This window comes from Schistocerca piceifrons, chromosome 5 (genome assembly GCF_021461385.2).
Source record: "Schistocerca piceifrons isolate TAMUIC-IGC-003096 chromosome 5, iqSchPice1.1, whole genome shotgun sequence".
Taxonomy (NCBI): Eukaryota; Metazoa; Arthropoda; class Insecta; order Orthoptera; family Acrididae; genus Schistocerca; species Schistocerca piceifrons.
This window is the reverse complement of record NC_060142.1, coordinates 54,661,708-54,950,065: the sequence shown is the minus strand read 5'-3', so window position 1 is coordinate 54,950,065 and position 288,358 is coordinate 54,661,708. Positions and strand designations below refer to the sequence as shown.

The 288,358-nt window shown below is 42.6% G+C and overlaps 1 protein-coding gene across 10 annotated transcripts; it reads right to left on the bottom strand.

Annotated features, from left to right (window-relative positions):
- Positions 1–74,986: 74,986 nt before the first annotated feature.
- LOC124798322 (protein rolling stone-like) lies at positions 74,987–242,763 on the bottom strand. Of its 10 annotated transcripts, none has more exons than XM_047261673.1 (8): positions 189,394–189,604; positions 169,451–169,871; positions 101,344–101,420; positions 100,988–101,115; positions 100,737–100,868; positions 99,691–99,934; positions 99,477–99,593; positions 74,987–75,709 (listed from the first exon to the last, which is right to left on the bottom strand). In XM_047261673.1, the coding sequence occupies exons 5-8, from the start codon at positions 100,821–100,823 to the stop codon at positions 75,339–75,341; spliced, it is 819 nt and encodes a 272-aa protein (XP_047117629.1). In that variant the 5' UTR covers positions 100,824–100,868; positions 100,988–101,115; positions 101,344–101,420; positions 169,451–169,871; positions 189,394–189,604; the 3' UTR covers positions 74,987–75,338. The 10 variants fall into 10 exon arrangements, with proteins under 10 accessions (XP_047117629.1, XP_047117619.1, XP_047117620.1 ...); XM_047261663.1 differs by having other exon boundaries at positions 99,477–99,596; positions 189,394–189,602; XM_047261664.1 differs by lacking the exons at positions 169,451–169,871; positions 189,394–189,604 and adding an exon at positions 242,591–242,763 and having other exon boundaries at positions 99,477–99,596.
- Positions 242,764–288,358: the final 45,595 nt, after the last annotated feature.

The following is a 288,358-nucleotide window of genomic DNA, read 5'->3' as shown; positions in this document are numbered from 1 at the left end:
GTTTTGTATCATCTGGAAGCTTTTTGTAGAGTTCCCAGACTATTTCGGATTCCGTGCGGCGATCACGCAAATATTCCAACTTGCGGATCCAGCCCTCACAAAACTCCTTCATCGAGCCGCGCGAATTCGCATCGAAAGGCCTCGATACGACAAATTCGCGCCAGACACTTTGCTGTTTTTGCTCTGACCAGTATTCAGCCAGAAACAAATTTTTAAACTCGTCAAAAGTCAGGTTCGTAATGTTGAGGTTTAGGCCCCAACGCTTGGCATCACCAGCCAACACATCAATAACCGCATTAATTTTTCTCTCATTAGTCCATGATCTGGGTAAAACTCTTTCACAATTTTTAATGAAATCCGTCGGGTGTATACCGCCTTTTTTCAAGGGGTCGAACCGCACCTCTTTCGTCAACAACTCCGAACTATGTACAGATTGGCACATAGCTCTGTTTTTCGTCAAGTTTCCTTTCTAATTCCGACACCCTCGTAATCACTTGGCAAGTGGTTGCCGCAAGCGTTTCCACTTCCCTCTTTTTCTCTTCGCAGGTGTTAGCCTGCTTCGTCACTTTGGTATCTACTTCGGATACTAAAGCCTTTAAAGTTTCCACCTTCTGTTGATCCTCTTTTCTCACTAATTGAATTTGTTCCGTCACCTTATTCTCGATGATCGGAGCAACTGCGTCTCCTACACTTTTCTCGATTCTGCTAATTTCGGAATCAAAACGAGTATTTATGCTCGCAATTTCCGCCTGAACGCCTACCATTTCCTGTTTAAGATTACCGATTTCGGTATTAATCACGACAATATCGTCTTTGATTTGATCAACTTTTGCGTTAACAACTTCAACATTGTTGTTAACAACATTAATAGCTTTGTTCTGATTGTCTAGCATTCGTTCAATTTTTTTAGACTGAGCTACTTGCTTGGCAGCCTGAGCTGCTTGCTTGGCAGCCTGAGCTTCTTGCTTGGCAGACAGAGCTTTAATTTCTGCCGATTGACTCTTGATTTCGTTAATCAAAACATTCAATAAATCAGTTAAATTCCCGGAAACTACCGGTTTTACTTCCGCAGCGGCTTCCTCTTTAATTGTCCCCCCGTATTCGTCATCAAGGGATTCAGATTTGATTTTCACTTCCGATTCCGAAACAATTTCTAAAGTTTGGAATTCCATTTCTGCTCTTTGTTGCGTTTCGGCGGTCGCGTCTTTCATGCTAGCCGCCTGCCCCTGAACAATGGGTACCGTGGTGCGCGTTTCCCACTGTTCGACCGATTGTTCCGTATCCAAGTCTACCAAATTTTGGTAATTGTTGCCTTCACTCATTTTAATAATTTTCAATATAAATGCAAAATCTCAACTCTAATTAGGATTCCTCACACGAATATTCTCGCTGACGTATCGACCATTTCGTAACCAGTATTTTGTTACGAGATTTGCACAATGCAAAATTCGTGTCCAGAACAACCTCAAATTTGAAGATTGTCCTGTCACGAGGTCGCCACGTGTAACCTCCCCCCTCACTTATCGACCTTAATGACAGTGAAAAATTAAACCGCGTGTACCTAATGGAAATTTGGGAAAAGCAATCGTCACCGAAGTTAATCTGTCGGTAAAGAGGGAGGAAAGGGTTACATCTAAATGAAAGAAAAAATGCAAATGAAACTGGTGGAAATTAATTTTGAAAAGGGGTAAAGTTAATGAAGAAAGTAAATGTGCGGCCGTTACGTTAACAATTAACTAGCGGTAATTAGATGTTTGAGATTTGGGGTAAATCACGGTCGCCAGTCCTATGGACAATTACTATAATAACTGAAAAAGAAAGGTTATTACACATATAATTAGCACTAGAAGCGTGGCAACTGAAGGTTGACACGTGTAGTGTGAAAACTGAAAGTTTGTCAGAAGTAATAAATTTCGCTACACTTAATTTAGCAAAAGAATTAATGAAACCGGAAAATCGAAAGTTAATTTAGTGACTGAAGTTAGTAGTGAGCTTTCTTTCTGAAGCACATCGACATTCAGTAAAATAAGGTTAGTCTTGGACTACCTCAACAATCATTTCAATAGCTACTTGAATCTACGCAATTTAGAAATAAGAGAATTAACTTTGAACTTGAATTAAATGATTCTGAACAATTAACAATAGTAAAATTTAGTACGCACCAAGCTGAGCTGCAGTCACAGGTAACTAAAATACGGTAACAAAACTCGCACTCTTAATTTGTGCTCGTGTAACCTAAATATTGTAGCCAGCTACTGAACTTTGAAATTAAAGCAGTGAAATCTAATTATATTATTTTAATGCTGGCGTTTGAATTTCAACGACACTCGGGTTCATTTCGGAAAAGGAAGGGACCCTGCTTGGCAATGCAATTGGGACAATGAGCAACAAAGGTTCATGCTAAGTTGCTGTAATTTTGCGAGGCAAATGGAACAATTTGAAAAGCTGAGGTCTGCCATACAGTTCTGAAACTTTACGTGCTTTTAGTCTTCCTTGTTGGTTGATTGAAGGTTTGAAGCCGTCGATCGAGGAGGTGGCGACAGTCACTCATTGTCGGCCGTCGCTGTTGCAGAAGCTGGATGTTGGCGCGCCTTCTTCTCGACACGGTCACCAGGCGAAACGGGCTCTTGATGTGCGCCAGCTAATGCTTCCCGTCCGCGACACCATGTCAGAAACTATCATCACGAGTCGAGCGCAATTACATGCTGCCAAACCCCGAAAGCGCGGCAACTCGCGGGAGCGTCACACAACACCTGCTCCACTCGCTACTCCCGCCAGACTCTCTCACTGCCCTGCCCGCGCTCCACGCGGCAGAGTTAACACTCCCAAAGATCCTACACACTTTGATTCGTCACACGACCTATCGACGTAATCGTTCGATAGCAGTTTTCCCTAGGCAAGACCCAGCGTAAAAATACAAATAATATTTACGAAACAAACCAATTATACATCGACATGAGTGCATAAATATATATATACAAACAGTAAAACAATTACAATATATAAAGAGACAGAAATGTCATATCTTGAGGTAACAAAACAAGGAAAAAAAATAATAGTACAATAGATGGAAATAGGAGTATATGCATTTCCGGCGTTACATACTACGTAAACTTAAAATCAGTAACAGAAATGGATAGGCAGTTGACAGCACAAGAAGCTACGTTTGCATACCACAGTGCAATGCATAACCATAGCTTTAAGTCAATTGACTGTACTTCAGCAGCTGTTAAAAAACTTTTCAATCCTAAATTCACATGTGGACACACTAAATATAATGCAATCATTTCAAATGTTGTTGCACCGTATGCAGCTCAGCAGGTTTTAAATGAACTGAAAAGTGCTCGATTCATTTCTGTAATGATTGATACATCGAATCATCTGGATTTGAAGTTGGTTCCTCTCCTTATCAGGTATTTTCACCCTGAAAATGGCATCACGGTGAAAGTGCTCGAATTGGTTAATTTAGCTGGAGAAACTTCAGATTTACTTCACAATTATGTGCTGGAGGTTTTAAAGAAAAATGATCTTGAGGGAAAGGTGATTGCAGTTTCTGCAGACAACACTAACACCAATTTTGGAGCAGCTACAGTGGAAGGATATTCAGGGCTGTTGTGTTTTGTTAAAAGTATTGTACCAAATTTTCCAGTTGATGAAGACGAACTGTTCGATGAATTTTCATGTGCACAGAACTTCATAAAAAGTGAAGAAGGAGACAAAGAAAGTGTTAGTGCAACGTGGTGTAAAATATTTGCTTATTTCAAAAGTAAAAACATTAACATGAAAAACATGATTCATTTGGTGGAGTTCTGTCTGGCAATTCCTGGGTCAAATGCTGCTGTGGAACGTGTGTTTTCGTTAGTGAACTCTTTGTGGTCAGATGTAAAAAACAGAATGAAAGTTGAATCAGTGAGGGCCTTGCTCATTGTCAAAACACACTTTAATGGTGTATCGTGTACTGACTTTCATGATAAAATTTCAAACGAAAATGCACTTCTTGATAAACTACATAAAAGTGAAAAGTACAGTGGTATTGTGGCAGAATAATTGTAAAAAGTGATGGGATCATCTGAGTGCACGTTGTAAAGGTAAACTTGTATGTGTATTAAATTTAGTCAATACAATATTTGTGTCCTGTTTTTTTCTTCATTGTCCCAGGTTTTTCTCTAATTTATTTTAAATGTCCCCTTTTTCAATGAAAATGAAATGGACACCCTAGTCTATGCTTCCGTTTTTATTAGGACACTTTGCAGCGACCTTGTTATTAAGGCCCTGCTTGTGCTGCTGGCGTAAGCGCCGTATCATCGGCGTATCGTGCCGTGTAGACTCTCGTTTCTGTCGACATCGCCACCATATTTAATTTATACAGAACTGGACCCATGACTGAGCCTTGTGGGACTCCGGCTTGAATGAATCTTTTGATAGAATGGGAATGATCGACTCTGACTGTGAAACACCTGCACAACCTGTGGCTTTTGATGAGTTTCACTATGGAGCCTGGAGAACTGAGGGAGTAAAGTTTTTAGACTAGCCCCGGATGCCAGACCATATCAAAAGATATCACAGAAGCCTCTCAAGTTAAGTGCACGGGTGGCGGCCACAGTCACCCTCCTTAATTCCTGTGGGGCAGAGTGGTCTTCCTGAAACCCAAACTGCGTCTTGGGGAGTAGCTGCTCCGTTTCTGTGTGCTGCTGTATAGGAAGGAGCAGGAGCAGAAGGTGTTCACTTAGTTTTCTAAGTGAGCGTAGCAAACTGGTCGGCCTGTGCTTTTGCTGGAATAGGTCGTCTGTGCCTGCTTTCGCAATAGCGATCACTTCGTCACATTTCCACTCCTTGGGGAATGTAGTGATCCTATTTTATCATTTGATTTATTGCATACTTTAAGACTTGCTGCCTGCTTTTTTAAAAAGCAGGTCGTACATATTACAATTTTACGTTGTTCCATATTAATAGCAAAAATTTGTTTGGAGCAATAGAACAAGGGTAATAACAATGAGTTACAAAGAAATTTAAATTAGTTGTAGGAAACGGAGTGTTAAAATAATAAATGTTAGTAATATAGAAGAAAATAATAGTGGGAAAAGGGACAATCAGAAATTAGTGATCGCATGGTGCGATATTCGCGATGTATTCGATCGCTGCGGGGTGAAGTTGTGTCTACACCTCATAGCTGATTCGTCATGGCAAGACGCCTTGGTGGTGGATAGCGACTTAATGACTTTCATTTTAAAGAACATGGTTCTAATATAGGAAAACAGCGATCTGTAATTGTTATAAACTGGAAGCAGTCTTGATCCCATAACTTTTTTAATGTGCTGACCGGATCTTTTTATAAGACCACCAGCCACAAAATGGTTCAAATGGCTCTGAGCACTATGGGACTTAACATCTGAGTCCCCTAGAACTTAGAACTAGTTAAACCTAACTAACCTAAGGACATCACACAACATCCATGCCCAAGGCAGGATTCGAACCTGCGACCGTAGCGGTCGCGCGGTTCCAGACTGAAGCGCCTGCAACCGCTTGGCCACAACGGCCGGCCTACCAGCCACAAGCAAGGGGGTTGCCATGCGCCACCGCCTCCGGCAGCATTCATGGTCTGAAGATGATCTTATAAAAAGATCGAAACCGGTCACCACATTAAAAAAGTTATGCGATCAAGACATCGACGGACGAGGTCCTCATCACTCGGCTTCGGATAGGCCACAGCCCTATGACGCACGGTTTCCTACTCCGGCGAGAGGACCCTCCAATGTGTGGTGCTTGCGGCGTCCAGGTCACTGTGCGCCACGTTTTATTGGACTGCGTTTTATTTTCTGACCAGCGGGTCGCGGCTGACTTGCCAGCGGACCTGCCATCTCTTTTAGGCAACACTCGGAGGAATGTGGCTAAAGTTTTAAAGTTCTGTGCCCTGTCAAATGTTTTTACAAAGATTTTAGGGAGAGGATTTTAATGTTCTCACTGTGTGACAAGCTCGCCCATATTTTATGTAAGCGGCCAGCCAATAACAATTGCCTGTGATATTCATGTTGCTGTGTTTCCCCTTTCCTTAGGTTTTACTTTCTTATGTAGCATTTTCCTTCTTTTCCTGCTTTGTTTGAGTGTGTGCTTTAGTTTTCTTAGGTCTGTCCACATTCGTTTCTTTTAATGTGTGTCAGGGCGCTGATGACCTCGATGTTGAGCGCCCATAAGCCCCAACACACCACCACCACCACCACCACCAAGACTGCTTCCACTTTATTTTTAATGACTTTCACTACGTCTTGGAGTGCGAAGAGCGGTAGTGCGTCATTTTCATTGTCTTCTCGGGCAAGGAAAGCGGTTAGTTGTCTTCAGATGATCGTGTTGTGACCCTGTCTTGTGCCTCTGTCAGTCGAACGAAGACATCCGGGTGCGTGTTGGCCTTGTCAGCAGTGCTAAACTCAAGGCTTCGCCTTCCGTACAGAGGGGGCATCCTTGCGCGTCTTTTGGTGAACTGTCTGGTTGCTTGCCATAGACTGTTGTCTTCCAACTATAAAGGCACATTTGCATGCCGAGCGTGAGTTTCCGCGGAAACGCGAAATACTAATTAAATAAATAATCAGTGACAAATAAATAAAGCCTATGGCACACAACTGCAGTGCTGTGTCGCTGATAAAACAAAAGCACAATTACGTTACTCTTATGTTTGATTAAAAAACAAGGGGAGCTCTGGTAGAAGTGGTGCGAGAAGCACGTATTTGATTTTATTGTCTGGCACACCGCCATATTTCATGTTATAGAAGAATACTGCGAGTTGCAACCAGACTAGGCACTCAATTCTGTAAAGAATTTATATTTATAAAAGTAAGTAGGATTATGAACTGTAGGCTTATTCATTGAATATATCTGATTTAACTAACTGTGTAACTTTTTTATGTTTAGTAGACAATCACCTCTGTACGACGTATTGGCATGGCTGGCAAATTATTGTAATATTGAGATTTAGATTATGAGTCCGCACCTACCGCAGCAGTCTTTGGAAACGATTTAATTACGAAGTCCGATTATTCAGTTTTATTTCACGGTCAACTACGAGTAACATTGCCTTTACGAAAAAGCCATTGTCAAACGTCTGATACCGAATAATTAAACGTCCACGTTCCAGATAAGCAAATACAATTGCAATCACAATCACCATCATACAGATAGAATAATTAATATTTGAATAACAATACAATATTTTATTTATTTTATACAACGTAAGGGTTGCGTGACGTGGGGACCACTGTTGGTTTCTGTGTTCACATGAATGAAAACATTAGTCTTCAGTTTAGTTAAATTTTTGATTTGTTTCCTTTTTTTTATCTGAGTATAATGTATAATCACTATTGACTGGAATCATTAGTCGTCCGACAATATTTTGCTTTCACAGTTTTCTGGATCTGCTATCCAGGACTCAGAATGACCTGCGCAGATAGCCGAAAGCAGTGACGTGCACGCTTCCAGGACACAGGAGGACGAGCCAGCCCAGGATCGAAGCCGGCTCATGGATTAACAACAAAGGCTGGTGCGCAAGCCAGCCTGGATATGGTTCTTAGGCTTCCCACATCCAACTTGGTGAATACCGGTTTGGCACACGCGTATCTCATCAGATGCACTGAACGCGAACCTTGGAAAACGTTATCACAAGAGATCTACACTAGATGTAGATACAGGCGTATACAAGTTGCTTCATGGGAGGAGGAGGGCAGGAATGGCATCATGCCACTAACACTGCCAGAACCAATGTGTAACAGTGCCGACCCAGATACACACAACATAGGTCAAAGCTAGATAACGGCGTCTCTTAAATAGTTGGAACTGGTGAAGTAAAGCAGTTAAACTTGCACGGAGTGGGTAGCCCCTCGCAGCCAATTTCTTGTACAAGACCGCCTGTGCGGCCGAGTACTTGCTACACGCCAATATGACGCGGTTCAGATCCGCCGGCGTCGTTGTGTCCTGATCACAGCGTCCAGAAACAATGATTTTCAACGGTATAGGTGGACGTGGTAACACCCGTGTCCCTGGCTCATGCGGGTAAAAGAGGTCACATGACCTCTACTAAGCTTCACCGAGGTGAACCATGGTGGAGAAGAGACCGTCGGTTGTATGGCCGCTAGGTGGGCGCCCTTGTAATGCCGTGACCCGTGCCATTCACAGCTCCAGTCGTAATAAGCAGCTTTTTTGCCCGTAGAGTTGAAATCTGTACAAGGGATCGATGTTGGGGGGGACTGTCTCCGTAATGCCCCTCTCTGGGCAGTCAGTAGTTTCATTATGGAGAATGCCACGCCGCCCTTTTATCCAAAGTAAGCCCAATTTCCGTGCGTATATAATGGATTCTAACAAGGGAACCTCCCCATCGCACCCCCCTCAGATTTAGTTATAAGTCGGCACAGTGGATAGGCCTTGAAAAACTGAACACAGATCAATCGAGAAAACAGGAAGAAGTTGTGTGGAACTATGAAAAAAATTAGTAAAATATACAAATTGAGTAGTCCATGCGAAGATAGGCAACATCAAGGAGAATGGGAGACTAGGAGCGCCGTGGTCTTGTGGTTAGCGAGAGCAGCTACGGAACGAGAAGTTGCAGGTTCAAGTCTTTCCTCGAGTGAAAAGTTTAATTTTTTATTTTCAGTTTATGTGACAAACTCTTATGTTTTCATCACTTTTTTGCGAGTGATTATCACATCCACAAGAAAACCTAAATGAGGCAAGGTAGAAGAATCTTTTTACCCATGTACAAGTTAGGTGGGTCGACAACATATTCCTGTCATGTGACGCACATGCAGTCACCAGTGTCGTATAGAATATATCAGACGTGTTTTCCTGTGGAGGAGTCGGTTGACCTATGACCTTGCGGTCAAATGTTTTCGGTCCCTATTGGAGAGGCACGTTCTTTCGTCTACTAATCGCACGGTTTTGCGGTGCGGTTGCAAAACACAGACACTAAACTTATTGCAGTGAACAGAGACGTCAATGAACGAACGGACAGATCATAACTTTGCGAAAATAAAGAAATTAAATTTTCAGTTGAGAGAAAACTTGAACCCAGGAACTCTTGTTCCGCAGCTACTCACGCTAACCACGGGACCACGTCGCTCCCGAGCCCACCCTTCCTTAATGTTGCTTATCTTGCGCATGGACTACTCAGTTTGTATATTTTACTAATTTTTTCCATAGTTCCACACAACTTCTTCCTGTTTTCTCGATTGATCTGTGTTCAGTTTTTCAAGGCCTATCCACTGTGCCGACTTATAACTAAATCTGAGGGGGGTGCGGTGGGGAGGTTCCCTTGTAAGACATCCAACACGTATCTGTTAGTCTGTTTATCAAACGCCGGATGTTGTAGGTTCCGCAACACACTTTGGTAGTCTGTGAGGATCAAGACGAGCCAGATAGTCTGCATGCCATAATAAATAGCTTCCCTGATGACCAATAACTTCACTGTGTAGATAGACGATTCAGGCAGCAGTGCAAAGGTATACATGCCAACGTCGTAAGCTCAAGATGAGGAGATAGAGCAAGTACGAGAAAATTGAAGGGGTAAGTAAGAGATAGACATGATCCAGCGAAAAGCAGCGCGATTCGTCATGGGGACATTTAGTCAGCGCGAGAGCGTTACGGAGATGCTGAACAAGCTCCAGTGGCGGACACTTCAAGAAAGGCGTTACGCAATACGGAGAGGTTTATTATCGAAATTACGAGAGAGCACATTCCGGGAAGAGATGGGCAATATATTACTACCGCCCACATATATCTCGCGTAATGATCACAACGAAAAGATCCGAGAAATTAGAGCAAATACGGAGACTTACAAGCAGTCGTTCTTCCCACGCACAATTCGTGAATGGAACAGGGAAGGGGGGATCAGATAGTGGTACAATAAGTACCCTCCGCCACACACCGTAAGGTGGCTCGCGGAGTATAGATGTAGATGTAAGGGGAGGTGAAACTCTAAGCCATGAGGGACTGGAATGCAGTTGTAGAAGAAGGAGCAGAAGCAAAGGTTACAGGAGAGTATGGCCCTCGGACAAGGAATGAACGAGGAGAATGACTGAGTTCTGTAACAAACATCAGCTAGTAATTGCGAATACTCTGTTCAAGAATCACAAGAGGAGGGATATACTTGCAAAAGACCGGGTGATAAGGGAAGATTTCAGTTAGATTACATCATGTCAGACAGAAATTCCGAAACCAGATACTGGATCGTAAGGCTTAACCAGTAGCAGATATAGACTCAGATTACTATGTAGTAGTGAGGAAGAGTAGACTGATGTTTAAGAGATTAGTCATGAAGAATCAATACGCAAAGAAGTGGGATACGGAAGTACCAAGGAATGACGAGATACGCTTGAAGTTCTCTCAGGCTGTAGATACAGCAATAAGGAATAGCTCACTAGGCAGTACAGTTGCAGAGGAATGGACATCTCTAAAAAGGGCAATCACAGAATTTGTAAAGAAAAACGAAGGAACAAAGAAGGTAACTGCGAAGAAGCCATGGGTAACAGAAGAAATACTTCAGTGGATTGACGAAAGAATTAAATACAAAAATGTTCAGGGAAATTCAGGAATACAGAAATACAAGGCGCTGAGGAATGAAATAAATAGGAAGTCAAGGGAGGTTAAGATGAAATGGCTGCATGAAAAAGTGAAGAAATCGAAAAAGAAATGATTGTCGAAAGGAGTGACTCACCATATAGAAAACGCAAAACAACCTTCGGTGAAAGTAAAAGTAAGGGTGGTAACATTAAGAGTGCAAGAGAATGTCTCTATGAGAGGGAAGATAGATTTCTGATGCGAAAGAAGAAGAAACAGAAGTCGATTTAGAAGAGGTGGGGGATCCAGTATTAGAATCATAATTTAAAAGAGTTTGGAGGAGTTAGGATGAAATATAGCAGAAGGTATAGATAAGACTCCATCAGAAAATTTAAAATCATTGGGGGAAGTGGGAGCAAAATGACTATTCACGTTGGTATGTAGAACGTATGAGTCTGGTGACATACCTTATGACTTTCGAAAAATATCATCCATCAGTTTCGAAGACTGTAAGAGCTGACGAGTGCGAGAATTATCGAATAATCAGCTTAACAACTCATGCATCCAAGTTGCTGCCAAGAGTAATATACAGAAGAACGGAAAAGAAAATTGAGGATCTGTTAGATAACAATCAGTTTGGCTTTAGAAAAGGTAAAGGCACCAGACAAGCAATTCCGACGTTGCGTTTGATAATGGAATCAAGAATAAAGAAAAATCAAGACACGCTCACAGGATTTGCCGACCTGGAAAAGGCGTTCGACAATGTAAAATGTTGCTACATGTTCGAAATTCTGAGAAAAATAGGGGTAAACCATAAACAGAGACGGATAATATACAACATGTACTGTACAAGAGCCCAGAGGGAATAATAAGAATGGACGACAAATAACGAAATGCTCGGATTAAAAAGAGCGAAGACAGGGATGCAGTCTTTCGCCCCTACTGTTCAATCTGTACATCGAAGAAACAATGATGGAAATTGAAGAAAGGTTGTGGAGTGGAATTAAAATTCAAGGTGAAAAGACATCAGTAATACAATTCCCTGATGACATTGCTATCCTGACTGAAAGTGAAGAAGAATTACATGATCTGAATGTAATAAACTGTCTAATGAGTACAGAATATGAATTGAGAGTGAATCGAAGAAAAACGAATGTAATGAGTAGTATCAGAAATGAGAACAGCGAGAAACTCAGTATCAGGACTGATTCTGCCGAAGTTAGATTACCCAGGCAGCAAAATAACCAATGACAAACGGGGCAAGGAGGACTTCAGAAGTAGACTAGCACTGGCACAAAAGGGCATTCCTGACCAAGAGAAGTCTACTAGTATCAAACATAGGCCTTAATTTGAGGAAGAAATTTCTGAGAATGTACGTTTGGAGCACAACACTGTATGGCAGTGAAACATGGACTGTGGGAAAACCGGAAAAGAAGAGAATCGAAGCATTTGAGATGTAGTGCTATAGACAAATGTTGAAAATTAGGTGGAGTGATAAAGTAAGAAATGAGGAGGTTCTGCGCAGAAACGGAGAGGAAAGGAATATGTGGAACTGACAAGGAGAAGGAACAGAATGATAGAACGTCTGTTAAGACATCAAGGAATGGCTTCTATGCTACTAGAGAGAGCTATAGAGGGCAAAAACTGTAGAAGAAGGCAGAGTTTGGAATACATCGAGCAAATAATTGAGGACGTAGGTTGCAAGTGCTACTCTGAGATGAAGAGGTTGGCACTGGGGAGGAATCCGTGGCGGCCCGCACAAATCAGTCAGAAGACTGATGAGTCAAAAAAGAAAAAAAGGGGGGACTGAAGAAGGCATCTCACAAACCAGCCTCTGTTTTAAAGCCGTCAGTATAGATGCAAGCATGCCGGATAAGGACGTGCTCCGGGTCGTCATTAATTTTTGTCACCGTTCTGAGATCGGATGGCTTGTGTGAAGAAAGTCCCAAACGATGAGCGAAAGCAAGGGGGTTGAGAGTCATGCAAAATTAGGGGCAAAAAATATCACCATTTCCCATAGCTGCAAATCATTAAGGGAGTTCGGTTCTTCATTCATCTGAGAAGTTCTTGCGTGAGCCCCCAGAATTAAAACACAATCTTGATGGAGGCACGGCCAAATATGGAACAGCGACTAAAGAGGGATCCGTTCATCAGGCAAACTATTGTGAGCACGACGGAATATTATCAGCTTCATGGAAAACTTGTTCCAAGGGTGTACTACGAAATTTGCATTCAGTACGAATTTCAACGCCACACGATTTCCAGTGCAGATAAGTGGCTCTTTGACAAGAACAAGTTGGAACATCATCGGGTAATCGGTTTGCAGTATACAAGGGTTGGAACTTAAATAGTGGCAACTATTTATCCACAACCGATACAAAAGAGTTACATGTTCGCACTTGTTACTGTACTTCACAGTAGTCACTAGCGTTGTGTAGAACCCGATGGCAGCGATGTGGAAGGCGTAGTATACCGTTAGCAGAGCCTGTTCTGTTTATGGTGCGAATGGAGCGCTGTACTGCCTGTCGAATCTCTGGAACAGTTCTGAAGCGAATGCCACGAAGTGGTTCCTTCATCTTCGGAATCAAATCAAAGTTACAAGGACTTAAGTGGTTGGTGGATGGTACAGTACTTCCCAGTACCATATACCGAACACAGCAGCCACAGCTTGCGCTGTATGCGCCCGCGCATTGTCGAGCAAAATGATGGATGGGTTGCGCAGAAAGTGCCGCCGCTTCTTTCGCAAAGCTCGTCGCAGGTGATGCTCCAAAAACGAACAGTAATACCGTGCATTGACGGTCTGCCGTGGAGGAACGTAATGCGCTAGGATAACACCATCACAGTCGTACATGAGAATCACGATAACTTTAGACTGTTCCATTCGCACCATCAACCCAACAGGCTCTGCTAACGGTATAGTACGCCTTCCACATCGCTAGCAACGGGTTCTACACAACCCTGGTGACAACTCTGAAGGACAGTAACAGGCCCGAACATGTAACTCTTTTGTATCGGTTGTGAATAAATAGTTGCCACTATTTAAGCTCCAATCCTCGTAATTTCCTTGCTAAATTGTGGAATGAAGAAACTTTTACTAGAGTAATCTCAATCTGAGGGATGTGCAGACTTTATTTTTCAAATGGCTAGATAAGCAAGGTCGCAATGCTGGGTCGGATCTGTGGAGTGTGGAACGCTCGTGTTTTCAGCTTGCCTTTCGAAATAACAGCCGACCTTATTCGAAAGTTACTTTCCGTTTACGGCTCAGTTTTGCAAGTAACCTGTGAAAAATGGACAGAAAATAAACAGTAAAGTCGATGACGGCGTAAAGAGCGTGAAAATACGAGCACCCATGTCGTCCAGCGGAAATTGCTACAAACGCTAACGATGTATCTGTAAAAATCATAACAACAAATAACAACGGCAGCAATACAGCCACTCCGACACAGAAAGCAATAACAAATTCACTCGACGGAAGCGCCACAGACTACAATCATTTGTTTCCGAAACTACAAGCTTTGAACAAAGCAGCGCGGAAAGCCAACAGCTGGAGAATCGTAACGACACTGCTACCACAGTGTAACACGTACAGTCGCGACGCTCACTACGGTGAAAATTGTTACCGTCTGACAGCTGGCGCGACACTAGCGCCCCAAGCGGCGAGAAAGTAGCCGTAAAATTAAAGTTCGTTTTTAATTATTTTTCTAGTTAATTACGGAAATAGTTTTACATTTTTTTCGTTCCAAGCGTTAGTAAATTACCAAAATACATGAATGCCCACGAAACACATGTAAAAATAGCCGAATTTTCCTGATTCAGTAACATAAACTACAACTTAATGATGAAGAAATACTTTCGAATATGTGTATAACTGCAGCTTACTCTGCTGAAAACAAGAGGATATAAACACATATTTCATGCATGAGAAGAATATATTTCTTTTGTTGTTTGTTCTTATTATGATGGGCACTTCACTTGACACCTAACAACTTTGCAGAGAGCTTAATGTTTCTCATGTTCTTGCACGCATTCGACTTTCTAATACATAAATGTTTTTGTAATTGTAAGTACTTCTCCTTCAAAAGCGAATGTGTTAAAGATTTTTGTCGTTCGTTGCTCTGACGCGGCAACAGTTGTGGAATTGGTTTTTTCTGTGTTGGGAAAAAGTTTTATTGCTTTTATTCTTTTATTATCACATCAGTCTGGTTTTTCCTTCAGCTACGTTAAATAATCGAGGTATTGCTTTCTGTAGCCGCTCGCCGGCCGGAGTGGCCGAGCGGTTCTAGGCGCTACAGTCTGGAACCGCGCGACTGGTGCGGTCGCAGGTTCGAATCCTGCTTCGCGCATGGATGTGTGTGATGTCCTTAGGTTAGTTAGGTTTAAGTAGTTCTAAGTTCTAGGGGACTGATGACCTCAGAAGTTGTCCCATAGTGCTCAGATCCATTTGAACCATTTTTTGTAGCCGCTCGAAGTGGCCGCGCAGTTTAAGCGCCATGTCACGGATTGTGCGGCCCCTCCCGCCGGAGGTTCGTGTCCTCCCTAGGGCTTGGGTGTATATGTTGTTCTTAGCATAAGTTAGTTTAGTGTCTAAGTCTAGGTACCGATGACTTCAGCAGTTTGGTCCCTTAGCAATTCACACACGTTCTGCATTCCATACAAGTTTCCTATTTTCCACATTCATTGATTTGACTGGAAATCCAGTGCAGAAAACGTCAATAAATGTTCAAATGTGCTTGAATTCCTAAGGGACCAAACTGCTGAGGTCATCGGTCCCTAGTCTTACACACTACTTAAACTAACTTACTCTATGGACAACACTCACACCCATGCCCGAGGGAGGACTCGAACCTCCAGCGGGAGGGGCCGCACGATTAGTGACATGGCGCCTCTAACCACGCGGCCACTCCGCGCGGCAAGAAAACCACACTCACACTTTTCGAGTGGATATACGACGCTTTTCTGCAGAAGGTCAGGTCTTCTATTGTTTACTAGCAATCTTCTTTTTTTTTAAAACAAAAAAAAAAAAAAAAAAGAACACGACTTCTCCAGTAAATAGCTGTAAGTTACAAGAAAATTATAAATAAACTGTTCTGTAATGTACCGATTCACGCCTCCATGGGTCGTTAAGAAACCTAAAAAAAGACAAATGTGCTGTCTTCCTTTTGTAGTGTTGCAATTTATTGCGCTACAGAAGATCCTGTTTATAGAAACCATTCTACAGATCAATATTAACAATTACTATTCGCTTTCGCTTTCAAAAGATCTCGCCGCACTCAACTGTGTAACTTCCTTCCCGCTTGGTGCGCTGCAATCGCAGTGGGTAACAAAAAAGAGATGCAGTATCGCGACTGTTATACTGTGCTGCTAGGCGTCCGGACTGCGCATTTGCTATTCGCACACTCACAAACAAACCAAAGAGACTAAACCTCAACAAAAACAACCACAGCTTCGCAAGCCGAAAGCAAACAAGACGAGCCTCTCGTGAAATGACAACACAAACCAAAGACCCGAAGCATGTAGTGTCCAAACAATCAGCAGAGGAGACAAGAAAATTTGAATCTAAACTTCAGACAACACGCAAAATATTCAGAAAAGACAATAAAAGTCGCTCAAAACGGGAACCAAAGGACTTCATAACCCCCGAAGCTGACAACGATGATGTCGTAATGAAAGTCGATGTACAGGAGGCCGAATTTTTTAATACGGGGGACACGCACCCACCAGGAACACTTCTAGACTGATCCGAAGACAAGGAAGATTAAACCGCTGCCCGCTATTAACTTCGTGCAGGATTTTAAAACAGGTATAGTCATTATTAGTAGAATTAAGACACAAAGGAATTACAGCCATTGGCTTCTAGCGGGCATTGATTTACATAAATGGGGAGAGTTGAAAATCGGTGCTGGACCGCTATTCGAACCTGGGTCTCATGCGGACTGTGGCAGATGCTCTGACCACTAAGCCAGCCGGACGCAGTGGTCATCGCAGCTCCACGGACCACACTAACACGCCTCCCACCAGATCCAAGTTCTCAACTTATCCACACACTACTACGGCGTGCCCCTTGCCATAATCCTCATTACTCATGGCATTTTGCCGATTACCATAAAAATCTGATCCTGGTGTGCTTCTCCGCTGAAGACATCATTGGCCGTCTCGCCTTAGTTATATATATGTACGTGGTGTCCGTTCTTTTGAACATGTGCCATGGAGGGACGTCAGTCTCAAAGATGTATACACACTTAAACAGAATACACAGAGATGCCGCCGCAACGTCACAGCAGGAGCGTTAAGTGGACAAACATGTAAGCAATGGAATGAGGCCTTCCTTCAGTGACTGCAGAGGACACACATAGTTTGCGCTCAAAGCAGTTATATGACGGTCAGTATATTAAGTGCTCACAAAAAATGTAAAAATGGTTGAATCACTGTAATGACTGAGAGGTTACAAATAATCAAAACATAGTCGCACATAAAAGGGACTTTAAATTATTCCAAATAGATGAAATACTAATACTAGCCATAACTAAATAAAATCGTAAGATAACCACCAAAGTGAGCGTCATCCCGATAATTGGGGATAAAATAATTTCTTAAAACAAGTCCCGACTCGACCCGAAAAGTATAGAGTCTAAGAATGAATCAGTTTGGGGTCGAGGGGAGGAGGGAATAGTAAAACCTAATTTTTAATAACTGACATCATTGAATCATAATAGCTTTTGTTCCTACTAGTGAGCTCATCGTTCAGCAACTGTTCGTTAACCGTACATTTATGTTTAAGGATTTCCATGTCTTCCAGTAAATGAGGCTCGGAAAAGCAAAAAGTTTGATTTACGAGAAACGGAAAACAGCAGTTACAGTACTATATTTCGAAAACAGTGATCCAAAAGAAGACTGCAAGCTTTCATTCAGTTTGCCGCTCGAGATAAAGCCGTTTACCCTACAAATAATGGTTTAGACCCTGATCTTACATCCACTGAAGATGTCCTGCAAATAAGCCATCTGAGTGCACAAGTTAAATGAAAATCTGTAACTTTCAGCATGCAAAAGGCGTTTTCCTTTTTACTTCTGAAATTTCTATACAGCTGTTGTGGAAATGGCCAACACAAAAGCATGTTAGTTAATGATGTATCTCTAAATAAGGCAAATTACCATGCAGGATCATTGCCACGATTGAGAGAGATAAAACTCAAGAGTTCATTACATTCAATCTTCCTTGTACTTAGATTTTGTCGCCTGTCGGTGTGGCCGAGCGGTTCTAGGCGTTTCAGTCGAATCCTGCCTCGAGCATGGAAGTGTGTGATGTCCTTAGGTTAGGTTTAAGTAGTTATAAGTTCTAGGGGACTGATGACCTCAGATGTTAAGTCCCATAGCGCTCAGAGCCATTTAAACCTTTTTTTTTTAATTTTGTCGACAGTTTATAGTCACAGGTACAGTACATCATTTGGAATGTTCAAAGATGCCCAAGCGCTGTCCGCAGCTCGTGGTCGTGTGGTAGCGTTCTCGCCTTCCCGGGTTCGATTCCCGGCGGGGTCAGGGATTTTCTCTGCCTCGTGATGACTGGGTGTTGTGTGATGTCCTTAGGTTAGTTAGGTTTAAGTAGTTCTAAGTTCTAAGGGACTGATGACCATAGACGTTAAGTCCCATAGTGCTCAGAGCCATTTGAACCATTTTTGAACCCAAGCGCTGACAACAAAGGCCAATCAGTAATTGTTATTGTAAACGTTTGCATCATTACAACAACAAAGTAAAAACATGTTTAAAAATACACTTTATAAACAGTAAACTGTCCAGACTATACACGAATGTCGGAAGGCTTAATACAGTGAAGCACTTCTTACAGACTCCTAATACCACCAGGGAAACGTCTGTTAGGACACTCATTTACAATGTGGCTTATTGTCTGAATATTATCACAGTCACACGTACTTCAGTGCAAAAGCCTCTCTTGTGAATATGGTAACTGCACATGGCTTCACCAGTCGGGTGTCTGTAAATATCTGTCCACACCTCCCTCGGATGATGAACGACTGGGAACTTCAACAGATGGGTTTCCAATAAGCTTGTGGTTCCGGGTTTCGGTTGCTTGCCGCTCACGACTCCTTTCAGCATTGCGGACAAACCCAGTGGAGAGCATTTTGACTCCTACATATGCTGCTCTTCGGGAGTCGAGTTTTTCCATGGAAGTGAGAGTAAATCTTCGTGGAGCGCGATTGATTCATTTTTATAAAATTGCTGGCAAAGGTTGCACGGAGCGCCTTTTTTACGAAGGGAAACTGAGTAGATGTTTGGTAGCATTGGCAGACAGCATGTAGGTGTAGGTCCGACTGTGTCGCAAATGGTTCTCTTATCTTCATTCAAATAAACGTCAGCTTTCTTCAGATGGGCACTACGGAGCCAAAGTGCTACACAATATTCTGCTGCGGAGTATACCAACGCTACGGATGCTTTGCGGAGAACTGACGTATTTGTTTCCCATGTGCTAACTGCCGCCTTTCTAACCTGGTTCACTCGTGTTCGTACCTTCTTAGCTATGACGGAAAGGTGCTTATGATACGTCAGCGCTCTATCTAATGTGACACGAAGGCATTTTGAGTTATTTGATTATACCAGGAGGACCTAACCGTGTCCTCCACAATATTTTCAGTTAACCAGTCGTATTAACATTGGGTGTGAGCTCATCCCATCTAGGGGTTGGCCGTGCACAACTTTGAAATCATTGAATACTGTGGCAAAAATGCATCATGAACATAGTATGTATGCTCACGTATGCAAAACAACACATCACATGCCTTGTTGTTGTGGTCTTCAGTTCGAAGATTGATTTGATGCAACTGTCCATGCACTCTATCTTGTGCAAGCCTCTTCAGCTCCGAATAACTATTGCAACCTACATCCGTTTGAACCTGCTTACTGTATTCACTTATTTGTCTGCTTCTACAGTCCCTCCCCCTCCACACGCACATACGCACTACCCCCCATTACCAAAATAACGATTCCTTCATGCCTCAGGATGTGTCCTATCAACCGACCCCTTCATTTAGTCACGTTGTGCCACTCACTCATTTTTTCCCCAGTTCCATTCAGTACCTCATCATTAGTTCCTCAAACTACTTATCTAATCTCCAACATTCTTCTGTTGCACCACGTCTTAAAGGTTTATATTTTCTTCACGTCAGAACTGCTTACCGTTCACTATTCACTTCCGCAAAAGACTACACTCCAGAAAAATACATTCAGAAAAAGATTTCCTAACACTGAAATTTATATTAGATGTTAACAGATCCCTCTTTTTCAGAAATGTTTTTCGTGCTTTAGCCAGTCTGCACTTTATATCCTCTCTACTTCGCCAATTGTCAGTTATTTTCACACTTGGGGGAATCTTATTGAGAGTGCAACCAGACTCATTTGAACGGTTAACTTTATACACAAGTAGGCTGCGTTGATTACGTATTATCAGCCATTACGATGCTTGTCACACGAAGGAAACTCACTCATTTTAATAATTACTGGTTTTAACCTGTCTCCATGTAGTTAGTAAATTACGCAGTTTGAAAGAAATTCCAATGGCGAACAGAGAGCAGTACATTCTAGAAGATTGGAATGAAGTTCCAGTTCACCAAATGTGTGAGAAAAAAGATCCACCAATCTGCAACACTTATAAGGGAATCGTATTATTTTCTTCCGCATTCAAAATATTTACAGACGTAAACCTAGCAAGACTGGATTCATAGCTGGCAGAAAGTTTTGATGATGCATTAGCTGATTTTAGAAGAAATAGATGAATAGCGATGATGAGAACAACTATATTTTTTCTTTGCTGATAGCTTGGAAGATAGTAGTTTATTGTTTTTCATCTTTGATCTCCCTTTTAATTACCACGGAATAAATAGTGGCTCTGAGCACTGTGGGACTTAACTTCTAAGGTCATCAGTCCCCTAGAACTTAGAACTACTTAAACCTAACTGACCTAAAGACATCACACGCATCCATGCCCGAGGCAGGATTCGAACCTGCGACCGTAGCGGTCGCGCACGGAATAAATAGTTTTGATTATCTGTGTTCTTGGCAGCATGGTGAAGGCGAATTTAAATTATCAACAAGTATTGAAGGATGAATTAGACTGAATATCCTATAGGACATCGACCCAGAAAGAGATTAGTGAATTTTTCACATCCCATTGCACCACCTGTTCACAAACTGATTAATCAAGGCCGCTAGTATCTATGTGGCATAAATTGTTGCCGCTTTTATACGTGACTTACCGTATTTTTTGCGTGTTCATAGTGGTGGTGTCGTATGTTCAGATAAGTTGAAGAATTATTTGTTGAATCGCCTGAGCGTATATAAGATGGCTCTGGGTGGAAAACAATTACTTAATTTTGAAAATTTGACTGATGTGGCTAACTACAACGATCGGAAATTTGCTATTGAAATGCATCTAAAACACGAGGGACTTTGGGAAACAGGTACTGGCCTTGATAACGATAATGCACAGAAAGCTTGTCGAAAACATGTTGAACTGTAAATTCATCTATGTATCGAAAACTTCGTGGTTCACTGACTGCTCCAGGTGACAAAATTTACAGTCAGAATAAGTTTATCTAGTTATATCGGGCTGCGACGGTGCTTAAAGAGTGCACAGCTGGCTTCTGAGAAAGATATGGAAGCATATTTTTAGAAAATTGTGTCACTTGCTCCACAAATTCGAAGCATTGGTAAGAAAATGGACGATGATTTTAAACTGCGATCACGCTGGGTGGACCTCCAGTAGATTTCCAGCTTTTGATTATGGCGATTACAACTGATTTAGCAAGGCAGCCAGCGGTTTGTTCAAAAATCAACTTCCTTCGACAAATGTAACTACAGTTTCGGTGCTGGCATCTAGTAAGCGGAGCAGTAAACACCAGACGTGTAAAGGAAAGGACATCTACACGGATTTCTTCTCCCGAAGGAAGCATCATCTCGTTGCTGCGGTTTCCCGAGCATTTGTGAATTGCTTCTTCTCCAACTCTGGATCGACATTTCGCCGAAATTCTCTGCACTGCCATCCTGGTTTAGTCCACAGGTCGACGACGGCACCGCGGAAGCTTTTGAGCTCACGAAACTGCCGAATCTGCAGATGAACCACAGCTCTCTCCCACACAAAGGCCTCCCAGTAGCTTGGATTACAAGGGCGCACAGAAACTCCCAGGCACTCCCGATGCGTGAAATTCCAGGTCATACATCGAGTAAATACAGAACTAAGAAGAAGCCAAAAAACTCTTCAAGTTCTTAGAAAGAAAGAAAACTGGAAACGAAAATGTATTGGTGGCTGTAGCTGCATTTATTTATCATGACGATGGCTGATACGTAGATTCCGAATGCATAAGACAAATGAGGATTAACAGCGACCCCGCCAACAATTTCGAACCGACTACAGTTACAACAGTTACAGAAGCAGTTAACAACAATGTTGAGGTAATCGCAGTTACCGATGATGATAAGAATAAGCAAATCACTATTGATGAAGTAGTGTATGTTCCTGGCCTTGTATACAACTTGCTAGCGGTTAATCAAATGAGACGTGTATATTGTGCTCGTATGTACAAAAAAAAATTATGTGAAACTGACTGGCAGGGCCGACCGCTGTGGCCGAGCGGTTCTAGGTGCTTCAGTCCGGAACCGCGTTGCTGCTATGGTTGCAGGTTCGAATCTTGCCTCGGGCATGGATGTGTGTGCTGTCCTTAGGTTAGTTAGGTTTAAGTAGTTCTAAGTCTAGGGAACTGATGACCTCAGATGTTAAGTCCCATAGTGCTTAGAGCCATTTGAATCATTTGACTGGCAGGTTAAAGCTGTGTGCAGGCAAAGGGACTTGAATCTGGGAACTTTGCTACCCAAGCACGACTCACGACCCACCCTCACAGCTTTACTTCCGCCAGTACGTCATCTTCTACATTCCAAAACTTCACAGTACTTCTCCTGCACGTCCTGCGGGGTTAGCACTCCTGGAAGAAATTATATTGAAGAAACGCACAACACATTACCGTGGCTACTAAGGTGTAGAAAAACAGTTCGCTCTCAAAACAGCTTCCAGTCCTCTTGGAGTGGAAAAATACAAATTCTGGGTGGTTTTCAAGGGCATGTTATACCATTCCTCCTGCAATACAATGGCAAGTTGACATAACGATGATGGACCTGTCACGCCCACTTATCTCCAAAGTACGCCACAAAGGCTCAATAGTACCAAGATCATGTGACTGTGGTAGACAGGGGAGACGCAACAGTTGATCCTCGTGCTCACAAAACCAGTCCTGGACGACACGAGCTGTGTGAACTGGGGCCTTGTCGTCTGGGACACAGCAGCACCATTGGGAATCGCGTTTGTACCATGGGATGTTGTAGAATTTTAGAACATGTTTTTTGCTCGAGTATCATGTCGTTTTTGGAAACCCAGAATCTACTATGTAGGAATCAACATGGATTCCGGAAACAGCGATCGTGTGAGACCCAACTCGCTTTATTTGTTCATGAGACCCAGAAAATATTAGATACAGGCTCCCAGGTAGATGCTATTTTTCATGACTTCCGGAAGGCGTTCGATACAGTTCCGCACTGTCGCCTGATAAACAAAGTAAGAGCCTACGGAATATCAGACCAGCTGTGTGGCTGGATTGAAGAGTTTTTAGCAAACAGAACACAGCATGTTGTTATCAATGGAGAGACGTCTACAGACGTTAAAGTAACCTCTGCCGTGCCACAGGGGAGTGTTACGGGACCATTGCGTTTCACAATATATATAAATGACCTAGTAGATAGTGTCGGAAGTCCCATGCGGCTTTTCGCGGATGATGCTGTAGTATACAGAGAAGTTGCAGCATTAGAAAATTGTAGCGAAATGCAGGAAGATCTGCAGCGGATAGGCACTTGGTGCAGGGAGTGGCAACTGATCCTTAACATAGACAAATGTAATGTATTGCGAATACATAGAAAGAAGGATCCTTTATTGTATGATTATATGATAGCGGAACAAACACTGGTAGCAGTTACTTCTGAAAAATATCTGGGAGTATGCGTTGCGAACGATTTGAAGTGGAATGATCATATAAAATTAATTGTTGGTAAGGCGGGTACCACGTTGAGATTCATTGGGAGAGTCCTTAGAAAATGTAGTCCATCAACAAAGGAGGTGGCTTACAGAACACTCGTTCGACCTATACTTGAGTATTGCTCATCAGTGTGGGATCCGTACCAGATCGGGTTGACGGAGGAGATAGAGAAGATCCAATGAAGAGCGGCACGTTTCGTCACAGGGTTATTTGGTAACCGTGATAGCGTTACAGAGATGTTCAACAAACTCAAGTGGCAGACTCTGCAAGAGAGGCGCTCTGCATCGCGGTGTAGCTTGTTCGCCAGGTTTCGAGAGGGTGCGTTTCTGGATGAGGTATCGAATATATTGCTTCCCCCTACTTATACCTCCCGAGGAGATCACAAATGTAAAACTAGAGAGATTAGAGCGCGCACGGAGGCTTTCAGACAGTCGTTCTTCCCGCGAACCATACGCGACTGGAACAGGAAAGGGAGGTAATGACAGTGGCACTTAAAGTGCCCTCCGCCACACACCGTTGGGTGGCTTGCGGAGTATAAACGTAGATGTAGATGTAGATGCACATGATCAACCAAGATGGTCACATAATTCCTTGGCCCTAATGCTGCCTTGCAGTGTCACCAAGGGGCCACGGAGTATCACAATATGGCCGTCAAAATTATCACTGAACTCCTGCCATGTTTCACTCTCGAGACGTAAACTCGGCCAGAAGATGGAAACGGTCTGCAACAAGTCTCATCCGACCAAATGACTTTCTTCCATTGCTCCATAGTCCAGGTTTTATGGCCTCGCCATTACGTTTTCCTGTTGCAGGCATTTGCTTCAATAATTTTAACAGACTGCACTTTATACCGTGATGCAAGGGCAGAAGCACAAGTTGACGGGGATCTGCCCTGTGTTTTAGCTAATGATGAGACATGTGTGTGTAGGGTTTTAAAGTTTTGTGATGTGTCTGGACTCTGGCCTAAACTTTTAGGGTGGAGGTTTTAGTGTATTGCAGAATGGCTGGCTCCTCCCCTTCTCCTTGCGGTCAGCCAGCCACTACCATCTGCTATATTGCTTTAGCTCCGTCTACCACTTTCTTCCTGATCTGTCCATGTTTTACTGCTGAGCGGGCGCTGAAGACCTTGCCGTCGTGCGCCCTTAAAACCCTCTCCATCCATCCATCCACACATTCAATGAGTGGTTTTGGAATTCCAACTCGCCCTGCAAACATGCTTATGGAGCTTCCATGACATTGCTTTGGTGCTCATAGAGTTCGCGAGCGCAACATTCAGTTCTGTATTGACTTTCGCAGCTGCCGCCCTTTTTATTTTTTGTCACAATTATCTTCAATGACCGTCTGTCACGGCCACTCATCACACCCTTTCGTCCGCTTAGTAACTTAGCTGATGATGTTTTTCCTATTTCCCTGTGTTGTTGTTCTGGTCTTCAGTCCGAAGACTGGTTTGATGCAGTTCTCCTCGCTACATCTACCCTGCGCAAGCCTCTTCATCTCCGAATAACTACTGTAACCTACCTTATTTTCAACCTGCTTACTGTATTCATTTCTTGGTGTCCCTCTACAACTTTTAGGCCCACCCCCAAACTTCCCTCCAGTACTTAAAGTGGTGACCCGTTGAAATCTTGGAATGTATACTGTTAACCATGTTTCGGCACAAGTTTCTTTCTCCCCAGTTCTGTTCAGTATTTCCTCATTGGTTACATAACCTATCCAACTAATCTTCAGGTTTCTCCCGTACCGCCACTTTTCAAAACCTTGTATTCTCTTCTTGTTGGAACTCTTTGTAGTCCACGTATCACTTTGTACAGACTACACTCCATACCTTCCGAAAAGACTTCCTAACCTCAAATCTACATTCGATGTTAACAAATTACTTTTCCTCAGAAGACAGTGAAAGACAACGTAGGTACGTACACTGTTCATCAAATATCGGTGCAGATCCCATCCAGACAATTACTAGAAAATCATCGCGCCAAAGAAAAAAATATTTGAATGGTAATTTTGCTTGTTTTGGTGATGTTCATGTGATAAATTCTCGTACAGAAGCAATGACCTGTGATGATTGCAAAAAATGGAAAGAAGCCTTAAATGTTGAATATAATTCATTACTTGAAAATGGGATTTCTACTTTGGTTGATTTACCACGCAGAGTCAATTCTCAACGGGTATTCGATGGCAAAAAAAAACAAAAAAAAAACGCCAGATGATGAAATTGGAAGTTATAAGGCTCGTTTTGACATTGAAAGTTGTTCCCAGATACCAAAAGTGGGCTTTGATGAAACGTTATCGCGCGTTCTTCACTTAGAATCCTCTTAGCTTTAGCAACTAAGTTTCATCTTGACACTGAATACCTGGATGTTCTAACTATGTTCATCTATGGTGATCTAGATGAAGAAGTTTACATTTGTCAACCCAAAGAATACGTGGAAAAGAGGTATGAGACGACGGTTTACGAATTAAAGGAAACTGTTTATTGTCTGAAACAGGTGTCACACGCTTGGTACCAGAATTTAGATATAACATTGCGTAAAATGATCCTAAAGAAGTCAAAACATGATCCATATGTTTTCTACAGAACTGAGAAGCAAAATATACTCATTCTGGCCGTTTATGTAGATGACTTGATCATCTCCACGCACAGAAATAATAGGTCGCCGAAAGAAATGAAGACAGAATTAATGAATCAATTTATGCTAAGAGATATTGGCGAACACAGTCGGTGTTTTGGCATAAAAACAAAAGGTGATTGGAAACAAGGGACGATGAGCATCAATCACAGCAAACATGTACCGAACGCATTCAAGACATTTGGTATGTAAGATAGCAATCCGGTTGTACCGAGTGGTTATAATTAAAGTGCGACTACTCAGAGAGGTCCAGTGTGGGCTGTAATTATCGTATGGCAGGGAAACTTGGTAGATGTGCTAATGCGTTAACGTGGAACCGAATTATGCTGAAAAAAAAAAAGAGTTTTGGTTTTGGCCAGCAAGCGCAAATTTGGCACTGTGAATGCAATACACATTTATAGAAATGTTTCCATACGTTGGAATACGTCGTGGTCAGAAATTGTCAAACAAGCGAGAAAGATATAACGTTGATTTTATTGTAAGCCACCACTTATCCAGTTTGTTCAGTGTGAGCATCAGAGACGTCGACGAGATGGTGCAACCGTAAAGCGACGTGGTCAACAGTTGCTCACAGTGGTTTCGGTGGAGTCTGAGCAAAGTGTTGCAGTATATTGGTCTTCACATCAGGTACAGGCTGACCGTGTCCCTGGCATACGCGTTCTTTTAGATATCCCCAGAGCCAAACGCACATGGATTCAGATCAGGCGATCTTGCAGGCTACGCGTCTCGAAAACCGCTGGAGATAACACATGGGAAGTTGTATTAAGCAGTTCTTTCGTTGGGCGAGTGATAAGAGGTGTTGCCCCATACAGTTGCGCTCTTCTGAAGTAGGAATCACATGCTGAACAAGGAGGTCTCGCTAAACTGACAGGCCCTCTAGGTATATTGTCTTCAAGGTAGAACGATGGGAAGAGGAGTGGCTGGCAGTCGGTGAAAATAAGCTGCCTTTGGTCAAGGCCACTACGCGGCCATGGCGTACGTCCTACCAGTCATGCAGGCGGGATGAGGTTCTCCTCACTCGCCTCCGCATCGGGCACAGTCCCTTAACGCACGGTTTTTTACTCCGGCGGGAGGACCCCCCAATCTGCAGTGCTTGTGGCGTCCAGATTACTGTCCGCCACATTTTACTTGACTGTCCTTTATTCTCTGACCAGAGGGCGGTGGTTTCCTTGCCACCGGATTTGCCCTCTATTTTGCAAGACGACGCAACGACTGTGGTTAAGGTCTTACGGTTTTGTGTCCTGTCCAATTTGTTGCCTCGGATTTTAGGGAGAGGATTTTAATGTGCTGCTGGGTGACTGGCTCACCCAGGCTTTAGGTAAGAGGTCCGCCAGTCACGATTACCTACTTGTTTCACTTCGATTGCTACCGAGCGAGGTGGCGCAGTGGTTAGCACACTGGACTCGCATTCGGGAGGACGACGGTTCAATCCCGTCTCCGGCCATCCTGATTTAGGTTTTCCGGGATTTCTCTAAGTCGCTTCAGGCAAATGCCGGGATGGTTACTTTGAAAGGGCACGGCCGATTTCCTTCCCCATCCTTCCCTCACCCGAGCTTGCACTCCGTCTCTAATGACCTCGCTGTCGACGGGACGTTAAACACTAATCTCGTCCTCGTCGTCCTTCGATTGCTGTTCTCTTTTCCTTGAGTTTCCTTTCCTTTTTTAGTGCGTTTCTTCTCCTCTTGTTTTGCCTCTGTATGTGAGGATTTGTAACTGCGTCAGGTCTGTGTCTTTTAGCCGTTCTCCTTGTTCGCTGTCCGTCTTCGTCCCTTCACTGCATGTGTTCCTGCTTTTATGCGTTTGGGTGCTGATGGCCACGCTGTTTAGCACCCGAAAACCTCAAACCACACACACACAAGAACGGACCGAGAACAAAAGGTGCTTTTGAATTCATGAGACATAGTCACCATACGGAGAGTGAACTGGCTCTTCGTGCATAATACGCGGTTTAACAGTACCCCAAATTCGGCAGTTTTGTGTGTTCACTGCACCCTGCAGTATACAGTGTGTCTCGTCACTCTACAGAGTATTGCCTGGTCATATTTCATCATTTCGATCCCTGGCAGAAGTGTTAAATTCAGAACGTTTCTGCGGGTCATGAGGTTTCAGTTGCTACACCGTCTAGACCTTGGATGGATACCAGTGTAGAACAGAGCACAAAACTTTCCGTACTGTTAACCATGGGATGAATAATTCTTGTGACACTGCAGGAGCTTTAGCTCTACCCGGGGCAAGTGCCGTGTGGTCAGTTACAGCAACAGCAATTTCGTCAATAACTTCGAATGGGATAGGACGCCTTCTTTTTCCAGGCTCCACGCCAAACTCACCCGTGTTTTCAAACTGCATTATCTTGTCGATATCTCTCTCTTCTCGACAGCCATACTGTTCACTCACGCTCTGGCTTGCCAAATGAGAGCGTGGATGTTATATGGTCATAGAAACAGTGTACAGCGCCAGATTTGCACTTTGTCGGCAAAATTGGAACTAATTTTTTCCAGCGGAAATTGGTTCTGCATTACCACATTTGCATATCTACCAAGTTTAGCTGCCATACGATAATTATAGCCCATGGTGGACCTCCTCGAGCATCTGTACTTTAATTATTATAACCACAGAGTGCATCCAATCGAAGCTACAAAAATGCGAAGACAAAGTGATAAATGAGGAAGAACTTGTGCGTTGGGTCACTGCTACATTTGCCTCAAGACACACGACCGGACGTTGCATATGCTGTGAGGCTTGTAACTACATTCAGCTCCAGTTATTGAAGAGTCCAATCGCAAGCAGTCAAACGAATTATGAGATACGTCAAAGGCACAAAAAGAAAGTAGAACAACCAGCATCTAACGCTTCCACGGTCACGGTCAACAGCGATATTTTTAAGTGGCGCAGCAGTTTTGTGGAGTTCATAACGGCAACAAACGGTTTCTCTGTCAACTACTGGGGCCATACATATGGCCCCATCAACAGCACTGCAACAAGAAATATATGAGTTGTATGTAAAACCTAGTGAAAAATCAAAAAGTGCGTCTTGTGACAATTTAGAGTAGCAACACCTTTGCACTAAGTCACGAAGTTGAGCACCACGCTTGAACAAAACACATCGACTTGAAAAGCCTCTTTCTACATTTTCTGCTGTCCTCTGCAAACCAGTGTCAAGTGCATGGCAGAACGTAAGTCGACTTGTGCCAATTATAAACGTTTTACCCCATTTCATTCACGTACGAAGTGTGGGAAGAATAATTGCCTGCGCGCTTGAATTAGTGTCATTTTCCCTTCGCAAACCCTATGGAATCGATAGTTAGCGGTCTGTGGTATACTTGTAGATTCGTCACTTAAAGTTGGTTCTAGAAACTTCCTAAGTAGGCTTTCACGGGACAGTTGGCGCCTATCTTCAGGTATTGGTAGTTCAGTTCTTTCAGCATCTTATAGCACTCTCCCATGGTTCAAGTAAAATCTGTGATCATTCGTGCTGCCCTTCTTTGTATTCACTCAGTATCCCCTGTTGGTTCTGTTTGGTATGGGTCCACACACCCTTGCAATATTCAAGGTTGGGTCTCACGAAATTTTCGCACGCAATCTCCTTTGTAGGCTGATTACATTTCCGTAGTATTCTACCAATCAACTGCAGTCCCAGCTTTACTTTAGACTGACGTGTGATTATCTGATCGTTCCAATTTATATTCCTATAGATTGTTATGTCCTAGTATTTGTATGAGTTGACCGATTCCAATTTTGACTCGTTGATATTGTAATCATAGGAAATCAGCTACGGTTTTTTTTTTAATTTTCATAGAGTGGAACATATTACATTTATAAGCATTTAAACCAAAGTCTGTTGCTGGTATTAATAATGTTGGAAGGACATTAACATACAGCGTGAACAACAACGGTCCCAATACGCTTCCCAGGGGCACATCCGATGATACTTTTACATCTGCCGACGGCTCACCATACGAGATAACACGTTTTTTCCACTCCATCAAAAAATCCCCAATCCAGTCACAAATATCGCTTGATATTCTATATGATGTTATAATAATAAGCGTATGGTACTGACTCAAACGCCTTTGGAAGTCAAGAAACACTGCATCTCCCTGACTGCTTTGATCCACGGCTTTCAGAAAGTCATGTGAAAAAATTGCGAGTTGGATTCCATATCTTCGATACTTATGTTGTGCATGCTGGTTGGCAGGGAGAAAGTCATTCTATTTGAAATTCCTCGTTACATTTGAGCTTACAATATCCTCTAAGGTTCTACAAACGCTTGATATCAAGGGTACTGGACGGTAGCTTTATGAATCACGTCTGCTGAACTCCTTATTGATAGTTGTGACCTGTGCATTCTTACAGCCACTGGACACAGGGGGATCTTGAGCATATTGTGGTTAAAAGAGGGAATATCTTAATCGCAAATTCAGTTTAGGTTCTGATAGTGACTCCATGATGCCCTAGACCTTAGTTCAGCTTTAACTATTTCAGTTGCGTCTCATTGTCACTGACATAAATATTATAAAACTAAAAAACTAAAACTCCACCCTGACAGGCCACGGGGGCCCAAGGGTACTGACTGGCCGCCGTGTCATCCTCAGCTCATAGGCATCATCACTGGATGCGGATATGGAGGGGCATGTGGTCAGCACACCGCTCTCCCGGTCATATGTCAGTTTCCGAGACCGGAACCTCTACTTCTCAATCAAGTAGCTTCTCAGTTTGCCTCACAAGGGCTGAATGCATCCCGCTTGCCAACGGTCACCCATCCAAGTGCTAGCCCAGCCCGACAGCGCTTAACTTCGGTGATCTGACGGGAACCGGTGTTACCACTGCGGCTAGGCCGTTGGCTACATAAATATTATAACTAAATAAAATTAAAATGTTACTATATTTCGTCTTAAATTTTTTGCATGGTGGGACACGGTAGGTATTTTATTTAGTTATATCAATTTCCTGTGTGAAACACAAAACTGTTTTACGTATAAATGTGATAGCTGGACATCTTCAGTCTCTATGGAGTAATATATTTCTAAAGTCTGAATACTAATAAATTGTTTCACAGTCTATTTTTGTACATTGATTTATGAAAGTTGTTGTCTTTTACTCCTAACAAGTCCACTCCCAGCCAAAGTTTGAGTAACCTCGGCTTATGGGATTTCTTTACGAAATGAATAATCACCGTGTCGCCTGTAGAAAAATTTTCTCACTTTGTAAGAGATGCAGTAAACCGTTTTACGTATAAATATAACGTATAAACTCGATGGAGTAAAATATATTTCTAAAGCCTGAATACTAATAAATGCTTTCACGAAAGTTGTGTCTTTTAGTCCTAGAAAGTACACTCCCAGCCAAAGTTCGAGTAACTTCGGCTTATGGGATGTCTTTGAAATTACGAAACGAATAATCACCGTGTCACCTATAGAAAGACTTTCGGACTTTGGAAGAGACGCAGAAAACTATTTTAGTATAAATATGATCTCCGGATATCATAAAGCTCGATGGAGTCATATTTCTAAAGTCTGAATACTAATAAATACTTTCACCGCGTATTTTTGTGCACTGAATTATGAAAGTTACTGTTTTTTATTCGTAACAAGTCGACGTCTAACCAAAGTTCGAGTAACCTCGACTTTTGGGATTGATTTGAAATTACGCAATGAATAATCACCGTGTCGCCTGTAGAAAAACTATGGGACTCTAATGTAATCTGGAAGAGATGTAGATCCCGTTTTACAGATAATATTAACTCACTAACTGTCGGTGAGGCCGACCAAAAATTCCTCCCCCGAAAGCTTCGGTTATTGCAATGCTGAACTGCACTTTTACTAATTATCTGAAAATGAAACGTGACTCAGGATATTTAAATAGCGCACAAGAAAGAGTCTCAGTAATACTTTCCAATGAAATTATATTTTCACCTTGAATACACTTACGAATCAGCAACGAATCATAAGAACAGCAGTCTCTATAGGAATCGCAATAGGAATGAATAATTTTACACTGTTTCGTCACATATATACGTTTACAAAAGAAACAATTTAAGCCTGTTATGACGTATTTGCATCACTTCCCTGGTTAACTTACAGGTCTTTGATCTGTTACTTAACTAACTCAGGCACTTTGCATCTTTATTAATTATAATTTATCACTCGTAAGAGAGGGAACATCAATAAAAATACAAAAAAATAAAATTAAATCTAGAAAAGAGGTGCCACAACATCTATGTCACCCATCTCTGCAGTGGTACGGGAATTAAACTGGGGGCAACTCTCCTGGGTTTTCTTCTGTAAAAAAAAAAAAAAAAAAAAAAAAAAAAAAAAAAAAAAAAAAAAAAAAAAAAAAACCAATTGAAAACAAAGTTAAGAATTTCTCCTTTTGCTTTACTACCCTCAATTCCAATTCTTGAGTCATCCGTGAATGTCTGTACACAAACTTCGGTTCTAAAATAACAGATTTCAGAGATGACCGGAGTTTCTTCTGGTTTTGTGAAAGATCTTTTGATAATATTCAACTACAGCAGTCGCTGAAGGCTTCACTCACAGCTCTTTTTAGTGTCGGCGCGGTGCGTATGCTTCAGATACTTGCGATTGTTCTGGACGCTGATACTAATTTTGGGATACGAGTGTTGGCGACACTTCTGCAAACATGTATGTAGGATTCACACGGTCAGTTGAGACAATAATAGCCGTATCATTTAGTAGCATATCCAGAGTTCGTGCTCCTCCTTTGATTACTTGATATGGGACGCCTTATGGGGGTTGTAGTATGATATGACACCATACGCTCCTAAAACAAGATGCGTGCATGTTGCCAGTATGCACGTAAGTAGGTGCCGTTCTGTGACTTGACGCTTGACGAGGGCGAATGCGTGCAATATGTTTCCTCAGGCGACAAATGAAGTTTGATTGGTATTGGTCGGGTGTTTGTACGGAACTTGGGTCGACAAATTCCCCAGGCAGATGAAGTGCTTCGCCGTACACATGTTCTGCTGGTGATGAATCCAAGTTCGGTTTGTAATACCAAGCAAGACCATGTGTAAGGCAGTCGTCCAACTAGTGTCATGTCACATCAGTGCAGCCTTTAAAGAACGGTGATGGCGTTCGGTGATGCCGTTGCTCGTTGGGTGGTAGCTGGTTGTCCTGTGACGGAGAGCACTGCAGAATTTACTAAGTTGAGCAAATAACCCCGGCTCGAATTGCCAGCCGCAGTCCATGGTGAAGTACAGCTGTCAAGTGAAGTGCAAAATCCAATTTGACATGGAGGCAAAGGACAGGGTTTCTGTAGATATGTTGTTGACTGGCATAGCTTCTGGCCAACGAATGAAACGATCAGCTGCAGTTAATAAACTGCACTGACCATTTGACGGTAGCAATTGACATACTATGTCAATATGCACATGCGTGAAGTGTGTTGTCGTATCTGGAAAACCTCGAACTGGCGCATGCACTCGCGACAATGCTTTTACATACCAGGCCAGGCAAAACGATGCGAATGAAGGCGAGTTGATGGAGTGTTACCAGAGTAACGTAGTTTGTGAAGTTTGTCAAAGGCATGTCTGGGGAATGAAGGTGGCAGAAAAGGAAGAGACTTTTCACTTGAAGCGTCGCAATATACCTCCACGTTTGAGCCAAGAACGTCGACTACCTGTAACTGAAGGGTGTGCAATGCGCCATTCACTAGTTTCTGATCAGATTCTTGCGCCTTTGCAAGTTGAACGGAATCAGTAACAACTGTTACACCGCTAACTCGAGACAGACTGTCGACGACTTGGTTCTCAGTATCTACAATAAGGCGGATAAGAATACTGCAACGTACAAGGAACTACAGACGGTTATGCTGTCGTGGTGACCACTTGTTGTTCTGTCTGGAGGAGTAGATAAGCGGCTTGTGACCCGTAAAAACTATAGACTCTCTCAGGCTTCCAGCTAAGGGCGAAAGTGCTTAATATTGTTTCGTAGACAGCAAGAAGTTCATGTTGTGGACTGGCAAGACAGCCAATCCACTAGGAGGAAAGCCGAAAGGCACGCGTTTAAGCTCACGCCGGCTGGCGTGAGGTCTGGAACAGGTCAGGGATATGAGACTAGCAAAAATAGTACGTATCTGTTGGAATACTTAACTTTAATCCATAATTGGTGAACATCGGTCTTACGGTACATGCATCACAAGATAAATAGCAATTGATAATGGCGCCTTTCTAGGTCGTAGCAAATGACGTAGCTGAAAGCTATGCTAACTATCGTCTCGGCAAATGAGAGCGTAATTGCCGCCACTGGTGCCTTCCGTACCAGTCCCATCCCCAGCCTGTGTGCTGAGGCAGGGGAACCGCCGCTCGCCATCCGGCGGAAACTCCTCTTGGTGCGACGGGTGTGTCAATTCCTTGCCTGTCCTACCTCCCCTGCGTACCCTACCGTTGCCCGACCGCCTATGGAACGTCTCTTTTCCAGTCGTCCCAGGGCAACGAGACCATTTGGGATTCGTGCCAAGCATTTGCTTGAGTCCCTTGGTGTGGAGCGTGTGGCCCCCCAACGACAAGGTTTTACCCGCCTGCCTCCCTGGTTGCTCCAGAGGCCCAGCGTCCTTTTAGACTTGTCAGAGTACCGGAGGAGCTGCACTCCTGCGTTTGTTTTTACCTCCTTATTTTACGATATTTTAAACCAGCACGCCGACCATGTACCAGCATTTACGGATGGCTCTAAACAGGGGGACTCTGTTGGTTGTGCTGTTGTTTTCCCTGATCAAGTCGTCAAGTTACAGCTTCCTGCAGCGTTTACCATCTTTGATGCCGAATTGTTTGCGGTACTGCGGGCATTGGAGCAGCTGATATGTGTTCCCAGTCTTAAGTTTCTCATCTGTTCTAACTCCCTGAGTGCCCTTCAGACCATGCAACACTTGTACCCAGCGGATACGGTCGTCCAGAACATCCATGATGCCCTACTCCGCCTGCAACGGCAGGGGAAGGAGGTTTCTTTCTGCTGGGTGCCGGGGCACGTGGGTATTAGGGGAAACGAACTGGCGGATGTGGCCGCCAAAGATGCATGTTCCCTCCCTCACGTTGTTGAATGTGCCGTCCCCCTCCATGCTGTTACCTCCCTGCGTTTTCGTGTTATGCGTCAATGGGAAGAGGAGTGGCTGGCAGTCGGTGAAAATAAGCTGTGTCTGGTCAAGGCCACCACGCGGCCATGGCGTACGTCCTACCAGTCATGCAGGCGGGATGAGGTTCTCCTCACTCGCCTCCGCATCGGGCACAGTCCCTTAACGCATGGTGTTTTTCTCCGGCGGGAGGACCCCCCAATCTGCAGTGCTTGTGGCGTCCAGATTACTGTCCGCCACATTTTACTTGACTGTCCTTTATTCTCTGACCAGAGGACGGTGGTTTCCTTGCCACCGGATTTGCCCTCTATTTTGCAAGACGACGCAACGACTGTGGTTAAGGTCTTACGGTTTTGTGTCCTGTCCAATTTGTTGCCTCGGATTTTAGGGAGAGGATTTTAATGTGCTGCTGGGTGACTGGCTCACCCAGGCTTTAGGTAAGAGGTCCACCAGTCACGATTACCTACTTGTTTCACTTCGATTTCTGTTCTCTTTTCCTTTTGGAACTGCATCAAGTTTGTGTCTTTTAGCCGTTCTCCTTGTTCGCTGTCCGTCTTCGTCCCTTCACTGCATGTGTTCCTGTTTCAATGCGTTTGGGCGCTGATGACCACGCTGTTTAGCGCCCGAAAACCTCAAACCACACACACACACCAAGCACCATCGAGCTGCTGTAATACTGCCCTGACAGCAGTCTGGCTAGCACCAACCACCAACGCAAGAGGTGCGTCCAATGTGCGGTCTACCAGGGGTGCAGCATTTACTACACTTTGCTTCGCTGCCTCAAAAGCAGAGCTCATTCGGTCCGTCCATTGGATCGGTCTATACTCCTTATTTTTAGGTCCAGAAAGTGTACAGTTAGTGGCTGTCGCAACTCAGTTATGTGTGGACAGATAACGCCAGAAAAAATTCAGCCTTCCCAAGAAGCGCCGTAATTCTTCGATGATTTCTGGCCATGGGGTCTTCACGTTGCGTTCTACTTTCTCGGGTAACGGCAATGACTCTGCTAACGGAATTAGGTGACCTAAGAAGGTGCTCTGTGGTTTACCAAAACACACTTTGCAGTACATAACATCACGCTGTGCTGCTCTAAGTATCTGAAAACATCCATCAAGTGTTGCTGGTGCTTTTATGCAGAAGCTGGAAAAAACGAGGATGTCATCTAGTTACGCAAAATGGTTCAAATGGCTCTGAGGACTACGGGACTTAACATCTGAGGTCATCAGTCCCCTAGAACTTAGAACTACTTAAACCTAAACTAACCTAAGGACATCACACACATCTATGCCCGAGGCAGAATTCGAACCTGCGACCGTAGCGGTCGCGCGGCTCCAGACTGAAGCGCCTAGAACCGCTCGGTCACAGAGGCCGGCTAGTTACGCAAAACAGGATGAAACTCCTTGCAACACAGAGCCAATGAACCTTTTCCAAGACTGAGCAGAGTTGCATCAAACAAATGTTATGAAGATACTCATATAATCCGAATGGCGCGTTAAGGGCCTGATTTCGGAATATCTTTGTCTGCCACAGAAACTTATGTAGAGAAGCTTGAATCAGTGATAGATAGTGTACAGAAGCTGGAAGAAGTGATAGACCATTCAAAGGGTAGTGAAACGGTTGTAAACGAACAAAACGGTAACTTTATTAGGCCTAAAAAGTTTTGTGGTGTTAATCGTAACGGAAACAACTTTCGTCTCCCACAAGCAAATAAGTTTGAATTTTTAACGTGTGATGAATGTGAAATATGTGAAAAGAGCCAAAGAAAGGAAGTACTTTCATCTAATGCAGCGACCACAAATCATTTCAGTAGGCCTACGAAGTCCTGTAATAACAAGAAAGGAAATACCAGAAAATACATGGAACATACTTATCGTGCAAACAAGATATCTACCAATACAGGTAAGAAGAAAAAAGAAGATATTTTCACACTTTCAGACAGTCATGGAAAGGGCTTAGCCGACCTTTTGTGTAACAAGCAAACTATATTCAAGGTTAGTGGAATAACGAAACAGGGGGGGCCTTTGCGCGAAGTTTTAAAAGACTGTGAACATTCTTTGAAGCTTGGAAGCAACTGTCTAATAATAGGAGGTGCTAATGATGTTTATAGGAACGAGGGCAAACTCGCCACAAGAGCTCTAAGAAGTACATTACAGAAAATTACAGATGTTAACTTCTTCATTGCCAGTATCCCACAAAGACATGATCTTATAGAAGAATCCTGTGTCAACAAAGAAATCACAGTTACTAATAGGAAATTTGAGAAACTCTGCCGAAGCCTCCCAAATGCCACATATGTGGACGTACCATCCGCAGAGAGAAGTCATTTTACAAGGCATGGGCTTCACAGAAATAAACTCGGAAAATCATTCATTAGTCGAGAAATCCTTAATGCAGTGAAGGCAGTTACGGACAAGAATAGCACGACCATACCACTTCCACCACCAAACACAGCAACTGAAAATTTCCAACAAGAAAATGAAACTGAATCACTGACAACAGGTCCAGCACTAGAATCTCCACTTTCGTCAAAAACAGCTGAGATAAATGAGTCAACTAGGACAGAAGTTTCCAAAGCAGCTTCAGCAGAAGCAGCTACATACTACGCAACTGCATCATTCACAAGAAAAAAAACGCCTGATGTGCCAACAGCCAATGACCTTTCATCAGTATTGGCCGCTCCTCAGTCTTCAACAGTGAAAGACTTTTCACCAGCTTCGCCATCATCAGCAGTAACAGAAGCAAACAGAAGAAGCACAAGAACCAGGAAACTTTCAACTCTGCAGGATTTTTGGTACCCGGCCTCAGTTACAAGACTAAGTAACATAAGGCAGATACCTTCAGATACCCCCTGCGGGTTCGGGGGTTAGAATAGGCCCGCGGTATTCCTGCCTGTCGTAAGAGGCGACTAAAAGGAGTCTCAAATGTTTCGGCCTTATGTGATGGTCCCCTCTCGGGTTTGACCTCCATCTTTCTAAATTATTCCGAAGAGCGAGCCACTTGGGGAAGGGCGCCTTACATGGTGCACTGTATCCGTCGTGCAATTAGACCTTTAGCCGTCTTTCTCGTCGTTGCAATGGTGTCCCGCTCGTTTTCGATCTCTTGGGCGATTACCACGCTGCACTCTGCAGTGTTTCTTTTAACTGCGACGACGACCTTGGCCATTTTTGCACCTAAGATCCAGCACGGTAGCCAGTCCGTTGTGGTGGGGCCGCCATGTACCCTCTTGGTTGTAGCCCCCTGACAACACAGGGATCGCTCTACTGATGCCTGCGCCGTTAACTCCCCACGTATGCCAAGGAGTAGATGCCCATCGCCCTGGGGCATCGGGACTCCCGGCAATGGCCATCCTGCCAGGTGGCCTTTGCTGTGGCTGGGTGGCGCCCGTGGGGAGGGCCCTTGGTCGGAGTAGGTGGCATCAGGGCGGATGACCCGCAATGAAGCGTGGTACATCATCTGTCGCTGGCGGCCAGCCGTCAGCAGTCTCTAAGCGTTCCAAAGCTCACTTTAAGGCTAATGTGTATGACCCCAAATCGTTCCCCTCCCTGGCCACACCATGGGAGGAACGAAAGGCTGTGAATGAGAGCGAAAGATACTCGCCCCGGTATCTCGTCTGTACCAGAGCTGACGGGGACTCGTTTGTGTCTGTGAAGCCTCAGTTCTTTGTCGAACATTTAGAGGACAAGTTCGGGGAGGTGGAGGGCTTGTCCAAGATGCGGTCTGGATCGGTGTTGATAAAAACGGCATCCTCTGCCCAGTCACGAGCCTTGCTGGCTTGTACGAAGTTGGGGGATGCGTCTGTTACTATCACCCCACATAACAGCTTAAATATGGTCCAGGGAATTATTTTTCACCGCGATCTCCTTTTACAGTCCGATGACGAGCTGCGCGCCAACTTGGAGCGCCAAGGTGTCCATTTCGTCCGGCGCGTCCACCGGGGTCCGAGGGATCGTCAAGTTGCCACCGGTGCCTTCATCTTGGCCTTCGAGGGTGACACGTTACCTGAGAAGGTCAAGGTGATGGTGTACCGTTGTGATGTCAAGCCGTATATCCCTCCCCCGATGCGGTGCTTCAAGTGTTGGAAGTTCGGCCACATGTCTTCACGCTGTGCTTCCGACCTCGTCTGTCGCGATTGCGGTCGACCTTCCCATCCTGATCATCCCTGTGCGCTGCCTCCAATCTGTGTGAACTGTGGTGCGCACCATCCGCCTTGCTCGCCAGACTGTCCGATTCTGCAGAAGGAGCGGAAGATCATGGAAATCAAGACTCTCGACCACCTGACGTACACTGAGGAGAAGCGGAAATATGATCGGCTTCATCCAGTGCGCATGACAGCTTCTTATGCCGCAACTGTCACTCCTTCTACAATTCCATCCACTCCAGTCAGCTCTCAGAGTCGAATTCTCACACCTGCCCCCTTGATGGTGGGGGGCACTAAACCTCCTGTTGCTCCTGCTCCATCTACTTCAGGAGCAACACCCCCCCAACCATCGGGGAATCAGTCCCCCCTTCCCAGCCGGAGAAGCGTAAGACTTCTTCGGCTACTCTCATAAGGAAGGGGTCCCTTGGGGACCTCCCTTCGCACGTTCCGACCGGTTCCAAAGCCGACAGCCATAAGTGGCTCAAACAACGGCCAGTCCCTGGTCGTCGGGACACACGGTCATCGTCTGTCCCTGAGACTGGCCCAGTGACGCCCTCCCAGCCTGAACCACCCAAGGCGCAGTGCGAGAAGCAGAAGAAGAAGAAACTCCCCAAGGCTACCGACATTGCGGTGGCACCCATTCCACCGCTTCCTACAAGCTCTGCGTCTGAGGATGAGGTGGAGATTCTGGCGTCCACTGAGGACATGGATCTCGCCAGTCCCTCGGATGCAATAGATAGCTGTTGTCCAGGTGGTGACTCAGTAGCAGCAGGGGCCCCGGAGGCGTAATCTGCCTCCCCAATCCCTTCACGCCTTTCCCATCCATGGCTAATACCATCCTCCAGTGGAACTGCAGCGGTTTCTTCCACCATCTAGCTGAGCTCCGCCAACTTATCAGCCGTCATCCTTTCCTTTGCATTGCTCTGCAGGAAACTTGGTTTCCAGCAATGCGAACCCCCGCCCTCCGTGGCTATCGGGGTTATTTTAAGAACCGGGCAGCTTATGAAAGGGTGTCTGGTGGCGTCTGCATATATGTCCTTAACTCTCTTCACAGCGAGCTTGTACCTCTACAAACAGCTTTAGAGGCTGTCGCTGTTCGGGTGTGGACGCCACAGGCTATTACCGTCTGCAGTATTTACCTTCCACCTGATGGTGCTGTCGCGCAGCATGTCCTGGCTGCTCTGATAGCCCAACTGCCGCCACCTTTTTTGCTGCTGGGCGATTTCAATGCCCACAAACCTCTATGGGGTGGGACTGTCTCCGATGACCGCGGTCGGGCCGTGGAGCATGTGTTGGCTCAGCTCGACCTTAGCCTCTTGAACACCGGTGCTCCCATGCATTTCAGTGTGGCCCATGGCTCGTTCTCGGCCATCGATCTCTCTATTTGCAGCCCTGGACTTGTCCCATCCCTCCACTGGAGAGTGCATCCTGACCTGTGTGGTAGTGACCATTTTCCCATCTATTTGTCACTGCCCCAGTGTCATTCTTCTGGGCGCTTGCCCCGCTGGGCTCTCCACAGGGCTGACTGGCCGGCTTTTACTTCCGCTGCAACCATTGAGTCTCCCCCACAGGGTGAGATTGACGAGGTGGTGCGTGTTTTAACCACGTCCATCATTTCAGCAGCCGAGGCTGCCATCCCCCGTTCTTCTGGCCACCCTCGGAGGAGGGCTGTACCCTGGTGGTCGCCGGAGGTTGCTGAGGCTATTCGCGACCGTCGGTGGGCTCTCCAGCGTCATAGGCGGCACCCGTCTCTTGAGACCCTCATCACCTTTAAGAGGCTCCGTGCCTTCGCCCGTCGTCTTATTGCACGGCGTAAGCAGGAGTGCTGGGAGAGGTATGTCTCATCCTTGGGCTCCCATGTCTCCCCCTCGCTCGTGTGGTCCCGGATCCGGCGGATTTACGGATACCAGACCCCTATGGGTGTCCCTGGGCTCTCCTTGGACGGCGCTGTCTGCACGGACGCTGCCGCCATTGCTGAACGGCTTGCCGCGCACTTTGCTCAGAGCTCTGCGACTGCATCCTATCCCCCCGCCTTCGCTCTCTAAAGGAGTGAGCCGAGCGGACGCCGTTCTCATTCCATACGCGTCGTTCTGAAACATACAATGCTCCTTTCAGCGAGAGGGAATTCCTCGCTGCCCTCGCCGATTGCCCTGATACAGCACCAGGCCCAGACTGCATCCACGCGCAGATGCTGAAGCATCTCTCTAGAGACTGCCAGAGACACATTCTCGCGATATTTAATCGCATTTGGAGCGAAGGCGTGTTCCCGTCGCAATGGCGAGAGGGTGTTATTGTCCCCATCTTGAAGCCTGGTGCGGACCCACTGGCGGTGGACAGCTATCGTCCCATTACCCTCACCAACGTTTTGTGCAAATTGCTCGAACGTATGGTGGGGCGGCGTTTGTGTTGGGTCCTTGAGTCGCGCGGTCTCCTCGCTCCATCCCAGGGTGGCTTCCGTCGGGGCCGGACTGCCACGGACAATTTGGTGCGGCTGGAATCTGCAGTCCGTACGGCCTTTGCCCGACGTCAGCATCTCGTTGCTGTATTTTTCGATCTGCAGAAGGCGTATGACACCACATGGCGGCATCACATCCTCGCCACGTTGCATGAGTGGGGTCTTCGTGGTCGGCTCCCGGCTTTTCTTCAAAGCTTTTTATTGCGCCGCTCTTTCCGGGTGCAAGTCGGTGCCACCTCTAGTTCATCTTATATACAGGAAAATGGGGTCCCGCAGGGCTCAGTGTTGAGCGTCTCCTTATTTCTAGTGGCCATTAATGGTCTGGCTGCAGCAGTGGGGTCGTCGGTGTCTCCTTCTTTGTATGCCGACGACTTCTGCATCTCATTTAGCTCCACGACTACAGGAGTCGCCGACCGCAGGCTGCAAGTCGCCGTTCGCAAGGCAGCATCATGGGCTCTGACTCATGGTTTTCAGTTCTCTGCAGCCAAGACTCGAGTTATGCACTTCTGCAGGCGTCGGACGGTCCACCCTCATCCTGAACTTTACCTCGACGGCCACCTGCTTGAAGTGGTGGACACTTGCCGCTTCTTGGGACTCGTGTTTGATGCCCGGCTCACATGGGTTCCTCATGTTACTCAGCTGAAGCAAAAATGCTGGCGGCACCTCAACGCCCTCCGCTGCCTTAGCCACACGTCTTGGGGTGCAGATCGCTGCACGCTGCTGCGATTGTACAGAGCCCTTGTGCAGTCCCGGCTTGATTATGGGTGCCTGGCCTATGGGTCTGCATCACCCTCAGTGTTGAAGTTGTTAGACCCCATACACCACTGTGGGGTTTGGCTTGCAACTGGCGCTTTTCGTACCAGCCCCGTAGATAGTCTACTGGTGGCGGCCGGGGTTCCCCCGCTGCGGATTCGCCGCCATCGACTGCTCGCCGACTATGCTGTCCATGTGCATTGCTCGCCAGACCATCTCAATCGTCACCTGCTTTTCCCTGCCATGGTCCTCCATCTGCCCGAACGGCGACCTAGGTCTGGGCTTTCCGTAGCTGTCCGTGTCCAGTCCCTGCTGTCAGAACTGGGGTCATTCCCTCTTCTGCCTCCCTTCCGGGTCCGTACACCTATGCCTCCCTGGTGTTTGTCCCGGCCGTCCGTCCGTCATGATTTGGCACAGGGACCTAAGGACTCGGTTCCGCCTGTGGCCCTCCGTCGCCGTTTTCTTGCGCTCCTCGAATCATTTCCGGGCTGTGAGCCTGTCTACACTGATGGTTCCCTGGTTGATGGTCGCACTGCCTACGCTTTTGCTCACGCTGCCCATGTTGAGCAACGCTCCTTGTCGGCTGGCTGCAGTATTTTTACTGCAGAGCTGGTGGCCATCTTGCGCGCTCTTGAGCATATGCGTTTCTGCTCAGGTAGGTCCATCGTCATCTGCAGTGACTCCCTGAGCAGCCTTCAGGCCATCGACCGCTGCTGTCCCTCTTCTCCTCTGGTGTCCTCTATTCAGGAGTCTGTTTCTGCCATTGCCCGTTCTGGACGTTCGGTGGTCTTGGTTTGGACGCCAGGTCATGTTGGCATCCCGGGGAACGAACGTGTTGACAGGCTGGCCAAAGGGGCGATCGACGCCCCAGCTTTGGAGATCGGCCTCACGGCTCCCGATCAGCAGCTGGTGTTGCGCCGTAATGTGCTTGGGATGTGGTCTGCTGAGTGGCGAGGCTTGACGATGCCTAATAAACTGCGGGCTGTCAAGGAGACGACCGATGTGTGGCGCTCCTCCCTACGGTCTTCTCGCAGGGACTCTGTTATCCTGTGTCAGCTCCGCATCGGCCATACATACCTGACGCACGGCCATCTTTTGCGTCAGGAGGATCCCCCCCTGTGTCGGTGTGGGTCCCGGCTGACGGTCGCCCACATTTTATTGGAGTGTCCCCGACTGCGCACCCTTCGGCAGTCTTTTAATTTCCCGGGCACCTTGCCTTTGATTTTATGCGACAATGCCTCCATGGCTGACAATGTTTTACATTTTATCCGTGGTAGTCCTTTTTATGGATCCATTTAGGGGGGTCCTGCACTTTTCCGTTTCTGTGTCTTTTGTCCTCGCGTCTCTCCATATTTGTTGCTGTTTTGGTGTCTCATCGGATGGTTGACTCTTTCCCTTTTTTGTTGTCATGGTCAGTCAACCAGTCTCCGGCCATCTTCTTTTCTTCTATTTCTTTCTGTCTGGTGTTCGTCTGTACTCTTCTTTTCTGTAGAGTTCATTGCCTAATTTGTGTTCTTTAGCACCTGGGGGGGGGGGGGCAGTCTCCTTCCCCTTGGGGTTTTATCTGCTCTGCGACTTTGTCTCGCTTGTTTTTGGAATGGGGGACTGATGACCTTAGCTGTTTAGTCCCCCTTAAACATCCCAACAACCACCACCACCTTCAGATACACCAACTTCCAAGTCAAACCGGCAACAGACTCACCTCCACTGTCATCAACAGAAGAATAACTATTTTGTGTGTACCGCTCTCCTAGTGGAGACATTGATATATTCTTCTCAAAACTGAATCAAAGCTTAGACAAGGTTTCTGGACCAAAAGCAAATGTAATTATCTGTGGTGACTTAAACATTAATGTGATGAAGCCTGATAAGGCTAGCAACATATATGTGAATATTCTAAGCTGTTATGGAATATCCTCCCTTGTTAATTGTCCAACTAGAATAACGAAAGAATCCTCCTCATCTATAGATCATGTAGCTACAGATATTGATAGTAAAAAATGACATATTGTTGTCCAAAACCTGGGCCTAGCAGACCACCTCTGCCAGATCTTAAAAACTAACATTCATGTAGAAACTCCTCCTAAACTTTGTACGTACAAAAGAATGTTTTCCAAATCAGCCCTGCATCAGTTTAAATCCCAGCTAGAATATGAAGATTGGAGGGAAGTCTATGCAGAAACCAATGCAAATCAGAAATTTATCAAGTTCATGTCAATTTTTAAACTCAGATTTGAAGAGATGTTTCCCAAAACTCTTTATCAAATTAAAACTACAAAGAGAAACCAGTGGGTTACTACAGGTATCAAAAAATCCTCAGAAACTCTTAGATATCTCAACTCCATAAAAAATAATCAATCTAACCCAGAAGTTCTGCAATCCTACAAAAAGTACAGGAAAATTTACAGAAAGGTGTTGCTAGCCGCAAAAAAACTTTCAAACAACAAAATATTACTTGAAGCTGAAAACAAGAGCAAAACAGCCTGGAACATCGTCAAACAGGAAACATCTAACTCTGCTAAAAAGGACCTCAATTCACATATTAAAAACAAAGATGTACCAGTAGGTAACCCTAAAAAATTAGCTGATTTTGTAAACTCATATTTCAGTAGTATTGCAAAAAAATTACAGCAGAAATTTCCAGATACGTATGATTTACCTACTCAGAACCAGTCAACAAACTCAATGGTGCTCTTGCCAACTACAGAAAGGGAAGTGGCACTAGTAGTACACCAACTAAAAAGTAAAACTTCAGTAGGACTTGATGAAATCCCAGTCTGCATAATTAAAGATTGTATAGACTCCATAAAGGGCCCCATTAACAGACATAATTAATGAATCTTTCGAATCTGGATACTTTCCGGAGTACCTAAAACAAGCAAAAGTTATACCTATCCTTAAAAACGGAGATCTGGAAAATGTAGAGAACTACAGGCCGATCTCTGTACTGTCTATCATTTCTAAAATAATAGAAATACTAGTCAAAAAGAGACTGCTAAATTACTTGAATAAATATAATCTTCTTTCCATTGACCAATTTGGTTTTAGGCCCGGAAAAGGCACACAATATGCTATAGCACAGTTCACTAAAGTAATTTTAGAAGCACTGGACAAAGGTGAAAATGTAAGTGGTATCTTTTTAGACTTGTCCAAGGCCTTTGATACAGTTGACCACAAAATCTTACTTCATAAATTAGGGCAAATAGGAATAAGAGGTGTGACAAAGAAGTGGTTCAAATCATACTTGGAAAACAGAGTTCAACGAGTTGAGATATCACAAGTTTCAAACAATTCCCTTATAAAACACCTGTCTGACCCAGAAAATGTGAATATAGGCGTCCCACAGGGAAGTGTATTAGGCCCAATATTGTTTCTTATATACATTAACGACTTCCCACAAAGTATCAGACATGGCAAAAAAATACTTTTTGCTGATGATAGCAACATAGCAATAACAGGTGAAAATCCAACACAACTGTCAGAAAGAGCAAACGAGGCTCTCAATGATGTCCACAACTGGTCAATTAAAAATAAAGTAACCCTAAATGTAAAGAAAACTAACTATATTAACTTCCAATTGAACAAAAAACACAATGCCACTAGAATAAAAGTTAATAATAATGAATTAGAATGTGTAACAAGTACCAAATTCTTAGGGATGAATGTAGACAGCCAACTGAAATGGACAAACCATGTCAACATTTTGGCAAAGAAATTATCCACAGCATGCTATGCTCTTAGAATCCTTGCACCGGTATGCAATAATACCTGTCTTAAAATAACATATTACGCATATCTACACTCAGTCCTCAGCTATGGGATCATGTTTTGGGGAACAAGTGCCAGTAACATACAAACTGTGTTCAAAGTACAAAAAAGAGCCATAAGGATAATAACAAATAGCAACAACAGGGCCCACTGTCTAGAATTATTTAGAAAGCTAGGAATTCTAACCGTTTCTTGTGAGTATATCTTTCAGAACATAATGTTCATTAGGAAAAATCTCAACATGTACAACACAAACAGCCTAATACATGACCATGAAACAAGAGCTTGTCACCACATCCATCTAGATAGAAAGAACAAAGCAAAGACGCAAAAAGGTATATTTTACAATGGGATAAAACTGTACAACAAATTACCACAAGAAATTAAAGAAATAAATGAGCCCCTCACTTTCAGACAAAAGCTTAAAACCTTTTTAGTAAGTAAAAGTTGTTATACTGCAAAAGAATATTTAACATAGATGTAGATTATTAGCAACATATGACATTATCACCAAAATATTATGTAATTATAAATATGTGTATGACTAGTTATAAAAACTACACAAAATATGAGAAACCTGTTTAACTGTAAATGTAAATGTGTGCTCATGTGTTGTAATCTGACGACATCCATACAATATTTATTGTTCCACGGATGAATAAATAAATAAATAAATAAATAAAATAAAGGCTTTTGTGCACTTCAGCACACTAAACGTATTCGCACCATGTAGAGCATAGCTGTAATCTCTTAAAAGGGGTATCAGGCATCTGTCCAGCAGGGTCCTTGCACTAAGTGCATGATAATCACTGCACAGATATCTCGTGGCACACGTCTTGGTAACTGGATGGAGAAGTGATGACCATGGAGTGCTGGAAGGGTGAATAACACCATCACTGAACATCAAGTCATCTTCTGATCTCTTGGTAAAGAGATGATGAGGTGCTAAGTACCTAGGATGATACGAAACTGATGGACCATTGGCCGTTTTGATATAATGCACGGTATTATGAATTACCTCTCTCAAGGAGCATGGTGTTAATGTTATGGTTGGAAACTTTTCAAGCAACTCAGTGAACTTGCTTACTGCCACCTGTGTAAGATTGGCGCTGTGTGTCGCTGCACTGCATCAGAAACCATCACTTGGAAGTCCAGAGATGCTGTCAACGAGTCTTTGCGTGAGTGTGTGTGTGTGTGTGTGTGTGTGTGTGTGTGTGTGTGTGTGTGTCTAGCCTGACAAAGGCCTTAATGGCCGAAAGCTATGAGTATGTGAATCTTTTTATTGTGCCTGTCGTAACTCAGCATCTCCGCTATATGGTGAGTAGCAACTTTCCTTCTCTGGCATTGTTGAATGTAAATAGATGATGTTTTACTCTGTTGGATATAACAAAAAGTAAATTTATCCCAAGAAATTCAAGGGTACACACATATTAAATACTTATCATCTTGTTATAACCTTGGAAAGATATTTAGATATATCCAAGATGAAATCACAACAGAATGAAGAAAAATTACAACCACAGAAGTCTGTAACTAATACGGAGAGTCAGACATCATATCCAAAATTAAAACTAGGAAATTGTGTTGGTTTGGACATAGATTTTGAGCTCTAGAAGAAAGGAAAATATACCATATGTGTACAGCACACCTTCAAGGACATAGACTTCTCAAAAGACCTACAATGTGCCTGACAACATCAGAGAAATTATAAAATTTCTACAACTGAAGAAATGGAAATTAAATGTCAAGACCAATCTGCCTATCGAATGATTGTGAAGTCAATAGCTAAGAGCTTTCATTGCTCATTAATATTCAGATGAATGTGGTATGGGAAGTCCACATATGAATTTTGTGGGTGTGAATACTATAAGAGGAAATCCAAAAGTTTACATTCATTTGAGGGCTTTGCTACAGCATATATGAAAACATAGCACTATTACAATGTGAGAATATAAGCATCAGCATGTAAGCAAAGTATTAATGTGGCATTTATGTCTTTCTGATGTGCTCTTTCTGATATGGTCGCCACGTGGAAAATCCCTTTACTTCCCTACATGGACACTGTTTTCGATCATGCACTCAGAAACACTTTGGACAATACTTCCTTGTGTTTGTTTGCTGTGCCACATGCCAACAGTTGGACTGAATAGCACAAAATTGAGGCCTTGGAATATACATGACCTGTGGGAATGGAGTGGGACAACTGCTTATGCTGTGCACTCTTAACTACTGAAATGACCGGAGCTTGCATATCAAGTTTGGTAACATCAACTATGTCTGAGATTCCATAGTAGACAAAACAGTCTGCAAGGCTGGATTTGGCAACTTGAAATAACTGGCGTGAATGTGTGTGTCTGATACATTTTTAGTTATGGTATCTCTAAACATCATATCACTATAGAACAACCCACATGAACAATTAAACTGGCAATGTCTGGTTAAACCTCTCATTTCCGAAACACATTGTCTGGACGATTGTCTTGACTGGGGTTTGAGCCAAAAGAACTTACATCTTGAAGCTGCCACATGCAACTGAGAGTCAAAATGTTCACTAGTTCTTGCCACTAAATGATCATAAGCAATTTTGTCTGGGCATGCATCTGGAAACAGTTTTAGGGCAAGCCTGTACTGTAGAAAAGATATGGTTTAAGACATTGATTACCTGAAACATTGTTTGCTTGGAAGTGAGCAATAAGTTGGGCCAAGTAGTCCATCCAGTCTTCAACTCATCCCATAAACTCACAAAACTTTGATATGTGGACTACTTGTTTCATTGCTTGACACTGGGCTGGTTGCAGTTCTGGTTGTGGTCCAGGTATAGCATTTGATGTGCATTGCAAGATTTGCATCAGTTGATCAATGTGCTGTCCTGGAAACTGTGTTAATGACAGCTATGGCAACACTGTTACCAAATGAGTCCAAACAGGACCAACACATTGTCATTCTTTCCTTGGCTGCCGAAGGGCAAACACCAGTAGATATCCATCAGAGAATGAAGAATGTGTATAGGGTAGCATGTCTGTTGAAGACCACCTTTGTGGAATGATGTCTCAAGGGGTGCTGCTGCTTTGTGATAATGCATGTCCCCCTTCACAAATGTCATAATGCAGAAGTTAGCCCAACTGAACGGTGAGATGCTGGAGCACACGCACTGCAGTCCTGATCCCTCCCCATATGATTATCACACCTTTGGTCCCTTAAAAAAGGCTTTTAAGGGTCAAGGATCCCTGCTGGATGAGGATGTGCAACAGGCTGTTACAGACTTCTTCACACTGCAGGACATGGTGTTTTAGGAAACAGGTATCTTCAACCTGCCGTGTCAGTGGGATGATTACTTCAATGCTCACAGCAATTTTTCCTGATTGACATACTAATTCTGGACTGTGTGATCTTCATGCGGAAACTTTTTATCACCCCTGATAAGAAATGTCATTTCAGTAACAGTCCTAATTGTTTCATTATCCACACATATTTTTTGATGTACAGAAGTTTTATACTATTCTGTACAATACAGTGGCTAGGTGGGTAAGTGTCATACCTTATTAGTTACATGTTTAGTGGGACATAATTGCAACCTCTCACTATATAATGGAACAAGTCTATTTTACAAATACAGTAGAGCCTACACTTCTATGTGAAAATATGGCAACACGTTGACCATGTACATGATTTCTTAATGTTTTCTCTTCTTTTTAGCACACATACAGTGATTTATACCTAAACAGGTTCAGTGTGCCTCTACACCTCTCTTGAGAACACACATGTACATGTGCAGAGGTGTGGGTGCAGAAAGAAAAATCATATCACTACACACTTGGAAATTCTTCTGTGGAATAGTAGTTTTCAAGAAGATATGATTTCAGTTTGTTTGAGGTTCATTTTATTATCCATTAAATTCTTTATACATATTGAAATGTTTGTTGTTCAAGCCTTTGCTTGTCCTCCACCCTTTTCCTTTCGCTCATCTCTGGCAATGTTTCCAGTATGTGAAAAAAATGTCAAGTTGCACCAAGATTTGAAGGCCACATTTAAACTGAAGCTTATAAGTGGGTTGGTATGTCACTTCAAAGGTCAGGGGAAGGCAAAGGCACAACACCTCATACAGGGCCATGCCCAGTAAAGAACTGCTACATTCAAACACACCTTTGAGTTGAGGACAGCTTTATCATGTTGTAACGTATGGATACTGTTTATTGAAGACTAAATCTGTTTTTGGCATCCCATTTATCCACATCTTCAGTGACAACTTGTAAGTTCTTCTTTGTTTCCTCCTCCAACAAAAAAAAAGATATGTACCTAAAATTAGGTCCTGCAGAACACCGGGAATTAGTATACATGATTTTGATATGTAAGCCTGTTGTTCATTTTCTTCATGTGTTTGGTTACATTTGTAATGTGGTAGACAATGAAACACAATAATGAAGTGATCATGTCAATGAAATAATTAAAGAAATACTTCTAAAGAATAAAACTGTCTATCAGCTTCCCATACATTCTACTAGCAACTGCAATGAAAGTAAAATGAACAAGAAAGAAAAGAGAAAATGTATCAAAACTGCAATTCCAAATTTAAACTAAAGGTTTGTGCCTCTACACCTCTCTTAAGGACACACATGCACACGTGCAGAGGTGTGGGTGCAGAAAGAAAAATCATATCACTACACACTTAGAAATTCTTCTGTGGAATAGGAGTTTTCAAGAAGATATGATTTCAGTTCGTTTGAGGTTCATTTTATTATCCATTAAATTCTTTATACATATTAAAATGTTTGTTGGTCAAGCCTTTGCTTGTCCTCTACCCTTTTCCCTTCGCTCACCTCTGGCAATGTTTTCAGTATGTGGAAAAAATGTCAAGTTACACCAAGATTTGAAGGCCACATTTAAACTGGAGCTTATAAGTGGGTTGGTATGTCACTTCAAAGGTCAGGGGAAGGCAAAGGCACTTTCCAAATCCAAACAAAAGGTATGTGATACTGTAAATGACACCCACCTACCAATTCGTGAATAAACCTGATCTAAAAATTTATCACCATAATGTAAAAACCCTGCATAATAACATCAACAAAATTAACGTACTATCAACAGGAGAACTAAATGATATACTAGTATTATGCATTTCTGAGTACTGACATAAAAATGAACTAAACATACAAAAATAAATAAATTCATTTCATCTTCCTGCTATAGCAGAAGTAACAGCAAGCAGAGTAAGCTAGGAATTTATATAAAGGAAAATACAGATTTCACTGTGGTGTCGTCAACCATCAACACTCACAGCAAGAGGTCAACTACTGCAAAGATGCTGCAAGTTGGCACAGCGTACATGGCAAGGCCAATCAGAGTAGGCTGTGAGCTGTACCCCTCCAAGTTCCCAGGAACCACCACTTTGCAGCCTTGTCACAGGAATTGCTGCAGCAGACAAGCAGTGCACTTCAGTTTGCCTCACAAAGAGTGTCTCATATTGTTGCCATCATCAGATCAGTTCAACATACTGTTGTCAGGCTGACAAGTGGAACAGTTTGGCTATGCATCAACATACAGTTATTAGCAGTGTTCACTGTGCTGCTCAGCATTAGGGTACTGTGTACCTATTCATCTGCAGCAGTGGGGTGGACTTGTCAGACCACAGTTACAGAGCAGCACAGTTGTTCTTTGGCTGTACCTTTTGGCCATCAAATATTAAATACCCATGCACAACAGTAAGTTGCTGCAGGCGGGGTGATCCATAAAAGTTAAGTTGTCCTTTATTTAATAAAATATTTATGATTTAACTGTGTACAGATTTCTCTCCTTAGTTTGGACATAACAGTGGCACTTAGGCTGGGTATTCCCTCAGTTTGCCATGACAGTGTTATTCTAACTTTTTGTAGCTTTACTTTTATGTATTAGTTATAAAAGTGCTTAATCATGTTTGTCCCTGCTCAAGTGCCACATCTGTCATTAGGTTGTTCAGTTATGGGGACAGCATATTGATTAACTGATGCAAATCTTGCAAGGCATGTTAAACACTACATCTGCTCCACAAACCTGTTCAGTTTCAAGTAATGAAAAAAGTGGTTCATGTACCAAAGTTTCGTGAGTTTGTGGGGCAAGTTGAAGATTGGCTGGAGTACCTGGCCTGACTTACTGGCACTTCTAAGCACAGAGTGTTTCAGATAATCAACTTCCTTACCATCTCTTGTCTAGAGTAGGTACGGAAGTGTACAGGCTTGTGCTAAAACTGCTTCCAGATGTATGTCCAGACAAAATTGCTTACAATGACTTAGTGGCAAGAACTAGTGAACATTTTGACAACTGCATATGACACCTGCACGATATAAGTGTTTTCGGCTCAAATTCCACTCAGGGCAATTGTACAAACAATATGTGTTGTGCAACTGAGACCTTTAACCAGACACTGTCAGTTAAATGTGGGTTGCACTATAGTGATACAATGCTTTGAGATACCATAACTCAAAATGCCATAACACATTCATGCCATTAATCTCAAATGGCCAAATCCAGACCTACAAACTGTGTTGTCTACTATGGAATCTCAGGACATAGTTAATGTTACCAAACTTGATATGCAAGCTCCAATCATTTCAGTAGTTAAGAGTGCACAACATAAGCAGTTGTCCCACTCCATTCCCACAAGTCATGCATAGTCCAAGGCCTTAGGTTTGTGTTACTCAGTCCCTCTGTTGGCATGTGTCAGCAAACAAACACAAGGAAGTATTGCCAAAGTGTTTCTGAGTGCGTGATCTAAAATAGTGTCCATGTAGGGAAGAAAAGTGTCTCTTTTTTTCTGCAAACGGGACCATATTCAAAGTGTGTGTCAACAAAAGCCCTGTGCCAGGTAATTTTCAAAGTCAAATTCAAACTCTGTTTCCACTGAAGTGAATGTTGTTACTATGCCTGTGCACAGTGACCAGTCAGTGGCTCAACCTGTTTATCAATCCAATTGATGGCAAGTGATCAAACAGCAGGCCAGTAAGTTATTTGAACATTTATGTGTGGTTAATCATGATCTGAAATTACAATTAGATCATGGTGCAGCTGTTACACTGTTTTACACTGCAATCTACAAATGATTAGGTATTTCATGGCTGCAGCAGCCTCTTGCCTCCCTGTCAGCTTTTAATGCACTGGATATGCCAGTATTGGGAGTGTGTGGTCTCCCCAGCAGTCTCTGAGACACAACAAAAACAATACTTTCTCATGTGTTTTGTTCACAGGACAGCCTCAGTATTTTTGGTATGGACAGTTTTGATTTGTTTGATTTAACTATATAAGGTTCTGCGTTACAAGTAAATGTGGATATGCAGTGCATTGCATTCTAAGTACAGTCAGTTGTTTGATGATGGTTTACGCAAGTTGTTGGACTTTGAGGCTTATGTCATTCTGAAAGACAATACCCAGCATGGCCTCTCCCTGATGCTCTTTGAGATCAGGCTTATAAAGAGTTACAGCAATGGGAAGATCATGACATGATAAAACCTATGTCAGGCAGCCAGTGAACAGCTCTTCCTCCTCCCCCCCTCCCCCCTCTTTACACTGCCTGTAATTGATTTGTCTCCATTGCCCCACCAGATGATCCCTTGGACACACAGTGACAGGAGCCTTTTTTTCCAAAAATTGACTTTCAAGGAATGTATTTGCAACTGCCATTGGGTGATTTATCAAAAATTGTTTTTGTCATTAATACACATAAGGGTCTCTTCCAGTTTGAAAGATTGCCTCTCTGCTTGTAATCTTTCAGAAGTTTCTAGAGCAGCTTACATCCAAAGCTCCTTCCTTTGCCAGTTACCTTGATGGTGTAGCAGTGTCTAGCCAGATGCCAGCTGAACACTTCAGAATTTAGAATTGTTGTTCAAAGTGTTGTAAGAAGCAGGCTTAAAGTGCAAAAGGTTAAAGCGTTCATTTTCCGGTACTAAAACACAGTATTTTGGACATGTTAATACTCACAGCATTCATCCTTCACAGTCTCATTTATGTCCTGTTTGAGTTTTCATATCCCCAAAAATGCCAAAGAACTGCAAGCAGTGTCAAGCAAATTATCTCAATTTATTCATTTTATTCATTGCACTGCACAGATCATGGCTCCTTTGAATTGTTGCATTGAAAAGGGGTTTGTTTTGCATGGTGTAAAGACTTTCAGAATGCATTCAGCAACTGAAGGCTGCCTTATTGAGTGAGCATTGTCTCATCTACTTCTTCCCTAATAAACCAGTCATTTTGGTTGTAGATGCACCATTGTATGGTATTGGAGCTGTGTTGTCACACAGAATAGGATCTGCAGAGATTCCAATTGCTTTCACATCCAAAACGTTGAATAGGGTGTAATTCAGTTAAAGCCAGTTAGAGGAGGAGGTTCTTGACAATATCTATGGAGTCACCAAGTTTTGCCAATATCTCTATGGGAGACGTCTCTATTTGATCACAAACCATAGGTGACTGATGGCTCTGTTTAGCCTATCAGTGTCTATACTGCCTCAGACAGCCCAGAAATTGCAACAATTGGTCCCTTGATGTTCAAATTATCAATATGAATTGGTATACCAGACCACAGATAAGCATTCAAGCACTGATCTTCTATTGCAGCTACTAGGAGGTTTTGATGCCACATTTGACTCCTCGGAAGACTCCTGCTTTCAAGTGGATTACCAGGATTTGAATACTTTGGAGGACTTTCCTGTGAACTTGCATCATGCAGCAAGAGAAACAATATCTGACTTGGTCCTGAGTGTCATTTTAGCATATGTTCATTGAGGGTGGCCTCAGGTTTTAAGGGGATCAGCCACCCTGTGACGTGCTGTTTCCACACACATCACCATGCCATCTAAAACCAGATGGAGTTGTTACTGCTCCACATAGAAAATAGCAATGCCCGTGTCATGGTCCCACAGTCTCTTCAGTGTTAAATCTTTTACATCAATGTCACTGGGGCAATCTCTGTAGTAAACAGTTGTTGAGATGCCAGTATACATAGCCAGATATGGAAACTCAAAGGAGCAGATAACTTCTCAGTGTAAAACTTGTGTGGAGCGTCAGGCTGCTCCACCTCGACATTATATTGACTGGCTGCACCTCATAGGGCCATAGCAGAGTTGGCATTCAGACTTCATTAGTCCATTCTGGAATACAAAATGGTTGTTGGTTGTGGACACTTTCAGCAAATTCCTGTTTGTGGTGTCAATGAACTCCACCATATCGGCAAGTACAGTGTTGGCCCTTACTTCAACATTCTGCATTGAGGGATTGCATGGAGTCATCATTTCCAGTAGCAGGCCACAGTTTACCTCTCAACTGCCCCAACAGATATATACTGATAATAGATCCAGCGCATTCTTGTGGAACCTGTCCATCCACAATCAAATGGTGAAACAGAATGATCTTGTTTTGACTTTCAGATCACAGATGGACAAGTTTCACTCTCCCCTCTCAAGTGACCAAGCCCTCAAGGTGTTCTTGTCTTTGTATCACATCCTTGCTCCTTGCCACAAGTTTCAGCTTCAGCAAGCAGTTTACTTTCTAGTTTTTGGCAAGGGTTGCAGTTGGAAGTGCAGTGTAGTCACTGAAGTTTTTTCCTGCTCCACCTACACTATTCAGAGTTGACAGGACTGTACTGGCTGCATAAAAATCAACTTCATACTGTTTTCTCTCATGGTTTTGCCACTCCCTTTTTGCTGCAGGCCTAGTTTGTCATAAGGGTCTGCAGCAGACACCATCAGCATCGCAGTTGCCTCCTACTACAGTATGACTCCAATTGGCATCAACCTGGAGTCATCTTCAGTGTCCCAACCTGCACCACATCCAGTGGAGGAGTCACATATGGTCACCCAACCAGGCACCTTGGATGTTCCCTTGAGTGTCTTTGATGTCCCATCTCCTACAACATCACTTTCTGAACCTACAGACATCAGTGAGCAACCTGTAACCAGTTTTCCAGTCTGTGTTTCTGGCCACACACAGGGCGAATGCCAGGAAGCAGTAAGGAGCATCTTGCTGACTTTGGTCACAGCTCCTGACCCTGCAAATGTGTCAGTGTTCTGTCCTACTCTCTGCCATCATTATCAACTTCTGTATGTGATGACAGTGTGGAGTTTTATAGTGGAGGAATGCAATGTCATTGACTATTGACATATGGCAAGAGGTTGATGCCTGCAAAGATGCTACAAGCCAGCATAGGCTTGTGTCAGAGTCGATATGAGTGGGCTGTGGGCTACACCTCTCGGAGTTCCCAAACACCTCCACCATGTGGCCTTGTGGCCTTGTCATCAGAATGGCCACAGAAGACGAGCAATTCTAGTTACTGGGAATTGCCTCACAAATTGTATCTCAGAGTGTTACCATCATCCAGTCAGTTCAGTGTACTGTTCTCAGGCTGATAAGTAGAATAGTTCATTTGTGCATTGACATACAGTTATTGCCAGTGACCACTGTAGGATTGTGATCTGGTAATTTATGATGACTTCAGCACTGATTACCTCACAAAAAAGTAGAATCTGCTACCTGTGTTACAGACATTTGCAAAACAGCTCTAGATCAGTTTCTCAACAAGAAGAGTTCACACAGAACTGCATTAAAAATTTTCAGTGCAGGCCTTAGTGACCATCTTGCTCAAATATCAAGCTCAAAAATACAAAGCAGCATTATGAACAACATGTCTTAAAGAGCCACATGAAGCAGCTATATACAGGCTAACATAAATTAATTTAACAGCTTGTTAAGCAAAGAAAAATGGTCACAGGTCTACAAAAAAATTGAAATAAATGAAAAATTCAGCACCTTCACTGATACATTAACCCATTTCTATGAAATTTCATTTCCACTGAAAACTGTATTAATAAGGGAATTGTTGAAGAAAACAGTTGGATCACAAGCATAATAAGAATTTCATGCCAGAAAAACAAACTAGTTCATAAAACATGTCACCTGAAAAATTCTTCACCTGTACAACACATATAACATAAAGAATAATACAAAATACTAATAAAATGAATAAGAGCAGCAAAAACAATTTGTATTGATGAATATATTTATACATCAGCTAATAAAGTGAAGGTTATGTGGATTGTTAAAAAGAACATCAACAACTTTTTCACAACTGTTGCTGATAGCATGATGAAATCAAACTTAAATTATAACATTCAAGCCAATGAGCATGAAATAAGTGAACATAGAGAGTCAATGTACATCAGCCCTCTCTCAAGATGAAGTAACTAGAGCAATAAAAGGACTAAAAAATCAACTCTGCAGGCATTGATGGTGTCTGTGCAACAATTTTCAACAAGAGTAAACCAAACTGAATTGAAATACTTACGTGTTTATGGGTTTGCTCTCTTCATGCAGCCACTTTCTCTGATGTACTAAAAATGTCTAAGGTTATGCCAATATATAAAAAGCTGAGAGGGATAATGTATAAGAAAGGTGAGAGATAAAATGTAAATAACTACAGTCCCATCACAACCTCTTGCATTTCAAAAATATTAGAAAAAGTTATGTATGGCAAAATTTCCAACTTAATAAATAAAAACAATATCCTTTGTAATCAACAACATGGATACAGAAATAAGAGGTCAACAATAACTGCCATTTATGAGTGCATCATTTTCATAATAAGCCTGACAGACAAGAAACAGGAATCAACAGGAGCATTTATTGGCCTATCAAAAGCTTTTGACATTGTGGATCGTAAGATTCTGCTGTCAAACTTTGAAAAATATGGCGTTTGAGGTTTTTCCAACAATTTTATCATTTCCTTCCTTAGCAGTCACAAGCAAGTAGTGTGCATCAAGCTCACAAATGTCAGCCTAAAAACTATTTTTGAGCTCATCAGACTATAAAATTAAATACAGTGTACTGCAAGGATCAATAATGAGAACCATACTGTTCCTTCTGTACATAAATGATCTAAGCCTAAATGTGATTGCTCATTAAATGATCATATTTGCAGATGCCACTGAAACTCTGTTAAGAGGAGAAAGTAAGGAAGAATTACAGCAGTCAGTAAACACTGTCACAAAACAACTTAGTAACTGTCCACAGAATAATTAGTCTGTAATAAACAATTAAAAACCTCCTGCACTATAGACAACCCAATATTCTTTAAAATGAATGTAACTAGTAATGATTGAAGATTACAAAAAAATGTGATATTTATGATCACTTTGCTAGACAAAAGTACAGCTTACATATGACCCAAATCATCATGTTGCTGTGCCAAAAGAGTACTATCAGCCTGGGAGTTAAACTTTATAACAAACTTCCTAAAAACATAAAGCAATTACCAAAGTCAAAGATTTGGAAAATCTTTAAAGTCATCTTCACAGCATTAATGTTTTTACTCCACTGAAGAATATTTAAAGTTGTGAAGTGCCATATAAATACTTGCAGTATGAAGTGTATTATTGTAATCTTAAACAGATATGCATAGAAATCACTTTCACCCACCTACTTACAAATTCAGAGTCCAATGTCTTTTGCATAAGCTGGTTTGTAGACCAATGAAATACAATTTATGGTCTTGTAGGGAAGTTCTGGTAGAACATAAATACATGTTAAAGGAGAAATAGCCATCAGCTGGCACACACATAAGGAAGAAAACTTCCTAGTGTGCCTATGTCCCTACATGATGCTGGCTGGAAGCACAATGCTGCATTCTGCCATGTGGAATAGGTAGTGGTGGGAGTTGTTTTGGGTGGGGTGGGTAAAGCGAGGGAGAGGCAGGAGGCAGTGAGAGGGGCTGTGGAGGGTGGCTAGTGTCTTGGAAGGAGGCAGCCAGTTTGGAAACCACAGATGTGGGAGGGAGGGGTGACAGATGCATGGGCTACTCATATGATCCATGGTTTTGGACCTCTAGGGAAGTGGTGAAGGTGACATTGGCATGTAAATTTGGAGGAGGTGGCAGGATGGAGGGAGGGGAAGCTGGTGATTGGATGGTATGGGGCAATGGGTTACCCAATATTGGGGGCCAGGAAAATTATGGGAGCAAAGGATGTGTTGCAAAGATCACTCCCATCTGCGTAGTTCAGAGAAGCTGGTAGTGAGGGTAGAATCCTGATGGCTCGTATTTTAAAGCAGCCATTGAAACTGAGCATGTTCTGCTCAGCGGCATGTTGTGCCACTGAGTGGTCAACTTTGTACTTGACAACAGTTTGGCAGACATATGGTGGTCATTTGGATAGTTGTCATAGTGTTTGCAGCAGAGTTTTTATATCACATGCTGCTTTCACAGGTGGCCCAGCCTCTGATGGTGTATGATAAAAATGTAAGAGGACTGGAGTAGGGAGCGCTGGGTGGATGGATTGGGCAGGTCTTGCACCTTGGTCTTCCACAATTAATGGTACAGGGATGGACTAGGATTCTGTGTAGGTTGGATGGGTGACAGAATACCACTTTAGGAGGGGTGGGAATGGTATTAGACAAGATGTCCCTCATTTCAGTCCATGATGAGAGATAATCAAAGCCCAGATGAAGAACATAGCTCAGTAGTTTCAGTCCAGGGTGATAATGAGTGACAAAGGGGCCACTTCTTTTGTAGCTCATTCCTGTGGGAGGTGGGAGAATTGTGGGTGTGAGTTCTGCTGACTCCAAACCCACTACCTCATACATCTTACCAATTACATCCTGGTGCACAACTACTCTTCCTTTGAAGAAAAGGTGTAAAAACAAAGGGGGTGCCCTGGGTGTTTGGTATATGAACTTAAGTTGCTTGAGAGGGTAAGAATGTGGTGAGTGTTTCAGGGTGAGCAGTGAGAAAGTCTCAGGGCAGAGGTTCTGGGATGGGCCAAAAGATTTGATGAGGTTCTGGGGATCCTGCTGGGTTTCTGAAGCAAGGCCACTGTGCCAGGTTTGTAGGTTGACATATCTGACAGCTAGTGGTGTTCTTCCACCAGATAATCCCTGCAGTTCATGACAACAGCAGTGAAGCCTTTGCTGGAAGGCAGGATTATAAGGTCAGAATTATTTTTAGGTTGTGGATTGCAGACTTTCTGCAGATACGAGTCTGGTTTCACTGTAGATGTATTTGGAGAATGATGAGGAGGCAAGGTTTGAGATGAAGAAATTCTGGAAAGTTAACAGAGGTGATTTGGGGGCAGAGGGGGTCGATCATAATTGGATGGAATAAATAGGAGCAAGGCAGGGCTTCATGGATGTGAGATCGTGTAGAACAGGTTTGATGGAGACTCTCAAGGAATTGGTGGATAGTGGTTGTCAAAGATGGGAGAATGAGGTAAACAGATTGGAGAGTTTTTTGAGGAGGTGTTATGCATACTGCTCTGGGCCATGGAGGGCAAAATCGGAAATTTATGAGATGGGATGCAGAAATTTGGTATTGCAGACCAGGACAACTATATACACTATGTGATCATATCTGAACACCTGACTGAAAATGACTTACAAGTTCATGGCACCCTCCATCGGTAATACCAGAATTCAATATTGTGTTGGCCCACCCTTAGCCTTGATGACAGCTTCTACTCTCGCAGGCATACGTTCAATCAGGTGCTGGGAGGTTTCTTGGGGAATGGCAGCCCATTCTTCACAGAGTGCTACACTGAGGTGAGGTATCAATGTTGGTCAGTGAGGCCTGGCACGAAGTTGGGATTCTGAAACATCCCAAAGGTGTTCTATAGGATTCAGGTCAGGAGTCTGTGCAGGTCAGTTCATTACAGGGATGTTATTGTCATGTAACCACTCCACCACAGGCCGTGTATTATGAACAGGTGCTCATTTGTGTTGAAAGATGCAATCACCATCCCGAATTGCTTTTCAACAGTGGGAAGCAAGAAGGTGCTTAAAACATGAATGTACGCTTGTGCTGTGATAGTTCCATGCAAATCAACAAGGGGTGCAAACCCCCTTCATGAAAATCACAACCACAACATAACACCACTGCCTCCGAATTTTACTGTTGGTACTACACACGCAGGCAGATGACATTCACCGGGAATTCGCCACACCAACATCCTGCCATCGGATCGCCACATTGTGTACTATGATTCGTCACTCCACACAACATTTTTCCACTGTTCAATCATCCAGTATTTATGCTCCTTACACCAAGCAAGGCGTCATTTGGTATTTACTGGCATGATGTGTGGCTTACGAGCAGCCACTTGGCCATCAAATCCAAGTTTTCTCATGTCCCATCTAATTGTTGTAGTACTTGCTGTGGATCCTGATGCAGTTTGGAATTCCTGTGTGATGGTGTGGATAGATGTCTGCCTAGTACACATTATGACCCTCTTCAACTGTCAGCGGTCTGTCAGTCGACACACGAGGTCAGCTTGTTTGCTTTTGTACTGTGCATGTCCCTTCACATTTCCACTTCACTACCACATTGGAAACAGTGGACCCAGGGATGTTTAGGAGTGTGGAAATCTCACGTACAGATGTATGACACAAGTGAAACCCAATCACCTGACCACGTTCGAAGTCTGTGAGTTCTGTGGAGCAACCCATTCTGCTCTCTCACGATGTCTAATAACTACTGAGGTAACTGTAATGGAGTATCTGGCAGTAGGTGGCAGCACAATGCACCTAATATGAAAAACATATTTTTTTGGTGGTGTCTGGATGCTTTTGATCACATAGTGTAGATGGAGATGAGGTAGCACAAGGACGTTTGGGCCTGACTGATATAGTTTTGCATACTATGTTGGTGAGGCCTACAAAATGATGGAATCTGAACAAGCAGAGGTCATAGTGGTAGGAGGAGTTGCGGCTGTAGATGGGAAATTTGATGATAAGGTCATTTGGAGGGCTTCCATGAGGTAGGTAACAACACATGATCAGTATATGGGACTGGGTTGTGGCTAAGGATAGAGAAACATTTCTGCATTGGTACAGATAGAAGGAGCAAATGGTCTATGGTTGAGGGTATAGGCTTCCTTAAGTTCATAAACCCACCCATCCAGGACAACCCTTTTTGGTGCTCTCACAGAGAGAATATGTGCCCTTGTGGGCCAACACATTCAGATCATTACCCATAGCCTACCCTCCTGTATAAAAGACACCAAACATGTGCTCCACTAACTCTCCACAGTGACTGTTCTTTTACTGCCAGGTGCCCTGATCATCACTGTCAGTGCCACCTCTCTCTACACTAACATCCACAAAGCCCATGACCTTCCTGCTATTGGACACGACCTTCCACAACACCCAACTGACCCCGAGCCTGCAACCTTTTTCCTGGGCACCCTGACCAACTATATCCCCATGTATAATTACTTTTGCTTTGAAAGCAACACCTACAAACAAATCCAGAATACAGCATCCAGAATATAGCAGTGGGCACTGACATAGCTGCATCTTATGCTGACCTGTCAATGGGTCATCTAGATGAATCCTTTCTAGCTACAGAAAATCCCAAACCTCTCATCTGGTTCAGAGTCATTGATGACATCTTCTGGACTGAGAGTGAGGACACCCTATCCACATTCTTCCAGAACCTCAATACCTCCTCTCCCACTTGCTTCAAACTGTCTTTCTCTACCCAACATACTCTCTTTCCTGATTTTGACCTCTGCCTCAAAGATGGCTACATTGTAATCTCTGCCCACATTTAACATATCAACCCACCATCAACAATATCTTCACTTTGACAGTTGCCTTATATTCCACAGCAACAAGTCCCTGCTAAGCTTAGCCACGTGAGGTCACTGCATATGTACTGACAAGCAGACCCTCTCCACATATACTAAGGATCTCAATAAGGCCTTCACAGATTGAAATTACCCTCCTAACCTTCTGAAGAAACAGATCTCCCTTGCCTTGTCACATCAGTCACCTACCATCCTCCAAATATCCACAGACAGGCCACAAGGGAGCATTCCTCCTCATGACTCAGTACCACCCATGACTGGAGCAAATGAAATACATTCTCCACCAGGGTTTTGATTGTCTAAAACACTTGCCTTCTCCTTACCCCTACCACACACACCAGCTGATTACTGCTCACACCAGAAACAACTACAGTCAGGTCTTAGCACCCAGAGAAAATAGCCATGTGTGTGTGTGTGTGTGTGTGTGTGTGTGTGTGTGTGTGTGTGCGTGCGTGTGTGGGTGTGTGTATGCACATGTGTGAAAGTTCTACTTCTGTGGAAGAACTTTGCTAGTATTGTTTTTCTTTGTGCCTATCTGCAACTCAGTGCTTCATCTATAACTCAGTGCTTCATCTATGTGGTGATAAACACTTTTGTTAGGTCTGTGAATGTCGCTGAGATGTTTTCATCACTGTCCATTGTATTTAAGATGCAATTTGTGATTTTGAAAGTAGACTTTTCAGCTACACTCTGTGGTGCAAAAACATATTCATATTCATAATCCATATCATTTTCTGTTAAAAATGTATTTTGTATAAGCAGCACATTTATCATGTCTTTTGTGTTAGAAGCTCATTTACCACAATTTTTTATAAACCTGACAGCTGGAACCCATGCAGTTACTCATTTCTGGTGGACCATATTTTTATGCAGAGTACGTATACCACTTGATAACAATTAATTACAGGCTTTAACAAAGGCATTAATAACTATATAGTAATATATTTACAATATATGATTAAACTCGCTGAATAATAGAGGTGTTGAGACATCAAAAAGCACATAAGTAAGACTAAAAACTTCACCATAGTTTGGATGAATCTTTTTGTTGGCTGGAGTACACATTCATGGGCATACATGTGCACACAAACACATCTGTACAATTACATTGTTCTCTCTGAATACACAACACTGGAACTGCAGTTCTGTGGTTGGCTGGTGTACGAGGTTGTGTTGAGGGGAATGAGAATGGGAGAGGGCATAAAAGAGATGGTGAGTGGGAAGAGGGTTGTGGAAGGGTGACTGATGGGTTAAGTGGAGGCAGTAGATGTGCGGAATAGAAATGCAGGAGGGAAGGACAGCAGGTGCACAAGCACCAGCACTGACAAATTTGTAATGGGCATAATGACAATGATGTGGATTGGGAGGGGGTGCAGAACAAAGGAAGAGCAGACTGTGACAAATAGGGTGTAGGTGCAGGATGAGTGAAGTTAGAACCCTAAGGCACAGTGGAGGTAGGTACAGGGCAAGAGGCTAGCACAGATTAAGGCCAGGAGGATTACAGGAACAAAGGATGTGTTGCAAGTACAATACACAGCCACTGAAATCAAAAGTGTTGTGCTCAGTAATATGTTCCACCACTGTGTGGTTAACTCTACTCTTGGCCACAGTTTGGTAGTGATCATTCAAGTGGATGGACATTTTGTTGGTGATCAGACCCACATAAAATACTGTGCAGAAATTTTGGCAGAGCTGGTATGTAACATGGCCTATGTTGAGACTGGAGAAGAATATGGTGGGTGGGTGAAGCAGATAGGTCTTGCATATTTAAAGACAAAGATTTTTATAATTGTACAGTCCAGGTGAGTTTTGAACTCACGACCCTCGATGCAACAGTTTAGTATCATAACCACTACACCACGGTGCTACTCAGCTTCTTCTGCAACAATATGAACAAGCCCCTAATTCCACTCATCCAGCACATGTCCACATCCATAGTTCCCCTTCCTCTATTCTGTCAGTTCCTTCCCATCATTGTCACCATGTACTGCATGAACTCACCATTGGCAGTGCCCTTGCACCTGCTGGCCTTACCTACCACATTCCTATCGCGTACACCTGTTGCCTCCCTCAGAACTGTCAGCCACCCTTCCACAACCTTTCCTCTATTCCCCACAACTTTTCTCCTCTTTTGCACTTCACCTGATGCAGCCCTTCACCTCAGCCAACATGCAGAACTGCAGTTCTGGCATTGTGTATTCGGCGGCCACAACGTAGCTGTACAGCCATGTTTTGTGTGTATATATGTATATGTAAGTGTGCTCCAGCTCATAAAAGGATTCATGCAAAAGTTAGTGAAGTTTTTAGTCTTCTTTGTGTGCCTGTCAATTACTCAATGCCTCTTCTATTTGGGAAGTTTTTACATTTACTCCTAAATTATTTACACTCTACTGGAACTTCCCATTAATACATTTTCACAATATAATGTAGAACATCACTGGCAACAGATGAATACTTATTACAGCATTCTCTGATAGTTAAGAGTTCAACTAGGCTTATTGTTTTGACAGACATAGGTAAACTGTTTGTAGCATTACCTGTAAAGTCTTGGGATATCATATTGTATAGATTCCCAACCTTTTGTATAGTCAACAGATGAATAACAGATGTTATTGCAGATAGGAAATTGTAGCAGAGGAACTCATTCATTTAGATAACATACATGTAAGTTAGTGTGTCCATAAGAAAGTATGTTTCTAAGACCCTGAGTCCTTCTTCACAATGCAGAATATATCTCTTGTTACCCATCCCATCTGTTGAACTGATATATACTCATCTAAAAATGTGCAAAATGAGGATTTGCATCAAGGGGACCATCAGGATCCTACAGAAGGTAACAAACGACTTCTCAAACTAGGCCAAGAGTGTCTGGCATGTAATAACTTAGAAAAACTGTCAAAGGCCTATGTAATTTGATATCCTGATATAGAGGATCTCTTATTGGTAATAATAGTGCAACTGCTTTGACGGTAATGTGGTTGTTAGACTGATTCAATCATTTTTATCATCTTTACTCAGCTGCAACATAAATGAGTGAGGAGGAATGAAATGGTATTACGAAGACACATCAAATGTTCTTGGTATCAAGTTCAACCAGTATTACTGAGATGGTGTAGTGTTTAGCACACTAGACTTGCACTCAGAAGGATGAAAGTTCTGATCCATGTCTGATGATCTAAATTTAAGTTTTCCATGATTTCCCTGTGGGTGGCTATGTTGTTCAAACATTTCAATGACATTAGCAGTATTTGGCCACTGAAATGAATCAATGGTAACAAGTGAAAATTTGTGCCAGACCAGGACTCAAATCTGGATTTCTCACTTAAGCAGTCATCTTAACTGCTCTGGCCATATGAGCATGCTTCCCATCCAGCCACACTCCCAACCTGTTACACACAAGTGACATACAAGGGTGATTTGAAAAGTTCTCAGAATCACCACGAGAGATCAGCGTTAGCACAACAAGTTGTTTACATGATATTCATTGGACTGTTGCCTGTAAATGTGTACCATGTCAGAGCTCTTGGAAGAGAGCTGTGGCAGTGACATGGCTCTGTAGTTGTTCCCACACAGTGATTTGCGAAGATGGAAAACATCAAGATTAGAGCAGTGATTAAGTACTTTGTAAAGAACAGTATGAAAGCAAAGGACATTCATGCCGATTTCCAGAATACACAGGGGGACTCTGCTCCTTCATATTCAATTGTTGCCAAGTGGAAAATGAATTTAAATTTGGTTGGGAGAGCTTAGATGATAATCCGCACAAAGGTCAGCCAAAATGTGTCACTACTCCAGAAATCATTGCAAAAGTGCACAAAACAATCATGGAGGATCGCCGATAAAAAGTGCACGAAATTGTTTATGCTTGCAAGATGTCGTCCGAAAGGGTATATCACATTTGAACTGAAGAATTATAAATGAAAAAGTTATCTGCAACTCTTGATGCTGGATTAAAAATACATGAGAATGAACATATCAGAATAATGTTTGGCCCATTTTAGGAGAAGCAAACAAGATTTTTTTGTGCCATTTTGTGACCACAGATGAAACCTGGGTGCACTACTATACCCCAGAGACAAAACATCAGTCAGATCAGTGGAAACATGCTGATTCTCCACCGCCAAAGAAAACAAAGATAATTCCTTCGGTGGGAAGGGTCATGGCATCAGTTTTCTGGGGTGCAAAGGGGATTCTATTTGTAGATTATCTCCCCACTGGGCAAACGATTACTGGAGAATACAATGCTAACCTCCTGGACAAAATTCAACAAAAGAGAAGTGAAAAAAGGCCAGGCTTAGCAAGGAAGAAAATCATCTTCCATCAAGTGGGCCAGCACACATGTGCCATCGCCATGGTAAAACTACACGAACTAAGGTATGAGTTTTTGCCACACCCACTTATTCATGTGACATGGATCCATCAGACTTCCATCTCCTCCCAAAACTGAAAGTTTTTCTTGGTGGATTAAGATTCACATCAAACGAAGAATTGATAGCCGGAGTTAACAACTATTTTGCAGGCGTGGAGGAAACTCATGTTCGAGATGGGAGCAAGGCACTGGAACATTGTCAGACCAAGCGCATTAATCTACAAGGAGACTACATTGAAAAATAAAAAAAAGTTTCAGTGATGTAAGTACATTTTCTCTATTCCATTCCGAGAACTTTTCAAACCACCCTTGTTGCATCACCTACCAATGAACCCCTTACTCACAGTTCCTGATTGCCATAAGAGATCAGGCATGGTGTGCATCCACACTGAAAGACGGGATCTTAAGTTGTCATCACCTTATTATACAGGGTGGTCCATTGATCATGACTGGGCCAAATATCTAATGAAATAAGCGTCAAACGAAAAAACTACAAAGAACGAAACTTGTCTAGCTTGAAGGGGGAAACCAGATGGCGCTATGGCTGGCCCGCTAGACGGCGCTGCCATAGGTCAAACAGATATCAACTGCGTTTTTTTAAATAGGAACCCCCAGTTTTTATTACATATTCGTGTAGTACATAAAGAAATATGAATTTTTAGTCGGACCACTTTTTTCACTTTGTGATAGATGGCACTGTAATAGTCACAAACATATGGCTCACAATTTTAGATGAACAGTTGGTAACAGGTAGGTTTTTTAAATTAAAATACAGAATGTAGGTATGTTTGAAGATTTTATTTCGGTTGTTCCAATGTGATACATGTACCTTTGTGAACTTATCATTTCTGAGAACGCATGCTGTTACAGCATGATTACCTGTAAATACCACATTAATGTGATAAATGCTCAAAATGATGTCCGTCAACCTCAATGCATTTGGCAATATGAGTAATGACATTTTTCTCAACAGCGAGTAGTTCGCCTTCCATAAGGTTCACACATGCATTGACAATGCACTGACGCATGCTGTCAGGCATTGTTGGTGGCTCGCAATAGCAAATATAACTCAACTTTCGCCGCAGAAAGAAATCCGGGGACATCAGAGCCAGTGAATGTGTGGGCCATGGTATGGTGCTTCAACGACCAATCCACCTGTAATGAAATATGCTATTCAATATCACTTTAACTGTATGCAAGCTATGTGCCGGACATCCATCATGTTGGAAGTACATCGCCATTCTGTCATGCAGTGAAACATCTTGTAGTAACATCGGTAGAACATTATATAGGAAATCAACATACATTGTACCATTTAGATTGCCATCAATAAAATGAGGGCCAATTATCCTTACTCCCATAATGCTGCACCATACATTAACCCACCAAGGTAGCTGATGTTCCATTTGTCACAGCCATTGTGGATTTTCTGTTACCCAATAGTGCATATTATGCCAGTTTACACTACCACTGCTGGTGAATGACACTTTGTCGCTAAGTAGAACGCGTGCAAAAAATCTGTCATCATCCCGTAATTTCTCTAGTGCCCAGTGGCAGAACTGTACACAATGTTCAAAGTCATCACCATGCAATTCCTGGTGCATAGCAATATGGTATGGGTGCAATCGATGTTGATGTAGCATTCTCAACACCGACATTTTTGAGATTCCCGATTCTTGTGCAATTTGTCTGCTACTGATGTGCGGATTAGCCATGACAGCATCTAAAACACCTACTTGGACATCATCATTTGTTGCAGGTCGTGGTTGACGTTTCACATGTGGCTAACACTTCCTGTTTCCTTACATAATGTAACTATCCAGCGAACGGTCTGGACATTTGGTAGATGTCATCCAGGATGCCGAGCAGCATACATAGCACACGCCTGTTGGGCATTTTGACCACAACAGCCACACATCAACACGTTATCAACCTTTTCCGCAATTGCTAAACAGTCCATTTTAACATGGGTAATGTATCACAAAGCAAATACCGTCCGCACTGGCGGAATGTTACTTGATACCACGTACTTATATGTTTGTGACTATTACAGCACCATCTATCACAAAGTGAAAAAAGTGGTCCAACTAAAACGTTCATATTTCTTTACGTACTACACGAATATGTAATAAAAAATTGGGGTTCCTATATAAAAAAACGCAGTTGATATCCCTTTGACCTATGGCAGCGCCATCTAGTGGGCCAACCATAGCGCCATCTGGTTTCCCCCTTCAAGCTAGAAGAGTTTCGTTCTTTGTAGTTTTTTTGTTTGAAGCTTATTTCGTGAGATATTTGGCCCGGTCACCATCAGGGACCACCCTGTGTATATAGTGACTTTTTTTTTTACTTGTTACCATTGATTCATTTCAATGCTCAGATGTGGCTAACATCACTGTAACCTTTGAACAATGTATATCTATGGCTGCTGGATCAAATACGTGGCTGTTCTTTCAGACATGTCCAAAAGAACAGACACCATCCTTGCAACAGTGTGTTCATGATCAGCCTTTGGTGACCCTGATGTTGATGGAATGTTAAACCCTAATTTTCTTTTTTTCCTTTGATCAGTATTACTATAATAACAATTAATAGCAATAGTAACCAGTGCTCAAAGGCTGCTATACAATGCCAAGAAATAAGAAATGGCTGAAGTTGTAGGTATATGTTATTGAAACATTGACAAGAAAGCAAGCCATAATTAACCAAAGTATAGGCTCTTGGTCTTGATGTTGGGATCAAGTTGAATATGAAAAATGGATTATCTTGGAATCAATGGCCATGTCCTGTAATCGATAACTTCTGATATGATATAAACAAAATTTCACTTTCTTCAGTATGCGTGATGCTGGGGAGTAGACTATCTAAATCATTCTGTTATTTTGCAACATGTTTTGAGAATCTATAAAGGTTTTGCATCATTACAATATGTTGTGCAAATGTGTCGTTATTGCCGCGTGGAGTGGCTGCGCGATTAGAGGTGCCATGTCATGGATTGTGCTGCTGCTCCTGCTGGAGGTTTGAGTCCTCCCTCAGGCATGGGTGTGTGTATTGTTCTGAGCATAAGTTACTTTACTTTACTTTACTTTACTTTACTATATCTTTGTCATTTACCAGCCATGGCTGGACAGACTGCGTCACAAATACAATGTTTATCAACTAACATTTATACAACACCATATACAAAATTTATATTACAAATAAAAGAAAATATTTATACAGTGCACAAAAACACATAGAACATAGCGGGAATGAAATATAACTAAACAGTAAAGTAAAACTTCGTAGCAGCAAATGAAAATACCATAAAGCAAAATGTCACACACACAAAGTTTCATTTTGGCAAAATATGTACTTTAAGTAAAACACAAAATTAAATGTGTAGTTAACATAAGAAGAAAATTAAATTTAGGCAAAATTATATATAAAACATAACAATATTTATTATTTTGTCCATTCAGTAGAACCGCTGTTGAAAAACTCTTCCAATGAATATAGTGGATGTTGTTTCAAGTCCTGAGCAATTTTTTTCCGAAATAATTCAGGTGGCAGGGATTTCACTTCTGGAGGCAGTTGATTGTACATTTTTAGGGCGACTGTTGGAAAGCTGACTTGTGTACTTGATAGGTGACACCTTGGCACTTCAATGTTCCTCTTACAGTGAGTGTCATGATTATGTATTTCTTGTCTTATGCTAAAATTCCCTTGATTTTCTTTTATATACATGAGGCAGAAATACACATACTGGCTAAAGACAGTCATTATGCCTAGCCTGGTGAAAGTAGGCTTACAGTGGTCCAGTCTTTTGCTAGAGGATATGATCCTGATGGCTTTTTTTTTGTAATAGCAACACATCTTTGCTGCCTGAGGAGTGTCCCCACAACAACAGTCCATAGCTAATGTGGCTGTGAAAGAGTGCATGGTAGACTATTGTGAGAAACTGGTCAGTTATTACCCTCTTCAGCTTCCTCAGGAGGTAGGAGTTAGATTAAGTTAGTTTGAGTAGTGTGTAAGTCTAGGGACCGATGACCTTAGCCGTTTGGTCCCTTAGGAATTCACACACATTTGAACATTTTTGTTGTTATTGTGGCTGTCCCTGTATGATTGGAATGTCATCCCTGTCATTGTTTGTAAACATATGTAGTTATCATGAGCACTACCTAAGGGCAGAAGTCCACACTCAGATGGGTTGCAGCATTTCAGCTGAAAACAGAGCACCAAAATGGATGTATTAGAGACATATGTGAAACTGTAGACCGAATTCCACAAAGGACAGTCATGACCAGTGATTGGGTCTGCATCATAACATATGTAGAGAAGGCTTGTCAAGCAGAGAAGTCCAAAGAGGTGATGCAGACATGGAACCAGTTCCAGCTGACAGGTCGTGTTGAGAATTTACACCATATAGGCCATCCATGTTTGACAGGTCCAAAGAATGATGGGAATCTACAACTTTTGAGTCAAAGGAACCATGGACTGAGTGCTCCAGAACTGAATTTACTGTTCAAAAATGCTCTGTCTCATTGAACAGTTGATGACACTTGATGAGCACCACATTGTACTACAGCACCGTGGACTCCATAGCAGGTGGGCAAGAACCCACACAGAACGGGCACCTCAGGATTGGCATTAGGTGTTTACAGACAAAACTGTGATCGGTTTGTACCCCAATAATTGCAGCCGACATGTTTTGAGACAGCCCGGTCATTTTGAATGCCTCAAACAGTGTGTCCCACATTTGCACATGGTGGTGGAGTGCTGTTCTGGATTGGCATTACATGTGGCCACCATACACCTTTCATGATTGTTGAGGGCAATCTCACTGCTCAGGGATGAGATTCTGCATCCAACAGTGGGACTGTGTTTCCAACATTTTGGAGACAATTTAATCTTGATGGAGGATAACTTGCATGCTTACCATGCTGTTCTTGTCTACATGTTCCTTCAGCATGCAGGATAACCAGAATGGAGTGGCCTGCCTGTTTCCCAGACAGGTGTGGGATCGACTGAAATGAGCTGTTTTTGATTACTGGCAATGTCCACGTACTCCACGGGACTTATGCAGAATTGCCATTGAAGAGTAGGACAAATCGGACCATAGCTGGCTTGATGATCTCATTGATATTCCTTGGTGGATTCAAGCCTGTATCTGAGGAAGGACATGTTTCCCCACACACTGACATTGCTCAGGAGTACTGTGAAAAAAGCCACACAAGAAGCAGATAATTTTGTCTTTACAGAAACGTTTTATTTATTTATATACTTATTTGATGATCTGTACACATTTCAAATGATTATATATGCATACCTCATAGTCAATTTTTGTTCTGTGTGCCATAAATTTTGAAATGGAGGAGTGATGTAAAAATTTTGTTGATATGTGTACTTATATAGCTGGTTTATATTCTTAAACGGCTTAAAAATTCAATTTTTTTCTCTCTTTCTTTCCAGAACAGTTCACAAAAATGAAGCTAAAATATTGTAAGAAGTTCGCTCTCACCTAGGGGCCTGAGTGACCTGGTCCTCTTTTCCAGTCTTCCTGCCTAAGGAAGGAACTAACAGCACCAAAATTAAGGAACAGCTTTTTCTGATTTTTAGCGTCTTCAGAGAAGGTAGTGAATTGTGATTTATTAGTCACATAACACACATCCATATCTCATCAATCCAAACAATTTCAAGATTGGATTAATTAAAAATATAAAGGAAAATTAACATGGTGGTTTTAATGGTTCATATTCCCCTGCCACACTTGAGTACAATCTGCAGAACATTCATACAGCCATGTGAAACTGTGAGAAAAGTCCTCCTTTGGGATGTTGTTCATCCTGTGGCTCACACACACATCTTCAGAGACCTATTGCACGATTTGTCATTATGTGGTTGGTTCCTATTGATAACACCAAGTCTTGTAACTGTGATGATTTATCCAGAAACATATTATCTGCTTTTTCCTTTTCAGTTAAGTTGCGGCAGCATCTACACATCATTGTTTTTGTTCAGGAGTCAAAGTGTACGGGGCAAACTTTGCACATACTCTTCTCTTGGTCAAAGAATTCTGGAGAATGTCTTAATCACTTGATTTAGAGATGTTCAATTCATTGCTCCATTGTGATTTGTGGCACTATATTGACACACTTGGTCCTCATGTCCATTATTCAACATCATCTGCTCACAACTGACTCGTCAAATGCACATCTTAGTTAACAGTTGTTAGTTCAAGCTGCCACCATAGCTATTGTACTGACATCATTTGTACATCAGGAATAAAATGAGTCTCAGAACTTTTTGGATGGATGATGTAATCTGAACCACTTGTTTCAGATACAGGATACATGTCAAAAATTTGAAACAGAACTTCACAACAAGTGCAGAATAACTGATGCTAATACATTATCCTAATAATAACACATTTTTGGTACTGAAAAAAAACTAATACTAAATGTAACTTTGCTCAAATTATCAATTCATCCCCCATGAATTATTCTCCTACAAAACAGCAGGAGCCTTATTTTTAGAGGATCTGCCTTGATATTAACTATATTTTTGCCTATTAATTTATCATATATATTTTCATCCTCATCTGCTCCAGAGAGTGTGCCTATAATTTCAACTTGTGTGTGGAAAGCATGAAATTCTCTTGCTTCTCATGTTGTATGCATGACTAAAATGCATTGTAGTCTCACAGTTGAACTGTTGGAACATTATGTTCTGTTGATTTTAAGGGCCTGTGCCATTCCAAACAGTAGTAGCAACAAGAAAGCAAGCTAGCATAGGAATAATAATCAAGCAGAAAAAAAGAAGAGATATGAAGGAGAAAGAGAGAAACAGGAACAGATATGAAGGGGAAAAGAGAGAAACAGAAATGATACAGAACAAAATAAATGCAAGAAACATGTGGATTGATATTATGGGATAGTGAAGAGGAAAGAAAGACCATAAGACAAAAACTGTTAAAAGAACAGTGTTATGATGAAAAATATGAATGTCTGATAATAATGAAAAGTCAGAAGGAGAAGATGGAAGAAAGAAAGAAGGGAAGAGAATGTGGTGGAAGAAAAATCAGGAAAAGTAATGAACAAGAAATAACAGAACAGATGACAAAAAAATGGTTCAAATGCCTCTGAGCACTATGGGGCTTAGCATCTGAGATTATCAGTCCCCTAGAACTTAGACCTACTTAAACCTAACTAACCTAAGGACATCACACACAACCATGTCTGAGGCAGGATTTGAACCTGTGACCATAGCGGTTGCACGGTTCCAGACTGAAGCACCTAGAACTGCTCGCCCCAGCAGCCGGCAAAAGATGACAACTAAATGTGTGTTCCCTTCTCAGCTATTTCCTCATTTTTGTATGATTCATGTTTATTTCTTTCCCTTTCTATTTTTATCAACATTTCTGTGAATCAGTGACTAAACAGATAACTACAAGATAGTTGTGGAACCTGCTTTGTATGAATGTTAGAAAATCATAAGTTGATGGGAGTTAGAGTAGACCAGTAAAAAAATAGAAACTTTGTAGTTGCTTAAATTACAAATTATAAAAATATGATTTTATGTATTTACATATTTTATTGACAGTTTATTTTCCATTTTCACAAAAGAATCTTAAGGAATTGGTGACAGGGAGTAAACAAAATGTTTATCTATTGCACTTTGTTTCTATAAATAAAATATGACAGGAGAATGTACATAATGCAGAAGATGAGGAATTACTTTGGAATGATGCACTGGTGAGACTACACACATAATGAAACAAGCAAGCAACCTGTTGAGAGATAGCTCTAACCTGTGCTCTTCCTCCACATGCTTTTTTACACATACAGGTTCAAAGATAAGTTATCAAAAAGCTACTTATTCTAGAAACAAAATCAGTCTTTTTCACACATATTTAACATATAAAAGAAATAATTCTTAACTTCTGCGCTGTTCATCTAATAGGGCAAACACTTGTCACTATGTTTTGCTGTCCATCGAAACTTTACAAGATGTCTGCATGCTGCATTTATTCCTGCCAATGCTGAGTGCATTACAGCTATAAATATGAGGCCCAATAGACATGCCAGAAAGGCATACCCCGTCTTCTCCCAGTTTAGAATGTCATATATATAAGTGCGTCCAAATCTGTCTGTGCCACCAGCAAGGTAATAGATACCACTGAATATCACATAAACCAACGCAAAGAACAGTGGTAAATACATGTGGCTAATTCTTAAAGGGTGTGCAATGATAAGCAGGTCAATGGTCATCATTATGCCATTCATGGCATGTGTGAGGATGTTCACTGCATCTAATGGATGCTGCTCTGTAACAGAAAAAATTAAGGTACATATAAATGTAAGCATTCTAATTTCAGTGAGGTAAATTGAAAAAGTAAAACAAGACTGTTATCTTAAATAACAGCTAGCAAAAATTTTCCTGAAGGTGGATACAAGATAGCTAATTTAACTCTTTCAGTACCAGTGATTTTTGCCTGAAACCACCACTTTATTATTATTACTATTTTTAAGTAGCAGTGCCTTTTACATGAAATCATCAATGATATTGAAAAAAAAGAGACATCTAGTGGTACACTGAGGTACTTCTATGAGTATAGTGCATTGCAGCAGTCACTTACAACATTCAAAGCAACAGTTGTCAGATGGTTCAAATGGCTCTGAGCACTATGGGACTTAACTTCTAAGGTCATCATTCCCCTAGAACTTAGAACTACTTAAACCTAACTAACCTAAGGACATCACACACATCCATGCCCGAGGCAGGATTCGAACCTGCGACTGTAGCAGCCGCGCGGTTCCAGACTGTAGCGCCTTTAACCACTTGGCCACCACGGCTGGCAGTTGTCACAGAGATTGCGCTATGTGACTGTAGGAAATTGTGATACATGCCTTTTTTTTAAATAGTGCTCATATCAAGACAATCATTGTTAGTGAAAGTAAGTATAAATAATGTTGTAACATAAATTTGGCTGTCACATCTGCAGTGATGAGTAATCCCACTCAAAACATAGCAAGTGTCTCATTGATGCCTCCACAGACCATAATACCCTCCCAGCACTGTACAAAAACAGATCTCGCATGCCTTACCTCTCCAGTCACCCACCATCCCTCAAAGTTCCACTGTCCAGCAGTAAAGGAGCCTTCCCCTCATGACCCAGTACTACCTAGGATTGGAGGAACTGAATCACATTCTACACCAGGGTTTCTACTACCTCTCGTCATGCCCTGAAATGAAGAATGTCCTATCCACTATCCTTCCTATCCCTTCCACAATGCTATTCCACCGCTCACTGAACCTACACAACACCCTTTTCCATCCGTATACAACCTCTGCTCCCAACCCCGTGTCTAAGGGCTCATATCCCTGTAATAGACCTAAATGCATGACCTGTCCCCTACTTCCTCCCACCACCACCTACTCTAGTCCAGTCACAAACATCACCTATCACATCACTGGCAGGGCTATATGTGAAACTGGTCATATGATCTACAAGCTAAGCTGCAACCACTGTGCTGCATTCTACAAGCTGTCTGTCCGCATGAATGGCCACCAACAAACTGTGGCCAAGAAACAGCTAGACCACCTTGTTGTTGAGCATGCCACCCAACACAACATTCTTCATTTCAGTGACCACTTCACAGCCTGTGACATCTGGATCCTTTCCACCAACACCAGCTTTTCTGAATTGCGCAGGTGGGAACTCTCCCTCCAATATGTCATACGTTCCCATGACCCTCCTGGTCTCAATCTTTGCTAGTCATTGTCTTTTAACCACTATCCCCTTCCCTGTTCCAATTCCAGCAGTACACAGCCCTCTGTTCCACCAACACACCCACAGTCTTTTTACTTCTCTCCTTTTCCGCTGCCAGAGCCCCCACCACCCACCCTCTGTCTAACCTCCTGACTGTACCTAACTGCCCCACCCTTTACCCACCTCATCCCTGTATGCTCCCACAAGCAGCACTTTACCCCCCCCCCTCCCCCATCCCTACCCTGCTATCCCTCACCTTCCCCACTCCAGCCTCCTCCTTACCCCCACCACTCTGTATGCTTCTCCCATCATGTGCTGCAGCTCACAGTCTAGCCTTGCTAGACAGAGACTGTGGTTATGCGTGTGCGAGTTGTGTTTGCATGAGCATCTGTGTGTGTATGTTGACTAATTCTGATGAAGATCTGATTGGACAACAGCTTTGTTTGATAGTCTTTTTGTTGTGCCTTGGCATCTCCACTATATGGTGAGTGACAACTATCCTTTTCATAATACAGTGATTATTCCATCCTGGATTTTCCATTCTTTGAGTTACTACTACTGTTGTTATGAGTTGTTTTGAAATGAAACCACTGGAGTAGTATCTACTTTTGATACAGATTTATTAAAGTTTAGCCCCATTTTTTCTTGTTATGTAGGACTCTAGTCTGTTTTAGGCATTATGAGTTCGTGTAAATCTTGAGATGTGGGAATGTGTCTATAAAAAATGTGAAATTGTTTCTAAATATACTGCTGGAAAGAAAAAAATTGTACACCTGTAAGGATGACATCAATTTTGATCTGATGACGGCATATGCCACCTGGGAGATATTAGATGAACTGGTAATGGTTTCAATGTGTTTGCAAACAGAGCATAACAGCATAGCTACCAGAGCACCATCTTTGTCTACCCTTTAACAGGGAATTCTCACAGCCAGAAGACTCAGTGTAGTGCAAATATGTTAAGCAAGCAGATAACTATGCCATGGAGATGCACTTATGCTTCCTACAGCCAACTGAGTGAGTTTGAAAAGGGTCAAACTGACCTTCCAAGTAGTGGGACAATCCTTGTGTGATTGTCACATAAGTTAGATGTGCTGCATCAGTTGTGCAATATTGCTAACATCAGTGGTGACATGACCATTCTCACACCTGTGGACAATGTCCTGGACATCCACACAGCACAGATGCCTGCCAGGATTGTCGTATCGATGTGTTGTGAACTGGTTATTAGCAGTGGGACTATGGGCACGCACACATCTAGGCCATCTTCCACTCACATGACAGCACCAACTTGCCAACAGAGGACCACTTGGAAGATGGAATGGCATGCTGTGATCTTCAGCAATGAAAGATTCTGGCTGCACACAAATGTTGGCCATTTGCGTGTATACCATAGACACGATGAGTGGTGTCTCACAGAGAGCATTTGTCCATGACATCCTGGCACCACCCCAGGTCTTATGATCTGGGATGCAATAAGCTACAACTATTTTTCGCCTTTGGTGTTTCTGGGGGGAGGGAACTAACCAGCACTCGGTACATGCAGAATGTTGTTAGACCCGTTCTTTTGTCATTCTTGCAACAGGCAGGTGATGTGTTGTTCCAATGGGATAATGCTGACCCACACACTACCCATGAAAGTCAATACACTCTCCATAATGTGCAGCAACTTCCTTGGCCAGCATGATCTCCAAACTTTTCTCCAATTGAGCATGTGTGGGATATGATGGTGTGTGGGTAAACCACTACAAACAGCATAGGGAATGCATATTGTGGCCAAGATAGACACAAAGCCCATGCTTACCACAGTAGTACAAGTTTATATGCCAACTAGCTCTGCAGATGATGAAGAGATTGATGAAATCTATAATGAGATAAAAGAAATTATTAAGATACTGAAGGGAGACGAAAATTTAATAGTCATGGGTGACTGTAATTCGATAGTAGGAAAAGGAAGAGAAAGAAACATAGTTGGTGGATATGGAATGGGGGTAAGAAATGAAAGAGGAAGCCGCCTGATAGAATTTTGCACAGAGCACAACATAATCATAGCTAACACTTGGTTCAAGACTCATGAAAGAAGGCTGTATCCATGGAAGAGGCCTGGAGGTACTGGAAGGTTTCAGATAGATTACATAATGGTTAAGCAGAGATTTAGGAACCAGGTTTTAAACTGCAAGACATTTCCAGGGGCAGAAATGGACTCTGACCACAATGTACTGGTTATGAACTGTAGATTAAAACTGAAGAAACTGCAAAAAGGTGGGAATTTAAGGAGATGGAACCTGGATAAACTGACTAAACCAGAAGTTGTAGAGAGTTTCAGGAAGAGCATTAGGTAACAATTGACAAGAATGGGGGAAAGAAATACAGTAGAAGAACAATGGGTAGCTTTGAGAGATGAAATAGTGAAGGCAGCAGAGGATCAAGTAGGTAAAAAGATGAGGACTAGAAGAAATCCTTGGGTAACAGAATACATATTGAATTTAACTGATGAAAGCAGAAAATATAAAAATGCAGTAAATGAAGCAGGCTAAAAGGAATACAAATGTCTCAAAAATGAGACTGACAGGAAGTGCAAAATGGCTAAGCAGGGACAGCTAGAGGACAGATGTAAGGATGTAGAGGCATACGGCACTAAGAGTAAGACAGATATAGCCTACAAAAAAATTAAAGAGACCTTCGGAGAAAAGAGAATCACTTGTATGAATATCAAGAGCTCAGATGGAAACCCAGTTCTAAACAAAGAAGGGAAATCAGAAAGGTGGAAGGAGTATATAGAGAGAGTATACAAGGGCAATGTACTTGAGGACAATATTATGGAAATGGAAGAGGATGGAGATGAAGATGAAATGGGAGATATGATACTGTGCAAAGAGTTTGACATCGCACTGAAAGACCTAAGTTGAAATTAGTCCCTGGGAGTAGACAACATTCCATTAGAACTACTGATAGCCTTGGGAGAGTCAGCTGTGACAAAACTCTACAATCTGGTGAGCAAGATGTATGAGACAGGCGAAATACCCTCAGACTTCACAAAGAATATAATAATTCCAATCTCAAAGCAAGCAGGTGTTGACAGATGTGGATATTACCAAACTATCAGTTTAATAAGTTACAGCTGCAAAATACTAACACGAATTCTGTACAAACGAATGGAAAAACTGGTAGAAGCCGACCTCGGGGAAGATCAGTTTGGATTCCATAGAAATTTTGGAACACGTGAGGCAATACTGACCCTATGACTTATCTTAGAAGATAGATTAAGTTTCTAGCATTTGTAAATTTAGAGAAAGTTTTGTACAGTGTTGACTGGAATACTCTCTTACAAATTCTGAAAGTGGCAAGGGTAAAATACAAGGAGCGAAAGGCTATTGACAATTTGTACAGAAACCAAAGGGCAGTTATAAGAGTCGAGGGACAATAAAGGGAAGCAGTGGTTGGGAAGAGAGCTTATCCCAATGTTATTCAATCTGTATATTGAGCAAGCAGTAAAGGAAACAAAAGAAAAATTTGGAGTAGGAATTAAAATCCATAGAGAAGAAATAAAAACTTTGAGGCTTGCTGATGACATTGTAATTCTGTCAGAGACAGCAAAGGACTTGGAAGAGCAGTTGAACAGAATGGACAGTGTCTTGAAAGGAGGATATAAGATGATCATCAACAAATGCAAAATGAGGATAATGGCATGTAGTCGAATTAAGTCGGGTGATGCTGAGGGAATTAGATTAGGAAATGAGACACTTAAAGTTGTAAAGGAGTTTTGCTTTTTTGGGGGGGGGGGGGGGGGGGGGGCAAAATAACTGATGATGGTCGAAGTAGAGAAGATATAAAATGTAGACTGGCAATGGCAAGGAAATCGTTTCTGAAGAAGAGAAATTTGTTAACATCGAGTATAGATTTAAGTGTAAGGAAGTTGTTTCTAAAAGAATTTGTATGGAGTGTAGCCATGTTTGGAAGTGAAACACGGATGATAAATAGTTTGGACAAGAAGAGAATAGAAGCTTTCAAAATGTGGTACTACAGAAGAATGTTGAAGATTAGATGGATAGATCACATAACTAATGAGGAGATACTGAATAGGATTGGGGAGACGAGGAGTTTGTGGCACAAGTTGACTAGAAGAAGGGATCGGTTGGTAGGACATGTTCTGAGGCATCAAGGGATCAACAATTTAGTATTGGAGGGCAGCATGGAGGGTAAAAATCGTAGAAAGAGGCCATGAGATGAATACACTAAGCAGATTCAGAAGGATGTAGATTGCAGTAGGTACTGGGAGATGAAGGAGCTTGCATAGGATAGAGTAGCATGGAGAGCTGCATCAAATCTGTCTCTGGACAGATGACCACAACAAGGGATATGACGAAAAGAAGTGACTCATGAGCTTCATCAAGCGACAACTCCTACAGAACTATGTGAACAGGTTGAGCAAGTGTGGTATAGCATATAAACCAGGGTAGTATTCGCCATCCGTATGACTGAGTGGATGACAGAATCATGGGCTGCATTGTCACCCATGGAGGCTACAGTGGTGTGGCCTAATAAGGGTGTTCCAGCATTGGTCAATACCTGATACTTCAGAACTGCTTGCCCTACTGATCCGTGATGACTGGGTGTTGTGTGATGTCCTTAGGTTAGTTAGGTTTAAGTAGTTCTAAGTTCTAGGGGACTGATGACCATAGATGTTAAGTCCCATAGTGCTCAGAGCCCTACTGATCAGTAAATGTATTCATTTCATGTACTCCATGAGCACTGTTGCAATAATAAATGCTGAGTGAATTGGAAACCTCTAAAAGGGTGTTTTTTTTCTATTTTTTCCCTTTTTTTTTGTTTTGTTTTGGCAGTGTATACCTCATGCAATCATGTGTTGTTGAAAACTGTGTGTCCCAGTGTTCCAAAGTGAAACCACACCTTTAAAACAATTGATTGTTTAATTTTTGCCAATGTTGTCTTGTATTCATTGCTTACTCTATCATAGAAAGGGAAATTTTGTAAAAAATATTAAAATGATATTCCAAAGGGAAACTACCTCCTTAAAATAATTGATTGTTTACTTTTTGTGAATTTCTTCTTGTATTTGCTGCTTACAATATGGAAACACTATTTTATGAAAAAATTTAAAGGTAAGTTTTTCATATTGTAGGGTCACAAAGGATTAAACCAGAAAAGAAACAGAAATTGTTGTGACTCGCCGATCATTCAAATTGTCGCCGCGCAATTACGCGCGTCCTCTACATGCGGCGCTGTCTGCCAGCCATGCAGCAGCCGCGCCACCTAAGCGGCCAGCCAGCCAGCGGCCGCTAGACTTGGACTCAGTGCTCATTTGAATGTTACCTTGTTCACATGTCTCGCTTTGTCAACTTGCTCAGTGACTTATATGTGTTGTGTCGCTCTGAAATATATGTGTTAAACTTGACGTTATAACAATTGGCGACGAGGTAGTGGATTTTTCCTTTTCATTGTTGACCCACAGGTTTCCATGGCTACTGTCGAGCAACTATTGCAAGGTCTCATTGAACAGCAAATGCTTCTAACATCAGCCATTCGCGATTTCGTCGTGGCATCAAATGCGGGCGTTTCTCGTCGTTGTCTATATCTCCTTTTCCTCCTTACGACGAGATGGCAGAAGACTGGTCTGATTATGAAAAACGTCTTCAACAGCACTTCTTGGCATTTCATGTCGCGGACGAACAAACATGTAAGTCTCTGTTCCTTTCATGGACTTCCCCTCAAATGTATCGGTTGTTGTCGCAATTGGCTCCTTTGAAAGATCCTGCGTATTTGTCCTTTGCTGAAATGTGCTCACTTCTGTCCGTATATTTTCAAAAGCAAACGCATGTGGTAGCCTCTCGTGTTGCCTTTTATCGTTGTCAAAAACAACCGCATCAATCCTATCGCGCTTGGGCTGCTGAACTTCACGGCCTCAGTCGAAAGTGTCAATTTGTTACTGACGTTCACAAAGAATCCTATGCCGATTCCATGGTACAGGATGCTATTATCCGGTCGGCGCCCAACAAAGAAGTTCGGCAACGTGTCCTTCAGTTGGCAAATCCGACTCTAGATGAAGTCCTATCCATCACGCAGTCTTTTGAAATTTCTCGCGCTGCTGGGGCGCAAATAGAGGCATGGGGTGACGTCAGGGAAATACAACCACTGTGCGCTGTTGACGACGCGTGCGATGCGTCCCTCCTGGCCGACGTGGCTGCAGTATGCTCCCATGCGCATCCTCGGCCTACCCGTTAACAACCCTCTAAGAAACTGCAGCAAAACCCACGGCAACTTCCTTCATGTCCGCGGTGTTTTACGAAACATTCACGGGAGGACTGTCCCCAATGTTGGGCCGTGTGTCACAATTGCAAAAAGAAGGGTCATGTGTCTGCCGTTTGCAAATCTGACCGCATACATGATGTTCATGACCATGACGCTGATTCTGCTTCTGTGTTGTCTGTCAATTGCACTTCTTCCCTTTCAGGGAAGTTATTCCTCACTGTCCAAATCCTTGGTCGGGATGTTCACATGCAGGTGGATACCGGTTCTGCTGCCACTATAATTAATTCTCAGACGTATCTTCAGTTGGGTTCTCCACTCCTATCACCTGTCACTCGGCAATTACGGACATACAATAAACAGAAGATTTCTCTCTTGGGACAATTTAATGCTGAGGTATCTTACAAATCCATCATTCGCACTGTTCCCATATTTGTGGTCGACCAGAGCAATGCAGGAAATCTTTTTGGTTTCGATGCCTTTCACGTTTTTGGGTTCTCCATAGATGACTGTCAATATCATCTCTGATGCTATTCCTTATGCTGAATTGGATTCCTTGTCGACGACCTTTTCGTCCCTTTTTTCTCTTGGGTTAGGCCATGCAAACGACTTTGAAGCTCATATCACGCTCAAACCCACTTCTCAGCCAAAGTTTTTTTGGGCTCGGCCCATTTCTGTGGCCCTTCGTGATCGGGTAAAACGGGAGGTGGATCGTCTCTCTACTTCAGGAGTCTTGCTTCCTGTCACTTCCAGTGAGTGGTCCTCTCCTGTCGTTGTCGTTGCTAAGCCCAATGGTGATATTCATCTCTGTAGCGATTTTAAAGCCACTGTAAATACACAATGCCTCATCGACACTTACCCTATGCCCCGACCTGAAGAATTGTTCACTAAACTTGCTGGAGGCCAGTATTTTTCTAAAATTGACCTGTCTGAAGCTTATCAACTTCCTCTCGACGCTGCTTCCCGGCAGTTTCTGGTCCTTAACACGCCTTTCAGCCTCTATCAATACCAACGATTGCCATTTGGGGTTGCCAGCGCCCCTGCTCTCTTTCAGCGATTCTTGGAACAGTTATTGCTCCCTGTTCCTGGGTGTATAAATTACATGGAAGACATTGTTGTCACTGGTTCCACCACTGAAGAACATCTCCAGAACCTCCGCACCCTTTTTCATGTCTTACAGACTGCCGGTCTTAAGTGTACTCTTCAGAAATCACAATTTTTTTCAGGCATCTAGCACGTACTTGGGGTTTCAACTCTCTCGGGATGGTATTCGTCCACTTCAGCAAACTGTCACTGCGATCAATGCCCTTCCTCGCCCTACATCTGTTAAGGAACTGCAGGGCCTTCTTGGGGAAAATAGTATGCTGTCACAAGTTTTTACCGTCTGCTGGGTCGGTGGCTCAGCTATTGCATCGCCTGTTGCACAAAAATGTGCCTTTTCACTGGTCCGCGTCATGCAATGCGGCTTTCCAGAAATTGAAGACTATGCTGAAACAGGCCCCGTGCCTGGCTACTTATCACTCTGGCCAACACCTCGTTCTTGCCATGGACGCCTCTCAATATGGGGTCGGTGCAGTCCTTGCGCACAGTTTTTCTGATGGCTCTGAACAACCCATTGCTTATGCCTCCAAAACACTCACGGATGCCCAACAGAAGTATTCTCAAATTGAAAAAGAAGCTTAGGCCATTATTTATGCTCTTCAAAAGTTTGGTGTTTTTCTCTATGGATCCAAATTTCATCTTGTTACGGGTCACAAACCACTTGTTTCCTTGTTTCATCCATCATTGTCACTTCCTGACAAGGCTGCACACCGCCTCCAGCGTTGGGCTCTTTACTTGTCTCGTTTCAATTATGAGATTCATTTCCGGCCGATGGCTCAACATTCAAATGCTGATGCACTGTCTCGCCTTCCCATGGGTCCTGATCTGGCATTCGATAAGGACGAACTTTTATGTTTCCATCTGGGTGTTGCCGAGCAGCGGGTTGTGGACGGGTTCCCCATCACCGGGGACTGGCTGGCAGCTGCTACGGGTTCTGACCCTACCCTCTCCCAGGTTTTACACTGTATTCAGAAGGGTTGGCCAGATCATCCATCCACTAAGACTTCTGACCCGTTGCGGAACTACTACGCTTTGCGCTACTGCCTCATGGCTAGGGATGGTGTTATCCTCCTTTCCACCGACAATGCTTCACCGCGTGATGTGGTACCTGCGTTTTTGCGTGCTTCGGTCTTGCGCCTCCTTCACCAAGGGCACTGCGGTGCATCTCGCATAAAATATCTGGCGCGCCGTCATGTGTACTGGCCCGGCATCGACTCTGAAATAGCACACATGGTCACTGCCTGCGGCGCTTGTGCGTCACAGGCCCCCTCCCCGAAGTCATCTTTGTCACCATGGCCTCCGCCTGAGACGCCCTGGGAGCGCATTCATGCTGACTTCGCGGGACCTTTTTTAGGTACATATTGGCTCCTCGTAATTGACGCCTACTCTAACTTTCCTTTTATTGTCTGTTGCACATCGCCTACCACCGCAGCAACCACAAGTGCTGTCACACTGCATTGTTTCTTTGGAAGGCATTCACTCTACTCTTGTTACTGATAATGGCCCACAATTTGCCTCTCCCAAATTTGCGGATTTTTGTGCTCGTCACAGCGTTATGCATGCCATGGCCCCTCCGTTCCATCCACAATCAAATGGTGAGGCTGAACGACTGGTCCGTACATTTAAGGCTCAGATGCGGAAACTCCTGACTTCTTCTGCTGCTGATGATGCGCTTCACCCGTTTCTGGCTTCTTACCATTTCATCCCCATGGGCGACCACAGCCCGGCTGAACTCTTACATGGCCGACAGCCACGCATGCTACTTCATCTTCTGCGGCCTTCCACCTCACGGCCGTGGGTGCCTTCGCTTGGCCGGTTCACTGTCAACGACCTTGTCTCGGTACAGGGATATGGCAGGCAGCCAAAATGGAGTCCAGGCCACATCTTAAGACACCGTGGCCAACGCCTGTATGAAATCCAGACGGGCACAGGTGTTGCAGTGCGTCATTCAGACCAGCTTCAGCCTCGTGTGCCGGCAACGCCTGTTCCGAATGCCGCTACACCACCTTCAGCTCTACCTGACACTCGGGATCTTGGCACCTCTCATTACTCACAACACAGCCCTCTCACCATTATCCCAGTGCCAGTACAAGAACGGATGCCACCAGGAGTCATGCCCATGCAGGAACTGGATGACCATCATCTGTTGGAGCCAATCTACTCGCGTCCTCCTCCTACGGATGCCGACACATCGCCCGTGTCTCCTGTTATATCAACTGGACTTTCCACAATGGGCAGATTGGTGCGTGGGGGCCTAGCAGATTCGACCCCTACATCTCCTGTTATCTCGACCCATTATCATCGGGGACACTTCCGTCCGTACAGGAAGCCTCCTCCTCGAGAGTTTACAGCCAGTCAAACAACGCCTATGGACGTTACCAATCAACAGGCCACCTCCATCAAGACCAGTGAAAAAATTTCAAAGGGGGGAAAAGTGTTGTGACTCGCCGATCATTCAAAGTGCCACCGCGCAATTATGCGCGTCCTCTACATGTGGCGCTGTCTGCCAGCCATGCAGCAGCCGCGCCACCTAAGCGGCCAGCCAGCCAGTGGCCGCAAGACTTGGACTCAGTGTTCATTCGAATGTTACCTTGTTCACATGTCTTGCTTTGTCAACTTGCTCAGTGACTTATATGTGTTGTGTCATTCTGAAATATATGTGTTCAACTTGACGTTATAACAGAAATATTAATCACTCAAAAGAGTGTATGCAAAATTTAAATAAAAAAATCCAAAGTGATGTGCTCATAATATGTCATAAAAAACATAAAAAGCTGGTTCCAGAGACACCTTAGTGCACTGTTTAAGATTAAAAATCTTAGTCTTTTGGAGCACAAGCAATGTTGGCATAAAGTGTGACTAAGCCAAACAGTAGTGCACCACAAACTGCACTGACTAGTGCATTTAATTTTGGTGTCTATATGATCTATAGGAAGTGACTATCACTTTTCCTGCAAAGATGCCATGTTTGGCAAGGTATCCAAAGCAAAGACTGTGAAAAGAAATATATCTCACAAAACTATCCGTAATTGGATCTATGCGATACATGGACTGTTTGCACAAAGCAAGTTGACACTCAGTGTGCTGGCTCATTGATGTGACCATTACCCATCAACAGTTGTTCACATCAGCCTCCATGCTGAGTATCAGCTTTGGTTGCATGAAAAGTAAGGAGACTTGAGTTCACCATTCCAAGTGCTGAACTGCTCGCTGTTGAAGATATTTGTGTGCTTGATGGGTCCTCTATGGTAGTGTGTTTATTTATTTTTGCAGCCCATTGATGGCTGTAGTACAATGTACAAGATATCAATGGATTTGTCTTAAATCTAGTGTTTCAAAGAAAATTAATCAAATACTCAAGATCAGGTGTGGCTCACAGTTAAAAGCTCTGAGACATAGCCGCCCCTAAAGATATATTAAAATATGTCATAATAATGGATTACAGAATTTAAATTATCAGCAGACATTTCAAATGTTTCCTTCACAGGTTTAAATACTGACAGTCAAATCTTTGGATCTGTTGATGTCAAGTTATTGTTTTCAAACCGGTAGTAGTTTGTCTTAAGGCTGCATCGTGACATGCTGCTTAGCTCCATGCAGCAGAGGTTTGGAGGTGTGGTTTCTGTGGATAACAACTCTCACACGACACCCAATGGCTCTGTTCATTCAGCTGAAGGGTGTCCTACCAAATTCCATGTGATTTTCACATTCTGCCACTTTAGGAAATGGGAATCAACAGTGCCTGAACCTCGGTTATTGAATCGCTGTTTCTGTGTATCTGTATTATGCTTTGATGCACTGTTAATCAATAATTCCATCCATTGCAGGAGAGGCATAACAAAATTGTAAATGTCTTGCTAGAATGCATGTGAATATGATAACATAACTGGCACCATGTACTGAGAGTTTCAAGAATGATTAGATGAAACAAGCATGCAAAGCATGTTCCTTGCTTGCTGACAAATTCTGCAGGATAAACTAGCAAATTTGTTTTTGTGGGTTTTGTGCCTGAGTTCTTGCAAACAGTTGTTGTATACTGTGAATACTGAATGGTATAATTGCATTTTATTTGGCAGAAATTGAGAAAATAAGCTTAGGCTGTAAGTGGCGTGCTCAGACATGATCAAATCAAACAAAAACAAAAACAATGCAGATCCAGAAAAGAGTATACACATAAATTCAACAGAGTAATGTATGGTAGCATGTTTAGCCACCAATGATACTTTAGCACAATGAAGAAAACTGAAAAGGATGCATTTTGAGTGCTCCTTAATATGGTGTACAACTTAAACTACATATTTTCATACTACTCAAGTATAAATATGAAAACCAACAAGTAAGGTGTGCTGGCTAATCAGCTATGTAAATCAGCATCATTAGCTTCTGTCAACTAATCACAGCACAGGAACTGTGATGTTGTGGAATATTACTGTTTCATAGTATGAATACATAAATGCCATCGATTGAACAGACATGAAAAACATTAATCATCTCAAGTTCAGAACTGAAAACACAAAAAACATTAAGCATTCAGTTCTTAACATAAATTGCATTAAAGATCTCTCAAAAACATGTCATTTTTAGTACCTTTTACTGTCATAAAGTGTCAATAAATGTGACACTGGTGGCTAATTACGGTTTCTATAGATCTTATTTTGGAGGTAGCTTTTGGTATTATTTAGCGGGCAATGATGTTACTTCATCTATTATATTATTCAAAATATTTTGTTGTTTCATCTGTTTCATATAAAGCATTTTCTTGGATATTTCAAAAACAGCAGGACCAAGTAAAAATGTTTCCCAGAACAAAAATATACTACATTAAATGTCCTACAAAAAAGCCTACTTCATTTTTTTCTAGGACTAACAGTTTGCAGATTTTTAAAACAAATACTACTTGTAAGCATCACATCTAAGTTTAGTAGAGCCATATTAAGGGATAAAGTGTTTTCTGGGGATGTAAGAGGCTGGATAGGCAGGGGTGGAGGCTAGAAGCAAGAGGAAAGGTAGGTCGCTGGATTGAGGTCATACACTTCCTTCTTTAATAGGTCTGCAAAATAATTCCTCACTATCTTACAAAAACCAACTTACAGTATTTCACAAAGTTATACTTACACTTCTGCAGTTCACCTTATGAATCACTAGTGATGCAGCACGAAGACAATCATGGGGGGGAGGGGGGGGGGGGTGTTTACTTTCCACAAAGTGTGTGAACACTGCACTGAATTCAGATACAAATTACTGATAACATTAACACAAGAAAAGCATATCAGCAGATACTATGTAAATATCTGCACAGTATTCTACAATGATACAGGGGAAATTGTCCACCCCCATTTGTTGAATGGTCACTGTGACGGGTTGTCAGTCCTCTGGGCCCGGGTTCGATTCCCGACTGGGTTGGGTAATTTTCTCCACCCAGGGACTGGGTGTTGTGCTATCATCGTCATTATCATCCTATCATCCTCACTGACTGCAGGTCGCCAAAGTGGCACCAAATTGAAAGACTGGCACTCGGTGAACGGTCTACCCAATGGTGGGGGCCATAGCCATATGATTAAATAAATAAAACAGGGGAAATTGATTCTTAGTCATGCTGTAAGGAAGTTCTACATCTATGAGGGTTTCCCAGATAGTGATGCACCACTTTTTTTTCTCAGCCTAAAACAATGCTATGAATGCAAAACGTTTCATATGTATTATTTGAAGTCTCCTGAATGAGCGTGCCAAGTTTCCATCACTTCCGACAGATAGCATAGCAACAGGTCGGTTTCAGAATGGTGTCTTTAGGTGATGTATGTTACAGGCAACATGCCGTCATTGAATTTCTAACTGCAGAGAAAGAAACTGTGGGGAATGTTTACAAACACTTGTGCAAAGTCTATGGAGCATCTGCTGCCAACAGAAGTACAGTCAGTCGCTGGGCACACAGGGTGAGGTCATCAGAAGGCAGTTCAGAGGAGCTCTACAATTTGCAACGGTCAGGAAGACCATCCATGGCAGCAGCTGATGTTCTAATTCATGAGGACAGATGCATAATGACTAGGTGTTGGCGCTGCATCTGTCAATCAGCAAACAAAGTGTGGAAGCAATTATCTGCACCCTTGAATATTCAAAAGGGTGTGCAAGATGGGTCCAATGGTACCTAATGGTGGATCACAAATTGCACAGAAAAAACATTTGTATTGATTCGTTGCAACATTTTGAAGCAGAGGGCAAGGCCTTCCTGTCTCAGATTGTGACAGGTGATGAAACCTGGGTTCATCATTTTGAGCCCAAAACAAAATGAAAGTCTATGGAATGGTGCCACTCCCACGCCTCACAGAAGAAAAAATTCAAAGCAACTGCTTCAACTGGTAAGGTCAAGATCACCATGTTCTGGGACTGTGAAGGTTTGATTCTTATTGATGTGATGCCATGAGGCAGTAACATAGATGTGCTGCCAGTGCCTTCGGTGCCACAGCAACCCAGGAGATGTTTTGCTGCAACATGATAATGTTCAGCCCCACACAAGTCTGAGGACTACTGAACACATCAAAAAATAGGGTTGGACAGTTTTATCCCATCCACCCTAAAGCCCTGACTTAGCCCCCTTGGACTACCACTTTTTGGGCTGTTAAAGGCTGCCATTCATGGAAGACATTTTGTCGGTGATGAGGAGGTGATTCACACAGTGAAGCACTGACTCTGCCACCAGGACAAGGATTGGTACTGACAGGGCATACATGCTCTTGTTTTGAACTGGAGGAAGGCCATAGAATGGAATGGAGATTATGTGGAAAAATAGGATGAGTAGATAAAACACCATTCTTTCGTGTGTGTAATTCCCATTATGTTCAATAAAGAATGGTTGAAGAAACAAAATGTGGTGCATTACTTTCTGGGCAACCCATGTACTTCTAGATCTACATCTATACTCTGCAACCCACTGTGAGGTGTATGGCAGAGAGTATGTCCCACTGTACCATTTATTAGGATGTCTTCCCATTCCATTCACACATGATGTGCAGGAAGAATTATTGTTTGAATGCCTCTGTGCATGTTGTAATTATTCTAATCTTGTTCTCACAGTCCCTATGTGAGCAACACATAGGAGGTTGTAGTTTATTTCTAGAGTCGCAATTTAAAGTCAGTTCTTTAAACTTTTTTGATGGACTTTCTCATGATAGTTTGTCTATTTGCAAGAGTCTTCCAGTTTAGTTTCTTCAGTATTTCTGTAGCATTCTGCCATGGATCAAACAAACCTGTTCAATGCCCCCTGTCAGTTATATTTGGTACAGGTCCCACAATTTAGCAATATTCTAGAACCAGTCATATGAGTGATTTGTAAGTAATTCCCTGACTGCACTCTCCCAGTATTCTACCAATAACTGAGGTCTACTGCATGCTTTATGCACAACTGGGCATATGGGATCATTCCCTTTCATATCCCTATTGAATGTTACACCCAGGTATTTGTATGATATTTACAGCGAGTTGCCAGTCTTTGTACCACTTTGAAATCTTATCGATATCTGACTGTGTATTTATGCAGCTTCTTTCAGACAGTACTTCATCGTAGATAGCTGTGTCATCTGCAAAAAGTATGAGGTTACTATTAATATTATCTGCAAGGTCACTGATATACAACATGAACAGCAAGGGTCCAAACACACTTCCCTGGAGCACACCTGAAATTACTTCTACATCTGATGATGACTCTCCATCCAAGATAGCATGCTGCATCCTCTCTACTAAAAAGTCCTTGACCTAGTCACAAATTTCATTCAATTGTACTTTTGACGTGAGCCAAATGTTTTTCAGAAATCAGGAAATACTGCATCCCCCTGACCGCCTTGATCTAAAGCCTTCAGTACATCACAAAAAAAAAAAGAATGAGTTGGGTTTCACATGATCAATGTTTTCGGAATCCATGCTGGTTGGCATTGAGGAGGTCACTCTGTTCAAGATACCTCATTATGTTTGAGCTCAGAATATATTTTAAGATTCTACAACAAACTGAGACATTGCCTTATACTAGCTAAAAATTTTTATGTATTATTCACAATATAAATTGTTGATAGAAAAAGTCTTCAAGCACCTAACTGGGACTGAAACCATCATCAACATTCCAAAGGTGCCAAAAATGTATATGGTGCACCATTTGATACTCTTTAAAACCTTTGTCTTGCTTCATTTCTCATCAACTACAGACCAGTTTCACTGATATCAGATTTCTCAAAAATCCTAGAAATGCTTATGTATAGCAGATTAGTTAACTATTTGGACAAACATAACATTCTCATACCGTCACAACATGGTTTCAGAAAGGATAAATCTACAGAATCAGCAATTGCCAGTCTAACAGAACACATTTTACAGTCCTTAGATGAGAAAAAGGTTGTCTCTGCAATGTTTCTGGATCTTTCAAAGGTATTTGACACCATTGACCATGAAACGCTGATACAAAAATTAAGCAACTGTGTGTGTGTGTGTGTGTGTGTGTGTGTGTGTGTGTGTGTGTGTGATGGGCAGGCTTGTCACACAGTGAGCAAATTAAAATCCTCTCTCTAAAACACATTTGACAAGGCACAGAACTTTAAAACTTTAACCACATTCGTCCGAGTGTTGCCTAAAAGAGATGGCAGGTCCACTGGTCAGAAAATAAAACCCAATCCAATAAAATGTGGCGCACAGTGACCTGGACACCACAAGCACCACACATTCGAGGGTCCTCTCGCCGGAGCAGGAAGCCATGCGTCATAGAGCTGTGGCCTATTCGAAGTTGAGTGAGGAGAACCTCATCCCATCGATGGGGCTGAGAGGAAGTACACCACACACGCGTTGTGGGCTTGACTATACAGAGCTTATTGTCAGTCACTTCCAGCCACTCATCCTCCCACCGATGCATCACTCGTGAGTTCAACAGCGAGGTGAGTGCGTGCAGGGGGATAGCACACTGAGGTACTTGTGTATCGAGACACGCCTCCTTGGCTGCGAGATCTGCCCTTTCATTCCCAGCAATGCCGACATGCCCTGGAACCCAGCAGAAAGCTACAACCTTCCCCAATCGCTGTAGTCGGAGAAGGGCATCCTGGATGGTCTGGACTATTTTGTCTGCCGGATACAAACGTTGCAATGAGTGAAGACCACTGAGTGAATCGGAACAGACAAGAAATTTAGGAGAGGAAGAATGTCTCATCTGCTCCAGTGCCCGCAAGATCGCAGACAATTCTGCATCAAAGACAGTAAAAGTCTGAGGCAGTTGGACCTTGAGAACACGATCTGGAAAAACAAATGAGCAACCAATGGAATCCCCTTGTTTCAACCCATCTGTAAAAACAGCTACATAGTCGTGGTGCTCAGATAAAATGGCAGAAAATGCTGCATTAAAAACGGTGGCAGGAGTGCAATCTCTCTTGTACTGCAATAAATCTAAAATCACTCCGGGCCTCTTCAGTAACCAGGGTGGCAGGCGGTTAAAACTCTGGATTTGGGGTTGTGCAGACTCCACACCGAGGGACTCTAGCACATGTTGCACACGGATCCCAAAAGGCAACGTAGCCCGGGAATGGCGGGAAGAAAGGCGGTCAAGTGGTGGATGGGCAACAAGATGGTGAGCAGGCGATCTGGGAGCTGCAAGAAACTTACAAGCCTGGCGCACCAGCAGGAGCTGCCGCCGGATGGTAAGTGGCAGTTCCCCAGCCTCAGCACAGAGGCTGGGTACGGGACTGGTCCGATAAGCATCCATGTCCAGTCGAATCCCAGCATGGTGAACAGCGTCAAGGATCTGCAAATAAGACGGCCTTGCTGACCCATATACTGTGCACCCATAGTCCAGCCGTGAACACACAAAAGCTCAATAAAACTGAAGGAGAGGTGCCCTGTCCGCTCCCCAAGACCTGTGGCTGAGGCACTTGAGGATGTTCAGCGCCTTCAGGGTTCTGGCTTTCAAGTCACGTAGGTGTGGCAGCCATGACAACCTGGAGTCAAAAATTAGGCCCAGAAACCGCACTGTGTCTCTAAAATGTAGGACAGTATCCCCCATATGCAAGGCAGGCAAAGTAAAAAGACGACAAGAACGATTAAAATGAACACAAACACACTTATCGGCAGAAAACCTAAAACCGTCTTTGGAGCCCACTCCTCTAACCGCCACACTGTTAGCTGCAACTGATGACTCATGGTTGCAACACTGGAGGAGGAATAGAAAACAGCAAAGTTGTTGACAAATAAGGAGCACTGTATTGGACTCCTCACTATAGACGTTATACTGTTGATGGCTATGGTGAAGAGGGTAACACTGAAAACACTGCCCTGGGGGACACCATTCTCCTGCTCAAAGCGATCAGACAGTGTGTTATCAATGCGGGTCTGAAAAAACCGCTGAGACAGGAAAGACCGAATGAAAATGGGGAGGCGGCCACAAAAGCCCCATTGATGCAGTTGTGCAAGAATACAGTGTCTCCAGGTAGTATCATATGCCTTACTGATATGAAAGAAGATACCGATACAGTGCTGCTGATGGAGGAACGCCTGCTGAATAGCCGCCTCTAGGAGGGTCAGGTTGTCGACCGTGGACCGAAATTTTTGGAATCCACACTGAAAGCGGCTAAGGAGCCAGACCAGACGACGGTTAACCATCTGTTCCAGGGTCTTTCCGACACAGCTTGTCAAGGTGATACTACAATAACTACTGGGACATGTGCAGTCCTTTCCTGGTTTGAGGAGAGGGATGAGGATTGCCTCCCTCCACAAGGTGGGGAACACTCCTGTCTGCCATATGAGATTAAAATATTCGAGGAGGATTTCCTTTGACGCCGCTGGCAGATGTCGCAGCATGGAGTACCGGATGTGGTCATAACCTGGTGCAGTGTCAGAAGTCTCAGTAAGTGCCAATTCAAGTTCCCACATGGAGAAAGTGGAGTTGTAGGCCTCAGAACTGTTCGACCGAAAGTCCAAGTTCGCTCTTTCGACAGTCGCACAGTAGTGACGAAACGCTGGATCCTGGGTTGCAGTGGCAGTACTTTGTGCAAAATGCTCTTCCAGCATCTGAGCAATGGCTCTGGGTGTTGTTTGGAAGCATCCCTGGTTCAGGACTGCAGCTATTGGTAAACGGCTGCGTTTACCGGAAATCCTCTGAATGGCTTCCCATACTTTTGTGGAACAAATGGAACAGTTGATGGAGTCCAGGAACTCCTGCCATGACCTTTTCTTGCTCTCTTTAATGACACAGCATGCCCTGGATCTCGCGATTCGAAAGGCGGTAAGATTGACCACTGTTGGGCGGCATTTAAATCGTCAAAGAGCCGCACGCCTGTCCCGGATGGTTGAACGGCACTCTTCTGTCCACCAAGGCACGAGGCACTGCTTAAGAGGGCCAGAAGACTGTGGTATGGACAGGTCAGCAGCATGATGGATCACAAGTGTGATGTGATCCACCCATTCCTGTACGCTGTTGTGGCATTCAAAGACAGCCAACCGAGTGAACAGTGGCCAGTTAGCTCTGCCAATCATCCACGATGGCGGCCTCTGCTCCAGCAATACACCATCCAGGAGATGAATGCGGATGGGGAAGTGATCGCTGGAATGAAGGTCGTCAGTGACCTCCCAGTGAACAGAGTCGGTGAGGGTTGGAGAGCAGAAAGATAGGCCAATAGGTGAGAATGACCCAGTAGCAGTTGAGAAATGAGTCGGAGTACCTGTGTTTAGGATGCACAACACTTGAGATGTTAGGAGGCTCTCCAAAACTCGACCTTGAGCGCAAAGAGAAGTGGAGCCCCACAGGACATGATGGGCATTGAAGTCTCCCGGGAGGAGAAATGGGCAGGGGAGTTGTTCAATAAGATCTGTGAGAGCCTCTAAGTTCACTGCATCCAGAGGGGGTAAATAAAGGGAGCAAACGGTAAGCTTCCGATGTGGATGAATTTCAACTGCAACTGCTTGCAGCTCAGTATTCAGGGGGAGAGCAGAGAAGTGGTGGTCATTATTGACAAACACGGCGACTCCGCCTTTGGCCCTTAGTACAGGAGCATCAGATGGTTTGAAATGCGTTTCCTGTAAACACAAGCACAGGGGACGTTGCCGTGCTAGGAGGTTCACTTCCTCCACATGTGCTCGGAATCCATTCATGTTCCACTGTATAATGGGAGCCATCTATCAGGGTGGGAGTACCTTCATTTGCACTTTCTGTTGGGGAGGAGAGCCCTCAACAGGTGTAGGCTCAGTTTTGGGGTGAGATGATTGTCCCAGTCTGACATCAACCTCCATTGCCTCGGAAGAGGAGTCGAGAGAGACGTCAGAGAGAATGACATCAACATCAGCACCTTCACCTTTGTATCCTGTTACACCTGCAGAGTACAATTTATCCCTTAATACTGTTCTATTGCACATAGATGTGATACAAAAACATAATATTTGTTCTTAACCCATTTCATTTAACAATAAACATCAATTTTATACCATTAAAACACTGTTTTTAAAAACTTGCAATTTTTCCATCCCTATTAGTCCTGAAAAAAACTAACAAGGCCTTTTTTGTAGGAAATTTAGTGCCGTTCAATTTTGTAATGAGGAGCATTTTACACTAAATTCACACACCACTGGTCAGGATTTTTATTATGTTGAAATGATAATTAAATCAAGACTCTAAGCTGCCGACAGGCACTGATATACATCAATGGGGACATTTGATAATGTGTGCCCTGACCGGGACTCGAACCCGGAATGTCCTGCTTACATGGCAGACACACTATCCATCTGAGCCACCGAGGGCATAGAGGATAGTGCAACTGCAGGGATTTATTCTTTGCACACTCCCCGTGAGACCCACATTCCCAACTTAATGTCCACACACTACATTCATAGTGGCCCTGCCCATTACACCCATTACACGTGGCAGACAATCTTAACGAGTCCCGTAAGAGTTCGGTCAATGCACGTGCATCTGAACAGAAGCAGATAAATGGCCGGTTAGCCTTAACTATATGAAGATGGTGTCTGTCCGAAAGAACAGATACCATCGGTGACTGTGCAACTCTCTAGAATGAAATGATAATTAAATCAAGACCCTAAGCTGCTGACAGGTATTGATACACATCAACAGGGACAGTTGAAAATGTGTGCCCTGACTGGGACTTGAACCTGGGACCCCCTGCTTACATGGCAGATGCTCTGTCCATCTGAGCCACCAAGGGCACAAGGATAGTGCGACTGCAGGGATTTATCACTTGCACGCTCTCCGTGAGATTCTTTTGGACATGTCCAAAAGAACAGATACCATCTTCATATAGTTAAGGCTAACTGGCCATTGACCTTCTTCTGTTTGGATGCACACTTATGGGCCTCAGTAAGATTGTCTGCCGGATGTAATGAGTTTAATGGGCAGGGGCACTACAAATGTAGTGTGTGGACATTAAGCTGGGAATGTAGGTCTCACGAGGAGCATGCAAGGGATAAATCCCTGTAGTTGCACTATCCTCTGTGCCCTTGGTGGCTCAGAGGGATAGAGCATCTGCCATGTAAGCAGGAGATGCCGGGTTCGAGTCCCGGTAGGGGCACACATTTTCAACTGTCCTAGTTGATGTATATTAACGCCTGTTGGCAGCTTAGGGTCTTGATTTAATTATCATTTCATTCTTGAGAGCTGCATGGTCACCAATGGTATCTGTTCTTTCAGACGTGTCCGAAAGAACAGATACCATCTTTGCTTTTAGTATGTAGTCCACTGTACAAAAGTTTGTGACTACACAAATTTTTCCCTTACTTTCCTTTGTGTAAATGTATATCTGGAACTGGGTGACAAAGCCTTAGACAGAGTAAATTCTACAATATTTCTGGGGATTCATGTAGATGAAAAATAAATTTCAATGCCCATGTTATAAAACTTGAACAAAAACTCTATTCAGCATCTATGCAAATGCAGGCTTTGTTGCTAAATCTCATTGATGAAATATTGGGTTATCAGCTGTATCCCTTGTGTCTTCTTGTTACCGCAATTCAGCTGACAAATCACGAAGATTTCATCAGTTCCATTTGCTTTGGTCTAAGAATTATCTTAAACATCTCTACCTTGTACCCTCACTACATATATACAAATGTATATCACGTATTATGACCAGTGCTGAAGGTTTTCAGACAACTTTTATAGCTGCAGTACCTGAAATAGCACAGCATTCCATTCTCAGTAAGCAAAAAGAAGTACTACACAAGAGCACCAATAAAACTTTTTTTTAAAAAAAATCTGCAATTTTTCCATCCCCTGAAACATGAAATCATAGCCAGAGACAGTTTTTTTTGTTATTTGTGTGTGTGTGTGTGTGTGTGTGTGTGTGTGTGTGTGTGTGTGTGTGTGACGTGACTTGCATCTTTACTATACTGTTAAATTTGTATTACTGTGTATACATCCCTTTGAATTACCTGGTGTGAAGTATTTTCATCATAATGAATTCACATAAAATTTACATGTACATAAGGCAACATCATACAGTATTTATTGTCTATGGGTGGATAAACATAGTTAAAAAACATGTAGGTGGTGTACACTGATGTACCGAGTGAGAGGTGTAAATAGTAATAAATGGGAGTTAAATGAATGCAGATTGCAGACTGTCTGGGAATCTGTTAGGTTATTTAATAAATGAATGATACTCTTGGACAGTAGGCAACTAATATTGATTAAAAAATCAGAGAAGTATTCAGTGAATGCCTCAAAAGTGGCTCCACAGTTTGTGTATTTGTCAGAAAATGTAGAAAGTGTTAGTACATAGCTGATTTGGAATAAGCAGACCTATGATTCTTGTTTTATTTTTAAGCAGTGTTTTTCTCAGATTCTATGTTCTTTGTTAGCCAAAGTTCATTTGACATGCAATGAATCATTACATTATTCACAAAAGACTGGTAAAGAAATTTTAAAAATCTGAAAATAAGATATTTATGACAGTAAATAAAATTGCTGTACATATCAAATACTCACCAGGTTTGTACACTACAGACCAATAAGAAATAGTGATACATACAGCAGCTGTTGTAGCTATTGTGTGAATAGCCCAGTAAATTTTGTAGTGCAGTGGCATGGTGTCAGTGCCTGCCTCTGCTGAGGATGAAAATAGAAGTAAGTTTTTTATAATTCTTTTTGTCAAATGATTTACTGTTATCATTAGTAATAACTATCACTTATATTGATTTACCTGATATCTGATGCTTCTCCTTCAACTTTGCAATGTATACAATAACCAGACCAAAGACGGCTTGAATAGTGCACATTGTAATTCCCCAGTTTGTGAGGTATATTAGCCATTTCCAGCCAAGTACTGATTTTTTCTGCATCATGCTAGTTCCCAGCAGTGAGACAATAAACACAGCCAGGAAGAATATGGCAATCACTGCTCGATATAATAAATATGGAACTGAAATGCCATCTCGCAGTTGCCACTGTAAAATTAGAGTGTACTCATTTATACAAATATGGATATGTGATTTACTTAACGTAGTAGGTAAAGAGGATATAATTTGCAGTGGAACTCTTATTCTGTGGTGCTAATAACAACATAAATATGTGGATGCTAAATTCATTCTTTTTAAGCAAGGGAATATTCAGCATAAGCATGACACATTCATCAAGGAAGAAGAAATGTTGATGGACTCTGTTGAATTTGGATGAGCATTTCTTGCCCATTCACATTCTGAGCTTATAAAAAACAGCAGTGAGATAAAACCTATTTCCTACCTGCTAAAGGGCCTACATTTTTCCCTGAACACACAGAAGATAACAAATTGCACCTTCACGAAATTAAGTTTTCTTATGCAATAAATTCCCAAATATTTTCTGAAGAAAGGCACTTGGTATGAACACCTTTGTTTGTAACAGTATTATGCTTCTTAATAAACATCAATGCAGATCTTTTCTTCTGTTGTGACTGGTTATGGTATCCATAGCGTTGTAATTTTTTTCTTATACGTGCTGGTAGGTCCTTGATCATGTATACCTTGACTACTCGTTGGCTTGAAATAAGTTATTCCGCAGGACTGCTGTTTTCTTCAGTACAACTTAATCTCACATATTATTCCTAAATAACGAATGCAGCAATCGCACAAGAATTTCATCAACGTTCTGACACTTTTAATGATTTAAAAAATTTCTTCGTTGTCAACTTCACAACAAGAAGTTATATCATTTGTCGTAAATTATAGTAGACTGAATCATATAAGTGGTTAACCAGTGTTGTATATTTACCTGAGATTTTACAAATATGTTGGCTGTCTGATGATCTATTTTGAAATGTTCAGCTGAAAACGCCTTCTTCCAGAATCCTTTCATCATTCCTCAGTTATTTGCATATAGTATGTGTGAAATAGCTAGTACCTGCTGTGAAAATAAATTTGACAGTTTAGAGGAAAATACTGGCAAACAATTAATAATAAGATATTGACAAATTATCCAAGATAGGAAAGTGATAATCAGCAAGAGAAAGGATCAGTAATTACCTCATTATCTGTTTGGCTATCCCGAGAGGTAGTGTTGACCCACAGGAAATTTGGATTTGGGCACTGGTAGGATTTTATGAGTCCTCATGATAAAGACATTATGGTGAAATTCTTGGAGATGATAGAAACTATTGTGAAATATATGATTATTAATTATTTGCTTACATAAATATAAGTTTTATTTCATATCTGGTAATAAATGGTCAGAATATAAAGAAGCACAACAAAAGTTCTTCCTGGAGGATTATACAAGAATATGCAACAATTATTTCCCTTATTATTACTAAAGTATTTCAGTATTATAAGATAAAATGGATACATTGGAAATATATACTCAAAAAAAATTTCAGTCTTACTTGGAAAACAGACAGCAGATCACTCAGTCACTCATTGTGTACCATGAATACCACCATGAAGAAGAACCTCCAAGGATCTGGAAGCAGATAAGATTTACAATAATAAATTGAACTAACTATTAGAAATCACATTAATAATTAATTAATGTTAAACTACTACAAAATATATATGCTTATTCAAACTAAAGTTAATGTGATAAAATTGACAGAATGAAGCTACTTTGAAAAATTCAGATGCATTAATTAGCTGCTGTATATTTCCTACTGATAACTTAACTAAATAAACATTATGCAACAGAGTACCAAAGGTCTAATGCTGACTTTTAAAATAAAACTCGTGTATAGTTCATGAATTGCAAATTATTCATCTAGAATATAAGAACAGAAATCATTTGTCTCAGTGAACACTGTCATTCAGAGGATAATATTATAATATTAATTAAACAAAAATTTATGAACTAACAAACAGCTTTTGGAGATGAGGTAAATCAATTAGAGGACCATGCAACCTATTCACTCTGATATAAATTAAGAATTGAGAAACTATTTTGATTGCTGCAATGAAAGGATAATATTCAAGAGCTGGTGATCTGCAACAATTGAACCTTTCCTGTTCAAATTTTAGTGTCTAATTGAAAGTCACAAAACAAAAAAAAGAAAACAACCTATGGTGGCTCCACCATCAATAACTGTAGCAAGGGAAAAGAAGCCTCTTTTGCCAGCATGGAGAATGCCAGCAATGAGGCTATCTCTGGTTGAGCCAGTTCACTCTGAACATTTGTGTGTGCACAAGCTTTCCTCTGTATCATAGTGCTGGTGTTAAAGTGCATTTTATGTGCACTAGCTGCCTTAGTCATTCTGCTACAAGTATTCCTACCCAGATCCACCACATCAGTGACCCTATGGCAAATGTCAGCAGCTACTATTGTTACCCAGTGTACTACACCTCATCACTCACACTCTAACAGTGGAGCTAATATACATTTAAAGTTCTAGTGAACTATAGGTACAAGACAGTGACATCCACAATGCATAATTTAATGATTCAGACTAGCAGGAATAGTCACCATTAAGTGTGTAATACGAAAGTGATGTTTCTATGTGTCAAGCTGTGGGTAACAACAATGACATTTGTGTACATAAACAATGTGTGATGATTTTTGACTTACTAGACGATTTCAGTAACAAGAACAACCTGTTTTTATACCACCAAGATGCTGTTCCACAGACTGTTATGGACAGGCACATGGCATGGAATTTAATTTTCTCAGCTCAGTCATGGTGGGAACATTCTAGCAGCACCCACACATAAAGTCATGCAAGGTAATTTTCTTCTGCGACTTTCTTCCATGCCGCATTTGGACCTGGAGAGCTCGTCTGCCATTGCTCTCCAACTTCACGTGCTACCGCATCTGTGACATAATTTCAGTGGACCATTTGTTCAACCAGGACCTCACTCCAAGCTGCCACCATTTCGTACGGACGAACCAGTTATGTGCAGTCACTGAGTAAATTCTACAGAACTATGTAATTTTCAATGAGGACTCAAAGTTTGTTGCTTTCTTGAGCCACATGGGCAGCACATCAACATCTTCAGCTATACCATAAAAACACCCAAAGCTTATGGCAAATATGACATGGCAAAGGCAGCTTTCCTCCACTGGCTAACTAGGACACTGGAGCGACACTATGTCGTCATTTACAACAAGCAATTAGATACCAAGATATCCTCTTAGTTTTTGAGGCACCTTCACACATTAATTGACTTTACCCTCATGCCAGACAAAATGCTATGGATGTCCTGGCTCTTTAACACTAGAGTGGTGGAGTTTCTAACATTTCTAAAATGGCAGGAAGAGTTTATTTTGACCCTGCATAAAATATTTTCATGTATGACTTAAAAAAGTACTATATTTTAGACTACACTAATCCCTTCATTTTTGTGAGTTGTAATGATAATTAGTACACTACTATATCACCAATTTATCCTTGCTCATGCACACTAGTTATCTAAACTGTAGACTTTCATACACTGAGTACTCGTAAAAGCTTCTAGACATTTTTAGCATATATGGGCCATATTATAATTGCCTGTGTTCTACACAGCTTCACTGTACTTATTTCTCAAGTCACTGTAATCTGTCAGAAACAGTCAGCAAAGGTGATTTCTATTTGATGCACACATTTTCTGCACATGGCTTTGTGGAAATCTGCACCATAGTCACTGGTCTTATTGCCTTTCAGAGGTTGATTTGTCACTTCTTCTCCTTTCTAGATGATTTTGATCCCACATTTTCTTCTGTATGTTCTTCTTGTTGTTTCATTCCTTAGTGTTCACTTGCCTCCTGAAGTATGATCTCTTTCCTTTCCATTTTCTTGTTTGTTACCATTTTGTAGATGACCATGTTTTTATTGCCCCCATGTCCAAAATGTTGTAGAAGACATGCACTGGCACACAGTGTTTTCGTATATTAATAGGTCATTTGATCATCCAGGTCCACCTCATACTTTATTGCATTTTAGAATGTTATGGTTTCAGATTTTTTCTTTATTATTTGCTTATTGTTACTTCAGCATGCAGTGCACTCAGAAGAATGACATTTTTTTTTCTTCTTTCCTTGGTATACAGTCAGGGTGCAGTCTGTTTTGCCAGTCTGGCACAGGGTGGTGGTGCAGTGTATTTCAGCATTTGACTACTTTACTTCAGCAGGGATTACATGCAGATCTTGTTCATTATACCAATTAAAGAACTTCTTACAAACTGAAGGGGTGTGAAGAAGTCAACTGTCATCATGTTTTAATCTCCACTTACAAAAGGCCCCATGACATGCAAAATGATGCACTCATATTTTAGAGTTGTTGCTTCTCTGTGTGTGCGTGTGTATGTGTGTCCTCTTTTTTGAGTAATGAGAAAGAATTACATACATAATTTGTTGCTATATTGGCACCAATCCAGAAATTAAGATCATATTTATTGGGTTTGTTGGACATGAATTGAGTGAACCTGCATCTTATCTGCATGTTTATATTTTCTGCTGGGCGATAAAAACAAATACTATTTTCCAAGAATTTTTTCAAAATTTTCAAATACAAGAGCAAAATTATTTGCTGGCAGGCTTTCAGCTCAGGCTGATTTTTCATCAGATTGGAGAAATCCGAGATGCTCCTGAAATCTGTTCCTTGGCATAATGTCCTTGTTAAAAATACGTTCCCAAGAATGTGGCTAAAGAGCCTCTGTAGTCATATCATTAATATAAATGACACCCCAAGCACATATGATGGCTAACAATTTTTCCAGTTTCCTAAGTGATATGATCCAATCATTGTTTTTTAATATGTTTTGAACATTTGATTCTGTGAGTTGTAGCTCTGGTTCTATAAAACTGAATCAGGAAGCACTGAAAACTGAGTTTCTACTCATTGACAAGTGTATCTAGTGGGAACTCATCACTTCTTTAGAATGTTCCCAGCTACCCTTCTTCAAGATGATGAAAAACTGACAATCTCCCACTAGGTTTCACCTCTAATGATCATCTTTGTAGAGTCCTACTGTGATGGATGAGGTGAGAATAGATATAAATCAACATCTAAATCCTCCTCCACTAATCACTCCACATTCATAATGTCTATATCTTCATCTACATTTGTCTTTGATACGAAATACTCACCTTCATCAGTGAATTCAGTTTCCAGCTCACTGTCAGAATTCTCTAAGAGGTGTAACATTTCTTCATCAACAACACAACTAAAAGCCTATCAGTCAAAATTAATTTACATTCCTTAGTCTCATCCTCATGCAAAATCATGACCATCTTTATCTGTGGCCAGTAGAGAGATCCAGTATGTAGAACCAACAATCATCATGTGGAATCAGGGCCAAACTAGCTTGGACCACATGTCATGAATGTAGGTAACTTAAACAAGATGATGAGATGTTTGAAAATGTCTTTCATGGACAAAGAATATTATCTGAATGACACGATATAAATTGTAGCAGATTGAAATATGCACATGTCGAGATGCAATATCAGCACCAACAACTCTGCATGATTGCTGACTGTTGCTGTTTTATTGTTTGATTGTTTACTTACATGCAGAAGGGAAAGAACAGTGTCAAATTGTCCCATATTGCTGTTCTAAATATATCAAAGGACATGTCCAAGAAAATATAAATATTTTGTAAATCCTAATACATTGTCATAAAAAGGAGAAAAAAATTAGGAAAAGTCACACAATTTCATGAACAAAATAAAAAAAATGGATGTGACTATGAAGAAAAAAGAATGACAGGTGACACTGTGACCCCTTCTGTCATTCTAGTGCTAAGCTACCACCATAGACACAGATGGCCATGATTTTGCATGAAGATGAAACTATGGAATGTAAATTAATTTTGGCTGATAGGCTTTTAGCTGTGATACAACACTGATTCATTTCCCATACAACAATGACAGCCAGATACACAGCTTAGGATCACACCATGGCACAAGGCCACAGGCAACCTAGCCAAACTGAGCATTCAAGGATGCTACCGAGGATGATGCCACCAGCAAGTGCTGTGGTATCAGTGACCTCCTGCCAGTCAAAACAAACATGCCCCCAGCAATCAGCAACATGCTGTGGCCAGGCAAGCTGTTGTGGCCTCACCCAGTGTTGATTCAATGCATGCTTCTGTGCTTGCCCCATGTAATCACTCAAACTTGAAACTCAGCCCACAATAGGTGCTCCAGATCAGAGAACTCATCCAAGTTACCTACATTCGTGACATGTGAAGCAAAATAGTTTGGTCCTGATTCCACAAGCTGATGGTGGACTCCACATAACAGATCTCTCTATCGACCAATTTCTTCTCATCAACACTGGTTCAGAATTGAGTGTGCCCCTCCCCCGAGAGGACCTTCTGACTGAGTTGACTACACTGATCATCCAGCCTATTGCTTCAAATGATTTGTCTATTGTGATTTATGGAATAGACACTTGACGATCAAATGGGGTCTGCATGACATGCTTCCATGGCAGTTCTTGGTCTCAGAATCAAAGAACCTGTCTTGGGGGCAGCCTTTCTTCACCACTTCCATTTCTCTCCAGATCTGAATGTGGGACACACACACACCACAGTGGTGGAGAATTATGACCAGCATCATTGATATCTCACCACAATATGAACAGCTGCCATTGATAATAACAACCTGCAGGCATCAAACCCTGCCACTGCTTGTGATAACCATCTCTGACTTCTCTGTGACTGCCAGATAATGGAATCAGAGTTACAACAGATCATCAAGTACTATGAAAAAGACAGAAAAGATAAAATCACGCCACACAAGGAGAATCACGAACTGCATGCTAAAATTCTTTTGATTGCAGATGAACTCATTGTCATGTTTTATTGTCTGCAACATATCACACAGAAGCAGTCACACCATTCTAGCATTGCCATCATGGACGAGACAGTGAGCACTGAGACTTTGACAGCAGGTACACACACATCACCAGGACATCTTGGTACTGCAAAGCCTGTCGCACCATCAATACAGGTCATTATATTGAAATTTTCTCAGAGTACATGAGAACCCTGTGTGTGACAGTGCTGCTCCTCATCACTAGTGTGTGATGTTGCAACAGAATGATATCTGACTTTGAACTTTACCAGGTCTAATATTATGCCTCAGCTTCCCTCCTTTCACAACAAAGTGCTGTGACTTGGCCCAGGTAGACTTCATGCAGCCAAGTGAGTTACAAATGAATTACTATGAGCAGGAATTGTCAGAGAGTCTGTCAGCCCTTGGGTCTTGCCCATCTATCTCCTGCCCAAAGAGTATGGCACCTATCAATTATATGATGATTATCATGTGCTCAACACTTGTGCAGTAGCCAATAGCTACCTGTATTGAACGTTCAAGACTTCACCCAAACTTAAGCAGGTGCTTCTGTGTTCAGAATTTTAGACTGCAGAAAAGCTGACTTTCTAGCCCTCATGGACAAGGAGGGCATACCAAAGACAGTGATCATCACCCCATTTGGGCTATACAAATTTCTGTTCATGCCATATGGCCTGAAAAATGTGGCACAAACTGGGCAACATTTCATAGACAATATTCTCTTTAAGTTCCTTTTCTGCTGTGCATATCTGGATGATATTCTAGTCTTCTGCCCTTCCCACATGAATGTCAGGAACATCTCACAATCATTTTTGAAGTACTGAAACATTTTGGCATCATGCTCAATTACGTCAAAAGCCAACTGTGAAAATCCAAAGTGACCTTCCTTGGCAATTCTGTTAGCAATGATGGCATCCAACCAACTACACAATTCAGTTGCTGCAGTCCCAGAACTACAATGGATTACATTGATTTCTCAACGTGATGAACTTTTACCAGTGGCATTTGCCCATCCAGGCTTCAGGGAAAAGTGCACTGGCAGGAAAATATGGATGGAGAAAAAGAAATCCTGTATGGATCCTGTAAATGCTATAATAATTTGATCAGATTAAAGACAGCATACCTCATGCTGAGATGAAAAAGCTTGCACAGGATAGAGTAGCATGGAGAGCTGCATCAAACCAGTCTCAGGACTGAAGACCACAACAACAACAACAACCTCATGCTATAACATTGACATACCTGCTGCCAGTTGCTGCACTGTCAATCACAACTGACATGAGACATGTGATGACTGGAGCAGTACTTCTGCAGACTATAGCAGGAGTACAGCAACTGTTGGTTTTTTTTTCCCACAGAGACTAACTGAGTCCCAGTACAAGTGCTCAGCATACTGTAGGGAGTTGTTGTCAGTAAATACAGTGGTGTGTCATTTCAGAGACAACATAGTGTGCAGACAACATAGAGTGCAGACAACATACCATTTATACTGATCACTGCCCAATGGCATATTCCATACATAGCCCATTTTTGACATTTGGATTATATTGCACAGGTTATAACTGATGTTCAGTGTCTCCATGGGGCAAACAACTCTGTCACAGACTGCTTCTTCCAGATGAACATACTCCCATTGGATATTGACTACGATGAGCTATCCAAAGAACAACAATGGGATGAACAAATACACAACATCCTAGATGATAGCAAAACTGGGTTGAAAATCGTATGCAGTGCTGGGGTTAGCTCCTCAGTGCAGGTTTGGCGTGACGTGTTGCAAAACCATATCAAATCTCTTATCACACTCAACTTGCAGAAGTCTGTTTTTAACTGACTGCATGGACTTTCACATCAAGGAGTACATCCCATTTTGTAAGGCCAAAAGTCAAATGAGAATGCAAAAATTGGTCTCTAAGCTGTACACCTTTCCACTACTGTAAGCGCAGCATGCAGTATATACAGCCAAAAAACATGGTCAATATGTTATACCCAAGGTCTGCTTTCAACATGTTGACCTTGACCTCGTTGGACCCCTCCTAGGGTAGGGAAGCTTCTGGTACATTCTCTCTGCAGCTTACAGGGTAAACCACTGAACTGAAGCCATACCTCCCCCTGACATCATGGCAGAAACTATGCATTTGTGCAATTATGGATCTCACATTTTGGCTACCCTCCTCCATCATGACTGAGCAACAACATAAATTTGAGTCGTCACTGTTTATCACAATCTGTAAACTTTGTGGTGTCCAGCACTTCTGCAATAGAGTATCACCATCAAGGCAATGGGTTGGCAGAGCATTGCCACTACACACTAAAAACTGCACTCATATGTCACATTGGTGATTCAACAGAATCCTTGCCATGGAAGCTTTTAGACATGCATTCTGTGTTTAAGGTCTTTGCATTTCATTATTGGAAACCCTATACAGTGAGCAACTTCCCCTACCAGCTGATTTCATCTTGCTGACACAACTGCCAGTGGATAAGGATTTACCTGAACTGATCTTCAAAGTGGAACAGCCCATTGCACATCTCAGAATAACACCTCCACAGGCACACAGCTTTCCCAGAATTTTTGTACATCCAGCTCAAAAAGTGACTATGTCAAGTTACAGGATAATACAAACTCCCCTGCAGTCACTGTATTCAGGCCCCACAAAGAGACAAACTGCAGGGCTAACACCTTCAGTATTCTCCTCCATGGTAAACTGTCCATTGTTACACTGAATTATTTTAAACTGCATGGTTCCTGCAGGATATCAGTGGCACAGCTGATGAAGGTATCACACACTAACACACACACACACACACACACACACACACAGTGTGTGTGTGTGTGTGTGTGTGTGTGTGTGCAAAACACTTCCATACTGAAACCTGATGTGCAGCAATTTCAACAAGAAGACATGACAGCGAATCTGGGTGATAACTTCGACATCATTGAAGGACAGCATGGGGAATGGCAGGTTAGTGATGGATTTTTCTCCAGACAACTCATTCACAGCAACCAAACCCCCACAATGTCGAACTGATCACAATCAAGTCGTGATCATCAGCTGATGGAGTCCGTACCACCACAACTACTAAGATGATTATTATATCTTACATGCCTAGTTCTGCAGGACCAAATTGAGGAGCAAATCTCCAAGGTCATGGAACATGTCAGTAGATTAAATTACAACATAAAAGTAATAACAGATGAAGATAGTAACTGTTCCGAAAGAACAGATATCAATGATGACCATGCAGCTTCTCTAGAAAGAAATGATAATTAATCGAAACCCTCAGCTGCCAGCAGGTGTTGTTGATATACCTCAATGGGGCACCTGCTTACATGGTAGACGCTCTATCCATCTGAGCCACCAAGGGCACAGAGGATAGTGCGACTGCAGGGATTTATCCCTTGCATGCTTCCCGTGAGACCCACATTCTGAACTGTCCACAACCTACATTCGTAATGTTCCTAAAGGATATTTGCCCATTCACTCATTATGTATTATACATATGAGGGTGGTTTGAAAAGTTCTTGGAATCATCACGAGAGGTCAGTGTTAACATGTGATATTCATTTGACAGTTGCCTGTAAACACATGCCACGTCAGTGCTCTTGGAAGAGAGCTGTGGCTCTGTTGTTGTTCCCATGTAGTGATTTGAAAAGATAGAAAAAAAAATTGAGATTTGAGCAGTGGTTATGTACTTCATAAAGAAATGTATGAAAGCAAAGGACATTCTTGCCAATTTCCAGAATACACTGAGTGACTCTGCTCGTTCATATTCAACTGTTGCCAAGTGGACAAATGAATTTAAACTTGGTCAGGAGAACTTAGATAATGATCCATGCAGTGGTCAGCCAACATGTGTCATTACTCCAGAAATCATTGCAAAAGTGCAAAAAATGGTTATGGAGATCGCTGATTGAAAGTGTGTGAAATTGCTCACACTTGCCAGATGTCATCTAAAAGGGTATATCACACTTTAACTGAAGAATTAGAAATGAAAAAATTATCTGCAAGATGGGTGCCGTGACTTCTGATGTGTGCCTGCATGCATGTGCCATCATCTTGGCAAAATTACATGAACTAAGGTATGAATTGTTGCCACATCCACCTTATTCACCTGATATGGCTCCGTCAGACTTCCATCTCTTCCCAAAACTGAAAATTTTTCTTGATGGAATCAGATGAAGAATTGATACCCAGAGTTGACAACTATTTTGCAGTCATGGAGGAAACTCGTTTTCAAGATAGGATCAAGGCACTGGAACATCATTGGACCAAGTGCATTATCTACAAGGAGACAACATTGAAAAATGAAAGTTTCAATGATGTAAGTACTTCTTTTCTATTCTGTTTCCAGAACTTTTCAAACCACCCTCATATTTATGTATGATATATGTTAAAAATATGCAACCTGTGTCCATCTGAATGTTCATTAGAACACTTTATAAAAATTTGAAGTAAATCAATCAAGAAATTTTCAGGAACTTTGGTAATAATCTTTCCCATTTATATCTTACATATTTATTTATGTATTATATACATTAAAATAGGTATATAAAATGCATATATTAAAATGCAATATTGTTCAAAATTTCAAAGGAACTGATGAAGAACTTTTGGAGATTTTCAACTAACATACATGAGATTTTTTCTAGCAACATATTTCTTGTAACTGCAAATTATGTGAGCTGTATAACTGTGTTTACGATTTGCAAATTTATGGTAAAAGTAAAAAGACAACAGAACAAATCAAGACTCTGTTATACAAACTACTTATGTGCTACAGCTCACTGTAAATATTGCACTAAAATTATGACATTTCTTGTCTAATACACACTGGTATGTGAATAAAATGGTCTAAAACATGTTTTGAAGTGCTCCCTTTTCAGTAACAAGAAACCAGTACTGAAATTATGGTCAGAAAAGGGATGCAGATGTCTGCTTTTGACTGTGCACGCTCTAATGACACTTCATCCATGCTGGCACTTGGGCTGCTATGTTGCTCACAATGCCAGGTCAGTATTTTTCTTTCAAAGTGCATATAAGGTATTGTACAAGCAATGTCGCAAACTTTGCAGATGATCTGCCAAAGAGGCCCTTCTCCAGTTGATATTTAGAAGATAAAATGAGATTTGAAGAGTTAAGCTGACCTAATCCAAACTTAAACCTAACAAGTTCCTAAAATATTTTACCTGAGTGGGCTGTAGGAAAAGGTAAAATGCTTTCTAAAGATTAACAGTGGAGTAGGAGGGATTTCTGAGCAATGCTAATCAGATCAGCATTGCACTGACTGATAATTTATAGTGTTGCACCAACTGGTAATTCGTCGGCCCAGGCTAGAGTCTCACTACTATCACCTTATTTTCCTTTTCTTCATTTTATTTTATTCCTTGTAATGTTAAGCTATCAATTATAGAATTTAAATGCATTGAAACAATTTGATTTATATATGTAAAATTAAAATATTCAGTTTAGTTACTACTAGTACCCTTGAAAGTTAAAAGGCTATAGGCTGTGGGAAAAAGTGAATAGAGAAGGAAATTCAGTATTATGGAAACAGTTGGATCTGCAGTTGTCATGTTCTCAATGCACATTTTTACTTTCCGTGTATGGTATTAGGGATCAGTGACGTGGTGTACAGGGGGAGTGAAAGATCTAGTACATACTAATATATTAACAAAAAAGCACATGGGAAATAATAAACATTGCAACAATTTGCTTGATCTTAGTGCATTAGGTAAAGCTAATTTTGCGTTCAACAGTATTAAGTCGCATCTACCATGATGACATAGTGGAACCGAGCTGTTTATTTTTGTAATGTTGTAGCACATTGGTAAAATTTTGCTCAAGCTGCCACTGTGCTTAGAATAAATATTGACTATAATTATGCAAGAATGTAATTACCCTCAGTCAGGAAAGCTATATCGTATCTCTAGCTAACAAATATCATTTTGAACATTAAAAATTGTGCAGCATATTAGCATATTAGCTCAGGAACACAACCAGATATAAGTTACAGTGTAAACTATTTGAGTAGATTTAAAAATTATTACAACTATAGTCTCTTCAGTTATGTTTTGCAAGTACTGAAATGTGGTTGGTGTTAACATATGGAAGGACTGGAAATATTGATCACTTAGATTGTTTTGTAGGTGTGGACTGGGCAGGGGATAGGTGACTGTCTGTATCGTAAGTCTACATCAGGCTACGGAATTAGACATTTGGAAATGTAATATTCTGGAAAGCCAAGAAACAAGGAAATGTTGCTGAGTATGCAGCATTCTCCGAAGCTATCAATGAGATTAAGTAAGTTCTCTTGAACATTTTTGATGTAAGGTCTGATGAACCTGTTAAAGTACACGTAGGAAGAGAACTCTGGTGCAGTCAGTGCTGCTACAGATAGTAACTGTACTAAAAATCCAAAGTATATTCAGGAACACTACACACACACACACACACACACACACACACACACACACACACACACACACACACAAACACAAACACGTACGTGCATGTCTGTGACCCTACACAGTACCAGTATATTGAAGTACACAACCATTTTGTAAATAAATGATAACATTATTAAAATTTTAAAGTATATTTTAGTACACTTTCATTTTTGAGTGAATGTTATATGAATGAGAATTATAGGCATTTGTTAAGTAGATGCACAAAACAATGTTGCAGACACTTTTACCAAATATTTGAGCAACAATAAGTTTGAAAAATTAGGAGAAATTCTGAGTTTAATTTCACTGCAATATAAATATAGGGAGACATATTAGACTGTGGTAAGTTTATATCAATAGTTTTGACAGTAACATGAGGTCTCTCAACAATTAGTGTATACGTATGTGCAACAGTTAGTTCCATGCTCTGAGTTTGTTCGCTGTACAAAGAGAGATGTAAATTGTATTTAATTTTACCTTCATAAGTATTCTTAACAGTTTAAAATGTTGATTTTCTTTAAAAATATAACGATTTCTCTAGCAGATTACAGTTGGATTAAACCAATGAAAAATGGCTATATAACAGGTACACTCATTTCCAACATGTTTCTCTGCCATCAGTGATTTGTATGATTGATAATATCATTATGTTCCAATTATAGTTTGGAAGTCTTGGTAGAATGTAAATACTTTGGGAGGTAAATGAGAGTGCAAACTGAAAAGCAAAGGGTTGAGTCATCAAAAAAGACAGAAAGCTTGCTAGCTTTTGAAGTACATCCTTTTTTAAGCTAGATTTCACACACACACACACACACACACACACACACACACACACATGGTACATAGTGCCAAGTGGACAATGCAGATTTCTGTGCATAGGGGCAAGGGGTGTGTGTGTGTGTGTGTGTGTGTGTGTGTGTGTGTGTGTGTGTGTGTGTGTGTGTGCGGGTGTGTGTGTGTGTGTGTGTGTGTGTGTGTGTGTGTGCTCTAGCTTGAGAAAGGATGTACTCCAAAAGTTAGGATGTTTTCTGTCTTTTTGTGTGTACCTGTTGATGAGTCAACCCTTCTGATTTTGGTGAGTGGTCTCCTTTACTCTCAAAGCAAAGTACTTACTACGTTTCAAGTAAATCTTCACTGTAAATGTAAGGGTCTTCAGTCCAAGTTGAAAAACACAACCATTGTTAAATTCAGTACTCATGGGTATTTACTGCTCCATATAGGCATGTGATTCAAAGACAACAAAAATATGTGTGTTACTATAATGATGCTCAATTGCGTTTGGACTTTCATTGCAAGCAGAATGTAGTCACTTGGTGAAGGGTACAATGTAACATCCCAAAGACATCACTGTAAATATTCTGAAGGAAGGCATCTAAAGTAAATAAGGTATTTATTAGAAAGAAGAAATCAGTGAGAATACTGCGTAAAATAGGTAACTGTAAATCTTGCAAAGATCTCTTTAATGATCTCGGAATTCCTACAGTCATTTCTCTGTACATTACCTCCTTGTTGGTTCTTGTTGCTATCAGTAAAATTTGTTTCAGATGACTATGACCCACACAGTCACAGTGCAAGACACAAAAATAGTTTTAATATAGACTTTGATGCCTTGTGTAAGATTCAGATTGGAGATATGTACTCTTGTGGAAAAGAAGTCAAATTCAATGATTGGAAATTCCTGTAGGTTACATATCAAGCAGCAACATTCATTGTAAGGCTGCATGACAAGTAACAGTATACATAGGACTCTGTTGTTGCTGATATAGGAATTATCTTTTTATGGAAAATACCAGTCAGTCACATAGGAATAACTCAATTTGTACAAAAACTTGGGTGTAACAGTTTTCAGAGATATGAAAGGTAATGATTACCCAGGCTCAATATAGGCAAATTAGGTGGAAAACTTTGGTTCCTTGGTAAGATACGGAGCAAATACAACCAATCTACAAACAAAACTGCGCACAAAACTCCTGGTATTGCCCATTCTAGAACATTCCTAATGTGTACAGTATCTACACAATACAGGACTAACAGGGAACATTGAATATACACAAAGAAAGCAGCATGAATATTTACAGCTTTGTTTGACTTATGGAACTGCATACAGAAATTCAGAAAAACCTCAGGTGACAAGCATTTTGTTACAGACATCATTTACGTCATGAAAGTGTATTAAAAAGTTTCAGGAATTGGTATTCACTGAGGAATCTAGAAGTATACTATAACCACCTACATATCACTCCAGTGAGGACGACAAAGGAAAGATCTGACTAATTACAGTGCACACAGAGACGCTTAAACATTCTTTTGACATTCCATATTTAAATGGAACAGAAAGAAACCATAATATGTGATTTAATGGGAAGCATCCTCTGCCCTGCACTTCAGAGTGGTTTGTGGAATATGGATGTAAACTTATTCAAGCAGATATTAAGTTACAACATAGAAAAAATAGTTCAAATGGCTCTGAGCACTATGGGACTTAACATCTGTAGTCATCAGTCCCCTAGAACTTAGAACTACTTAAACCTAACTAACCTAAGGACACCACACACATCCATGCCCGAGGCAGGATTTGAACCTGCGACCGTAGCGGTCGCGCGGTTCTAGACTGAAGCGCCTAGAGCCACTTGGCCACCACGGCCGGCTAAAACATAAAGATAAGCAACAGCTATTTAATATTACTGAGGAGGTATCAACACTTTTTGAACATACTGGTTTTCAGGCAAAGAGACGAACCTCATGGTGTTGCTGTGCCACTGTAGAGGGTGAGATTGCATGTCTTGTGGTCCTGTTAGATATGGTTGCAATTACACATGCTGTTTGACATAACATGGTGATTGCCCATGGCTGTAGCTGACCATGAACAACCACTTCCTCTCATTCATGCAGTAGTGCCTTTGGCTTAGAACATTCCCCATGCTCATGAAAGAATACGGTGACTAATACTAAACTCCTGGGCTACATTCTTCACACTTACAATTTCCCGATGATTCTTTGCCACGTCAAGCCATCAAAATGTTGTCTGCAAGTCATCTTGTGCTGAAGAACACCACCACAGTGCACTATTACTGCTTACTGAGAGACACACACTGTATTTTCCCATTCATTTAACTGCCTCATGTTGTCGGGCCAGCCCTGGGGCAACATGCTTCTGCACTTTCATTCATTAACACCACATACTTCAAATGCTATTTTCGTTTATTTCGTCCTTAAGTTTTGTAAAGCAGTGTCTATGAGCATCTGCAACACATCGTAACTTTGCTAAAAGTTGATGAGTATGACACCTATTGAAATATCTGTGTCTCAAGACTCATCAGTAGTATATGCCAGGAAAGTTTCCATCCTCAGCCTTCAAGCTGTCTCTAGAATGAATACATCGATGAGCGGAAACATTGTGACCACCTGTTTAAAAGTATGTTGTTCAAGGTTTCAAACACAGTACAGCAGATTCTACTTGGCATGGATTCTACAAGTCCTTGACAGGATTCCAGAAGAATGTGGCGTCAGGCTTCTATGCAGAGATTAAGCAACTGCCGCAAATTACGGGATGGTGGTTTACGGGCACGCAGCTGGCGCCCGATATACGTTCCAGGCACATTTTCCGGCCAAGACATCAGTGTAACACTCAACCCCTCAAACCGCTGTAGCACGATTCTAGCCTTGAAACACAGACAGTTATCCTGCTGGAACATGTCATCACCATAGGAGAGGAGACTTCAAGCATGAAACGATGCAGGTGGCGCACAATAATGTTCACGCGGTTCACTGCCATCCTTATACCCTATGCACCACTGATCCCATGGAAGCCCAATTCGGTGTACTCCATAGCGCAAGTCTGCCCTCATCAGCCTGCATCTGTGGCATAGTGCATGTTTCGTGCAGCCATTTATTTGCCTGGGTGATGATGTGTAAGGATCGAACCATCAACCAGGTGTAACAAGAAATGCAATTCATTTGACAGGCGACACGTCTCTATCGCCCCACAGTGAAACCTCAGTGACGCGTGCCCACTTCAGTCATAATTGATGATGTCACTGGGTCAACACAAAAACACTTAGGTGTCGTGTGACGTGGAGCTACATGTTCAACAGTGGCCCTCGAATGGCATGCTCCGAAACACCCGTGCCTGCACTGAACTCTCATCAGATCTGCCACAGATCGCTGCCTGTCCTGTGTTACACAGTGGGGGACCCTCCGACCTCTACGTTTTTGAAGAGATGTGGTCGTCCAACACCACGCGGCCTACTCATTATTTCACCATCCATCAACATCTTTCCGTAGGTGCTCACGACAGTAGTATGCCAACAGGCGACCGGCTTCGTCGTTTGAGAGATTATCATTTCCAGCCGAAGTGCCACAACAATGTGCCCTATATCAAAAATGCTTATATCAGTGGATCCGTATCTTCCCTATAATGTCTACCCATTTGTCCCACTTGCGCTTACATTCTTGCCTTACTGCGCCACATGCCCGCAACAGCACCAGATGGCGTTCAACCTCTGGGCTGGCAGTGGTCATAATGTTTTGGCTCATCAATGTATGATACTCAACTAGTCGAACAACTGTGCTGATAATCTGAAATCCTGCCTTACAAATGTATTAACATGACTGTCTTTCTTAGCTTTTCACTTTCATGCTTCCACTTGGGACTTCTGCACTTTCCTCCTACTCTTCCACAGATTCTAAGCATCTTATTCCACCACAAATTAAGAAACACTTCTTGCATATTCACAAATGCTAAAAAGTTATCACCATTTCTTTCCAGTCAGCCTTCAGTAACTTTTGGAATCACACTATATTTCTTGAGAATTCTCGATATCACCGTGACAACGTTGCATTGTTGAATTTTTTTACTTTCGCGGGCTTTATTCATCCGATTTTCAAAACTTTTTTTATCTCGTCGGTACACATGTTCCTGATGTAAACTTACATTTTCAGCTGTTATGAATATTTAGTTTATTGCTGGCAGTCGAGAAGGTTATACATGTTTTCGAGTGCTCTGCGAATATTTACTTTCGAAAAATATGGACCAAAGAGTTTGCAAAAAATGTTGCTTGAGAAATGAAATAAAATGCAGCACTGCATTCGAAATGTTGACTGTGGCTTTTGGTGAATCTACTATGAGTAAGACAAGAGTGTACAAGTGGTATAAACGTTTCAAAGAGGGTCGAGGAGTCGTTTAAGATGGAAAATAGCCGAATTGCCATCAGAGAGATTGCTGATCAGGTCGGCATACCCATTGGCTCCTGCCAAGCAATTTTCTCGAATGTTTTGGTCATAAAACATGTAGCAGCAAAGTTTCTTCCGAAATTGTTGGATTCCGACCAAAGGCGACGTCGCGTAGTCATCGTTCACGACCAGCTGAATAAAGTCGACAAAGATCCAGAATTTGTAAAGAAAGTTATAACAGATGTCGAAACATGGGGATGCGCGTGTGACATCGAAACTAAGCCCCAATCGTCGCAATGGAAACTGCTTGAAGAGCCAAGGCAGAAGAAAATACGACTACTCGATCACATGTGAAGCTTCTTCTCAATGTTTTCTTCGATTACAGTAGGATAGTGGATCATGAGTTCCTGCCTTATGGTCGTGAGGTCAGTAAGGAATACTATCCGAAAGTGCATCGCCGTTTGCTTGTAGCAGACCGAAGAAAACGACCAGAATTGTGGCGGAATCGCTCGGGGAAACTGCATCACGATAATGCTCCCACTCCCACCTCAATGCTTGTTCGTGATTTTTGGCAAAAAACAAAACCGTTATGTTGCCTCGGCCACCGTATTCGCTGCACATGACCCATTGCAACTTCTTTCTATTCCCGAGCTTGAAGAGAACCATGAAATGACATCGTTTTTCCACCATTGATGGGATAAGGGCAGAATCACTGAACCCCACAACAAAAAATGTGTTCCAGAAATGCATCCAAGACTGGAATACGCGATCGCACAAGTGTGTTATATCTGAGGGCAGACAAAAGCTGATGTTGGTGAATAAATAAAGATTCTTTAGGAAAAACAAAAATTCCTCTAACTTTTTGATCACACCTTGTATGTATATAAAAAATACATAGTGAGGCATCTCGCACTGAGGTGAAATGTGATACGATACATAATTTGAATTATTTGTTTTGATGTAGAAATTTTTCTAAATACTTTTAAGTCCATACAATTCAGCCAATATTAAATGTTTCTGGATAAGTTAATTAAGGAATTTTGCAACGATTGTCATCATCTACGAAATTTTGCAAACTTTCGTTTTCATGTATCCATAGATCTAATGCAGTTACAACTACCGAATTTAAACGGTTTGAAAATACTTATTTATGCCCAATAACTGATGGAAAAATTGCACGTAAGTATACAACTGAAAAAAGTTAATAAAAGAAGAAAACCTCAAGTCTTCACAAACAATTGAATCTAGATGTAAAACCTATCCTGTACACCTCAGACACACCAAGGGCGCCCACACGATAGTTTGTAGGAGGGAGGGGGGGGGCTCGACCTTGGAATGGAGTATTTTATTCTGGAAGATAAATAGCGATGTGTAAGTACTCATAAGAAAATTCCAGTTCCGAATCTGTTTTAAAACAAATACCGACTTTTGAATTATTTTCTTGAAAGAAAACCACCTGAATACACTATATTTTTTCCTCTTCCTGAGAGCTAGTGCCCCCCCCCCCCCCCCCCGGCATGGGTGCCCTTGAGACAATGAAAAAGGTGTTGCAGTCCAGTCAGCGCTGCCAAATACCGGAAAATGACGTGCACTACGTCCTTTGACGTCGACGTGACGCGTGCTATCGCTTGGCTGTGACGTCAGCGCGATTGCTGTTCTGATTCAATATGGATTACACCGCGAATTTGACGCTCGAGAAGTTCTTGGTGTTCTCGAGACTCAGTGCCGGTTCTAGAAATCGGTCAAGGGGGGGGGGGGGGATGGAATATCGCTTAACAATAGAAGAGTTGGGGTCCTCCATCGACAAATTGGTAAAATTTGGTGTTTCTTAAAGTAGTATTTGGTAGCTGTTTTGGATTTCAGGGTAAAAACGTGTCCACAGAATGTGTGTGCCCGGGAAAATAATACGATTTGAGCCAGATGCCGGCGACTTCGAAGCCCTTGTCTGGGGTCAGCAATTTAAGTGTTGGTAGGCATACTCGGCATATTTCAGCCTTCTTGATTATTGTAATTGGTACATCCAGTGTATATTAATAAGATGCCCGTTTTAAGTTAAATGATATTTATTGGTTTAGATAGTAAGCTATTTGCCACTCTTGTTCTTTTGTTAAAATGTGTTTGGAATATATTGCAACCTAATTATAAAAAAATTATTGAATCTGTTGAATTAATATATTCACTGATTTCTGAAGTCATTTTATGCAGTGTAATATGATACTCCATGGTGGGGAGGGGGGGGGGGAGAGGGCTATAGCCCCGCCCCCCTTGCCACCGCCCCTGTCGAGACTCAATGTCTCATCTCCGAAAACGCTAGTATTTTCTACTCTCTTGGAATGGACACGTTACGTTTTTGCGCAGATCACTAACATAAAAAAAAACTGGCTCTGCACGATAACTCCGTCACACCGTAGGACGGTGATGTTCCAGTGCCCATAATAATCATCTATCTTTATGTATATAAAAGGCAATGCCCCGAATGACTGACGCATTCACTGACTCATCATTGCCCAGTCCAGACCATTAAGGATAGAAACTTGAAATTTTCGGAGGATAGTAATCTTATACTGTAGGTGGCGTTGAAGAACGAATTTTGGAAATTTAATCCCTAAGGGGTGAAATAGGGGCTGAAAGGTTTTTTGAAAATAAATCATTATTAGAGAACTACTAAAGTATTTTTCAAGATTCATCTATGAAAATTGGTTATTGACTTCTTGGTTACAAATAAAAAAAATGTGTGTTTCACTGATTTTGAAGATTCAGCGCGTGAACGAATGAAATAGGGGATTTATTAATATTCTGCGAAAATATTTCATTATGAAATCATTTTAACGCTAAATCTATCGCAGAAGAATCATTGGCCCAGTTTGCAAAAGGGGAAGATGGAGGAGGAGATAAAACCGTTAGTTGTGCGCCATCTACAAAAATCAGCCTGTTAAAAGAATTGTGAAGCCATCTAGATTGAGGTGGGCTGGACATGTGGCGCGGGTGAATGGTACGGAAATGCCAAAAAATATTTTACAAGGAAAGCCAGAGGACAGAGAGAATGTGGTCTACCAAAAACTAAATGGGAGGACGAAGTCATAGAAGACTTTCGGAAGATGGCTACAGGGATTGGGAAATGCTAGCAAGGAGCCAGGATAAATGGAAAGAGATAACTGAAGCCTCTTCATGAGTTGTTGAGCCGCAGAAGAAGAAATTTATGAAAATTTGAATTCATATTATCGATTGGATATAAAGAAATCCATGTTTTACTGTGTTTGGAAATTCAGCTCTTGCAGGGGTGAAATAGTGGATGGAAGTTTTTATGGAAAAGCTAAATCTCTGAAAATCTGTATTTGGCTGTTTTTGAAAATCCAACCTGCAAAGGGGTGCAACATGGGTAGACTGATTCGCTGTCTCATCACTGCCCAGCTCAGCCTGCTAAGGACAGGAACTTGAAATTTGGAGAGCGTGTTCATCTTATATTGTAGGTATCTTTTAAGAAGGGATTACTCTAAACCCAATCCTAAGAGAGCGAAACAGGAGATGAAAGACTTTTTGAAAATGTGTCGTTATTAAGGCAATTTCGAAGCAGGACCTGCGAAAATTGGTATTTGGTTTCTCAGTCAGAAATAAAAAAATACGTGTTTCACCTTTTTTGGAAATTCAACCCTTAAGATGGTAAAATAAAGAGCGAAAGCTTTTTCTGAAAACAAATCATTATTAAGAACTACTAGGGCATTTTAAAGCTACGTCTATGAAAACTGGTATTTGGCTTCATGGTTAGAAATAAAAAAAATACGTGTTTTTGGAAATTCAAAATTTAAAATGGTGAAATAGGGGATGAATGTTTTTAGAAAATACTTTGTTACATTGAAAAAATTTTGAAGGCTAAACCTATGAAAACTGGTGTTTCACATCTCGATCAGGTATCAAGAAATATGACAGGGGATGGAAGTTTCTATGGAAACATCACCTCAAGAACGCAAATGGCATGATTAATAGAAACCTTGTACTCCCGCTACCAGAACTGCTTCTTTGGTCAGAAATACATTTTGAAAAGACCATGCGTCTGTGGCCTTAATTGACGAGAAAAGTGAAGAAGGTGTAATTTGTGAACAACATAAACAATTCGATTAAAGAAAAACAAATAAAAAATCTTTGAAAACAATACAGTTTACGCGAGCGAATGCAACACGGTTGACGAGTCTTTACCGTTAAGCAGCGAATGTTCGTGTAGCGACTGTTAGTGTTGGCTGACATCGAAATAAGCAGAGCGATGCAACAGACTGGACTGCAGATACATCCTGTTTCAAAAACATTTGCTGTAGAACCGGTGCCCCTAAGGTATACTTGTAAGCTGCTAGTACCAATATATCATTTAGTAGTAAACATTCTAACTGAACACTGAACATCATCTTAATTTGTGCAGAAGTGTTGGTGTTGTAATAAGCGCACGAGACCCGAAAAACAGTAGATACAGGCGTCCAGGCAGAGGGTGAGTTCCTTGACTTCCGGAAAGCTTAGATGTAGTTCCGCCTAATGAACAAAATACGAGCGTACGGAATAACGGGTCCTCTGTGTTATAGAACTGAAGAGTTTCCAGCAAAGAGAACACAGCCTGCTATTTTGTGTGTGTGTTAGGGCTTACGGGCGAGGTCATCAGCGCCCTGACGCACATTTAAAGAAACGAATGTGAACAAATTTAGTAAAATGGAAGCATACACGCAAAGAAAGCGGGAAAAGATGAAAAGTGCTGTGTAAGAAAATAAAACGTAAGGAAAACGAGAAATGAGCGTCAAGGATGCCACAGGAAATTGTCACTGGCTGGCCATTTACGTAAAATATGGGCGAGCCAATCATCCTGTGAACAAATTAAGACTCTCTCCCTAAAATCTTGGTAAAAACATTGGACAAGTCTTTAAACTTTAACCACATTCGTTTGAGTATTTCCCAAAAAAAAGATGGCAGATCCGCCAGCAAGTCAGCCGCGGCCCGCTGGTCAGAAAATAAAACGCAATCCAATAAAACGTGGCACACAGTGACCTGGACGCCACAAGTACCACACATTGGAGGGTCCTCTCGCTGGAGCACGAAGCCATGCGTCATAGAGCTGTGGCCTATTCGAAGCCGAGTGAGGGAACCTCGTCCCGTCTACGGGGCTGGAAAAAAGTGCACCACACACGCGTTGTGGGCTAGACTTAACGAAGCTTATTGTCAGGCATTTCCAGCCACTCATCCTCCCACGGAGGCATGACTCGTGAGCTCAATAGCGAGGTGAGTGCGTACAGGGGGATGGCACACTGAAATACTTGCGGATGGAGACACACCTCCTTGGCTGCGAGATCTGCCCTTTCGTTCCCAGCAATGCCGACGTGCCCTGGAACCCAGCAGAAAGCCACCTCCTTCCCCAGTCGTTGTAGTTGGAGGAGGGCATCCTGGATGTTCTGGACTATTTTATCTGCTGGATACAAATGTTGCAATGAGTGAAGGGCACTTATTCGATCGGAACAGACAAGAAATTTAGGGCGGGAAGAGCATTTCATCTGCTCCAGTGCCCGCAAGATTGCAGACAATTCTGCATCAAAGACAGTAAATGCTTGAGGCAGTCGGACCTTGAAGACACGATCTGGAAAAACAACAGAGCAACCAACAGAATCCTCCTGTTTCGACCCATCCGTAAAAACAGCTACATAGTCGTGGTGCTCAGATAAAATGCTGCATTAAAAACGGTGGCAGGAGTGCAATCTCTCTTGTACCACACCAAATCTAAAATCTCTCTCTGGGCCTCTCCAGTAACCAGGGTGGCACACGGTTAAAACCCTGGATTTGGGGCTGTACGGGCATCACACTGAGGGACTCCAGCACACGTTGCGCACGGATCCCTAACAGCGTCGTGGCTCGTGGATGGTTGGAAAAAAGGCGCTCCAGAGGCGGACGAGCAACAATATGGCGAGCAGGCGAGATTGGAGCTGCAAGAAACTTACAAGCCTGGCACACCAACAGGAGCTGCTGCCGAATGGTAAGTGGCGGTTCTCCCACCTCAGAGGCTGGGTATGGGACTAGTCCGATAAGCACCCATGGCCAGTCGAATCTCCATATGGTGGACAGAGTCAAGGATCCGCAAATAAGAGGGCCTCGCTGACCCATACACCGTGCACCCGTAGTCCAGCCGTGAACGCACAAAAGCCCAATAAAACAGGAGGACACGCGCCCTGTCCCTGTCCGCTCCTCAAGACCCGTGGCTGAGGCTCTTGAGGATGTTGAGTGCCTTCAGGGTTCTGGCTTTCAGGTTTCGCATGTGTGACAACCATGACAATCTGGAGTCAAAACTGAGGCCCAGAAACTGCACTGTCTCCTAAATGTAGGACAGTGTCCCCTATATGCAAGGCAGGCAAATTAAAAGGACGACGAGAACGATTAAAATGAACACACACACACTTATCGGCAGAAAACTGAAAACCCGTCTTTGCAGCCCACTCTTCTAACCGCTGCACTGTTGCAACTGACGGCTCCCCGTTGCAACACTGGAGGAGAAACAGAAAGTAGAAAAGTCGTCCACAAATAAGGAGCACTGTACTGGGCTCCTTACCATAGATATTATACTGTTGATGGCTATGGCAAAAAGGGTAACACTTTAAACATTGCCCTGGGGGACACCATTCTCCTACTCAAATCGGTCAGACAGAGTGCGATCAGCTCGGGTCCGAAAAAACCTCTGAGACGGGAAAGACCGAATGAAAATGGGGAGATGGCCACGGAAGCCCCATTGATGCAGTTGTGCGAGCATACTGTGTCTGCAAGTAGTATCGTACGCCTTACTGATATCAAAGAATATGCCGATACAGTGTTGCTGATGGGGGAAAGCCTGCTGAAAAGCCACGTACAGAGGGGCCAGGTTGTCGACCGTGGACCGATACTTAAGGAATCCACACTGAGAGCGGCAAAGGAGTTGTCTGGTCTCTAAAAGCCAGACCAGACAATGGTTAGCCATCCATTCCAGGGTCTTTCTTACACAGCTCGTCAAGGCGATACTCCAATAACTACTGGGACATGTGCGGACCTTTAATGATTTGAAGAGAGGGATGAGAATTGCCTCCCACCACGAGTTGGGGAAGACACCTGTCTGCCATATCAGATTAAAACATTCGAGGAGGATTTCTTCTGACGCCGCTGGCAGATGTCTAAGCATGCACTACCGGATGTGGTCGTGACCAGGTGCAGTGTCAGAAGTCTCAGTCAGTGCCGATTCGAGCTCCCACATCGAGAAAAGAGAGTCTTAGGCCTCAGAAGTGTTCCACCTGAAGTCCAACTTTTCCCTCTCGACAGTCGCACGGTAGCGACGAAAAGCTGGATCCCAGATTGCATCCGCCAGCGTCTGAGCAATGTTTCTAGGTGTTAAATGATAATTAATTGAAACCCTCAGCTGTCAACACCTGTTGATACACCTCAATGGGGACAGCTGAAAATGTGTGCCCCCACCGGGACTCGAACCCGTGATCTCCTGCGTACATGGCAGATGCTCTGTCCATCTGAGCCACCGAGAACACAGATAAACACTGCCACTGCAGGGACTTATCCTTTGCACGCTTCCTGTGAGACCCACATTCCCCGCTGTCCACAATCTACGTACGTAATCTACCTAATAGATATTTGCCCATCCACTCATTACTCACGCACACTAGGGTGACGATTCCCGTAAGAGTACGGGCAACTTGTGCGCATTCACACAGACGAAGGGCAATGGCTGGGTAGCCATATACATATATATATATATATATATATATATATATATATATATATATATATATATATATATATATATAGTAACTGTTCTTGAAAGAACAGATACCATTGATGACCGTGAAGCTTCTCTAGAATAAATGATAATTAATCGAAACCCTCAACTGCCAACAGGTGTTGTTGATATGCCTCGATGGGGACAGCTGAAAATGTGTGCTCTGAGCGGGACTCGAACCCGGGATCTCCTGCTTGCATGGCAGACGCTCTATTCATCTGAGCCACCGAGGACACAGATGTTGCCCAAACTCTTACGGGAATCGTCACTTTAGTGTGCGCGAGTAATGAGTGGATGGGCAAATATCTAGTAGGAACATTACGTATGTACATTGTGGACAGTTGTGAATGTGGGTCTTACGGGAAGCGTGCAAGGGACAAGTCCCTGCAGTCGCGCTATTCATCTGTGTCCCCAGTGGCTCAGATGGACAGAGCGTCTGCTATGTAAGCAGGAGATCCCGGGTTCGAGTCGCGGTCGGGGCACACACTTTCAGCTGTCCCCATCGAGTTATATCAACAACACCTGTCGGAATCTGAGGGTTTCAATTAATTATCATTTATTCTAGAGAAGCTGCACGGTCATCAATGGTATCTGTTCTCTCGATAACAATTGCTATCTTCATACATATATATTTCTAGGTGTTGTTTGCAGGCACCCCTGGTTCTACACTGTAACTATCGGTAAACGGTTGTGTTTACCAGAAATCCTCCGGATGGCTTCCCATATTTTTGAGGAACAAGTGGTACAATTGATGGAATTCAGGAACTCATGCCATGGCCGCCTTTTGCTCACTTTAATGACACGGCGAGCCTTGGCTCTCGCGATTCGAAAGGTTGAGAGATTGTCCGCTGTCGGGCGGCGTTTAAACCGTAGAAGAGCCGCACCCCTGTCCCGCATGGTTAAATGGCTGACAGTGCTGCAACATAAAAATTCTTCGGTCATTGGAAGCTGTTACTTCCATGAAATATCTAGGAGTATGTGAAACTACCATACAAAATTCGTCGCAGGTAAGGCAGATACCAGACAGATTCATTGGAAAAATCCTTAAGAAATGTAGTCCATCAACAAAGGAAAGAGCTTACAAAACACTCGTTTGACCAATGTTTGAATATTGTTCGTCAGCCTGGGATCTAGACCAGGTAGGTTTGGTAGAAAAAATAGAGAAGGTCCAAAGAAAAGCAAGAGGTGATCCAAAAAAAAACCAGCAAGTTTCGTTACAAGGCTGATTAAGTTAAGCGCGAAAGTGTCACAGAGATGCTCACCCAACTCCAGCGGCAGACTCTGCAAGAGAAGCGTTCTGCATCATGGTGTGGCGTGCTGTTAAATTTCCGGGAGCGTACGTTTTTAGGAGAGTCAATCACTATATTGCTTCCTCCTACATCTCGCGAAAAGACTATGAAGATGAAAATCGAGAGACTCGAAGCCAAGCTAGGAAGCGTTCTTCCCCCAAACCATCTGGAACTGGAAGATAAGTGAGAAGCGACATTGGTATGAAAATTACTCTCCGCCACACACCGTACGGAAAACTGGATCGAAAACTGACTGTGCTTAGCACCTCAACCCGAGGATCGGTGGATCCGCTCATACTTTCTCCCTTTTTGCAGACAGACTCTTGATGTTCTCGTATTTCCTGCCAGCTTCAGTCCTATCCCTGAGTTACCGCCACGGCCGTACTGTTAGTGTTTTTACCACCAACATTCCTTCTGTCAGAGTAACGATGAGCGTGAATGGTTGAGTATGTAGCTAACCACGTTGCTTCACCTGATTGTCTCTCTTCGTGAAAGAGTGTTTGTCCACAGAATCTCCAGTCCCACCCTCATCCACAGTTCATACGGTTAGTTCATAGTCCTGCCAGTGGTAATGATTATTAACACAAGTTCTGAATATCTTGCACTACAAACTTGTTCCACAGTCACTCTACCATTTGAGTCCATTGTAGTACAACTACTTTTTTGAGATGGCTGTGTGCTTTCTTGAAGAGTAAAAATATCATCTACTAAAATACAGTCGAATTTTCCATCAAGGCGTTAACTTCAAATGGTTCAAATGGCTATGAGCACTATGGGACTTAACATCCAAGGTCATCAGTCTCCTAGAACTTAGAACTACTTAAACCTAACCAACCTAAGGACATCACACACATCCATGCCCAAGGCAGGATTCGAACCTGTGACCATTGCAGTCGCATGGTTCCAGACTGAAGTGCCTAGAGCCTAGGCTATGATGTCACGATCGACGAAGCTTTCCAGTCCGGATACATTCGGTACGCCTGCCCCTCCACGTACAATAGCGACTGTTAACCATCCGTTGCCATGGGTAAAGGAATCATTTATGTCGATGCTGAAGTTCAGTCTGCAACCACAGAAGACTGCGGGTCCATCCAATAGAGAATGTGCAGCGACAGATTTGATAGTATTCTTTTTCTTGTCAGCGGCAGATGTTGTCATTTCAACGTCTTCAATTGTTTTATATATTGTCTGTCGTGCAAGACAGACAATATATAAAACATACTATCAAATCTGTCGCTGCACATTCTCTATTGGATGGACCCGCAGTCTTCTGTGGTTGCAGACTGAACTTCAGCATTGACATAAATGATTCCTTTACCCATGGCAACGGATGGTTAACAGTCGCTATTGTACGTGGAGGGACAGGCGTACCGAATGTATCCGGACTGGAAAGCTTCGTCGATCGTGACATCAGCCGCGCATTAACTTCAGTAATTGCCAAAGCCGACAACAATGTTAGGAATACATCAACATCGAGAAACAGCGTATGCATCCCTGCTTTAACGTGGCGGTACACTGCATGTTGGACATTCTTTGACACAAAGTATTTAGAAAGTGCAACAACATTGATAGGTATTTGAGAGCATTATCCATATCAGAAGAATTATGTGCCACATAGATGTCCATGAGTAGTAAAACATTATGTTGTTAGAACCAATCTTCGAAACGATGGAAGCTTTACTTTTACAACAGAACGCATCTGTTAAGTGAGCCTGACTCTCGATAACTGATTGCGAAATTCACATTGTGCACAGTGGGTGAATAAACACACTGGCGTGCAAAATCTAAATCCAGAAGTAACTTTCTGTGCTGGCGTAATCTGTCGCCAGCACACCGGTTGGCAAAGATGCTGTGTGAAGATCGACAGTAGGTGCTAGATCAGGCACGCCTACCACGAGGGAGGCCAGAGACAGACTCGCAAGCAACAGTCCGCCAACGCCCTCTTGACAGCAAGTATTTGGGCCGCTGCCGCTGACCGCAGGGCTTCACTAAAGGCTTGGCCAGACAGAATCCGGCCTGCCGCTGAGACGGACGGCACAGCGGGAGGCCGGGCCAGTCAGCGGCCAGGGACGTCACACAGGCAACAGGTGGCCAGCTGGCCGCAGTGACTCTTCATGCGTCAGCTGTTAGACTGACACTGTGGCAAGGGCCAAACCCCATTATTAAGCTTGCATGCGTAGCGCGATTGTCTTGGCGTTAGGCGATTTGGAAGCTTCACGCGGGACACGTTATCTTTGTGCAAGTTCTTTTCTTTTTTTTTGTTTTGTTTATTTTGTTAAGTGCAGAAATGAAAAGCTCGCACTAGCAATACGAAATGGCACCAAGAAGAGGAGATGTTGGGTGCACGACATTAATAGCAAGTGAGAAAGCTTAGGAGAATACCATCGTCTGTGTATTGATCTGGAGTCTTACGAAGATAGGTTCTTCAAATATTTTCGTATGTCGCGAGAATGTTTCGAGGAACTGCATCGCCTGATAAAAAGGTAGCACCGAGAAGTGCACAACGAACTGGAGAAAGCCAATTGATACAAGGCACAGACTAGCCATTTGTTTGTGATAAGTTTTACCATTTGTGGCCTCTTTGTGCTTCAAACAGAAGTCACATAATTTATTCCATTTCAGTTTTGCTGTTGCATATGAAAGGTTCGGCGGAAGAAAGCGCTATCCCACAACGTAGTTACGAGTGGAGTGATAAATTTATCTGCAGTGTTTACGAATACAGCAAACGATAGTAACATCTAGTTCCGTATGTCCCACTAGAGAGAACTTTCTACTTAATAGGTTGTTTTGTTTCATTGTATCCATAACATTGTCATTGAATTTAAACAAACATATCTTTGCTTGTTAACTTATCAATTCGTTCTATCGGCACAATTTATTTTAATCTTTTCCAGATACTTGACTACAGGCGACAGTCACCAGACCATAGCTTTTTCTTTTCGGTTAGGACTTTCAACAGTCTCAGAAATTGTGAAACAAGTGTGCCAGGGAATATGGACTGTTCTACAACCGAAGTATTTACCTACTCCTACAACAGAGATGTGGAAGAAGGATTTCTAGAACTTTGGGGGTTTCCGAACTGCCTTGGAAGCATAGACGGAAAGCATATCAGGTTAAAATGCCCAAAGGATAGTGGATCCCCGTTCTTCTGTTACAAACAATTCTTTTTCGCTCCTTCTCCTGGCGATCGTTGATCCACACGAGGTGCATTCAAGTTCTAAGGCCTCCGATTTTTTTTCTAATTAACTACTCACCCGAAATCGATGAAACTGGCGTTACTTCTCGACGTAATTGCCCTGCAGACGTACACATTTTTCACAACGCTGACGCCATGATTCCATGGCAGCGGCGAAGGCTTCTTTAGCAGTCTGTTTTGACCACTGGAAAATCGCTGAGGCAATAGCAGCATGGCTGGTGAATGTGCGGCCACGGAGAGTGTCTTTCATTGTTGGAAAAAGCCAAAAGTCACTAAGAGCCAGGTCAGGTGAGTAGGGAGCATGAGGAATCACTTCAAAGTTGTTATCACGAAGAAACTGTTGCGCCGGCCGCAGTGGCCATGCGGTTCTGGCGCTGCAGTCCGGAGCCACGAGGCTGCTATGGTCGCAGGTTCGAATCCTGCCTCGGGCATGGGTGTGTGTGATGTCCTTAGGTTAGTTAGGTTTAAGTAGTTCTACGTTCTAGGGGACTTATGACCTAAGATGTTGAGTCCCATAGTGCTCAGAGCCATTTTTTTTTAAACTGTTGCGTAATGTTAGCTCGATGTGCGGGTGCGTTGTCTTGGTGAAACAGCACACACGCAGCCCTTCGCGGACGTTTTTTTTGCAGTGGAGGAAGGAATTTGTTCTTCAAAACATTTTCGTAGGATACACCTGTCACTGTAGTGCCCTTTGGAATGCAATGGGTAAGGATTACGCTCTCACTGTCCCAGAACATGGACACCATCATTTTTTCAGCACTGGCGGTTACCCGAAATTTTTTTGGTGGCAGTGAATCTGTGTGCTTCCATTGAGCAGACTGGCGCTTTGTTTCTGGATTCAAAAATTCCATCCACATCTCATCCATTGTCACAACCGACGAAAAGAAAGTCCCATTCATGCCGTCATTGCGCGTCAACATTGCTTGGCAACATGCCACATGGGCAGCCATATGGTCTCCTGTCAGCATTCGTGGCACCCACCTGGATGACACTTTTCACATTTTCAGGTCGTCATGCAGCATTGTATGCACAGAACCCACAGAAATGCCAACTCTGGAGGCGATCTGTTCAACAGTCATTCGGCGATCCCCCAAAACAAATCTCTCCACTTTCTCGATCGTGTCGTCAGACCGGTTTGTGTGAGCCCGAGGTTGTTTCGGTTTGTTGTCACACGATGTTCTGCCATCATTAAACTGTCACACCCACGAACGCACTTTCGACACATCCATAACTCCATCACCACATGTCTCCTTCAACTGTCGATGAATTTCAATTGGTTTCACACCTTGCAAATTCAGAAAATGAATGATTGCACGCTGTTCAAGTAAGGAAAATGTCGCCATTTTAAGTATTTAAAACAGTTCTCATTCTCGTCGCTGGCGGTAAAATTCCATCTGCCGTACGGTGCTGCCATCTCTGGGACATATTGACAATGAACGCGGCCTCATTTTAAAACAATGTGCATGTTTGTATTTCTTTCCAGTCCGGAGAAAAAAAATCGGAGGCCTTAGAACTTGAATGCACCTCGTACTACGAGTTTACAGTAGTTGATATTGGAAATTATGGACGTACAGTGACAACACTATTTCTGAGAATTCAGCTTTCTATCAAGAGTATAGCGAGGGCAAAAGTATTCTACCTCCATATCAGGATCGCGTGTATCATACAAAAAGTTGTATTGTCTCACCTTTCTGTGTCCACGATGCGTGCACTACGAGCTGCAAGACAGAAACCGCCTCACGCCGCTGCTTGCAGTGTGACCACAGAGCAGTTGAGTGCGCCAACAGAGCAGCCGCTCTGCGACAACCCGGCGGCGGCCGGTGCGTCAGAGCCGCACTCTGTGTGAACGCCGCCGTACGGTTACGAGCGATTCAACAGTGCGGCCTGCCGGCTGCGGTTCAAGGCCACAGGCCGGACGGCCAGGCCGCATTCTGTCTGGCCAGGCCTTTCTCACACTCTAGTTTGGCTTCTGTCATTCATTCATTGCAGTGCAGGCTCTGTTCACGTCTCAGGCTACGGCAGTACATAGCATCAGATGATAGCAAGGTTACGGATAGTGTCTGCAAGAGGAGTATTGCTGATGAGCTTGTACCACAACCCGTGGACTCTATTTCAGTTAAGTAAATGTTTGTAGTGCAAGTAAACAATCGTATTAATTCACGTGGGCATTTGTGTTGTAGAAAGAGGATATCAGCCACCCATAACAACCTCCTCTCCCTTGCTCCCTACAGTGCAAGACTCTTACAATGGCAATGAGACGTTAAAGTAACCTCTGGCGTGCCACAGGGGAGTGTTATGGGACCATTGCTTTTCACAATATATATAAATGACATAGTAGATAGTGTCGGAAGTTCCATGCGGCTTTTCGCGGATGATGCTGTAGTATACAGAGAAGTTGCAGCATTAGAAAATTGCAGCGAAATGCAGGAAAATTTGCAGCGGATAGGCACTTGGTGCAGGGAGTGGCAACTGTCCCTTAACATAGACAAATGTTATGTATTGCGAATACATAGAAAGAAGGATCCTTTATTGTATGATTATATGATAGCGGAACAAACACTGGTAGCAGTTACTTCTGTAAAATATCTGGGAGTATGCGTGCGGAACGATTTGAAGTGGAATGATCATATAAAATTAATTGTTGGTAAGGCGGGTACCAGGTTGAGATTCATTGGGAGAGTGCTTAGAAAATGTAGTCCATCAACAAAGGAGGTGGCTTACAAAACACTCGTTCGACCTATACTTGAGTATTGCTCATCAGTATGGGATCCGTACCAGATCGGGTTGACGGAGGAGGTAGAGAAGATCCAAAGAAGAGCGGCGCGAAATTCGTCATAGGGTTATTTGGTAACCGTGACAGCGTTACGGAGATGTTTAATAAACTCAAGTGGCAGACTGCAAGAGAGGCGCTCTGCATCGCGGTGTAGCTTACTCGCCAGGTTTCGAGAGGGTGCGTTTCTGGATGAGGTATCGAATATATTGCTTCCCCCTACTTATACCTCCCGAGGAGATCACGAGTGTAAAATTAGAGAGATTAGAGCGCGCACGGAGGCTTTCAGACAGTCGTTCTTCCCGCGAACCATACGCGACTGGAACAGGAAAGGGAGGTAATGACAGTGGCACGTAAAGTGCCCTCCGCCACACACCTTTGGGTGGCTTGCGGAGTATAAATGTAGATGTAGATGTACACTTTCGCTTGTTGCTTCACTTCCACCTAACACAGCTTGATGAAACTTGGACCATACATAAAAAGAACTGTACAATATAGTGCAGATGGTAACTGGAGGAAGTACCTAATGAGATGTACTGGAATGACACTTTTATTTAAAGATAATCACACTAAAGTCACCATGATTTATGGCAGTTCTCTGGACATTACAAAAGGCGGGACATGGTTCTCAATAGCGTGTATGATCACCACGGATGGTAATACATGCCCTGAAACGTGCTCCCATGCTGCCCACAGGGTAGGCAAGCAGTTCCTCTGGTAGGGCATTCGATTCCCCCACCGGGGCAGTTGACAATAGCTGCACGGTTGTTGTCGCATGTGGACGTCCTGCAGCACATCTGCCCAACGCATCCCACACGTTCTCCATGGGGTTTAAGTCAGGGGGTCGGGCAAGCCAGTCCATTCAAGGAATATCATCTCGTGCCACGAGCCTCTCCATCTGCGCTGTTCGTTGAGGTCACGCCTTGTCATCCATGAAAAGGGAACACCATTGACAATGTGTTACCAGCTCTCGCCACATAACATGGACGTTTTGGTTGCCAGGGTGTTATGTTGTGGGGGGCATAATTTTGCGTGCGTGTACTGGTCTCTCAATTTTTGGGCACGGGACACTCACTCGTCAACGTAATCGTGACACTGCCCTCCTTCCCAATGTGCGTGTATTCAGGCGTGCACTCGGCCCTGACTTCTTTTTGTGGATGAACATCTGCGAACGCATCGAACAACGCAGGTGGTGTGCAGTTGGAACAAGACGGTCGTGTGAAACCCAGCTCGCGCTATTCGTCCACGAGACTCAGAGGGCCATAGACACGGGTTCTCAGGTAGATGCCGTGTTTCTTGACTTCCGCAAGGGGTTCGATACAATTCCCCACAGTCGTTCGATGAAGAAAGTAAGAGCATACGGACTATCAGACCAATTGTGTGATTGGATTGAAGAGTTTCTAGATAACAGAACGCAGCATGTCATTCTCAATGGAGAGAAGTCTTCCGAAGTAAGAGTGATTTCAGGTGTGCCGCAGGGGAGTGTCGTAGGACCGTTGCTATTCGCAATATACATAAATGACCTTGTGGATGACATCGGAAGTTCACTGAGGCTTTTTGCGGATGATGCTGTGGTATATCGAGAGGTTGTAACAATGGAAAATTGTACTGAAATGCAGGAGGATCTGCAGCGAATTGACGCATGGTGCAGGGAATGGCAATTGAATCTCAATGTAGACAAGTGTAATGTGCTGCGAATACATAGAAAGAAAGATCCCTTATCATTTAGCAACAATATACCAGGTCAGCAACTGGAAGCAGTTAATTCCATGAATTATCTGGGAGTACGCATTAGGAGTGATTTAAAATGGAATGGTCATATAAAGTTGATCGTCGGTAAAGCAGATGCCAGACAGATTCATTGGAAGAATCCTAAGGAAATGCAATCCGATAACAAAGGAAGCAGGTTACAGTACGCTTGTTCGCCCACTGCTTGAATGTCCATTATAATTATCCGGGCTGTTATGCTGTGGTCGGTTGATGAATTCTGTGTCGATTCCCAACGTTTCGTCTCCGACTGCGGGAGACATCTTCAAGGGGGTCCGTAGCTCGATGGAAGGTCCAACACACCCACTGGCTCGCTACTGACAGTCAGAATTCATCAACCGACCACGGCATAACAGCCCGGATAATTATAATGGACATGATATTTCCGGCCGTGAAAGTCTACATTTTAGTATCACTGCTTGAATACTGCTCAGCAGCGTGGGATCCGTACCAGATAGGGTTAATAGAAGAGATAGAGAAGATGCAACGGAGAGCAGCGCGCTTCGTTACAGGAGCATTTAGTAATCGCGAATGGGTTACGGAGATGATAGATAAACTCTAGTGGAGGACTCTGCAGGAGAGACGCTCATTAGCTCGGTACGGGCTTTTGTTGAAGTTTCGAGAACATACCTTCACCGAGGAGTCAAGCAGTATATTGCTCCCTCCTACGTGTATCTCGCGAAGGAACCATGAGGATAAAATCAGAGAGATTAGAGCCCACACAGAGGCATACCGACAATCCTTCTTTCCACGAACAATACGAGACTGGAATAGAAGGGAGAACCGATACACGTACTCAAAGTACCCTCCGCCACACATCGTCAGGTGGCTTGCGGAGTATGGATGTAGATGTAGAGGATTTTCGGTGAATAGATTGGCATGGCCGCTCCCCCCGACTTAAAACCCATCGAGTGCGTTTGGGGTGTGCTGGAGAAACGTATTACAGCGCGTCCGCATGTACCGCTGGCCATCCATCCGTGGTCAACGACGTTAGCGGAGTGATGGAACCCGTACCACAAGGACTCCCCACTAACCTTGTAGCCAGCAAGGGAGCACATCGCAGAACACGCACTGCCGTCCGTGGTGATCGTATCTCCTATTAAGAACCGTGTCTCGCCTTATGTATTATTCAGGGGATCAGCATAAATCGCGATGGCTTCATTGTAATTACTGTCTTTAAAGGAAGTGTCATTTCTGTTCGTCTCATTGTGTATTTCTTTAAGTTACCTACTGTACTATACTGCAGCAGTTCTTCCTACATATGGTCCTAGTTTCATCGAGCTGTCCTACTAGGCAGTGACACATCACGCGAAAGTTACTTTCGTCCTTGAAGGTTTACATACCAGAGTAATATTAGGGCAAGCACTGTTAGGGTTTCCCGTCGACGATGGAGTCAGGGTCTTACCACAAGCTAGAAACGGAACAGGATGGGAAACGAAATCGGACGTTTCCATTTCAAAGGTAACATCTCGACATTCATCTTAATCGAATTTTGGGGAAGCACAGAACATCTACATCTACATACACGTGGAGTTGTTACTATTCAGCGAAACATAGCCATGAGCACTTGCTCAGTAGTAGAGATTTGTTTCACATAATCGCAGATGAACTGCTCGTAGCTCTTACGGTAAGTATTTTAGAGCCCATGTTTGCTGGCCATTTTTGCTTCGAATGGTCGTTCCTGTCAACCCTAAATACTGACCATTGCCTCTGGGACATCCTGTATAGCCAATCAGTTTTACTGAGCACAATATAAGGTAATCAGTTTTGCATTGTACACTATGTGTGTAAAGTACAAAGAAACCGAGCTATAGCGTAAAATATTGCATCGCGTGTAAACTTCACCATTATAAACCCAAAGAAGCTAAGAACATCCTTCCAAAACTTAAGCTATAGCTTTTGTCACGTAAATAACATACCGAGGTGCGATACATAACGAATTAGCAACTAAGAAACAGATACGTTCTTTTAACTCTTACCTTGATTGGTCATCTCAGTCAGTGCATACCTTGCTACAACAACTGTATCTTACGACGATCAACGACACATGTACTAACTTTTTTTTCTCTTTCGACTCTGCGCTTGCAGCTACTCAACAATATCTTGTGCTGCTAACAATAATGTTCCAAGGAACTACAAGCTGAAGTCACGCGTTGCCCTTCCAACAGGTGTGCTCCCAGTGAGTTAAGTAGAAAGTATCGCGAAATTACCTGTATCACGAAAAATACCTTCCTTTAACTTATGTGAGAAAACACTTCGTATGATCGTAACTTGGTTAGAAGTGAACGACGCGGTGCAGCGTCCAACGCTGTTTGGAAATCTTGGAAATCGGAATCTAAATTTTCATCTGCATTTATTGCTTGTAAGATATCGTGTACGAAAAAAGCAAGCTGTTTTTAAACAACGGTAGCTTTTTCCTGGATCCGTGGCGAATCTTCGAGAGACGTTCGTTTTCCATCAGGAACGTCACAATACGGGGTGTTTCAAAACGAATGACTTGAGTTCAAAACTCCACATTTATTGATAAAAACATACTACCAACATGGGATTAATTAGAAAATACTCACAAAATCTTAACTTTTTAGGTATGATTTTACAAATTCTCTATATGTCCACCACCAACAGCACGAACAACATCTTCGCTATAGCTAAATTCGTCATAAACTTTACACAACGTATCTACTTTTACATAAATTACGGCGGCTGTAATTCTGCTCATTTCTTTTATGTCACGAGGTTAAGGGATGATGCACACACTTTCTTTCGCATATCCCCACAAGAAATAATCGCATGGGGTCACGTCTGGCGATCTTGAAGGCCAAAACCGCAGAACAGTGTCTCGGGGACCCATGCGTCCTATCCAACACTGAGTTGTCTTCAAATGCTGCAGATTTGGCTTTTTCCCCAACTTCTGGAGGACTCCGACGACTTCATTTTCCAACAGGACGGAGCTCCACTGCACTGGCCCAACAGCGTACGACAGTTTCTCAACGAATCTCTGCCCCAACGCTCGATAGGATACACGGGACCCCGAGACAGCCAGTCTCCTGCGTCCTTCGCGCCCGAGATCACCACACATGACCCCATGCGATTTTTTCTTGTGCGACTATGTGAAGGAAAGTGTGTTCATCTCCCCTTCACCTCGTGACATAGAAGAACTGAAGAACAGAATAAGAGCCGCCATAACTTCAGTGAAAGCAGATACATTGTGTAAAGTTTATGACGAATTTAGCTACCGTCCCGATGTTGCTATGCTGCTGCTGGTGGACATAAAGAGAATTTGTAATTGTATTAAGATATTGTGGTATTTTGCAATTTATGTCATGTTTGTAGTATGTTTTTATCAATAAATATGGAGGTTTGAAATCAGACCATTCTTTTTGAATCACACTGTATTTTATCTTAGAACGTACTCTGTCATTCTCCAAGAGACGGACGTCAGCGAGATTGGTCTTTAATCTTTTACACTTTTTGTAAATACGAGTGATATACGAAACTTCCTGGCGGATTAAAACTGTGTGCCGGACCGAGACTCGAACTCGGGACCTTTGCCTTTCGCGGACCAATGCTCTAACCATCTGAGGTACCCAAGCACGACTCAGGCCCCGTCCCCACAGCTTTACTTCTGCCAGTACCTCGCCTCCTACGTTCCAAACTTTACAGAAGCTCTCCTGCGAACGTTGCAGGACTATTACTCCTGAAAGAAAGGATATTGCTGAGACATGGCTTAGCCACAGCCTGGGGGATGTTTCCAGAATGAGATTTTCACTCTTGCAAAGGTCCCGAGTTCGAGTCTCGGTCCGGCACACAGTTTTAATCTGCCAGGAAGTTTCATATCAGCGCACACTCCGATGTAGAGTGAAAATCTCATTCTGGAAACGAGTGATATACATTCGCTTCCAGTTAAGTGTGGCGATTCGCTGCTCAAGATATTCTCGATAAACGCGAACTAGAAAAGGAGTTTATTCCACAGCGAATTATTTTAATGTAAAATCCAACTGGATGGTCAGGAGGAGATCTGAACTTAGCTTTCCCCACACACGGTGAGCCCAGTGACTTAATCGCCACGCCACCTGTCTCGGAGATGACAGTAAGAGAGCCGAAGTGTGGTTTCAAGACAAGCTTAGCTAGAAATAGATGACCGAAGTTACTATGACGTTCCTTTGTGTTTCTTTTCATACCACTTATCTGGATTTATTTATCAGACCGCAGAGGACATATTCACAAAATAGAGCGGAGCATGTGCAGAGTTCGTATGACACCTGCACCGACTAGCCAGAACTTAAGGATTTGCGAGAGCTGTGGGTACGCACATTAAATTGGGATTAATATGTAGTGTGTCCACCCTTCGCCTTTATGATGGCCTCAGCTCTGCTGGGTACATGTTCAAAGAGATGTAAATGTCTATGGAGGAATAGCAGCCCATTCTTCCACAAGTGCCGAAAACTGAGAAGATACTGATGTTAGACGCTGGGGTCTGGAGCAAAATGAACGTTTAAGTCATCACAAAGGTGTTCCATTGGGTCCAGTTCGGGACTCTGCAGGCTAGTCCATTTCAGGAACGTTATTGTCCACAAATCATTGCGTTACATACGCTGCTTTATGACAGGGTGTATTGTCATGCTGATAAAAACAACCATAGTCTCCGAACTGTTCTTCTACCGTGCACAGAACACAATGCTGTAAAATGTGTTCACATCCATTTGCTTTTAGCGCTTTCTTAAATGTAACAAGAGAACCACTCCCTTACCACAACAGAACGCACCCATACCGTAACACCAACTCAGCCGCTCTTCACTGCTGGCACTACACATGGTGACTTTTTCCGGGCATTCGCCAAATCCAACCCTTCCTTCGAACTGACGTAGGGTGTAGCATGATTCATCACTCCAAACCACTCGTTTCCAGTCACCCACTATCCAGTGACGTCGCTCTTCGCACCACCTCAACCGTCGCTTAAGCCGTCGGCACACGGACCGTGCTGTCGAGCGTTAACGTTGAGCGTGCCAAGTTCAACGCGCTGGTAAACGCTCAGGGCCGGCCGGTGTGACCGTGCGGTTCTAAGCGCTTCAGTTTGGAACCGCGTGACCGCTACGGTCGCAGGTTCGAATCCTGCCTCGGGCATGGATGTGTGTGATGTCCTTAGGTTAGTTAGGTTTAAGTAGTTCTAAGTTCTAGGGGACTGATGACCTCAGAAGTTAAGTCCCATAGTGCTCAGAGCCATTTTTTGAACGCTCAGGAACGATGTTACTTGTGCATACGGTACGTGGGCCTCAACGTGGTATACGCGATGGCAACGCACTCCAGCGGCAGTTGAGGGATGTTTCTAGTTTGTAAATCACACTGTTTACTCAACGGGCGCACCTAAAATTCCCATGCTACCTCTATTAAAACGCGCATTTACTCCATCGTCCACGACAAGGAAAGTACCATGTCCAGTCAATAAGGACACAGGCTTATAAAAGTTCCATTACAAACAGTGCATTAGAAATTTGGAATACTTCTCCACATAAGATAAACATTATTTCATCATTTCTACATTTTAGTAAAACCCCAAGATCAGTCTTCCTTGATCACTGTTCCCACCCAGTAGCAGAATCTTTGCAACATGTGAATTACGAAGCGTAAAAGAAAAAGGAGCAAAATATCTTTATAGAAGTAGCGCAAGCTGTCCTGTAGATTAAGCCAATCAAAGTCACCCCTAAAAAAAGGTGAACTTATATTTACATAACATCAAATATTATAGTATATATTTATATTAATCTAATATTAAGGTGTCCACTCTCGTGGTCTCGCGGTAGCGTTCTCGCTTCTCGAGCACGGGGTCCCGGGTTCGATTCCCGGCGTGGTCAGGGATTTTTCCTGCCTCGAGATGACTGGGTCGTCTTCATCATCATCATTCATCCCCATTACGGTCGGAGGAAAGCAACGGCAAACCACCTCCATTAGGACCTTGCCTAGTAAGGCGGTGCGGGTCTCCTGCATCGCTCCCCCTTTTTTTTTTTTTTACGACCACTCTCCGCAGCGTTCGGCGGTCCCCGTCGGTCCAGTTCATGAAGCCTGCTGTCTTAGCATAGCTTTGATTGTCTCTTCGCGTTTCCGCATCGCAATCACATCATCAACAGTCAACAAGGACAGCTTTAGAAGGTTTGAAATGTCGCTGAAGGGTTTGCTACTCAGATGACATCCAATAACTAATCGACGTTGGAAGTCACTGATCTCTGCTCACCAAGTCTGCTGTTACTGATTCTCTACCGACAACACAATACTCCCCCGTCTTCTCTTCTACTGGTGGATCCGACTCCTGTGACATCTAGTTTTCATATCCGCATTACATAGTGGTATCCGGATACTTTGGATCAGACACAGTAAAATGGGAGATAGGTGTTAGTCTGCGCTACCCTTTGCTAACCTCTGTACCCTATCTATATCTGACACGTGGCCGGGAATTGAAAGTCATTATTTTAATTAAATTATGGACTGGAAAAAATCGACACTTATTACGTATTTTAGCTCCAAACTCCTTAGTTTGACACGAAAATCGACATCATCTTTTTCTGTTTCACCTGAGTCATCTCTATAAACAGCTTGCGAAGCAGTGTGAGATTGGTGACTGTAGAAATCTCCTGATTTTACAGATTTGGACCGAAGTTCGCCTTCCAATTTTGAGGAAACTTTCGTTGCTTAATAAAACATCTTTTTCCACAATATTACTAGCATTGATGTAATAAATATAGTTTGAACATTAACTGAGTGCTTCTTAAACGCTTAGTAAGACATGATGATAGGATCCAAAACGAATTACTCTCTTGAGATTCTATAGCAATTTGCAATTTCTCACTATTTGGTTTTCGGCTTCTTTGACCATAATCAGCTGGTGACTGATTGTAGCAACCGCAGGTAAAGCAGCTTGAGGCAGATAGATATGTTAGGTGATGCAGAAGACACGTAATTTAATATTACCGAGTTCATGTTTCCTTGAGTTCACACAAAAAAGGAACTGTAAATTTTAATACTGATTGTACCTTCTCAACTGTTAAGTTTAGTTTATCGGTATGGTTGCGCACCTAACATACTCAAAAGCGCCGCAAATAAAACGGGATTTTCCGTGTTCATACCTGACGTTCTGTTGGTGATAAAAGGGGAGTGTCAGGTGTTTTGAATACCCTTGGACTAGGGACCATTTATATACTCAGCAGAAGGATCATCTTAGTGTCACCATCGTACAGTACACGGTCAAAGTATGAATGTTACACACTTCTCTTTCTTAGGCAAATGAAGCAAATTGGTTCGTTCTTTTTGCGCTTGTCTACGATGAGTTTAATGGTACTTATGGACGCACCATGGGCGGTTCCTCAGAAAACTCCACAAAAAGGTTTATTCTGGATTTTCGCCGTCATCAGCGGACCAAAACCCAGACGAGAATTCCAAGACGGCAATGCACAGCAAACGCAAATTTTCTTTTTACAACATATTCGTAAGAACCCGATCTCAAACTGTCTTGAACATTTTCTTGATAGCTTCATTTGTTTCCAAGATACAGAGGTTCAAAGTTACCCTACTCCTACACGTAAAATTCTGTTTGTGGCGAAATCTAAATAATAAATAACAGATTGCTCAGATTTTAAGACTGTATTCTCTAGGCGTTTATCTAGAAGAGCCATCTCACCGTATTCAAAAATATTTATTCGTTTTTGGGAAACACCCCAAAAAGTTACTTTTTAGGTACCAAAAACCAGACGCTGATTCCGAGACAGCTGTGCACAGCAAATGGTTGTCATTTTTACGAAGTATTCATAAGATCCCGATCTCGAACAACCTTGAAAATTTTCTTCATATCTTTATTCGTTCACGAGATACAGAAGTTCAAAGTTGCCGTACTTGTACAGGTAATATACGGACGTAAAATCCTGTGTGAGATGAAAACTTAGTGTATAAAGTGACGCAGCACAGAGAAATATACTGTAAAGTGTCTCCGATCTCATGTGGAAACCGTGTGTTGTGGTACAGAAGCACATGCAATACTTTTTTAAGTGTAAAATTAGTTTTGCGTTATTTCGATTTCACATAAGTAAACTATCTAAATTTTACTAACCAATACATTTCATTCTATATGAGTTACATGTCTGCTGCAAAAGGGAACTAGCGGAAAAATGCACCTATGGGAGTACAAAAAATGCGAATATTTTCTGTTCATTTAAAAAGACTATCTGAAAAGTGGGATAACCAGCTGCCTCATTCTAGCTTCCTCAGCACCTTTAAAAATTTTGCCAAATATTTTGGCATGGAACATATTCGAGCATCTTTTGTGCTGAACGAGAAACAGATAATGGCAGTGGAAAAGTAAGAAATACTGCAAGGTAGTAGACAGTGGTTGTGTCACAGAAAGAGGTAAGGAGACAATGGCAGTGTGAGAGAAAAGTGGGATACAATGGTAGTGGAACATAGTAAACAGTGACCGAAACTACTAGGGGGGGAGGGGGGGGAGGAACAAAGAGAAAGTAGAAGTGCGTAAGAGCCACTGATAATGAGTGACAGGGTATGTGAGAATATCAACGAGGAAGATAGAGATAGCGAAAGTGAGAAGACAGCAGCAGTAGAAAGGAAGGGATGATATATATTAGAAATAAGAGGGATTAAGAGGGAGGCAGTGACAGTGAGAAGTGACTGTAACAATAGGACAGAACGTAGGGGACTGTGGCCGTGACACGGAGACAAAGACAGACACAGAGATAATGACAATGAATTGGGCTGAATGAGTGGATGGGTATAAGCAACTTACAGCCACGGACTATTGGTGGTGATTGAGTCACAGCTTGTAGGAGTTTGAGGTGAGTTGCATGTTAAAAAAGCGCCAATAGGTTCGCATGCCAAAATTTTTAGGAAAATTTTTAAAGTTGCTGATGGAGGTAGAACGAGCCAGTTGGCACCCCGCTTTTCAGTCAGAAAATGGTTCAAATAGCTCTGAGCACCATGGGACTCAACTGCTGAGGTCATCAGTCGCCTAGAACTTAGAACTACTTAAACCTAACTAACCTAAGGACATCACACACATCCATGCCCGAGGTGGGATTCGAACCTGCGACCGTAGCGGTCGCTCGGGCTTTTCACTCAGGGTCTTTTAAATGGAAAGGAACATATTCGCATTTTTGTGCTCCGACAGAAGCATTTTTCCGCTGGTGTACATATTAGAGAACCTGGCTCCGTAAGCGTGCTCGCTAATGCACGCCGTTGCGGTGGTGCTCGACCCGGGGACTAGCCGTTTCGATCCCTGGTAGAGGGTAGTTTTCACAGCTAGTATTCAATTAGCAAGAGGAGAAGTAGTTGTAGTGTACACTTACTGATCGCCAGTCTTTGTGCCAGTGTCCTGTACTGAATGCCAAGCCTCTCCGTAGTGTCTCATAGGAGTAGGTTATATGCCGGCACCGGGTTTCACCCTCTCCCTTCGCTAGATCCTTCAGTCCGGAACGGCGCTGCTGCTACGGTCGCAGGTTCGAAACCTGCCTCGGGCATGGATGTGTGTGATGTCCTTAGGTTAATTAGGTTTAAGTAGTTCTAAGTGTATGGGACTGATGACCTCAGATGTTAAGTACCATAGTGCTTAGAGCCATTTGAACCATTTTTCCCTTGATCCGTAACAACACAAACCCGACACTATACGGCATAGGCACTCCTCACAGTCATGCACACGACTCAGGCACACACCTGACGCTTCATGACAAGTCGGCGGAAGGCAAACGCCGAATCATCTCCACTTTGCTCAGGACGACTCTGCAGGATTCCTGCAGCTGTGCCCCTAAGCTTACTCCCTGAGTGTGAGAGCACTTTGACTTGATACATGAGCGAACTAGACCATGCAGATATCATATTGTCGGAGGAGTGTCCGTACACGCTATAGTACATTGCTCGGCCACTGCCACTCAGCTGATCGGACAAAGATGGGATTTTTCACAGCGCACAGTGGGCCAACTCGCTTTAAAACTGGACACAACAGAAAAGTACAGAATCCTAGAAAACTGTTTCTTTTTTTAGATTCTTTGTGTCGCTTACTAGAAATCGGATGTCGGAGTTACAAGATTCAAAAGGCGGAACCAGTTTGGCTGATCAAAAATTATAAATTTAGTGCATCCGAGTAGAACTCCGGGTATAAAGTATTGTGAGGTCGCTGATGAAATGAAATGATCGTATGGCATTGTTGGCCGGGAGGCCAAATTCAGGGACGTTCGGCCGCCGTATTGCAAGTTCTTTTAGCTGGCGCCACATCGGCGACTTGCGCGTCAATGATGGTGAAGGACACACAGCACCCAGTCCCCTGACGGGGAATCGAAACCGGGCCCCCCGCGTGGTAGGCGATAACGCTACAGATACGCTACGGAGGCGGACGGATCGCTGATAACGAATTTAAAGTCGAAGTTTCTGTACTGAAATTTTTTATTTGATATTGTACATTTTTCACTCAAATCAGTCACATTCGTTGCTTGTGTCACTTTCGCTATCAGAAGAGTCGCTGTCGGGTTGTCCACTGGGAGATGGTTCGAAAAGCAGATTTTTTACCTCAGGTGGCGTCTGTTGATCCCCTCAAATTGCCATTTTCTGGATTCACGAGATCAATGGATCCGAAGATGCCAGAAGCCGATGGAATACGATGTGCATTATTTTCTTACGGGAATATTTACAAATTTCCTCGGTAAGACCGGATATCCTTATTCTGAGCTGCCCTACGCATCCTCAGATAGCTGACTATTCGGTAACGAAACAATTTCGATTATGGCATAGCCGAGCATAAAAATTAAATGGACTGATATCGGCATCGGGCATTATTGAAGTGAAGTCGGCACCAGACTTTCGAGAAATATACATTTTTTTCAAAGTCATTGATGAGGTTATAGATTCCTTTGTACAAAATTTCAATAGTTCTCCAGCGTCTGGGGGGGAAAACAATATTACTCGGGGAAATTTTATTCTTGTAAAAAATGTATTTACCAATTTGCGGAAAAATTGGTGACTACAATTACGAGCAGGTCCACAAGAAATCTACAGTAAAGAAGAGCTAATGATATTTTTTGTGCTGATAACAGTTTATGAGATAATTGCAACAATGTGGGATACATTTTTATCCTGTGTCACAGCCACACGATGGAAAAATGACCGTTCACTAAAATCACTCAAATGCATTTGAAACCGTTAACAATACAATTTAGGCAGTAGGGTAGCTATTTGCAAAATTGGAGCCATCACGCAAAGGAAATTTTATCGCCAAAGAGTTCAGATAATATCGGTAGTAACTTAGTATTAAGTCGATATACGTCATTATACCGGTTGAAAATGTCATGAACATGCTTTCTGGAGTGCTACCCATGTTATTGTATCCAGACAACTATGCACGATAGCTGTCACATATTAAACAGGCTACACAAACAATACCTGAAAAATGCGTCATTGTCGGATTGACTGCCTACTGTCAACTGTCACGGAACGTACCACAACCCCTTCAGTCGAATCACGGCGCAGCACTGGGCAACTACGCACCAGTCAACTCTATATAAGATTTCGCGGAACTAAAGTGGGACTGTGCATCTTTTTCTCTATCCTGTGCAGTTTTTGAAGCGAGTTGGCCCACTGTGCAGCATGAAGATACAGAACAAAAGACAAAAATAATAACGCATTAATGCGCTACAACAGGTAGTTTCTTTAGAAATACGATCAAATTCGTTTCTATGCTTGATACAAGCAAAATGTTAAATGCGGTTCGGTCAATAAATCTGCAGGCCTACACAACACACAAAAGCACCAGTTCTAACTAGGCAGGTACTTACAGAAATAAGAGTAGCAGGCCGGCCGCTCAGATATCAAAATGGAGCACGATGTTGCTGGATACTTATACTCGCCGTCCACGCGGCCAGCGACTGCTGGCGAATGGGCTGACTACGCAGACGGAGGAGCTACACCTCCGACGCACCGCCAGACGGAAGCGGGAACCGCTGATAGCTCGCAGGCGCCACCACGAAATGAGTAAGCGTTGCCACGTCACGGCAGCAAGGTCCACCTGATTCGGCCTTAAGAGACAAAGCTGCCATCAATTCGAAGGGTGTTTTGAGCACCACAGTACTCTACTTCGCATGGCCCTGTTGGGGCTGGAATACCGTTGCCTTCCCCCGACCTCTGAACTAATTTAACCAGTTATAGGAGGACGTACAGTTTAAGGTGAACTGGCACGACTCTGGAAACGGTAACTTCACGAAAAGGAACTTCGAGGGTTACCCAGAAAATAACGCACCGCATTTCTTTTCTTCAACAGTTCTTTATTGAAAATAATGAGAATAACACACTCGAAAGAATGGTGATTTACTTACACACCCTATTTTTCCGCTTAATCTCCATACCGTTCTATGGCCTTGCTCCAGCGCCAAACAAGGGAGTGTATACCTTGTCAGTACCAATCCTTGTCCTGGTGGCGGAGCCAGTGTTTCACTGTGTAGATCACCTTCTTATCGTCCTCAAAATATCTTACACGAATGGCATCCTTTAATGGCTCAAGCAAGTGGAAGTCCGAGGCGGCTAGGTCAGGGCTGTCAGGTGTGACAGCTGTGGATGGTCTCTCCGACCGCTGCAAACCGTGGAGCTCCACCGAACCGCCTTCTGATGACCTCACCCTTCGTGCCCAGCGACTAACTGTACTTCCGTCGACAGCAGATGCTCCATAGACTTTGCACAAGCGTTTGTGAATATTCCACACAGTTCCTTTCTCTGCAGTGGGAAATTCAATGACGGCACGTTGATTGTAACGTACGTCACCTACTGACGCCATTTTGAAACTGTCCTGCAGCTATGCTATCTGTCGGAAGTGACGAAACTTGGCGCGCTCACTCAGGATTCTTCAAAAAATACAAACGTTAAGTTTCGCATTTTAGCTTTGTTTCCAGCTGAGAAAAAATGGCGGTGCATTACTTTTTGGACAACCCTCGTACATCTTGAAGTCAAGCTGGACCCATTCAGGGGATAGCTGTAAACTACGTCGCCTCTGTTGGTAAAATTGTTATATTTCGTGAAAATTTAGTGGCACTAGTTGAGCACATAAACCACCCGAAACTATTTCGCAATACGACCTATATTTCAAACATTTAAAAAACACACACACACAAATTCATGACCACTGTAGAACGCTCGTCTCTAAATCTTTAGAATAATTCAAACAATGTCGGAAGTGTAGAAAATTTTTCCTGACTGCAGAGAAATCATAAAGGAAGTCCCACAGGGTCCAATTGTGGGTCCATTCCTATTCGGTGATTCAGCTGTCCATAAAATACCGCTGTCTTTTTATGAAACCCGCAATGTTAAAGCTGGCCTTCATAAACCAAGCGCGAGATGTCCACATTCTCTCAGTTGGTATGCGAAAACTACTAGTCCTGCAGAAAAAATGAACAGAACCTTTTTGTAGGAAATATAATGTTGTTAAATTTTGTACCCCTAACTGTTCTCACTGTAGGCTACGCTTTTCGTGTTATTCAAGAAAAACGTACAAAAATGTCCTTCAAACACACTTCCGCCCAACGCTCATTCCTCACCAGTCAGAATTTCTAGTATATTGTCCCTGGCACTCCCTTCTACAACTACACTGAAGTTCCCGACTGCACGAACTATTCACAATATTCGACCTTTTTCTGTCTCTATTGATTGGCCTGTTATAACACCAGAAAAGCCGGTTGTTTAAGTAACATTATTAATTTAAACTTGTCCGAGAGGGTAACGAAGGCAAAACGACTTTTGTAGAAGTTATGCTGAAACTAATTATGCTAACAGTTCGATCCATACTTAACCCCTAAAAGCACAGTAGATTCGTAGTCAGAAGGTGGAGCGAATACAACACTGTAATTGCTTATGTTATACTGTTAAAATGCACAAAATTGTTGGGTAAAATTTACACGAACGTCATTTTTCAGTGTCCAATCTAACTGGTGGTGTAATAAGGCCAGTTAATGAAGACCAAAATACGAGGATGTTTCAATAATTAAAGAGACAAATTGGTCTGGGGAAAAAACTGTTAGTAGTGCAGATTTGCTACTTTTATGGCTTTAAGTTGGCATCACGGGGATGAGCCCTGATCAGCTGATGTATCAACATTGTTTTGTTTATAACTTCTTCAAAAATGCAAATTCAAGATGGTGAGTCCGCTTGAAACGTCCACATGAGTTGAATAACGTTCTGTTATTCGTTTTATACTTGCTGAAGGCGAGAAAGCAGTGAATATATACTGTATAATGTCTAAAGTTTATGGTGAAGGTTATACGAATCGTGCAAATTCTTACAAGCTGGTAGAGCAGTTCAAAAATTGTCGTGACCCAGTGACTGACGAACACCGTTCTGGCCGACCAGTTGCAATTTCAACTCCCTCACTTGAAAGTCGAATTGATGACATTATTCGTGCCGACCGCCGTGTGACTATGGAAACGATAGTTGAGAAGGTTCCAGTTAGTACTGGTACAGTTCATAACATTATCTGTAACAAGCTGAAGTACCGCAAAACATGTGCAAGATGGGTCTGAAAGGAGTTGACGCGGCTACATAAGGAAACAAGGTTGAGAGTGTGCACAGAGCTAAAGGAACGTAATGAAAGACAAGGTGAGCACTTCCTCGACAAAATTTTAACTTGTGATGAAACTTGGGTTCACTATTATGAGCCAGAATCAAAAAAGACAAAGCATTTAGTGGAAGCTCACCAACTCACCTGTCAAGAAAAAAATTAAAACCGAAGCATCAGCAGGAAAAGTCATGTTGACGGTGTTTTGGGATGCTGACGGTCCAGTTTTTTGTGATTATCTCGAAGAGCAGCGTACAATAAACAGCCAATACTACATGGATTTGCTTTTAAACAAGGTGAAACCAGCCGTGAGAGAGAGAGACGTCGTGGATCTCAGAGGAGAGGTGGGATTCTCGAGCAAGACAACACACGTCCTCATATTGCTCAACTAACCAGTGAAACAATCGACAAAATGGGCTGAGAAGTACTGTCTCATCCCCCTTACAGTCTTTATTTAGCACCTAGTGATTTCCATTTGTTTGGTACACTGAAGGTGGTGTTACGTGGGAAGAGGTTCCAGGACAACGAGGACGTGGCAAAGTTTGTGGGAAACTGATTCGAACATCAGGATAAAGAGCTATTAGTTTGCGAGTAGCGAGTGAGAGAATATGAAAACCTGGCACGTTGCTTATGAAGGCCAGTTATAACAAAGAGCCGCGCGGAGTGTCCGCGCGGTTAGAGGCGCTATGTCACGGTTTGCGAGGTCGCTCTCGCCGGAGGTTCGAGATCTCCCTCGGGCATGGGAGTGTGTGTGTTGTTCTTAGCATAAGTTAGTTTAAGTCTAGGGATCGATGACCTCAGCAGTTTGGTCCCGTAGGAATTCAAACACATTTGAACGTTTTAAAACAAAGAGGGTGGCATAAAACGACAGCTGAGTCATCTCGAGTACGTGAATGGCCTTCTACTTGACATTTAACAAGAAAAACTGGTACTTTGTCCCATTAGACACAAAGCAACAGAAGAGGTGCTAAATGATATTTTCCAAAGAATTGTAAAGAGGCTCTCAGAAAATGGACTCTCTCTACATTCTTTTTTTTTTTTAAAAAAAAAAGGTTCTGTACAACATACCAACAATTGATGCAGCACATGAGCAAGAGTCAGTAAGTAGGGTAGAATGTTCCAAATTTTTGGACGTACGTATAGATGAAAACTTGAACTCTAAAAAGCATATTACTGAGCTTCTCAAACAATTAATTTCAGCTACCTTTACGTTTTGTATAATTGCTAATCTTGGAAACAAACAAATCAACCTCCTGACATATTTCACATATTCCAGTGAAGAATATTTTATGGAATAATTTTCTGGGGTAACTCACTACTGAGAAAGAAAGCACTGAATGTGCAAAAGGGAGCATAAAGAATACTATGTGGTGTTGACCAACGGACGTCATGTAGGAAGCTCTTGAAGGAGCTAGGCATTTCAACTGCGCCATTACAATACCTACGAGAGGTCTTCAATAAATAATGCAACACATTTTTGTCTCAGACAATTTCGGTTGAAAAATTGCGGAATTTTTCATGGGACATCTGAATTATTCTCGTTTCAGGCCGTATAGTTTTATGAAGTTCCGATAGGTGGCAGCACTATATGTAGTCTTCAAAATAGCGTCTGTAACGGAGGAGAGCTGCCACTGAGTTTCTTTTGACGGAAAACCAGAGCATCATAGATATTCATAGGCACTTGCACGTTATATCGCATGTGAAGCCATCATACAACTGTTACCCATGCAATATGGAGGATATTCAGCGCACTTGTCAATCGTGTGATTATTGCCACAACATGTTTCAGGACAACAATAACTCATTTTCAAGTACTAAAACCTGAAGCATGTTGTGACAGTAATCACAACTGGGTCCGCAGCTCGTGGTCGTGCGGTAGCGTTCTCGCTTCCCACACCCGGGTTCCCGGGTTCGATTCCCGGCGGGGTCAGGGATTTTCTCTGCCTCGTGATGACTGGGTGTTGCGTGATGTCCTTAGGTTAGTTAGGTTTAAGTAGTTCTAAGTTCTAGAGGACTGATGACCATAGATGTTAAGTCCAATAGTGCTCAGAGCCATTTGAACCATTTAATCACAACTGGGCTTAATATCCTCAACATTCTTGCAGGTGACTCGCTATCATCTGAACAAGGTCGCACAAATTTGTCTTATCTCCCGCGTGCCGACTGCCCACACACAGCTATGACATTGAAGAACGTCATCGCCACAAAAATGCTAACGAACTCCTTTTCTCCATGACAATAGGAGGCCTAACACATATCTGCGCAACCGAGACAAGACCACAAAACTTCGTTGGACTGTTCTTCTTCATCCACCCTATAGCCCTGATCTCGGATCTTCCTAGTTCCATGCGTTTGGCCCAATGATCACTTCGCAGGAAGCAGATGGGGAAGTTACTGATGCAGCAAGACGTTCGTTAGTACTATGCGGGCATACAGGCCCTGCCGCCAAAGTGGCATAAGGCCGTCGCATTGTATGAGGATTATGTTCAAAAATAGGGTTTTGTAGCCAAATGAATGGGGAATATATGGTGTATTGGAATTCTGAATAAAACCAACCTGCTTTCAGAAAACAATTTTGTATTACTTATTGAACGCCCCTCGAATATTAGCTAATGAAACACGTCATAAATAGCTGCCAGTGGCTCAGAATGGAGTTCAAGATGCAGCAACAGAAATATTTGATCATTTTCCCAAAAATATAAACTATCTGACAGGTAGCAAAGCAAGTTTTAGAGCTAAATCTAAATCTAGTATCAGATTATGAAAAAAATTGATAAAGTTCATGAAAATAAATACTTCATGACTTTACAGAAATCTGTGGATTAGATGAAGAAGGCAATAAGGCAAGATCAGTAAAGCAAGAGTAGTGAAAAATGAGATGGAATGATGTTGTTGTGGTGTTCAGTCCGAAGGCTGGTTTGACACAGTTCTCCAGTCCTGTGCAAGCCTCTTCATCTCTGCATGACTACGGAATTTTGAACCTACTTAATGGTACTGAGGCCATGGCCTCCCTCTATAATTTTTAGTCCCCACAGTTCCCTCTATCACAAAACCACGATTCCTTGAATGCCTCAGGATGCGACCTATCAAATGATTCGATTCCTAGTGACTACCTCAAATTATCAAATTATTCTGCGGTGGTAAGGTCAGTACTGGGGTAGGGATGGCGATTATTACTGAAAAACCGGTTTTCGTTTATATCGTTTTCTTCTACATGCCAGTTTAACTTGACTGTTAAAATTACATAAAATAACCCATTCCCAAAATGACCGATTTTTCTTTTCTTATTCTTGTTATTTTCTGTAGCAAATGTATAAATCCAACAAGGATTAAAAAATTTTGGTTCACTCTGTCTCAAGATACAAAGAGTCAAAGTATTAAATTAAATAGGTAAATCAAGAAAATTTTGTCCATCCATTGTAAGTTGCTGAAACGCCTGGTAAAATCCGCAGGAGTTGGAATTGCGGAAAGGGGCCAAAAATGAGCGGCTGTCAGTTACACTCGAACACATATAACTTTATTTAGTTGTCCAAGCATTACAGCGCAAATTTCCGAGCTTAACTATCGACTGAATGTCACACAATCTTATGGCTTAAGGGCACAACCTCTTTAATTTTTAAAACGGCCGAAGGCCCACGATTTAAAACACAACTACAATAAATTTTCAAAAGGCAGAAGGTGCAAGGTTTTATTCTTAAATAATATTTCAAATGCGGCTGAAGGCCCAAATAATCTAAGACTTGACAAGTAAGGCTCAAAAATGGCTCTGAGTACTATGGGACTTAACATCTGAGGTCATCAGTCCCCTAGAACTTAGAACTACTTAAACATGACTAACCTAAGGACATCACACACAGCCATGCCCGAGGCAGGATTCGAACCTGCAACCGTAGCGGTCGCGCGGTTCCAGACTGAAACGCCTAGAATCGCTCGGCCACACCGGCCGGCGACAAGTAAGGAATTTCAATTTTAACACGGCTGAAGGCCCATGATTTAAAAACACAACCACAATACATTTTCAAAGGCAGAAGGTCCAAAGCTTTGTTCAGAAAAAAGAAATTAAATGAGGCTGAAGGCCGAAACAATGCAAACCTTGACAAGTAATAAACTTTCAATTTTAAAACGGCTGAAGGCCCATTATTTAAAACCCAACCAAAAGCATACAAATTCAAACCATCGGCTATGAGCCATTAAAATACACAATCAAACACCAATAAGAAAAGGCAGTACAGCCAGCGGCGCTCAGAAGTTTCCAGGGGTCGGTTTGCACTTGAAATATTAACGTTCGCTTAGGGGTGACATTAGTCGGCCCAACTATATCCGATCCGCCGGCAATCCAATCAAGAGACAGTCAACGGACCCACCGACAAGACGACTTGCTTTCCACCGGACCAGTACACAAGGAACTCCAAAGCCAAAATGTAAAAGGCGTAGCCGCCCACAACCAAGTATGCATATGCTGTCAAAACTACACACACGTGTTGGTCAGCGACAACACGTTGAGGAAAGGACACCGCCTGAATTTTATGTCAGCGTCCAGGACCGGTAACCGGAACGCTAATGGCCACAAGGCTGAAGATTCCGCTGGTGCACTTGGACCGCAAATAACCAACATACAGTTAAACTCCACCGGATGGTGGCCAAACCTTCCCCAACTCGAACACCCGCTGTTGCTCAAGGGAATAACCCCGACAGCCAACCATGAAAACCAACGGCACAATTTGAACAGACTGGCTTCGGTAATTAAATAACCACTCAACTTTGATGTCCTGGATCGGTGAGCCACGAACCTCGTAGCAATCGGAACAGCTCCCACACACTCCGACACTGCGTAGAGACTGCCAGCGGACCCGGCCCACGGCGCCGTGCGGAGATTTCCTGGCTGATCCACACCAACCAACTGACTGCCAGACATGAGCACGGAGACAGCACTAAAATAATTGAGCAGTCGAGATAACAAGCTACGCAAAATTTCACAAACACAAGGACGAAGGACCAGACAATAGTGACGGCAGCGATTGTGCAACAACCAGAAAGAATCACGAGTCGGCACACGCAGGCAAACCACAAGCGGTAGCCGGCCAACATACACGTCGCCCGACAAGACGACCGACCTACTAGTAACCAAGATGGTCCGCACTCAAGATATACAGGGTGTTACAAAAAGGTACGGCAAAACATTCAGGAAACATTCCTCACACACAAATAAAGAAAAGATGTTATGTGGACATGCGTCCGGAAACGCTTAATTTCCATGTTAGAGCTCTAGTTTCGTCAGTATGTACTGTACTTCCTCGATTCACCGCCAGTTGGCCCAATTGAAGGAAGGTAATATTGACTTCGGTGCTTGTGTTGACATGCGACTCATTGCTCTACAGTACTAGCATCAAGCACATCAGTACGTAGCATCAACAGGTTAGTGTTCATCACGAACGTGGTTTTGCAGTCAGTGCAATGTTTACAAGTGCGGAGTTGGCAGATGCCCATTTGATGTATGGATTAGCACGGGCCAAAGACCGTGGCGCGGTACGTTTGTATCGAGACAGATTTCCAGAACGAAGGTGTCCCGTCAGGAAGACGTTCGAAGCAATTGATCGGCGTCTTAGGGAGCACGGAACATTCCAGCCTACGACTCGCGACTGGGGAAGACCTAGAACGACGAGGACACCTGCAATGGACGAGGCAATTCTTCGTGCAGTTGACGATAACCCTAATGTCAGCGTCAGAGAAGTTGCTGCTGTACAAGGTAACGTTGACCACGTCACTGTATGGACAGTGCTACGGGAGAACCAGTTGTTTCCGTACCATGTACAGCGTGTGCAGGCACTATCAGCAGCTGATTGGCCTCCACGGGTACACTTCTGCGACTGGTTCATCCAACAATGTGTCAATCCTCATTTCAGTTATCAAATTGTAAATTTTCACAATCAACATGTGTGGGCTGACGAGAATCCGCACGCAATTGTGCAATCACCTCATCAACACAGATTTTCTGTGAACGTTTGGGCAGGCATTGTTGGTGATGTATTGATTGGGCCTCATGTTCTTCCACCTACGCTCAATGGAGCACGTTATCATGATTTCATACGGGATAATGTACCTGCGCTGATAGAATATGCGCCTTTACAAGTACGACACAACATGTGGTTCGTGCAGGATGGGGCTCCTGCACATTTCAGTCGAAGTGTTCGTACGCTTCTCAACAACAGATTCGGTGACCGATGGATTGGTAGAGGCGGACCAATTCCATGGCCTCCACGCTCTCCTGACCTCAACCCTCTTGACTTTCATTTATGGGGGCATTTGAAAGCTATTGTCTACGCAACCCCGGTACCAAATGTAGAGACTCTTCGTGCTCGTATTGTTGACGGCTGTGATACAATACGCCATTCTCCAGGACTGCATCAGCGCATCTGGGATTCCATGCGACGGAGGGTGGATGCATGTATCCTCGCTAACGGAGGACATTTTGAACATTTCCTGTAACAAAGTGTTTGAAGTCACGCTGGTACGTTCTGTTGCTGTGTGTTTCCATTCCATGATTAATGTGATTTGAAGAGAAGTAATAAAATGAGCTCTAACATGGAAAGTAAGCGTTTCCGGACACATGTCCACATAACACATTTTCTTTCTTTGTGTGTGAGGAATGTTTCCTGAAAGTTTGGCCTTCACTTTTTGTAACACCCTGTACATGGGCAACCGTCCGGTGAGTCATGGCTGTCCGGACCTCACTGGAGCGCCGGCCGGAGTGGCCGTGCGGTTCTAGGCGCTACAGTCCGGAACCGCGTGACCGCTACGGTCGCAGGTTCGAATCCTGCCTCGGGCATGGATGTGTGTGATGTCCTTAGGTTAGTTGGGTTTAAGTAGTTCTAAGTTCTAGAGAACTGATGACCACAGCAGTTAAGTCCCAAAGTGCTCAGAGCCATTTGAACCTCACTGGAGCCGCGCCCCGACTGAAGTTCCGCCACGTCTTAAGTCAAACACTGCCAGGTCCGAACTGCAATGCTAGCGCCTCCCAACACACTGGCAGATCCGAACTAGCTCCAAACACACGACAACCGGGAAGTAATAGTCAGCAAAGATAATAGGCCAGGGCTTATATCGATAAGCGCCGCTGCTGCCGCTCACGGGAAGGCAAGGCGGCAACTCAGTGACACCAGTAATTGAAATTAACATAACGAGGTGGTCGTACAGTAAAAACAGGACGTCAAATGAGATATGGCGTGAACACGAGCCACGCACGGCTCAGTTGCTTTCCACGAAATGTGGTAAGTGGTTGAAAACTACAAAGGAGGTCACCGGTATTCTTCTACTGATTCAGTTTTTGGAAACTGCTCAAAAATCGTGTTGTAATCCGTTATCATACCACTATTTGGGCATTACTAATGATCAGTGTCAAAGGATGAAAACTGGGAACTATTTTTCGTGTTAATTCGTCCGTTTTGAAGGACTACAAGCAGATAAAGGTATATTATGTTGACCCAGGCAGCAGGTCAGCTACCTTCTATTTTTATTGTATACTACGAATGAATTGTTGTTAAGTTTTTAATTTGATTACCGTTTCACAGTTTTCTTCGTCTTTTATTATTTCATGGAAATCTCCAACAGATCGTTAGTCTACGAAGGTTGCCCAGAAAGTAATGCACCGCATTTTTCTTTTTCGTCAACAATTCTTTATTGAACATAACGATAATGGTGTTTTATCTACACACATTATTTTTCCACGTAATCTCCAACCCGTTCTATGGCCTAGCGCAAAACAAGGGCGTGTATGCCCTGTCGGTACCGATCCTTGTCCTGGTGGCACAGCCAGTGCTTCACTGTCTGAATCACTTCCTCATCATCCTCAAATTGTCTTCCGCGAATGGCATCCTTTAATGGCCCAAACTCAGCTCACTGCAACATGTCAGGTATGACAGCCGCGGATGGTCTCTCCGACCGCTGCAAACCGTGGAGCTCCGCCGAACTGTACTTCTGTCGACAGCAGATGCTCCATAAACTTTGCGCAAGCGTTTGTGAATATTCCCCACAGTTTCTTTCTCTGCAGTCAGAAATTCAATGACGGCACGTTGCTTGTAACGTACATCACCTACAGACGCCATTTTGAAACTGTCCTGCAGCTACGCTATCTGTCGGAAGCGACGGAAACTTGGCTTGCTCATTGAGGAGACATGAAATGATACATACGTAACGTTTCGCATTCTTAGCATTGTTTCGGGCTGTGGAAAACAAAAACTGCGGTGGATTACTTTCCGGGAAACCCTGGTATTGAAGCAAATACAGTATTTTAGTTCATTAAAATATTGTAGTTCATAAAAATATTTCCAGACTAAGGTTGGTGTCATGGTGTCATTCTGCAATACAACGGACGTTCGGCGACGACACCGAGAAACTACCATATTGATAGGATGGGGGCAAGTCTTGCATACTCCCCCTCCCCCTCCCCCCCCCCCCCCCCCAACTGCCGTCGTGTCTCCTCTACGGAGCAGTTTTAAGTGAATGTTTAGTGTTGTGCGTCTACTTCCTGTGTTGCAAACAGACATCTTACTGTCGCTAGGTGTGGTTTTTAATTCTTGAGAACAGAAACCAGACTGTCGCCGTGTTTTTAATGGTGCCAGTCTAATTACTATGTATTTTACTCAGCAGCACCAATCCTTGATTTTTTTATTTTCACTTCACAACTTTTCGCCATGTCACAGTTTTAACCATTCACCGTTTTATCACCTGATTTATTGTTTTATTATCTCCTCATTATGTTTTTAACTTCTGTAGACTGCAGAGCGTCAAGTTAAACGCTGCTGCCAGCCCAACCCCGCTCTGGGGTGGGGTGAGCGGGAATGGAAATTCAATAACGAAAAAGAAAACAAAAACTCTTACATAGTGCACGTACATGTGTAGCTCAAGCCACGACACATGGCCGACGTGAACATCATTGTCTTAGCAATTCTGTACCAATTCATAACCCATGTCTTTGTTGCATTGTCATTAAAATATCACTCATCGCTTTTCCCATTTTCTGTAATAACGCAATATTTCAAACCAACGCAAATTTTACGAATAAAAATATCTCCTTTAAAAAAAATGCACTGCTGCTATGGCTAGTTAATATTTCGGTTTTTCACACGGTTACTAGCAAAAATTAAAAAAACGCCTGTTATAACCGAGACCAAACGAATACCGAAAAATACAGGTTATTCAGAACTAAAATAAAGGCATCGGTTTTAAACGGTCGGTTTTTCCCTTCTCTAAGCGGGGTGCACTTAGGCTGGTGAGGGCAAATGAGAAGCTGCTCGATAAAATAAGCAGCGACAATGACATGTGAGCTGTCGAAGTGTGGTCAAATTGAAAGGCCTACGCCGGCAGGAGTGGTCGAGCGGTTCTAGGCGCTGCAGTCTGGAACCGCGCGAGCGCTGCCGTCGCAGGTTCGAATCCTGCCACGGGCATGGATGTGTGTGATGTCCCTAGGTTACTTAGGTTTAAGTAGTTCTAAGTTCTAGGGGACTGATGACCACAGAAGTTAAGTCCCATTTGAACCATTTTTTTTTTTGAAAGGCCTACATCAGAATTAAGTCTTTTTACAGATGACATTAGTATTGATATCACTCCAAGCAGACATACAGAAATAGAAGAAATACACTACCGGCCATTAAAATTGCTACACCACGAAGATGACGTGCTACACACGCGAAATTTACCGACAGGAAGAAGATGCTGTGATATGCAAATGATTAGCTTTTCAGAGCACTCACACAAGGTTGGCGCCGGTGGCGACACCTACAACGTGCTGACATGATGAAAGTTTCCAACCGATTTCTCATACACAAACAGCAGTTGACCGACGTTGCCTGGTGAAACGTTGTTGTGATGCCTCGTGTAAGGAGGATAAATGCGTACCATCACGTTTCCGACTTTGATAAAGGTCAGATTCTAGCCTATCGCGATTGCGGTTTATCGTATCGCGGCATTGCTGCTCGCGTTGGTCGAGATCCAATGACTGTTAGCAGAATATGGAATCGGTGGGTTCAGGAGGGTAATACGGAACGCCGTGCTGGATCCCAATGGCCCCGTATCACTAACAGTCGAGATGACAAGCATCTTATCCGCATGGCTGTAACGGATCGTGCAGCCACGTCTCGATCCCTGAGTCAAGAGAGAGGGACGTTTGCAAGACAAGAACGATCTGCACGAACAGTTCGACGACGTTTGCAGCAGCATGGACTATCAGCTCGGAGACCATGGCTGCGGTTACCCTTGACGCTGCATCACAGACAGGAGCGCCTGCGATGGCGTACTCAACGACGAACGTGGGTCCACGAATGGCAAAACGTCATTTTTTCGGATGAATCCAGGTTCTGTTTACAGCATCATGATGGTCGCATCCGTGTTTGGCGACATAGCGGTGATCGCACACTGGAAGTGTGTATTCGTCATCGCCATACTGGCGCATCACCCGGCGTGATGCTATGGGGTGCCATTGGTTACACGTCTCGGTCACCTGTTGTTCGCATTGACGGCACTTTGAGCAGTGGACGTTACATTTCAGATGTGTTACGACCCATGGCTCTACCCTTGATTCGATCCGTGTGAAACCCTACATTTCAGCAGGATAATGCACGACCGCATGTTGCAGGTCCTGTACGGGCCTTTCTGGATACAGAAAATGTTCGTCTGCTGTCCTGGATAGAACATTCTCCAGATCTCTCACCACTTGAAAACGTCTGGTCAATGGTGGCCGAGCAACTGGCTCGTCACAATACACCAGTCACTACTCTTGATGAGCTGTGGTATCGTGTTGAAGCTGTTGTTCTGGGTACTGATTTCTCAAGATCTATGCACCCAAATTGCGTGAAAATGTAATCACATGTCAGTTCTAGTGTAATGTATTTGTCCAATGAATACCCGTTCATCATCTGCAGTTCTTCTTGGTGTAGCAATTTTAGTGGCCAGTAGTGTAGTAAAAACTGTTCTTAAAAGTATCATTGACTGGGTTTCTGCGAGTGGTCTCATCCTCAATTTTAATGCGCACCTAGGGGTACGACACCGATGATAAGTGTAACACATGGAGAGGAAATAATAAAATACGGCGGTAACTTCAAAATTCCTATGTGTTCATACTGATGAGAATTTAAGCAGAAAAAGCACATTTTGGAACTCCTAAAATACCGTAATTCAGCCACATCTGCAGTTAGAATCATTGCAAATCTTGGGGAGAGAGAAATCAGTAAGTTGACTTATTTTGCATATTTTCATTCAATAACGTAATATTAAATAATATTCTGAGATAACTCATGTTTAAGAAAGAAAGCCAACATAGCTCAAAAACGTACTGTAAGAGTAATATATGGTATTCAGCCACGATCATCTTGTAGACACTTCTTTAAGGAGTTAGGCATTCTGACTAATGCTTCACAGTAAAGTTATTCCCTCAAGAAGCTTGTTGGAAATAATCCACTGCAGCTCAAAAGCAACAATGATGTACATAACTACACTACCAGAAGGAAAAATCACATCAATTATTTTACATTAAGATTGTCTTTAGCAGAAAAAGGAGCTCACAATGTCGCAACAAAATTTTTTGATAAATTACCGAACGATTTAAAATGTCTGACAGGTAGCAAAGTAAAATTTGAAAAACAAACTAAGAAAGTTTCTCCTTGACAACTCTTTCTGTTCTGTAGAAGAATTTCTGTTAATGTGTAAAAGATGGTAGGTGGGAATTACTAACTCACATCTGTAGATTTTTTTTAACTATAAATGTTCAGCATGTAGCCATACTTAAAAATTAAGTTACGGTGTGTGTGTAAAATGATACGTTCCACATAAATATGATCTATCGTGCAAATGATCCATGGAACTGTTCAATAAAGTATGATCATAATTTTTTTTGACAACATACCTTTACTTATCCTCATACTTTTGATGGCCCTTCTCAAACTAGTCTCCCATGAATGCGATGCACTTGTCTCAGCATTTCTGCCAGTCTTCCAATACATGCTGGAAACCATTTTTTGAGAGGTCCTTCAAAATCGCCCTCGCAGCCTTCACCACTGCTTCTGATGATTGATAATGCCTCCCACGAAGGCGTTTCTTCATTTTAGGGAATAGAAAAAAGTCACATAGGGCTACATCTGGACTATAGGCAGGATAAGGGATGCACTTCACGTTGATTTTTGCAAAGTATTCAGCAACAACATTGGCAATATGCGTCCGCGCATTATCGTGGTGCAGCATCCAGCCTGCTTCACGGAAATGTGGTCTTTCGCGCCTGATACGGACTTGCAATATTTTGAGGACATCCTTGTAGTATTGTCCATTAACTGATGTGTGTGCAGCTACAACTTGCTGATCCGTGAACATCAAAGAATGAGATGACCATAACTTTCCCAGCAGAAGCAACCTCTTTTGCTTTTTGGGGGGTTGGTGATGAAGGACATTTCCACACTGAACTTTGCTGTTTGCTCTCAGGATCAAATGATGTAGCCAAGTTTCATCAGCAGTGATTATATTTGAAAGAAACTCCAGATCTTCCTCTAACCACAACTTTAACTGCATGCAGACCTGCACTTTGAATGCCCTTTTATTCGGGAATCAACAGTCTTGGAAGCCATCGTGCACAAACACGTGTCATGTGTAATTTTTCTGTCGCCAACGTGTGGGTGGCACCCAATGAAATGTTCAATATTTCAGAAAGTGATCTTAAGGTAATTCGTCGATCCTCCCTCACCCTGCAGCAGCAGTGCAAATGTTTTATTCCGTATGAGCAGTAAATGGAGCACCGGGTCCCCCATCCTTTGAAATTAATTGTCTCCCTTCTTTAAACATTTTAAACCACCTTCTAGCTGTGCTGCAGGGAAGAACAGACTATCCAGGCCTCCTGAAACAATGTATAGGCCTCAGCTGAAGATTTGTTGAGACAAAAGCAGAATTTCAAAGTCGCATATTGTTCCTCGCGTGTTACCTAGATGGCAGCGGTAGACGTTACTGAACACGTCTGACATTGCCTGCCTCTCACAGGCGGGAACCACGAGTCCCAACAATCAAACTACTACGGCGTATTTGTTGCACATTAAGCTAACAGAATATCATTAAATTAAATTTTAGTGCGAGCAATTATGATCATAAAAAATTATGATCATTTTTATTGAACAGCCCTAGCACGATATTTAAAGTCGATTGGAAAAACACTGAGCTGCCTCGTTTAGTGGTCCTGCTTCTTCTCGTCTTTACAAGATGTTTAAAAGAAAGTGTTCCATACTCCTAAAGGAGGTGGTATTGATAAAAAGAAGGTTCCATAAGTCCAGAAACCAATGCTTGTTGAGATATAGGCCGTTTCACTTCTGAGCGACACACGGAATTTATCAAACAAATTAACAGGTGCTGTGTATCATCGAGTACTCTGTGATTAATTACTAGCGCTATTGGACAATGTTAGCCTTTCAGAAAAGCAATGTCTGTGTTTTATACGCGATTTATACGGATCGTGGGACAATACTTCCATAGAAGAGATATATTAACAACACTTGTCGGCAGCTGAGGGTTTCAATTATTTATCATTTATTCAGGAGAAGCTGCACGATCATCAATAGTATCTGTTCTTTCGAGAACAGTTACTATCTTCATTGTTGTTGTTGTTGTTGTCTTCAGTCCTGAGACTGGTTTGATGCAGCTTTCCATGCTACTCTATCCTGTGCAAGCTTCTTCATCTCCCAGTACCTACTGCAGCCTACATCCTTCTGAATCTGCTTAGTGTATTCATCTCTTGGTCTCCCTCTGCAATTTTTACCCTCCACGCTGCCCTCCAATCCTAAATTGATGCCTCAGAACATGTCCTACCAACCGGTCCCTTCTTCTTGTCAAGTTGTGCCACAAACTCCTCTTCTCCCCAATTCTATTCAATACCTCCTCATTAGTTATGTGATCTACCCATCTAATCTTCAGCATTCTTCTGTAACACCACATTTCGAAAGCTTCTATTCTCTTCTTGTTCAAACTATTTATCGTTCACGTTTCACTTCCATACATCGCTACACTCCATACAAATACTTTCAGAAACGACTTCCTGACACTTAAATTTATACTTGATGTTAACAAATTTCTCTTCTTCAGAAATGCTTTCCTTCCCATTGCCATTTATATCCTCTCTACTTCGACCATCATCAGTTATTTTGCTCCCCAAATAGCAAAACTCCTTTACTACTTTAAGTGTCTCATTTCCTAATCTAATTCCCTCAGCATCACCCGACTTAATTCGACTACATTCCATCTTCATATACATAGTTAAAGGCTACCCAGACATTGACTTTTGTCTGTGCGAATGTGCACAGGTTGCCCGAACTCGTACGGGAATCGTCACCTTAGAGTGCGCGAGTAATGAGTGGATGTGGAAATATCTATTAGGTACTTTACGTATGTAGATTGTGGACAGTTGAGAATGTGGATCTCGTGGGAAGCGTGCAAGGTATAAGTCCCCGAAGTCACACTATTCATCTATGTCCTCGGTGCCTCATATGGATAGAGCGTCTGCCATGTAAGAAAGAGATCGAGGGTTCGAGTCCCGGTCGGGGCACACATTTTCGGCTGTCCCCATCGAGGTATATCAACAACACCTGTCGGCGGCTGAGGGTTTCAATGAATTATCATTTATTCTAGAGAAGCTGCACGGTCATCAATTGTATCTGTTCTTTCGAGAACTGTTATCATCTTCATATACATAATTTAGTAGTTGGTCTATGGATGAATGACACCGTTTATGCTCACACAGAGCCAATAAATGTTAGGTCGTAGTTATTTCTATAAAAGTGTAAAGTGTTATTAATTTGTAAGGCTTTAAGATTATCCCCCCCACGAACCATGGACCTTGCCGTTGGTGGGGAGGCTTGCGTGCCTCAGCGATACAGATGGCCGTACCGTAGGTGCAACCACAACGGAGGGGTATCTGTTGAGAGGCCAGACAAACATGTGGTTCCTGAAGAGGGGCAGCAGCCTTTTCAGTAGTTGCAGGGGCAACAGTCTGGATGGTTGACTGATCTGGCCTTGTAACATTAACCAAAACGGCCTTGCTGTGCTGGTACTGCGAACGGCTGAAAGCAAGGGGAAACTACAGCCGTAATTTTTCCCGAGGACATGCAGCTTTACTGTATGATTAAATGATGATGGCGTCCTCTTGGGTAAAATATTCCGGAGGTAAAATAGTCCCCCATTCGGATCTCCGGGCGGGGACTACTCAAGAGGACGTCGTTATCAGGAGAAAGAAAACTGGCATTCTAAGGATCGGAGCGTGGAATGTCAGATCCCTTAATTGGGCAGGTAGGTTAGAAAATTTAAAAAGGGAAATGGATAGGTTCAAGTTAGATATAGTGGGAATTAGTGAAGTTCGGTGGCAGGAGGAACGAGACTTCTGGTCAGGTGACTACAGGGTTATAAACACAAAATCAAATAGGGGTAATGCAGGAGTAGGTTTAATAATGAATAGGAAAATAGGAATGCGGGTTAGCTACTACAAACAGCATAGTGAACGCATTATTGTGGCCAAGATAGATACGAAGCCCATGCCTGCTACAGTAGTACAAGTTTATATGCCAACTAGCTCTGCAGATGATGAAGAAATTGATGAAATGTATGACGAGATAAAAGAAATTATTCAGGTAGTGAAGGGAGACGAAAATTTAATAGTCATGGGTGACTGGAATTCGAGTGTAGAAAAAGGGAGAGAAGGAAACATAGTAGGTGAATTTGGATTGGGGGGAAGAAATGAAAGAGGAAGCCGCCTTGTAGAATTTTGCACAGAGCATAACTTAATCATAGCTAACACTTGGTTCAAGAATCATGATAGAAGGTTGTATACCTGGAAGAATCCTGGAGATACTAAAAGGTATCAGATAGATTACATAATGGTAAGACAGAGATTTAGGAACCAGGTTTTAAATTGTAAGACATTTCCAGGGGCAGATGTGGATTCTGACCACAATCTATTGGTTATGAACTGCAGATTGAAACTGAAGAAACTGCAAAAAGGCGGGAATTTAAGGAGATGGGACCTGGATAAACTGAAAGAACCAGAGGTTGTACAGAGTTTCAGGGAGAGCATAAGGGAACAATTGACAGGAATGGGGGAAAGAAATACAGTAGAAGAAGAATGGGCAGCTCTGAGGGATGAAGTAGTGAAGGCAGCAGAGGATCAAGTAGGTAAAAAGACGAGGGGTAATAGAAATCCTTGGGTAACAGAAGAAATATTGAATTTAATTGATGAAAGGAGAAAATATAAAAATGCAGTAAATGAAGCAGGCAAAAAGGAATACAAACGTCTCAAAAATGAGATCGACAGGAAGTGCAAAATGGCTAAGCAGGGATGGCTAGAGGACAAATGTAAGGATGTAGAGGCTTGTCTCACTAGGGGTAAGATAGATACTGCCTACAGGAAAATTAAAGAGACCTTTGGAGAGAAGAGAACCACTTGTATGAATATCAAGAGCTCAGATGGCAACCCAGTTCTAAGCAAAGAAGGGAAGGCAGAAAGGTGGAAGGAGTATATAGAGGGTTTATACAAGGGCGATGTACTTGAGGACAATATTATGGAAATGGAAGAGGATGAAGATGAAGATGAAATGGGAGATAAGATACTGCGTGAAGAGTTTGACAGAGCACTGAAAGACCTGAGTCGAAACAAGGCCCGGGAGTAGACAACATTCCATTAGACCTACTGATGGCCTTGGGAGAACCAGTCATGACAAAACTCTACCATCTGGTGAGCAAGACGTATGAGACAGGCGAAATACACACAGACTTCAAGAAGAATATAATAATTCCAATCCCAAAGAAAGCAGGTGTTGACAGATGTGAAAATTACCGAACTATCAGTTTAATAAGTCACAGCTGCAAAATACTAACGCGAATTCTTTACAGACGAATGGAAAAACTGGTAGAGGCGGACCTCGGGGAAGATCAGTTTGGATTCCGTAGAAATGTTGGAACACGTGAGGCAATACTAACCTTACGACTTATCTTAGAAGAAAGATTAAGAAAAGGCAAACCTACGTTTCTAGCATTTGTAGACTTAGAGAAAGCTTTTGACAACGTTAACTGGAATACTCTCTTTCAAATTCTAAACGTGGCAGGGGTAAAATACAGGGAGCGAAAGGCTATTTACAACTTGTACAGAAACCAGATGGCAGTTATAAGAGTCGAGGGGCATGAAAGGGAAGCAGTGGTTGAGAAAGGAGTGAGACAGGGTTGTAGCCTCTCCCCGATGTTATTCAATCTGTATATTGAGCAAGCAGTAAAGGAAACAAAAGAAAAATTCGGAGTAGGTATTAAAATCCATGGAGAAGAAATAAAAACTTTGAGGTTTGCCGATGACATTGTAATTCTGTCAGAGACAGCAAAGGACTTGGAAGAGCAGTTGAACGGAATGGACAGTGTCTTGAAAGGAGGATATAAGATGAACATCAACAAAAGCAAAACGAGGATAATGGAATGTAGTCAAATTAAATCGGGTGATGCTGAGGGGATTAGATTAGGAAATGAGATACTTAAAGTAGTGAAGGAGTTTTGCTATTTAGGGGGTAAAATAACTGATGATGGTCGAAGTAGAGAGGATATAAAATGTAGACTGGCAATGGCAAGGAAATCGTTTCTGAAGAAGAGAAACTTGTTAACATCGAGTATAGATTTAAGTGTCAGGAAGTCGTTTCTGAAAGTATTTGTATGGAGTGTAGCCATGTATGGAAGTGAAACATGGACGATAACCAGTTTGGACAAGAAGAGAATAGAAGCTTTCGAAATGTGGTGCTACAGAAGAATGCTGAAGATAAGGTGGGTAGATCACGTAACTAATGAGGAGGTATTGAATAGAATTGGGGAGAAGAGAAGTTTGTGGCACAACTTGACTAGAAGAAGGAATCGGTTGGTAGGACATGTTTTGAGGCATCAAGGGATCACAAATTTAGCATTGGAGGGCAGTGTGGAGGGTAAAAATCGTAGAGGGAGACCAAGAGATCAATACACTAAGCAGATTCAGAAGGATGTAGGTTGCAGTAGGTACTGGGAGATGAAGAAGCTTGCACAGGATAGAGTAGCATGGAGAGCTGCATCAAACCAGTCTCAGGACTGAAGACCACAACAACAACAAGATTATCAAGAGTTGAAGCGATACTGATCGTTAACAATATTGACCAGAGTCCACGGAAATTAGAGAAGGGCAATAATTGGTACTGTAATTCAAAAGCAAAGCAACTGGAACAAATCTGTAAGGTAATGAAATTTTGTGTATCTAGTTTTAAGTATGCAGTAACGTAATTTGGATTTCGCTGATTTTTACAGTATTGACCCTTGATGTAGGAACCAAGTATTTTTCATCAGATTTAATGTACAGGTTGATTAGGTATACCCGATTTGTAATATTTTGTGTGTTTTGTAATCCTCATACAGAGAAGTTAAATTTTGGAATCTATTTCGTCAAACGATGCCAGACTTTTTCTCATGTAACAATCCAAGTGTTTTTAATTACGACAGTAAGTGAGAATTGTAGAACAGTTGAGAAGTTGACTGATTTTGAAGTTAATGTAAAATGTTTCGTATCAGGTTTAAGAAGGAGAAACTATATTTTAAATACAATTTTCAAACTGAAGCATTTGGTCTTAGGATATCCCCTTATCAGTACCTTATCATCTTCCATTTCGTGTTTATTTGAAACCAATGAATAATTTTTTTTAAAGAAATCATTTTTAAATAAGAGTCAGAAAAATATTAATGTGCTAGATCAGAAAAATATTAATGTTTGTAACAGCTTTAATGCGGGCTATATTGCACTGCGCTCAGCTAATATCCAATATTTTCACTGAACATTTGCAAGGTTATTCATTTATCAACCAATCTACTGATATTATTTGTATGAAGCTATTTTACGGTTGTCATTGCACTTCGCTATGCCAAGATTGAATATTTTCTATGCATACTGTGGAATGATCAGGATACCAAGATTACATCCGTTGCAGCTTTAGAGCTTAGGAAAATTTATTTCATTGTTTATCTGAATAGAGAATTTTTATCTGTTTATTGCGGCCATAGGACTCTGTGCTGACGAGACTAGGTAAATTTCAGAGGGATTGATTTCATTATGAAAATTGCGTATTGGTTTTGCAGATTAAGTCATTTGCTCAACAACACACCTCACAGTAAATTCACATGAGACAAACATTACGCATTTCATATTCATTGGCAAATAAAAACTCAATACTTTTACGAAGAACGGTACAAGGTGTATTTGGAAGAGTGCTTGATTCATAGCGGAAAATGATTGAACGGTGAGTCGGGAAGCGTGGTATCCCGTTGCAGTAATGCCTATAGTGTCTACTTCAGTGTAACAGGCAGGTGAATGTATCACAACAGGTACTGCTTACTGGACCCATAATTATCGAAACTTTACTTCTAGTTTTGACGAATGCTACCTCATGTAGGAAAATGTGCCACTTTTTTTTAAACACCCTGTACTTCATCTACAGTTTTGGAAATGAGCATCTAGACGATTCTTGAGTTCCTGAGAAGACATTAGTATTTGTCACACCCGTTTCTGAAAGGACCTCATTGTGGACGATGCCTTAAATTCCGATTGTAGACTTTCCCCCTTAACAATCTGATGTATTACATAACAAAACGCAGCTGTAAGTGGTGCAGAAAGATGCAGATTAAACTACAACAAGGCAAAGAGAAAAACTGAATCAATACGAACCGTGGATGAGAGAAGATGGGACGTCGCTTTTCTCGGAGTTGAGCACTTCAGTCGAATATAGCGCCCGCACTGTGTACGCGCTTAGCGCGTATCGAGAGTATGTTACTGGAGCCTCCAGTTTCTTGTCGGCCACGTCACTGACGGGATGCCGGCCTCTCGATTGAGGAAACACAGGACTCGGGCAGAGCAGGAAAACCGGCTGGTTGCGCAACTGGCGGCTTATGTTTTCTCCCGCCTGCGAGGCCGCCGACGACACCGCCGCTTTCCAGGAGCCAGCTGTGCCCGCACGTGACACGCACGTGGTCCAGGGGCGTCTCCGTGGTCCGGTGGGCCCGAGCGCGCTCGCAGCTGATATCGCATCCGTATCTGTGTCTGTGGTCGAGCTTGCTCTTCCTGGCACAGCCTATCGTTCCGTACTGTCCTGTGAATCGAAGTGGCGCAGTGAGTAAAGTACTGGACTCAGTTTCGGAAGGAATTGTCTGTCCTGATGGACGTTTTCAGCGGTTACCCTTCATTGGAAATGGAAATGTCGTGTGGCTAGGGCCTCCCGTCGGGTAGACCGTTCGCCTGGTGCAGGTCTTTCGATTTGACGCCACTTCGGCGACCTGCGCGTCGATGGGGATGAAATGATGATGATTAGGACAACACAACACCCAGTCCCTGAGCGGAGAAAAATCTCCGACCCAGCCGGGAATCGAACCCGGGCCCTTAGGATTGACAGTCTGTCACGCTGACCACTCAGCTACCGGGGCGGACACCCTTCATTAAAGTGACCCGATTTTGCCGGGCCAGTCCGGATATTCGAGTCCAGTCCCGCTGTCGCCAGCGGATTCTGTCTAAAAGCGCAAATGTTCCGGTTTTTCGATATCAAATCAAGTTTTCAGTCATGTACGGTTTGAATATATAACTACTTACATTTCTAGCATTGGAAAAGTATCTATACTGTATTTCATCATCAATATACACTGAAGCGCCAAAGAAACTGGTATAGGCATGCGTATTCAAATACAGAGATACGTAGACAGGCAGAAGACGGCGCTGCGGTCGGCAACGCCTATATACGACAAAAAGTGTCTGGTGCAGTTGTTAGATCGGTTACTGCTGCTACAATGGTAGGTTATCAAGATTTAAATGAGTTTGAACGTGATGTTATTGTCAGCGAACGAGCGATGAGACACAGCATCTCCGGCGTAGCTATGAAATGGGGATTTTCCCGTAGGACCATATCACGAGTGTACCGTGATTATCAGGAATCCGGTAAAAGATCAAATCTCTGACATCGCTGAGGCCGGAAAAAAATCCGACACGAATGGGAGAAACGACGACTAAAGAGATTCGTTGAACGTGACAAATCGCTGCAGATTGCAATGCTGGGCCATCAACAAGTGTCAGCGTGCGAACCATTCAACGAAACATCATCGATATGGGCTTTCGGAACCGATGGCCCACTCGTGTAGCCTTGGCGACTGCACGACACAAAGCTTTACGCCTCGCCTGGGCCAGTCTACACCGACACTGGGCTGTTGGTGACTGGAAACATGTTGCCTGGTCGGACGAGTCTCGTTTCAAATTGTATCGAGCTTATGGACCTGTACGGATATGGAGACAACCTCATGAAACCATGGACCCTCCATGTCAGCAGGGAGTTGTTCAAGCTGATGGAGGCTGTGTAATGGTGTGAGGCGTGTGCAGTTGGAGGGATATGGGATCCCTGATACGTCTAGATACGATTCTGACAGGTGACACGCACGTAAGGATCCTGTCTGATCACCTGTATCGATTCATGTCCATGCAACATGCTATTCAGTCTCCTTCCCCTCGTACTCTTACAGATTCATGGACAGTCCTGCAGGATTCATGGTGTCAGTTCCCTCCAGCACTACTTCAGACATTAGTCGAGTCTATGCCACGTTGTCTCGCGGCACTTCTGCCTACTCGTTACACTCTATTAGGCAGGTGTACCAGTTTCTTTGGGTGTCCATTGGACAATGGAAAGATCATTTTAATACCTTTTTAGACTACGGACGGGTTCTTTTAACTATCTATCTACATGGGATGAACTACAAAAGTGCTACCAATCTCTTACAAACGTTTCTGAAATTCAAAATTGATGGTGACGACTTGTTGCAAGAGTGTGTTACCATGCTGCAGTTTGTCACATCTCAGGAAACAGAAAAATCGAGCACAAGAAAATCTGCCACAGATATGCGTTGGATACAAATGCACTCCACACCCAAACATATACCGAGGTGTCAAAAGTCAAGGGACAGCGATTTGCACATATACAGATGGTCCAACTGAACCGATAACTGACTGCAACTGGTTATGTTTCGGCCACCTTTGCAGCCATCCATGGACTTGATGTTCCTAAACAACTACTGAATTTTCATGGATGACAATGCGCCACGTCGCCAGGCCACATTTGTTCACGACTGGTTCAAAAAGCTTTCTGCACAATTTGAGCAAATGATATGGCCACCCAGATCACCCGAGATGAATCCAGCCGGACATTTATGGGTCATAATAGAGAGGTCACTTCGTGCACGACATCCTGCACCGACAACACTTTCGCAGTTATGGACGGCTATAGAGGCAGCGTGGCTCCATATTTCTACAGGGGACTTCCAACGACTTGTTGAGTCTATGTCACGTCGAGCTGCTGCACTACTCTGGGCAATAGGAGGTCCGACACGATTTTGAGAGGTATACGTTGACTTTTGTCACCTCGTCGTACATATTATTAAAATATTTCTAAGACTGTAGAATTTGTGTAGTGTTTTCCCGGTACAAATGCAACAGTCGAGTTGTCTTTTCTTTGACTAAGTTATGGACACCTGAGAAAACTCAAATGAAAGTAGCTACTTTGAAAGCAATACTGATGGTGAAACTTAATTTGAAATACAGTTGTATATAATTCTATCACTTCTTAAACTTAAAGGGTAGCTAAGACTTGCTGAATCAAATTCATCCATCCCAGAAGTATGGGAGCGTGAACAACTGAGTGTAAAACCTGTGTGCAGTTACCTAAATAAGTGTAGTGTCCTGTTTAGCAGCTTTTAAGATTTAAGGGTATTATAACTACTCAAGGCAAAACTACGCTTATAGCATTTGTAGACTTAAAGAAAAGCATTGACAATGTTGACTGGAATGTTTTATTTCAAATTCTAAAGGTGGCAGGGGTAAAATACAGGGAGCGAAAAACTATTTACAATTTGTACAGTTATAAAGAGTCAAGGGGTACGAAAGAGAAGCAGTAGTTGAGAAGGGAGTGAGACAGGGTCGTATCCTATCTCCGATGTCACTCAATCTGTATATTGAGCAAGCAGTAAAGGAAACAAATGAAAAATTTGGAATTCGAATTGAAGTCCAGGGAGAAGAAATAAAAACTTTGAGGTTTGCCGATGACATTGTAATTCTGTCAGAGACAGCAAAGGACTTGGATGAGCGGTTGAACGAAATGGACAATACCTTGAAAGGAGGATATAACATGCACATCAACAAAAGCAAAACGAGGATAATGTAAGGGGAAGCAAAATAAATGATGAGGGTCGAAGTGGGGAGGATATAAAATGTAGACTAGCAATGACAAGAAAAACGTTTCTGAAGAAGAGAAATTTCTTGGCATCGAGTATAGATATAAGTGTCAGGAAGTCCTTTCTGAAAGTATTTGTATGGAATGTTGCCATGTATAGAAACGAAACATGGACGATAGACAGTTTCCACAACAAGAGAATAGAAGCTTTAGAAATGTGGTGCTACAAAAGAATGCTGAAGATTAGATGGGTAGATCACATAATTAATGAGGAGGCACTGACCAGAATTGGGGAGAAGAGAAGATTGTAGTACATCCTGACTAAAGGAAGGAATTGGTTGTCAGGACACATTCTGAGGCATCAACGGATCACCAATTTAGGTCTGAAGGGAGCGTGGGGGGTAAAAATAGTAGAGGGAGACCAAGAGATGAATACAGTAAGCAGATTCAGAGGGATGTAGGTTGCAGTGGTGACTCGGAGATGAAAAGGCTTACAGAGGATAGAGTAACACGGAGAGCTGCATCAAACCAGTTCAAATGGTTCAGATGGCTCTGAGCACTATGGGACTTAACAAGTGGCTCTGAGCACTATGGGACTCAACTTTTGAGGTCATCAGTCCCCTAGAACTTAGAACTAGTTAAACCTAACTAACGTAAGGACATCACACACATCCATGCCCGCGGCAGGATTCGAACCTGCGACCGTAGCGGTCTCGCGGTTCCAGACTGCAGCGCCAGAACCGCACGGCCACTTCGGCCGGCATGGGACTTAACATCTGAGGTCATCAGTCCCCTAGAACTTAGAACTACTTAAACCTAACTAACCTAAGGACATCACACACATCCATGCACGAGGCAGTATTCGAACCTGCGATCGTAGCGGTCACGCGGTTCCGGACTGAAGCGCCTAGATCCGGACGGCCACTTTGGCCGGCTCACCTCTAATGTTATTGATGTTAGCGGGTATATAAAATCTTCACAGTCACACAAACTTTTTCCCAGAAAAGACGCCTGTACATTTTGGAGCTACGAATGTATGGCTCCGTTGCCTTCCTCCGACCGTAGTGGGAATGAATGATGATGATGAAGAAGACGACACAACAACACCCAGTCATCTCGCGGCACTTGAAAATCCCTGAAGCCGCCGGAAAAAAAAGTGGTTCAAATGGCTCTGAGCACACACATCCATGCCCGAGGCAGGATTCGAACCTACGAACGTAGTGGTCGCGCGGTTCCAGACTGTAGCACCTACTACCGCTCGCGGCCACCCCGGCCAGAGAATACGCCGGGAATCGAACCCGGGACCTCGTGCTAGGGAAGTGAGAACTCTAGCGAGAGACCACGAGCGGCGGACATTTGCAAGGCATAGTCGTCTTGAAATACACGGCTCAGGTTTGGTACGAGAAAATGGTAAAAAAAAGCCTTGGTCAGTGTTTTCTAAGGTTAGTTCATTGGCGAATGAACTAATAAAGATGTTTAATAGCAGGAAGATGGTACTTTTAGATAAATACCTAGAGAATAATTTGAGCAATTTGCTGTTGTTATTTATTATTTAGACTTCGCTCAAACAGGATTTTATATTTGTATTTTACGTATAGAAATAGGGCTACTTTGAAACTTTGCATCTCAGAAATGAACAAAGATACCAGAAAATTTCCAAGGTCGTTCGAGATTGGCATCTTAGGAAAATATGGCAGAAATATCAGCCAGTTGCTGTACTTAGCCGTCTTGGAATCTGTGGCTCGGTTTTGGTACGAAAAAATAGTACAGAGAAACATTTTTGAGTGGTTTTCCAAAGAACCATCCATGAACTAATGGTGCCTCCATTAGCGCCTTAAGGTCCATCGTAGACCACATCAAACGGAAAGAGGACGAACCGATTTGCTTCATTTGTCTAAGCAGGTAGAAGTGTGTAATAGTTATACTTTGACCTTGCGCCGTAGCACAGTGAGGATTCTAGTGTTGGGTATAAAAACGATCCCTGGTCCAAGGGCTGTCCATGACACTTGACCCTACCTTCCTAACATAAATAGAACTCGAGATAAAATTCACGGAAGAGTCCGCTTTTATGCCCGGCGTTTTGAAACATACCGATTAAGGTAATGAGGCAACACAGATAAATTGCAGATGTACCCTTTTCAGACGTAGCAGAGCCGCTCTGAGGTGATCCTGCGCCCCCAGCTGAACTTTTCGACCCCCCCCCCCCCCTCCGAAAAAAAGCAAATGAAAAATATTCTTCAATTTCTTCCACGCATATAACAAATTTTAATTACTTACACATAATTAATGAAACAAAAGCGCACAGAAACCGAGTGCAAGGATACCGCGTGAGAAGAATTGTTTTCGTTGAGAATGCAGCCACTCGCGCACTGCGGCTTGCTTCTCTTCCTCGTTCTGAAACCATTGCGTCCCTGCACTTATTTGGGCCATCGGAACACGTGTGGTCTTTCGGGGCGAGGTCTTGTGTACAAGACGGGTGGTCGAGAAATTCAGATTTCATATCCTCTATTGCTGCTACGTCTGATTGGGCAGAATGGGACCATCATTGTCGTATTGCAAACAAAACACCTGAGACAAAAGTAATTTAGTTCCGGTTGCAAGTGCACCTAGGTTTCATCTGCTGTAGCAGTTCTGCCTAGGGCTGTTGATAAAATGCCGATGTATCGATACTGTTTCAAAAAGTGTCTATATATATCGGCGATATTTCGTCACCGTTATATCGGTATCAAAATGGCAATACCGAGTGCCGATATTTATATTTTATACTATATTTTTCCGCAATGTTCGATAAATATTTGGTGCTGTTCTTTTGAAGTTGTAGTTCAACATAATCTTTCTTTCACTGTGTGAAGGAGTCTCACTACCTTTTGAGCATTCATCACTTCCGGTCTTCCTCTTTGACTGTGTGAAGCAAGTATAGATGGCAGAGAAGAAGTCCGATGGCACTGTAAGGTGGCGGTGTGAATGGAATAACAAGATTTCCGGTGTGAAGAAGTATCACACCAGCCACATTTTTAGCGCAACTAGTGAGCTATTTCTTCACATCGATACTCTTCCAAAACATTTGCTGAAACTGATGAACAAAAATCGAAATGATAAGATTGGTCTTTGCAGTGGGCGGAGACGCGTGAAGGGAAATGCTGACTTTCAGCTGCACCACGCAATTTTGCATTTGCATCTGCTATGCCGCTGGCGTTTGTAGAAATGAAAAACCAGGGAAAGTGTTCCAGACAAATCCGATCTGAGACGAAACCGAACAACGCACCCATGCGACACCTTTTATTACGCCACTGACAAGCAATTACCAATGTTACCAAAGTGGTTACCGCCAAGCGTGAACTTGAATCGTTTTCCTATCAATTTTGCTCTAAGGCGGATAAGCAGGTTGCTAGCTTGTTGATCAACAGAAAATGTAATAATAAATCAATACTTAAATATACAGCTCTAAAAACGGCAGCATATTTACGAGGTGCATTCAAATTCCAAGGCCTCCGATTTTTTTTCTCCAGACTGGAAAGAGATAGAAACATGCGCATTGTTTTAAAATGAGGCCGCGTTCATTGTCAATACGTCACAGAGATGGCAGCACCGTATGGCAGATGGAATTTTACCGCCAGCGGCGAGAATGAGAACTGTTTTAAATACTTAAAATGGCGACGTTTTCCTTACTTGAACAGCATGCAATCGCTCGTTTTCTGAATTTGCGTGGTGTGAAACCAATTGAAATTCATTGGCAGTTGAAGGAGACATGTGGTGATGGAGTTATGGATGTGTCGAAAGTGCGTTCGTGGGTGCGACAGTTTAATGAAGGCAGCACATCGTGTGACAACAAACCGAAACAACCTCGGGCTCGCACAAGCCGGTCTGACGACACGATCGAGAAAGTGGAGAGATTTGTTTTGGGGGATCGCCGAATGACTGTTGAACAGATCGCCTCCAGAGTTGGCATTTCTGTGGGTTCTGTGCACACAATGCTGCATGACGACCTGAAAATGCGAAAAGTGTCATCCAGGTGGGTGCCACGAATGCTGACGGACGACCACATGGCTGCCCGTGTGGCATGTTGCCAAGCAATGTTGACGCGCAACGACAGCGTGAATGTGACTTTCTTTTCGTCGGTTGTGACAATGGATGAGACGTGGATGCCATTTTTCAATCCAGAAACAAAGCGCCAGTCAGCTCAATGGAAGTACACAGATTCACCGCCACCAAAGAAATTTCGGGTAACCGCCAGTGCTGAAAAAATGATGGTGTCCATGTTCTGGGACAGCGAGGGCGTAATCCTTACCCATTGCGTTCCAAAGGGCACTACGGTAACAGGTGCATCCTACGAAAATGTTTTGAAGAACAAATTCCTTCCTGCACTACAACAAAAACGTCCGGGAAGGGCTGCGCGTGTGCTGTTTCACCAAGACTACGCACCCGCACATCGAGCTAACGTTACGCAACAGTTTCTTCGTGATAACAACTTTGAAGTGATTCCTCATGCTCCCTACTCACCTGACCTGGCTCCTAGTGACTTTTGGCTTTTTCCAACAATGAAAGACACTCTCCGTGGCCGCACATTCACCAGCCGTGCTGCTATTGCCTCAGCGATTTTCCAGTGGTCAAAACAGACTCCTAAAGAAGCCTTCGCCGCTGCCATGGAATCATGGCGTCAGCGTTGTGAAAAATGTGTACGTCTGCAGGGCGATTACGTCGAGAAGTAACGCCAGTTTTATCGATTTCGGGTGAGTAGTTAATTAGAAAAATAATCGGAGGCCTTTGAACTTGAATGCACCTCGTACAATGTGGAGTCGTTCTTTTTTTTTTGCCTTGTGCATCGATACTTTCCCATCGATATATCGGTAATTCTTTCCAATATATCGAGAGCCGGTAATGATATCTTTTAAATATCGATATATCCGATTCAGGATATTATTAAAAATGTTACCTTCTGTCCAGAAAGCCATTACCTTTCTTACAGGCGTCGACGCAACCATTTCTCAATGCAGCAGTCAACTGACGTAGCACCCGTCCTGTAGTAAGCTTTATTGAATCGCTGTACATGATGAACAATATTGTATAAGACCAACACTAATTCCAAAATATTAGCCATTTCGTTTACAAAAATAAGCCTCTTTTCCTTCACAAACTCTTCTTCTGCGCCGATGTTTTCGTTCGTCTCTGCGCGGTAATCTGGTCTGGGCGCGGAGCATCTTCTACAAAAGCCGCTCCTCTTTTAAAGAGGTTCCATAACACTCCCTTGTGGCGCTCCCTAATTTACTTTTACAGCTGAAGATTTCTCTACTTTGAGAATGTTTCTGTTTGCTAGAAACTCTTCAGTCCAATGACGCAGTTGGTCTGATATTCGTTACTCTCGTATTTTGGTTCATTCAGTGCGGAAATGTATCGTACGCGTTTCGAAAGTCGAGGAACACAGCATCTACCTGGACGCCCGTATCTACTGCTTTCAGGAACTCGTGAATGAAAATAGCGAGCTGGGTTTCACGTGATTGTTACTTTCAGAACCTGTGTTGTTTCCTAAAAGGAGATTTTTCTGTCTCCAGAAACGTCATAATATACGACCATGAAATAGCTACGCAAATATTCAGTGAGATCTTAATAAGATTTCAAAGAGGTGGAAAGATTGACAACTTGCTTTAAATGTTCAGAAATGTATAATTGTGCACGTCACTAAACGAAAAAAACGTAGTATCTTCTAACAGTAATATCAATGAGGAAACGATTGGAATCAGTCATCTCTCACAAATACCCGGCTGTAGCAGTTTGTGGGCATAATCAAAAGTAGTGACCACATACGCTCAACCGTTGGTGGAACAGTTGGCAAATTTCAGTTCATTGCTAGGATACTGGGAAAAGGCAATCAATCTACAAAGAAGACTGCTTAATAAACAATCGTGCGATCTGTACTGAAGCATTGCTCAAGTGCACGGCGCACATACCGGATATATGGAAAGTGCACTTAGTGAAATTTGCACGCAACCAGGAATCTGTGCAATTTGCGCCCATTATACCTGGAAACTACCTGCTCGCTGTTCACGGCCTATTTGCGCCCTGTGTACTCGCCCACTCCCTCCTTTCGCCCGGAGTAGGGTGCTGTGTGACCCCGTCCAAACCACGTCGACGCCGCCTTGCAAATGAATAACGTAAACAAAGCGTCTTACTGCCAGGAGAAGAGCAATTGTCTACATAACGTTCTACAATATTGCCTCTTACATATGAGTGTGGCACTGGTTGTATTTGTTTTAAAGTTTATATACTACAGTACTTTTCTTTCTTTTATGAAGCATGTCTTCATCTACATCTATATGATCACTCTCTTTGTGACTAGATCTCGCCCCAACGAAGAACGTCTTTGTTTTAATGGTTGCAGCCCAACTCGCCTATCATAATCCGTTGACATTCTCTCCCCAATCTCGCGATTCTACTAAACGAGCTACCATTCTTTGAACTTTTTCGATGTCCACCATTAATCCTATCTGGTAAATATCCCATATCACACAGAAGTACTCAAGTAGAGGACGGGCAAGCCTAGTTAGTGGATCAGTTACATCTATGTGTTCTACCAATGAAATTCAGTTGTTCGCAGCTCTTATTGTGTAACCGAAATTTAAAGGATTCCTTTTAGTACACATGTGGCTAATTGCCATTTTTCGCAGCATACAAATATTTCGCCTAAATCATCTTGCAACCGATTTCGATTTGCTGATGACTTTACTAGACCGTGAATGACAGCATAGTCTGCAAACAATCTAAGATGGCTTCTCAGATTGTCTCCTAAATCATTAATACGAATTAGGAAAAACAGATGGCGTTCTTGATGAACGCCAGATATTACTTATTTTTTACTCGATGACTTTCCATCAGTTACAACGAACTGTGTCCTTTCTGACAGGAACTCACGAATCCCGTCGCGCAACTGAGAAGATACTCCATAGGGACGCAATTTGATTAGTAGTCGTTTGTGAGGAACTTGTGTCAAAAGCTTTCTGAAAACCTAAAAATATGCAATCAGTTTGACATTACCTTGGGAGCATAAAGAGTCAGTTGTGTTTCACAAGGACGATATTTTCTGAATCCATGTTGGTTGTTTATCAATAACTCGTTTACTTAGCGGTAATTCATAATGTTCGAACACAGTGTATGTCCCAAAATCCTGCTACAAATTGACGTTGCTGATAGACTATGAGTCCGTAGCTCAGCGGATTACAGCTATTTCTTTCTTGGGTATTGGTGTAACTTGTGCTGCTTTCCTGTCCTTAGTACGGATCTTTCGACGAGCTATTGTATCAGCGTACTGTGAAAGGCACCTGACTGATATACAATCTCGGGCGGAAGACATGCCTTATTAAGTGCTTTAAGCTGCTTTGCTACACCGAATATATCTACTTGTAAGTTACTCATGTAGGCAGTTGTTCTTTATAAGAATTCTGGACTATTTACTTCGTATTCTCCAGTTTAGTAGGACTGTCATCCGTAACATTAGCATGCATAATCTGTCCTTAAATTAAAAATCGTTATCGTTTGCCACCCAAAAAAATGTGTGTTCTTTTGTTATGATGTCATCAAAGTTTTATGGATGTTTTGTTCTTTAAAGTGTATCTTATTTAATACACAGCTTTATAATGCTCATGTAGGTTCCACTTCGCGATAACGACAATGATATGCAGAATTATACACGGCTATCGCTTGTAAATAGATCTCGCACAATTTTAGAGAGAAGTGATGTTGAGAATCAGCTAAAACTTAGCAAAGCCTAAGCACCCGATTGAATCTTTATCAGATTCTTTACCACATTTCCGTCAGAGTTCGTCCCATTTTAAGCAATATCCATCACAGATCCCTCGAGCAAAATCGATGACCACTGATAAGAAGAAAGTGCGGGTCACACCCACCTACAAGAACAGTAACAATAGGCCACCACAAAATTAAAGTCTAATATCCTTGAGATTCGTTTGTTGTAGAATCTTAGAGCATATTCTGAGCTCAAACGTTGTGTCGTAGCTCATCGATGCCAAACAGCATGGATTCCGAAAACATCGGCCATGTGTAACCCAACTCGTACCTGAAAGCCACGTATCAAGACAGACAGGTAGATGCAGTAGTTATCTATTTCCGAAAAGCATTTGACTCAGTACTACATCAAGGTTTACTGTCAAAAGTACGACCGTATGGAGTATCAAGCGAAATTTATGACTCGATTGAGGATTTTTTGGTAGGGAGGACACAGAAAGTTATCTAGGATGAGAGTCATCAATAGACCTACAACTTCGACTGTTCCCCAGGTAAGTATGTTGGGACCCGTTGTTAATGTTGTGCAGTAGTGACCTTGCAAACTATATCCGCAGATGATATAGTTATCTATAATGAGGTACTGTCTGAAAAGAGATGCAGAAATGGTCAGTTAGACCTTGATTAGGTTTCAAAGTGGTGAAAAGATTGACAACTTGCTTGAAAGGTTCAGAAATGTAAAATTGTGCACTTCACAAAACAAAAACTCTCTGTCCTATGACTACAATATCTACTAGTCACAGTTGGAATCGATTAACTCGTACAAATACCTAGGCGTAACATCTTGTAGGGATATTAAATAGAATGATCACATGAAGGGCTTATTTCAATAGTGGTACAAGTCCATTATCTCCACTTTTCTGTCTATAATGCTTCTGAAATTAATGATCCAAACAAACAGAAAGAAAGGTTCATCTCCAGCAAGAAATCATATGCTTGAATATTTCTGGTATCTCAACTGCAGATTTTTCAGCGCTCATTTAACTTTAGGACTCTGTATCTGAGAATGAACAAAAATGGACTTGTACCACTACTGAAATAAGCCCTTCACATAGTCTCAGTCTTAGGTCAGGCAGGAGGCAGACTTCGGTTCATTGGTAGCATACTGGGCAAATACAATCAGTATACTCGTACAAAGGAGACTGCATACAAAACACTCGTGCGACCCATCCTAGAATATTTCTGGGACCCATACCAAATTAGACTAACAGGTAACATTAAACTAAAAAGAGAAACTACCCTCTGCCATGGTCTTCACAGTGTTTTGCCCGGTATGGATGTAAATGTAGAATTATTGTTATAAAGAAAATTGTTTTTATTTTTTAAAGACACATTTTGAGGTCGAGCACACGTAACACTAGGATTGGGAGATGTCATGTACTCGTATAACGCATTCCAAACAGAATGAACCAGCACTCCACAGACAACATTCCGGAGTTCGTTGAGGGATGTTTTCTGAGTATTTTAGTAGCGGCGCGTTCGGAAGCAATAAGGTAATTATGATTTAGTTATCTTTTATACCATAATTACCTTTGTTTCTGTGAAAACACTTTACGAAAATTGTAAATTCCTGTAATATGCAATCACCAAAACATAATAACACGAAAGGATCCGGTTATACGTGGCCGTCTATGCAGAGAAGACATACTGTTGCTACGTGGTGGCCGCGCGGGATTAGCCAAGCGGTCTGAGGCGCTACAGTCATGGACTGTGCGGCTGGTCCCGGCGGAGGTTCGAGTCCTCCCTCGGGCATGGGTGTGTGTGTTTGTCCTTAGGATAATTTAGGTTAAGTAGTGTGTAAGCTTAGGGACTGATGACCTTAGCAGTTAAGTCCCATAAGATTTCACACACATTTGAACATTTTTGCTACGTGGTTGCCATCGCTGCAGGAACGGTAGAGCATATCGTCACGGTGTTGTTTTTTTCATTTTCAGTGCAATCCTGCTACAAGGGGTGAGAAATCAAACGATATGCCTGGACTGCCTCCGACATTTTGTCGGTGGAGTTCTGGTTCTCCCTGTATACGCACAAAATGGCCTTTTCGTTGGAATGACAACGCATCTGATGTACATTACATGCAGCATACGCTAATCCGCAAGTGTAGATCATAATTGATTTTAAAGTATGCCTTGACAATTAGAAGAGAAACGATTTTTAAAATACACATCTGAAATTGGGTTGTAATGTTTTCCATCGCACTTTCTGAAGACCTGGTCCAAAGTAAAAAATACTGTGTCCAACAGAAAATTAAAAAAAATTATAATCACTTCCGACTGTAAAAATTTAGACGTTACAGTTGTTGTTCAAGCATCTGCACCTCTGCTTATCAGCGCTCCAACGGCCGCCTCCATTACAGGCTGTCGTAGGACAGTACGTAAAGCCGTCGGCACACGGACCGTGCATCCGAATGTTGAGCGTTGAGCGTGCAAGTTTCTGACGTCATAGCGTGGAACAGCACGTTCGGGAGCCTTTCCAAACGTGCAGAGCAATATCTGGCAAGTTAGGTGTTCTGAGCGTGCGTCTGAGCGTTGACCAATGAGAGAGCACAACGCCACCTACCGTCACACGCACGCCGTCTCCCTTCAGTACAGAGTTGTGAGGCGCCATATTGGCATTCATTTCAAGCCTATATGTATATATGCCGTTTCTGAGCACCAGCAAATTGAGAATCCCTGGAAAACCCATTGTTAACTGTGTGATTCGTTCCAATAAAATAATGAGAAACATCATATTTGTGGCAAAAGAATTACTGTAACTTGCGTATTGAGAGTAGGAAATGAAGGCAGCGACAAACTGAAGATGCACCCAAAACGTATTGTTCTTGGTACAATTTGTTATAATTAAATTTCAATTAGTAACATATCTACGATTAAGGTTTTCAGCATGGCGTAACACAATATGATTTAGATGCAGACGGTTTGATGTTGGTTTAGCGTAACTGTCCTATACACAGCTGTTAGTTGAGGTTCTGGTTCGCCCCTTGACGCTACCAACTTCTTTCCCCTAACATTCGCGTTTTTATTAGGTTCTGATACTTTAATATTAGATTAATATAAATATATACTATAATATTTGATGTTATGTAAATATAAGTTCACCTTTTTTTTGAGGGGTGACTGTTCGATTGGCTTAATTTACAGGACAGCTTGCGCTACTTGTGTAAAGATGTTTTGCTCCTTTTTCTTTTACGCTTCGTAATTGACATGTTGCAAAGATTCTGCTACTGGGTAGGAACAGTGATCAAGTAAGACTGACCTTGGGGTTTTACTAAAATGTGGGAATGATGAAATAATGTTTATCTTATGTGGAGAAGTATTCCAAATTTGTACCGTACTATATGTAATGGAACTTTTATAAGCCTGTGTCCTTATTGATTGGACATGGTACTTCCTTTTCGTGGACGATGGAGTAAATGTGCGTTTTAATAGAGCTAACGTGGGAATTTTACGCGCGCCCGTTGAGTAAATAGTGTTATTTACGAACTAGAAACATCACTCAACTGCCGCTAGAGTGCGTTGCGATCGCGTATACCACGTTGGGGCCCACGTGCCGTATGCACAAGTCGCATCGTTCCTGAGCGTTCAGCAGCATGTTGAACTTGGCACGCTCAACGTTCACGTTCGACAGCACGGTCCGTGTGTCGACGGCTTAACGTGCTATTCCACGCTATGACGTCAGAAACTCGTCACGCTCAACGCTCAACGTTCTGATGCACGGTCCGTGTGTCGACGGCTGAACGGCGGGCCGGGTCTGGCCCTGGGACCTCCTACGTGCCGGCCAAGTCGCGTGAGTTGGGACGGGCGGATTAGTGGACCGTTCCCCGACCTTTTCTGGGTGCAAATCTCACTGGGTATAGATTTCACTGCTTGCAGTTTACAGGACACCGCACATATCGGATGGAACAGGCCACTTTGAACGTAAACAAAGAACGACAGTACGAATGGTCAGCAGTTTGTTTGACTCACGGGAGAGTGCTAAGCAGACGCCGAAAAACCTGAATTGGGGAACTCTTGATGACAGACGACAACTGCCCTGCGGAAGCCTGCTCACAGATTTTCTAGAAGCAGCCTGAAGTGGATAAACTAGGAATATATTAAAAGCGGTTGCTCGTTTTATTTTTCGGGTTACTATTCCTTGCTGTAGGGGTTGTGATTTTTTGAAATTTTTTTGTCTAAACCAGCAAGGCAAAACAGAGGCCGCTACTTCCACCACATCGAGTGGATTTAGTGCTCACGTACTCACACCGAGCCGTGAACACTTCCCAGTTTATCAATGGGGAACAGTTGAACATGATTACTACTGTTATCGGTGCCACGGTCGTGCCAGGCGCGCGATATTGAATCTTTATACGATCTATCGTTAGTGGCGCGAGACCTGCACGACCTTATAGCAACATCGTTCCGCATTATTCTGTTACACTAGGGACGAGTTTGTGGTGTCACCGCCAGACACCACACTTGCTAGGTGGTAGCTTTAAATCGGCCGCGGTCCATTAGTACATGTCGGACACGCGTGTCGCCACTGTCAGTGATAGCAGACCGAGCGCCACCACACGGCAGGTCTGGAGACACTGACTAGCACTCGCCCCAGTTGTACAGACGACTTTGATAGCGATGCTACACTGACGAAGACTCTCTCATTTGCCGAGAAGATAGTTAGCATAGCCTTCAGCTACGTCAATGGCTACGACCTAGCAAGGCGCCATTAACAGTATCTAGTGAGAGTATAACATGTACCGTCAAGAGCGATGTACACCAATTATGGATTAAAGTTAAGTATTCCAGCAGCTACGTACTTTTTTTTATAGCATTCATTACGTATCCTGTTTCAGACCTCACGCCAGCCTGCGTGAGTTTAAACGCGTGCATTTCAGCCTCCTCTCTCCACACAGTGTTGGCTAATCTGCCAACACTACAGAGTTCACGTAAGGAAAGAGAGAGAGTGTAAGATTAACGGACTCATTTATTAAACAGTTGAGAATCGAACAATAATACAACCAAATGGGGGTGGGGGGAAGAAAGATTCGAGTTCAGCAGCGACCCCAACGTACGTTCATAACACGCCACGATTGCGGGAGGAAAGGAATTTTAATAACGATCGCCGTATTATCAAATAGAACCCATTTAGTAAAGGAAGGGGTTGCTGGCGTGCAACTACCACCACCGGGAATTACCTAAAGACTAAGAAGATGCTACTGTGCGTGAATCGCTCGGTAGCCTCCCGTACTAAAGCAATAAAACCCGCAAGACGCGAAAGTATTCACAATGACCTACCAGGTTCCCTCTGGGCCGCAGGGCGCGAATCTACAGTGCACTTCGGCGCTCATGCTTGCCGAACTTCATCTCCTGGAAGCGGCACCTCCGACCTCAGGCACGGTCACACTAGAACTGAACTACCGCCCCTTTGTCCACCACCCATCCGCGGAGGGCGGTTGGCGCGAAATACGGGCGCGCACCTGAACTGGCCAATCATAGGGCGACGTTAAAATTGAGCAGAAATAGCGTTTACAAGGTTGGTAAGGCAGGTTGGCGAACTGAGAACGGGAGAAACTTTGGCCACTACTGAACTTTCAAACGCCACTACGTGCTACCCTGGCGATCGGAAAAAGGACAGGAAACGGGGAGCCATCATGGCTGCTAGGAAGACTGCTGCCCTCGCCCATAAATAAAGAAACTTCCTGGCGCCAAGCTCCTCTCACAGATCAGTGTGAGACAACCTGTAAAAATCGTCGAATAAATCAGGCAATCCATAGAAATTATTAATATTACCTGAATTATTATTTTACCGAGTACCAGAATGCTGGGATTAGAAATATGAAATACGAGCACTCAATGGTGAATGAAGTGCACGTCTTTCAGTATTACAATCCCGTACACATCACTACCGTAGAGACGGCAAAGACAATATCTGAGTAATTGCAGCGCTCACAGAGGCACTTTTCCTCCCCTGCTTCATTCATGAATGGAACAGGAGGAGACCTAATACGTGGTGCACCCGGAAGTACCTTCTTCCATTCACTTCACCGTCGTTTGCAGAGTACGCATGTAGATGGAGTTTCCTTTCTTCAGCACTGTACATGCCAAAGTCCTGGATCAAATTCCAAACTTCTCCGCAATGTCTTATGATCGGGAAACAATGCTCGGTGGTCCTCTTGGTTCTGCCTGACAAGGAAACTATTGAGTGTGAGGCCGCAAAAGGGCAATGATGGTTACGGTATTGGACGCCCGTATATTGTCTGCCATGCAGCCGCAGTCTTGGCTGTTAATGGAAACAGGCGGCAGGACCGGATGTATCCAATGGTGGGCACAGCATGAGGCCACGAAGCGTAGTTGAACTGCTTAGTCGACGAGTAACTCACAACACTGCTACAGTGCTACTGGTGTAGATACAAAGTAGGGCAATGGTAACGATATACAAATCAAACATTGCATAATAGCCACAACAACAGCTGCCGAAGTTGACATTTCGTCAGAATGGAACCCAAGGAAGTTTGCAGAGTGATAAAGAAGTGGCAGATGAAATATTAGCGTTTCAGCAAGATCGGTCAGTGGAAGGTATACGCTCGACTGTGCGGACAGTTTACAGTACGTGAGTACAATGATGACGATACGTGCTTAACAAGTAAAAGCGACATTGAAATGGGTGTCTAGCCATCTATTTCACCATCCTTGTCGGACAGGGAGCCACAAATCCTCTCTCCAGTGAAACGTTGTAAAGAACGATCGTTTTTCAAGGAGCAGGTACTAAATATAATTACATACATGGAAACTCATCCGTAGCATATTAAAAAAAAAGAAAAAAAAATGAACGGATTTCGAATAAGACAGCAGCAATATGATCGTGTGGTGCACAAGAAAAACTAGGGATATTCAACAGAGAACACGGTACACTTGTTACAAAAACTGTTTCAAGGATGCTCGATACAGTTTACAGTATGTGCATGATAGTGTCGTACTAAGCTACGCACATCAATTTTCGCGCGACATAGATTACAATGATTTGGAGGAACGTATTGGATGATTGCATAACTTCAAACATTGCTACAGAATTGGAAGACGTAAGATAACGAAATTTCAAACAAACCGTCGACTTGACGACGCACAGAAAACTGCAGGGTCGGCCGCGGTGGCCGAGCGGTTTTAGGCGTTTCGGTCCGGAACAGGGCGACCGTTACGGTCGCAGGTTCGAATCCTGCCTCGGGCATGGAAGTGTGTGATGTCCTTAGGTTAGTTAGGTTTAAGTAGTTCTAAGTTCTAGGGGACTGATGACCTCAGAGGTTAAGTGCCATAGTGCTCAGAGCCATTTGAACCATTTGAAAACAGCGGAATCGGCCCGATAATTTGTAGATGAGGTAAACAAATTCGTCTAATCGTTCAGTAAAGAATTTTTTTCAACTCCGACCGATCGGAATTTCAAGAGGAAATGTATATGAAAGGAATCCTGGAAATCGGAGGTACCAAGAGAGTTGTACCAAGATCAACTAACATCATGTCTTCACGCATTCGTATACAATTATGCCAACTGTTAATCTGGATGGTAAATTGGCTGTAAAGTCATTTACAGTGCAGCGAGAAATTGTAGGTGCTATGCCCCCTTACGATTCTTTCCCGTGCGCGTGATCTTGAAAAAGCAGTAGAGAATATCTACGTCACAGCAAGCAAGAGTGCGAAAACGGGCTAAGAGAACTACAGCTGTGATATAAACTTTGCTTTTGCTCTATTGGTGGCAATAACTTGCTTTTGCTTGGATTTCTGGTCTGCGTATAAAAATCATATTCCTTTAGAGCAAGCTATCCCTCCTGAAAAGTGTGTGACATTTTAGTTCATACCACCTGGAACCAATGGACAAATACAGCCTCTGGATGTTTGCTTTTCTCCGTGCCTATAAAACATATTATCTCACTATCTACAGCTACGCCTTAAAGGATAGCCAGTTTGACGATAGGCTTTACGATAGATTATTTCTCTTTCGGTGGCATGTCCTCACATTCCATCAGTGGTGCAAACAAATGGTTTATTTTGAACATTTCTTGAATGTCGATGACGTCCATTTGGTGAAGTGTAATACATATGTCCCATAGAAGATGATCTCTGCACATCCCGGACACTCACTTTGTTTCGGCCTCCTGGTGCACGTTGAGAGTCTTAGCAGCAAATATTTCTCATAACTCTTAATACAACACTTTCAGATAAGCCTTACTAAGGAATGTTTGAAGTTATGAAATCATCCACTGCTTCCCTCGAAATCATTGTAATCTATGTCGCGCGGAAACTGATGTGCATAGCGTAGTACATACTGTAAATTGTATCGAGCACCCTTGAAACGCGCGAACACCAGTTTACTTGTGACTTCACGCTCAAGGGGTTTCTTGTGAGAAGGGCAGACAATGTGCTGGCAATGGGCTTCACTATTTCCAGTTTCTCCCATTGCCTCAACACAATACGACACGCAACACTACACGCACACATGCACATCGACATCACAGCCACACGCACAGTATAGTTACTCTTAAGGTACAATAGACCCAAACCAACAAACAGCTACGTGGAAAGGTGCGCGGCAGGCTGCGAGCCAGATGATTAAATTAGTTATACACAGTGAAGTGAAAGCAACTGACCTGGCGAGCTGAGATCACAAGGTTTGCCGCACTAGATAACAATAATCACGTAGAGCAGGCGGTATTGAGCTCAGCTGACAACATGAGGCTGCAGCCGGCACTAGATAAGACTGGAGACACAAGATGCAGCGTCCGCGTGCTCTACTTCAGAAATCACTCGCTCACCTAATAAACAAGGTGCATTTGAACAACAGTTTATCAATACGGTCACTGCTTCATCGAAAAGAAAAGATTTGCATCGCAGAGCAGCCGGGTCGAAATCACTAAAGATACCTTCGCTTAGTGTAACCAGGAAAACTTGCTCTTTGACACTGAGGTACCAAAGGTCATGGGGCACGTCCTAATCTCGTGTCGGACCTCCTTCAGCCCGGCGTGTGCGGCAGCTCGACATGGCATGGACCCAACACGTCGCTGGAAGTTCCCTGCGGGAATACTGAGCCACGCTACCTCTACAGCCGTTTATAATTGCGAAAGTGTTGCCGGTGGAGGATTTTGTGTATGTATGATCTCGTGATTATGTATAGTCATGCTCAAAAGTATCCGAACGACCTGAATTGCATTTCGCCTGATTCGCATGCAACCCACATAATGCAGCTGTCTAGCAGGTCCTCTAATCGATCCTTGGTACAGTCGTTTGACTATTGAAAATTGTTCTAACAAGTCATCACTAGAAAACACTGCTCTGTATCGCAATAACTCAAGATGCAAAGTACACTACTGGCCATTAAAATTGCTACACCACGAAGATGACGTGCTACTGACGCGAAATTTAACCGACAGGAAGAAGATGCTGTGATAGGCAAATGATTAGCTTTTCAGTGCATTCACACAAGGTTGGCGCCGGTTGCGACATCTACAACGTGCTGACATGAGGAAAGCTGACAACCGATTTCTCATACACAAACAGTAGTTGACCGGCGTTGCCTGGTGAAACGTTGTTGTGATGCCTCGTGTAAGGAGGAGAAATGCGTACCATCACGTTTCCGACTTTGATAAAGGTCGGATTGTAGCTTATCGCCATTGCGGTTTGTCGTATCGCGACATTGCTGCTCACGTTGGTCGAGATCCAATGACTGTTAGCAGAATATGGAAACGGTGGGTTCAGGAGGGTAATACGGAACGCCGTGCTGGATCCCAACGGCCTCGTATCACTAGCAGTCGAGATGACAGGCATCTTATCCGCATGGCTGTAACGAATGGTGTAGCCACGTCTCGATCCCTGAGTCAACAGATGGAAACGTTTGCAAGACAACAACCACCTGCACGAACAGTTCGACGACGTTTGCAGCAGCATGGACTATCAGCTCGGAGACCATGGCTGCGGTTATCCTTGACGCTGCATCACAGACAGGAGCGCCTGAAATGCTGTACTCAACGACGAACCTGGGTGCACGAATGGAAAAACGTCATTTTTTCGGATGAATCCAGGTTCTGTCTACAGCATCATGATAGTCGCATCCATGTTTGGCGACATCGCGGTGAACGCACGTTGGAAGCGTGTATTCGTCATCGCCATACTGGTGTTTCACCCGGCGTGATGGTATGGGGTGCCATTGGTTACACGTCTCTGCCACCTCTTGTTCGCATTGAAGGCACTTTGAACAGTGGACGCTACATTTCAAATGTGTTATGACCCGTGGCTCTACCCTTCATTCGATTCCTGCGAAACCCTACATTTCAGCAGGATAATGCACGACCGCTTGTTGCAGGTCCTCTACGGGCCTTTCTGGATACAGAAAATGTTCGATTGCTGCCCTGACCAGCACATTCTCCAGATCTCTCACCAATTGAAAACGTCTGGTCAATGGTGGCCGATCAACTGGTTCGTCACAATACGCCAGTCACTAATCCTGATGATCGTGTTGAAGCTGCATGGTCAGCTGTACTTGTACACGCCATCCAAGCTCTGTTTGACTCAATGCCCAGGCGTATCAATGCCGTTATTACGGCCGGAGGTGGTTGTTCTGGGTACTGATTTGTCAGGATCTATGTACCCAAATTGCGTGAAAATGTAATCACATGTGAGTTCTAGTATAATATATTTGTCCATTGAATACCCGTTTATAATCTGCATTTCTTCTTGGTGTAGCAATTTTAATGGCCAGTAGTGTAATACCACGCTACTAGAAATATCAGGGAACACCTTATCACAGATAAGACTGTCCTTAAGGCTAGTAATTTCACATTTATGACAATAAATGACATACCTGAAATGTTAGCACTCTCATTATTACGTCAGATAGGTAATGCACGTAGTAAGTTCGTCGTATTCGTGATTTACTCTTCAAAGTAACATACCGTACTTGTTACTTAACACAAAATGATATTAAAAATTTAAGTTATTCACGAGCAGCTAGTTGTGACTATGTATGAACTTCAAATGACACGACGAACCGTCTCGTTCTGCATTTGGATTCAAACCAAGGTCATGCAGACTAAGATTTCGTGACTGACGGAAACTAACAGTCATTCCTGACTAGGCATACAGAGAGTGATATACCTCGATTTTAGACAGTATCAGTTACCAAATATCAACTTCAAATTACATAACGTAAACATTTTTAACGGACGCGAATTCCTACCCAGCATCTATTGTCCCTGATAATGAACTACGAGAGATGTTAAATATTGCTTCTTCACAAGTAACTTGCTTGAAATGCCGTGAGGTAAAGCTTTGTGTTGGACAGGGATTCGAACACAGAACCTAATCGGATTGTTATCGAAGCACAATCAACTGTGACATATCGGATTTTCTCGGCAGTAGCAAGATGTTTTAACTGAAATGACGAGACGAAACATTAATTTTTTCCTTCCCAGGACTCCAACCCGGCACCTATAGCTGTTATATTCTAGAGAAAACTAACGTTAAATATGGGTTTGTTACTCCAGCAGCGACATGTGAGCATGTTTGAACTAGAAATAATACGACGAAGAGCAGCTCGGAATAACATCCTTGAACTTACAGCGATCTCGCAAATAGTAATATGTCTTATTACGGTATATTGATAATATGTCTCACTGGGAGTCAAAAACGTCACATATCGTTAGTGTCGACAACGAATGAAAATACATTAAAAATAAAAATTATTATCCACCAGCAGATAGGTGTTCTCATGCTAGAGCTTCATAATTCATAATGAAAACTTTAGTGCCGGGACAGGATTCGAACCCATTCACGCGCAATATCTGGAGATGTTGAGGAATTTGCAGTTTTGAACAAACAACAAATTGTAGCTGAGCTGTATTGTCAGGAAGGGATCAAATTCCGCGTTAAGGGCGGTCTGAGTTGCATTCCCAGTTCAGAACCAATTTTATCGGCATACAGAAGCTCTAAAAAAAGATGGAATAAGTGTATTGTGACCCTACATAGCGTTTGTTTCGTCACTAGAAATAAATAACTAGCATAAGAAAGGATACTGGTGTTAGAGTTTCTACACGTCGCCACTGCTGACTTTATTGTGGTTCAACCTAACGCCTACTTGGTAGAGAAGGAATATCATGTTTAATGTGAATTTCAGATCACAATGCCATTATACCTTCTTCACTTGGCGTAGCCAGAACCGAATAGAATCTGTCTCTCCCTATCAAAAAAAGCATCGGCAGAAGTTGGAAGCGAACCTAGACCGTCATTATACGAACCTATCATTAATCCAACAGACCACCAAATCTACTTCTCTCTCACTCATTTTTCTATCATAACACCGATGCGGCACACTCGATGAGAATTCATACACACAGGCTTCCTATAGTGGTTTGCACCATGTTCAGTTCATTCATTTACTTGGTTGGCCGAATCGCCATGAACTAGCTGCCTCGGCTATCCACTGCATACATTCGACTCTATTTTGTAATCACCGAAATAAAATAAAGTAACTGCCACCTACACAGAACTGCCAACAGTGTAGGATGCAGAAATTTAAATAGGAAGTGTTCCTTTCCAGTTCGGCTACTGTATTGCGCTATCTGTTTGTTGAAATCACCGTGCAGTGCAAAAGAAAAGCTGTAACTGTCTCAGAAGTCTAGATCCGGCCATATGCATTACCTCACAGCACTGTGGAATGCGGAAGTTTCAGGAGAAACTGTTGTTGACTTCTGGAGGTGCTGTAGCTACGTGACAGCTATGTCTCGCCGCGTCAGCCGTGCTGTGCGGACGTGTGCTGAGTTTCGTGCGCCGCGGTCTGCTGTGCTTCGGCGTGGTAAGTCGCAGTGCTTCTTGCATCGTTGCAGAACTTCTACGCATATTGAAATTTGAAATATGAATCCGTGATGGCCCACTTGAACAGACAAGATACTTTGAAATTCTCGTTTGATCGTAATTACGCCCGACCTAAACTACACGAAATCGAAGATTGGTTGGAATACGAAGTGAAAGTTGATTAAGAGGATGTCATTGGAATGCATCTTTCGATAGTGTGCAGCGTTGTATTTGTGAAATTGAGGAATGCTAACTTATGTGACAAAATAGTTGAGTCTTGCGGAGGAATTATGAAATTTAAACATTGTGATGGAAACGTAGGCGAAGTCACCGTAACGCATTCAGGGTTTGGAATACGAACTATCAGGATATTCGAACTACCATTCGAAGTACCGGCAGAACAAATAAACGCAGTGATAGCGCCTTACGGTAAAGTTCTCAGCAATGTTGCCGAACGGTGGTCCAACTCGCGCAAATTCCAAGTTCTCAACGGAGTGAGGCAATTAAAGGTCGATTTGCACAAACATGTACCGTCATACATCAGCGTGTGTGGATACCGAAGTATCGTTATATACGACGGCCAGCCGAGGACGTGCGCGGCGTGCAACTCTCCCGGCCACGTCCGCGCGGAGTGTTTACAGCGGCGAGTGGCGCAGCTGCCGGCTGGCGAGGCGCCGCGACCGCCTGCTATGACTGCGCTGCCAGCGACTTACGCTACGGCTGCCCGCGGCCAAGTCTTGACCCCAAGCCCTGATGTGAATTCGGAGAACCATCCAACCCGAGAAGAAGCCCAGATTGCCACCACTGACACAACAGAAGCTAGACCACCCGAACCTAAGGAAATCGTGACAGCTGTAACGGTTTCAACACAACAGACACCGAAAGATATTGGGAGCCACAGCAAATTCTCCGATTCCTCCGCTGTTGAGAATGACATGCAAGAACCATCCCGGAATGAGCAACCTCATAGTGAACCGATTTCTCTATTGACACCATCATCCACCAAGAGCACAGTCGACAATTTAGCTCGAAACACCACCCGCTTAGAAGATTTGAAGAATCCTGAGGAAGACAACATCAGACAGCAGCCGGTGAAACCTAAACGGCAAACACGAAAACAGAGCCCTGAAGAGATTCAAGAACTGGAGAAAAAACTCTCCCGTACCAAAAAAATTCTTAAAACAGATCGAAGCGGAAAGCAAGGCGTGGTAGACATCGGAAAACCAGACATCCCCAACCCGAATGAGGACGTACAGATGAACCTCGCCCCTCCAATTGAAGAACCAATGGACACTGTTGACCGCTGCGGAACTGATATGGGGACAGCATGGTCTGACGACACTGAATGCGCTTAGTTCGGACTACCGAATGACGCAGGCGTATAAAATCGCCACGCTCAATGTAAACAGAATAGTTTCGGACGTAAAGTTACAATCTGTGAAGGACTACTTATATGCCGCCGACATTGACATAGCGATGTTACAAGAGGTAGTTACGACCAAAATAGCGGATGTGTACGGATATGAGGCGATCTTAAACATAGGCAATGAATGTGGAACAGGAATACTGTTCAAACACGGCATACCATGTACAGCAAAAGCAATACTTGAATCTGGACGAGGCATAACTGCACAAATATATGATCTGCTTCTTGTTAATATATATGCTCCCTCTGGATCCAGCGGAAAACGAGCTAGGGGCAACCTGTTCCGGGACGAAATTGTCCCATTAATAACGGATCCTCGACTGCACATAATTTTGGGTGGAGATTTTAACTGCGTATTGCGTCCAGAAGATCAAATCCCGAACTTCAGCTTTTGTGAGGAGCTGTTGCTGTTAATTAACGGGCTAGATATGATAGATGCTTGGTGCCACCTTCGCCCGCACACCCGAGGATACACGTACGTATCCAGTACTTCAGCAAGCAGACTAGACAGGCTGTATGCAACGAAAGGTTTTATCCATAATGTAACTGACTGTGAAATTTGGCCTCTTAACTTCTCGGATCACTGCGCATTTCATATAACCGCGGAGCATACTAAACAAAAAACATTCCTGGGAAGGGGCGTATGGCAGCTAAACGTGTCACTTTTGGAGGACGCAGTACTGAAACAGGAGGTCCATGCTACATGGCAGCGTTGTCTTCGGATGCAATCCAGATATACAACACGCATCATGTGGTGGCTACAGTCTGCGAAACCGCAGATAAAAAAATGCATCGCACGATATGGTCGCATGAAAGCGTACTGGCGAAAACGCACCTTGGAGTATCACTTTCTTTGCCTCCGCGAACTATATGATGACCCCATGGGATTAGTAGCAAACAGCTCTAGAATAAAACGCACTAAAGCAAGAATAACGGCGTTGGTACGACAATCACTAGAGGGGAAAAAAGTTCGATCGCGTCCTCCGATTGAACTGACGCAGGAGAATACGTCCGTATATCACGTGATACGGGAAGCCAAGAGAGGTAAACAAAAGTTAATCCACACTCTCAGTGATGAACAGGGGAGCAAATACGATCAACAGGTCACAGTAAAAAACTACGTGGTGCAACATTATACAGATTTTTACTCCGCATCGGCGACTGACGCGACGGCAGGTGAGCTGCTTTTATCCAACATTCAGTCCACGGTCCATCCGACTGACAACGCCGACCTTGTAGCCCACATAACTGAGGAAGAAGTATGTGCCATAATCAAAGACTCGCCTACAAAGAAATCTGCTGGTTTAGATGGCCTACCCATAGAATTTTATGCTTGTTTTTGGCACATCATAGGACCGGAATTCACCAAAATATGCAATGAATTATTGGGAGACGTGCAGATGCCATCTCAGTTTACCGAAGGAATGATTGTACTGATCCCCAAAAAACCACGTAGCGCTACGCTGAAGGATTTTCGACCACTAACACTCCTCAATTCCGACTATAAAATCTTCACCCGACTCATAAACTGTAGACTGAAGACGGTACTGCCGAAAGTACTTGGCCCTTATCAAATGAGTGCTGTCCCAGGGAGATCAATGTCGAATGCATTATGTGAATATAGAGACATAATATATTTGTCGTGGCTATGCAAATGCAATGTTGGTCTCATGTGTTTAGACTTCGATAAGGCTTTTGACCGCATCAACCACCACTTTCTACTAACTGTAATGCAACGGATGGGATTCAGTGCTCATTTTATTCAGATCATACGCAAATGTATAGTCGGCACTTCCTCTCGAATCAAAATTAATGGTCAGCTAAGTTCACCAGTCCCGATCAAGCAATCAGTGAGACAAGGCTGCCCTCTTTCTATGGCACTATACGCAATCGCCGTGGAACCGTTACTGTTAAACCTGCATCACAGGTTACAAGGTCTACAGGTGTTGGGTACAAAAACCGTGTGTCACGCTTATGGTGATGACGTCAGTGTAGTAATTAACACGCACTCAGAAATGGAAGTCGATCAACAAATAATCCACGCTTACGCCACTTCTTCTGGAGCCAAACTCAACGAACAAAAATCGAAAATTTTACCTGTCGGACCCCATATGGAGACCATTCAAAGAACATGGCTACAAAGAACAGAGAAGACGAACCACTTAGGTATGATTCTAATGGCCAACCCAAGAGAGATGACAGTAGCCAACTGGGACCGTAAACTACATATATTCAGGGCTACTCTCCGTGAACACAAAACTAGAACGCTCAATAGGATACAGAGAGCTCTATTGATTAACAGCTATGCGCTAAGCAAAATATATCACATCGCAGCAGTGTTACCAGTACCCAAGGATACAGCGCAAAAGCTTTTAGCTGCAGCGTATTGGTTCATATGGAGCGGAAACATCTTTAAAGTCGCCATGCCAACCATAGTGTTAACTCGCGCCGCTGGTGGTTTGGGCGTCAAAGACATCAGGAACCAATGCACTGCCGTATATATGGACCGAATCCGCAAAATACTGCAGTCACCCCATCCGACAATTACAAAAACGTTATTCAACAGGTTAGCCCCAACGAGCAAAAAGGCCCCAGTCGATGTCGGTCGCATCAGCGCTCAACTCGATCACGTCCGGACTTACTACCTGGAAATGAGCTATATTCAAGATACTTCACAGCTGCTTAACACCAGAAGGACCTATTACCACCTCACGAGACACCATAGGCAAAACCCAATTGAAGCGAAATATCCAGCGGTCAACTGGAGTAACGTCTGGAAAAACATTAACAATCCCATCCTCCACTCCAAAGTAGTGTCCACGTGGTATGACATTGTGAACGAGAAGGTCCCCACAGGTGAAAAGTTGCACAATATCAAAATGAAGCAGAGTCCGTACTGCGATCATTGCCATACTGTAGATACCTTGGCACACATTCTCATCTGCCGCGACCAATACCACATATGGAACTGGACTAGAAAAAAACTCGCAATAATTACTAGAACCACAGACTCTGCTATAACACTTAAAGATGTACTTCAACCAGACTGGCATTTCTTTCCTGCAACAAAGCACAATAGCTATGCTTGGATTATCGGCCAGTTTGCATATTTTGCAGTTACGAATACACATGCGAGTATAGACGAGTACATACAGTATATAATGGAAGAGCACCACAACCTTAAAACGAGTCGGAAATACAAAGCTTTGTTTCAAAATTTCTTACTTCACACTTTGCCATAATGAAGCAGTAATTTTTATTTTATTTTATTTTTTTTTTTTTTTTGATCGGTACACAACACTACAGCGAGTCGATACTAATTGTGCTTCATTATAATTAAGTTGGCATTTATTTATTTATTTATTTTTATAGTACAACAGGTGAAAGTGCCTCAGGAAAATTAATTTTGCCAGAAGCCGTAACATAAAACATATCAGAAGTGCTTGATTGATTTCGTGTTCTTCTGTTTCACGGGTGTTGGACAGATTGTCACGGCAAGAAGATTTATTCAGTTCCTTTATATATTATTAAAAAAAAATGAAAAAAATCAATAAAAAAAGAGTAGGTTAAGTTAGGGTGAAAGTGGCGGTGGCAACAGATTTCTTTTTTTTATCATTATTTTCTTTTTTTAAATTTTTTAGGTTAGATAGGATTTTGGGGGTGATATGGATGATAGGGGCCAACGCCTGAAGTGGAAGAGGTCCAGGAAAATATATTTAATTAAAAAAAAATAAATAAAAAAAAAACAAAAAAAAGTTGGTAGAGCACTTGCCCGCGAAAGAAAAAAAAAAAGAAAAAAGTTAAGTGTCATGACCCATAGAAAAGATGTCGCGATTTCGAGTACATTCAGTGCTTCATTTTTTTAAAACGCAATTCTACTGTCTGCTTAATTTATCAACGTATTTAAAAAAAAAAAAAAAAAAAAAAAAAAAAAAAAAAAAGAAGAAAGAAGTAGCGTAACTGAAAGCGTCGCGCACTGTAGCTGATACGTCCCGAGTTCTATTACATTCGCTTCTACATTTTTTAAAACGCAGTTCTGCTGTCTGCTGAAGTTGTCAATTTAATGGAACTTTGAACATAATTCCCTTCACTTCTCAACACAAAATAGTCGCATGTGGAAAAAGGGATAACTTCTGCGACATTTTGTTCTTTTCAGGTTAAATAGACGGCCAAGCAGAAGATGCATCTCGAAGCTTTTGTATTATGTATGGGGAGAGCGCATCGTGCCAAAATAGTCAGAAAAGTATTTTCTGCATTAGCTGTCGTCTGGTAGTGGCATTTTATTCTTCTTCAAATCTTGTTTGACAGCTTTTACTTAGAATAAGTTTTCTACTTGCATGTAATCAATAAAATGCATGTGCATTGTCAGACTGTTATAGATAACATCAGAGAATTCGTATGTATCGTTGATGATTAATTTCTCTCTCTTGTGTTTTAACGACACTAAAATAAACCTTACGAAAATTGTGCACTGTATTATAAGAAATGAAATAAAACTACCCACGATAACCTTACGACGAATGTCTGTTTTAATAAAACTGTGTATCATCTGTACACAAGCGTGTCTCTATCGGCACGAATTAGTAAAATACTATTCACTTAGATTTCGATTGGGTCTGTATTTAATTGGTATGCTGCATCATATTCAACAGGAATGCAAATGTGGCATTTCATAAATAAAGTTATGTATTCCTAGAAACCCAAAATTTTCTTGTCTGCAGCCGAAAGAGGCGTTACCTGTTGTGCAGCATTGTAAGTTTTTCACCATTGCAGTATGAGCTGAAAGTATTTTCCTGCGATTTGCTTATCAATTCATTTCCTTCATACTTATCACCCTGGCATGTGAGTCTTAAGGGAAGAACAATGTTGAATTTCGTATCGTTGACGGTCGATTCGAATTTCTTCAGAGACGCTTGAATTGTGAAGCAGCTTGGCAGTCAGAAAGCCGAGATCTGTGACCATTAACACAACATACTGAGTCCAGCTGCCAAGAGGATTTGGTGTTTGAGGGTTTTCTTCTGATTTCGTTAAAGAATTTTTTCTGGAAATTCGCAGCTCCATAAAATAAATCACAAAAAAAGTTCGCACACGCTGGCCCCTACTACGGTTAGAACGGACGACTCCTTGAACCGTTGCGACACGAGACATGGGCGGTACCGCGGGGCTATGGACACACTGCTGGCAACACGCCACTCTCATCATCGTATTTGTCACTCAGCCTCATAACGCATCGTGAACGCATGAGCATTTTCCTCTAACAGGTGTCAGCATCTTATCTATGATTACAAAATCTCCCAAACTATAGCTTACTTTACAAATTGTAAGAAATTTATCAGTATTTTACCTGAGTGCTGCTAATTTATCTTTCTCGTGCCATTATTTTCTTGACAACCTATCATGAAATCTCACACTTCTGAGGATGAATAAGAACCATCTGTATGACAAACAAGCTCTAACAATCATCACACCAGTGCCATCTATATTACAAAGTTCTTCAACATTTGCTTTATTTTTCACCCTTCGAGCCAAACAAAGTAAGGGTTCCAATGAGAGCACAGATCTCCGTTCCAGAAGTTTCCTTTACATCCTTCACTTTAGAACACTTATTTTGTGGTATTAGGTTTTTAATTTGCTAGTTTTTGTTTTCCACAAGTGAATCAATCATATTATCATAGCAATCTCGTTGAACACGGGTCCAATCTTGTTTAATACCCATAGCAGACATCTTTTTACGGGGAAAGAATTTTTATTTTGTTTTTTGAGGACTTTTCTGTTGTTTTGGTTATTACATTTTGCTTGTAGACCTTTGTTTTACTAACTTTATAACAAAAGACGCACAAATAAAATTAAAATTATCGTCATAATCCTTTTCTTCTTCTCTTTCACGGCGCTGCATTTCCTCTTCTTCAAAATGCATATTTCCATTTCTCTCTGAGGACCTGAATACTCGCAGTCATCGGTAACTTCACTTAGAAGCTTTTCAATTTCCCACCAAATAGAGTGCAAACAAAAATAAGCTGTGTATATTGCCAGCCTGTGGTCGCAATAAATCCATAGACAATACAGCTGACAGAAGTTCCATCTTGAAAGGACATTATGTGTACATTACAAAACGCTGCTTTGTGTAGCAATTGTTATTATTGTGACTTTATTTTCATTGGCTATAGGCGTATTTCGGTTCAAAGGCCATTTTCAAGCACTCTGCAACATATAGTACGGTATTTAGATCATACATCTGTGGGTTTTCGTAACAAGATAATTATTTTGTACATTTGGCGTAAGATTTACTTCCATATTACGTCGTTGACACTCTTGCTATCAGATACATTACTTGGTACGTTTTTAAGCAAAGCATAGACGCAATTATAAATTACTAGCTAAGTAATGTCTCAGCAGTGGAATTTTTCTTTGTTGTCCAGTATCGCTAAGATCTTGTTAACGTTTTTGAAGTTTGACAGGTTCGAGTTATGTCAGTGATGTTACATGGTTACAGATTTGTTTTTGCAAATCTATGGAGTTGTGTGATAGTAAAATATTTGCAGCTGTATATTATCCGTGGTCAATAATTTCAATAAAATTATCAAAATAGTTTTTACGTTTTAAATCGATTTGTTCGTTTAAAATTTTTTCTGAATATTTGCATGTGTGTATATAGATTTCTATCTCTTCCAGAAAGTTCAGTATTGGGACTTTTGATGTTACGTGCAGAATTTGCATCTTATTTTCAATCTGGTCTAAGTTGCGATTTTCAGTTTTTACGTGGTTAAATAATGTAGATGGGTTTGTGTCACTGTTTCTGATATGTTCTCGGTATCTAATTTGGAAATTTCTGCCTGTTTGGCCTATATAGAATTTTCCGCAGTCATTACAATTTATTTTGTATACGCCAGGGTATGAATTCACTGGTAGTTTCGTATTTCTGGAGTTAATTTGTGTCTTTAGGTTGTGTGCAGTGCGGTATGCAAAACTAACTGTGGTCTTCTTTAGTAAAGCGTCAAGTTTTTTGGAATTATTGCCTACATATGTTCGTGGTATGTATGTTATTTTTTGTTTCGTTGGCATCTCTCTGCTTAATTTTATGTCGCTATGACTCTCAGCGTGAAACGGTTTGTTATATTTATTGTAAATTTTGTTGACAATGTTTGGACTGAAGTTATTTTGTTGTGCTATATATCTGAGGATTTCTAGCTCTTTTTGTATTGCAGATTGTTATAATGATTGGTTTTTCAGTCTGTTTATCATCGTATGAAAGTATGCGTGTTTGTGTGTTCGAGGATGACAAGAATTTGCATTAATTACGTTATCTGATGTATGTTTTCTGTAGATTTCAAATTGATGTGCATTATTAATGTTTTTTATTGTAAGGCCCAGGAAATTGATCGTTTTATTGTTCTCTGGTTCCATTGTGAATTTCATGTTGGGGTGAATTTCATTTAGTAGTTCGTGCATCTGCTGAACGTCTGTGTCACAACCGTCTATTATGAGCAGCATGTCATCTATACAACGGAAATAATATTCCAATTTTCTTTGTAAGTGTGTTTGTGGGGCTAAAGAATTTTTGTTCTGAAGTAAAAATATATCAGCTATGGTGCCAGCTATGATACATCCCATGGCTACTCCACCCTTTTGGGTGTATATTGCGTTGTTAAACACAAAGTAGTTTTGGTTTAGTACTAATTTCAGCAGTTCAGTGATCTCTTGTGTCCCGGTAATGGGTAATGTTCTATATTGTAGGAAGTTGTGTTCTATAATATCAATTGTTTCATTTATAGGGACATTGGTGTATAGATTGGTGATATCAAAGGATACGAATTTCCCATTCTCTGGAATTATTATATCTTTTATGCTGTTTGGTAACATCTTTGAGTTTTTTATTGTGAACCGTTTTTGATATGTATAGTATTTTGAGAGTAGGGTGTTTAGTTTTCTACTAATGAGGTAGGATGGACTATCTATACAGTGAACCACTGGGCGTATTGGGATTTGGGCTTTATGGACCTCTGGTTGTCCACGCAGTTTAGGTGTCCTTGGGTTCATTGCTATGTATGTTTTTTTCTCAAAATCAGTGAGAATTGTATGGAAGCTTTTTATAACTTTTTTTGGTTTGTGCGGTATATTTGCTGGTAGGATTTCTATTAATTTCAGTGATGTTGTTAGCTGTGAAAAAATCCTGTACTTCGTTTATATAGTCATTATGGTTTATTATGACCAAACTATTTCCTTTATCTGCTTTAATTGCTGTTGCGTCATTTGTGATGAGTTTTTGGTTTATGCTATTGAGCGTCTAATTTTGTCGGTTCGTTGTATCTGTGATTGTAGGTTAATGTTTTTTCTATAGTAGGTGATGCTTGAATTGTTATTTCGTTTTGTTGTCTGACTGACAGATTTGCTGTGTCGATTGCGACTTTGGTTGTAGCTATGAGATTTTTTATTATCCCATATTTGGTTTTGGTTGGAAGTTATATTTCATTCCCTTATCGAGTAATTTCTGTTCATCAGTTATGAAACTGATATCTGTTAGGTTTGTAGATCTTGAGTGGAACTGGAAAGGTGATGTGCGTGTCTGCTCTGATCTGTTTTCAGGGTATTGTGTGTGTAGTAAACGCTGCAGTTTCTTTTGATGGGTATGTCGCACTTGTTTGTTTGTATAATACACAAATTTGTCTATAAATTTAGATAACTGATCGAAAATTAAAGGACTGACACTATTACTAAGACACAAGTGCACAAAATAAATATCTTGATTCACAAACTTTTTCTGTTCCAATTTATCCTTGAATTCTTGCTCTTTCTGTTAACGCTGAGCTGACGTGAACACAAAGTACATATAGTACAATTTTTTAATTGTTTGACGACTTAGTCACTTGCATTTTAAGCATATGCTGTCACTTGCCGGCAATATATTTTGAGCGAGAAATATTTGTCATCACTCGTTAATGTTATTTGATTTTTTTTAAAATTAACATAGCTTCAGAATATGAATTATCCTTGCAGGTCCTTTATATCACGTTGAATATATCTTGAGGATCAGTTTTTATCCAGTCATATGGTTTCTTCAGTTTCCACTCCGCTCAGTGTTTCACCATTCTAATTCAGCCACAAAGTTCGTTGTTAAGTCAACGCCTGTTTATTACCATGGACAAAAAACTCAAACTAAACGCTACTTACTGTCATTCACAAAACAGCAAAAATAGGAAATACGACAAGCTATAACAGACTGCTGCCAACAATAATGCTTTAACAATGTCAGAACGATCGAGTGTTTCCACCCAGACCTAAATGTGCCGGGAATCAGACGATTCTAGTTGTCCAGTGGTAAAGAAGGGTGCGAGCATGGTTACAGACTGTTTACAGTGATGGCTAGAGATATGTTTAACTCCGAAATTGAAGTTCCAGTGTGTGAATGCGAATAGCATTTCTTTATGCCCGTGAAATACTATAACTGCTACTTTACAAAGTCTGTTAAATGTAAATAGGTTTGTGTGCCTGGAAGTGGTTTTGTACATACGTGGTCGTAACATAATTTTCTGTACAATATACTTACTTTCAACATAAATAAATGACTGAACAAGATTCAAATTATTTTTAAGTAATGGACATCATTACACCTTCTCAGTAAAACAGAATGCAAATAGACGCTAAAATCCGACGATTTTCCTTTCTTCAGATATCCGTACGACAACTTCTATCTTCAACTGTGTACCCTGGAAGGCACAACAGCATACTTAGCGTCTGGAACAACTTAATCCACAGCAATATATTAACGAGTTGTAAGGAATGGAAAGGATAAGTAGTCCACTCAGAACGTAATTAAACTAATATGTACAATGCTTATTTGAACTTTGGCGAGCTTCCTTAGGATATGTCTACTCTCTTTTGGTATGTGCGTCCAGGTTGTATACAACTGCTTTAGTTCAAACGAATGTACTGCAGACTATGTTCACTCAGAAGAATGAATGGATAGCGTGATAAAAATAAAACACTAAAGAATGGTTCCAGTTAAAAGAATAAATACATGGTTCAGTAGACAGAAAAATTATAGACTGTTTTCAGTTGAAAAGAAAGAAAGAATAATTTAGTGAATAAGACATGAATATATCATAATGTAACCTGACCCGACTGAATCGATTGTTTCGTTCGGATTCACTCATAAGAACGCTTAAGTAATTTAGCTGACACACAAAACTGTAATGGATTGAGTTGATTGTTTTTCAACAAACGACTAAATCGAATGTTTTCATTCGGTTGTTCGCATCTTAAAGCTTTGATGAGATAGATAGGCTTATGTACACGCAGATGTGGCTGCAGATGTAGGCCTGGATATAGATACATCCTGAAAGGAATTTTCATTCTGAGTCTGACAATTTCACCAAAACACACACACGCGCGCGTGCGCGCACAACGCACCACAAAGAGATTATTCGAATTGGTCCCAAATTGATATTCATGCAGGTACCGATGGAAAACGCAAAACTGCTGTAAACTTTGGCGGGTGATGAATAAATGGGTGCAACGCAATTTCACCGCGCTTATGGCAATGATGGTAAACAGGTGACGTACGATACCAAGGCATAAAATCTTTGCAAATTTCATTCCACGTATTCAGTTGGACAGGAACAATGCCTCGCAGACAGGCGCATGAATAATATACACAGATGTCAACGTTTGAGAGGAGATGTAGTTGGGCTCAAACAAGCCAGTGGAGTAATCGGCGAATCGCTCGATGTTTGAATAGAGGCGATGCGACTACTCGACGATGTTGGCAAGTATGGGTGAACCACGACCGAACACAGCGTGAGAAAGGAAGTGGTCGACATAGATAGACGACAGTACGCGAGTACCGACCACTCGCAAGAGAGCCACTCAGAGATTCGGGTTCATCGCTACAATCGATCCGACATGGAACAGGTGTTTCACTAACAACAAGGACCATAAATAGACGGCTCATGGATAGAGGATCGAGCTCTCGGCGTCCTTGTGCCGACTATCGTTGATCTCTATAGACCCAACAAGCACGTGGTGTGGGGCAGATTCAGCCTGGAATCTCATTGACTACAGTGATGAGTCCCGCTTCGAACTGAGCCATGGCGGCCAGTGAAAACGTGTCTGGAGAAGCCCCGTACAGCAGTGGGATATCAATCCGACTATTGTCCACCATTCTGCCTGACAACCAGGAGTGACGATCTGTGATGCTATTTCATCCCAGAGCAGGACGTCTTTGGCTATTCGAGAATATTCTGCGTCCAATCATGAGCTTACATTTCCGAGAAATAATGTCCGCCAGCAACCTGCGAGAGTTTCAACTGCTTGCCTTCGTGCTTTCCAAACCCTACCTCGGCCATCAGATTTGCCTCATCTCCCCCCAACTGAGAACGTTTGGAGCAATAAGGGCAAGGTCCTTCAACTAGCTAGGGATTTTGACGATCAAAAGCGCCAGTTAGACAGCGTTTGGCATGATATCCCTCACAAGGACAACCAACAAATGGCTCTGAGCACGATGGGACTTAAATGCTGAGGTCATCAGTCCCCTAGAACTTAGAACTACTTAAACCTAACCAACCTAAGGACATCACACACATCCATGCCCGAGGCAGGATTCGAACCTGCGACCGTAGCGGTCGCACGGTTACAGACTGTAGCGCCTAGAACCGCACGGTCACTCCGGCCGGCGGACATCCAACAACTCTATCAATCAATGCCAAGGTGAATATCTGCTTATATAACGACCAGAGGTGGAGCAACGCGGTGTTGACTTTCTCAATTTGTAAAACTTCTTTCTTTTGAATAAATCATCCAATTTTTCTGAAGTTTGTTTGTTTGTACATGTACATCGCATCTACCGATTTCCATGTCATTCGTATAATTCATTTCTGGTGCGTCTTTCTTTTTTCGGCATAGACCCTGAATCAATCCAGATTGACGTCTTCCACCTATCTGTGTTGTTTCTAAATAGTTATTGCTTACTGTCTTTGTTTAACGATATTGTCATTTTAACCAATAGACTGGCATAGCACTACACTCAGAGGCCAGTTAGGGATAGTGTTTCACAATGGCTATTTACCTACACAGGCCAAAATTATTTTAGACTGACAAATTTAAAAAAATATTACCTTCGAGATTTAACGTTTCAGTTTCTATTTTCTTTTTTTGTTTAACATTCTAGATAGACATCTCGGTTTCAAAGTTGTGTACATCGATAGCTTCAAGCAAGGGGACTCCCTTGGGCGTTCATTCATCTTCCCCGGACGTGTCTTCAGAATTCATTTCCCCGTCAATACAGCATATTTTCCTCAGATCTCTATGCAGTCCTGAGGGCAATGGAGCAGATAAGACGTCTTCAGAGCAAACAATTTCTCATCTGCTCAGATTTCCCTAGCGCCCTACAGCCGTTGCACCACATGTTCCCAGCAAAGAAAATGCTCCAGTTCATACATGACCAAATGTATAACTTACAGGAAAAGGAGTTGTCATTCTGCTAGCTATCCGGTCACGCTGGAACTTGGGGAAATAAACAGGCAGACAAAACCGCCAAGGAGGCCTGCAGGAAACATAAAGTTACACAACGTGCCGTACCCCTACAAGCTGTCATTTCGCTGGGGAGTCACGCTTCCATGCAGTTGTAGGAGGAGGAGTGACCGGCAGTAACGGACAACAAGCAGGGACCGGTGAAGCCAACCAGCCGGCCGTGGCGTTCCTCATGCCAGTCACTCCGACGGACTGAAGCGGCCCGAACTCGCCTCCGAAATGGGCTCTGTCCCCTAAAACATGGATTTTTAATCTAGCGAGAGTACCTTCCAGTCTCTGATGCCTGTGGCACACAAAATGCTGTACGCCACATTTTAACTGAGTGCATTTTGCGGGATCTCTCCTCTATTCCAGATGACGACGAAACGAGTGTCTCCAAGCTTTTGGAAGCTTGTGACGTGTCTGGACATTGACCCACGATTTTAGGCTGAAGACTGTAGTGTGCTTTAGTGAGTGGTTGGCTCATCCCTTTTATTCCAGCGATCAGTCAGTTGGCAGGTGTCTGCTACTATCTTTAAATTATTTCCATTGCTTTTTACCTTTTTACTGCACCACATTAGACGACGTGATTTTGAGCGTCTCTCCTACGGGTCGTCCAGCGTATTTTCTCTGGTGTTTCGGAAGGTATTTTCAATTTCATTTTTGCTAATCACGTCTTTCATACGACGCCCAGCGTCGATGAAAAGCGTCGGTTTTTTCCCCGTTACAAGCAGAACGATTTTTAAAGTGGAATTTTACGAGCCCGTTCGATAGAGCGGTCCCATAGTTGTCATTCGTTTTATCGATTTGTGTTAACAGGAACAGTTAAACACGAAGAAAAATCAGTACTCCTGTAGCGACTGAGCTTTTGCATGGCGGTAACAGTCAGCACGGGCCAGGGTGGTGGTGGTGGTGCTGCCCGAGTACCGGTTCTTCTTCGTGTTTTCTGTGTCTGCTAACACACATAGATAGAAGAAACATCGCATTAGACTAATGTGGAACAGTTCTCTCAAACGAGCACAAAAATTCCACTTCAGAAATCACTTTGTTCGTAAATGGGTTTCGCATGAAAGACATGAGGAGCAGCATTTATTTGGGCTGACTCCAGCTACACGTTGGAGAAAAGGAATTGCAGATACCTGCCGAAACAAAACACCAAAGAAAATGAGCCTGATAACTCTTAGGCGAGACACAATATATTGGAACGGGTACAAGTGTAGATATTTTTTATGTGGTATCTTATTATGTACACACATTAGTGTATTGGATGTTTTTTCTCTGTGTCGAACAGTCTTCGCACAAACACATCATAAACTTCACAACGTGATGTTTTCTGCATAGCCGCAGCTGCACTACTGAGTGGACCATACCTGTCAGTATAGACTAACCACTTTGCTTCCACACTTCAACAACTGAACTGTTGCCCAGGAGAAAATAGCCATTAAGTGCTTGCTCTTGCCACATGTAGTGGGTGGTTATAATTAAAGTGCAACCACTCTCAGAGGTCCAGCGTGGGCTGTAATTATCGGAAGACAGGGAAACTTGGTACAAATCCTAATACGTTAATGTGAAACCAACTTACCTGGAAAAAAATTGGTTCCAGGTTTGACCACCAGGTGCAAATCTGGCGCTGTACAGCATCTTGTTGACGTCTCCAGTGCTCAATCTGAACAAATTGTGTAAGCGGCGGTTAATAATAGAAATCAACATTGTGCCTTCTCACTTGCTAGACTATTTCTGCCCACACACCATTCCTAATCCATTAGACATGGAAACATTCCTGTAAGATGTTCTTGCATTCACAGCGCCAAATTTGCACCTGATGACAATAATGGGTACAAATTTTTTCCAGCGTAAATAGGTTCTGCATTAAAGCATTAAAATGTATACCATGTTTCGGTGCCATACGATAATTACTGCCAACACTGGACCTCTGTGAGTAGCTGCACTTTAATTATAGCGACTGGTTCTTGCAGTACTAACCACCCTAAAAACATACAGCTTGTAATACTTATAACTATTAGTCTGTCCATGACGTAAATACTGATATATGTTGTTCAGTATACTACCCTCAGTCACTAATAGAAATTTCTCCACTTTTACCCGTTACACCGTGTGTGTGTGTGGGTGGGTGTGGGTGGGTGTGGGTGAGTGGGTGGGTGGGTGGGTGTTGGGTGTAGGTGTGTTTAAATTTTCAGAATGTCCTTGGTGCTTTTATTGGTAGTTTCCATTTTAATAGCCTTGCGACGTTTATCCACACTCATATTATTACATTTTAATTAGGAGAGTAGCCAAAATACCGGATTGAGGAAGTCCCGGGCACTCTCATGAAAGATTTTCGAATAGTTCCAAACACCTTCGCAGGAGGTGACCAGTAGAACCTAGTCGAAGACGAACGAATTCTCTCTGTATCTGTTGCTTTGCTTGTTTGTGACACCGTTCGTTGAACTATTTAGGTGAGCCACGTATCGCCCCACTAATCTTTTAACGAGTTCTGTCGTTGAAAAAGGTACATATTTCCATCTGAAGGAAAAGGAGTTGCTCCAGTATCTCGACATCGACGCTAAGAATGTTAAGAGATGTCAACTGTGGCGTATAATAGTCGCCCGAACGTGCACTACTGCTGCTAACTTTGCCTGGATGCCTTGAACCGATGGTGAAACTTGAGAGCTACCTGCACCATACATCTGCCGATTTCAGTTCCTTGACGATCAGTGACCACCTGCGCAGTTTTTTGTTGCCACACGAGTTACGTGTCGCGGAGGATAGCTGGACCGAAAGCTGCGCAGTGCCCGCCGCCCCTGTTAGACGCCTACAGGCGACGACCGTTAATGTGAACGTAACGACGGCGACAGCTCGTCAAGGCCGGGCAGCGCTGTGCAATCCACGGCCTGTGGCCGTTAGCTCCTGGATGGCTTCTTCAAATGAGGTTAGTCGTGACGAAACATCGTCACGTCAGGCACCTATAGAAATAAAAACTACAAAGTTAAAAAGTGACCAAGACGGTAACTGTCTTCCTTCATTCCTTTCATACGTTCACTACCCCACGTTAGTTCTACTTGTTACGTATTGCGCTCACTTCAGCGATACTCCAGGATGGATCGCATGAGTGATTTGCAACTTTTCCGATTGTACAACAGACTACAAGGATACTGTAGAGGTTGCGTCAAAATTACTCGCCAGTGTAACTGAGACGGGCAGTCCTCATTTTGAACATTTGATACAAGTTTAATTCGTTGCTAAAAATATTTCTTGTTACGTCAATAAAAACCCAACTACTAATTTCCAACCATTAGTTCCTTATCTCAAGTTGTGCACTTTAGGATGCTCTGCTATCCTCTAGGCTTATGAATTCTATATGGAAAAGTACCATTTGTTGCCGACACTTCACGTTTCCCCTTCCCTTTTTCCTTATGAGAGGTTTAGGTTACGTTCGCATCACCTTCATAATTCCATCTTTCCCTGACTTACCAGTTTCGTACGATGTTTCTGTCAGGAATACAATAAGGTGACAAAATTCACGGGACAGCGATTATGCATATATACAGAGGGCGGTAGTATCGCGTACACAACGTATAAAAGGGCAGTGCATTGGCGGAGCTGTCATTTGTGCTCAGGTAAATGGAAATGAGCGTATGGCATCTTTGGCCGGGAGGCCCCATTTGCGGAAATTCGGCCGCCAAGTGCAAGTCTTATCTCAGTCGACGCCACATTGGGCGCCTTGCGCGCCTGTGATGAGTATGAAATGATGATGAGGACAACACAACACTCAGTCCCCGAGCGGAGAAATTCTCCAACCCGGCTGGGAACAGAACCCGGCACGGCTTGCATGGGAGGTGAGCACGCTACCATCCAGCTAAGCAGGCGGACTGCACTCAGGTGATTCGTGTGAAGAGGTTTCCGACGTGACTATGGCCAAACGATGGGAATTTAAGGGTTTTGAACGCGGAATGGTAGTTGGAGCTAGATGCGTGGAACACTGCATTTCGGAATTTTTTAGGGAATTCAGTTTTCCAAGATCCATAGTGTCAGGAGTGTGCCGAGAAGAGCAAATTACAGGCGTTACCGCTCACCATGGATAACCCAGTGGCCGACGGCCTTTATGGCCGAGAGCAGCTGCGTTTGTGTAGAGTTGTCAATGCTAACAGACAAGCAACACTACCTGAAATCCAGAATGAGATTTTCACTCTGCAGCGGTGTGTGCGCTGACATTAAACTTCCTGGCAGATTAAAACTGTGTGCTGGACCGATAATCGAAATCGGGACCTTTGCCTTTCGCGAGCAAGTGCTCTACCATGCGAGCTACCCAAGCACGACTCACGCCCCGTCCTCACAGCTTTACTTCTGCCAGTACCTCGTCTCCTATCTTTCAAACTTTACAGAAGCTCTCCTGCAAAGAGTGTAGAACTAGCACTCCTGAAAGAAAGGATATTGCGGAGACATGGCATAGCCACAGCCTGGGGGATGTTTCCAGAATGAGATTTTCATTCTGCAGTGGAGTGTGCGTTGATATGAAACTTCCTGGCAGATTAAAACTTCAGGAGTGCTAGTTCTGTACGGTTCACAGGAGAGCTTCTCTAAAGTTTGGAAGGTAGGAGACGAGGTACTGGCAGAAGTAAAGCTGTGAGAACGGAGCGTGAGTCGTGCTTGGGTAGCAGATGGTAGAGCACTTGCCCGCGAAAGGCAAAGGTCCCAAGTTCGAGTCTCGGTCCGGCACACAGTTTTAATCTGCCAGGAAGTTTCACTACCTGAAATAACTGCAAAAATGGTTCAAATGGCTCTGAGCACTATGGGACTCAACTGCTGAGATCATTAGTCCCCTAGAACTTAGAACTAGTTAAACCTAACTAACCTAAGGACATCACAAACAACCATGCCCGAGGCAGGATTCGAACCTGCGACCGTAGCGGTCTTGCGGTTCCAGACTGCTGCGCCTTTAACCGCACGGCCACTTCGGCCGGCGAAATAACTGCAGAAACCCCCCCGTAGGAAGTTCGAGTCCTCCCGCGGGCATTTGTGTATGTGTGTGTGTTGTCCTTAGCGTTGTTGTTGTTGTTGTTGTTGTTGTTGTTGTGGTCTTCAGTCCTGAGACTGGTTTGATGCAGCTCTCCATGCTACTCTATCCTGTGCAAGCTTCTTCATCCCCCAGTACCTACTGCAACCTACATCCTTCTGAATCTGCTTAGTGTATTCATCTCTTGGTCTCCCTCTACGATTTTTACCCTCCACGCTGCCCTCCAATGCTAAATTTGTGATCCCTTGATGCCTCAAAACATGTCCTACCAACCGATCTCTTCTTCTAGTCAAGTTGTGCCACAAACTTCTCTTCTCCCCAATCCTATTCAATACCTCCTCATTAGTTACGTGATCTACCCACCTTATCCTCAGCATTCTTCTGTAGCACCACATTTCGAAAGTTTCTATTCTCTTCTTGTCCAAACTATTTATCGTCCATGTTTCACTTCCATACATGGCTACACTCCATACAAATACTTTCAGAAACGACTTCCTGACACTTAAATCTATACTCGATGTCAACAAATTTCTCTTCTTCAGAAACGATTTCCTTGCCATTGCCAGTCTACATTTTATATGCTCTCTACTTCGACCATCATCAGTTATTTTACTCCCTAAATAGCAAAACTGCTTTACTACTTTAAGTGTCTCATTTCCTAATCTAATCCCCTCAGCATCACCCGATTTAATTTGACTACATTCCATTATCCTCGTTTTGCTTTTGTTGATGTTCATCTTATATCCTCCTTTCAAGACACTGTCCATTCCGTTCAACTGCTCTTCCAAGTCCTTTGCTGTCTCTGACAGAATTACAATGTCATCGGCGAACCTCAAAGTTTTTACCTGTTCTCCATGAATTTTAATACCTACTCCGAATTTTTCTTTTGTTTCTTTTACTGCTTGCTCAATATACAGATTGAATAACATCGGGGAGAGGGTACAACCCTGTCTCACTCCTTTCCCAACCACTGCTTCCCTTTCATGCCCCTCGACTCTTATAACTGCCATCTGGTTTCTGTACAAATTGTAAATAGCCTGTCGCTCCCTGTATTTTACCCCTGCCACCTTCAGAATTTGAAAGAGAGTATTCCAGTTAACGTTGTCAAAAGCTTTCTCTAAGTCTACAAATGCTAGAAACGTAGGTTTGCCTTTTCTTAATCTTTCTTCTAAGATAAGGCGTAAGGTTAGTATTGCCTCACGTGTTCCAGCATTTCTATGGAATCCAAACTGATCTTCCCCGAGGTCCGCTTCTACCAGTTTTTCCATTCGTCTGTAAAGAATTCGCGTTAGTATTTTGCAGCTGTGACGTATTAAACTGATAGTTCGGTAATTTTCACATCTGTCAACACCTGCTTTCTTTGGGATTGGAATTATTATATTCTTCTTGAAGTCTGTTGGTATTTCGCCTGTCTCATACATCTTGCTCACCAGATGGTAGAGTTTTGTCATGACTGGCTCTCCCAAGGCCATCAGGAGTTCTAATGGGATGTTGTCTACTCCCGGGGCCTTGTTTCGACTCAGGTCTTTCAGTGCTCTGTCAAACTCTTCACGCAGTATCTTATCTCCCATTTCATCTTCATCTACATCCTCTTCCATGGAAATGTCCTTAGCGTAAGTTAGTTTAATCAGTGTGTAAGTCTAGGGACCGATGACCTCAGCAGTTTGGTCCCATAGAAACTTACCACAAATTTCAATTTTCACTGCAGAAATCAATGTGGGACGTACGACAAACGCAACCGTTAGGGCAGTGAGGCGAAATTTTGCGTTAATGGGCTATGGCAGCAGACGACCGACAGGAGCGTCTTTGGTAACAGCACGACATCGCCTGTAGCGCCTCTCCTGAGCTCGCGACCATACCGGTTGGATCCTAGACGACTGGGAACCCCTAGGCAGACGAGACCCGAACTCAGTTGGTAAGAGCTGACGGTAGGGTTCGAATGTGGCGCAGACCTCAGGAAGCCATGAACCGAAGTCGCCAACGAGGCGCTGTGCAAGCTGGTGGCGGCTCCATTATGGTCTGGTTTGTGTCTACATGAAGTGGACTTGGTCCTCTGACCCAATGGAACCGATCACTCAGTGTAAATGCTTATGTTCGGCTACTTGGAGACCATTTGCAGTCATTCACGTACTTCGCGTTCACAAACAATGATGTCATGTCAGCAGGCCACTATTGTTCGCAATTGTCTGAACATTCTGGACAAATCGACCGAATGGTTTGGCCACCTAGATCGCCCGACAGGGGTGCCACCAGACATTTATAGGATATAATCGAGAGATCAGTTCGTTCAGAAAATCCTGCAGTGGCCACACTTTCGCAATTACGGGTGGCTTTAAAGGCAGCGTGACTCAATATTTCTGCAGGTCGAGTTGCTGCACTACGCCAGGCACACGATATTAGGAGGTATCCCATGACTTTTGTCACCCAATGTATATTTCGGGAAAACGGATATTTTATTTTATTTTTTATTTATTTTTTATTTCATCGGTCTCAATTGCACTCACATAAAATTCAGCTGTAGTGGTTAGCGGTTTTGGACTGATGCACCGGTTTTCAAACCACACACCATGTTAATAACCGTAATTATTCATACAATACGGTGCCATTTTTCAGTGGACGCACAGACTAAGATCAATGGGGGTACTTGCTGCGCACTGTGCACTTTGCTGTGATTTTTGGGTACAACATATTGTATGAACAACTACTGTTAATGGCGAGGCGCGTGGTTCGAAAATGGGTGTGTCGGCCCGAAACCAATAACCACTGCAACTGAATTTTATATCATTGCAACTGAGGACAAAATAAAAAATGAATTATTCAGAACTGAAAAGTTGCGGACCTACCATTCAGTAGCAGCATGCCTCGAATAAGCAAATCCGTGTATATTTGTCTGCCGCATGTCGCCGCTTTGAGGAAGATTTTTACTCGAGATTTTATTGTATTTTCCATGTCGTTATTAGGCCCAGCAGCCTCATTCGTTTTCGTATACGAAGTCCTAGTATAGTCACTTACATGAGATGACAACATGGTGACATAGATTCAAGTTGGAGGTAGTTCCTTTCTTTCGTTTTCTGAAAGCCGTAGAAGAGTTTGTTGGCTTTCTTTATGCCTGGCTGGCAGGCGCAAGTCTCATCGGCAGAAGCCAACCTTCCCACCGATTTTAAAATAGACTCCTTCGATTGATAGTGTACAATACCGCGCAGAACTTTCTGGAACTTTTCTGTTTTCAGAAAGAACCTGGGACCAACGGCCGCCTGCAGTTTCCGAAACCCTCTGGGTGGCTTAGAGATCACGCTTTTTGGTGGGCGCCTCTCTACAAAGAATCAGCTCTGGACACTGCGTCCGGAGAAGGTTTGTGAATTTCCGTTAGAGAAACACTCGGGCCCGAGCCGCTGGTGGGTTGCTGGGTTCACATTTTCAAATAGTGCGTGGATACAGATTTTATGTCGGGTTGAGATCTGTGAGTTAGATCGTTATCAGCACCGGCGGAAGCAGGGAGTGATTATGCACTTTACTTATTTTTGCCTTTGCGTTGAATATTATTTTGCGTGAAACTTAAAAACATGTGTTGAAGATGTTGCGTTAGCTTGTACTAGTTTGTTTGGTGGCACTAAGACATCGGTTAATTAATTGTGCACTATTTCCCCCCTTGAGGTCCTCAGATATAGCTACGTGGCCAAAGCATTAATTTCGATTATTGTAAATTTAGTGTCGAGCGAGGCTTGTGATTTTTCTTACCATGGTTTTGGATACCACATCGTCGTTGGCCGCACCAGCTTTAATGGTAACCCCCCCTCAGCTGGAGAGAACTCAGCACACACCAATTGTAACAAATGGATAATCCACGGTCCCCTACCGTTTATTCTAGTTTGGAATGATCGGTTTTCCCCTGTTACTAATTTCTGTATGTCGGGATTTACCAAGTGAGTTTTTGTCTGCAGAACCGTTCTCAAGGAGATCATTATTCCACGTGCATAGAGAATCTATCTGTACTGAACTCTAATGCAACATTGACGATATCCACCCCCTATTTCGTGTATACGTAAGGGAGTAAAGTAGTATAAAAATGTCTACGTTTTGCGTATGTCGAATCTGGTATCAAACTTTGTGACAAATAGCAAGATTTCTGATCGCAGGTCAATATTCATCTGAGGTTATTCACCTCCCTTCTCCTTCAGAGAATACTGGTATGATAACACAGTCAATTAAAAAAAAAAATCGCTGAAAGACAGAAAATGGCTTCGTCACTACTTGTTCGTGCCGTATCTTCACATAGGAAGCAACTTCGTAACAGATTTCACTAATTTATTGCCCTCCGTGAAAGCTCTTGTAGACTAGGAAATATCTTAAATTCTAATACCAGTACCAGAGATATTCCACTGCATGTGCCGTCTATGTCATATACAGGGAGTGGAAAAAACATGGATACGCCAAAAGCACAACATATTAGCATGCCTAATACGGTGTAGGAAACACGTTATTGTTCAAAACAGCTTTCAGTCGTCTCGCAGTGTAAAAACTACAGATCCTGCGTGGTTTTGGGCGGAATCTTATACCATTCTTCTCCAAAACAGTGGCAAGATGATGGAGCGATCACGCACCTTTCTCTCCAAAGTACACCACAAAGGCTCACTTATATTGAGATATGGTATCTGTGGATACTGTACGACGCGAGCTGTGTGAATAGCGCACCTGCCATCTTGAAACACGGCATCACCATGTGGCAACGGTGTACCAATGGATGGACACACGGATACTATAAGACGCAGTAGTGATCACGAGGTCTAAGCGCAATAGCAAGCCAGGCGCTGAGATCTCGCAACTGTCATAAAACATTTTGTGTCGTAATTGCGTTTCCTAACGAAAACATGGTTGTTTATAGGAGTATGAATTTTAATTAGCGACTGACGATTGAGGTCAGAGTTCCGCCGTAATTATCAGTGTATTGAGGTTTTTGAGTAAGCTTTTAAGTGAAAAGCAATGGTTTGCTACGCTATCGCCATTTTTACTAGCTACAGCAGCCAACTAAGTCAAATTAGCAATTAAGTTTCATATATTTCCCATAAACAATGAGATGAAACGAAAACGGATAAATGCTTGTAAACGGATATAAGCGTGTAAACGTCCAGATTTGTTTTCATTTGAAAATGCTCGTGTCTGCTCAGTACACTTTACTGATTCGAACTGTGGAAGGAATTTGAAAAATGAGCTGTTGAATATTCCTTGGAAACACAATTTTAAGACTGATGCTGTTCCAACTCTGAAACCACCCTCCGATTCTGCTTTAGAGCTTAATTATGAGCCTAAAATGTGAGAAATTCGTGATATCTAATTCCTTCGGGAACCGTGTGCACCACGACCGTATTATTGTAAATATATTTTGGATAAATGGCAGTTCTGGTCGTGAATACTGAAATCCTTTATTTCACAGATCGATTCAGGTCACCGTGTGACAATCTTCAGGGCAAATTGTTCGAACGCTGTAGGCTCATATCATAACAGCACAATATTTTCTATGAGATGTAACGTATTCTGTTATGATTACTTCCAACAGATATCTTCACTTTTACTGCATGCAATAATTTTTAAATTTACGGAAGAGCCTATCTTGTAAGGTCCGCCCCGATAGCTGAATGGTCAGCGCGGCGGTCAGTTACGCCAAGGGGCCTGGGTTCGATTCCCGGCTGGGTCGTAGATTTTCTCCGCTCAGGGACTGGGTGTTGTGTTGTCCTCATTATCATTTCATCATCATCAGTGGAACCCCACTACTGGCATCACTTGCCTAAATGCTCATGCGGTGGACCTCTCTGACGAGGCTTCCCCCATGACCAGACCTGCCGTAAGGCAGAGCACAAAGTTAATCTATCTTGTAACTTTAGCAGTTACCTTATCGGCAACTGATAAGGTTAACTGCTAAGGCTACAAGACAGGCTCTTCTGTAAATTAAAAAATTATTGTATGCAATAAAAGTCAAGATATCTGTTGGTAATAATCATCACAGTACGCGTTACATCTCATAGAAAATGTTGTGCCGTTATGATATGGGCCTACAAGGTTACAATAATTTGCACTGAAAATCGTCACACATGACTGAAATCGATCTGCAAAATAAAGAATTTCAATATTTACGACCGATGTTGCCATTTATCCTAAACATATTAATGTGAGAAATATTTGGGCACAAAAATGAAGCTACCATAAAGAAGTAGAACATATTTTACACATAACTATATCACCAGCTAATAAAGAAATTACTACTAGATAAAACGTTAATCGCGAAAATAAACACTGCTACAAATGCGGCATTGCGTGCTTATGCCAACAATTAGAAATCATGGAAACGGAAATAAAAGACTTTAGGCAAAACAAAGCAGATTTACAGGATCATCTCTCTCGATGTAAGCCTGAGTTACATGAAATTAAAACATGTTCAGAAAGTGATTCTGGGCTATTTTCCTGCCAGTCAACAATAAGAAGTTATGAAAGGGCGGTGTACCAACTGGTCATCTGAAGATATTGCAAAGGCTACAACTTTACGTTGTCTGTCCTATAAAGCATTATCTTTTGTTCGACACGTATTGCAATATGCCCTTTCCTAGTGAAGTCACTATTAAAAATTAGACTCAGGCAATTTAACGTTCTACTAGATTTTATTTATTTAATCCTTAGTACTTTTAAAATTCAAAGTTATTAAGATAATTTGAAAAAGATGTAGTTCCGAGGCTTTACACTAGCCGACCACAGAAAAAATAGTCTAACTAATATAAAACTTGTTGTTGCTGTGGTCTCCAGTCCTGGGACTGGTTTGATGCAGCTCTCCATGCTACTCTATCCTGTGCAAGCTTCTTCATCTCCCACTACCTACTGCAACCTACATCCTTCTGAATCTGCTTAGTGTATTCATCTCTTGGTCCCCCTCCACGATTGTTACTCTCCACGCTTCCCTCCAATACTAAATTGGTGATCCCTTGATGCCACAGAACACGTCATACTAACCGACCTCTTCTTCTAGTAAAGGTGTGCCACAAATTTCCCTTCTCCCTAATTCTATTCAATACCTCCTCATTAGTTATGTGATCTACCCATCGAATCTTCAGCATTCTTCCGTAGCACCACATTTCGAAAGCTTCTATTCTATTCTTGTCTAAACTATTTATCGTCCACGTTTCACTTCCATACATGGCTACACTCCATACAAATACTTTCAGAAACGACTTTCTGACACTTAAATCTATACTCGATGTTAACAAATTTCTCTTAAGAAACGCTTTCCCTGCCATTGCCAGTCTACATTTTAAATCCTCTCTACTTCGACCATCATCAGTTACTTTGCTTCCCAAATAGCAAAACTTTAAGCGTCTCATTTCCTAATCTAATTCCCTCAGCATCACCAGACTAAATTCGACTACATTCCATTATCCTCGTTTTGCTTTTGTTGATGTTCATGCCGGCCGGGGTAGCCGAGCGGTTGTAGGCCCTACAGTCTGGAACCGCGCGACCGCTACGGTCGCAGGTTCGAATCCTGCCTCGGGCATGGATGTGTGTGATGTCCTTAGGTTAGTTAGGTTTAAGTAGATCTAAGTTCTAGGGGACTGATGACCTCAGAAGTTGAGTCCCATAGTGCTCAGAGCCACTTGAACCATTTTTGATATTCATCTTATATCCTCCTTTCAAGACACTGTCCATTCCGTTCAACTGCTCTTAAAGTAAATAATAATAATAATAACAACAATAGTAATAATACGCTAAAACTTGGAAAATTTCGATTACATTTATATCTGCGCCGTGTGCCTGTAAACTTCAATGCAGTGGGGGTCACGGTGACGTCACACCTCACAGACCGCCTGCGCGTGACCCCGACCGTGTATTCCAGTATCCCTGGACGGATCTGATCAACCAAAATGGTCACATAGTCCTTAGTAGCATGGGACCTTGCAGAGTACACATGGGGCCCGTGGAACACCATAACGTGGCTGCCCAAATCACCACCGAACCCCTGCCATGTTTAAGTATTGGGACGAAAACCCGGCCAGAAGTGCGAAACAGTGCGAAACAACACTCGTCCGACCAAACTACTTCCTTACAGTGTTCCAAAATTCGGGTTTCGGGGTGTTGGCACCGCGTTTTGCTGTTATGAGAATTTACATCACTGATGCGTGCTTCTGAAATTCCAGTTAGCTCTGCAATTCCCAACTCAAGGACCTCCATTCGTGTTGTTCTGGAGCTGGCGGGTTCGCGAGTGCGACATTCAGTTCTGCAGTGAAGTCTGCAGCTGTCGTCCCCCTGTTTTTCATCATAGTCTTCTTCCATGGCCGTCTGTTATGATCGCTCAACACATACTTTTATTGTGGCGGTGAATGATGTTTCTCCGCTTTCCCTGTACGTGTTATCATCTCTTTGGGAAACTGAAAGACTCTCTTCGTGGAACAAGGTTTGAACAATAAAATGGGCAGAAATGATGTTTATTTTTATCTCTATTCCAATTTTCTTTACAGGTTCCGGAACTCTCGAACCGAGGTGGTGCAAACTGTTTTTGATGTGTGTATATATGTTAGGGGATGAAAGTTTCTATGGAAATATCACGACAAGAGTGCAAAAGGCGTCATTAACGAACAACTTAGATTCAAGCTACCAGAATTGCTTTTTGGTCAGAAGTAAATTCGGAAAAGACCGTGATTTAGGGGCTTTAATTAGCGTGAAAAATAACAATTCAGTTAAAGAAAAACAAAAAGAAAGATAATGCAGACCGTAAAGTCTACGCGAGAGAAGCAGCAGGCGCTAAGCTAGCACAATACAAAGCCCTCCTTTACTCGAAAGTGAACACGAACGTGCAACAGGGAACGAGAGCTCTCTCTGCTGTAAATGGCGGTTATTCAAATGCGAAACAATCACTTTGTAAATTTCGCGCGTTCCTAATGAAAAAAGAGTGTAAATGCTAGCCGTTCTTCAGATTATGTTGCTCGTCGGTAATTAATCTTCTGCTTTTAGATTTCCTTCTCAGCTTCAACAAGAAGCCATTGAAAAGAATCAACCGACGTATGTGCAACGTTTTAGGCTATTGCTAAGAAAAGCTGGAGCAGCAAGTCTGCAGCTGTCGACCCCCTGTTTTTCATCATAGTCTTCTTCCATGGCCGTCTGTTATGATCGCTCAACACATACTTTTATTGTGGTGGTGAATGATGTTTCTCCGCTTTCCCTGTACGTGTTATCATCTCTTTGGGAAACTGAAAGACTCTCTTCGTGGAACAAGGTTTGGAGATGAAGACTCCCTTGTGCACGCTGCCAAACAGTGGCTCAAACAGGTTGGTCCAGAATTTTACCATGGGGGTATTCAGGCGCTGGTTCCAAGATGGCCTAAGGCAGTTAAGAGGGATGGGGATTATGTGGAGAAATGAAAACATTGTTCCTAAAGGATGTATCTACACACTGAAAAACTTTCAAATATGCAGAATAAAATATGGATTTTAAAAAAAATTGTGTGTATTTCTTTTGGAATGACCCTCGTACATTGTTGAACATGGATCTCCGCAGCAGACCACCATACGTGTTGACATGTTGGCCCAACGTCATCGTCAATTACGATTGCAATGGGCAGGGGACCATCGGGATTCGACCGTTGAGTAGTGGAAAAGTGTCGGCTCTTCGGGTGAGTCTCATGTTTGTTACACTAAGACGGTGATTGTCTCCACAAACGTCGTCATCCAGCTGAACGGCGGCTCAAAACGTGCAGCGCGCCACGGACGCAGTCTGGTGGGAGCGGTATTATACTGTCGCAGACTTTCACCTACATTTGCGTGGGATCTGTTGTAGTGATAGAAGGCACGCTGACAGCTGCAAAGCACCTGCATCCCTTCATGCTTGATGTCTTCCCCGACGGCGACGTCATCTTTCAGCAGTATAATTATCCGCATCTCGGAACCATAACCGTTTTACAGTGATTTGAGGAGCAATATAGTGAACTCACGTTGATATATCGATGACCAAATCGGCGTGATGTAAATTCCATGGAATATATCTGGGTAGCTATTGGGCACCATCACCGCGTTTGGCGCCGATAGGGCCCGGGTTCGATTCCAGGCTAGGTCAGAGATTTTTCTCCCCTCAGGAACTGGGTGTTGTGTTGTTCTAATCATCATCATTTCATCCCCATCGACGCGCATGTCGCCGAAGTGGCGTCAACTCGAAAGACTTGCACCCGGCGAATGCTCTACCCGACGGGAGGCCGTAGTCACACGACATTTACATTTGCCATCACCGCGTACGCAGATAAACAGCCCGTTATTTACACGAATTACATGACCTGTGGGAAGATGTCTAACGCCACACACCTTCACAAACCTTAAAACAAACTGTCAGATTCCTTATACGCAGAATCAGTGATGTATTTCGTTCCAACGATGTACAAACAAGCTATTAAGCAGGACTTCATAATATTTTGGCTCATCAATGTATAGTACCATAGTAATATATCCCATACGTCTTCTGTGGTATTTACATAATACTAACGCAAGCTCCGGTGTTTCCATAGTAGGCCTATTGTGAACCTGAGACCGCACGGATGATTGAAAAACACGGACAATCCAAAATACAGATGTCTTTTACGCCCCATCTCATTCTATTATTTGTTCCTGTGAACGTGTACGCGTTATGCACGTCTTGGAGTCACTCACGTCCATCTAAAAAATATTTACTAAGGTTAACGAAGGCGATGTTGGCCCGACGTACTCGACGATGCCCTTTAGCTACACTGTCTAAAGGATCGTCGTAAGAAATAACAAACTAAGACGAGCCTGAAGATGCGTAAGTATGCTGAAACGCGTAGTTGATAAATTAAAAAATAAATAAAATTGCAGCCAAGACTGTTTTCATCTAATACTATTAAACATTGGTTTGCAGATTCATGCCACAGATGGATTGGAAGTAACAACTTATTTACAAAATTACACTTAAAACTCTCTGTATGTTCTATCGCTTGCCTTAAGTTCGATGTCGGGGAATGACATCGAATTCCTTCTCTTTCATTCCTTAGGTCTCTTTTTCCCGAGCTCACTTCCCATTTTCCGGAGAGATAAAACATCGGTAAAGTGAAACGAATTTTGTCCCTGCGTACTCTAATATCACATCAGCGCAGTTCTGCCCCTCAACCTGCGTGGTAATGGCGTCCTCGATCGTCTCTACAAAACCTACTTTCTTCATTACACCCAAATCAAGTTCTCGTCATCTGACACTTCACACCCAGAAATCTATACCAGTAAACGGCTAAAACGGTCACACTTTCCAGTTGCAGTTGCCTATCTTACGGCCTCCACGAGCAATAAAAATGTTTCTTTTCAGTATTTCCTGAAATTATTTACCGAATTCAAAAATTTAAAATGATGACATAATCTGCCCACTAAGAGGAATATAATTAAGTTAAAGGTTTATCACAAAAAGTCAAGTGTTAAAGTTATAAACTGTGTGTACATGTCCTGAATCAGTGTAACTCACGGCGCGCAAATTACCCGGACTATATTCATCCATTGTTTGGGAATGAGAGCACTTGGAGACTTGCAACAAACTTTACACATAGTTTCAAACCTTTTCAACGAATTTTTCCCTCATATCACCACAAAGTAATGAAGGGAAAAAAAGTTTATCGCTAACTACATTTTTGCTGATCGTGCAGCAAAATTTCAAAGTCACGCGTCACGTTTTAATTTATTACTTTTTTATTGTTAACTCTATTCGCAACACATTTTCCATATTATGTTCACATACACCAATGAATTTCCGTCCGAAATGGTATCACGGTGCCGACATATACACTACTGGCCATTACAATTGCTACACCTCGAAGATGACGTGCTACAGACGCGAAATTTAACCGACAGGAAGAAGATGCTGTGATATGCAAATGATTAGCTTTTCACAGCATTCACACAAGGTTGGCGCCGGTGGCGACACCTACAACGTGCTGACATGAGGAAACTTTCCAACCGGTGGCGACACCTACAACGTGCTGACATGAGGAAACTTTCCAACCGATTCCTCATACACAAACAGCAGTTGATCGGCGTTGCCTGGTGAAACGTTGTTGTGGTGCCTCGTGTAAGGAGGAGAAATACGTACCGTCACGTTTCCGACTTTGATAAAGGTCGGATTGTAGCATATCGCGATTGCGGTTTATCGTATCGCGACATTGCTGCTCGCGTTGGTCGAGATCCAATGACTGTTAGCAGAATATGGAATCGGTGGGTCCAGGAGGGTAATACGGAACGCCTTGCTGGATCGCAACGGCCTCGTATCACTAGCAGTCGAGATGACAGGCATCTTATCCGCATGGCTGTAACGGATCGTGCAGCCACGTCTCGATCCCTGAGTCAACAGATGGGGACATTTGCAAGACAACAACCATCTGCACGAACAGTTCGACGACGTTTGCAGCAGCATGGACTATCAGCTCGGAGACGAAGGCTGCGGTTACCCTTGACGCTGCATCACAGACAGGAGCGCCCGTGATGGTGTACTCAACGAGGAACCTGGGTGCACGAATGGCAAAACGTCATTTTTTCGGATGAATCCAGGTTCTGTTTACAGCATCATGATGGTCACATCCGTGTTTGGTGACATCGCGGTGAACGCATATGGGAAGCGTGTATTCGTCATCGCCATACTGGCGTATCACCCAGCGTAATGGTATGGGGTGCCATTGGTTACACGTCTCGGTCACCTCTTGTTCGCATTGACTGCACTTTGAACAGTGGACGTTACATTTCAAATGTGTTACGACCCGTGGCTCTACCCTTCATTCGATCCCTGCGAAACCCTACATTTCAGCAGGATAATGCAGGACCGCATGTTGCAGGTCCTGTACGGGCCTTTCTGGATACAGAAAATGTTCGATTGCTGCCCTGGCCAGCACATTCTCCAGATCTCTCACCAACTGAAAACATCTGGTCAATGGTGGCCGAGCAACTGGCTCGTCACAGTACGCCAGTCACTACTCTTGATGAACTGTGGTATCGTGTTGAAGCTGCATGAGCAGCTGTACCTGTACACGCCATCCAAGCTCTGTTTAACTCAATGCCCAGGCATATCAAGGCCGTTATTACGGCCAGAGGTGGTTGTTCTGGGTACTGACTCCTCAGGATCTATGCACTCAAATTGCGTGAAAATGTAATCACATGTTAGTTCTAGTATTATATATTTGTCCAATGAATACCCGTTTATCTTCTGCATTTCTTCTTGGTGTAGCAATTGTAATTGCCAGTAGTGTAGTTAGAAGATATGACGTCATAAACTTTACGATGCATTAAAAACTAGTTTTTCCTAAAATGGATCCTGTGTTTGGTCATGAGAGTGATTCGCGACTTCCAACGAACTTTAAACAGAATTACAAACATTTTGTAAGCTTTTCTCGTGTACAGCTTCACAAAATAATGAAATGTTCGTTTGGTGAATAACTTGAAACTAATAAAATCGTCACAGCTACGATTTTGAGTGACATCCATAAAAGCTTTACACGCTTAAAGTCAAAGATTTAACACAAAAACTCATTTTGAAAGTACTCAGACGTGTGAAGCTTTTTTACACATGGAGTTTCGATTCATTAAAAAATCAGGGTTGCAGGGGCAGGGGTTTGTTGTTTGGTATTGTGAAGGAAAATGTCTTTCTAATTACACTGAGAGAAAAAATTACAACGCCAAAAAAATTTGTGTAAAGTAATGAAATTACGGGAGTACGTTCGTCTACGTAAGATATTTGACTGATTAACATTCCAAGATCACGGTTTAATGTAAGAGCGAGATAAGCCATTGCAAATGTGAAATACTGCTAAGTTAATAACCAGTGTAACAGCCAGAATGTTAAATGCAAGCATGCAGACGTGCATACATTGTGTTGTACAGGTGCCGGATGTCAGTTTGTGGGATAGAGTTCCATGCCTGTTGGAGTTGGTAGGTCAATACAGAGACGGTTAATACTGGTTGTGGATGACGCTGGAGTTGTCCCATGACGTTCCATGTGTGCTCGATTGGAGACAGATCTGATGCTCTACGTCGACTCTCTGTAGAGCATGAAAGGTTACAACCGTGGTATGTGGGCGAGTGTTATCCTGTTGGAAAACACCCCCTGGAATGATATTCATTAATGGCAGCACAACAGATCGCTCCACCAGACTGGCGTACAAATTCGTAGTCAGGGTGCACGAGATAACCACGAGAGTTCTCCTTCTGTCACACGAAATTGTACCCTAGACCGTAACTCCAGGTGTAGGTCCGGTATGTCTACCATGCAGACAGGTCGGCGGCAGGTCCTCAATTGGCCTCCTCCTAACCAACACACGGCCTTCGCTGGCATCGAGCGGAAAGCAGCTTCCATCAGGAAACGCAACAGTGAAACGTCCCCTTTGAACAATTATACATGACTGTGCTTAAACTGACATACAATATTTTTAGCGCAATGCAATCTGACTTTCGAAAATCCCTACAAAAGAATGGCCCTGACTAACATTAAACTATACCTTTCAGAAATCACTTACCTCACAAAAATCTTCATTACTCGAACTACTGCAATACAGCGAGCACCACTACTGCCAGCTAAATAAAAGATTCAAACTATGGAAGGCACTAACTACTGATAGGGATAGTTAGCAAATGAAAGATATTAATAGAGAACAAACAATGTATTTACCTTGATATCATCATATATAAATATAACAGTTCATGACAAATTTCAAAACTCCGCCATCTCTCTCTCCACATCCACCACTGCTGGCGGCTCACCTTCAACTGCGCAACGCTACGCGCTGTTCACAGCCAGCTGCCTAACACTACAATGGCGAGTATTACAACAATGCAAAGCAGCCACAGACTGCACACAGCACAGCCAGTGATTTTCATATTGAGCGCTACGTAACGTTGCCAATAAGAAAACATAAACAGCCTACTTACAAAGAGAAAACATAAACAGCCTACTTACATAGCCCCCATGCTCCCCACAAAAAATTTTTACAAATGGTGTTGGGCACTGGCCAATACAGATTTGACAAAAATTTTTCATAATTACAGTAACAAAGATATAAAATGCACACACTTATTGATACAATGTTGGTCAAAAGCTAAAATTTTCTCACAGTCCATAAAGACAGTCCTCATCATTCGTCACAGTAAAATTGCAGTGTTTTTCTCAAAGTCTGAGCAGTAAAAGCAAATGCACACAGAAGTAGTGGATTTCCATGCAGTCTTGAAGAAGTAGTGTTGTCCTTCCAATGGAAAGACAGTGCTGACTCTTGACATGCAGACAGGTAATGGGCCACAACAGAGCAAACCCACTGTAGAGTCAGTCGAAGTTTTGAAGAATACTGGTAGGTAGGTCATCACAGAGCAGACCCACTGTAGTCCTGGTAGAAATTACGGTACTGGTGGGCCACCAGAGGTGCAGACCCACTGCAGTCCTTGTAGCAATTGGTGGGCCATCAGAGATGCAGACCCACTGTAGTCCTGGTAGAGACGGCCAGCAGCCATCTGTTGTGACTGTGCAGGTGCACAATCACCATTGAAGAGTCTTGCGGACAATATAGCAAGTCCATAAACCACCACTTGTGCACTCACAAAGTTTTTGGAATTGTCCTTAGAACCAGCAATGCTGTTATCCAGTCCCTTGCTGAATTATTAACACACGTGCAAACACTAACAGTCCCAACTTCTCACATATTGTCCATATACTATGACCAACAGAAACGTGTGCAGTGAAATGTAACTAACAAGTTAATAATATCATGAACTGGTGACAATTACAATTTTATAACATAAGAATACAATAAAGGTACAAAACACATCATTAAAAACATAACAATATAGATAACATTTGTAGTACAGGCTTTACAAAAGAATAGAGATAGACATATATGTCAGTGTTACAGGAATTATGACATGTGTACATACATAGAAGATCAGAATAACTTGCGAAACATCAACTTCACACATGAGCATTTAAACAGAATGAATAATGTCTAACATGTTTACAAAGTAAATAACATATTATTAATGCCAATTATATTTTACAAATGTGTAGAAACAAAATCCTATAAATACAACAGTGTCCAAAAAATTTTCAGTGGCATTGTGATACATTCACACATGTACACAGATTCCATAATTCTAAAGTACAATTCTTGGTTTCCAACATCCTTTTCCACAAATCAGAGTCCCTAACCACTACTCATTATTCCTTACCTTATAATACATATACATATTCGTCGACACTTCTTCAATATTTCATCATAAGAAATACGTAGCATAATCAAATTCCTCATATACGGTATTATCATCTTATTGATCATAAACATATCTCAACAGCATAGTACACATCGTCGTCATAAAAATAACATCATTACACCTCAGTCAAATCTCAAAAACGTCGTAGCTTTCTGCAATAATTTCAAAACCTAAAAAAAATTCTCTGCTCATTTCAATAGTGTCATCTACCTCAAACCTACTTTAAAATCATGCTCCCTTACCAAATATATCATTCAAAGCTGTCATAGTATCACAATGGTTCCGAAAAAATATGAACAGATCACACAGTACAGACAAAATACAATTTCGTAAGTGTGAAGTAATCCAACACTGTAATTGCGTAAACATATGTCACTGATGTAATAAAAAAGTTTATCTCTCAGTTACATGATCAGATAGCTGTGTAATTTGTGTGTTAGAGAAATATGGTACCGATGTGTAAAGTTGTATAAGCAAATACCATATTAGCTAGGGTTCCTTGTGGTTGCCACACACATGGTACACAAAGTAAGTGTGTACCCCCCTGAGGATATGGCTGCTTCGTGATTCTGTAATGCATTTTCATGCCGCGAAAAAATAGGTTGAAAATGCTCACAAATTTGTGTTTTTACGTCATTACAGACTTTTTGACATTTCGATTCAATGTTATGTAACTCAGTAGTTAAATCTTCACGCGTTTGTTCAAGAGTTTGTTCCAATGAGCCTAACTTTTGAAGCTGTTGCTGTGTTTGTCTCTGATTTTGTTCCAGTGTGTCTAACTGTTGCTGTGTTTGTCTCTGATTTTGTTCCATTGTGTCTAACTTTTTAAGATTTTGTTCCACTGTGTCTAACTTTTTGAGATTTTGTTCCACTGTGTCTAACTGTTGCTGTGTGTGTCTCTGGTGTTGTTCCATTGTGTCTAACTTTTCAAGCTTTTGTCCCATTTGTTGCATTAATTGTAATAACAATGCACTGGTGTCTGAAACATGTTCCTCAGTGCTTTTCGGCAGTGAAGTTGCACCGGCAACATTCACATTTTGACAAGCGGAAAATGTGTCTTGACTCATTTGAGAAAACGGTGAGAACTCAAAACCTGAGTCTGCAGTATTTGCAATATTGTGTTCTGTCATTCCCGATTCCTGAGGCGAGCTGTTGCCGACCAATCGATAGATAACGCTTCCCTGTTCACTACCTGTTTCACTGTCTACACCATTATTTGCCGCCCGCTCCATTTCCCTATGCGCAATTACCAAATTACTACTTTGAACATTAGTTAATTCATTACTCTGCGGCGCGAACACACTGCTTTCGTCTTCACTGTCATTTCTCAGTTTACTTTGGAGCCTAGTATTACGTTTTTCACACGCCATAATTGTCACAATATTTCACACGATAACACAGAAAAGCACAATTTGAAGAGCAAAATAAAATAACACAGCAATGGAAATAATGTCTACTTAGTTGCCAGCGCAGCTGCGAAATACTTGGTGCAAACCTACATGCATGCCACAACTGTTTTACTGTACAACAATGAAAAACTACAACTACAAAGGAAATTCTCTCTATGATTATGCGCTATCAATAAACAAAATCTGCACTAATTACACAAACTACAAGAAAAAAATCAGAAGATTCCAGTGAGGTATCCTGGCAGGGTCGCCATATGAAACGTCCCCTTTGAACAATTATACATGACTGTGCTTAAACTGACATACAATATTTTTAGCGCAACGCAATCTGACTTTCGAAAATCCCTACAAAAGAATGGCCCTGACTAACATTAAACTATACCTTTCAGAAATCACTTACCTCACAAAAATCTTCATTACTCGAACTACTGCAATACAGCGAGCACCACTACTGCCAGCTAAATAAAAGATTCAAACTATGGAAGGCACTAACTACTGATAGGGATAGTTAGCAAATGAAAGATATTAATAGAGAACAAACAATGTATTTACCTTGATATCATCATATATAAATATAACAGTTCATGACAAATTTCAAAACTCCGCCATCTCTCTCTCCACATCCACCACTGCTGGCGGCTCACCTTCAACTGCGCAACGCTACGCGCTGTTCACAGCCAGCTGCCTAACACTACAATGGCGAGTATTACAACAATGCAAAGCAGCCACAGACTGCACACAGCACAGCCAGTGATTTTCATATTGAGCGCTACGTAACGTTGCCAATAAGAAAACATAAACAGCCTACTTACGAAGAGAAAACATAAACAGCCTACTTACAACAGACCTCCGCCCTGTCTTCCAGTGAGCTCTCGCTTGACACCACTGAAGTCGCAAATGGCGGTGGTTTGGGGTCAGTGGAATGCACGGTACAGTGAGTCTGGCTCGGAGCTGTCCTTGAAGTAACCGATTTGCAACAATGTGTCACTAATTTGGCAACTGCTGCTCAAATAGCTGCTGCAGATGCAGTACGATGCATACACCGAACAGGATGGCCTTTCCTCTCGGTAGTGCCACGTATCCGCCCTGAACCCAGCCTTCTCGCGACCGTACATTCTCGTGACCACCGATACCATAAATCATGTACGGTGGCTACATTCCTGACAAGTTTTTGTGCGGTGTCGCAGAAGGAATGTCCACCTTCTCGTAGTCCTATTACTCGACATCAGTCACGTGCTGGTAACGGCGTGTTTGTCACGTTAAATGCATTCTTGATTAAAATCAACTCACCACGTCTAGTTGCAAAGCTGACTAACGCTCTCGACCGCTACAGCCTGTATTTAAAGCAAACCTCATTTGCAAATTTTTAATGGCGCTACTATCGGCACTCTTATGGGACTGACACGAAATTTTAATAGACATCATCTTTCAGATGTAGAAACTCACCTACGAACTCTCGTTTATATCGCAGAAATCCTTTTCGTGTCGCGACTCTTTTTCCGGCAGTGTTTAACAGAATATTTCACGTTTCTGTTTTTCTCTTTTTTTTAAAAAAAAGTACGCAACTCTGCACTTTTTTTAAAAAAAAAAAAAGAAGCTCACAACTGTGCACGTATGTTTCGCAAGCCGGATAACAGAGAGCTTGCTTCGTACAAGGTTACGATTAGTGAACTATATGAAAAAAAGGAAATTTGTTGCAAACTACGGCGTGCACACACTTTATTCAACATGCAAACGCCACTACAGATATTCGGATACATATTATGACGTGTTCGACATGCACACCGTCATTGGCGATGATGTGGCGCAGACGAATAGCGAAATTCTGCATGGCCCGTTAAAGCTTCGGAACATCCATGGTGAGGATGACCTGCTGAATGGCTGTTTTCAGCTCAGCAATGGTTTTGGGGTTATTGCTGTGCACCTTGTCTTTAACATAGCCCCACCAAAAGTAGTGACATGTGTTTATATCCACAGAATATGGCGACCAATCGATGCCCATGCCAGCGGTCTCTGGGTACCCAGAGCCAGAACGCGGTCCCCAGAGTGCTCCTCTAGGACATCAAATACTCTCCTGCTTCGGTGTGGTCGAGCTCCGTCTTGCGTGAACCACATCTTGTCGAAATCAGGGTCACTCTGGATAAAGGGGATGAAATCATCTTCCAAAACCTTCACGTACGGTTCTGTAGTCACTGTGCCATCAAGGGACATCGTACCGATTATTCCGTGAGTGGACATTATACACCACACAGCCACCCGTTGAGGGTGAAGAGACTTCTCGATCGCGAAATGGTTCAAATGGCTCTGAGCACTATGGGACTTAACATCTGAGGTCATCAGTACCCTAGAACTTAGAAATTCCTAAACCTAACTAAGGATATCACACACATCCATGTCCGAGGCAGGATTCGAACATGCGACCGTAGCTGTCGCGCGGTTCCAGACTGAAGCGCCTAGAACCACTCGGCCACACCGGCCGGTTCGATCGCGAAATGAGGGTTCTCAGCTCCCCAAATGCGCTAATTTTGCTAATTGACGAACCCATCGAAATGAAAGTGCGCTTCGTCGCTAAACCAAACCATGCATGAGCGTGCTAATTCCCATCATTCCTCGCGGCCAACCGTGCTGTTTCAACGTCCTAACGCAAACAATTCAGAAGTTATGGGGATTTTATTTCATACAGTTCAATAATTGAGACCCTGTATGTCTCATGTATGGCTCTTATAATATGCTGAAATACCTCCAGAACTCAATTCACAAAGTTCGGGTGACTCGCAAGACGGTGCCGTGCGTGAATAGTTCAGCTTGCACTTCCTACCGCCAAGACGTCGAGTGTTCATTCTTCGCAACAGCTAGTGTGGCGTACTTTAAATATATATTTGTAACCTTATCCCTCACTGCAAGGGACGAAACGCCAGGCGGCAAATTGCATTAAGATTACGCTTTAAATAGCAAAAATGACATGTCACCAAGTAAGTAACGGCCGTGAAAGGCTGAATAAAGCCCCATTTACACCGAACCGAATGTAGTCGAACACAAGCGAATGCACTTTCACAGACTGTTCCACAGTGTTGACTACCATTCACTTGTATCTGCGTTTACACTAGAGGTGTAAACTTGATAACGAATGTAACCCATGAACGCTGCGTTGTTGCCTCGTGGCGATAATAATCGGCACACAGGATACAACATTATCTATACCTAGATATTCAGAGTGACAATTCAAAACTCTGATATAGAGAGAGGATTATTTTGTATGACGAGCGTGTTCCTTCTGCCGAAGTAAGTGAATTCCGTGGCAAAAGAAGAATTTAGATGTCTGAATTCGTACGTAAGCGTAAAATGCGTGAAGGTATTGCACTCAACACTGAATTGCTGCTCCAGCTTTTCTTAGCAATAGCCTAAAACGTTGCACATACGTCGGTTGATTCTTTTCAATGGCTTCTTGTTGAAGCTGAGAAGGAAATCTAAAAGCAGAAGATTAATTACCGACGAGCAACATAATCTGAAGAACGGCTAGCATTTACACTCTTTTTTCATTAGGAACGCGCGAAATTTACAAAGTGATTGTTTCGCATTTGAATAACCGCCATTTACAGCAGAGAGAGCTCTCGTTCCCTGTTGCACGTTCGTGTTCACTTTCGAGTAAAGGAGGGCTTTGTATGGTGCTAGCTTAGCGCCTGCTGCTTCTCTCGCGTACACTTTACGGTCTGCATTATCTTTCTTTTTGTTTTTCTTTAACTGAATTGTTATTTTTCACGCTAATTAAAGCCCCTAAATCACGGTCTTTTCCGAATTTACTTCTGACCAAAAAGCAATTCTGGTAGCTTGAATCTAAGTTGTTCGTTAATGACGCCTTTTGCACTCTTGTCGTGATATTTCCATAGAAACTTTCATCCCCTAACATATATACACACATCAAAAACAGTTTGCACCACCTCGGTTCGAGAGTTCCGGAACCTGTAAAGAAAATTGGAATAGAGATAAAAATAAACATCATTTCCGCCCTTTTTATTGCTCAAACCTTGATCAACGAAGAGAGTCTTTCAGTTTCCCAAAGAGATGATAACACGTACAGGGAAAGCGGAGAAGCATCATTCACCACCACAATAAAAGTATGTGTTGAGCGATCATAACAGACGGCCATGGAAGAAGACTATGATGAAAAACAGGGGGACGACAGCTGCAGACTTCACTGCAGAACTGAATGTCGCACTCGCGAACCCGCCAGCTCCAGAACAACACGAATGGAGGTCCTTGAGTTGGGAATTGCAGAGCTAACTGGAATTTCAGAAGCACGCATCAGTGATGTAAATTCTCATAACAGCAAAACGCGGTGCCAACACCCCGAAACCCGAATTTTGGAACACTGTAAGGAAGTAGTTTGGTCGGACGAGTGTTGTTTCGCACTGTTTCGCACTTCTGGCCGGGTTTTCGTCCCAATACTTAAACATGGCAGGGGTTCGGTGGTGATTTGGGCAGCCACGTTATGGTGTTCCACGGGCCCCATGTGTACTCTGCAAGGTCCCATGCTACTAAGGACTATGTGACCATTTTGGTTGATCAGATCCGTCCAGGGATACTGGAATACACGGTCGGGGTCACGCGCAGGCGGTCTGTGAGGTGTGACGTCACCGTGACCCCCACTGCATTGAAGTTTACAGGCACACGGCGCAGATATAAATGTAATCGAAATTTTCCAAGTTTTAGCGTATTATTACTATTGTTGTTATTATTATTATTATTATTTACTTTAAGAGCAGTTGAACGGAATGGACATTGTCTTGAAAGGAGGATATAAGATGAATATCAAAAATGGTTCAAGTGGCTCTGAGCACTGTGGGACTTAACTTCTGAGGTCATCAGTCCCCTAGAACTTAGAACTACTTAAACCTAACTAACCTAAGGACATCACACACATCCATGCCCGAGGCAGGATTCGAACCTGCGACCGTAGCGGTCGCGCGGTTCCAGACTGTAGCACCTAGAACCGCTCGGCCACCCTGGCCGGCTACAACTAAGTTTATAAGTACTGTGCTGTTTATTTACGTGTGCATTCTTTATTTCCTGCAAGGAAACAAGGAGGACGAGCTTGATTAATAGGAAGTCATGATGCACGTTTTGTTTACTTTGCCTGCCCATAAGGTGGCTCTTGTATTTACAATGCCCCATGACAGAACGTGCTATGCATCAACGACAGACCCATTCATTATTTAGTGCTGTTCAGCGACGTGCAGTGCAATACTATGGAGCAGTACGGTACAGTTTCGAAGAAGTCACTGACATGCACCTTGTGAGTGGGGAAGTACGTTGCAATGCTGAAAGGCTGTACAGGGAACGAATTCCTAACAGGGATCATTCGTCACGACGAGTGTTGATTTTCTCGATTGACGAGTGCGGGAGGCTGGTTCATTGGAAAGAAGAAACGAAGGACCTGGAAACGTAAGGACTACTCGCACTCCTGATTTTGAAGAGGAGGTGCCGGAACGTGTTGCTCATACTAGTGTGTGGTGTAAAGACACAAGTATACGTCGCACAGTGTAGGAATTGTTCCATTTCATTTCGTAGAAGCTATTCCGTTATTCTCTCTCATAACTTAAAAAATACGATTAGTAGCGGGACAGTCGTAAAAACCTGTATAAAGTGAGCAGTGAGATGACAGAGTACTGAGGGCAGGGTAAAGTGATGCAGCTCGCCGCTAAGATGCTGTCGCCAGTCTGCGAAGTGTGCAACCAATACTCTGTAATTGTGTTTTGAATGTAAAGCTACAAAATATTGTTTTTTTGTATTAATCTCTATAATTGTTAAGTGGATCTTAGTTTTCAAAATATTACGAACCTTTGTAATTAAAGCTGTAACGAGTCATGGCCTTAGGCTTAAGTTAACATCTAAAGGACTTACACCGCGGAAGGGTAAGGCGGGAGAAACGTTGCGACAAAAAGTTCCAGAACAGTCCTCTTTGTGAGTCGGAAGGGTTGTGAAGTAGCGTGTGGTGTGATGCCCACATACTGCATTGTGTGGCGATTAAAATGAGCATAATCATTGTTAAACAGCCTCGAGTGGAGGGGAAATTATTGCTACACATAATTCTACAGAATAAGCAGCTGTTTGTCAACCAAGCGGAAGTGGCAGAGGCCAGTGGCAAGTGCCACTTTGCTGTGAAGGAGGCAGATGTTATGTCACAGCGTTACCCACTGTACTGGCCAAATATTACCATGGAAATTACGACTTGGAAGCCACTGTGTAAAATCTGCTAGACCATCCATCCGTAGAAAAATGTCGTCTGAGGCTGCAATATGTTGCTCAACACCACAAAAGGACTGAAGCGTTTATTTCTATGGTGAAGTTCAGTACATTCTATTTTTCATATTGACAAACATATTGTAAACATCATGATTCGTCGTCCGCTTGTACAAGTTAACACAAGTCAAGCGTTTAAAAGCAACAAGCTTTATCACAGTGACGCTATTTCAGTAGATGCTTAGTGTTTCCTTTTAATCAGCAACATTTTCAGATCGTAAGCTGGATATACGTAGCCCCATATAATGTGCTTAAAATTATTATTCCTATATTAAACAAAGCATCATATTGTGTACGAAGTAGCAGCTGTTTTATTACATTGACAAGCATAATAAAAGCAGTTGCAGAAGAAGAGAACGAAAGGTATTGTGCACATTGTCATTACTAAAAAGAAATATTATTACTGTAGTGTTCAGAAATCGGATTTCCACTGATTAATGGCGTGTGATGAACTAAATTTATGTTTCAACAAAATTGCAGGAAAGCGTGTTTGTTAAGTTGCATTGAAGCACTATCAGATCAAAAATTCCTCACGTTGAAAATTATCAGGAAACATCAACGTAAAAACTCATTTTCAGTCAGTGGTCAATTCTGTGAAACGATAATGTTAAAGAAAGATCTTTATTAGTTACAAAAATTGCAAATAACACCTCCACAGTAGCTATGTTTCTTCAGTGCTTAGCAGCATCTTTTTACTCAACATTTCAGTGTTACTTTACATAAAAGTGTCTCAACTTTACATTTATTTCGTATTGATGAATAGACCTACACATTTTATCATCTTGAATGTCTATATAAACACAAATGAGGTGCGAGAGCGCTAATCATATCGTAGAAAGTATGAAACTTTCACTTAGGTTTCTTGGCAGTTTCGCATGTTGTTGTTGTTGTGGTCTTCAGTCCTGAGACTGGTTTGATGCAGCTCTCCATGCTACTCTATCCTGTGCAAGCTTTTTCATCTCCCAGTACCTACTGCGACCTACATCCTTCTGAATCTGCTTAGTGTATTCATCTCTTGGTCTCCCTCTACGATTTTTACCCTCCACGCTGCCCTCCAATACTAAATTGGTGATCCCTTGATGCCTCAGAACATGTCCTACCAACCGATCCCTTCTTCTGGTCTTCGCATTTCCTGCAGAAAATGCGCTGCTTTCGTGTCGTGTGATCTTCATACTTTTCAATTGGCTGAGGACAGTGTTTGTATGTTTGACATCATAGATTTTGCCAAACTCGTTTCCCTGTATTCTAGCTCCTAATTTTGATAGGTTTTATGAGTGAAAATCCTTATGTGCTCTTGATAAGGCAAATCATGAGATGTAATTTATTGAGATAGAATTCTGGAAGCGAGGCACTGAATTAACATTTATGAATGTGCCCCTCACACTTTTCTTACAGTTAAATTTTCCGTTGTTTGTCACACAGAGCAGGCCTGCAAAGTGACTGATCCACGCAGATCAAAAAATTACCATAACAGACAGGAACATACAACGCAATGGTCAAGTATGGCAGTTTTTCATCAAACAAGTCAGCAGAATACAGTTCTTAATATGTACACTTGACAGAACAGGAAAACATGTTAAAATATTTCAAGGTAACTGAAATACAGAGATCAGTATGTTTCCTTGAAGTATAAAATCCAGACTAAAATTTAAAACAATTCATACAGTGCAACGCCCTTGTGATACCTACATCATGGCAGATCTGGCTCTACACCACTTACAATTCTTGCTAAAAACGTTTGTTTGATGTTCAGTCATATGGAAATCACTCAAGTGCTCATAGCAAGCAGATATATTTTCATTTTATTGTAAACTTTCGCAGGAAATCAGAGATGAAGTTAAGTTGCTGTTGGAATGCAATTTTTATCACAGTATCCGAAAGACAAAAACAAAAGTATCAAAGTACCATTGTTGAACTGCCTGAGAATTATTTACGATACACAAGTGTTAAGACGCCTATATTGTGTAATAACCAAACACAGCACATTTATAAAAATAAACACACAAACATATACATACATAAATCAGATAATTATTCTCAAACACATAAATAAACGTACTGGTGAACAAAAATGTGTCTTCCGTGTGCAACAAATTTGAGAAACATGTTCTTGTATGGTAGCTATATGTAAGATTTAGTGGATTAAACAAAATACAGTCGGATACAAATTCAATGCTCATTGTCCAGAAAAGAACAAAATGAACTGAAATTTTACTGTTTCATTTCTGAGTAGATTTTCTGTACCTATTTTGAGTTGTAGTTTAGAAATATCATTTTTGATACTTTTTCGTTTGAAGGACGGGATCTTCTGTCTGTTATTGTTTGCTCCTGCTTTGAAAATATGTGCTCACATAGAACAGAGGTGGCCATAGTAGAAAGACGTCGTTTCATTATTTGAAACAGCGGAGGAAACAACACATGGTTTTCTTTCCGCTACAGCAATGGATATTGTGATCTGGCATCTTCATATATTTACCAAGCTCGACTATACTTGCAGCACATGGATTGTCAATACTTTGGATCAACCCTCCTAAAATCTTGCCAAATGTTGCCAGTGCTAGAGTTGAATGTCCTCACCTCAAACGGTTTTGCTGGTGGTGGATAGTCTGTAGAAAACCTTGTGGGTTTCTGTCGTATTAAACAGCACTTGTTAGTTATGGCATCTTTTGCTTCTTTTAATCGATGCCCAGTTTTTGGAAATCCATGCTCCGTGAAGGAGGATCCAGTAATGTTGCTCCGCAAGCAATTGCTTTATCTGCAAACTTTTGAACGAGGAGAGTACAGATTCTATCATCAAGTTTAGCAATTACTGTATTACTGCCTTCATTGCTGTAATCTGAGTTTTTCGGTCTCAGACATTGACTTTGTAAACCTTTGCTTAGTAAGACAACTTTTGACTAGGTTACATTTATTTTGCTGCTAATTTCTGTTGTGACTTGCTCAAAAGGAGATTGTGTTTCACAAGATTTTTCGATAACTGATCAGTCTTCATTGGACAGTTTTGTCTGTGAATCCAAACAGGATGGCGAGGGTGCAAAGGCTTTTTGTTTCAAAAGCGTGTCAACCATTTCATACACTGAATTCCATCTCGTAGTGCAATCTTGTTTCGGCATTAAAATACGGAAGCCCATTTGCTTCTGAATATTGTGTAATTTCTCAAATGCTTGAGGACTTCTTTTGAAAAATTCCACTATTGACTTCACTTTTGTCCTTGTCTGTGTAACTGGTTCAAGGCTTACTTACACAATTACATTCAGTGTATGTGCAAAACAAGGTATATGCCACCATTTTCATCATCACTGCCTTCACCATATTTAGTGTATTATCTGCAGTGCAAGCTATAATTTTATTGGTAATACCCCAAGTTGAAGTCACATTTTGTAATTCACTGGAAATGTTTACAGCTGTATGCTTATGGAATTTACAACTAGACAACAAATATGACTTCAGATTGCAGTTTTCATCAATGAAGTGAGCAATCACTGCAATATAATTCTCATTTTTCACAGATGTCCATGAAGCAGTCGTAATGCACATGGAGGATGCAGCTTGCTCTGCAGATCTTACTCACATTAGTGTGTCGTCGAACACTTGGGAGAGTAAGCTTTTGGAGACGGTTTTTCTATTGGGAGGTACACAGTTTTTATTTAATAAATCAGTCACTTTTCTAAACTCTACTCTCAACAACATTAAACGGAAGATATTCTTTAACAACAAGTCTTAAAATCTGTTCGCCTATTATGGCTCGCTTGGATGAAGGCACTGGTCTTGGTGCAAATCCAGTAATCTTTGTTTGTCTACCACACCTACCCAGAACTGAACCGGCAGATTCCTGAACTGTTGCTGTGGAAGTTGAACTGACTTCGTCACTGCCCAAATTCATAAAAACTGGTTTCGAACGATTTCACTTAAATTAACTGTTGGATGCTTATGTCGCAAATGTCTGTTTAAGCAGGAGGTTGAACTACTTTTAAACGACAACACTGCCGAGCACAAGTTACACTTAATTTCCTCAGGATACATCTTCATAAAATAATCCCACAGCGTGCTTCGTAACGCCATAGCTAAAGACAGAAGAACCATCACGAACTGAACTGGAGGTGGGAGCAAACTGCAGAAACAACGGATACGTCACTGGGATTCCCACATTCCGTTAGTATGGGTAATATACCCATGCTGCTAATTTCCACGCACACAAAAGGAATCAAAAAATGGTTCAAATGTCTCTGAGCACTATGGGACTTAACATCTGTGGGCCGGCCGCGGTGGTCTAGCGGTTCTAGGCGCTCAGTCAGGAACCGCGCGACTGCTACGGTCGCAGGTTCGAATCCTGCCTCGGGCATGGATGTGTGTGATGTCCTTAGGTTTGTTAGGTTTAAGTAGTTCTAAGTTCTAGGGGACTGATGACCACAGATGTTAAGTCCCATAGTGCTCAGAGCCATTAGCCAACATCTGTGGTCATCAGTCCCCTAGAACTTAGAACTACTTAAACCTAACTAACCTAAGGACATCACACACATCCATGCCCGAGGCAGGATTCGAACCTGCGACCGTAACAGTCCCGCGGTTCCGGACTGAGCGCTACAAAAGGAATCATTGTGGATAATAGGCACAGTGACTATAGACTCACAAATAACCCCTAGTAATTCGAATAAATAACAAAATATAACAGCAAAAGTTTTTGTCTTTCAAGGTCTTTCGAACCATTACCACAAACTCACCGTGCTTCCCAGCCCTTCCCGTTCACCATTACACTATCAGTGATACATAAAACAGATTGCTTGCGATTATACCTACATCAGATTTATGTATATGTCTAATAACTGTCACTCTACGGCTTTTTTTATTCAAAATGTTGTAGGCTTATTTGCGTTTCTTAATATGATTGCTGTACATGAACAGAGAAGCGTATGTTATAAAAAAATATGTAATTTAAATGAATGATTTTCATACATTTATTATTTTGAATGTGAATAGTGTGCGTTATTTTATTGTTTGGTTAATGTTTATAAAGCAGACGTTACGCCATTTCGGAATAGGGCGGTCAGCTAGAAACGAAGCTTTACTTTCGGCAATCTTAAGCTTCATGCTATTGCTTGTCAAAAAGATTTCGACACTCTTGAAAGTGTTTCATGAAGTGGTATGTTGTGTTTCAGTACCTGTGCCAAGCCCGAATATCGTCCGACACAGAGCGGAATGATGCATCACTGTTTCGATACAGTTAGTTCGTTCCAAGCACAGGTGGACTGAAGCAGTCTTATTTTGAAACAACAATACATTTTGTGTGTCTGGCTCGAGATCAAATCAGGGCCGGTTATCCGAGACAAGGGCGGAATGAAACACCACTGATTTGAAACAGTGAACCATGGCCGTTTCGAAACACTGAAACAGTTTCACGTACCGATACACTGTATCGAAACATAGAAACAGTGGCCAAGACTAATATGCAGTGTACGTCGCTATTTCAAAGTGGTTATGGCTTACATTGTGTGCTCTCCTCCCGCTTGTTTGCTTGTCAAGTAACTATATCTATTCCAATTATTCAAAATTAAAGATTGGGTGGTAAGAAGTTAGCTCTGCAGCGCTTAGAACGATTAGTGAAACCAACAGTGAGGTCTTATTGCACGTGAGTGTCCGCCCATGATAACTACGAGTCCGATCGCCAATCACGGTCATTTATAGGCGAAAACTGATCCATATAAGGATAGAAGTGGATGGGGCATCGCAGTGGCGAGTACATCACGAAGAACAATTACACCCATCTCAGCCACAACGAGTTCATGCAATGCTTGTGACTGTTATAGTTAACTGCAACTAACGTAAATAAAAAAGTACACACTAATGTGATTTTATTCATATTATTTCCTTAAGATGGCTTCTCCGACCCCAGGTTCCCTACCTCAAATTGTTGAGTGCAGCATCCTCCATGACCTGTTAAATTTTTGCACGCGCTTACGGAAACACTTTGTGTAGATGGTGTCATTTTCTTCAATATCAATCTGAAGAGTACCAAATTGGTAGCTGCTGTTGACTCCAGCACAGAGAGTGAGCATATCGTCAAAGATGTTTTTAAAAAAATCGTTTCTTCATTACCTCGTGGTTTTTGGCGCTCCCGTGCTCCTGGGAGCGACGTGCTGGAAGGCCGCAAGCGTGCGCCGTCCGGCGAAGTACTGGGCGCCCGCCGGTCGGAGGGCAGCGTTCGCTAGCGACTGACTACGTGCGTCAGCTGGTGGAAGTCAGACGGGCGAGCGCAGCCTCCGGTAGGCCCAGACACGGATCGCGGAATAACACCGCGGCTAGCGAGCAACTTAACGCTGCCAAGACAGCGGCCGTGGGGACGCGCCGTCCTTGATAGCAATCAGCTGAAAAACCGCTCTCTGCCTCGCTGATTTCCCTTACCTTCCGTACCCGGGCGTGTGTGGGGCGCCCGACGGAGGAAAACAGCTGCTACAGCCGTGAGGCGAGTCTCACGGGGAAGGTATCGCCAGCATTTCGTCCGCATTTACTGCACCAAATTTCAGGATTGCTCCTAGAGCGGTGAACAGGATCTACGGAGGACACCTGCTGTTTTATAACATACGTCAACCCCAAAACTCGACTTTCACACGGAGGGAGCAGTCTTCCAATTCCGAGCATCCCAATTTAGTTAATTCGTGCTTTCCCTAAATCTCGACATTCGTACCCCGCAAGCCAGCTAATAGTGTGTGGCGGATGGTACTCTGTGTACCAACATCACATCCGAAACTTCCTGGCAGATTAAAACTGTGTGCCGGATCGAGACTCGAACTCGGCACCTTTGCCTTTCCCTGACAAGTGCTCTACCAACTGAGCTACCCAAGCACGACTCACGCCCCATCCTCCAGTACCTCGTCTCCTACCTTCCAAACTTTACAGAAGCTCTCCTGCGAACCTTACAGAGCTAGCACTCCTGAAAGAAAGGATATTGCGGAGGCATGGCTTAGCCACAGCCTGGGGGATGTTTCCAGAATGAGATTTTCACTCTGCAGTGGAGTGTGCGCTGATATGAAGCTTCGTGGCAGATTAAAACTGTGTGGCAAGCCGAGACTAGAACTTGGGACCTTTGCCTTGGGTGCTGTGAGGACGGGGCGTAAGTCGTGCTTGGGGTGCTCAGTTGGTAGAGCACTTGCCCGCGAAAGTTTCATATCGGCGCACACTCCGCTGCAGAGTGAAAATCTCATTCTGGGAACATCACATCCGCCTTTCCTTGTTCCAGCTGCGAACGTTACGCGGGAAGAAGATTGTTGGTAAACGTCCGTGTGACCTCGAATCTTTCTAAATTAATTTTCGTGGTATTTTCACAAGATGCGATATACACTGGAGGGAGCAGTTTGTTGTTTGGCTCATCTAGCAGTGTACGCGCACGGAATTAGAAGCAGTAAACCACACCGTGTAGCTGAACGTCTCTCTTGTAGCGTCTGCCATTGATGTTGGATGTGCATCTCCGTGACGTTTTCGAGCTTACTAAACGAACCGTCCATGAAATGCGATGCTCTTTTTTCGGTCTTCTTTATTTCTTCTATCAACTGTATCTGGTGCGGATCACAGACTGACGAACAATATTCTGGTGTTTGTCGGACAAGTGTTTTTTAAGCTACATTCTTCGTGGCTGGATTACACTTGGTGAGGATTCTCCAGTGAATGTCTGCCATCTGCCTTTCGCCGGCTGGGGTGGCCGAGCGGTTCTAGGCGCTATAGTCTGGAACCGAGCGACCGCTACGGTCTCAGGTTCGAATCGTGCCTCGGGCATGGATGCGTGTGTGTTGTTCTTAGGTTAGTTAGCTTTAAGTAGTTCTAAGCTCTAGGGGACTGATGACCTCAGCAGTTAAGTCCCATAGTGCTCAGAGCCATTTGAACCATCTGCCTTTCCTGCGATTAGTTTTATGTGGTCGTTCCAATTTAAATCGCTCGGTAGGCATACTCGTAGATATTTAAAGCATGACCGTTTGCTTCACTTCTTCAGCAATTGTTTGATCACACAGTAACGCGGCTTTCTGCATATTTATGCTTAATATCTAATGTGTTTATACTGAGCATCCCAATCACTTCAGCAAGTGGTAGATCCTCTGCGTGTCTTCCTGCATTTCGCTACAGTTTTCTAATGTTGTGACTTCTCTGTCTATAGCACCATCGTGCGTGGACAGCACCATGCAAACTCCGACATTATCCATTAGGTCTTTTATACCAGCTGTCTTCCCCAGGAGTCGCATTTCTGTGGTGTTTCGGCAGATATCTGCAATTTCGTTTTCGCAGTGAGTAGCTTGAGTCAGCCCAAATAAGTACTGCTCATCACGTCTAGTACGTCACACTTAGCTTCAAGGAAAAGCTTCGGTTTGTTTCCCGTTACAAATAAAATTATTTTTAACGGGGAATTTTAAGCGCACGTTCGAAAGAGCAGTCGCAGATTAGTCTAGTCCAATATTCATTTTATCGACACGTGTTGACAGGGACAGTAAAATACGAGGACTAGCCAGTACTGGAGCAGCGGCAGCACCACCCCGACCCACTACTCCCGCCAAGCAACAGCGCTGTTCAGTCACTACTGGAATACTGGTTATTCTCCGTCTTTCACTGTCCCTGTTAAAGAAATATCGGTAAAACAGATATCCCGCTACAGTAATCTTGGGCCGGTCTATTGAATGGGCACGTAAAATCCCGCTCTAAAAATCACTTTGTTCGTAAGGAGAAACAAACCGACACTTTCCGCTGACAATGTGAATTTCACGAAACATGTTTGAGCCCACTCCATCTACACAATTCAAAAACGAAATTGCAAATATCTGTCGAAACACCAGAAAAATGTGTCTGACGCCTCTTAGGTGAGGGATCCTGTACATACAGGGTGTCCCAGGAAGAATGGTCAGTATTCAGGGATATGACAGGAACGCTCATTTGAAGCAAAAAGCTCCGCGTGGTCATATGACCCCTTCCTAATGGCTTCCGAGCTAGAACACATTTCATGTCACCTACTTTTGTACGTTTCTCTTGAAGAACTCGAAAACCGTGGCCTCTAACGAAAACGTATTGCAGTACAAAATTAAACTACATTAAATGTCCTACAAGAAAAGTTCCATTCATTTTTTCTCTGGGACTAGTAGTTTGCGCAAATAGAGCGACAGAATATTGAAAATCTCATGCGACGCGCATGCGCTGTAGCTTAGATAGTTTTTGTAGGCCAGTTGGAGGCTGTTTCCCGACTTGTTCGTCACGCACTCCTCTACACTACGTTGTAAATAATGGTAATCTACTGAATAACACAAAATAAATAACAATGTTCATTAAACCATTCCAAATAGGGCACTTTTCCATATGAAGTCTTTTGTTTCAAATGAGAGTTTCTGTTATATCTCTGAATCTTGACCATTCCTACTTACATAACGAATAATAATGATCAGGCCGTTATGAAAAATACACTGTGCTGGGAATTGTTTGAAAACTTGTTGCTAGCCAACAGTATAAGGTTTGACTCAGGGGGTACGAAGTAGCTCCTGCCGTCTTGCCAATATGTAGCAGCCATTAGCATAGTACTGCACGGCTATGATGGTTATAACATTGAGCCTACAGAACTTTCTCCATGGTACGTTAGTTTAGATGCATGTACATTGTTAATAACAGCAATTAAGTGTATTGGTTTTATTGTATTTATAATTAAAATATCTTTGAAATGGCACAGAGACTAGTACTCAAAAATGATGCAAATGGCTCTGAGCACTATGGGACTGAACATCTGTGGTCATCAGTCCCCTAGAACTTAGAACTACTTAAACCTAACTAACCTAAGGACATCACACACATCCATGCCCGAGGCAGGATTCGAACCTGCGACCGTAGCGGTCGCGCGGCTCCAGACTGTAGCGCCTAGAACCGCTTGGCAGACTAGTACTCTCTACATCTGTAACGGAATGCCAAGTCACACCTACTATCCGTCTTGCTGACATTTGGCGCCGTCTACAAACTATTCAGTAAATAAGAGGAAGAACATACCCGTCATGATGTTTAAATAAAGAGAAAAATAATCCGAAGATAAAGACATTTAAATCAAATCAATTCTAATAGTTGGATATAGCACGTGCCTCCTTGTGTCTTGTAAATAAATTCAAACAAAAAGGTTTTACCCGTCTGACGTTACATATGTGTTCAAAGAATAAAAAACTACTGATTCACAAGAAGTGAACCGGAAAATTTTCTGTGTTTGCTGGGAAATGGGGAAGTAAGTCGGACAGCAATGTAAAGAATTTTACTTATGTTTTGTTTTATATAATTATTACGAAAATTTGAAGTTCTTTTTTACTTTCCTTTGAGTGTTATGTATTACGAAATTCATGTAGAGGACGCCATACAACCAATCGATATGTTCTCCACACAGCCTACCATCTTTATGCAGTAGTACTCAAAGAACTGTTACTGACGCTCGAACAACAGGGAACTGACATGCATTGAGACTAGAAAATAGTGGTATGTAAGCTAATGTATAAGCCATATAGGTAATGCCATGAGCTGTAAATTTTTGTAGTATCGCCTGACCATGTATTTCTTGTATTTTTTAGCACTGATAATGGATAAGCACTAGCCGAAATCTGAATTTTCCGAATAAAACCTGCAGAAAAAGGACGACTGATTGCTGCGCTCTGTAATTTATAAATGAATAATAACAGTCTTACGGCACCCCTTTGGGGTACACCCTAAGCCAGTCTGAGGACTTCTCTCCGATAAGAGCGATATTCTGTTTGCTGTTTGACAGCAGCCCTTCAATCGAATCACAAAGCTGATCTGATATTCCGCACGCTGAGATTTTGTTCGTCAGGCGACACTGTGGAACTGCATGGAAAGCGTTCCGGAAGAGAAGAACATTGCAACAACCCACACGCCGGTATCTGCTGCCTTCTGGGTCTGTTTACACAAATCCTCGTATCTTTGCGTAAACATGGCTCCCACTCTCCTCCAGCTGCGCTTCTTGGCTCAAATGATGCAAATGGCTCTGAGCACTATGGGACTTAACATCTGAGGTCATCAGTCTCCTACAACTTAGAACTACTTAAACCTAACTAGCCTAAGGACATCACACACGTCCATGCCCGAGGCAGGATTCGAACCTGCGACCGTAGCGGTCGCGCGGTTTCAGACTGTAGCGCCTAGAACCGCACGGCCACACCGGCCGGCTGTGCTCCTTCATCGCTTCTTAATGGCCCTCATGTGGGCAAAATATTAACCAGCCTTTGCAATATTTCTGCTCTCTTTTATTCTTCTTGATTCGAATCCGGACAACACTTTTCATGTAAAATAGTTATACATAATTAATTCTTTCCACTGGCGTCTGTTACCCCTTCTTTGTAGTATACTATTTTCTCATCATTATCTTCTCTGTACCTTAGTGAAAATTCTTATGTATATACTGTTTTCCTTTAGCACTGAAGATGTTTGATTTTTTTCTGACTTATGCTTGGTTGTTTATATTTTCAGCCAATATCTTATTTTTTATGTAGGAACATTATAAATTTTGTTTGGTTAATGATGGAGTACTCCTCGTGATGTTTTGAGGCTGTTGAAGTTAGACATGCTGTGGTTTGACTGGGTGTCGTCTACTGTGCTTGACGACCAGCTTCAGGTAAAGTCGTGGTAGGGATGGGACTGTGTCAAATGAAATTCATGTGGGGTATGGATAGAAATCTGGTGTGGAAATGCGATGTGCGGAAGCAAAATTTTCAACTTTGCGTTACGAAGGTTCATGTGATGGAAAACGACCCGACTGGGCAGAGAAGTGAATGCAGAAGGATACGTGATTTTGCACATTAAAGCATGGAATTCATATTAGACAAGGGTATCTGTACAGGAATATATCAATATGAGTCACTTAGAAATGTATGAAATAGTGAGTGCAGGTAGGCCAAGGCAAGTTTGCTGAAAAAAAAAAACTGGTAAAGAAATGGTCGTCGGAAGGAATGATTCAGCATGTAGAAAAGTCAAACCAAACATCCTTTGACCTTAAAAAAACGACGTCAACATTAGGAGTGCACGAGGAAATCCGCTATTAGAAGCAGTGGAGAGAGCAAATGAGTGGAAAGACTACAACTAAGGCCTCTATGAGGAGCAGAAACTGTCTTACGATATAACAGAAGAAGAAATTGGACAGACATAGGGGAGCCAATATTAGAGTCAGAGTTCAACAGAGCTCTGGAACAGTTGCGATCAAATAAGGCGGAAGGAAGTACATTCATTCTGAATTTCTAAATTCATTGGGAGAAGTGGCAACCAAATGAAGAGGTTTGCAGAAATGTATCTGGATACGTACCCTCGGCTTCTGGAAAAATATCATCCGCATGATTCCGAAGATAGCAAGGGCAGAGAAGTGCGAGAACTATTGCACAATCATCATGTCATGGGACCAAGTTGTTGACAAGAAAGTTGTACAAAAGAATGTGAAAGAAAACTGATGATGTGTTAGATGGCAATCAGCTTAGCTTTACAAAAAGTAAAAGCATCAGAGAGGCAAGTCTGAAGTTGCCTTTGATACTGGAAGCAAGGTTTAGGAAAAATCAAGATACTTTCATAGGATTTGGCGACCTTTAAATAGCGTTCGACAATATAAAATGGTGCAATATGTTCACAGATTGATCTCTAAATAAAGACGGATATCTACAATACGCATAAGAGTTAGGGAGAAGCGATAAGAATTGAAGATCAAGAACGAAATGCTAGGATAAAAAAGGGTGTAAGGCAAAGATGCAGTCTTTCTCCCCTACTGTTCAAGCTGTACATCGCAGAAGTGAAAACGGAAATGAAAGAGGTTCAGGAGCTGGATTAAAATTCAAGGTGAAATTATATCAATCATAAGATTCGCTGATGACGTTCCTATCCTCAGTGAAAATAGGGAAGAATTGCAGGATTTACTGAATGAAACGAACACTCTATTGGACAAAGAATGTGAATTAGGAGTAACCTATAGAAAGATGAAAGTAGAGAGGAAATGCTACTGGTGATAAATTTTCCATAAAAATTGGGGACCACGAAGCAGACGAAGTAAAGGAATTCTGTTACTTTAGAAACAAATTACGTATCACGCCTGAAGCTAGGACGACATAAAAACCAAATCAGAACAGGTAAAGAGGGCATTTCAGCCAAAATAGGTCTACTAATATCAAATAACACCATAATTTTGAACATTTCGAGAACAACATTGTACAGAGGTGAATCATAGAGTGTGGGAAAACCAGAAAAAAGAGTATCGAAACGTCTGAGATATGATGCTACAGAAGAATGTTGAAAATTAGGTGGACTGATAAGATAATAAATGAGGATATTCCCTGCAGAATCGACGAGCAGATGAACATATGGCAAACATTGACAAGGAAAGATATATGACTATACGATATGTGTTAAGTCATCCGGAATAATCTCCCTAGTGTTATGGAGGTTGCAGGAGGTAAAAATTTAATGGGAAGACATCGAGAGTGAAATACACCCAAAAAGTAAATGCTGACGTTGAGTACAAGTGGTACTCTGAGCTCTCAGATGAGTCTGACCTAGGAGAGGAATCCATGGCGGTCTGCATCAAACCAATAAGAAGACTGATAACAAAAAAACAGGATCTAGATCGGAGAAAGTGAAATTAGAGTTATTCTGAGAGTACAAGAGTTGAATGAAAAGTAATGGCTCCACCTTCGTAAATTGGGTTTGGGTGGGAATATTTTAATAAATCAAACGCAGAAATAATCATTAGAATGTGGATTTTAATTACCAATATTCACTTTTCCACATAATCACTAACCAATTGGATACATTTCTGCCTACGATGAACAAGTTTTCTGAAGCCGTCATGGAAGAAGTCGACACTGTGTTTCCGAAACCACAGTCTCTCAGTTCTCTCAACGTCTTCAGCAGAAGCATAATGATGTTCCCGCAGATCGTCTTTCAGAACAGATGGAACTCAGCCGGTTCTAAATCTGGACTGTATGGAGGGTGCCGTACGGTGGTGAGATTCAGTCTCTGAAGTTCTGCCGTGGTGGCACGTGAAGTGTGTGGTTTGGCATTGCCATGCTGCATTAAAACAAACCCACACGTTCTTATGAAATGGCGACTGTTCTTGCAATTTCTCTCTGAGTAATACGACGATCCTCCTGAATCAATCTGTCAACATTTTGCTTATGAAACTCTGTGGTTGCTGTCACAGGACGTCCAACTCTTTGAGTCACGCAGGTCAGATGTTCCCGCCTCAGTATCTTTAAACTTACTCGCCCAACTACGTACAGTACTCAGATCAACACAGTCACCATAAACGGCTTTCATTCTCTGATGAATTTCCTTTGGGGTGACACCTTCTGCTGTCAAGAATTCAATGGCTGCACGTTGCTTAAATCGGATTGTCCGTCCGTCTGCGCAAGGTTCCATACTATACACTGTAACAACACAACCGTTCAATGCTAAGCTTCCCACCAACTGGAGCTGCAGAGAAGGGACTACGGAAGAAACCAGTACCTGCCGCATACCAATGCTGCCAAGTATTGAAGAGTTACGAAGGTGGAGGCATTACTTTTCAGTCAACCGGCGTATGTGGATGTGACATTAAGGTACAATATTGAACTAGTGTGACTTGTTGCATTATATAAAGTATCTAACTTGAAGGACTGTATATTTTGGAGAAAGATGGTTACGAAAAAATAAATGTATAGACATTAGTGGCGGTGGAGCATAAGGCATTGTTTAGTTGGAATAGTGTGTCAGTAGGGTGGATGTGGACGGATAATTTGGATTTGGTGGAGATGATTTGGTATTACATTTTCAGAAGTGAGTGGATTGCATAGGTCGTAATGGTGGGAAAATGGATGGGATTGTCGCTTAGGACATTATTTCAAGAGATGGTTGGCTTTGCAGGGGTACAAGTGGAGGGGTTTGCAGTCTAGGTACAGGTGACAGTTTAGATTAGGCACCTGAAGTATCGGTATGACTGAGATAGAGAGCTAGAGGGTTTAATGCAGTGTCTTCAGCGCTAAATGAGGGCGCCATTAGTAAGTAAGTGGTCTGTAGTTGAAGGGAACTTTGAGAATATGCGTCTTAGGCACGTGGGACCAAAGCTGTTGTGGATCTGAAGGGCTTTGCAGGTCTGATCTTTATCTTCCGTGATCTCATGATCAACTCCTTTGATCACAGCATGTGATGGCAGGAGGGCCCCAAGAAGGTTGGGATTGTTTGGGGTATGGGGACTGAGAGGGAGTAAGGACACAGTGTAACAAAAGCTTACATTAGGAAGTTTACATAGCAGGAGGGAGTGGAAATCAGAATTTTAATATGACAGAGTATGTAAATGGCACAAAATAGGATGTGTTTAGATTGGTCACGTAATTTTTTACTTCGAAAATTAGGGTTTTGGATTGAATAATTTTGGGTTAAGCTGGGTTAAAAGAATGAAGTGAGATGGAACAGAAATTTTGAGGATTCAGTCCATAGGTTCGGTGATCTGATGTCTATATGGCTCTTTTTGTGTTCTAGGATAGGCGAGTGCAGTGCTGAATGGTTCTTTTGAGACGTGGTTCGTGAGGGTGTTGGTTGGTCTGACGGTTTGGATTTGTTGTGGTGTCATGTCTCACCCAGATGTGGTGTAGATGTTATTGGTAAAGATGTGGCAGCTGGCTGTTAAGCTGATGTCGCTATGACTGTTACATAAAATACTAGTGCGGCTGTGACTGCTAGGTGGAATAATGGTGGTGCTAATGGCACTAGGAAAGTCAGTAGCTGCAAAATAAATAGCTGATGAAACTGATGTGTGTGAGGACGTGAGAGGAAAAATTGTCAGACTGTCGTGACAGTGTAGTAGCTTGGAAAGATAGGAAATGCGAGGTGAATGGGGAGGGGGGGGGGGGGGTACATAATGAATATGTAAGAAAGATATACGTGATCGTAGGAGCGAAATATAGACATGTGTATATAGCAATTAATGTTATGGTAGCAGGATATTCATTGGAAACAAGCAGTGAGTGTTAGGAAAAGATACTGGGTTGTGTCTTAGCAGTAACACGAAGATACGAAGAAAACAAGCGGTGAGCAGTAGGAGAAGATAGTAGACTGTGTGACATGAGTGATAGTAGTCGCATGGTACGCAAGTTAAAGAGCAGGTGGGAGATGTACCACAGGCGGCGGCTACTAAGATGACAGATGATGATAGTGACAATGGCGACACGGTTGAGAGAGGATGACTGAGCACGTGACACGGAAGACAGGCGATGACGTACGCGAAGTTCCAGCGGTGACTTCAGTGACGCACAGCCGGCAAGGAAGTTTTGCTCAAATGTGGAAATTACACTGAGAGTAGCCCATGCTAGTCATTCATTGCTGAAAAAAAGAAACTGAAAAAACAGACGCCTTCACAGAAGGACAGACAAACTGCAGATTGCAAGAACGACTGATCCTGAACAGAACAGCTCCTATATCCTCATATATTCCGCAAGTCACTGTACAGTGCTTGTTGGTGGGCGCATACTATCGATTTTATTTCCTATTCCATTCACGTATTGAGCGAGGGAGAACTTTAAGGATAGGGTGGTGCAGTGGCAAGCAGGAACAGAAAAGGTATCAAGAAAATAACAAAAGGATGCCCAAAAGGCTCAATCTGCTTGCCAATTTTCTTGACCATTGTCACAGAACCGCTCCTAAACAATCTGTACGAAGATGATAGGATGACGGGTATAGTAGTCTATGCTGACAACTTGCTAGTAGTAATAACTGCAAACTCGACAACGCTACTCGAAAGCAAGGCTAAACAACTCCCTATAAAATAAGTGACTGATGCAACCATAACAAGCTCACAATTGCGGCAAACAATACAGTATATTTACAGATCAAAGGGACCTTGCAGAGAAGGCCCCCCCCCCCCCCATTTGGCTGAATAACACTAGCAGACAGAGGAAAATAATAACAAGATACCTACGGATACACTCCGACGAACGACTGACATACAACGAGCACATAAGACTTACAACTGAAAATGCAACAAGACTAACCCACAAACCGGCCACACTAAACTCAATTCACCACAGTCTACCACTGCAGACACTGCGAATGTATCATGCAGTCCTCTTTGGATCTATAATGTTCTTCGCAGCAAGTGCCTGTGAGCACCGACTGTCACTGACGACCCAAAAAACGTTGTGAGGCGTGTACAAAATGGCTCTAAGCACTATGGGACTTAACATCTGAGGTCATCAGTGACCTAGACTTAGAACTGCGTAAACCTAACTAACCTAAGGACATCACAAACATCCATGCCCTTTAAATCTTTGGAAGCTTGAGACATGGCAAAAAGAATGGGAAACCTTTGACAAGGGCCGTCGGATTTTCTCCTTCTTCCAGAACATCCGGGAACGGCTGAGGCTCAGACACTTTGACCCAAGTCGAGGTATGGTATACTTGCTGACGGGCCATGACCCTTACCTCACACACTTGCACCACTTTGCCCTTAGTCAAAGTTATATGTGTGAATGTGGGCAACATGGATCCCCCGAACACATAACACTAAAATGTGACACATTCACATACGTAAGGCCAACTTTAGAAACTGATGGCATAAGGAAAGCTTTAAGAGAGATAACTGGAGCATGCTTAACTGCATCACTGATGAAATACCGAGAGAACTGCACAAGAGTTACAAGCAACAGCGACCATGTACAAATCACGTCCCGAAACACACCCTAGACCACAACATGATGCACGGGACAACAGAGATTCAAACACTGATGTGGGAACAGATGAACATATAGACACGGACGATGATTTGAACACTCCAACATCACCAGGTACATATACGGCATAGTAGCAGATCACACGTCTGCAACAATACTACAAGTAATACAAACATGGAATTTAGAAATAAATTAATAATAGAAATAAAACAACGATTTTTCATGTTTTTACAAGTAAAACAAGTAATTATTTAGTTCTTTGGATCATTATTTTCGAACACGTAAATGTGTAACAGGTGAAATGTGTAAGATGCAAACTGTAAAACATAAAAGTAACAGTATATATGCAGTATAAGACATATATACACAAACATAAGCGGACAACATAGATAAGAAGCACCCTTCGGGGAGACGAGGCTCGAGATCAACTTCCGAAACTTCTCTCCCGCTTACGGCGCTGTTCAGTGGAGGATGGTAGAGTTAAAATCACAACATATGTACAAACATACATACAGTAGTAGCTATAGTAGAACAGAATATGCTAGCTCAGGTGAGACAGGCTCAAATTTTTTGCTGTCTAAACCTTTCATCTGGTGTATTGTTTCCTTCTTAAGAATATAGTAATTTTTTCCAACTGCACTTTATGTATCTTGTGATTTTTCTTGTTTTGTTTTTTCTTTTTTTAAGTAACAATTTAATTATATAAAAATAAGAAAAGTACCAAAATTCTGAAAATTGTCTAGTTGGCTGTAGCAAACGACCCACTATAGTCACCAAGGTGGTGGGTCGCTCTATAATGTTAATAAATAAATTGATTCATTAAATAAATAAACTCTCTGGTGCGAAAGTTGTCACCGTTGACAGCTGGAGAGACACTAGCGCTCCAAGCGGTGAGAAAGCAGTCAGTCACATGTATCGTAAAGATAACGTTTGTTTTTAATTATTTTTCTACTTAATTGGCGAAATAATTGTTATATTTTTGCGTTCCATACATTAGTAAATTACCGAGAGACATGAAGTATTGTGACATTAATGTAAAAACAGTTGAATCTCACTGATTTAATGACACAGACTACAACTTATTCATGAAGAAATACTTTTGGGTATAACTACGTATTGCCTCGCTGGCAGTAGGAAGATGCATGAAAAGCACATATTTCAGTTCATCAGGCTACCTTCCATTCAGAAGGCTGTTGCACTCAGCGACTGTTGTATTGACTTGTAAATAAAACATTTCAGGTATCAGACGCCCTTTTTTAAATTTTCTTGGCAGATCTAGATTTCAGCTAGAAACTATCCATTCTCAGTGCACTACCATTTTTAATCAATGCAGCTGTGGATGAAGCCCAACCAACAGGTATTACATGCATTGATCAAAAATCTATTATTTACAAGACATATTTCAGTTCCCCCCATGAACCATGGACCTTGCCGTTGGTGGGGAGGCTTGCGTGCCTCAGCGATACAGATAGCCGTACCGTAGGTGCAACCACAACGGAGGGGTATCTGTTGAGAGGCCAGACAAACGTGTGGTTCCTGAAGAGGGGCAGCAGCCTTTTCAGTAGTTGCAAGGGCAACAGTCTGGATGATTGACTGATCTGGCCTTGTAACAATAACCAAAACGGCCTTGCTGTGCTGGTACTGCGAACGGCTGAAAGCAAGGGGAAACTACAGCCGTAATTTTTCCCGAGGGCATGCAGCTTTACTGTATGATTACATGATGATGGCGTCCTCTTGGGTAAAATATTCCGGAGGTAAAATAGTCCCCCATTCGGATCTCCGGGCGGAGACTTCTCAAGAGGATGTCGTTATCAGGAGAAAGAAAACTGGCGTTCTACGGATCGGAGCGTGGAATGTCAGATCCCTTAATCGGACAGGTAGGTTAGAAAATTTAAAAAGGGAAATGGATAGGTTGAAGTTAGATATAGTGGGAATTAGTGAAGTTCGGTGGCAGGAGGAACAAGACTTCTGGTCAGGTGACTACAGGGTTATAAACACAAAATCAAATAGGGGTAATGCAGGAGTAGGTTTAATAATGAAATATATAAATTGTCCTGTAATGTATTGTTTCATATCCCCTAGGGTACTTAGGAAACCAAAGAAAGACATTTTTTAGCTATTGCCGATTTTTATGGCACTACATACGTTCCCTCTTATAAAAACTACGTTACAAATCAATATAACCGGTGCTATTCCCGCCCATCCGATATCATATTTAGAAGTGTCACTTGCTGCCCTCGTGGGGCGCTGTTATTCTAGTGGGTAACAAAAGAGGCACAGAGTGTCACGGATGTTATGTTACACTGTGGCTGTATCCGTGACACGTTCAATATCAGTTATGTAACATCTGCAACTATTGACTCCTTTGACTTAAAGATGAATGTAAATATTTTTCTCAGTTTTGTAAGATTTCTGTTAACTGGAATTTTTCTGTGTCATTTTCAAATCTGTCCAATTACGTAATTTATGCACCAACTGCTAATTAATTTAGCTGGTTCGTGCATAGCGACTGTAGTGTCGTATGTAGTAGGAAAAGATGGAGGGAAGCTCAGCGACGCTAAAGTTTCTGGTGGACTAAAATGCCTCAGATGGAATTGGTTACCAGCAGCAGCATCATGGGATTTAATGGTTTGCTCTAAAAGTTATACTTGACGCCAAGAAGTAGCTATGTACAGCACTTTACATCAAGAGCCATGATTGCATTTGCTTCATTGCCACAAACGATTTTCTGTACGTCAACCCTCAGGCAAGGCAGTGTTTTAGTTTTGTACTTTTACACATGAAGCAGTAGATTTTGCGTAAGTTTTCATAATATAACTGTTGAAGTGTAACAGTGAGTAACACACATTGCTTTTTCCTAGGACACTTACCTTGTTAGGCTCCTATTCCGATTCCATGAATAGTCCGAGCTTCAAACCACAATGAAAGTGTTAAAATGAAGAAGTATTAAATTCTTCGAAGCAATTGTTTTGGCTTTGAAAGTAACATATTTTTCAAAGTGCTCCACTTGGTAGTTACGGATTACAAGTTCTGTTAACAGCGACAGACTATTTTATTTATAGTTCTACATAAAGACGTATTTTTAAAGTAGTTCGCAGAATATAAAAGTTTTGAACAAAAATTGTGATTTCAAAATAGGTCACTAAATATTACAGATTGAAGAACTACACAAATTGTACATGCGTAAAAGGTTTCTACATAATGATACGGTATCTTTGGCTCTGTATATTACCGGTGCTCTTGAACGTGTTGATAATAGAGAAAGTTGTAAGACAGAACAGTTTAAGTGTCCCCCATGCTTTAGTCAGTGTATCATTAAATGTTTATGTATTTCTTCTTGAGATTTATGTGCTGTTATAAGTTTAATCCAAAAGACCTGATATAACCACGAACAGATTCAGGGTCACCATGTGCACACCATGGTCTGTGCAATGTAAAAGGTCATCAGTAGGCAATGAATATAACTGCTGTTCATGTTAGTTAAGGTAATGGTTTGGTAACTACATCAAAAGAACTGGTTTCGGTGCCACCCACATGTTTTAAATAATTGGTGCTTTCCCAATTTAAGAGGCTTAGTGCAGTTATTGTTTTCATTACATGGTACAATAACTAACGTTAGTGCAAAGTAGTATGTTGTCATATTATTATCGGGCAGAGACAAAGTGAAGATTGTTTCTAAATTGCTATTGTGTTCGTATCTGGCTACATGTTGTTTCGTTTATTGAAACGATACTTAATTCAGCAGTGACTTTACATTAGGAAATATGAAAGTAAATTTTGTTGAAATAACTGTTGGGTCATTCCATCTCAAATCAACTAACAGTCTGAACCTTGATATCTCAGATTTGGATGAATTTTTTTCAGGTAATCTGCCCACTAAAACTAGTTTAAATTTGAAATTTCAGATTTTTGGGATCTTTGGTTTTTGAGTTTCAAGGGTTTAAAAATAAAAAAAAACTGTTTTTGATCAATCAATGATTGTTTTAAAATGCTGTAGCTCAAAAACTATACAACCTAGAGAGCTCAAACTTGCACCATTGTTTTCCTCTATAAATGCCCTTCAATTTGATATGTAACATGACTATGCTACCTAAATCTGAAAATTTTAAACTATACCAAAAAAATGTTTTTTGAAGTTTCCAAAATACGTACCCTCGGTTTTTTTTATAAAAATTGTGTGTGTTGTCCAGGCTAACTGACTACATGCATGCAAAATTTCAAGATGGGATCTCAATGGGTTCTTGTATAAAATAATATTTTACTACCACAATAGACACAAGTGAGGTGAAAAGCAGACTATTTCTAGGCTATGAATACTAAGGTAGGCCTATGTAATTCTAACAAACTTAAATTATTATGTTAGCCTTTTTATGCAACATTACCCTCTTATTGCTTGTTAATTCATTAAATGATATTTTAATGCGAGAATAAAATGTATAAAAAATAATAATTTAAGAATCTTACGATTTTGTACGACATCCACTTTTTATTATAAAGAAACTTGAGATTTTCATATAGTGTCATGGCTCTAGTTTTGGTCACTACCTCACTTATGGCTACCTTGATGTAACGGGGAAGCTACACTGCATCCTTTCATTGTATATTACAAATGGGAGGGAAAACTAAAACATCTGCAGTATGTCTTCATATCAGATTGCCTGAAACATGATGCCGTCGCTTTCTATGTATTCCAGAAAAAACTGCTAGAGATCATAAAGCAAAACTTGCCTTTTGCACTTAAAAAGATTACTTACTTTTCTGATGGCAACGCTGCACAATATACAAATAAGAAAAACTTCCTTAATTTGTGTTTGCATAAAACTGATTTTGAAGTTGAGGCAGAGTGGGAGTTCTTCGCAACATCCAATGGTAAGAGTGCATGCGATGGCCTTGGCGGAACTGTTAAGCGGCTAGCTGCTAAAGCCAGCTTACAAAGGCCATATAACCAACAAATGTTAACACCCAAATCACTTTATGTATTTGCCATAGAAAACATAAAAAACATTGACTTTGAATACTGCACAACAGAGGACTATGAACTGACCAAAGAACACTTACTTTCTCGGTTTAGTGACTCAAAAGCGATTGTGGGAACACAAGAGTTTCATTCATATAAACCCTGCACAGAGAGTCAAATTACTGTCAAACCTTATCATTTTAGTCTGGATGAGTCTCTTGAATATGTGACAACACTGAACCAAATAACACCGTCACATATGGAAAATATTACTGCTGGTTTTGTGACAGTCACATATGATGACTTTTGGTGGCTAGGATGCATTGAAGAAAAATACAATGACATGCACCGAATAAATTTTTTACACCCAAAGGGTCCAGCCCAGTCTTTTTATTATCCACAGCCAAGAGATATATTAGATGTACCAGGAAATACTCTTTTACAAACAGTGAATCCAACAACACCTATGGGAAGAACCTACACTTTAAGTGCTAAAGAAATTAAGTAGTCTTCTCTTGCTTTGGAAAAATATCTTAAAAGATCATAAAAGAAGCACGTTTAAATTATGTTAAACCTACCTTCACTTAACACTACGTTGTATAAATACCACATGTATTTGCTTTGTAAATACCAATTGGTATTAGAAATACAGTTCTATCCATGCAGATATCAACAATTTAATCTTTTTCCCAAGTGAAATTACTTATATGCCAATATCTAATATGAGGAACTGGTTGTAAATGATTACAAATAACACTGGAAATCCAAGAAAAAGATAATCTCTGCCATTGACAACTGAGGATGAGGGCCAGTGGCTTTATTCAAAATTTTAACTTGTAGCATCTATATTACCAATTAAAAAGATGTTAACTTCCTTATGATGCATAGTTAAAAGAATCATGAACATTAAATTAAAACAACACTATATCATTTAATGAATCAACAAACAATAAGAGGGTAATGTTGCATAAAAAGGCTAACATAATAATTTAAGTTTGTGAGAATTACATAGGCCTACCTTAGTATTCATAGCCTAGAAATAGTCTGTTTTTCACCTCTCTAGTGTCTATTGCAGTAGTAAAATATTATTTTATACAAGAACCCATTGAGATCCCATCTTGAAATTTTGTATGCATGTAGTCAGTTAGACTGGACAACACATACAATTTTTATAAAAATTCCGTGGGTACATATTTTGGAAATTTCAAAAAAAATTTTTTTGGAATAGTTTAAATTTTTCAGATTTAGGTAGCATAGTCATGTTACATATCAAATTAAAGGGAATTTATAGAGAAAAACAATGGTGCAAGTTTGAGCTCTCTAGGTTGTATAGTTTTTGAGCTACAGCACTTTAAAGCAATCATTGATTGATCAAAAACAGAGGTTTTTTATTTTTAAACTCTTGAAACTCAAAAACCAAAGATCAGAAAAATTTGAAATCTCAAATTTAAACTAGTGTTAGTGGGTACATTACCTAAAAAAAATTCATCCAAATCTGAGAGGTCATGGTTCAAATCCTGTGCAACAATTGGTTGATTTGACATGGAATGACCCTGTTGTCCAATCTGGGCTGGCGACCCTCTTTAGTTTGCATCACTACATATTTGTACCTTTCGGCTACAGACCGTCGGTTCGATTCCCGCTAGAATTACTTTTCGTCCTTTCAGTTCAGTGACAAAACAAAGTCTGATTACCTTCCCATTAGCACACGATCATGATCATCCAAAATCCTGTCGAAGAGGCAACGTTTTAGAACAAACAGTGTCATACATGCTTTCCCCATGCCGGACCACAGTGCAACTTAATGTTATACCAAGTCATTAATGTGGCAGAAGTGAATCATCAATTCTGTTAAAGAGACGACCACGAACCGATATCAATAATACCCCCTTTGGTGTTGCAGGTAAAGCGTATGAAAAAGATCACAGAAGAATCAATGTCTCTCCATACACGATATCATCCAAGCAAGGTTCTACAGTCCGACTGAAATCTCGTCAGTCTGCCTGGAGAATCACAATGGGACTTTTAGCAAGTGCTTTCAACTCCGGGGTTGCTTGGAAATCGGAATGTGTACAGCGCCACCCTTTAGATATCACTAACTCGTGCTAGATATACTGTATGAACAGGCTCTAACAGCACTACAATACGTAGGTGAAAAGCAACGTCGTACAATATAGCTTACTCTCGTAATACTACAATAAGTTGTACTGACAAAACCTCGCTTACGATCAGTCTGTGTGACTTGAAATAATCGTCTCCACTAACACAACGACGTCACTTAAGATTTGATATTCAGCTTGTCACGCTATAAATCACCATATGCACCATAGGATGACCACAATAATACTTTTCATGGTATAATGGGGTCAGTGATAGATATCTGGATATTAGTTACAACAGCGCATCTGACTATGACGGTTCACTAGGTTCGAAAGATAAACTAGCAGCAAAGCTAGTATCAGTCACCAGAAAAATACTAAATGCATGATTCTAAGTGGACTAGGAATGATATGTTTACTTTACCAATAACAGCAATCTATAGCGAAGCTTACTCCGTGTACTCAGTCTGACAACACAATTAAACAACTTTATCAACAACGTAAGTACCAGAAACGACAGCTTTCATATACAGCGGATGAATATGTCATATAAATCTGTTACCTCTTGTAGTTGCTGCTCGTTTAAAGCTTCAACGAACAATCGTGTATACAACCAATCAGTGTGAACGTTATAAATTTTTACGTAAATACGTTCACTAGGCAAAGATATAATTTAAAATTGCTTATCTTTCGTTGTCAATCAACGATAACCTCTATAAGTAGCGTCCTACTACAACAATGGCCTTGACTCTATAGAAATTGTATCGTAATAAAACCTTTCAGAATTAAATGGAATAAATTTTCATTTATAATTAATCACTTTTCAATAAAACGTAAACTTGCTTTCCCTGTCTAAATAAAGATTAATTATCTTTCTTTTCGTTGCAAGCTATTAACTGAAAAATATTATTCCTTCTTTTTAGGGTTTTAATTTATTTGAACTTTGTTTTTACAAACATACCACTCTTTTATTTATTGGCCTTGGGATTTATTTTGATACGAAAAGATATATTCGAAATATTACTCTGCTTTGAAATAAACTTTTGAATATTTTTCTTGTAATAGTTTAGGGATAAAAGACAACTCGGGTACTGACTTTTTCAGATTAAAACAGTTAATTATTTATTTCCTACCAGCAATTCGTTTACAGATACAAGTCAGCCTTTCACTTTATGAGTGCTGGTTCTCTATTCAAAGGCTCACTAAACGGAAATGTAATAAAACAAAAAACATGAGTGTCACCGCCGCTTTTCAACTACATGAACTTTAAATAATTAAACAAAGCTTAACCACTTTAGGCGTTGACTTCCGCGACCCATTAATATTTAAAACTCAAAACACAGCACTCACTGATCACTTTTAAAGAAATTTAGCGTGTTCTCTAATAAATGGTTCTTGATTTGTCGTTTAGGGACAAGGGGGAAAGCTGTCAAATCCTCAATTACTTCCGATTGTTTCTCAATAAAAAACTGTAAATAAATATTACGTAGGGCGACCGTTCTCTTTAATATATACTGCACATTCAGTGCATCGAAGAACATTTCCGGAATTTAATATATTACGACTCTAACGCTGAAGTCGCACAATAAATGCTAATCAAATATCGCTAAGTCACTATTCATCAGTGCTTGCGTACACTTATACAATCTACAATAATGCAGTGCGACGCCACTATCCGTCAGTGAGTGCTTTAATCCTCAATCACAAAAGAACTAAACGACTTGGCATGAACAAGTCTCTTCACATACACTGTCTAACGGAAAATCTCCCAAAAATATTGAAATATGTTTCTCCCCTAAACACGTGTTATTAAGCAGCACAGCGTACCATTAATCACAAACAGGGGAAACTAGTGTCACATTTCAACAAATCGGAGCTTTTCCTACACGTGGCGAGTCTTCACACTACCAAAATCGGGGAAACAGTCACTTTCCACACAAGCCGCTAATCTTCTCAAAATATTTTTCGAAGTGACTTAAAACTGCTTTGAACACACTTAACTTCTGTTTCCATTGCAGACTAATTCACGTATCGTAGGTGTGAGCGGACCTCATCAAACTCTTGAGATAATGTCTCTAGAGACTGGCTACTCGAACAATACTCAGATACTGTACTCAAACAGGACAAGACAAGAACGATTGTCTGCGAACAAACATATCACGCTAATTCTCTCTGAAACAATAAGTGTTTCTTCTTAGCAGTCGCTGGCAAAGGTTTCTAGTGGCCAGCTGCTCAGTAGTTGTCGTCTTGGGCGTATGCCGCGATCCAGCAGTCGGCTGGGCGTTGCAGACTCGCTGACTTGACAGGACGCAGCTTTTCTCGAACATTAGGTGTCACATATCTACAACATTTAACATAAAAAATATAGGAAAACATTACAAACCTCTTAAAGTCTTCATTCATTAAAAACATTAAAGTCGATAGTAAGTTGACGCGACATTAACAAGTGATGCGCTTTTTCAAGCTGCGGGTGTTTGGCGCATTATAAATGGTCATCTACACCTCAGCAAAGCTAGTTGCGAGTCGAAAACCCGACTATCAGACTTACGGGTGTTGATCTGCCTCGGGCTGCTCGGTGTAAATCCAGACGATTTGGATATAGGATAGGTAGCGTTGAAACTGTGACTGCAACGACATTGCTGGTACTCACAAGGGAACCTCCCCCTCGCACCCCCCTCAGATTTAGTTATAAGTTGCCACAGTGGGTAGACCTTGAAAAACTGACCACAGATCAATCGAGAAAACAGGAAGAAGTTGTGTGGAACTATTAAAAAAATAAGCAAAATGTACAAACTGAGTAGTCCATGCGCAAGATAGGCAACATCAAGGAAATTCAAAACTCGGGAGCGCCGTGGTCCCGTGGTTAGCGTGAGCAGCGGCGGGGCGAAAGGGCCTTGGTTCAAGTCTTCCTTCGAGCAAAAACTTTAATTTTTTATTTTCAGACAATTATCAAAGTTCCGGCACTCACACATAATCAACTTCGCTCTCCAAAATTCCAGGACATGTTCAGATTTGCTTTGAGATATGCAGGATTTGACGGTGTACGACTGTGAGACTTTTGGATTCGTGTGTTGCAGTTTATGTGACAAACTCTTATGTTTTCATCATTTTTTTGGGAGTAATTATCACATCCACAAGAAAACCTAAATCGGGCAACGTAGAAGAATCTTTTTACCCATTCGCCAAGTGTACAAGTTAGGTGGGTCGACAACATATTCCTGTCATGTGACGCACATGCCGTCACCAGTGTCGTATAGAATATATCAGACGCGTTTTCCTGTGGAGGAATCGGTTGACCTATGACCTTGCTGTCAAATGTTTTCGGTTCCCATTGGAGAGGCACGTCCTTTCGTCTACTAATCGCACGGTTTTGCGGTGCGGTCGCAAAACACAGACACCAAACTTATTACAGTGAACAGAGACGTCAATGAACGAATGGACGCATCATAACTTTGCGAAAATAAAGAAAAATTTTTCGCTCGAGGGGAGATTTGAACCAAGGACCTCTCGTTCCGCAACTGCTCATGCTACACGCGGGACCACGGTGCTCCTGAGCTCACCCTCTCCTTCATGTGGCATATCTTCGCGTGGACTACTCAGTTTGTATATTTTGCTTATTTTTTTATAGTTCCACACAACTTCTTCCTGTTTTCTCGATTGATCTGTGTTCAATTTTTCAAGGCCTACCCACTGTGCCGACTTATAACTAAATCTGAGGGGGGTGCGATGGGGAGGTTCCCTTGTTAGGTGCATCCTAAGAAGTGGTGAGCAGAATGAACGCCGGTGAAGATCGGATAGGTAGAAGCATGCAGAAGAGTACCACGTGATTCACAGCCAATCGCGCATCAAAGACATTCTTGCCTTCCACCTGTGAGCGTCGTGCTGTGCTCGTAAAGCTTGCTGTTTATTTCAGCCGTAGTGTTCCATGCTGAGTGACTGTTTTGTCTCACAGCACTCATTATGAGTGATGGCAAGCAACTACGCCGAGTGCTGCACAGACGAGCGCGAGGAATAGTGCTACATGTGTATCAACACTGAAAAAGACAGTCTTCTGCTGAAAGCACACCGGCACAAGCAGCGTGTCGCACCGTTGCCAAATGAGAGGGACAGACGGCTGAAGTGCGTGGTATTGGTTTCAAAACCATTCAGAGGATACCCAACGAAGCTAAGGCGTCCATGCAAGCCTGTGGCTCAGCTGTTTCCAAATCACCAGGCAAGCAACACAACCGCAAAAAAGAAGTGTGTCCTAGACGATTTTGTAGAAAACGTTTTGCGACGCATGTTATTCAGCATGTATGCCAGTGGCGAATATCCGACAGCATAAAAATTAGTTCCACGTGTGAAAGAACACAAATTTTAAATGAAGCAAATGGTCCATGTTGAGGATGTTGACACACACGGAGTTCATATATCAAAAGACGAACGACGGGAGGTAATTAAAGGTGGAACGAAGCGATATTGTAGCTGCAAGGACTGTGTTTTTGAGAGCGCTGCAGATCAATCAAATTGACACGTCTCCAATTTATTATCTAGCTGAAACTACTGACAGTCAAACCCATGCAAGGGCTATGTGCTGAAAAATGAGCGATGAGTATGGTGGATCAAAAGTTCCAGATGGTAAGGGAATAGTGTGGTATCACATATCGATACCACCCTGCCAGCACCTCAAAGTTGACTACGGAAACGCAAGTTTCCGCCAGATGCTGATAACGGTTGTGTGGCATCCAACAGACGCAGTGGAGCACACCCACTCACCCACGCCTCCAGCAGCTCTGTATCACAAGCGCCCTCCGCCCTCGCTATGTAGGACGGTCGGCAAACAGCCACACATCCCACTCGCACTCAGAGCCTCGTCCCTACATGACGCTTCACAGACACTGCCTAGTCGTGGCTGCAACACCGTCGTTCGTGCAATAGTTCAGAGAGCCTCATCCTTGTTGCTGTTGCATTAGCTGTACTCTATTTGTTGCTGTATTATTTGTAATGCGTCTTCGTACACTTAGAGAAACACAAGTTAAGTAAATCTTCTGTTTACTGTGGTAACTTTTTCGCTAATCATTTCTGCTCCAGACCTGCTTACCTACGATGACAGTTGCTGCATCGCTCTGTAGCTCAGCTCTCCTTACCGTGGTGTGCAAAGTCGTACACAACAAACAGAATTATAACGCTTCATGTCAGATCAGCAGAAACTGGCTTCATTCCCCAGAATAACGTGATTTTTAAGGCGTTAAAGGCAAAGAATTCTGAAGATTATCACGCTGAAGCGACGATGTGCAGCATCTCAAAAGATGATCTGAAGAACAGTTGTTGCCGTATATCCCTGCATGTTCGGTTATTTTCATCGATGGGAGAATCCACTCAGTGCAAGTGAACAAAGCTCCGACCACGAGTTCAAAAAGGGAGATATGAGATGTGTTTAAAAAGAAACTGAACTTTTGCTGTATCATCTTCATCGATTATGGTACAACATTTTAAGTACTGTCCCTTCAAAATAGTTCCCTCTATTGGCAATACACCGCTCCCATCGTTTCTTCCAGTTTCGGAACGCCTCCTGGAACACATTTTGTGGGATGAAGCGCAGGTTTCTAGTCGTATTGTCCTGCATCTTCTCTGTGGTTTGGAAACGATGCCCTTTCAACGTCTTTTTCAATTTGGAAAACAGGAGAAAGTCTGCTGGGGCCAGATCCGAAGAATACGGTGGACGGTGCACAATGAGAATGTGGTGTTTTGTTAGATAGCTGCAGACAAGAAGTGACGCGTGAGTTGGCGCATTGTTATGATGCAACATCCAACTCTGGTTTTCCCACAGTTCAGGCCTCTTCCTGCAAACAGCATCCCTCATGCGCACTAGGATTCCTGCTACACTTCCTCGTTTGCCAACTGACCACGTGACACAAATTCACGATGGATAATGCCTTTGTAGTAAAAAACACAACTAACATCACCTTGATCTTTGACTGACTCATGCGCTTCCTTTTTTTGGACGAGGCGACCCTTTGCCCACCCACTGCGACGACTGCATCTTCGTTTCCGCACCATAGCCACACACCCACGCCTCATCGCCTGTTATAATGCATTAACAGCAGCAAGCAGTTCCTCCCACCTTTCAACACGGGTCTGTTTCTGATCTTCAGTCAACAAACGCGGTACGAATTTTGCACTGACACGATGCATCTCAAGTTTTTAACTCAAAATTTGATGGCACGATCCTACGCTGATGCCCACCTCTTCAGCAACTTCCCGAACAGTTAAGCGACGATTTCCGCGAATCACAGCACGAGCGCTATCCACATGACCATCATATGTTGATATGAAAGGACGTCCAGACTTGGAATCGTCACAGACCGACATTCTGTCCTGTTAAAAGCGTTCAAACACTTGTAGCATTGCGTGTGAATCATACAGCCCTACTCATACACTTGGTTAAGCATTTGAAATGTCTCTGTGAAATTTTTGCCAAGTTTGTAGCAGAATTTCACACACACACGGTGTTCTTCAAGCCCCTTCATTGCACTAATCCAACGAGCAGGCTGTACACGTGCTTACTTCAGCGGCTGTGGTTCGCTTGCTAATTCTCCGAGCGACAGTTTGTTGGCCGTGCTTGGAAGCCGTGAGGTCTAAAGCGCCTTGTCACGGTTCACGCGGCTCCCCCCTCCCGTCGGAGGTTCGAGTCCTCCCTCGAGCATTGCTGTGTGTGTGTGTGTGTGTGTGTGTGTGTGTGTGTGTGTGTGTTTGTTTTGTCCTTAGCGTAAGTTAGTCTAAGTTCGATTAATTAGTGTGTAAGCCTAGGGACTGATGACCTCAGCAGCTTGGTCCCATAGAATCTTACCACAAATTTACAAAAATTTGCAGTTTGTTGTCTAAACCTGCCACTAGGTGCACCCAGTAGCCTCAGCGCGGTATTTCAGAGATTCGGTTTCTTTTTGAACACGCCTCCTATTATTGCACGGTTTCATATGGCGGAATACCTTACAGCTCGTCACATACCAGAGCAGAACTGACGGTTCTTGCCGATACCCACAAGGCCGCGTACAGAGTTTTTGAGATAGACGACACTGCAAATCATCATGGACACAGTATTGTCACATTACCCCCATACCATTTTAATTACAACCCAGTGTAGTTGGTATGGGCTCAGGTGAAAGCATATATTGTGGAAAAGAACAATACATTTAAGATTGCAGATGTGGCAATAGACAGGTTCCCAACATCTGCGCGGGCATCTTACATAAGAAATGCATAAAAACTGCTGGATAGATCCTGCTGCAAACTCGTCAGACAGCGAAGATGATGGTGTGAATTTCTTACTGTGAAGTACGTAAGTCTTAATTACTGCTAGTTATGACGTCGTTAGTACGACTGTAACTGCGGGCTGCATTAAAAATTAGTAATAGCTCAATTATTCATCTTCGGCCTCGTAATACTGCAGTTTTCTTCATAAAATATATTTCGTTCAATTACATACATGTATCATAACGCTGCGGGAAGTTCCACAATGAAAAAAACTTAACTTTTAGTAACCCATAAACGACCTTTTGCTGATGTCCTTAATGTCACACATTTTTAAAGTTTGAAAATGCTTTAAATGTAATTGACCACTATGGATGCCTAATGTAAGCAATGCAAAAATTCGTTTGATTAACAAAACATATCGGTGTTGTTCAAAAGACGAAACGTGAAACATTGACAGTGTTTAGAGGAATAAGCTACATCATTATTGCTGACAAAACAGAGTGCTTGCGTGCGGGCGTGCGTGCGTGTGTGTGCCTGTTTGAGAGAGAGAGAGAGAGAGAGAGAAGGAAAGAGAGAGAGAGAGAGTTGGCGTTACCTAGCATGCTCTTCACTGTGAAGCGGTGTGCCTGTTAAGTGCTCCGTCAGCTGTCATGGTACCTGAACTGACGGAAGAATAATGGCAGCATCGCAACGGATTTTCCTCGTTGCACAGAATATCCGCCGCACCCGCCACCATGGCTGCTCTCCAGAATAGCATGATGGGGAAATTTACCTGATATTCAAGTTTTCAACATTCAACAACTACGTGACCCGGTCCAGCACATAGCTTTTGATCTCTGGTCGGCACAGGCTACAAGCCCACCCGTGAAGAAGTAAGTAAATAAGAGGAAGGTTTTGCTCATTCCGTTCCTAATGCGAGTGGTCTCTACAGGTATCCGATTACGATGTTTGACCCACCTTCGACCGATAACTTCAAGCAGATTATTTCGCGCGCAAAATCTGTGACAGACCGACTGGATATTATGGAGCTGTTTACGCCAGTAAATATTCAGACAGCACTGTCATCCTATTACTCCTTGGCATACACATTGGTTCAAGAAACATTTATCCGATGTAACAAGACTATATCACCTACATCTATATTTACATACATACTCTGCAATCCACCTTACGGCACGTCGCGGATGGTACCCTCTACCACTAATAGTCGTTTCCCTTCCTGTTCCACTCGCAGGTAGAGCGAGAGAAAAACAATTGTCTGTATGCTTCCGTATGAGCCTTATTTCCTCGGATCTTATATAAAAAAATGGTTCAAATGGCTCTGAGCACTATGGGACTTAACTTCTAAGGTCATCAGTCCCCTAGAACGTAGAACTACTTAAACCTAACTAACCTAAGGACATCACACACATCCATGCCCGAGGCAGGATTCGAACCTGCGACCGTAGTGGTCTTGCGGTTCAACATTGAAGCTTCCTGGGACACTCCTGACGATACCCTTGTCTCTGATGAAAGCTCGCCGTCGAGGACAACATACTGGGCTCTATTACTTAAGAAGTCTTCGAGCCTCTGACTTGTCTGGGTACCCATTCCTTCTACTCATACCTTCATTAAGACTCTGCAGTGGGTATCGTATCAAATGCGTTTCGGAAATCTAGGAATATAGAACCTGCCTGTTGTCCTTCACCATAGTTTGCAATATATCATATGAGAATAGGGTAGGGTGAGTTTCACACGAACGATGGTTTCTAAAACTGTGTTGATTCGTTGCAAACAGATATTAAGGATACTGGCCTGTAATTTTGCGAGTCCGTTCTTGTACCTTTCTTATACACGGAAGTCACCCGCGCTTTTTCCCAGTCGTCTGTGACTTCGCTGTGGACGAGAGAGTCACTATAAATGCAAGCTAAGTGATAGTAGGGCAATGGTTGGTTGGTTGACTGAGGGGGGGGGGGGGGTGGAGGGAGGGACCAGCGAGGTCATCTGTCCCATCGGTTAGGGAAGGAAGTCGGCCGTGCCCTTTCAAAGGAATCATCCCGGAATTTGCCTGGAGCGATTTAGGGAAATCACGGAAAACCTAAATCAGGATTCCCGGTCGCGCGTTTGAACCGTCGTCCTCCTTAATGCGAACCCAGTGTGCCAACCGTTGCGCCACCTGGCTAGGTAATAGGACAGTGCCGTAGGGTAGTCTTTGTAAAACCGAATTGGGATTCCAGTCTGACCTTTCGATTTATTTGCTGTCTATTCTTTCAGCTGATTATCGACGTCAGGCATGCTTAGCACAAAGTCATCCATACGGGAATGTGTGCCATGGTCGCATGAGGGAATGTATGTGCGATTCTCCTGTGTGAACGATTTACTAAACACGGAATTTATAACTTCGCCTTTCGTTTTGCTGTCTTCTACTGCCACACCAAACGGGTAAATGGGTGATTGGATTAGCAATATTACATAGGACCAGAATTTTCTCGGGTTCTCGGTCAGAGCTCTTTTGCTAAGGTATGACGGTGGCAGTTGCTGTATACCGGTGGTAGTTGCTGTATGCTTCGCACATAGAGCTTTTCACAGACGCGAGAATTTCTGCTAACCTAGGCCTGTCGTCATTTTTGCGTTCTCCTTTGAACCGAGAGTCCAACAGCCGTTGTTTCCTCAGCATTTTCCGAATTTCGTTATTAAACCGCAGTGGGTCTTTACCATCCTTAATGTACTTACTAGGCATATGCTTGTACAGAGCGCAATTTACAAACTGTTTAAACTTTGCCCATTATTCCCCTATCTTCATCATACTGGAACTAAATGATTCCAGTTTATTCTCTACGTGAGACGCTAACAACTGATTTTCTGGTCTTTGTACCAGATACAATCTCCTAACCTTCTTGACTGACTTATCAACTCTCGTAATCGTAGCCGCTATGATGACAGCATGATCACTAATTCCCGTCCCTCTACTGACGCCATCGATAAGATCCGGCTCGTATGTAGTTACAAGGTCTCAAAACAGAGAATTTTCATTACGTGTGGGCTGCCGAACAAGCTGCTCAAGACGTTTTTCGGGAAACGTGTTCAAAAGCCGAAATCTATACTCGGTAGGTTCTTCTGCACGAATGAAAGTATGAGCTTGGTTTCGATTTTAGCTTCCGTATCGAAGCTTAAGAGTTTAGTCTGGCACCAGGTGCAAGCTGCCGGTTCGTGTGGTCGCCGTAGTGGTCTCTGTGATGCAGCTAGCTGTAAAGTCCTGAATAAAGCTCACTCGCTACCTTATAGGTGTCACCTACCTGGATATGCTGGAGAGCTGAGTATTTGAACAACTGCGAGAACACGCCGAAAACTTTATTTTGCAGCAGCGCGGAATGCTATTGCGCTGGCAGCTGCATGCAAGAGTATTTCTTAACTGTGAGCTACCTCAACGATGGATCGACCGTAAGGGCGTACGGATCTTACTTTGCATGACTGGTATCCAAGGTCGCCAGATCTCACGGTATGTGATTTTCTTTTGCAGAAATTTGTGAAAGACTCTGTTTGTTGCTTCACCTTCTGGGGGAAATGCGACACACCTTGCGAGGTGCCGGGGTGGAGAAGAGTTTGTACCTCTTCAATTCTGGCGAATTTTGCATGACAACTGGACATGCCCTCGACCACCTCCTTACCTACCACCTAACTGATTATGCGCACAGCGGTAACGAAAGGAATTGATGGTGGACGCTGCTAGCTGGTAAAATAACAAGTGAACACTCACAATAATTTACGCAACTGGACATTAAAATTGCTACACCGCGAAGATGACGTGCTACGGACGCGAAATTTAACCGACAGGAAGAAGATGCTGTGAATGCAAATCATTAGCTTTTCAGAGCATTCACACAAGGTTGGCGCCGGTGGCGACACCTACAACGTGTTGACATGAGGAAAGTTTCCAACCGATTTCTCATACACAAACAGCAATTGACCGGCGTTGCCTGGTGAAACGTTGTTGTGATGCCTCGTGTAAGGAGGAGAAATGCGTACCATCACGTTTCCGACTTCGAAAAAGGTCGGATTGTAGCCTATCGCGATTGCGGTTTATCGTATCGCGACATTGCTGCTCGTGTTGGTCGAGATCCAATGACTGTTAGCAGAATATGGAATCGGTGGGTTCAGGAGGGTAATACGGAACGCCGTTCTGGATCCCAACGGCCTCGAATCACTAGCAGTAGAGATGACAGGATTCTTATCCGCATGGCTGTAATGGATCGTGTAGCCATGTCTCGATCCCTGAGTCAACACATGCGGACGTTTGCAATACAACAACGATCTGCACGAACAGTTCGACGACGTTTGCAGCAGCATGGACTATCAGCTCGGAGACCATGGCTGCGGTTACCCTTGACGCTGCATCACAGACAGGAGCGCCTGTGATGGTGTACCCAACGACGAACCTGGGTGCACGAATGGCAAAACGTCATTTTTTCGGATGAATCCAGGTTCTGTTTACAGCATCATACAGTTCAGATGTGTTACGTCCCGTGGTTCTACCCTTCATTCGATCCCTGCGAAATTCTACATTTCAGCAGAGTAATACACGACCGCATGTTGGAGGTCCTGTATGGGCCTTTCTGGATACTGAAAATGTTCGACTGTTGCCCTGGCCAGCACATTCTCCAGATCTCTCACCAACTGAAAACGTCTGGTCAATGGTGGCCGAGCAACTGGCCCGTCACAATACACCAGTAGCTACTCTTGATGAACTGTGGTATCGTGTTGAAGCTGCATGGGCAGCTGTACCTGTACACGCCATCCAAGCTCTGTTTGACTCAATGCCCAGGCGTATCAAGGCCGTTATTACAGCCAGAGGTGGTTGTTCTGGGTACTGATTCCTCAGGATCTATGCATCCAAATTGCGTGAAAATGTAATCACATGTCAGTTCTAGTATAATATATTTTTCCAGTGAATACCTGTTTATCATCTGCATTTCTTTTTGGTGTAGCAATTTGTAATGAAAATCATTATCTACTCAGTAAAGAAAACGGGAATTTTATCATAATAAACGACAGGAAATGGTATTCTGCATCTATCTATGAAATGATATGCGGATTAAAAACTAAAATGTGGTTTATTATACATCAGAATACAAAGGTACTTGATTGTCAGTACAAACAGTAGACTAAAGGGTAGGTTATACTGAACTATTATGAGGGTAAAAGTTGGCTCGAGAACAAGGGGCTCCTACTCTCTGTGATGCAATAGATTGACGATAATGACTGGAAGTCCTATTGAATCAAACATTACTCCCCCGACTATAATGCAGTATCGCAATTAGTAGTGAGAGCTGAAATGGGGTCACATGGAGAAACAAGCAAGGTGGACTTGTAGCAAAGCGAGCGCGCGTGCTGCTGAGGACTTCAGTATAAAAATGATAAGTCCTACAATGCCGGAGCCGCAAAATACTTTATCAGTCCTGAAAACTGCAGCACTTTGTCGGTAGGCAGCGTTCTGATGATGTAGGCGCCGACTTCTGCTGTGCAGCAACTCTGTTTCAACCCCTGGCCTCGAAGGCTGTCCGAGAATTCTAAGTTCTGCCGAAAAACTGCGCCTAAGTCGCAAGACCGTCCCACTCCGACGAAGATCAGATCCCGGATGCCCTGCGCCCGTGCAACGCAAGAGCCAACGTTATCTTACTCCCCACTAGCCTCCAAAAACAGCGAATCAGTATTCAGTGCTGATTCCAAAATTCCCCCACACTATCTCAGAACATCATTCGCGCCAACAGCGACCGTTCCCTCCAATTTCGAGCAGGGCTTTATGACATCTATTGGCGTCAGTTTAAGTTGACCAATCATGCCTCTGCTATTTAGCTTTGGGAACTGAACTTACCGTTTGGCCAGCTACAAAAACAACATCATCAACTGCGACATGGTCGCGTATATAAACTGTGATCCAATACTGTCAAATGTTTGTTATTCCAGTCTCAGATCACAATATCAATTCTTTAGATGATGACCGGTTTCAGTCCGTAATGACCATCCTCAGATCTTTTTTACACCATGTAAAGACTTTAGGACATAGTGTAAGAAAGATCTGAGGATGGTTATTACGGACTGAAACTAGTCGTCGTCTAAGGAATTAATATTGTGATCAAAGACTGGAATAAAAAACATTTGGCAAAAACAACATGCCTAGACCACTGGCCATCTGGCGCCAGACAGTCGCACCCAGTAGGGCACGGTCCACAAGTAGTCTCATAATCATGAGGACAATACAGTCAGTCGGCGCCAGCAGTCTTCGTTCCACACGTGCCGACACGCTAAACACATAAACTGCGACGACACTCAGACATCTTGCAGGTCGTTTCGCCCTGCATACAATAGGTAAAACTGGACCGATGTCAGTCGTTCCGCCAGGCGCTCTAGCCCATTGATGTAGGACCCCCCCCCCCTCCCTCCCCCGCCAGAAACGCAGTGTGTCGCATCCTCTGGTGCTCAACTCGCAACAGGCCACGCAGGGAAGTAACAAAGGAAACTAAAAGCAAGACCATATACAGTTCCCAACATGCATAGCAGTCAGGTGAAATGTACTTTCAACTTTCAGTACAAATACTCTCATTAGAATAACCTCATTCGGCCTGATACCACCGTGCAATGAAAAAAAAAAAATGTTCAAATGTGTGTGAAATCTTATGGGACTCAACTGCTAAGGTCATCAGTCCCTAAGCTTACACACTACTTAACCTAAATTATCCTAAGGACAAACACACACACCTATGCCCGAGGGAGAACTCGAACCTCCGCCGGGGAGGACGATGGTTCAAACCCCCACCCAGTCATTCAGATTTAGGTTTTTCTTGATTTCCATAAATTGCTCCAGCGGAAATATCAGGGTGCTTCCGTGGATAGAGCATGGCCAGTTTTCTTCCCCTTCCTTGAAACAATCTGAACTTGTCTTCCGTCTCTGATGACTGCAGTGTCGACAGGACGTTAAACCCTGATCTTGCTTCCTTATTTCAGAAGTTGTGAAAAGGAATAGGGGACAATGAGATGATATCGAATGATTCCACAGTACACACTGCAGGTGAACCTGTGGGTATGTTTGTGGTGTCACACTTCATGAGGGTTTCCATAAGTCCAGATGTAACTGATATGATAATTGAAGATCCCATCACGTGAAATGCCAACCTCATCAGTGAATAAGATATATGCTGAGAACCACATTAACACATCACAATGCTCAAACATGTGGTAACAGAAAGTTATTCTTGGCTGAAAGTTTGGGTCATTTAAACCTTGCACCCATTGAAGGTGATGCAGTACAGCATATTTTCGTGCATAATCTTTCAGATTGTCATGAAATGACGGCTTTCCTTCTCGCAATTCTCCTTGTACTAGGCAATGGAGCTACATCCACAGTGCGAAGAACCCATTCTTCAAGCTCAGGCCTTCGTACATCGCATGTTCTCCCACCAAATGCAATTCTCTTCTCAAAAAAGTCTGTCTCTCGCAAGCGTTGGTCGACTAGTAGAAACGTTCTTGCATAAGGTTACTGCCTCCCAGGGTAATGTTGATCATAAAGCTGACGTGCTGCGTCCATGTACCCATATGCTACACCACACATGTAGTGCATTTTCTTGTTTCAGACAATGAATACATCGTTGCTGTGTGTTCTGATGGAAGATACTCTAAAACAGAACAAACAAAAATCAGACGAAACAAAACAAATACATGACCAACTTTAAACGAGAAAGTGATTAAAAATGCACATTTGGAGTAAATTACACAACTAGGAGACACCACATGCATGTATTTCCTTTCACATCTCTCTAAAGAAGAATTTTTAGACGCACGTTCATATGAACTTTCAGCAATGTTTTGATCTCAGGAGTAAATTCCTAGAATTTATGACACATGTTTTTACACACTCTATACAGGGTGTTTCAAAAAAGGACTTCACAACTTTAAAAACGTATATAAGTTTGTTAAAAGAAGATATACAACTGGGTTTAGTGTTATTCTGTAGGGAAACACATCAAGTTTTGTTTTTACCTTAAACTAAAGATGTTGTATGTGGCTTCCGTTGGTTACCTTGCACCCATCTCACCGGAAGTCAACTTCTTCTGAAACTCGCTGTAGCATTGCAGGTGTAACTTGCTCAGTGGCGGCATAAATTCTCTTCAGGTAGAGAAGCCGACACAGGAGGTACAAACACGATATCCCGGATGTCAGCTAGGTAGTGGGGTGGTGCACCATCTTGCATGAAGCAAACATTTCGTTCTTGGTCATCCTCATCGATCTGTGGTTCAGAAATTGTTGTAACATATCAAGGTACACTAGCCCATTGATGGTTCTCTCAAGGAGAAAAAAGGGGCCATACCCTTTATTCTTGCTCAATGCACATAAAACGTTCAGTTTAGGGCTATCACGACCATGTTGCAATGTTTGATGTGGATTTTGACTGCCCCAAACCCTGCAGTTATGTGTGTTAATCTTGCCACTTAAGTTAAAAGTCGACTCGTCACAAAAGATGATTCTGTCCTAGAAATGTTCAACCTCATGTAAGCGATTTAACATATCCGCATAGAAGTTCTCGCGAGCAGTTTTATCAGTGTCTTTCATTGCTTGTACGATCGTCAACATGTACGGTTTCAATTGCAAACGGTTTCTTAACACACGCCAAACAGTCGTACGTGGGATTTGCTGTTCGCGAGATGCACGCCGGGTCAATTTCGTAGGGCTGTTGACAAAACGTCGTCTCACTCGCTCAACGACGTCACCAGATGTGCTTGGACGACCTGATGATTTCCCATGTCTTACCGAGTAACCTGTTTCTACAAAACATTTACGCCACTAGTAAATTATAGGCATACTAGGAGGGTCTTTATTGTACGTGGTGCGGAAATTACGCAGAATTGTTGTCACCGACTTCGTTTCTTCAAACCAAAACACACAGCTAGCACGCTCAGGTCCGTGAAGGCAGCCATCTTTAACGCAACTGCCCCTAGCGCTCCTTTCGCAGCGATTCGGCAGTAGCGAACTATGCGAGACAAAACTTGATTTATCTCCCTAGAAATTGACACTACAGTCACCTCTGTAGGTACTACGAATTAATTTATATGAATTTTCAAAGTTGTAAAGTCCTTTTTGAAATACTCTGTATAACGTTGACTCACGTTCAAAACTATAAGAATATAAAGATGAAAACATTACACCAAGCGACTTACGGAGCAGTCGATTACGTTGTATGGACAAAATAGCTGGTAAAAGGGGACGAAGGAATTAAGGAAATGTGAGGAATGGGGAACAGTTATACACTGTAGTCCTATGTACAAATTAAAATTCACCCCAAGTTTGTACCTTCATTCATGAAGTACATTATACTCTTGTGAAATCGGAAGAATATTTATGAAAGCCTCTGTGTATCGCAATCGGAATGTAAGGCTTCGCTGCCATACACTCCTGATTTCAACTAGCTTTCTCTTTGCAGTACTACGAGGGCGTTACCGCCATTACCGAGGGAGAACAATTCTAGGATCTGTACAGGGTCCTTCAGATATGTCACGGGATCCTAAAAATGGTTCAAATGGCTCTGAGCACTATGGGACTTAACATTGAGGTCATCAGTCCCCTAGAACTTAGAACTACTTAAACCTAACTAACCTAAGGACATCACCCACATCCATGCCCGAGGCAGGATTCGAACCTGCGACCGTAGCAGTCACGCGGTTCCAGACTGAAGCGCCCTAACCGCGCGGCCACTGCGGCAGGCTCACGGGATCCTAAACGGTAGAAAGTAGTGGCAAGCATACTGCACATGCCACACACTTCCAAACTGGCTGTACCTCTGACATTGTATGAACATCACTGACTCAAAATGCTGTGGTCACCGAACGGAATAATACAGCGAACCGTACAGCGTAAAGTGCCCATGGTAACGATGGTGCGTCGACGGAAGAGATTTAAATCTAAGCTGGGTGCTTTCGGAGCTGGGTAGCCTTTTGTATTTTGTGCTTGACAGAATGGATGGAAGTTGTTGGATCAACAAGAAACATCACAAACCTTCCCACTGCTGTTACGACTGGAATGACACGAGACGGTGGGCGCCAAGTACAAATGATTCCTGATCGATATGATATCTAATTGTTTCCAGGGATTCTTCAATGAGACTGCACTTTTTACTTCCTTGGCTTCCAACTTCTCCTGATATTAACCTTACTGGACTTCTACTACTGGCTGTGCAGTTAAAGGCGCTGCAGTCTGGAACAGCAAGACCGCTACGGTCGCAGTTTCGAATCCTGCCTTGGGCATGGATGTTTGTGATGTCCTTAGGTTGGTTAGGTTTAACTAGTTCTAAGTTCTAGGGGACTAATGACCTCAGCAGTTGAGTCCCATAGTGCTCAGAGCCATTTTTGAACTTCTACTACTGTGACTTCCGCGATTATCAGGTGTGCTCCGGCTCTCAGCCATAAGCCTTTCTGTCGAGCACTGAAGACAGACCTGGTCCAGATATCCGCAGAAGCCTATGAATCCATAGTTAGTTGCTTTTAATTATGAAGGCGTGCCCAAAAGTACTTGGTTCAAATGGCTCTGAGCACTGTGGGACTTAACATCTGAGGTCATAAGTCCCGTAGAATTTAGAACTACTTAAACCTAACTAACCTAAGGACGCCACGCACATCCATGCCAGAGGCAGGATTCGGACCTTCGATCGTAGCGGTCGCGCGGTGCCAGACTGAAGCTCCTAGAACTGCTCGGTCACACCGGCCGCCCCCAAAAGTACTGCCTCTGAATTTTGTTTATGTGAAAACTCTTAAAGCATAACACAAACGTTATTAACATTCTACATCTTTATTCCTCATGTCTACATGTTGTTGTTGTTGTTGTGGTCTTCAGTCCTGAGACTGGTTTGATGCAGCTCTCCATGCTACTCTATCCTGTGCAAGCTTCTTCATCTCCCAGTACCTACTGCAACCTACATCCTTCTGAATCTGCTTAGTGTATTGATCTCTTGGTCTCCCTCTACGATTTTTACCCTCCACGCTGCCCTCCAGTGCTAAATTTGTGATCCCTTGATGCCTCAAAACATGTCCTACCAACCGATCCCTTCTTCTAGTCAAGTTGTGCCACAAGCTTCTTTTCTCCCCAATCCTATTCAATACCTCCTCATTAGTTACGTGATCTACCCACCTTATCTTCAGGATTCTTCTGTAGCACCACATTTCGAAAGCTTCTATTCTCTTCTTGTCCAAACTGGTTATCGTCCATGTTTCACTTCCATACATGGCTACACTCCATACAAATACTTTCAGAAACGACTTCCTGACACTTAAATCTATACTCGATGTTAACAAATTTCTCTTCTTCAGAAACGATTTCCTTGCCATTGCCAGTCTACATTTTATATCCTCTCTACTTCGACCATCATCAGTTATTTCACTCCCTAAATAGCAAAACTCCTTTACTACTTTAAGTGTCTCATTTCCTAATCTAATCCCCTCAGCATCACCCGATTTAATTTGACTACATTCCATTATCCTCGTTTTGCTTTTGTTGATGTTCATCATATATCCTCCTTTCAAGACACTGTCCATTCCGTTCAACTGCTCTTCCAAGTCCTTTGCTGTCTCTGACAGAATTACAATGTCATCGGCAAACCTCAAAGTTTTTATTTCTTCTCCATGGATTTTAATACCTACTCCGAATTTTTCTTTTGTATCCTTTACTGCTTGCTCAATATACAGATTGAATAACATCGGGGAGAGGCTACAACCCTGTCTCACTCCTTTCCCAACCACTGCTTCCCTTTCATGCCCCTCGACTCTTATAACTGCCATCTGGTTTCTGTACAAATTGTAAATAGCCTTTCGCTCCCTGTATTTTACCCCTGCCACCTTCAGAATTTGAAAGAGAGTATTCCAGTTAACGTTGTCAAAAGCTTTCTCTAAGTCTACAAATGCTTAATCTTTCTTCTAAGATAAGTCGTAAGGTTAGTATTGCCTACATACAGTTAGTCTACATACAGTATTTATATCTCAACATGGTTACCAAGGCGACGAATACATTTTTGCCAACGAAAGACCAGTTTTATGATATCGACACTGTAGAGTTTTTGACTTTATTGATGGAGCCACATCCTTACCTCTACTTGCTTCGCTCCATCGCCATCCAACTGAAGTCCTCGAAGGTGTTGTTTAAGTTTTGGTGGTCCACTTCGAGATCTGTCACACACGTTGAGGTTTGCGCCACCGTTTCCTTCATCACGAGCACGAACAACTATACGTGGCACATTATAGATAGTGACACAATCATCACCGTACACAGCGTTTATTCTTCTATGGATTTCAATTCTAGGCACGTTTTCTGCCGTTAGAGACTCGACTGCAGCACGCTGTTTCTCACGCACCGACGTAGTTACGTCACACAGCGCCAAGTTACACGCTACAGTTCGAGGTCCTCTAGCGGCAGTGGGGTTGCAACTTGCGTCAGCAAAGCACAAAACTCGACCGAGTAATGTGCATGACGTGTTATACCTCAACCGATATTGAGAACAGAATGAAAAAGTCGGAGGGATTACTTTTCAGCACGCCCTCGTAGTCTGACTGCTGTGTTTGCTGCAAAGCGATACTTTCACGCGTCACAGTAATGTGACCAAGCTTCGAAAATTCCACATAGCTCAGGATAAAACATGTTCTCGTGGTCTTCAGCGTGACGACTCCTTTGACGCAGCTCTCCACGCTACTCTATCCTGTGCAAGCCTCTGCATCCTGTATCCATTTGAATCTGCTTACTGTATTCAAACCTTGCCCTCCCTTTACAAGCCCCCGCCCTCCCCAAACACAAACACTTGGTTCCATTACCAAAGTGACGATTCTTTGTTGCTTATCAATCAGTCCTATCCTTCAGTCAAGTTGCGGCCATTTCCTGTTTTCTCCGTTTCGAGGCAATACCTCCTCATTAATTATTCGATCTACCCACATAGTTTTCAACATTTTTTGTGGCACCCGATTGCAGAGTCTCTTCTTGTTTGAACTGATTATTGACGGCATTTCGTTTCCATGCGAGAATAAGATAGGGCACTCAAAATGCGTCCAGAACGATACATGTCGAGAGCGGTTTTTGCTAACTATAGCGTCCGAATTGTCGAATTTTTCAAAGCACACAGGTAAAAAAAGGACAGTCGTGTGGCATGAATGGCTGGAAGACTCCGAAAGGCAGGTTCAGCCGCCTGATTGGAATGGTTTTCCCCGTCGTTCTAGGCGCTTCAGTCTGGAACCGCGCGACCGCTATGGTCGCAGGTTCGAATCCTGCCTCGGGCATGGATGTGTGTGATGTCCTTAGGTTGGTTATGTTTAAGTAGTTCTAAGTTCTAGGGGACTGATGACCTCAGATGTTAAGTCCCATAGTGCTCAGAGCCATTTGACCCATTTTTTGAACCCCGTCCTTCGCGCCCGTAGGCATCTTTCCTTCGAGAAGTATGAGAGGTGTGTACGTAAGGGTATCTGTGTCTGTTAAGTGTAGGTGACAGTGATTGGTGTGTCTGTAGTGTAGTGTCACGTTCGTTTTGGACACGATGACAGAAGGGAGACGGTGAAGCCCGTCGCCGGCACGTAACTACTCCTCTCGGGGAGCACCAAGGGGGCCACAGAGCTTAACGCCCCCCCATCCAACGGACGGATCACCATCAACAGTGTCGCCACGCTCTCACCTCATGAGACACTGCGGAGAGGTTTGGAATTGAATACAGGACATCTGGCGCAAAGACTTGTGGTCAGGGACTCCACACCATCACCCCTGCTGTCCCCTCTGCCATAAAGGCAAAGGCGAAAATGTCGACAGCATACAGCTTCCCGGACAGTTTCCCATTCAAGTGCTGGCAACGTTGGACGGTGGGTAACTTCGATGATCTAATGGTGACAGTTATATCCATTCCACCTCGGCACGTCTGTAGACACGTACGCAAGTAATTTTTTAACGTCAGTAGCTGCCGAACTTATGGCGAAGATCTTATTTATTTGATAAATGGAATGGCACTGACTAATATGTCTTCTTATATCTCTATACCGGGTGTCCCATTTATCTCGACCACCCTAAATAACTGTTTGTGCAGATGCAAACTACAAAATGTTTCAAGCAAATGTTCTTTAGCAGTCAGGGGGACATCAATCAGCATGACTGCCTTCGTTGTAGCTTTGTTTTTTTTTTACAAAAATATGAACAGCGGTATGATTCGGCACCCTGTATTTTTTATTCGGTAATTCATTTCTTCTCCTACAGACTATTCAAAAATGTATCACAGTGTACCGTTCACTGAAACTCAACGTTATTAATTACATAACAGAACACCGACGTTGACGCTCCCAGAGCTTAGTGCAGGTACTCGGGGCAATGGAGCACATACACGTGCTGACGTTGACAGAGGACAAATGTAAAATGCACACCCGTCATTCCGTCAACCATCGTCGTTGTGTGAGTAGAATGTACCCCAACGAAGAGAGGGTAGAAATGCTACTCTTCTATGGAGAATGTAAGTTAGCAGAACAGTAGTTCCAATACTGTTTTCTTATGTACGGGTACATTTAGTACAGTAGTTTAGTCCTTTTAAATACTATTGTGTAGAGTAGGCATACAGTAAAGGTTGTCCTTCCTACAAACTGCATCGACATAACGTTCCTTTTATTGTCGTCGTAGAAGCTAGGCAAATACTACACAGGCAGTGGAACTGTACAGAGAGCGATATCCTGACAAGAACGCATCTTCCCGACGGATGTTTTCTCGTCTTGTTGCGACGTTTCAGGAAGCGGGAAGTTTCAACCAACAGCAATGCAATCGTCGTAGCAGTCGAACAGACGAAGCTGCCGAAGTTACTGTTCTCGCTTCCGTTGTTATGAATCCACATGTGGGCACACAACAGCTTGAACACGAGATTGGCATTCCTAAAACCGGTATACATCATATTCTTACACGTCACCGGTTTTTATCCCTACCATGTACACCTACATCAAGAATTGCATGGGAATGATTTCCAGAATCGTGTACAGTTCTTTCAGTGGACACAGCAGCAAATCCTCGCCAACCCGTACTTCTTCTCCAATGTTCTATTTACCGATGAATGTTCCTTCTCAAACAAAGGACAGGTAAATACAAGGAACATGCATTAGAGGTACAGCGACAACCCACGATGACTTAGACAGGAACACCAGCGTCGTTGGAGATTAACGTCTTGTGTGGGATGCTTGGTACTACAGTTATTGGTCCTTATTTCATCAATGGTAGTCTAAACGGCACAGCGTACGCCAACTTCCTCAGACGAATTCTTTCTCCTCTTCTGGATGAAGTGCCGCTAAGAAACAGACTGCTTATGTGGTATCAACACGATGGATGTTCAGCACATAATACCTTCCGTCCACGTCGTGTTCTGAACCGAAGGTATCCTGCCAGATTGATTGGTAGAGGAGGAACAGTTACTTGCCGGCCGCGGTGTTCTAGCGGTTCAGGCGCTCAGTCCGGAACCGCGCGACTGCTACGGTCGCAGGTTCGAATCCTGCCTCGGGCATGGATGTGTGTGATGTCCTTAGGTTAGTTAGGTTTAAGTAGTTCTAAGTTCTAGGGGACTGATGACCACAGATGTTAAGTCCCATAGTGCTCAGAGCCATTTTTTGAACAGTTACTTGGCCTGCTAGGTCTCCTGATTTAAATCGTCTGGAGTTTTTTCTTTGGGGATGCATTAAAGACGTTGTCTATCGCCATATTCCAACAACTCCAAAGGACATGCAGAAGCATATCGTGCCTGCTTGTAGTTCTCTTCATCAAACAACACCGGAAGCAATAAATAATTCTTTCATTCAACGAGCGCACCAGTGTATCGGCGTCGAGGGTCACCACTTTGAGCACCTTCGAATGTTCTACTCCTGGGCAGTGGTACAGGAGAGGTAAAGTCAATTTCGTGTTATGTTTTTACTTGGTTTTCATTTGTTTCGTGACAACTCCAGCAAGTGGACGAGTTTGTGATCACGGGCTCAAAGTCAATGTTGTGTTATGTAATTAATAACGCTGTGTTTCAGTGAACGGTACACTGTGATACATTTTTGAGTAGGTCTTTAGGAGATGAAATGAATTACCGAATAAAAAATACAGGGTGCCATTTAAAACAGTAACCGCTTTTCATTCTTTGTAAAAAAAACAAAGCTACACCGACGGCAATCATGCTGATTGATGTCCCCCTGACGGCTGAAGAACATTTGCTTGAAACATTTTGTAATTTGCACCTGGAGAAACAGTTATTTAGGGTGGTCGAGATAAGTGGGGCACCCTGTATATAAAAGTCAATGACCTAATTGACTGACTGACTGATCATCGCTCAGCCCAAACCGCTAAGGATTCAAACTTGAAGTTCGGAGAGGTTGTGGATCTTATACTACAGGCGTGATTCAAGAAGGGATTGTTCGAAAATCATTCCTGAGGGGGTGAAACAGGGGATGAAAGGCGTTTTGAAAGTATGTCACTACTAAGGGAATTTTGAAAATAGAACTACTAAAACTGGTATTTGGTTTCTCAGACAAAAATTTTTAAAAAATACGAGTTTCAGCACTTTCGAAAATTCAACCGCTAAGGCGGGTAAAACAATGGATCAATTTTTTTGAAAATAAATAATTACTAAAGGACTTTTAAGGCTACATCTGTGATAACTGCTGTTCGACTTCTCGGTTAGGAATTAAAGAAAGGACGTGTTTCAGTGTTTCTGGAGGTTCAACCCCTAAGAGAGTGCAATAGGATACAAAAAATTTTAAGAAAATATTTCTTTACATTAAAAGAATTTTGAAGTTAAATTTATTAACATTGGTATTTTACTTCTCGGTTTGATGTAGACAAATATTTATTAGGGAATGAAAGTAGCTATGGAAATATCTCTACATGAAAGCAAAAGGCATGATTAACAAAAACTTTGGTCGCCAACTACCAGAGTCGCTTTTTGGTTGGAAGTTCATTCGGAAAAGACCATGCTTATATGGCGTTAATTAGCGTGAAAAGCTTAGAAGGTGTTGAGGTTTGTGAACAACATAAAAATTCGATTAAATAAAAATAAATAAATCTCTGTAGGCTACACAGTCTACGGGAGCGAAGCAGCTGGCTCTAAGCTCGTTTATTAGAAACACAACATTCAAGAAAACCGTGAAAACTGTACAAGTACAGACATAGGACGTCAACTTTTGCTCATTAAGCTAAATTTGAGATTAGGTAAACGTCTATGACTTGACTCGAAATCGCACTCCCTTTTATAGGACGGAAATACTAAGTGGTTGATACTGTTTAGCGTCGAAGTTCAGAAAGTCTCCACCCTGACTGGCACTGACAGTAAAGAGCTCTGAGAAGAAACAAATGGAACTTAACACATTTACTGTTAAAGATTCCCTATCTGTATATCCGTTGCAGGTATCACCGAATTCAGTACTGTGAAGTTCTGAGGCGGTGATTTGATCTCTGCTGCCGGCGGTCCTGCAGACGACATGCACTGCGTAGCTGATAATTCTGACAACACAGAGGACGTGAAACAGCGTCCACAAACTCCTAGAATGGAAGCTACCTAAGCACAATGCCGGCCACGAACCAAGAATTCTATATCCTCACAAGCCAGCAGCAGAGGCTTGACACAAGTGTGCGGTCATAAAGAAGACTTCGCAATGTCTCCATGTCCACGAAGAAACACAAGTTCGTTTCTCAGCTCCCAGAGAAACGAATGGTGCCATTCCTAGTGGCGAAAACACCAGTTTCAAGTAGCTGAAAGTGCCAAGCAAAACTTCGCCGGAGAGTCCTGTAGCGATGTGTACCTGGCGACAACCCGCCAGAGAGTCTCTTCGCCTCCTAGTACCCAATTTAGAACAAACCTGGTCTCGTTAGCGTTAACTCTTCTTGCAGCCAATCACCGCGATCGTTTCAAATGGAATATCTCCCATTCTCCGAGTCAGGAAGCTGACAGCCAACTCGTTCAAATGGCTCTGAGCACTATGGGACTTAACATCTGAGGTCATCAGTCCCCTAGAACTTAGAACTACTTAAACCTAACTAACCTAAGGACATCACACACATCCATGCCCGAGGCAGGATTCGAACCTGCGACCGTAGCGGTCTCGCGGTTCCAGACTGTAGCGCCTAGAACCGCACGGCCACTCCGGCCGGCTACACTCAAAGTATGCACTTCTACAGAAATGTCAGTATGCGGCTACCCAGTATCAAACATCAAATCATTAATAATTCGGCAACTCCATCCAGTAATACAATCCCATACTAGGAGAATGAAATGTGCCTTGTCCAAATTAATCACGTATGGTGAAAAATCTTGTTGCCTTATATGGTTAGCGTCGCTGCCTCTAGATCTCAGAGCGACGGGTTCAATTCCTGGCTGGGTTGGATATCTTCTTTGCTCGGGGGCTAGGTGTTTGTATTGTCCTAATAATTTCATCTCATTTTCATTGACAAACAGGTTGCAAAGCGGCATCAAATAGATGGCTGAACGGCCCCATTTCCCAGCCAGTAATATCATACAATCATTTCATTTCACTGATAATAAATATTAATTAGCAATGGGTGAACAACAAACATTAACTATGTCCCTCTGTTTTGTGAACCAGATGAGATCAGGATTCCACGCAGATTTCAAGGAAAAAACTCCATATCTATTCGTAGACCCGCTTGCTAATTTAATTTCAACTGCTTCATTAGCAACACTACCCAGTAGCTGGAAGTGCACACCAGAATCAATGCGTTGTTTTATTGCATAGAACGACAGATGTAGGACATTGTTCTGCAATAGCAGATTTGCTCGGCTGTTGGAAGTATGTTTGATGCATATTCTCAATACAAAAGTCTTCGTTGGTCTTGATGACCTGACCAATGTACGACATGACACAACCGCAACGGATGAGGTAGATAACCACCTTATGCAAACCTAGATCTTCCTTTACAGACGCTAAAGGAACCCTAATCTTAGATAGTCGTTGAAAAACATACATCAGACCGTGTTTCCACAGAAAATGACCAATTCTTTTGGAAATATTATCTGTGTAAGGCAAAAAGGCAATATAATTAAGTGGCACCACGTAACTTTCACCACTCGCCTGGTTGTTGGCGCAATGGGTATATGATCTGTCTTTCACTACAACTATTCTGGCGAAATATCTAACACAGGTGAGTTAACTCAACTGACAAACTTCCAGGGTCTGAGATGAGATCGGCCTCCTGAATCAATGTATGAAGTGTTGAGATGGATGGTGATGACTGTCATTCTGTAGATACAAATCAGCGTGTGTTGACTTTCTATGAACCCCCTGTGCCAAGTACCCCTCAGCAATACATCCAGAAGCCTGCACAGGTATCCTTTTCCACCTCCACCACGAAGCGCATAGTCAGGTGGATTGGATTCAGTTGTCCTGAAAAAATGTTTCACAGTATCATCCAAAGATCATGGTGCAAATTTGTGGTAAACTCCTATGGAACCAAACTGCTGAGGTCATCGGTTCCTAGGCTTACACACTACTTAACATAATTAAACTACCTTATGCTAAGAACAACACACACACCCATGACCGAGGGAGGACTCGAACCTCCGACAGGGGGAGCCACGCGAACCGTGACAAGGCGCCTAGACCATGCAGCTACCCCGCGCCGCAATCATGGTGCCACACGACATTTGGCAACCCATATTGATACCACAGATATTATCGAGGTGTCGGCGCAAAACTCAATGACGAATGGGAGAGGCTGAAGAAGACATGCCCTCACTCTCAGCACAGCAGCGTCCTCGCACAGAGGCCAATATAGCCCCAGCAGGGAAGTGCTCTGCCCAGTTCGTGACCTCGGCTCAAGCAGTCAACATCATCGAGTAGGACAAGTGTTAGTCAAGTCTCAGATCGAAATGTACTTTTGT

Excerpts from the sequence above, each read along its gene's own strand:
- LOC124798322 (XM_047261664.1), bottom strand. The coding sequence starts at position 100,823 with ATGATGAAAGGATTCTGGAAGAAGGCGTTTTCAGCTGAACATTTCAAA. Across the intron at positions 99,935-100,736 it reads ACATATTTGTAAAATCTCAG|TGGCAACTGCGAGATGGCAT; the intron begins GTAAATATACAA and ends CTAATTTTACAG. Across the intron at positions 99,597-99,690 it reads GGAGAAGCATCAGATATCAG|CAGAGGCAGGCACTGACACC; the intron begins GTAAATCAATAT and ends TTTCATCCTCAG.